We start from the raw sequence: 256693 nt of genomic DNA, 5'->3' as shown, positions 1-256693 counted from the left end.
AAATTATTAACACCAAAAAAGAAAAGGGAAAACATTGCTTTAAATTCTCCAGATATTAAAAAGACTGGAGTTAAGAGTACATTCAAACTTAAGTTGTTATTATCTTAAAAGAGACATAAATTTAAACCTCATGGTAACAACAAAGCAAAAACCTGTAATAGATAGATACACAAAAGATAGAGAAAGGAATCTAGGCATATCACTACAGAAGATCATCACAACACATATGAAGAGATCAAGAGAAGAAGAAAAAAAAACGAGGAATTACAAAACAGCCAGAAAACAATGAACAAAATGGCAGTAAGTACATACCTATCAATAATTACCTAAAATGTAAATGGACTAAGTTCTCCAACCAGAATACATATCATGGCTGAATAGGTATAAAAACAACAAGACCCATCTATGTGCTGCCTGCAACAGACTCACTTCAGTTGTAAGGACACACTCAAAAGTGAAGGATGTAAAATGATACTCTGCACAAATGGAAAACAAGAAAAAGCCTGGGGTAACTAAACGTTAATCAGGTAAAACTGGCTCCCAGACAAAGACTGTAATAAGAGACAAAAGGTAATTATAAAATGATAAGTCAATCCAACAAGAGGATGTAACGTGTAAATTACACACAGCATAGGAGCACCTAAATATATAAAGCAAATATTAACAGCCCTAAAGGGAGAAGTAGGCATCAGTATAACAATAGTAGGGGACTTTAATAATACACTTTAATAAATGGATACCACATCCAGACATAAAGTCAGAAAGGAAACACTGGACTTAAACTGCATGTTAGACCAGATGGACTTAACATATACAAAACATTCCATCCAAAAGCAACAGGATACACATTTTTCTCCAGCTAACATGAAACATTTTCCAGGATATATGATGTTAGGCCACAAAACAAGTCTTAACAAATTTAAGAAGACTGAAATCATATCGAACATTGTTTCTGACCACAGTGGTATGAAACTAGAAATTACAAGAAGAAAACTGGAAAATTCACAAATATGTGGATATTAAACAGCATGCTACTGAACAACCGATGGGTCAAAGAAGAATACAAAAGAGAAATCAAAAATTAAGACAAGTGAAAATGGAAATACAACATACAAAAACTTATGGGACACCAGAAGCAGTTCTAAGAGGGAAGTTCATACTGATAAATGCCTATGTAAAGAAACAAAGATCTCAAATAAACGACCTAACTTTACACCTCGAAGACACAAAAAAACAAATGAATCCCAAGTTTGTGGAAGGAAGGAAATAACAGATCAGGCAGAAATAAAATAGACTAAAAAGACAATTAAAAGATCATTGAAACTAAGCTAGTTTTTGAAGATACACAAAATTGACAACATTTGGCTAGACTCGCCAAGAAAAAGAGAACTCAAACATCAGAAATGAGAGCAGAAGCAAGAAGACCTATAGTCCTGCAGCCTGTGGAACAAAAACCACATTCACAGAAAGATAGACAAGATGAAAAGGCAAAGGGCTATGTACCAGATGAAGGAACGAGATAAAACCCCAGAAAAACAACTAAATCAAGTGGAGATAGGCAACCTTCCAGAAAAGGAATTCAGAATAATGATAGTGGCGATGATCCAGGACCTCGGAAAAAGAATGGAGGCAAAGATGGAGAAGATGCAAGAAATGTTTAATAAAGACCTAGAAGAATTAAAGAACAAACAAACAGAGATGAACAATACAATAACTGAAATGAAAACTACACTAGAAGGAATCAATAGCAGAATAACTGAGGCAGAAGAACGGATAAGTGACCAGGAACACAGAATGGTGGAATTCACTGCTGCAGAACAGAATAAAGAAAAAAGAATGAAAAGAAATGAAGACAGCCTAAGAGACCTCTGGGACAACATTAAATGCAACAACATTCACATTATAGGGGTCCCAGAAGGAAAAGAGAGAAAGGACCCGAGAAAATATTTGAAGAGATTATAGTTGAAAACTTCCCTAACATGGGAAAGGAAATAGCCACCCAAGTCCAGGAAGCACAGTGAAGCCCATACAGGATAAACCCAAGGAGTAACACGCCAAGACACACAGTAATCAAATTGGCAAAAATTAAAGACAAAGAAAAATTATTGAAAGCAGCAAGGGAGAAACGACAAATAAAGGGAACTCCCATAAGGTTAACAGCTGATTTCTCAGCAGAAACTACAAGCCAGAAGGGAGTGGCATGATGTACTTAAAGTGATGAAAGTTAAGAACCTACAACCAAGATTACTCTACCCGGCAAGGATCTCATACAGATTCGATGGAGAAATCAAAAGCTTTACAGACAAGCAAAAGCTAAGAGAATTCAGCACCACCAAACTAGCTCTACAACAAATGCTAAAGGAACTTCTCTAAGTGGGAAACACGAGAATAAAAGGACCTACAAAAACAAACCCAAAACAAGAAAATGGTCGTAGGAACTCACATATCGATTATTACCTTAAACGTGAGTGAATTAAATGCTCCAACCAAAAGACACAGGCTGCTGAATGGATACAAAAACAAGACCCATATATATGCTGTCTACAAGGACCCACTTCAGACTAGGGACACATACAGACTGAAAATGAGGGGATGGAAAAAGATAATCCATGCAAACGGAAAGAAAAAGAAAGCTGGAGTAGCAATCCTCATCTCAGATGAAATAGACTTTAAAATAAAGAATGTTACAAGAGACAAGGAAAGACACTACATAATTATCAAGGGATCAATCCAAGAAGAAGATATAACAATTATAAATATATATGCACCCAACATAGGAGCACCTCAATACACAAGGCAACTGCTAACAGCTGTAAAAGAGGAAATCAACAGTAATACAATAATAGTGGGAGACTTTAACACCTCACACCAATGGACAGATCATCCAAAATGAAAATAAATAAGGAAAGAGAAGCTTTAAATGACACAATAGACCAGATAGATTTAATTGATATTTATTGGACATTCCATCCACCAACAGCAGATTACACTTTCTTCTCAAGTGCGCATGGAACATTCTCCAGGATAGATCACATCTTGGGTCACAAATAAAGCCTGAGTAAATTTAAGAAAACTGAAATCGTATCAAGCACCTTTTCTGACAACGCTATGAGATTAGAAATGAATTACAGGGGAAGAAACGTAAAAAACACAAACATGTGGAGGCTAAACACTACGTTACTAAATAACCAAGAGATCACTAAAGAATCAAAGAGGAAATCAAAAAATACCTAGAGACAAATGACAATGAAAACACTACAATCCAAAACCTATGGGATGCAGCAAAAGCAGTTCTAAGAGGGAAGTTTATAGCTATACAAGCCTACCTCAAGAAACAAGAAAAATCTCAAACAAATAATCTAACCTTACACCTAAAGGAACTAGAGAAAGAAGAACAAAACTCAAAGTTAGCAGAAGGAAAGAAATCATAAAGATCAGAGCAGAAATAAATAGAAACAAAGAAAACAATAGCAAAGATCAATAAAATTAAAAGCTGGTTCTTTGAGAAGATAAACAAAATTGATAAACCATTAGCCAGACTCATCAAGAAAAAAGAGGAAGAGGACTCAAATCAATAAAATAAGAAATGAAAAAGTAGACAACAGACACCGCAGAAATACAAAGCATCCTAAGAGACTACTATAGGCAACTCTATGCCAATAAAATGGACAACCTGGAAGAAATGGACAAATTCTTAGAAAGGTATAACCTTCCAAGACTGAACCAGGAAGAAATAGAAAATATGAACAGCCCAATCACAAGTAATGAAATTGAAACTGTGATTAAAAATCTTCCAACAAACAAAAGTCCAGGACCAGATGGCTTCACAGGTGAATTCTATCAAACATTTAGAGAAGCGCTAACACCCATCCTTCTCAAACTCTTCAAAAAATTGCAGAGGAAGGAACACTCCCAAACTCATTCTGTGAGGTCACCATCACCCTGATACCAAAACCAGACAAAGATACTACAAAAAAAGAAAATTACAGACCAATATCACTGATGAATATAGACGCAAGAATCCCCAACAAAATACTAGCAAACAGAATCCAACAACACATTAAAAGGATAATACACCATGATCAGGTGGGATTTATCCCAGGGATGCAAGGATTCTTCAATATACACAAATCAATCAATGTGATACACCATATTAACAAATTGAAGAATAAAAACCATATGATCATCTCAATAGATTCAGAAAAAGCTTTTAACAAAATTCAACAACCAGGGGCTTCCCTGGTGGCACAGTGGTTGAGAGTCCGCCTGCCGATGCAGGGGACACGGGTTTGTGCCCCGGTCCGGGAAGATCCCACATGCCGCAGAGCGGCTGGGCCCGTGAGCCATGGCCGCTGGGCCTGTGCGTCCGGAGCCTGTGGTCCACAATGGGAGAGGCCATGGCAGTGAGAGGCCCGCGTACCGCAAAAAAAAAAAAAAAAAAAAAAAAATCAACACCCATTTATGATAAAAACTCTCCAGAAAGTGGGCATAGAGGGAGCCTACCTCAACATAATAAAGGCCATATACGACAAACCCACAACAAACATCATTCTCAATGGTGAAAAACTGAAACCATTTCCTCTAAGATCAGGAACAAGACAAGGATGTCCACTCTCACCACTATCATTCAACATAGTTTTGGAAGTCCTAGCCATGGCAATCAGAGAAGAAAAAGAAATAAAAGGAATACAAATTGGAAAAGAAGAAGTAAAACTGTCACTGTTTGCAGATGACATGATACTATACATAGAGAATCCTAAAAATGCCGCCAGAAAATTACTAGAGCTAATCAATGAATTTACTAAAGTTGCAGGATACAAAATTAACTCACAGAAATCTCTTGCATTCCTATACACTAATGATGAAAAATCTGAAAGAGAAATTAAGGAAACACTCCCATTTACCATTGCAACTAAAAGAATAAAATACCTAGGAATAAACCTACCTAGGGAGACAAAAGACCTGTATGTAGAAAACTATAAGACACTGATGAAAGAAATTAAAGATGATACCAACAGATGGAGTGATATACCATGTTCTTGGATTGGAAGAATCAATACTGTGAAAAGGACTATACTACCCAAAGCAATCTACAGAGTCAATGCAATCCTTATCAAATTACCAATGGCATTTTTTACAGAACTAGAACGAAAAATCTTAAAATCTGTATGGAGACACAAAAGACCCCGAATAGCCAAAGCAGTCTTGAGGAAAAAAAATGGAGCTGGAGGAATCAGACTCCCTGACTTCAGACTATACTACAAAGCTACAGTAATCAAGACAGTATGGTACTGGCACAAAAACAGAAACATAGGTCAATGGAACAAGATAGAAAGCTCAGAGGTAAACCCATGCACCTATGGTCAACTAATCTATGACAAAGGAGGCAAGGATATACAATGGAGAAAAGACATACTCTTCAATAAATGGTGCTGGGAAAACTGGACAGCTACATGTAAAAGAATGAAATCAGAACACTCCCTAACACCATACACAAAAATAAACTCAAAATGGATTAGAGACCTAAATGTAAGACCATACATTATAAAACTCTTAGAGGAAAACATAGAAAGAACACTCTTTGAGATAAATTACAGCAAGATCTTTTCTGATCCACCTCCTAGAGTAATGGAAATAAAAACAAAAATAAACAAATGGGACCTCATGAAACTTAAAAGCCTTTGAAAAGCAAAGGAAAACATAAACAAGACAAAAAGAGAAACCTCAGAATGGGAGAAAATATTTGCGAACAAATCAATGGACAAAGGCTTAATCTCCAAAATATATAAACAGCTCGTGCAGCTCAATATTAAAAGAACAAACAACCCAATCCAAAAATGGGCAGAAGACCTAAATAGACATTTCTCCAAAGAAAACATACAGATGGCCAAGAAGCACATGAAAAGCTGCTCAACATCACTAATTATTAGAGAAATGCAAATCAAAATTACAATGAGATATCACCTCACACCAGTTAGAATGGGCTTCATCATAAAATCTACAAACAACAAATGCTGGAGAGGGCGTGGAGAAAAGGGAACCCTCTTGCACTGTTGGTGGGAATGTAAACTGATACAGCCACTATGGAGAACAGTATGGAGGTTCCTTAAAAAACTAAAAATAGAATTACCATATGATCCAGCAATCCCACTACTGGGCATATACCCAGAGAAAACCAAAAAGACACATGCACCCCAATGTTCATTGCAGCACTGTTTACAATAGCCAGGTCATGGAAGCAACCTAAATGCCCATCGACATATGAATGGATAAAGAAGTTGTGGTACATATATACAATGGAATATTACTCAGCCATAAAAAGGAACAAAATTGGGTCATTTGTTGAGATGTGGATCGATCTAGAGACTGTCATACAGAATGAATTAAGTCAGAAAGAGAAAAACAAACATTGTATATTAATGCATATATGTGGAACCTAGAAAAATGGTACAGACGAACCGGTTTTCAGGGTAGAAGTTGAGTCACAGATGTAGAAAACAAACGTATGGACACGAGGGGGGGAAGCAGCAGGGGGTGGGGGTGTGATGAATTGGGCGATTGGGATTGACGTGTATACACTGATGTGTATAAAATTGATGACTAAAAAAAAAAATCAGAAATGAAAGAGGAGACACAACTGTACCGAGAAATACAAAGAATCATAAGAGGCTGCTATGAACAACTGTATGCCAACAAATTGGATAACCTAGAAGAAATGGAAATTCCTAGAAAGATACAACCTATCAGGACCGAATCATGAAGAGAGAGAAAATCTGAACAGGCTCATTACTAGCAGGGAGATTGAAACAGTAATCAAAAATCAATAGAGGCAGAAAAAGTAAATGACAAAATTCAACATACATTTATGGTAAAAACTCTCAACAAACTGGGTATAGAGGGAACAACATGCCTCAATATAATAAAGGCCATACATGAGAAGCCCACAGCTATTATCATACTCATTGGTAAAAAAAAAACTAGTATCTTTTCCTCTAAGATCGGGAACAAGACAAGAATACCCACTCTTGCCACTTTTATTCAACATGGTAATGGAAGTCCTAGCCAGAGCAATCAGACAATAAATAAATAAATAAATGGCATCCAAACTGTAAAGGAAGTAGTAAAACTGTCACTATTTGCAGATGATATATATGGAAAACCCTACAGACTCCACCAAAAAATGGACAGAAGTAATAAATTCAGTAGAGTTGCAGGATACAAAATTGATATGCAAAAATCTGTTGCATTTTTATACACTAATAAACTACAGAAAGAGAAATTAAGAAAACAATCCCATTTACAATCACATCAGAAATAATAAAATACCCAGGAACAAATTTAACCAAGGAGGTGAAAGACTTGTACACTGAAATCTTTAAGACATTGACGACAGACATGGAAGACACAAATGAATGAAAAGATGTTCTAGGCTAACAAATTGTAACAATTAATAGCATTAAACATTTCATACTACACAAAGCAATCTACACTTCACGTAATTCCTATCAAAATTCCAATGGAAGTTTTCACAGACATAGAAGAAACAATCCTCAAATGTATATGGAACCATACAAGACCCCAAATAGCCAAAGCAATCTTAAGAACAAAGCTGGAGGCTTCATGCTTCCTGGTTTCCGATTATATTACAAAGCTATAGTAATCAAAACAATACAGTATTTGCTTACAAACAGATACACAGATCAATGGAACAGAATAGAGAGCTCAGAAACAAATCTACACATATCTATGGTCAATTAATTACAACAAAGAGGCCAAGAATATACAATGGGGAAAGGACAGACTTGTCAGTAAAAGGTGCTGGGAACACTGGACAGCTCACATGCAAAAGAATGAAACTGGACCACTACGTTACACCAGACACAAAAATTAACTCAAAAATGGATTAAAGACTTGTACGTAAGACCTGAAACCGTAAAACTCCTAGAAGAAAATAGGTGGTAAGCTCCTTAACATCAGTCTTGGTGATGATATTTTGGATTTGACAGCAAAAGCAAGGGTAACAAAACCTAAAATAAACAAGGTGGGACTACATCATACTAAAAAGCTTCTGTACAGAAAAGGAAACCATCAACAAAACGAAAAGGCAATGAGAGAAAATATTTGCAAACTGTATATCTGATAAGGGTTCAATCTATATAAATAGATAGATAGATAGATAGATAGATATAGATCTCATGCACCTAAAAAAAGTCTGATTAAAATATGGGCAGAGGATCTGAATAAACATTTTTCCAAGAGACATACAAATACCGTCAGGTACATGAAAAGGTGGTCAACATCACTAATCATCAGGGAAATGTAAATCAAAACTACAGTGAGGTATCACCTCACACCTGTTAGAATGGCTATTATCAAAAGACAACGAACAGCAAATGTTGCAGATGATATGGACAAAAGGAAACCCTTGGGCACTGTTGATGGGAATGTAAATTGATACAGCCACTATGGAAAACAGTATGGAGGTTCCACAAAATACTAAAAGTAGAACTACCTTATGATCCAGTAATTCTTCTTCTGGGTATGTATTCGAAGGAAATTTCATCCCTCTCTCAAAAGGTATCTGCATTCCCATGTTATTGCACCATTACTTACAAAAGCCAAGTCAGGGAAGCAACCTAAGTGTGCACTAACAGATAAATGAATTGTTTAAATGTGGTATATACATAAAAGGATATTATCCCGCCATAAAAAAGAAGGAAATCTTGCCATCTGCAATAACGTGCATGAACTTAGAGGACATTATGCTAAGTGAAATAAGTGACACCGAGAAAGACAAATACTGTATGATCTTCCTTATAAGCGGAATCTGGAGGTAAAAAAACCTCATAGATACAGAGAACAGATTGGTGGTTGCCAGAGGTAGGGAGTGGGTGAAATGGGTGAATGGGGTCAAAAGGTACAAACTTCTCATTAATAGATAAGTAAGTCCTGATGAGGTAACATACCGGATGATGACTATAGTTAATAATACTGTATTGTTTATTGGAAAGTTGCTAAGAGGTAAAATTTATCACAAGAACAACAAAGTTTATAACTATGCATGGTGACTAATGTTAACTTATTGTGGTAATCACTTTGCAATATACACATATATGGAATCATTATTTTGTATACCTAAAACGAATCCAATGTTATGTGTCAGTTATATCTAAAAATAATTTGAAGGATAGGGGAATAATTTTAAGGATAGGCTATAAATTATAGGCTAAGCAAAAGGTACACACATCCTTTATCTATCATTAAATAAAGGCTAATGAAACCAACATAATTCTCTTCTTTCAAAATCAAGCATTTAATTGTTGAATACATAGCACAGGATACCATTGACGGCTTAGGCTCACCCAATCCTTTCTAGGAAGACAAATAATAAAGCAGAAAGAACACTGGACTTAAGCTTATAAAATCTGGTTTTAAATCCTGGCTCTGTCACTTACTTTACTTATTTATTCATTGAGCAAGCGTTTATCGACTCTCTCCAGTCCACTTAATGTTTTGAATCCTAATTCCTCTGCTATAAAATGGGAATCATTATACCTACCTCACAAAGTGAGGTACACTCAGTAATAGTTGACTGAAAACATTTTCACTTAAGTCCCCAGAATAAAGATTATGGATAATAATCAGGAAAAAACCAAAAAGAGGGCAATTAGAAGAGAAATAGTCACACTGTGGGTAAAGTTTTCATTAGTTCTTACCATGTGTCCAGTATCATTTTCTCAGTGTCTTTAAATTATAATTACAGGAACCATTTTTTTACAGTGTCTCTGAATCAGCTATGACATTTCAACAACCCTATGGTATAAGTTTCCCTGTTGTATAGGTGTAGTTCCTGAGGTTTAGAGACAAACTTACTGCCCATAATCACACAATCAGAACATGGCAGGGCTGAGACACAAGGCAGGCTTAACCATCTCTGGTTACACTGCTCTTGAATGCCAGCAAACCACAGTGGCACTAAGCCCAGAGAACAGTCAAGGTCACCTACACCTGCAAATAGGGACGATTTTACACACTCAGTACAGTGAAACACAAGAGGAGCCCGGTCTCACTTTGAATATTTGCTCCCAGCATGGATTTGGGCAATTTACTTAAATATTTTATATGCATTTTCTATGTAAAATGGACATGAAAATGATACTCATTTTCATTCACAAGACCTTAGGAAGCATTACTGTACGTACTAAATAAGATCTTAAATATAAAGCTTTATATCTAACTTTTGATCATACTAGATGATCAAATCAACGTTTGTTCTTTTCTTCCCACCGCTTCCTTATGAAGATGACGGAATTGCTTTATGTACCTGGGAGACACTTGCACCACATGGCCAAATCTATACCAGCCCAGAATTTGTAACTATAAGAAGAAAATACATTACATGACTCACTGTAATGTAACACAGTATTTATCATATCAAGGTATGTGACTTAATTTTCTAAGCATGAATTAAAAAAACCTGTTATGCTACAAAGGTTTTTTTATCTGAGTATAAGATTGACAGTACAATTTTTTTCAGTATGTTCCACATCAGAGTTAACACGAAATGTCTCTACTGAAGAACACTAACTCATTCTATCAACACAATGGTCACATTATACAATAATATTTTCTTCCCTGTCGACTGCACTTTTTTTCTTGTTCACGCTAACTGATGTTACATGTTAAATCAATTGACTAATTCTAAACAAATATTTTGAGCAAAAAAGCAAATGTGAGCAATTTCCAGCTGTCATGTAGAGTTAAATTAAAACATTTTGTCTATAAACACATATATAATCTTGTTAAAATTTAATAGGGGAAATACACCATGTCAAAATCACATTGCTCTGGAAAAAAAAGTTTCTCTTTATTTACTACATTTCTTATGTGGTCTGATTTGTTTTCTGTCACACTTCTTATCTACTTACTTTTACAAATCCTAGAAAGTGAGTACCATTTTTTTCCCATGGCAAAATTCCAAAATTCTAACTGAAATACAGATTATTTCCTTGCAAGAAGCTGGAGCCAGAAGATGACATAATGGATGTTTCTGAAGGCAGGGTAGACCTCTGACACACGTGCTACCACTCACTATGAATCCTTAAATCAGTTCCTTGGTTTCTACATTTTCTTCACCCGAGAAGTGGGTTGTAAGAATACTAAATATTATGCATAAATTTTCTGGTGCAAAGGAAATAAATAGTGGGTATTCTTTTTTTTTTTTCCGGCCATGCCCAGCGACTTACAGTATCTTAGCTCCCTCACCAGGGATTCAACCTGGGCCCCAGTAGTGAAAGCCCCGAGTCCTAATCACTGGACCGCCAGGGAATTCCCAGTGGTGGGTATTCTAATTGTTATTATTGATTATCAGCTTCCTCACTTGCCAACAGATGAGTCAGGATCCTGATCAACCAAAAATACTAACTTTATAAAGGAGACGCTACACAAATCAAATGGGAATAGACAGAAAAATATAACTACATTTAAAATATTCATGCTTTCAAACAATTCAACGTTTTGTGGGATGGGGCAACAGTTTTCAGCAGAAGTGGGCTTGAGAGCCCACTTACAATGTTAAATTAAATCACCGCAGTAAGTGTTCAGCTTTTCAGAGGCAGCAACCAGATCTTATTCGTACCTGTCATTCTAGTAACAGTTTATGGAACACAGTTGAGACTTCAGAGTGGTATGTTGAATTGTTATTCAATATAATACCTATTTGCAATCCATTATAATCTTCACTCATTTGAGGAAGTGAAATTTCATGATTTGATTTTTCTCTTAAACTGCTGGTGTTCTAAAACTTTCCTCCACTTGTCCTCAGTAAATGTAATACCTAGTACAACTAGGATAAGAGATGAATATGGACTAAAGTAACACATTATCTGCAGATCCCATACTCCAATAAATGAGGATACTGGGTAACCCAAATGAATCTGGACTGATGAAATTTGAAATAGAGTCGGTTACAAGATAAGGTAGAAACCTCAGGCACTGGGCTAAGAAAGATGGCTTTAGGTGGAAAGGGCTCTGTCTCTCTCCTAATACAGAGCCAAACCTTGAGGGAATAGTAGCTTTGGTTTGGCCATAGAGGAGGTATATAATAATTCTGGAGCGGAAGCACCAGGGACTTGGGTGTAGATTCTTGTACTGAGGATTAGAGGTCTGGTGCCTAGATGTCTGGGTGCAGGCTGTGGAAAGTGGGTGACAGTTGGCAGGAAGGGAGGTGGGAGAAGGCCGAATGCAAACATCCCAGGTCAATATTCTTAAAAGGTAAAGGTGTCAAAACCGGGATGGGGTATTTAGGAGCCAAAACCAGACAGCCCCATCCAGGATGGGGAAACTTTCAAACAGTAGGCAGGAGGGACTTTCCCAAAAGGTAGACAGTACTTGGTAGATGTCATGTTCTATCCCCACTGCACAGATGAGAAAGCAAACCCCAGAGGTTCAGGCTCAAGGTCCTACAGCAGTAAGTGGCAGAGCAGGAACTCACAAGACTTTGAGTCCAGTCTATTTTGACTTTGTGGGTGGGAAATTTACATTCCCACCAACACTGCAAAGGGTTCCCTTTTCTCCACACCCTCTCCAGCATTTATTGTTTGTAGATGTTTTGATGATGGGCATTCTGACCGGTGTGAGGTGATACCTCACTGTAGTTTTGATTTGCATTTCTCTAATGATTAGTGATGTTGAGCATCCTTTCATGGGTTTGTTGGCAATCTGTGTATCTTCTTTGGAGAAATGTCTATTTAGATCTTCTGCACATTTTTGGATTGGGTTGTTTGTTTTTTTTGATATTGAGCTGCATGAGCTACTTGTATATTTTGGAGATTAATCCTTTGTCAGTTGCTTCGTTTGCAGATATTTTCTCCCATTCTGAGGGTTGTCTTTTGGTCTTGTTTATGGTTTCCTTTGCTGTGCAAAAGCTTTTAAGTTTCATTAGGTCCCATTTGTTTATTTTTGTTTTTATTTCCATTCTTCTAGGAGGTAGGTCAAAAAGGATCTTGCTGTGATTTATCTCAAAGAGTGTTCTGCCTATGTTTTCCTCTAAGAGTTTGATAGTGTCTGGCCTTACATTTAGGTCTTTAATCCATTTTTAGTTTATTTTTGTGTATGGTGTTAGGGAGTGTTCTAATTTCATTCTTTTACATGTAGCTGTCCAGTTTTCGCAGCACCACTTATTGAAGAGGCTGTCTTTTCTCCATTGTATATTCTTGCTTCCTTTATCAAAGATTCGGTGACCATATGTGCATGGGTTTATCTCTGGGCTTTCTATCCTATAACAGGGACTCTTATACGAGACAAAGGGGGGCATTCTATAATGATAAAGGGGTCAAACAGCAAGAAGATATAACACTTGTAAGTATGTATGCACCAACCGAGGAGCACCTAACTGTATACAGCAATTAACAGACTTAAAGGGAGAAATAAACAGCAATACAGTAATAGTAGGGGAATTTATAAGTCACTTACGTCGAGAGATAGATCATCCAGACATAAAATCAATAAGGAATCATCGGCCTTACATGACTCATTATGCCAGATGGACTTAACATTCCATCCAAAAACAACAGAGTAAACATTCTTCTCAAGGGCACATGAAACATAAAGCAGGATAGATCATATATTAAGGTACAAAACGAGTTGATAAATTTAAGTAGATGGAAATCATATCAAGCATTGTTTCCTACCACAGTGCTATGAAACTAGGCATCAATTACAAGAAGAAAACCAGAAAATTCACAAATATGTGAGTATTAAACAACAGGGTACTGAAAAATCAAAAGGGTAACTAGAAAATGCCTTGAGATCATGAAAACAGAATTACCACATACCAAAACCTGTGAGGTGCACCAAAAGCAGTTCTAAAAGGGAAGTTCATAGCAATAAATGCATATATCAAGAAAGAAGGAAAATCTCAAATAAACAACCTAACTTTACACCTCAAGCAACTAGAAAAAGAAGAAAAAACAAAGCTGAAAATTAGTAGAAGGAAGGAAATAAAGATCAGAGTGGAAATAAATGAAATAAAGACTAAAAAGACAATAAAATATATCAATGAAACTAAGATCTGGTTCTTTGAAAAAATACACAAATATGACAAACCTTCAGCTAGACTCACCAAGTAAAAAAGGAGAGACGACTCAAAATCAGATGTGAAAGAGGAGATGTTACAACTCATAACACAGAAATAAAAAAGATCATAAGAGACTACTATGATCAATTTTATGCCAACAAATTGCACAACCTGGAAGAAATGGATACATTCCTAGAAACATACAAGACTGAATCTAGAAGAAATAGAAAATCTGAACATATTGATTACTAGTAAGGAGATTAAATCAGTAATAAAAACCTCCCCAAAGCAAAAGTCCAAGATCAGATGGCTTCACTGTTAAATTTTACCAAATATTCAAAGAAGAATTGATATAAATCCTTCTCACATTCTTCCAAGAAATAGTAGAGGAGGGAACACTCCAAATTCATTTTAAGAAGCCAGCATTACTCTGATACCAAAACCAGACAAGGACATCACAAAAAAAGAAAATGACAGGCCAGTATCTTTGATGAACACAGATGCTGAAATGCTCAACAAAATAGTAGCAAACAGAATTCAATAATAATTAAAGGGATCACACACCATAATCAAGTGGGATTTATTCCAGGGATGCAAAAATGGGTCAACATCCTCAAAATCAATATGATATAAAACATTAACAAAATGAAGCGTAAAAATCGTATGATCACTTCACTAGATTCAAGAAAAGCATCTGATAAAATCCAACATCTTTTTATCATGGAAAATCTCAACAAAATAGGTATAGAGGAAATGTATCACAACATAATAAAGGCCATATATGACAAGCCCTCAACTAACATCATACTCAACAAGTGAGAACTACACGTTTTTCCTCTAAGATCAGTAACAAGACAAGGATGTCTACTGTCACCACTTTCCTTTACCATAGTGTTGGAAGTTCTAGTTAGAGCAATTATGCAAGAAAAAGAAATAAAAGGCATCCAAATTATAAAGGAAGTAGTAAAACTGTCACTGTTTGTGGACGATATTATACAGAGAAAGCCCAAACACTCCACCAAAACCCAGATAGAACTAATAAACAGATTCAGTTGCAGGATACAAAAATCAATATACAAAAATATGTTGCATTTCTATATGCTAATAACAAACTATAGAAAGAGAAATTATGAAAACATTCCCATTTACAATCACATCAGAAATAAGAAATAATAAAATACCCAGGAACAAATTTAACCAAGCAGGTGAAAGGCCCGTCCGTACACTGAAAACTTTAGGACACTGATGAAAGAAATTCAAAGGGACTTCCTGGTGGTGCAGTGGTTAAGAACCGTCTGCCAACATAGGGGACATGGGTTCGAGCCCTGGTCCAGGAAGATCCCACATGCCATGGAGCAGCTAAGCCCATGCACCACAACTACTAATCCTGCACTCTACAGCCCACGAGCCACAACTACTGAGCCTGCATGCCTAGAGCCCGTGCTCTACAACAGGAGAGGCCACCGTGGTGAGAGGCCTGTGCACTGCAACGGAGAGTAGCCCCGGCTCACCCCAACTAGAGAAAGACCTTGTGCAGCAATGAAGACCCAACACAGCCAAAAATAAATAAACAATTTTTTTTTAAGAAAGAAAGAAATTCAAGACACAAATAAATGGAAAGATGTTCTGGGCTCACAAATTATAAGAATTAATAGCATTAAACACTTCATACTACCTAACGCACTCTACACTTCATGCAATTCCTATCAAAATTCCAATGGAAGTTTTCACAGAAATAGAAGAAACAATCCTCAAATGTATATGGAACCACAAAAGACCCCAAATAGCCAAAGCAATCTTGAGAAAAAACAAAGCTGGAGACTTCATGCTTCTTGATTTCCAATTACATTACAAAGCTATAGTAATCAAAACAGTATGGAATTTGCATAAAAACAGACACATAGATCAATGGAACAGAATTGAGAGCCCAGATATAAATCCACATATATATGATCAACTAATTATGGCAAAGAGGCCAAGAATATGTAACGGGGAAAGAACAGTCCCTTCAATAAATGGTGTTGGGAAATCTGGACAGCCACATTCAAAAGAATGAAACTGGACTACTATGCTACACCATAAACAAACATTAACTCAAAATGGATTAAAGAGACTTCCTCGGTGGTGCAGTGGTTAAGAATCCACCTGTCAATGCAGGGGACACTGGTTCAAGCCCTGGTCCGGGAAGATCCCACATGCCACAGAGCAACTAAGCCCATGTGCCACAACTACTGAGCCTGTGCTCTAGAGCCTGCGAGCCACAAGTACTGAGCCCATGTGCCACAACTACTGAAGCCCGTGTGCCTAGAGCCCATGCTCCATAACAAGAGAAGCCACTGCAATGAGAAGCCCGCTCACTGCAACGAAGAGTAGCCCCTGCTCGCTGCAACTAGAGAAAGTCTGCGCACAGCAACGAAGACCCAACACAGACAAAAATAAATAAATAAATAAATATATTTTAAAAACATGGATTAAAGACTTGCACATAAAACCTGAAACCATAAAACTCCTAGAAGAAAACACAGGCAGTAATCTCCTTGACATCAGTTCTGGCGATGACTTTTTTGGGTTTGACATCAAAAGCAAAGGCAACAACAACAAAAAAAGTGGGACTACATCAAACTAAAAGGTTCTGTACAGATAAGGAAACCATCAACACGATTAAAAAGCAACCTACTGAATAGGAGAAAATATCTGTAAATCATATATCTGGTAAGGAGTTAATATCCAAAATATATTAAAGAACTCATATAACACAACAGCAAAAAAAAATCTGATTTTTTTTAAAAAGAGGCAGAAGATCTAAATAGACATTTTTACAAAGAGGACATACAGTTGGCCAACAGGTACATGAAAAAGTGCTCAAGATCACTAATCATTACCTCACACCTGTTAAAATGCTTATTATAAAAAAAACAAGCAATAACAAGTGTAGGTGAGGACGTAGAGAAAAGGCATCATCATGATGCCTAGTGATGATGATACTCATCATCACTAATTATTCGAGAAAGGCAAATGAAAACTAAAATGAGATGTCACCTCACACCAGTCAGAATGGCCACCATCAAAAAGTCTACAAATAATAAATGTGGAGAAAAGGGAACCCCCTTACACTGTTGGTAGGAATGTAAATAGGTGCAGTCAGTATGGAGAACAGCATGGAGGTTCCTCAGAAAACTAAATATATAAATCCCATATGATCCAGCAATCCCACTCCTAGGCATATATCTAGACAAAACTGTAATTCAAAAAGATACATGCACCTCTATGTTCATAGCAGCACTATTCACAATAGCCAAGATATGGAAACAACTTAAATGTCCATTGACAGATGACCAGATAAAGAAGATGTGGTACATATATACAATGGAATACTACTCAGCCATAAAAACGAACAAAATAATGCCATTTGCAGAAACAGGGATGCAATTAGAGATCATCACACTAAGTGAAGTAAGTCAGAAAGAGAAAGCCTAATACCATATGATATCACTTATATGTGGAATCTAAAATATGACATAAATGAACCTATCTACGAAACAGAAACAGAATCAAGGATATAGAGCATAGACTGGTGGTTGCCAAGGGGGAGGGGTGGAGTGGGAGGTTGGGGTCAGCAGATGTAAGCTTTTATATAGAGAATGGATAAACAACCAGGTCCTACTGTATAGCACAGAGAACTATATTCAATATCCTATGATAAGCCATAATGGGAAAGAATATATAAAAAATAATGTATATATAAATAACTGAATCGCTTTGCTGTACAGCAGAAATTAACACAACATTGTAAATCAACTATTCTTCAATTTAAAAAATTTTTTAAAAGGTACAAACTTCCAGTTATAAAATACATAAGTCTTGGGGATGTATTTACAGCATGGTGACTATAGTTAATAATATTATATTGCATGTTTGAAAGTATTAACAGAGTAGACCTTGAAAGTCCTCATCACAAGAAAAAAATATACTATCTATGTATGGTAACCGACGTTAACTAGACTTATTGTGGTGATCATTTTGCAATATATACAAATACCGAATCATTATGTGTATACCTGAAACTAATATAATGTCACATGTCACTTATACCTCGGCACTTCCCTGGTGGCACAGTGGTTAAGAATCCTCCTGCCAATGCAGGGGACACAGGTTCGAGCCCTGGTCCGGGACAATCCCACATGCTGCGGAGCAACTAAGCCCGTGCACCACAACTACTGAGCCTGCGCTCTGGAGCCCGTGAGCCACAACTACTGAGCCTGCGTGCCTAGAGCCTGTGCTCCGCAACAAGAGAAGCCACCGCCGTGAGAAGCCCACGCACTGCAAAGAAGAGTAGCCCGCACTCCCCGCAACTAGAGGAAGCCCGTGCACAGCAAGGAAGACCCAACACAGCCAAAAAAAAAAAAAAACTTTATTTAAAAAAAATTATACCTCAATTAAAAGAAAATGAGAAGGGAAAGAAGAGGAGCAGAGAGGTTGCTCCCTGGTTGTCCATCCCTGTGGGAGTGGAACTTTCATGGTGAAATAGCATCCTCTCGTCACACCAAGTTTGGGCATAGATGGGAAAGGGTCTCCCCTCCCTGAAACCAAATGAGCGAGGCTCCAAGAGAAACACTTCCGAGATGGTGGGCGCTGGCAAAATGAGGCACCTCCTCAGACAGAAGCTATGGGGATATCAAGGAGGAGGACGCGGGAGGCGCCAGGGGATGTAGTTGTGCTGGAGCTGTGTCTCCAGGTGGCCCGGCTAGAGCAGCACCGCCAGGGACTAGTACTTCACACACCAGCTAGCTGCACCGAAGGGAGCTCCTCGGTACAGTCTGAAGGACTCACCCATGTACACCCTTGAGAGAGCATCATGTGGGAACCCACTGAAAGGAGCATATCAGTGGGTCAGTGTAGCCAGGAAAGGAGTGACCATTGGCCAAGAGGGGACTGCACAACTTTCCAACTCTACCCCTTTCTCTCTCCTCCATCCTTGTTCCGCACATTGGAGCATCAGTCCAAATACTTTCCCTACTCCCCAATCTGAGAGGTCCGAGTCTCACTTCAAATCGGTACTAGCCTAGTGAGGGTGCGGGAGAGAGGGAGGGGATATTGACATTGAATTTGAAATGGAAGCTTCGGGCTGGATTGATTTAATGACTAAGTGAGCTGAAAGTTAAGGACTCTTAAAAGTTACCCTTACTTCCCTTTCTTTCTCTCTACACCCCAATCAAACCATCAAAGGAGGCTGTTAGTTTTACCTTTAAAATATGTCATTAATTCAACCACTTCTCACCACCACCCCGGTACACCACACATTCTGGTACAAGCTACCATTCTTGTTTGCCTGGATTATTGCAAAAAGCCTCCCCACTTGTAGCCTGGCTTCCAACCTTGCCCCACTACAGCCTGTTTCTAATGCGGCAGACAGAAAGATCCTACTGAAATGCAATTCAGTTCACGTCACTCCTGTTCAAAACCCTCCAGTGGTTGCCCTTCTCATTCAGAATCAAAACTGAAGTCTTTACACTTGCCGATACAGTCATACATGATCTGTACCCACCCCATCCCCATTTTCTCTCTGATCTTATTTCCTGTAATTTTCCCACAAAGACACAACTGGCCTGTTTTCTGTTCTTCAAGATAGCACACATGCTCCTGCCTCAGGGCCTTTCCACCTGCTTTCCTTTTTCTCAAAACTCTCTTTACCCAGATAGTCCAAACCTCACCCACTTACCCACTTCAAATCTTTGTTCAAATGTCACCTTCTGAACAAGTTCACCCTTGACCATGCTATTAAGATGTATTTCCTTTTCCGGGTCCCCAGCACTCTCCTCCCCATTGTACTCTTTATTTTTCAACTCAGCCCTTGTGTACATCTAACCTATTTTGCTAGTTGTGGAGACTATGTTCCCAATCACTCGCCGTCAGGATTGTTCACGTATTGATAAAACATGAGAGGCATTGACGCACGGTACTGCTGAGCAGAAGCTTTAAGAGGCCGCTCTCGGGCTTCCCTGGTGGCGCAGTGGTTGAGAGTCCGCCTGCCGATGCAGGGGACACGGGTTCGTGCCCCGGTCCGGCAAGATCCCACATGCCGCGGAGTGGCTGGGCCCGTGAGCCATGGCCGCTGAGCCTGCGCGTCTGGAGCCTGTGCTCCGCAACGGGACAGGCCGCAACAGTGAGAGGCCCGCGTACCGGAAAAAAAAAAAAAAAAAAAGAGGCAGCTCTCTTTTCCCTCTGCCACAGACCAGCATGTCCCAGGAAGGGATGTCTCCTTGATCTTGAAGGAGACATGCAGCAGAGAAGCAGCCAACCTACAGAGGCCATACAATATAACCTTGTTTAAAATTGTTTGCATTATATGTAAACCACCTAACTAATCTAACTGATACTTATTTTGTTTATTACCTATATTTTCCACTATAAGGTAGGCTCCATGAGAGCAAGGATTTTTGCTTGTTTTGTTCACTGCTATATCACCAGTGTTTAACACACAGTGGGAACTCAGTAAGCATTTGTTGAATGAACTACTCTAGCCAAGAATTTGTCACAGGATAGGAAAAGGAGATTTGACAAATTATGGTTTAAACCAGTGACTCGGGGGAAAAATACCACAGCATTGAGACCACACAATAATAAACCAGGTGTCTGTATGCTTGGTGCATAACAAATGCTGCATAAATGTTTGCTATGATGTCTACTATTGTTACTTGTAGGTCAAGGAGTATATGCAACTGGAATTAGGGTATAAATGCCAAAGGTATTTTGAGATGGGAAAATTCTGTGTTGGGTCTAGGACCCTGGGGTGGTGGGAAGTTCCAAATGGCCTTGCTTACAGAGCTGAGATTGTTGCCAGCTGATGGCTGGGAGTTCAGCTGGGGTTACATCCAGGGTTCTCAGTTCTTTGCGGCGTGGCCCTCTCCATAGAGCTGCTTGGCCTTCTGAACAGAGTAGAAGCTGGATTCTAAAAAAGAATGTCCCGAGAGGGCAAGTTTCCAATTGTAAGTGCCAAGCAAGCCTCCACTCGTGTTTCATTCGTTGATGTTCCACTGGTCAACGTTAGACGCATGGCCAAGATCAGAGGCAGTGAGGGAGGCAGCTACACCAGGACGTGAGCACTGGGGTGTCTGGGTCATTGTGGGAAGCCAAAGGAACATCTCAGGGAGTATCTGGACCAAATACAGATTGAACATGCAACATCTCAAATTCATCACTGTATCCAAGTGGTAAAGTATGAACTAATCTGGGAGTTCATTTCACACAAACCAACTTTGTGAGAGTGTGACTTATAAGTGATCATGCCAATTCATTTTTCTTGGGAAATCTGTATCAAAACTTGGAACCATACACGTAGGGGCAGCAGGTCCTCATGGTGGGAAGGGTCAACGGGAGACCAAAGGGCAGTTCACGTGGTGCACAAAGAATCAGTGAGAAGGAAATTCTGCACTGTCAAAAGGACATTTTCAGCAAACTGAAAATACCTAGTGTGTTATCATTCTCCAAGTCTAAGAATATTTCATCTCAATCAGTGGAATTGGCCATTAGAATCAAAGCAATGAGCCCTCTGGACACTGCTAGACCAAGAAACCAGATTTCGTTCTCTAAATTTCTTCTTTAAAGACTTGGTATGGATGTATGCAATTCTTATTTCAAACATAAATACCACCAGATTACCAAGGACAAAGCTTCTGCTATTTTAAATTTAAATTGATGGTTTCTGGATGAAATTCAAGGATACCAGTATCAAGGGCAAAATACACACGTAATATCTCACACATACCTCACTCCAAGAGCCAATCACATCACTTCTTGATGCTTCTACTTAGCCTCAGTTATACAGAGCAGCATTTTTGTACTTGCCTCCAATTCCAGAAGGGAATGTACCCGATTTGGGCATAAAATTTGAAAACAAGTGTTTAGCAACATCAGCCTGGCATCGCCCTCCAGAGCGTTAGGAAAATATAGAAAGATTAAAGAAGGAAAAATAGATCCATGATGTGGGCCATTGACTAGGGAAGGGAAGAAGGAATGTGAAAAATCACAGGAAGGAAAGACCAAAAGGACTTGCTTTGAGGGCTGTATTGGATACAGGGTACACAAAGAGGGAGGAAATAAAGATGACTCCAAAATATTGATTTAGGGAATTGAAAAAAATGGAATTTAAGAAACAAAATCATTTGGAATTGGATGGAAAAAATAGGATGATGACTTATTGGCATGGGTGGGGGGTTGAGTTTCAAATACATTCATTCATTCTACAGATATATTTTGAGCTCTCACTATGCAGACACTGTTCTAAGCTCTAGGCTCCAGTGGGGAATAAGACAAGGACCCTGTCCTCAGGGAGCTTACATTCTACTGGAGAGCAACAGACTGCAAACATGTAAGCAAATAATTTCGGATAACAATTTATAAATGACACGAAGAAAATAAAACTAGGAAATGGGAGAGAGAGTGAATGGGACTCATAGGGGAGCGTGGTAACCACATTACTTCGAGAAGTCAGGGGAAATCCGAGACGTGAATGGTGGAAATGAGCTAGGGAAGGGAGCATTTGGGGAAGGCGTTCCAGGCAGAGGGAACAGCAAGTGCAAAGGCCCTGAGGTGGGAACTAGTTTGCATATTTGAAAGCTGGAAATGAAAGAGGCAAGGTAAGACATTGGTTGGGGGAAGGGAGGCAGAGGTCAGATAATATAGAGGCTTTAAGTAATGGTGGGAAGGTTGGATTTTTTTCTGATAGCAATGGGGCACCACCAAAGAATATTAAACAAGAAAGTAATAGGATCTGATTTTTAAAATCACTTGTGTTGCAGTACATAAGTGTACTAAATCAATATGCTGCACACATTTACTTAATGATGTTACATGTCAATTACATCTAAATAAAACTGGGGGAAAAAATTGCTCTGGCTGCTCTATGGCGGATGTATTATTAAGGAGTAAAAGCGGAGGTGAGAGACCAGTTTGGAAGCTACTGAAGGGCTCCAGGGAAGAGATTTTGGTCTAGATTAGGGTGCTAGCAGGAGAGGTGCTGACACATATTGATAACCTGTCGGTGGATACATTTTGATGGAAGACTTGCTGATGGATTCAAGGTAGGGTGTGAGGAACAGACAGTAATCATTGCAAGACTCACACCTGCAGATCCCAGAGAGAGACACCGTGAGAGACACTGAGAGGGAAGTAGAGACAGACACACACAGATAATTTGAGAGACAGCAAAAGAAAGAATTGTAAGATATTCAGGATGGGGGCATTCTCTAGGTACCTAGAAATACAGGGCTAGAATTTAGGTGAAAAGTTAGGACTGGAGATATAAAATTGAGACTTCTTAGCCTAAGTATGATGGTTGCAATGTTCATATATTCTATTAGACTAAGCATAAAGTGGGAACAGCAAGTCATGCCAAAGGCAATATTCTTATTTAGAAACTAGCAGCATGGCTTTGGGGCAAGGATAGTGGGGTAGAAGGATCTGAGCTCACCTCCTCCCACAAAAACACCAAAATCAGAACTAACTGCTGAACAATGATCAACAGAAAAGGACTGGAACCTACCAAAAAAGATATGCTACTTCCAAGAAGCTAGCAGGATGAAGCAGAGTCAGAGGGCTATTCCCAGAGACAAATAACCAGAATAGGGAGAGCACCAAGTGGACTGAAGTGGCATAAACACAGTGTCTGGGTGACTCTGTCTACTAGCAATGGCCTTGTTTGTTGGTTTGTCTAATCTGAGATGAAGCTCCAAAGGCCTTAGTGATGCAGGAGGATGAGGTCTTGGAAAGGGCCAACCTATTTTTAAAAAGGAATTCTTAGCAACAATTAAAAATAGAATCAGTTGAAACAATGAAATGCCACTACACATCTACTAGAACGGCCAAAATCCAAAACACCGACAGCACTGAATGCCGGTTAGGGGCACAGCAACAGGAACTCTCATTTATTGTGAGTGGGAGTGCAAAATGGTGCAGCTACGTTGGAAGACGGCTTGACGGTTTCTTACAAAGCTAAGCATACTCTTACCATACGATCCAGCAACTGCACTCCTTGGTATTATACGAAGAAGTCAAAAATGTATGTCCACACACAAACCTGCACATGGATGTTTACAGCAGCTTCATTCATAATTGCCAAAACTCGGAAGCAAATGGATGACTAAATTGTGGGACATCCAGATAATAGAACGTTATTCAGCACTAAAAAGAAAGGAACTGTCAAGCCATGAAAAGGCATGGACAATCCTTAAATGCATATTGCTAAGTGTAAAAAAACCAATCTGAAAGAGCTACATACTGTATGATTCAAACTATATGACATTCTGGAAAAGGTAAAACTATGGAGACAATATACAGATCAGTGGTTGCCAGGCATTAGGAGTGGGGAAGGGATGAACAGGCAGAGCACAGAGGATTTTTAGGGCAGTGAAACGATTCTGTAGGATACTACAAGGGGGGATATGTGTCTTCACACATTTGTCAAGACCCACAGAATGTACAACACCAGGGAACCCTAACATAAGCTACAGACTTGGGACGATGATGACGCGTCAACGTGGTATAAAGGAAATCTCTATACTTTCCGCTCAATTTTCCTGTGAACCTCAGACTATTCTTTTTAGGTTATTAATTAAAAAAAAAAAGGAATCAGTAGAGTGGTGTGGCCTGAAGTAAATGCAGAGAGACCCAGAACCACAGCCATAGCCATCAGTGAGATAAGCACGGCCATTGCTTTTTGTTAGCTCGACTCCATTCTTCCAGTTGCCCAGGTGAAAAACCACCGTGCTGTCTTCATTCCTCTCCTTCCCTCACATCCCTCACCTGGTCCATGAGCATAACTGTTGGCTGTACCTTCAAAATACATCCAGGAGCTAATCACTTCTCCCCATCTACATGATCTTCTTCTTAGATTATTGCACTAGCCTCCTAATTAGACCTCTGTGTCCCCCACCTTGACTCCTTAAGATCTGTTCTCAATAAAGGAGCTGAGGAATCCTATTCAAGCCAGAGCCCAAGGTCCGGTCTCCACTCAAAATCCCCCAAAGACTTCCCAGCTCACTGAGAGCAAACCAACATCCTTACACGGCCTAAAAGACCCCACATTTTGTAGCCCCGTCTCACCTCCTCCCCGTCAGTCTCACCTCGCCGCCTGGCCCTCTCCCCCTGAACTCCATCTCAGGTAGGAGGTAGATGGGCCCCTGGGCGGGACAGCTGGTGCTTGCTCTGTTCTCACCCAGACATTCCAAGGACAAAGTTAGTGGCAGGAGCTGAGCTCTGCTGGAGTCAAGAGACGAGATGACCACTCCGGGGGTCAAGGAAACCTCCCCAGCTGCACATGCACAGGAAGGCTCCTTGGGGGTCACAAAGGGAGGGGCGCCACCCCATAATCAGTGTGGACACACCCCCATAGGCTTCTGCGGTGGGATCCAGCTTAGCAAAAAGTTGCACACGCATGTTGGGGAGGGCCCTAGGGCAGGGCAGGTGTGCAAAAAGAAACCAGATAATTGGCCAAAGGTAAACAAGGACCCGGAAGGACTGTCCTATGGAAGTGATTCAAATCACCTGGTTACAGAGCTCCTCATTAGGGAGGACGCCCACACCCTTTCTCTCTGGGTGTGTACTTCTGCCTTGCTTCTGACTTAAATAAACAAACTGCTTCTCTGTGTGCTCTCCCCACTTGCGCTGTGTCTCTAATAATAAACTTTGTATCTGTTTTTTACAGTTTTTGCCTCCTTGAAATATTCTTGGTGGACTAGTGGCTAGGATTCCTGGTTTTCATCCAGGATACCCAGGTCCAATTCCTTACAGGGAACTAGGACCTCTCTTCAGGACTGCTCACTGCTGTCTCTCCGAGATCACATCCACACCACCTCCCTGTGCTGCAGAATCCACTGGGCGTGACCTGTGTGCTTCTCGCACTTTCTGCCTGGAATCCTTTTCTCCAGGACACCCCCATGGCTCACTCCCTCATTTCGCCCAGATGTTCACACCATGCTGTCTTATTGGCGAGGCCCTCCCTGTCCCCTCTAAAGAAAATAGTCCCCCTGCCAACCATCGGCCAGGCCTTGGCTATCGCTTTTAACTTGTGTTATTGTTCTTCTATAGGATATTCTACTATTTGGTTTATTATGTCCTTACGGGTTCATTATCTTATTGTCTCTCCTCTCTAGAGTGAACGCCTCATGAGGGCAAGGACTTCTATCTGCTCCAGCCGTGTCTGTCCACCGAGTGCCTGGCACACCCCGGGCACAAAGTATTTGTTGGGTGAATTAATGCAAGAGCTAAGAGAAGAAAATCCCAAATTTTTCAAGGTTCACGTGAAAAACAATTGAAAAGACACCGAGGCTCTTGGAATGTCTCTGTCTTTGCTCAGGCTGCTGTAGCAAAATACCATAGATTGGGGGACTTACAAACAACAGAAATTTATTTCTCACAGTTCCAGAGGCTGGAAGTCTAAGATCAAGGTGTTGGCAGATTCAGCATCTGGTGAGAACCCACTTCCAGGTTCATAGAGAGACTTTTTCCTCACATGGTAGAAAGGTCAGGGGAGATCTCTGAGGTCTCTTTAATAAAAGCAGTAATCCCTTTCATGATGGCTCGACCCTCATGGTCTAATCACCCCAAAGCCCCCACCTCCAAATGTTGGGGACTAGGTTTCAACGTATGAATTTGGGGGGACCACAAACATTCCGCCTACAGAAGTCTCCTAGTAGAGTTTTGACACATAATTTTAGAACAAATGGCATATTGCACTATTTTATTAATTACAGAAGTTCTGCCCCTTTGATTATACTGCACTGACTGACCAACCTGATGTATGTTTTATACCTTTCACTTTCTGTTAACATTTAAAGCTCATTTGCTTAATGCAAACTTTATGAACTAAATTAAGTTTTTAGAGTGTATGGAGTTGATTATAAACTCCAACAAAGCCTGAGTTTTAGAAAACCTTTGCCTTTCAGTTGACTATTTTTGGATGCTTTTGCTTGAACACTACAACACTGCAACTGAAAGGAAAAACAAAAAATTCTACATGTTTTCAAGGACTTGACCACAAAACAACAGTCATGTATATTAAAACCTGATAAACCTTTTCAAACTACATTTATCATTAGTTTACAGCCAAAGCAAACTGCAAACAGGCCAAGCATGTTTTTGGTAAGACATCAATTTGTTGCCACCGAGAAATTATAGAAAAAAGAGAAATTACTTATCTTTTTCCTCAGTGGTTTAAACAAGTGTGAAATAGCTTAAATTACACTTACTGAGCAAACAGATAAAACCAGTTCAAGGCATCTAACAGCACCACTAAGCAAGGAGAATCATTTATCACTGCAATTAAGTAGTGATACTAATATTTTTATCTTTAATTATTGTTAATATCATCACTAAGAATAAAAAGGAAAACTTGGACTCCTCCACTGAGCCACTTGAGAATGGGACCACAATTCCAGATTGGGTGATACCCTTACAATTGCAGCTATTTCTTTTCTACAGTTTTGTTATTGCTGTCCTGTCCTCACCATCTTTTCAAACTTGTTTAGCCACAAAATACATGGAACCTAGTAAAATTTAAAAAAAAAACATTAAAGTATCTCAGTACTCGCAATGTGAGAGAACACCAGAAGTTCAGACGTTATGTCATGTTGGGCTGTGTAACAATAAAACCGACATGAGGCTAAAAGTTGTCTGTGAGAGCTATTAAGAACTTTACAAGGTAAAATCCACTGTCGCACTTCACAGCCTGTCTCTACAGGAACCGCAAAACATCAGCGCATGACTTTGAAATACACAGTGTTCCTCTCACTGAACTCAACAAACCACAGTTGAGATGGAATAAATCTTTCATGGCTCAATGGTTATCTTTAGTCCAAACTTACTATCACAGTTCCTAAATCAAGGTTAGGATTAATTCACACTTCTGCTCATCTGTCTTCATAATAGAACTACAATAACTAACATAGCTCAATACAGACTCAGGCACAGATAGAGAGATGAACAAAGCAGAAGATCCAGAAATGAGCTTGTGTGCGTGTGTGCGCGCACGCACACGTTTTATATGTAGTGTTTCAAGCCAAAGGGAAAAGGATGGTTGATTTAATTGTGTGTCAACATGTATCCATTTGAGGGAAAAAAATTAGTTAGATCCCTACCTCACACCCTGCAATAAAATATATTCCAAAAAGATTTGATATCATAAGAGTATAGTAAGGATTCCAGTACAAGATGGCAACATAGGAGCCTGAATTTACCTCCTCCCATGGATACAATGTTTCTACAGCTATATACGAAACAATTCCCTCTGAAAGAAATCCAGAAAGTAGCTGAGGGTCACCTACACAAGAGGGCAAATGAGAAAAATACAACATCTAAATAGGTAGGAGAGGATGAGACACAATCTCACCATAAACCCACCCCCTGGCATAGCAACATACAATTGGGAGGGAATTCACAGCTCCCTGGTTCTCCATGAGTAGTGAAGGGGGTATGCCCAACACCTAGTGCCTCAACTTTTAAGACTTTCACCTGAGGGATGGGCCCCCAAAACACCTATAGCTCTGAAAGCCAGTGGAGCTTGAGTCAACAAGACCCACAAGGGTATATAGCAAATATATGAGCTCATGAGGGCTCACAGTGGCTCTCACCCCAGGGCTCAGCACAAAAGCTGCAGAATGAAACACCCATCTCCCAGTCTTGTTATGAAAGAGGCCTATTTGCTTATCCTAAAAGCTTCAGCCTGAGGGGTAGACTCCTAATTTAACACAAATCTAGGGGCTGGCAGCAATCTTCTTCAGAGAACAAAGAGGCCAGTGGGCACCAGCTACATGCTCCCTCTCTCTGCCCTGCTCTAGGTTGCCAATATCTCCGTGAAAGGAATTTGTGCAGTGGGCACCCAAGAGACACAGCCCTTGATCTCCTGGCTTAGGTGGTCACCAGAGGTTACTTTACCAGTCCCATAGGATTACAACAAAGAAACAGTTCTTAACTGACTATTCCCCAGAGCTCCAAGGGAGCAGATGGAAATGCCCATCTCCCAGTCTTTCCCTGGAAGAAGTCTATTTGCATGCTTTATTTTATTTTTTTTAAAGAATTTTTTAAAATTTATTTATTTATTTTTGGCTGCGTTGGGTCCTCGTTGCTGCACACAGGCCTTCTCCAGCTGCAGCGAGTGGTCCTCCCATTGCAGTGGGCTCAGCAGCTGTGGCTCGCGGGCTCCAGAGTGCAGGCTCAGCAGCCGTGGTGCACGGGGCTTAGTTGCTCCACGACATGTGGGATCCTCCTGGACCAGGGCTTGAACCCATGTCCCCTGCACCGGCAGGCAGATTCCCAACCACTGCGCCACTAAGGAAGCCCCTATTTGCATACTTTAAAAGCTGCTGCCTAGGGTCCAGCTTCCAATCAGCCTGCATCTAGGTGCTAAGATCCTCCCTCTTTGGGATACTAAAAGGTCTTGGCACACCCTCAACTACTAGGAGCCACTAAGAACAAAGAAGGCACTTGGACAACCACAAAGGTTAGAGAAACAACCCAGAGCTAGGGCAGTTCCGAACGATAGGTTAATCTCCTACAGGAGACCATGCCCTTAAGACTGGGAGTGGTGAGTGTTTTATTTAATGCATGGAAACCACACAGAGAGTCAAGGAATATCAAGAAACAGAAGAATATTTTCCAAACAAAAGCAAAAGGACTCAATCAACACACCTTAATGAAATGGAGATAAATGACTTACCTGATAAAGAGTTCAAAATAATAGCCATAAGGATGCTCACTGAACTCAGGAGAATAATTTATGAACAGAGTAAAAATTTCAACAAAGAGAGAGAAAATAGAAGAAAGTATCAAACAGAAATCATGATGCTGAAAAATATAAAAACTGAACTGAAAATTTTAATTGAGGGGTTCAACAGCAGAAAAAATGAAGTAGAAGGAAGATCAGCAAACTCAAAGACAGGGCAGTGGAAATCACTCGACTGGAGGAGGAAAAAAAAAAAAAGAATTAAAAGATTGGGACTTCACTGGTGGTCCAGTGGTTAAGACTCAGTGCTCCCAATGCAGGGTGCCTGGGTTCAATCCCTAGTCAGGGAACTAGATCCCAAATGCATGCCGAAACTAAGAGCCCACATGCCACAACTAAAGATCCTGCATGCTACAACGAACATCCCACATGCCACAACGAAGACCCCATGTGCCACAACGAAGATCTGGTGCAGCCAAATTAATTAATTTTTTTTTAGATGTGAAGATAGATTAAGGGACTTATGGAACAACAAGTGGGTGAATATTCACTACAGGAGTCACAGAACGAGAAGGGCAGGCAGAAGGCTTACTTGAAGAAATAATGGCTGAAAACCTCCCTAACTTGGGGAAAGAAACAGACATACAGATCTAAGAAGCTCAAAACATTCCAAAAAGGATGAATTCAACAAGACACACAAGAAAACACATTATAATTTATAAGTTAAAGACAGGGAGAGAATTTTTAAAGCAGCAAGAGAAAAACAACATTATGCACAAGAGAACCCCTGTAAGACCATAAGCAAATTTTTCAGAAGAAATTTTGCAAGCCAAAGGGAATAGCACTATACACTCTAAGTGCTGAAAGAAGAAAAAACTGCCAACCAAGAATATTCTACCTGGAAAAGTTGTTCTTCAGAATTTAAGGAGAGAGAAAGAGTTTTCCAGACCAGAAAAACCGAAGAAGTTCATGACCACTAGGACTGGCCATATCCCAAAAAAATAAAAGTTAAAGGGGCTTCTTTAAGCTAAAACAAAAGGGTACTAATTAGTAACAGGAAAACATATGAAAGAACAAATTGCAGTGGTAAAGGTAAATATAAATTCAGAATACTCTAATGTTGTCATCATGGTGGGTAAATCACATATAAATCTAGCATGAAAGTTAAAAGAAGAAGTATTAAAAATAACTATAACTACATAATTTGCTAAAGTATAAACAAGATAAAAAAATGTAAATTGTGACATCAAAACAACAAGGGGGAGCATTTCAAAATGTCGAGCTTTAGTATGCATTCTAAGTTAAGTTGTTATCAGCTTAAACTAGACTGTTGTAAATATAAGATGTTTTATATGAGCTTCATGGTAACATAAAGCAAAAACCTATAATAAATACACAAAAGATAAAGAGGAAGGAATCTAAGCATACCACTACAGAAATCATTAAATCACAAAGGAAGAGAGTAAGAGAAGAAAGGAACAAAGAACTTACAAAACAGTGAGAGAACAATTACAAAATGGCAAGATTAAATCCATACCTATCAATCATTACTTTAAATGTAAATGGACTAAGTTCTCCAATCCAAAGAGATGGGGTGGGGGGTGCTGAATCAATGAAAAACAAAACCCAACTATATGTGGCCTATAAGAGATGCACTTCAGCTTTAAAGACACACACAGGCTGAAATTGAAGGGATGGAAAAACATACTCCACGCGAATGGAAAGCAAAAGCAAGCTGGGGTACCTGTACTTCTACTTCAACACAAACTGTAATAAGAAACAAAGGTCATTATATAGTGATAGAAGGGTCAATTTGAAACTGAACAGGACTCTGTGGGGCCCTTCTAGGTACAAATCCTTTCCATGTCCCCCATTTCTTGTTTGTAGGAACGAGGCTTCATTCAGCCTCCCTGGCAGATTCAAACAGTGGCTAATCAGGGAAGGGAGAGAATGCAGAAACAAAGGAGGAGCGGCCAAGAACAATACTGCAGGGTTGTGGCTCCTCCTCAAGGAATATATCTGTACTCAATACGAACTCAATATCTTGAGTTTCTGCTGCAGGAACTAAGGCCCCCACCCAGAGGGAGGATGGTAACTTCAGGCTGAGTACAAGATTCCTGGAACACTGCCCTGTTACCTCACCACCAACCAATCAGAAGAAAGTCTGCACACAGTAGAAGATAATGAAGACTCTGACCCCCTTTCCCAAATGACCAACTGTGATTAACTTCCCCTTTCTCCCTTTAAAAACTTTCATGGTAAAGCAGAATCTTTAGAGTAGGTTCTTGGACACGAGTCTGCCTGCTCTCCAGGTTGTTGGTCTCCTGAATAAAGCAACCTTTCTTTTTCACCTAACACTTGCCTCTCGAGTACTGGCTTTCAAGTGGCAAGCAGCTAAACCTGACCTTGGTAACAAATTCAACAAAAGGATATAACATTTGTAAATATTTATGCAACCAACATAGGAACAGCTAAATATCTAATGCAAATATTAACAAACCTGAAGGGAGAAATAGACAGCAATACAATAATAGTTGTGGACTGTAATACTCCCACTTTCAACAATGGTTAGATCATCCAGACCAAAAAAAAAATCAATAAGGAAACACTGGGCTGAAACTACATGCTAGACTGGATGGAATTACAAGACACTTAATAGAACATTCCATCCAAAAGCAACAGAACACATTATTCTCAAGCACACATGGAACATAATCCAGAATAAATCATATGTCAGACTATAAAAACAGACAATAAATTTAAGACTGAAATCATATCAAGCATCTTTTCTGACCACAATGGTATGAAACTAGAAGTCAATTACCACAAGAGAGACAAATGAAAATGTAAATACAACGTATCAACACTTATGGGATACAACAAAAGAAGTTCTAAGCGGGAATTAAATAATGATAAATGGCCACATTAAGAAACAAGAAAAATCTCAAACAACCTAACTTTACAGCTCAAGAAACTAGGAAAAGAAGAAACTAAGTCTAAATTTAGTAGTAGGAAGGAAATAATGAGATCAGAGCAGAAATACATGAAACAGACACTAAAAAGGCAACAGAAGACATGAAATTGAGTTGGTTTTTTGAAAAGATGAATAAAATTGACAAACCTTTGGCTAAACTCACCAAGGAAAAAAGAGAGGATTCAAAATCAGTATTGAAGGAGGAAACATTAAAACTGATACCTTAGAACTACAAAAAAGAATAAGAGACTGGGGCTTCCCTGGTGATGCAGTGGTTAAGAATCCGCCTGCCAATGCATGGGACACGGGTTCAAGCCCTGGTCCGGGAAGATCCCACATGCTGCAGAGCAACTAAGCCTGTGCACCACAACTACTGAGCCTGTGCTCTAGAGCCCATAAGCCACAACTACTGAGCCCACATGCCACAATTACTGAAGCCCACGCACCTAGAGCCCATGCTCCACAACAAGAGAAGCCACTGAAATGAGAACTCCATGCACCGCAACAAAGAGTTGCCCCTGCTCGCCACAACTAGAGAAAGCCTGCACACATCAAGGAAGACCCAATGCAGCAAAAAAAATAAATAAAATTAAATTAAAAAAAAAAGAATAAGAGACTATGAACAATTATACCAACATACTGGACAACCTAGAAGAAATGGAAAAATTCCTGGAAACATACAAGCTACCAAGACTCAATAAAAAAGAAACAGAAAATCTCAAGAGAATGATTATTAGTAACAAGATTGAATCAGTAAACAACACTCTCCCAACAAACAGAAGTCCATGATCACCAGCTTCATTGATGAATTTTACCAAACATTTAGAGAACAATTAACTAATTGTTCTCAATCTTCCAAAAAACAGAAGAGGAGGGAACGCTTCCAAAATGATTTTATAAGGCCATTGTTAGCCTGCTATCAAAACCAGACAAGGACATTACAAGATAAAGAAAATTACAGGCAAATATCCCTGATGAACATAGATGTAAAAATCCTCAACAAAAGAGTAACAAATTGCATTCAACAATACATTAAAAGAATCATACACCATGATAAAATGGGATTTATCCCTGGGATACAAGGGTGCTTAAACATCTGCAAATCAATGTGATGCATCACTTTAACAAAATGAAGGATCAAAAGTCATCTCAATAAATGCAGAAAAAGCATTTGACAAATTCAACATCCATTCATGATAAAAACTCTCAACAAAATGAGTACAGAGAGAATGTTTCTCAACATAAAAAAAGCCATATATGACAAGTCCACAGTCAACATCATACTCAACAGTAGAAAATTGAAAGTGTTTCCTCAAAGATTAGGAATAAGGATGCCCACTCTTGACACTTTTATTCAACACAGTACTGGAAGTCCTAACCAGAGCAATTAGGTAAGAAAAAGAAATAAAAGGTATCCACATTGGAAAGGAAGAGGTAAAACTGTCTCTATTTGTAGATGACATGATATATTTTATATAGAAGACCTAAAGACTGCACTAAAAATTGTTAGAACTAATAAAAGAATTCGGCAAAGCTGCAGGTTACAAAATCAAATTACAAAAATCTGTTGGGTTTCTATACAGTAACAACAAACTATCAGAAAGAGAAATTAGGAGGAAAAATTCTATTTTTATTGCATCAAAATAATAAAATATCTAAAAACAAATTTAACAAAGGAGGTAAAGACCTGTACATGGAAAATATACAACACTGATGAAAGAAGACACAAATAACCATTCATGGATTGGAAGAATTAAATTGTTAAAATGTCCACACTACCCAAAGCAATCTATGGATTCAATGAAATTCCTACCAAAATTCCGAAGGAATTTTTAACAGAAACAGAACAAACAATCCTAAAATTTGTATGGAACCACAAAGACCCTCAATAGCTGAAGTAACCTTGAGAAAGAACATAGCAGGAGGCATTATGCTTCCTGATTTCCAACTACGTTACAAAGGTATAGCAATCAAAACAGTATGGTATTGGCATAAAAAACAGACACATAGACCAATGAAACAGAAAAGAGAGTCCAGAAATAAACTCATATGTACGTGGTCAATTAATTTACAACAAAGGAGCTAAGAATATATAAGGCAGGGGGAGTAAAGGAGAGTCTCTTCAAGAAATTATACTGGGAATACTGGACAGTCATATGCAAAAGAATGAAACTGGATCACTATCTTACACTGCACACAAACATCAATTCAAAATGGATTGAAGACTTAACAGAAGATATGAAATCATAAAGGTCCTAGAGGAAAACTCCTTGACATTGGTCTTGGCAATGATTTTTTTGGATTTGACATGAAAAACAAAGGAAAAACCAAAAATAAACAAGTGGGATTACATCAAACTAAAAAGTTTCTGCACAGCAAAGGAAACCATCAACAAAATGAAGAGGCAGTCTATGGCCTATGCACTGGGAGAAAATATTTGCTAATCGTATGTCTGATGGGGGCTAACAGCCAAAATATATAAAAACTCATACAATTCAATAGCAAAAAAGCCAAAAAAACAAAAACAAAACAATCTGATTAAACTATGGGCAGAGGATCTGAATAGACATTTTTCCAAAGACGACATACAGATGGCCAATAGATACGTGAAAAGGTTCTCAACATTGTTAATCATCATGGAAATACAAATCGAAACCACAATGAGATATCAACCACACCTATTAGAATGGTTATTACCAAAATCACAAGAGAGAAAAAGTGCTGGCCAGGATATAGAGAAAAGGGAACCCTTGTGCATTGTTAGTGGGAATGTCAATTGGTGCAGCCACTATGGAAAACAGTATGGAGATTCCTCAAAAAATTTTAAAAAAAAATTAAAAATAAAACTACCATGTGATCCAACAATTCCACTTCTGGGTATTTATCCAAAGGAAACTAAATAACTGTCTCCAAAAGGTTATCTGTGTCCCCATGTTCACCACAGAATGATTCACGATAGCCAAGACATAGAAACAACTCACATGTCCATTGATGTATGAATGGATAAAGAAAATGTGATATATATGGATATATATATATATATATATGAATTTCCTTCTTTTTTACGGCTGAATATACATATATATATATAAATATACAAATATTATTCAGCCGTAAAAAAGAAGGAAATCCTGCCTTTTGTGACAACATGGATGGACCTTGAGGGCATTTTTCAAAGTGAAATATGTCAGACAGAGAAAGACAAATACTGTGTTGTTTCATTCACATGTGGTATCTAAAAACACAAACTGAGCACAGATACAGAGAACAGATTGGTGTTTGCCTAAAGCAGGGGGTGAGGTGAAATGGGTGAAGGCAGTCAAAAGATACAAACTTACAATTATAAGATAATGTCTTGGGATGTAATATACAGCATAACTATAGTTAACAATACTGTATTGCATTTTGAAAGTTGCTAAGAGAGTAGTCTTAAAAGCTCTCATTGTAAGACAAAAACTGTAACCATGTGACATGACGGATGTTAATTAAATTGTGGTAAACATTTTGCGATATATACATATGTCAAATCATTATGTTTCATACCATGGACTAATACAATGTTATTTATCAATTATATCTCAGTAAAACATTAGAAAAAACATTTTAAGAGTATTAGTAAAAGTTCTAAGTGACTTTAGATGGCCTTGGGATGGAAAAAAGACTTTCTAAGCATTACCTATAGTGAGAAAATTATAGCACTGACATAAAATTTTACAATTTCTGTATGTAGAAAACCAGAACTAAAATTAAAAAGGAAATGACAAAAGAGAAAAAAATACATAGACGTGGCTGACTACCACCCTGCCCCAATGAGGAAACAGACTCAGGCTATAACAGGACATGCGCTAATGAAAAAATGCCTCTCTAAGCTTTAAAAATGCTCTCTTGAATACTGGGAATCATGAGAATGCATGGAAAGCGTTTAGAGCTGGCCCAGCACTTGACATTTCTAATGAAAATGGTTTTACAATATTTATTAATGCATGTGTATGTTTATGTTTGTGTGTGTGCGTGCGTGCGTGCACGCACACGCACATGCACAAATACATCTACACAACCAACTCTCCCATTTTGCCCAGAACTGATCAGTTTGATAACTGAAGGCCCCAGGAAACTCCTCAGTCATCAAATTGGGACAGCTGGTCACCCTACTACATGCATACAGAGCAAAGGACATGGAAAAGTATGCACCAAGGTTTTAAGAGGACTTAATTCTGGGGAGGAAGTCTTATTGATTGCTTTTATTTTCTTTGTTATGCTTAGTTGTATATTCTAATTTCTTCATAAACGTGTTGGTTTCATGATAAGGAAAAAAACACATTTATTGCAATTTGACCTTAAAAAAAATTGAATAGAGCCTCTAGAACTATTCATCGCTACGGCATAATTTCCAAAATATATAGGTCAGGTCAAATATTAGCAGTTCTTATAATATGAGAAAATCTTCCAGCCCAAAGACATGACATGTTATCAATTTACCAAAAATGTTCCCCATGCATGTTTTCTGTACTTTCACGTCTTGACAATTAGCATGAAAAATACAATATAATTGCTTTAATAAAAAGCATGCTATGCAGTTATATTAGCATGCAATGCTCTTAGTGCTGTCAGTAAAAATTGGAGATGCTCCACATTTCTATCCTGTTGAATGCACTGACATTTGTGATGTCATCAATTCAAAGACTGACTTATGTGCTAAAACTTTACCCATTACTTATGAGGACTATGTGATTAACTTGATTTTTTGATTTATTCTTAAATTCAGGGGTTTTATTTTTATTTAATTTCCTTAAGAATTGGAACTGTTCCTAACTTAAATACATACTTGGAAATGTCTTTGTTTCTTTGTTTTTTTTGGTAGAGGAAATGGGTGAAGATGGGTCCCAGAACTTTGGAGGAGGGAAAAGAAAAGGGTATTTTCATTATTCTTTTAGTACCCAGGGGCTGTGAGTTACATGGAAGACAGATGTGGCCGGGGATGACAAACTACGGGGCAGCCTCTTCTTGTGACTAGAAAAAGCCTCACGATCCACGCAAAGATTCCCCAGTACCAGTGGGATCATCTTTCATTTCCTTATTTAGTGCCAGCAAGTTGTTAATGGCTTGACTCAAGTCTTTCCAGTTACGGTATTTTTGAATACTTCTGCATGAGATTTAGAATGTCTGAGCTGTTAAGAGAGAAAAAAATTTTTGGAACCGTGGACGCACACAAGACAGCCTCTGATTTCCTAACTCTGCTTCCTAGAACTAAACTCAAAACACAGACACACATAGACAAAGACACACACACACACACACACACACACACACACACACACACACAGCTGCTGGCCAGGACCTCATGAAAACATAGACGTAACCCTGTAACTCGGCCCTATTCAGAAACCCATGCTCTCTGGTTTAAACAGCTCACCTCCATTACCGGAATCCACTGAGCCATAATTCCAGATACACCTGAAATCCCATCTTAGGACTCTGCCACCATTTTGAATCAGGCCCTTACACGGACTGCCTCAGCTCCCTCTACAGAGAATTGCCTGTGCTTATCACTGTTGGCCTTAATCAAGGAAACCAAACCAAGCATCTGGGATTACATTACTGCTATATCAACTGCTCTCTGGCTTTGCCCAAGACAAAGGGTCTCTTTTCAGCAATTGCAGCTAATCAAAACCAAATTGAGCCACGGGCTTTACCGCTCTCCAAAACAAAACAAAAGCCAAGCCACACCAGAAAATACTCCCCCCTTCACTGCTCCCAATGCATCTCCTGAGCTGTCCCCCTTGTTTCTCACTCCTTTCCCCAACCCCAGTCCCCTCCATATGCAAACTGAAAAAGAAGGCCACCAGATAGACTTTTTGATGGATTCATAAAAAAACTTACTTTCTATCCAGCATTACACTTTTTAGAGGAGCTCTATGGGGCGTACCTGGAATACCCCTTGGAGAAGATACAGCTTTGTTTTCACAGAACTGCAGCAGCAAGTCCCCCGAGTCCTTGAAGATGCACACAGGCTGGCAGCAAGCTGAGTTCTATGCACTGCTGGGAGTGAGTCTGGAGGAAAGTAAGCAGTATGGGAACAATCAGCCTGTAAACTCTGCACCCAGAGCGCAGTGCTGGGGCTCAGGCCAACTCAAGAACCCAAGACTGAGGAACATATGAGCCAATGAGCGTGGGCAGTTGACCTCTTGTTTGAAGGGCTGTCACGAAGGCAGCTCATTAACCCACAACAGATCCCGCTTCCACATTCTCTGGTTTCTAAGTGTCGGCAGCAGCGTTCATGTTCTTTTGGACCTTGCGGTGCACATCATCTCTCTTCCCTCACTCCTTCCAATGCGTTACCCGGTCCCAACTGTTTCCTTTCTCCACAGTTAAGCAGCCATAGGCCTGGCTCCTGTAAAAGTGCCTCCCCAACCTTCCTACCTCTGTCTCCTCCTATTTTGTCTCGTGCCTAGAAACAAAAATCATATTTCCTTAGTACATTTTCTTAACCTACTCTGTCCACAGAATCTACCACTGGCTCTCCATTGATTAAATTATACACATTGTTTTGATTTAAAAAATGATTAGGGATTAAAGGGGATTTTTACAATGCATTCCTTTCCCCCATCATTGAACAACTGTCATCTCCAATTACTGATACAAACAGCAGCGCCCACCCTCCTTCTCATCCCCTATCAACCACAGCTCCCACGGGCCCTGCCTTTGAGCCCAGTGGGAGTGGATGGAGACAATGCATCAGAGCTGCTGGATTCTGAGACACAGCGAGTGTCGTGGCAGCACAGATGGAAACCCATTTTTCCACTCAGACTCGAAGCAGAGAGGGACGGAACACCCCCCGCCCAAAGCTGTTTAAAACAACGCACTGAGTATGTTAGTTGGACGAAAAGAACCTCGTTGCCCAAAGAGAATAGAGCCTGCGAGGAGACTCCAAACACAGTTTAATCTAGGTAGAGGGAGAGAGACAGAGAGATGCAACATCAATTTAAAGAGTCTAGCCAGCATTTGCAAAATACACGGGGAAAAGCAAAATCTTCCCTAAAAATCAATTCATGAAGATTCATCAGTTAGAGACGACACTGGGAGCAGTGACCTAAGACTAGCTATGTTTTGTGTTTAGTTACAGGAACTTTGAAACAAACAAACAAACAATCACGTCACAGCTGGTGCACAACAAATTCCTGGAGAAAGAAGATTCCAGACAAGAGTCTCTAACCCACCCAGGTTACTGCTATCATAGGTTCATGAATGAAGAAAGAGTAAAAGATTGTCATCATAACCCACTAGATGTTCCTTTTAGCTTTGCGGGAGAGATCTGGCGAAACATACAGGTAATTGTATGTACCTCTCATTTCTGAGCATGGAGTTCAGCCATTCTCAGTAAATCCTTCTGTTGAATTTGTAAGACACCTGCTCCCCTCCTAGAACGACTGGATACATTCTCACTGACTCTTCCTAGAGGCCTCTGATTATTCAACTAGCACATTTCATTTAAAATCACAGAAATTTCTCTGAGGCCATCGTATTTATTTCTAGCTCTGTATATAGAGATAGCACTAATTACGTATATCTGCATATTTCTTAGTGTTTAAACATATTGATGTAATTTGGTCCCGTATTCCAAGTGAAAGGCTCTACCAGATACTATGAGGACACACAGTACATTATTCTTACCCCAGAAGGGCTAACAATCTAGTAAGATGAAAGAAACGAGAAGTCAGGAGTTAGATAACAATGAAGCAATTAAGAAATAACTCAGTCCTTGTGAAACTGCTATGGCAATCAGAGGAAGAAACCCCACTGGGACTGGGTATTCTTCTGCTGTTTTTCCCACCATGCAGGAAGTTTCAATAATTTTCCTATTGAGTCTTGCTGGATGTTTTGGGTGCAGCCCCTTCACCTACCCCCCCAAAAGTGGAAGTTTAGGTGTCGGGCCTGAGTTGTGGTGTTCCATCCCCCCACCCTGGGAAGGGTGTTGGAGAAAAGGTGACTTGACCACTAGAGACCCAAGAACCAGCATCTCTGAGAGGAATTTAAATCAGAAACCTGTAGAACATCCAATCAGAAATTCAAAGAGGCTGGAATTAAAGAGAAGAGATGGAAAGAAATTATAGGTAGGAGGGTGACCCATGGCTAGAAGCCAAGGGAGGCAGGGTAAGTGAAACCAGAGGATGGGCACAGAGTCTGGGAACATTCATTCCCCAAGTCAAAGAAAACAGTTGCCGTAGCTTTTATTAAAAGGAATTGCACCCATGGATTTTAGTGGGTTGAGTCATCAAAGGGCTTTCTGAATGCAGACGCCCCTTCCCACCAGGTGTGGGAGGAGTCACCAGCTCCTTCCCATCAGGAGCTTTCCTACAACAGCTACCCAGGGCCGACCCTAATGTTCCCCAGAACATTTCTGAGGTGGAAGAAGAGTTCCTGTACCTACGTCTCTGAGCCAGACACTTCCTAGTGGCTGATTTTAATGCTGTTGGATGCCCACAAGCTCTTCCAGCACACACTCAGGGATGTGAGGTGGAGAAGGGAGTCTTGGGTCTTGGTGATCTAGAGAAGCATTAATAGAATGCACAGAGGTGTGAATACCTTGAAGATAGCACCTCTTGTTACCTCAGAGACCCAGAAGTTGTGTTCTTCCAGCAGCTGCCTTGAGCAGAACGTACATTGTATCTGGAGGCCAGCCCAGACTCACAACCCACCCCCTTACCTCTTCCCCCCAGGGCCCAGCACTAGTTATAAAACTCCTTATATGTATATGGTAATAGCTTCCTTAATACTGACCAGCTGTTAGGGTAACAGTGGTGCCAGGGACGGCAGGGGACCAGCAGGAGGGGAATGATGATAGATGCCAAAGGGAGGGCTCTGGCCAGCGAGCCACAGTGAGTCATTACAACTGAATTCTGTCGTGAACACAAAGAGCATGTGTCTTTTTGAGTAAGAGGTGCTACTCTGGAGTTCTCACTGGAGTACCAACTGATGCAATCCATATGGCTGATGGTCTGTGTACAGTAGGCAGATGGAACCAGAAGGTCTAGGACAGTGGGCTGTTTGGTCTGACACCAAAATCACCTGTGAAGTTAAGACTACAGCTCATTGGGCCTCATCCTTGATCTACTGAAGCAGACTAGGGGTGGAGCCTGGGCACACAGGTATTTTTTCAAACTCCACAAGTGATTCTGGGGGCATAGCCAGGGTGGTGAACTACTATCCTTGAACAATGCTTTACAACATTGGGATACAAAATGAGGACTAAATTCTGATATTATGTGGTCAGCTAAACTGAGAGATATTTGGGGCCAGGTAACCTGTGGGGATGTTATATGCTTAGGTCATCTGTGGAATCAGAAGGCCTTCTTGATAAACAGGGTGACAGCTCTTGATCCAGTGATGAGTGTACCTTCAGTATGGGGCTAACAGGCAAGGACTTCAAATGCTGTTTGAGATTATTTCCCTTTAGGTGGTACAGGGGAAAGAAGAATACATTTTAGTCTGTGCTCAAGCCTTTCCCCAAGAATATTATTTTGATTCTCTTTCTTGGATGAGAAGTGAAAGTTATAGTGGGCATGTTTAAAGTTAGCTATTGATGGTGTTTTTACAATATATCACTCAGAGAGAATCTTCTCGTCAGCTTGAGCTAGCCAGGTACATCTCTTATCCCTAAGTATTTAATTCACTAAGTTAATGTGGCCCCAACAGGATCTGAATCACTGCTCTTCTGATTGGACTTGACTGAGTAGATAGGCCCATGGCTTGTACACACTTGCTATCAGAACAAGAGCCACCAGTGGAAACAAAGCTCAACTCTGATGACAGTGGGAGGCGAGGGACTTCCCTGGTGGTCCAGTGGGTAAGACTCCACGCTCCCAATGCAGGGGGCCCGGGTGCGATCCCTGGTCGGGGAACTAGATCTCGCATGTATGCCACAACTAAGAGTCCGCATGCCGCAACTTAGAGATCCCACGTGCCACAACAAAGATCCAACACAGCCTAAATAAATAAATATTTAAAAAACAATGGGGGGAAGGGCAGGAGGCAAGGTGGAACACACTGTAAGAAAGCAGGGCTCTTTGAAAAGTGGGACGACTGCGGGAAACATGTCAGTTAAGAGTCACCTTCTTCTGGAGGACAGCCCCATAGGGAAAGCAAGGAAAAAAATGTAATCCCAACACAAGTCAAGCCAGGGTACAAGGAGATTATTAACCTTTGCTAGCCATATATTCTCCCTCCATGAAAATATCCTCCTTGTGAGCTTGGGTAGAAGAAGAGCTCGTAGATAGTTTATTGTTGCCACCACATCCTTCTTTAGCAAGCAGGTCACATTTCATTTTAAAGTCCCTGGTGTTAATTGCTCAATTTGATCAAGACAAGAAGGGGTTCCAACGGTCCAAATTCCTCTAACTCAGTCAGTCAATCCATGGACATGTCCACTAGTTGGCCGCATAACGTAATGTCACGGCAGATAAAAGGCCACTCAGAGTTTGGCTGGATTGCATGTAATGTTTTGAATGGGCCCAGGGGTCAGCTGGGGTATTGCCATGGCACAGTCACAGTACATGCGCTCAGCTGCCCCAGGTTGCTATGTAGAACAATCCTTCCTCCATATTCTTTTGCACCCTCCAAATTTCATGACTGCCTCTTCAGTTCAGGGAGGGGCCATGATACCTGTGCCATCACTCGGTTAGAGCGATAGCATCCCAAAGTTTGGGGGCCAAAGGACTCCCTGTGAGGACGCTTGGGAGCCCCGATATCTGTTGACTAAGTATATTAGTCAGACTTCTCCAGAGAACAGAACCACTAGGATGTACTGCGTGTGTGTGTGTAGATAGATAGTGCGTACAAGAGGGAGAGTGAGAGAGGAGAGAGAGTGAGAGGGGCTTCCCTGGTGGCACAGTGGTTAAGAATCTGCCTGCCAATGCAGGGGACATGGGTTCGAGCCCTGGTCCGGGAAGATCCCACATGCCGCAGAGCAACTAAGCCCGTGCGCCCCAACTACTGAGCCTGCGCTCTAGAGCCCACGAGCCCCAACTACTGAGCCTGCGCTCTAGAGCCCACGAGCCACAACTACTGAAGCCCACATGCCTAGAGTCCATGCTTTGCAACAAGAGAAGCCACCACAGCGAGAAACCTACGCACCGCAACGAAGAGTAGCCCCCGCTCTCCGCAACTAGAGAAAGCCTGCATGCAGCAACAAAGACCCAATACAGACAAAAAATAAATAAATTTATTAAAAAAGAAAGTGAGAGAGAGAAGAGAGATGTACTTTATGGAATTGGCTCACACAATTATGGAGGCTGGCAAGACCAAAATCTGAAGGGTGGGCTCGCATGCTGGAGACCCAAGGAAGAGTTGGTGTTGCAGTTCAAGTCCAAAGGCTGTCTGCTGGCAGAATTTCCTCTTGCTTGGGGGAAGTCAATCTTTTGTTCTATTCAGGCCTTCAACTGATTAGGTGAGGCCCACCCACATTATGGAGGGCAACCTGCTTTACTCAAAGTCCATCCATTTAAATGTTACTCTCATGCAAAACACCCTCACAGACACACCCAGAGTAGCGTTTGACCAAATATCTGGGCACTACAGCCCAGCCAAGTGGACGCATAAAATTAACCATCACAGCGTCGAGTGGGCAGCCTCATCAGCCTAGAAGACTGTCCCTCCTCAAGCATCAGAGAGTACCAGGCACAGGTAGTCAGTAACAGGGGTGTCCTTCTTTCCCACGTTGTAGAGGGGTGGCTAAAAGAACTAGATAGACCCCCCCAATCCATCAGAACACCACCTGGCCAGAATGGTATTCATCCCCTCTGGAAGTCACAGTGTTAGAAAGAACGAGCGAGACTAATAGTGCCATCTGAAGAAGGTCCTTGTTGCCAGCGCACGTTTGCATAGGGTCCTGAATGAGGACGGAGGGACACGTCACGACCTCAGTAAGGAGGAGCGAATTGTTGGCTGTACGAGGGTGAGGCCAGGAGTGGACTGACATGGCTCAAACCCCACTCTGCTTAGATATTTGCCTTCTCAGTGCTTTGAAGGCTGTACCCCAGGCTTTTGTTTACCATTGGTTTTCCCAGAAATCAAAATCCCTCTAGAAAAACTTAGTCACGTTGTGGATTATGTCCACCTTTATGAGTTTCACAGGAGTACACAACGAATGGGAGACGGTCTATCTTGTAGAAGAATTTGGCAAAAGGAGACTCTTGTGACTCAGTTCAGGGCAGTTAAGGTTCCCACTGTCTCTCTACTGAAAAGCAATCCACACACAAAGCCAGTAAAATCAACAGCAGAGCAGAGAAGAAGCCATTGTTACCGCTGCGGAGTGAACCACTTTAAGGGGTCTTGTCACACCCTGCAGGCTTGGAAGTTCCGAGTTCCAGGTTTGCTTCCACTGAGCAAACCAAACCAGCCATCTATAGACTTACATGACATGAACTAAATCAGACCAAGCCTAAGAGAAATGAGCTCAGTGACGCTGTAACAGATCCCCCATCTCTTCTCTCCCTGATGGCTTGCGAACTCCTGAGGGCAGGGTCCTGGCTTTGTTCTCTGCTGTGTCCCCAGAACCTGGCGCATCACAACCCCGCTCCGTAAACTTCTGTGGGACTGATTTGCCGATTAAATAAAGTTCAAGGCTTCCCTGGTGGCGCAGTGGTTGGGAGTCCGCCTGCCGATGCAGGGGACGCGGGTTCGTGCCCCGGTCCGGGAGGATCCCACATACCGCGGAGCGGCTGGGCCCGTGGGCCGTGGCCGCTGAGCCTGCGCGTCCGGAGCCTGTGCTCCGCAACGGGAGAGGCCACAGCAGTGAGAGGCCCGCGTAGCGCAAAAATAAATAAATAAATAAATAACGTTCAAAGCAATCTTTCTGTAAGTATGGACACACATCACAGTGGTCAAAAAGGAACGGGACTTTTTGGTAGGAAAGTTGGAATGTTCTTGGAGTGTTTAAATTTTGAAATGAATTTATTTATAAAATGCCACCACCTCTGCCCGTCTGCTTGGCCCTCTCTAAAGTGAGACTGGGGAATGGCATATTTCCTTAGCACCATACAATGCTCTGGGGCACACTTGATAGGTAAACATGGCAGGGTGGGTAGCACCCAAACTATTCATTCACAACAGCCCTTTCCCTTCCTAGCAGAGAGACAGAAGTTCCTGGAAGAGTCTACCAGGCTGCTTAATCTGCCTGGATTTTAACTCTTTGAGGGCAGAGACTGTATCTTGTCCCCAGAACCTATCCTATTGCCTGACACATACAAAGTGTGCTCAGATGATGGCTATCAAATGTTTATGTTCAATTTTTTCTTGCCCTGCAAGGAGACTAGAGCGTGGGGGGATTTCAAAAAGCCTGTGATAACAGAAAGCTGGTAAAGTGAGCAAAGCTGATTACACTGGAAAATCAGAAAGAATTAAGAGGATTAACAGTTAATATTGACAAAGAGGCAACACTTGAAGAGAACAACTAGAATATTGAGCAGGTGGAGATGATAAGAAGACCAGAGTAAAGAAAGATAACCAGACCTCGAGTGAGTACTTACACTGCCGGGATATAGAACAGGTTCTGATTTATATAAAAAGATGGAGAGCAAGAGGTTGGGTCTTAAGGAGATTCAAAGAACATGGAAGGTAGAGTTCCCAATTCTAAAGAGCTTACACATTATACTTTGTGTGTGTGTGTGTGTGTGTGTGTGTGTGTGTGTGTGTGTGTCCACTGAGGCATTTTATGTGCACCGATGTATTACATCCCTAGAAAAAGAATCCCAGGATTTTCCCTCCTGTGTGTTTTCATATTGCTTCATGGTCCATGATGCCAGCTGAGGTTGGCAATACAATGAAATCAAACTGACGTGAAGGGAGCAGGTTATTCTACCATTTTTCCAGATCTTTGAATTGCACATGAAATCTGGGGCTGATCACTCCACACCAGCTTAGCCTGCCTGTGAGGTTCACAACAATTTTCCCAGCTCTGTGATCAATGATTTCAAACTCGCCAACGTAACCATATGCTTCACCATCACAGTTAGAAACTGCATGATGACTTCGGAGGATGGCCTAATGAGAACCTGGGGTTTGCCTCTCTTTTCAGCATCATTGATGCTCTTGAGAGTATCCGCCAGGACCTTCATGGGCACCACGACAGTGACACGGAAAGATGGCAGAAAGCAACACTTTTTCATTAACGATAACCTGGACCAAGTGTCATAGCAAGAAATAATAATTTAATAATCAGGGATTATTATCAGCTTAAATAATACCTATAATATGAATATTATATTTTATATACAAATATATGTTATATATAAATATTATACATTTACAACTATATTTCTCTTTCATAAACTAAGTCATAGGTTAAAACCCCACAAGTAAACAACAGTGTCCTACTGTAGAGCGCAGGGAACTATATTCAATATCCCGTGATAAGCCATAATGGAAAAGAATATGAAAAAGAATATGTGTGCATATATATATGTATATATAACTGAATCACTTTGCTGTACAGCAGAAATTAACAGGACATTGCAAATCAACTACACTTCAATAAAGTTAAAAAATAAAAATTCAAACTTAAAAAACCCCCACAAGTATATTTAAAATTTGCATTTGTCATCTTGAAACAGGAACTGACGCATTTAGTGCTTTCCAATGAATAAGCCCTACAATCACCGTTTGAATGCTGAAAGCTCTCCAGCTCCTCTCAAAAGCCACTCATCACATTACAACTAACTATAAAGTGGACCCAAAATTAATGCCGGTACTTTCATTCTTGTAGGGGCAACGAATCCTGACGATTTGGGGGACATGAAACTTTCTCCCAAGTTTATATATTTCACTGTAGATGGTTTTTGTTCCCATAGACCAACCATTTAAAAGATGTGTAGTTGTGTTTTCTATGCAAAGATTAATGTGTACTTCCGGAAATAAAAGTGGAACTAAATTAAAATTGACAAATAAAGAAACATAAAATTTGAACTCTGCTCACATTTCCACAAGCAGCTGAATGTTGTTTTGCCTTGAATAAGATGAAATTATAATGAGGCCTTGGTTACAGTGATGTCCATGTCGGGGTAAAGTCTGACATCTATTCAATTTTGACTTTTCTTTCTGATGGCCGTAACTGCTGAAAAGTCCAATACACGAAACTCTGAGGAGGTGTTCAATAAAATCAGAATTCTATAGTTCATTGTGAGACAGGCCTGGGGCCCTTTGCTGCAGGGCTGCAATGCTTGCCCCTGGACAAATGTCTCCTCGAGCTACAAAACGCAAGTAAACTATAAGGGACTAAAAATAACTGTGTGCGTGCACAGTTGGGGCAAGTTCTGGCCAAAAGATACAAAAAGACCAAAAAAAGCCCAACTGCCACTTCTGAAGAGCCGGGAGCAAAAACAAGGTGTCGGGAGCATAAGCAGGGTACTGCGCATGACCCTGCACTCAGCACCACAAAGTGGTGGGCAAAACACCTAAGCCACCCTTCCGGCCCGACCCCTGGACCCATCCCTACCCTCACCCCATATAGCGAACCAGCCTGCCTCCCTCAGCAAGGGAACTTGTTGCTTGTCCTCACTCCCCTCTGCTGCAGCAGGGGCCCTAATAAAGCCTTGCCTGAATTTCTTGTCTGGCCTCTGATCAATTTCTATTGATTAAGGAGGCCAAGAACCCTGATTGGTAACAACTGTGTTAGAAGAGCCCAGGCTTATGTCAAGATTCCCTGGAAACCCCAATTCTTTAAATGTAACTAATGCCCCATCATTTCCTTTGTCTATGAGGTGACCTTAGGAAAATCTGCAACCCTGATACTGTCCTCAAAGATAAGAATTTTTTGAAAAGGAGACAAGTCATAAGCAGAGACCTTAGGGCTTATGCTGTTAGGAGCCTCCAACCTTCTCATCCCCTCACTCTCTCGTCTTCTCTTTCACAGCCCCTCAATCCTATTTGCTTCCATACTTGAGTCCTTGCCTATTCCCACCCATCAACAACCTTCTCCAGAGTTCAACCAACTCTGTGTCCCTATGCAACAGCCAAGGAGGACCCCAAGCCCACTGCTGCCAGAGAGAAGGACGGCAACCCAAGTGTGGTCTGAACCATTTCCCGCCAGAAGCACCGTTAACACCGTGATTGGGTTTTGTAACAGACGGTTCCCTTATGAAGCCATTATGAGCAAACCAGGTGGGCTGGCCTTTGGGCTAATCCCATTTGTTCCTATCAAAAGATACGTTCCAAGTTCCACAAAACCCATCAACACTGGCTTTGGTAGCACCGTGTGTTCAGAGCCCAGGCGCCGCTTTCAGAGGGAGTCACATTTGTTACTACACACGAGTTGCACCCTCTTTAGTTTTACTAGAACAGGGCCGAGATCCAGGTTTATTTTATTCCTGTGGGAATAAATATATGACTGAAGCCTATCCATGGCCCAAGTGTCAGACACAGAAGTTAACATTAAAAGAAATAAAAATGGAAGGTAAAATCTCCTAACCATCTTTTTCCACTGCCAGGCAGATTTCTATTTTCTTAATATTTTGTTCTAAGAGCAGAGTGGAGGGCTGCCATTTTCACTGTGCTATCCCACAGAGCCTTCTTGGGCCAACTAAGCTAACAGGGAAGCTGAAAGCATCATGGGTTGTCTCAGATTAGAGAGCTAACCTTTCTCCTGACTGCCATCTTCCCAACTTGGTAAAAGTCGAGCCTTACTGGGCTACATCTCAACGGATTCCTAATTAGCTTTGGCCTTGTGTCCTTAGAGGCTAAGATCTCTGTAGAACATTAAGTTGGACATGGAGAGAATGTCCTTGGAAGTGTACACACTCAGAACGTAACTCCCCGTGCATTTTCAGGTCTTAAATCGCTTCACTAGTATCTCCACTCTTAGCTGCTAGTTAATGAGAATGAAGCCGCTGTTTTAAATCTGCTGGATAATGTATGACTAATTGAAGACATACAGGTTTGTCTTGCCTCTCACACTATTATAATCTCGTGGTCCCGCCAAACGCACAAATCTTCATCACAGCAAGCTCTCTGTGTTTGTGGTGGCAAACCTCCAAAACAGTGTTGTTTGGCAAAAACAGGAGTGTTTTTAGCAACAAAATTCAAGACAATTGTGTGCTAAAACGTGAACCCAGTATAGCGAGGGCCAATTAACTGAGCATCTGTTGCATCTGGGCCCAAGCTATTAACCTCAATCTTGATTATCTTCACGTGTAAAACAAAGGAATCCCAGGTCTAGGCGTACTTTACTTTTTTTTTTTTTTTCACATAAATCAGAGATCCAAATTTGTTTGCAAATGTTCTCTGGACGTTTGAAGCCCTTCGGATAATTCAGTGGAGTTTTCTGTTTGCTTGTTTTAGTTTCTTGTGAAATTTGTTCTTTAAAGGTCTACTTAAATGTTTAGGTTTATATGCCTAATGTAAGAAAATCATCTGTCAGATGGCACGATTTTGAATGAAACTAAAAGAAACTCCAAGTCAAAGTGACTTAATAAAGAGTATTTAGGACCCACGTACCTGAAAAGTCGAGGAGTGAGGAAGACATCAGACGCGGTGGAATTAGAACTTTAGCTCCGTTTATCTGTGCTTTCAGTTTCCTACTCCAGGATGGCTGCCAGCAACTGGGGTTACGTACCACCTCCTTCCTAACCTGGAGGAGAAAGCGCCTCACCTCGCGTCTCTCGTTCTATAAACCTGAACGAATCATAGTAGCTATTAGAATGCCAGGCGTTGATTGGTTTATGCCTGGGGCACGAGCTTCATCCCCCCACCAATCACATGGCCGGAAAGAGGCACAGGCTGTTTGGCTTACGCCAATCAGAACCTCGCCGTAGAGTTCCTGCTGGGTTCAGCCCACCTGAACCACCTGGATACTCTGCAATGGGGTGGGGGCGGGGGGCTGTGGTTCACCTAGAAATGGGAGAGGTGATGGATGCTACAAAAGCAACTATTGAATGCCAACGGCACCATTTTCTTCAAAAAAAAAAAAAACTGCTTTTTCTTTTTCGAATTGTCATGAGACTACAGATATTGTTTAGAAGCAGCATTTAATTTTATTTTAGAGTCGAAAGAGAAAGATAGAAATAGGACCGTATTTATCTACACAAAAGAACAATTTTATCAATATTATCACGGTTAGGAATCCAAGCGTTCTGGAATCTGAGTCCTTTGATTTAAATTGTGTCTCCGTCACTTACTAGCTGCATGATATTGGGTAAGTCAATTGGCATCTGTGTCTCGGTAAATGAGGATGACAGTAGTGCCTACATCATCAGCACTAAATGAAAGCACACATGCAAATAAATCTTGTAGCAATAATAAGTGCGCCATGATGTTACCCATCCTTCACAATGTGGCTTCTATGGGCAGGGACCTCGCCTGCCTTATTCACTGCTGTAACCCCAGTGGCTGGCATATAATAGGTGTCCGATAAATACTTGTGGGAAGAATGAATGAATCTCCTTTCCTCCATCTCTAACTCTCAACATAAGAGTAAAGAAGAGGAAAGAGTTAAGCAAATTAGAGGCCAGTACAGCTGGGGCCAGTTCTTGGTTGACGGCCAGCACGAAAATCCAGGAGGAACAGGGTTTGGAGTTGTAGAGCCACTTTGACTGCGGTTGGAAAAGTGCAGCTGACAGGGTCTGGAAGAGAAGAGAGAAGTGTTTGCTAAATCCCACAGCACGGGCATTTTTTCTTTCTTTCTTTCTTTTTAAGCCTGAGAAGCAAAGGATGAAACTGTATCATCTGGTTCAGTAACATAATCTTAAAATAAAATGAAAAAATCGGAGAGTTTCTCTGTGGGAAAAGAGAACAAGAGGATTCAAAGGAAAAAAGACAATGGAGAATTTAATCCAAAACATCTAAAAGCATGTCTTTTTTTCAGGGATTTTCAGATATTGTCTACAGAAAGAGAAAAAAAATTGAAAGAGAGAGAATACAACTGTGAAGATGTTTCAAACATGAGGACTCACATGAATCTTTAAAAAATACCTACAAGAATTCCTTATTCGTGCAGATAAACATGCTCAATTTTGATCCTCCCCCTTCCCCTCTCCCCCAAATCTTTATCAGCTGGGCTTCTACCAAGATGTGGCAGAATATGGACTACACATGGGCCCTGCTCAGTGAGAAGAAACAAAACTAAGCTAAACTCTGCTCCCAACACACAGTAAGTGAATATTCACTTTGGAATATTCAGAGAAACAATATTCTGTTTTAAGCAGAAGTCGTGTGGAAGACATAACAAATGCACCATTTCACATTTTTGTTTTAAATACACTGTTTAGTTTAGAATAGCTTTAGATTTACAGCAAGCTTACCAAAAAAAAAAAAAAAAAGTACAGGTAGTTTCCATATATACCCTGTGCCCAGTATCCCCTGTTAAGATCTAACATGAATATGTTCATTAATCATAACTAATGAACCAATATTGACACATTGTTATTAACTGAAGCTCATACCTTATTCAGATGCCTTTAGTTTTTACCTAGTGCTTTGCTCCAGGATTCCATCCAGGGTCTCACGTCACAGTTAGTCATCACGTCTCCTTAGGATCCATTAAACTGTGACAGTTTTAGACTTTGCTTCTTTTGGGTGACCTGGACACTTTGGAGAAATTCTGTAAAGTGGCCCTCAATTTGGGTTTGTCTGATGTTTTTCTTTTGCTTCGACTGGGATTATAGTTTGGGGGAGGTAAAGTGCCGTTCTCACTACGTCATATCAAGGGTACATTATCAACATGAATTACCACTGATGATGTTACTCTTCTGTACTTTTACCCCCTTTCCATACTGTATCTTTGGAAGAAAGTCACTGCACACAGTGTAGGGAGTTGTGCTCTACCTCCTCAAGGGGGCAGTATCCACATACATTTTTTTAAAATTCTAATGTATAGGAATTTGTCTCTTCTCCCCACTTATCTGTATATTCAGTCATTTATATTAGTATGGACTTGCATGAGTCTACTAGGGCTGCCATAACAAAATACCATAGACTGGGTGGCTTCAATAATAGAAATTAATTTTCTTGCTGTTCTGGAGGCTGGAACTCTAAGATCTAGGTAATAAGAGGGTTGGTTCCTGATGAGACCTCTCTCCTCAGTTTACAGATGGCTACCTTCTCACCATATCCTCACTGTGCACATACCAAGAGAGAAGGATTTCTGGTGTCTCTTCCTCTTAAAAGGGCACTAGTCCTTCGGGTCTAGGACCCCACCCTTATGACCTCATTTAGCCTTATTTACTTCCTTAAAGGCCCTATTTCCAAATAGAGTATCACCGGGGGTTAGGGCTTCAGCAAATAATTGTGGGGGGGGGGGAGGATACAATTCAGCCCATAACAGGGCTCAGAATTATTTATTTTAGACTTTGGGTTATAATCCAATACTATATTATTTATTTTGCTCTTCAAGTAGCCTGTGGGAGCTCTTTCAGCTGACTCTTGTGTCCCCTTGACATATCCCATCAGTTTGGTTTTTGAGTACTTCCTTATTTTCTGTGCTACAAGATACCCCAGGTTCATCTTGTATATTACATGCTCCAGCCTTAGAATCAGCTGTTTCTCCAAAGGACCTGAATTCCTTCTATTGGACAATGGTATCAGAAACCCAGATCTGGTTCCTGGGTTTGCTTGTTGCTGTTGAATGCTATTGCCTCTAGGCCCTCTCGGCAATAGCAGTTCTTTTAGTGCTTTTTATGTTGACTTTTCAGAGTCTGATATAGTGTCTTGTCCCAAACCTAAAAAGGAGAAATAGGTTGATAGAAAAGGTAAGTTCTTGGGAATCAGACAGAAATCCTGTGATTTACCATCAGGTTTCACCACTTACCAGACAAGTAACCTCCTGCAAGTTACTTAACCCCATAAAGTTTAGGTTTCCTTATTTTTAAAATGGAATATTTAAAAATATGTTAAGAGATTATGTACATAAAGGGCAAAGCAAACCATAAAGCTCATGATCAATAAATATTAGTAACCCCTTATCATATCATGGGCCACCTATTATGTCTGCAATTTGGACTTTTGAGCAAGAGATAATTGCACAAAAACTACTTTGGTAAGTAGTTTTCTCCACATGCAAAATCCAATGCAAGAATAAGTTGACTTATTTATGAAGATTCTGTCCTGTATTTCAAACTAGCTATTGGACAACTCTAAATGGGTATATAGATATTACTTCAAATTTGAAATATTTTAAGCTAAATTCTTTTCCCTAAACTGAGTCCCACGTTGGAATTTTTTTTTTTTTTTTTTGGCTGTCCTACGTGGCTGGTGGGATCTTAGTTGCCCAACTAGGGATTCAACCCGCCCCCATGGCAGTGAAAGCTCCAAGTCCTAACCACTGGACTGCCAGGGAATTCTCCCAACATTAGATTTTTACATTTCTAAAAGGAGTAGTACCATAGTTTATCCTAATTATCCAGATTCAAACTCTGATAATACCAGACTAGATATTTCAGACTAACCCTCCTGCTAAGTATAATTTTAAAATATTGACAAAGGAGACAGAGAAAGAAAAATACCATATTGCTTATATGTAGAATCTAAAAAAAAAAAAAAATGGTATAAATGAATCTATTTACAAAACAGAAATAGAGTCACAGATATACAAAACAAACTTATGGTTACCAAGGGGGAAAGAGAGGGGCATAAACTGGGAGATTGGGATTGATATATATACACTACTATATATAAAATAGATAACTAATAAGAACCTGCTGTATAGCATAGGGAACTCTATTCAATACTCTGTAACGACCTATATGGGAATAGGTTCACTTTGCTGTACAGCAGAAACTAACTCAACATTCAATAAAAATTAATTAAAATTTTTAAAAAATAAAATAAAATAAAATATTGACAAAGTATTTTTCAATAGTCTTAAAGACATAGGAGCATTTATAAGTCATTAAGGAATTGTCAAGCCAGTGTCCAAAGAAGAAGGAAATTCAGAGAGGGTAGCCAATATCTGGAGCCATTTTTCCCTAGAAGAATTTTCTATTCCTCTAATGAAATGGAATACTGAGAGGCTGGGGTGGATAGGACCTAACGGGACGAAGGGAACAAAAATCGTAATCCATGGTCTTGCAACGAGGTGTTCAATGGCAAATACTCCATATTTAGTGTTGAGACTCTAAAAGTCTATACTCTAAGGAGGAATTGGAAATAGATTGGCCCTCCCAGAGACTGAAGCTCAGCTTCAAGTCATCTCAATCTCTGGAAATTGATTAAAATGAGTGAGTGGTATGACTGCTCATAGTCGCCTGCCAAAAATAAGCGTTAAATACTATTTGAATGAAGAGGACATCACTGCAGGGCTCAAGTTACTTGTGTAGTTTTTCATATATGATACCCTGGCATTTAATTTTTTTAATATGTTCTTATTTGAAAGGCACCAAGTAAACAAGATAATGTGATCAAAACACAAGAGAAACAACAGATGATATAAATAAACCCCTCCCCCATAATTCACATAATGAAGTTAACAGACACAATCTTTAAAATAACTCCAAAAATGTTTAATAAAACAAAAACCAAGATTGAGATCTTTGACAGAGAACTGGAAACTATAAAAATAAAATAACCTATGGCAATTCTTTAACTTAAGGGTACACTAACCAAATTTTAGAATTTGATGGACCAATTTAGTAGCAGATTAGTCACAATTATAGAGCTAATCAGTGAACTGGTAGATAAATCACAAGAAAATATTAAGATGAAACATGTAGAACAAAACAGATGGAAAATATCAACATAAAATAACAATAGAGGCTCTACTGTGAGAAGGTCAAACATACACTAATTGGAATCTCGAAAGAAGATGAGAGAGACGGTGGGAAAGAAGGAATACTTGAAGAGATAATAACTGAGAATTTTTTTAAAGATGAAAGATATTAACCCACAGGTTCAAGAAGTTCTATACCTCATGAAGTATAAATAAAAAGAAAATCACAACTACACATATAAAAAGCACTAAAACAAAAACTTTTCACTACCCATCCCCACTGCATTGCACCATCCTAATTCTGACCTTTATTTTTTCACAAGTAGACTAATATATTTATGTAACTACTATTCTCTATTTCTCCCTCATTTACAAAGCTGTCAAATTAATATTCCTCAAACATCATTTCTTATCCAGAAAATACTCAGAATTATTTGGTAACCTCTCTACAACCTGATATTGCCCAAAGGAGTGTTAATTGAGAAGGATCAACTAAGACAGCAGGACCCAAGGTCCCCAGTGAAGGGCAAGCACATGTGGATAAGTGAAAGGAAAGATTACATAATTCCATGAGTAATCCATAAGCAATCAGAAGTGTAAGTAATAATAATGACTAACACTCATAATGCTTTTCATATGGACCCTCATAGGTTGATGTATTTTAACTCATTTAGTCCTCACAACTCCATATGATATACTGTTAGTATCTTCATTTTACAGTTGGGAAAACAGAGATGGTAAGTAACTTGCCCATGGTCACACAGCTAAGTGACAAAGCTGAGCTATGGACCTATATATCTGGCTCCAGAACCCATGTTCTTAATACCTACTGTCTCTGCACGTATGAGCAGCAATGGTTTCTAAACAGAATCATAGTAGGACTGAGCGGACAGCAAGGATTAGAGTTCAGTAGAGAAATGTTAACAGTGTTTAAAGCTAATCTCTCACCTCCCAAGAGTGAGATTCACGTGAATGAGATCACACTGTGACTAAGGGCTAGACAGCAATCTTAACATCACTATAAAAAGAATTAAGTTTTAGAGCCCTTCTCTCCCTGGGATTACCATTATTTCCACGATTTGGTATGAAAATATGTAGTGGCACAGGTTTTTCAGGGATTTCATAGGAAGTCACTCTAACATCTACATTGAACAAGTGCTCCTCGCAAACCAGTTGAAAAATGGCTAAGCTTAATCCATTTGGTTTAGTTTTCTCCCTCCAGAAATGCTACTTGGCATCTTTCTTTTTCTTTTATGAGAGTGTTTTAACTTTCATCTTCTGGTTTTAATTTAACTTGTCATATTTCTAGTTTTTTGTGCATGTGCTCAGAGGCCTCTGGGAAAAGGACACATTTTTTAATAAGTCAAAACAATAAAACCCAGAAAGGTCAACTTAAGTCAATTAGTCACGTTTCAAGCAATCTAAGTAGAAGACAAGAAATTCACTTCCAGCCTTCAAATTGTTCTCTCAAAGACTGCTAACCCTAAAGACACAGACATAGGGAATGGACTTGAGGACACGGGGAGGGGAAGGGTAAGCTGGGAAGAAGTGAGAGAGTGGCATGGACATATATACACAACCAAATGTAAAATAGATAGCTAGTGGGAAGCAGCCACATAGCACAGGGAGATCAGCTCGGTGCTTTTTGACCACCTAGAGGAGCGGGATAGGGACGGTGGGAGGGAGACACAAGAGGGAGAGGATAGGGGGATACATGTTTATGTATAGCTGATTCACTTTGTTATAAAGCAGAAACTAACACACCACTGTAAAGCAATTATACTCCAATAAAGATGTTAAAAAAATAAAAGAAGACTGCTAACCCTGGAAACAGACTAGGGCATTCCTGCACAGAGAGAATTAAAGTGATCAAGGTCATGGGTACAGATAACTTAACTGTCATGGTAAGCAGGAAGCCTTTGAATGTAAGTTACACAGATGACAAAATGCATGGATACCATAGGAGGCGTATGGCATTCTATAGGGGCTCTAAATGTCCTAACTTGGTTCCATGTCTTAGCACAGATGAATTCTGCTAAGATTGAACTTTTCTAAGTCAGGGGCCCCAAGGGACCCCAAGCCATAGGGTCCCTTGTTTTCCATGTCGGTGTGAGCAGAGTAACAACCTCATCTTTTTTTAAAGTTGCATCATTAATAGTCCATTTTATTCTTTGGTTGACCATGTGGCCATGTTCTTCGGAGGTAAGTGCTCTCCTAGAATCTTCCCCACACCCATTCTTCTCTAACCACTCCCTGTTAGTTTTGCTCCTGGCGCTCACCCACTTAATTCTATTCTTATCAGGTTGCCATCTCCTCACTGCATCGTAAGCTCCAGGAAGGGAAGAACCGTATCTCTTAAGTTCACAAGCGTATCTCCAGGGCTGGCACAGGACCTAAGACATAGCTGGCGCTCATATTTGTTGACGGGATAAAAAGAAGGGATAAACAAATAGAAAATTAGGTAGGCCAGTGAGATGGAGTGGAATAGAGTCCTTGCACGAGTGACATGGAAATCTGATTTGATTAATAGCTAGCTGGGAAAATGTGAAATACTGTTTTTATGGGCAAATTCTTTCCTACCCTCCCCCCTCCCTTCTTTCCTTCCTTCTCTCCTTATTTTCTCTCTTCTTTTTCCCTTTTTCCCTGATTTGCAAAGCTACCACAAGGAAATAAAGATGGTGATAAACGTGAGAGAGACCAACTCAACTTTGGGAACTTTGTAATGAAAAGGTCATCTAAATGGCGAGACTACATCATTTTTTCACAAGAAAATCTCACACGCTTTAATAGGATCACAGACACTAGAGGGCAGTCCTAGACACCCTCCTAGCATCTTCCCACCGTGGAATAAACACAGCAACCTAGTTTGGGGTTTAAAACACACTCAGAGGGCTTCCTTGGTGGGGCAGTGGTTAAGAATCCGCCTGGCGGTGCAGGAAACACGGGTTCGAGCCCTGGTCCAGGAAGATCCCACATGCCGCGGAGCAACTAAGCCCATGTGTCACAACTACTGAGCCTGCACTCTAGAGCCCGTGCTCCGCAACAAGAGAAGCCACTGCAATGAGAAGCCCGCACACCACAACGAAGAGTAGCCCCCCGCTCACCGCAACTAGAGAAAGCCCAGGCGCAGCAACAAGGACCCAACACAGCCAAAAATAAATAAATAAAATTAAAAAAAAAAAGAGAAAAGAAAACACACTCAGATCACCAATCAGATGCTCCAGCCTTCATCTCCTCCCATAAGCGGAGGACTCCTCTGTGACTCCCCCACCTATTTGTAGGAGACCTTTGTGTCTCACCGGAGTCCTTCAGCATCCTCCAAGGGCCTCCAAAGGCCACAGCTGCTGTCTCCCCCTGGAACCCACAGCTATTTACCCTTGTCCTGGGTCCACAGAGATGCCTGCAGGATTGTGTTCACAAAAGCCTCTGCTTTCAAGTCCTGGTGCAATGGGGTCAGTGTTTGTGTCCAGCCCGCCCCCCCGCCCCCATGCATATGTTGAAATCCCAACCCCCAATGTGATAGTATTGGGAGGTGGGACCTTTGGGAGGTCATGAGGGTGGAGCCCCATGATGGAATTAGTGCCTTACAAAAGGAACCCCAGAGGACTTTCTCACCCCCTTTCTGCCATGTGAGAATACAATGAGAAGTAAGCCGCCCAGTCTATGGTATTTAGTTAACGGCTGCCTGAATGAATTAAGACGCCTGGCACGTGCACAGGTGGGGAGAATGCCTCACTCCTCTTAAGTGACTCTCTTTCCACAGCACCAGAGTTTGAGGCCCTGCACCCTAACACCCTATTGAAATTTAACAATAATAAAACCCCTCGAATATATTCCCACAGCCTCCTAGGCACTGGACTCAAACATAAGCTTTTGGAGAACTGCACTTCCCAACTGCTAGACTCCACATTTACAACTAAGATGTTGTGAGCTTTTCCCCATGGAAGTTCGCTTTAGTCACTGTGGCCAACCCATCAGACGTGTGTAGGTTTTTCAAGATTCTGCAGTGAACTGGCCCTAATTAAAATCTGTCAATCAAGGTCTTGCGTATAAGCTCAGCTGCCTGGGGTCTTTGGCTCTCAGGAAGGTTTATCCTCGGATGTCCAGGTTCTGGAAGAACATCATTGGCCTCAGTTACCTTCCTTTTTTAGAGAAGGAATTGTTTTATTTATTTTTATTTTTGTTTAAAGCAGAGTTGTTTTTAAAAGGCTCATTCTAAAAAGAGATCGAGTCAGAGTCTGGTGGGAATTTTCCTTCAGCTGAACCAACTGCTGGCTGTGCTTGAACGTCTGCCAGCACGGGGGCCACTGCTGCAGCACTTTTAACTTAAAAGTGGCTAATAAAATCACGAAGGGAAATCATAAAAGAGAATGACAAACAAAATTATCAAAAAGAAAAAAAAAAGATTTTACTATAATGAGATTCATCCTCCAGGGACCAGAAAGAGAAAATTTGCAGACATAAGCTTATGCTAGCAGAGACACTTGACAGATTTAAAAGTTGTTTGCCCAAAGTAAGTTTCATTGATCAGTGTTTACTAATCAGTGGTTTCTAATATTGCAGAAACTCTGAGTCCAGTTGGGCAAAAAAAAAATCAAACCAAAACCAAAGAAACAAACCAAAAAACCCCTGAGATCACCTCAGTTACCCAAAATACAAGAAGAGATGGAAAAACTACCTTCCATTTGTGGTGCATTCATTTTTAAAGCTGATGAAATCTTCAAGAACACATTGTTTTTACACTGGCTTATTTTGCAAATGGTTCAACATATTGAAGTTGTGGTTGTCTTAATGAAACAATCAGATCGGGACTCCCCTAGCTCTTGACTTGGAGGCAGGATCACTTTTTATCACATAAAGAAACAGATTTAAACATAGCGGGGAGGGACTTCCCCAGTGGTCCCACGGTAAAGACTCTGCCTTCCAAGGCAGGGGACGCAGCTTCGATCCCTGGTCGGGGAACTAAGATCCTACATGCCGCGGGGCACCTAAGCCCACACACCTCAACTACTGAGCCCACGTGCTGCAAACTACAGAGCCCACATGCCCTGGAGCCCTCACACCACAACTAGAGAGAAGCCCCCGTGCCGCAACGAAGACCCGACACAGCCCAAAAAATTAAGAAAATAAATAAGTTAAAGAAATAAATATTTTAAAAAATTGTTAAGAAATAAAATAAACAGTGGGGAATAGTAATTGGTTATTAAGTTACAAATGTATTTGGTCTTCTGTTAAAAAGTACGCACTAATGGTTAAATGTTACATCTCTATTTTTAAGTACTTCATACATGGCTACAACCCAGAGAGCATTTTTTTTTTCCTAGGGTACTCTTTACTTATGTATTTTTGGAACGTTTGGGCCAAATCTGTTCCATCTTTGACCTTTGGGTTCTTTTCTTTTCTGTTTAGGCAAACAACTATGTATACCTTTCTCAGTATTAAATATACACGCGTACTCACGTACTCACACACTCAGTATTAAACATACACACGTACTCACTCACATGCATGACAAACAATTCCCAGACTTGCTTTTCTGACAAATAAATCAGTGCTAGTAGACCTTTAAGATGTCAAACTTCTCATTCAGCATAAGACCTGTCACTGTCCATGTGTTTCTCTGACGGCACCCCAAGTTTTACTGATTGGCATGGTTCCCACATGTCAGAACAGCGCAATGTGCAAGACACCTATGCAGACCTATTCTGTCCCTGTAATTATTGCAGATTTTTTTTTCTGACTTCTTGGAAGATTTACTACTCTTCCAGGCTCTTGGCCTCCCAGGGAGGTCAAAGAGCTTCAGGTAAGTTTGCTTTCCCTCCACTCTTTGAATACCAAGGTACCACCAAACCCTTTTCTGAGACCTCTTAACACACTGCTACATTATGCCACGTCTCAATCATGACTCATGGGCATGCTCAAAGGGCCAGCCCAGAAGAGCTTGCTACTTCAGAAAGGTGACTTCTCATTATTGCCATAACTTACAAAAACATACTTATAGACCTAAGAGTATGAGGAACTGTTTTGGCATCTGCTGGTCCTGGGTTCAAATCACACCACTTACTTGCTGTGTAACTTTGTATATGCTTGTACCTCTCTGAACCTTAATGCCCTCATCTGTACAGTGGAAAGTGACACTATTAAGAATATAGGCTTGTTGTATAAATCAAGAACAAGCGTGTTTTAGAAGAAACGGACAACCGTATGTATCCAATTATGTGCAATAAGTAGAATTTTCTTTCCTGGCCTACCCCTATCTTGAATTAAAAATAAGGAACATGCTAGAAATATCAAAAAGCGAGACAGTAGCAAAAGGGGATACCCTGGTGATGTGCTGATTTTTACAAATCAACGCATTTTATAATATTGAGCTACTTCTGTCTGGTAAGTTGGTATGTGGACCAAGTGTACATCTAGGATTATGCTATTACTTTCTTTTTGTTTTTAATTGCACTTTATTAATTTAAACAAATAGAGATGATGATTGCTTATGTTATCTTTGTAAATCTTTTGAAACATGCCCTCATAAAGACTTGAGAAAAGGCTGGATTTTTTAACTCAAAATACTTTTTTAAAAATAATTTTTATCGGAGTATCGTTGCTTTACAATAGTGTGTTAGTTTATACTGTACAGCAAAGTGAATCAGCTAGCGATATACATATATCCACTCTGTTTTGGATTTCCTTCTCATTTAGGTCACCACACAGCACTGAGCAGAGTTCCCTGTGCTATACAGTAGGTTCTCATTAGTTATCTATTTTATACCAGGTATCAATAGTGTATATACGTCAATCCCAATCTCCCAATTCCTCACCCCCCCCCATTACTTTCTACCTATTTAGGTGTTCCATTTCAACATAAGACTTGCCTACAATGTGATGAATTTACACATTTCAGCATGGCATTGAGGTTATTTCCCAGTCTCAAGGTCTCCCACAGCTCTGAATATGCCCATGTGTACCTTGCATGTGAATCACTCATTGAAATTTACTCTAGGGAACATCACTTTTATGAACAATAGTAACCTGACCCAAGGTAGTGGAGTTTGTATCCAACTCAAGTGGACTTTTGGACTGAGAAAAATGTTTTCTACCCTCTACTTTTAAGTCCTTGTCTGGGAAAGGACTAGCCAGTTAGGAAATGATCCAGACGTGATGATTTGCTACATAATCTTCTGATCGCTTATTAATTTTTAGCACTTCTACAGGGATGAGACAAGCAAAGATGAAATGTAAAATTTAATTCAGTCTGCCAAGTGGGTTCTAATGTAAGAGAGAGAGAGTCTAGCTTTTCAATGGGAGCAGAGATTTTCCGTGGATGGACTCCTACATCTGCACCACCACACTAGACCACTGCTCTGAATCACACTTTACGCTTCCAGCTTCTTGGGGATCCCATGCTAGTAACAGACTCAACAGGTCCAGCATCTAACTCACCATCTACCTCCCAGTACGCTCTCCTTGCCCATTGCTTCTGTTTGTGATTCTCCTCTTCTTAGTCGATACCAGCAGACTCGTCTTGGGCTCTCCTTCACTTTCCTTCTGCCATCAGTCTTCTGGCCCTTTCCCTGCCAGAAAAGGGCCTGTTGGGCTTCCTAGTTAACCCGTTGGGCTTCCTTTCCCTTCCATCTGTTAATCATGTCGAAGTCCTCATCAGCCAGTGCATTTGGGCAACAGCTGCTTTGCTTTCTCTTCCTTCTAACAACCGACCGCCTTCCACCAACACACACACATCCTCTACTAAACTTCTGGAATCCCTGTGGGCATGTCATGCCTTTGCTGTAGAACCGGCTCCCTCTGCCTCAATAAATGTTCTTGTCATGAAGATCCTTTCTCAGGATGTCCATCCCTATCACCCACTGCTCTCCAACCCACACTTTTATTCTGATCCCTTTGCACAACCATTTCATCCCAGCCTTTCTGTCTTTAATACCTTCCCTCAATCACTCCGCCCCCAATGTCCAAAGCCAAGCCTCATATTCAAATTTCTGTTGAAATCTACCAACACATCTCCTTAAAATACTGTAGACCCTATGCACCTCTCCCGTCTCTATACCTATATAACCCCAGCACCACCCTGTTTAACGCTTAATAGCAGCTCTCTTTCCCCATCAGTCCTGTTTCCCTGGAAGACCACACGTTATGTAAGGGCTTCTACGTCACGGTTCTCCTCTGCCTTCCCCCCTACTCATCCCTCACTCCCTACCTCAAGCAGAAGACACAGAAAGAGATCAGTAACACCGGTGGTGGATTGGAACTGAAGTTTGAACTCCCGCTGACTCCAACCTACACCCTCGACCCCTGCTGGGGGTAAACTGGAAATTCCGACATTCCCACCTTTGCCAGTCTTCACCACAATTACACAGGGTTAAGGACATATAGGGCCGAGTCATTTAACGTGTGCCACGTGCCTTTGAGAAAGACCTAAATAAAATCTCCAGGATTGCTCTGCTTATCAGTTACCTCGGCAGGGAGGTCGGGTAGAGGTGGGGAAGGAGAGGACTGTACAAACGCACATCGACCCTGAAAGGGTCTTCAGGCTGTAGAGGTGATGCAAAGATCCCGGCTTGGTCTGGCCTCGTCCCTCGTGCTGGCGTACGCTTTCACAGTCTTCCATTTGGGAGACACTGGAGTAAACCCTCGCCCCATGAGGCGGGGGCCAGGGGAGGGGGGAGATAGGCTTCCAAAAGCAATGGCTTGACTTGGCCTGTGTGAGGCTCAGATCGTTCTTGAGATGTAGAAAAGCCGGGCGGCCGAAACAGGCGCCGGCCGCCAGCGGAGCCGAGGGCGGCGAGGGAGTCGCGGACTCCGGCCCGCAGTGCGCTGACGCGCCGCTAGGAGGCGCCCCAACCGCGCCGCGGCCCCTCCCGCTGCCAGAGGAGGGCTCGGATCCCCTCCGCCAGCCCCCCGAGCCGCGGGACCAGGCGGCCGGCAGACCGCAGGGGACGCGCGGAGGATCGCCCGGGGCTGTCACTGCGGACGCGCCGCGCGCACCGACCCGGGCCGCGGGCATCGGGGACCGCCAGCCGCCACGCCCGCCGTTCGCCAGCCGGGGTCTTCGACTCCCGCCGTCCGGTGAGCACCGGCCGGGCGGAGGGCGATGTCCGCCCGGGCCCGCCGCGGTCCCCGGGGCAACCGGGCGCCGCCCCTCGCGCCCCTCTGCTGCTTCTCGGCCGCGCTGGTGGTGCTGTGGTCGCCCGCCTCGCAGGCGTTCAACTTGGACGTGGACCAGCTCACGGTGTACGGCGGCCCCGAGGGCAGCTACTTCGGCTACGCGGTGGACTTCCACGTACCTGCCGCTCGCACGTAAGTTTCCCCGCGCGCGCGGGCCCACCCCGCCCCAGGATGGGTCCCTGCCCCTCTGCCGGGGGACCCGCGCCTGTCCCCGCAGCCTGATGGCAGGCGATCGTGAGAGCCCATCGCGCTGCCCGCTGGGGGTCCCGTCCGGCTCCCCGCCACCAGCCTCTTCTCTCGCCTTCCATGCTAGATGTGCCTTGTGAACTTTGAGCTAGGGACATGCCGCTTGCCTAGAATCCGAAGGTCCCGGGGAGGTCCCGAGACAAAGACTTCAGCATCGTACAAAGGGGGAAACGGGACCGAGCGGACTCAAGCCAGTGAAAACCACGACCGCAACATGGTCTGTTTATACGTAGCCTGTAACCGTTAAGGGTCTGGGCGCAAGTGCTGTCTGCTACAAGCAGCTGGGCTCTGTCCTTGGCTATTCCCCCCCACCCCCGCCCGCCCCTCTTCCCAACTCACTATATACATAGCTCCACCTAGAGAAGAATTAGGACTATTTGCACCCTCTTCCAAACCAGGTTTCAGACGCCCATAGGTTTCCGCGAGGAAATCAGGTTTGACAGTCGGTCTCCACCCTAAACACGTTTCTGCCCTTGACCCCGACCCTAGTCTCCGTGGGCAGGCTGCTCCAGAGACTGCGTCGCCTGCGCTCACGTTTATGATTCCCAAGGAGTAATTCCTCTCCAACCCTTTTCGCAGAGCGAGTGTCTTGGTGGGAGCGCCCAAAGCCAACACTAGCCAGCCAGACATCGTGGAAGGGGGAGCCGTCTACTACTGTCCTTGGCCCGCCGAGGGGTCCGTGCAGTGCAGGCAGATACCGTTTGACAACACCAGTAAGTGATACTTGTCATTCTCAACTGTGGGTCCTGGTTTCAAAGAGCCACAGCCATCCTGGAGTCAACTGTCCACTTTCTTTGTGCTCACGTGGCCTGTCTGATGGGTCTGTGTTGTGGGCAGCGCAGGTCCCTAGAGAAATCAGCTTTTTAAAGCCGGAGTGAAGGGGAGGAAAATGTTGAGTGCACCCCAGAGGGGGAACGGTATTTTGAGCGTGGGTTTTTGGGCGCATCCTGGTAACTTCTGTTCCCTTACTCTTCCGAAATAAGCATTTTCAGGGGGAGTGGATGGTTTGGAGAAAGGCAGATGTTATACCCTAACCTTGATTCCGGAGAGAATTTGGTTACTTCCCAAGGACAAATCTGGGAAAAGACAGATCCTTAGCATTAACAGTGCCCAAGCTCTGGAGGCAAGAGTCAGCTGCTACAGACCCAGATATCACTCCATGTTGCTGTTTAATTCTTTACAGAAAGACAGAGTTTTCTTTCAAAATATTGGACATTGGATGCAAACTAGTACAGGCAGAGTGTGGATGGATTACATTCATTTCCAAAATCCCTGGACAGATGTTTCTTATTTAATTAAAGGGAAAATACATTTTAAACAATTCAGGCTGTTTATGTTTCCTCTGGTGTTTTCTCCTTGGGTCTTGAGAAAACAATTTAAACTTAATGCTTTCAAAAACGTTAACACTGAATGTTTTAATCTGTACCTCCAAAACGTTATGAATTCAAAAGGTATATATTATCAGGAAGCAAATACCTCTTTTCGGAAAAATGTGAATGTGTCAACTCAAATAATGTTCTTTGATGAACAATCAATTAAAATACCTTTTGCACCACACAGCTATTTTATGATATATTCTTCATTATTGTTACATTAGTATGAATTTAGAATTTATGTAGAACATCAGTTTTCACAGAATTTTGATGAAATTGGATGGGTGTTATTTACCTGTTACTTTAACTGATTTGCAGTTTTTATTTTAAAGGAGAAAATAGTTTCAATTCTAAGTATATGGGAATCATTTCAAAGAAAAAACTCCTATGCAAACATTAGCTTGAATTATGACCAAACTAGGAAATATTTTATGAAAACACTTTAAAATTATGTTTTTCATATGTGTCTATATATGGTCACAACAGCTCATTTACCATTTTATGACTAATTCAGCCACTTGATATTAATTTGTGAAAGAAATCTTTCAATTTGTTGTTGAATCAGGACTTTAGATGCTTCTAATTACTGAGCTCTAGCTTGAGAATAAATTTCCTAAATCAGAACAATTAAGCATAAAGTTAAAGGTATTTTACTAATCCACATCAAAATCATTTGTATTTTAAAAAGTATTTTAAATGTAAGCCTTGATAAATAAAAACATAAATTGTGGGCATATTTGAATTTAAGCTAAGGGAAATTAGCATTTGCATTTTGAGACATTTGATGTATTTTTACCAACAGTCAATCTATAGTCATGGACATGAATTTAATAACCTTCTAGAATAGTCCCATAACATATCAACATATCAAATCAGGATCTGGTTAGTATATTTTCTCTTTGATAAGGAAGAGTCAATATCTTATCCAGATAAGATAAGTCACACCTGAATACCTTTCTAAGTACTATTCCCAGTAGATGTCACCATTCAACAAATGAAAACCAGAGAATACAGACATCAATATGAATTATTGAAAACTGACCACTCCCAACCAAAACTTTCCAGTGTTAAATTACAATAGGCAGCATTTCCCAAAAGTTCATTCTAAAGCAACTGCTCGGAGCTTTGAATTCAGTTTCCCACAGAGAACTAATGCTGAAAGATCGTGCTTTGGTTTCCAGAATAACCCATAGGAATGCACTTAACCCTTACTGTAGCTGAATCATATTTGCAATGAAACAGTAGGGGACAAACTAGTACAATTCTGGCGATTATCTAAATAGGAAAATAATGAGTGTTGAGAAAATATCAGTGTTCCTTGGAGAAAGGGGGGTAGATGACACCTTCTGCACAGGTTCTCAGGAAGACATCTGGATGTTGCAAAGGGCTTTCGAGATTAATGCTGCTGGTTCTACAACTATGTCTTATTTTACTCCTAAATGGATGGGGTTTTTTTTTTCTTTTTTTTTTTTTTCCTCACGGCATGCAGGATCTTAGTTCCCCGATCAGGGATCGAACCCATGTCCCCTGCAGTGGAAGCATGGAGTCCTAACCCCTGGACCACCAGGGAATTCCCTGGGGTTTTTCTCTTGAGAGATGCATTCATCCTACTATTTTATACTTGCAACCATAATCGCCGTAACTTGAGGGTTCATTAAGTGGAACAAAGTGAGGGAACCAGGGAGGGAGATAGATGTTTCTGAAATAATTGAGCAAGAAATGAAAAAAAAAAAAAAAGCAAGGCATAGGAGGCCACACAACATTTGTAAGAAATGAATGGTCCATGACGGAATGAACAAAGCAGTGAACAGTGAAAGCCTGGGTGAGTTTCAGAGAGAGAAGAATGACTGAGAAAAGAAAGTTCCCCATTTAGCCATCAGGGGGTACTGTGGGCCCAGGAACCTTGGCTGCTACTGGGAATGGCCTGAGAATGGGTGGGGGAATAGGAATCAGAGGACTGTGTGCTATTGAGTGGGGGCCAGCACACTACATACACATACACATCATTTCTACCAAAGACCTTATCCATGAGCCACAAGATGGTGGAATTGCCAGTGAATGCCGTTTGCTGCAAAGCTGTGAAAGGAAGGGAGGGAGAGCAGGAGCCTGTAGAGCTATTTCCAGTTCAAGTGTCGGTTCTGTGAGCAGAGTATGATCTTGGAACCAAAGATGAAAAGCAGAAACAGAGGCATTCTGGCTCTGGGTGTTGCAGTCAATACTACCACATGTGTTGCATTTATTCATCCCCTACTATGTACCAGTCACTTATACACATTATTTCTAATCCATACAACAAAATGACCATGTAAAACCCATTTTATGAGTAAGGCAACAGACATCAAAGGTGTTTAAAAGATACATCCAAGGGCTTCCCTGGTGGCGCAGTGGTTGAGAATCTGCTTGCTAATGCAAGGGACACGGGTTCGAGCCCTGGTCTGGGAACATCACACATGCTGCGGAGCAACTAGGCCCGTGAGCCACAACTACTGAGCCTGTGCGTCTGGAGCCTGTGCTCCGCAGCAAGAGGGGCCGCAACAGTGAGAGGCCCGCGCACCGCGATGAAAGCCCTCGCACAGAAACGAAGACCCAACACAGCCAAAAATAAATAAATTAAAAAAAAAAAAAAAGATACATCCAAGACCACACAATGGTAAACAGTAGATGCAGGGTTGGTCCTAACAGACTGCAAGTTCAAGGTTGGATCCTATGGAGCTGAGGCACCGCTCACCTTCCCTCCCCCTCCTCCACTCCCCCACCCCAAAGTTACCTTCACAGGTTCCAGTTAAAATGATCCTCCAGAGAAGATCTGAAAGGGGAAAGCAGTTTGGGCAGAAGGTTGTGGAAATCAGAGGTCGTAGAGACAGCCTTTGTCTTGGTGGGAAAGATGGGTTGTATATGCCCCCTCAGCTGCCTCTTGTCCTACCCTCTGCCCATGGGCAGCAACGTGCAGGTTTCCCCCAAAGAGGAAGAAAATTTCTCTGCTTGACAAAGCAGGGGCTCTGAGTGCTGGACACCCACAAACTGAGATGCACATAATAGAGTGTGATGCGTCGGCATCAATATAGATCACGTTACAAATATACCTTGGTACAGAGAGCCACGACTGTCTCTGTCTTCCACCCTGTCTGCTTTTACTATTACATCTGAATTCGAGACAGTCTAAGTAAATTTGACCTTTTAATGATGTTGTTTCAACTTGTTCAGGCCCTGGGGGTGTCTATAAATTAATGCTCGCTGTGGTAACTTACTAAACTCTCTCAGCCTAGACACTGAGGGAGACTGGCCTATAATTTAGACCCCGAATCTGGTTGTGATCTTGAACCTTAGTTTATTTAAGGTCAACTGCCTTTTTTTTTTCTTTCTGCCTTTGCGTTTGAAATATTTTTCATTAAATAGTAGTCATTTATTTTATTTTTACTTTATCCTATAACCTGGATTTTAAAAATTACTTACCATAAATGCAAAACTAGAGGAAGCTGGGAATTGCCTAACACTTCAAATGTATGAATACTATTAAAATCTGTGGTCCTTTCAAGTATGAAAAAAGAAAACTGTCAGGAAGCATATGGTGGTGGGGAGGGAAAAGGGTAGATAATTTTCCTGCTCTGCACAAAATCAAGTGGCTCCAAAAATGTCCTCTCAGCTCCCTCCTGGCTTTCCTTCTTACCTCACTAAAATAAAATACCCCCATCACCAAACTGATTTCTTCCACTTTTGCCTCTAAACTGTGCCCCACGTCTTCAATGTAGAACATCACGTCTGCCAAATTCATGCCTCTCCTTTCTAAATCTACTCCAAGGTTCATTGTTTTTCTTCTTCCTACATTTTCCAAACCCATGTGTGGATTACATAAAAACTCCTAGGTTACAGCTCTCCAGCTAGAAGAAGGGTGAATGAGACAATGAAACAGACAGTCCATCTTTGGAATGATAAGAAGGCAAATTGCAACAGTGGTAACAAAAGCGGAGTACACAAATATTTGATTGTTTTAAATGCTCGAATGCAACCTTTTGCAGTGAAAGATAATTGCATGTGCTAATAATGATGATAATAATCACAGCATTAGTAATCACGGAGGGGCAAATCGTTGGGAACCCTCCCAGTTAGAGACCCACTTACAGAGTGAACAGGAAGAGGTGGGAGGTCCCACTGAGATTTGGAAATCATCTGAGAAAGACAACCAGAACTTGCCTGGCCTTAATTTAGCATCTTTGTGTTCAAAAAAAAAAAAAGAAAAAAAAGAAAGAAAGAAAAAAGTAAAACTTAAAATGGAAGACAATTTGGTTAGGGTATTTCAAAGCTCTAAAATGGTAAGATTTTTTCGGAATTGTGTTTTAGCTTGGAGCCGGGAAGCCTTTGTTGGGGGTGGAGGGGCGGGCAGGAGTCTGTTTTATTTTTCATTTCATGTCGAGTGAGCCCACAATAAGAAGCAGCTTAAAGCATCTGGCGCTGTGACTGGTACAGGGTTGTTTTTCGATAGCATTGGGTGTGCCCTTTTTCTCGTGTGAGGGTTGGGAAACATATTGGTCACATAAGTCTTGCTTTTCTAACTTCCTCAGAAAGAAACCAGTTTTTGTTCAGGAACAAAGCAAAGGCAAATGCAGGGCAGAGCTATCCCAGTAAATGACAGAGGAGATAACACCAAGGTGATAGAACTCAGAGAGAGCAGATATCTGGACTCCAGTAAGTTCAATTGAAAGTGGAAAAAAAAAAAAGGCGGAAGGCAGCCCAAAGATAACCTGCTCCTTTTAAGAATCAATATTGCCAGAGTTAGGGTAAGTTTTGCTTCTCACACACACATGAAAAAAAAAATGTATACACACACACACACACACACAGATTAGGGCAGAAAGCTTACTCTGCTAATTACTGATCCCGCTGAGTCATCAGGGGTGCTTAAGCTGGAAGGCTTACTTATTCTAGAAGCAGTTCATGATGGCTCCCATGACTGACAGGCTGGCCCAACAGATGCAACCAACATCCCTCAGCTTCTCGCAGTTGGCTCTAACTTTCATGTGACAGAACACAATGGCCATCGAAGTCCTGGCATGAGAAGTGAAGGGGGAGCAGTCCCCACAGCTCACAGCACCGGAGGAAGCAATTAGAAAACGGAAGTCCTTGAAAGTCCAACTAGAAATGGGAAACAGATCTGCTCTACGGCTAGTTGGGTAGAATGAGCGTTAGGCGCCTGTTGCTTAATCTGCAAAATTCTTTCAAGAAGCTGGACGTGTGTGATGCAACAGGCTTCCAGGCTCTTGGCAGGAAGAATCCGTGCAGCAGCTGCAGCATTCTGGGAGGACTGTAGGAAATTGTCTTGAAATTGTTCTGAAGGCAAGAAAAACGCACTGGCGCATTGAAGCCAGCCAGGTGTGATGTACGAGTTCAAACTTTACCTGTTGTGTACAGAGTCCTATATCTGTGAGTTGTGTTGATGAAGAGAATTGCTGACATTTCTAACAAGCTCAGCTAAGCAGTTCCCTGATGGACACCATCCAGATACACAAACATGGGTTTTTGAGGAAGAGAGAGAAAAGACTAATTATTGATCTTCTTAAAAGCACTCACTTTAAAAATAGTTAATTTTCAGAATTCAGTTCAAATACATTTTCACATAACATTTTAGTGCATCAGGCAAGGTGTACGTGTATAATGGAACGCTAAAATAGATGAAAAGTAGTTTCGATTCTGGGTTACGTTTATGGGATTTAAGGTAGATAAGCAAATCGTGAGGCACGAATAAGCGATTTATACTCTAAACATCCTACCTAATACACCGGTGTTGCTCTGTTATGGACCTCAGCCAGGCAGCTCTCAGACCAGCTGGGAGGAAACGGGGCTCGTCTCTAGCCCTGCAGAAAGGCCAGCTCCTGGATCTCTGAGATTTAGACCCAAAGGTCTACAAGTGGAGAAATTCTTCTAGATCCACAGACACTGGCCAAAGTGATCATTTACCCTTTTAATTGTTTTAGTAGAAGTAAAGCATAGATTATAAAAATAAGTCTTTATAGAAATGGTTGCCAGGCATTAGGAGTAGGAAAGAGGGGTTGTCTCCAAAGGGGAAGACCAAGGGAATTTGGGGAGCTGACGGAACTTCCTGCATCTTGACTGTGATGATGGATCCGTGATGGTATGTGTTTATCAAAATTCATTAAACTGTACATCACCAAGAGTGAACTGTACTGCGTGTATATAAAACCAAGAAAGAAAGAAAAAGCATTATGGAGCATGGCCATTGCTATGAGCATGTGGGCTTAAACTCTAGACGACAGGAAGGTCCGATGTAATAATAGCTGGAAGTATAAGGACACATCCCTGAAAAGCTAAGTAAGTCACCTTACTGCCCCCAAATAGGGGCAAACAATGTGTCAGATCTTCAGACCTTCTATACATTGTTTAAATAAAGAACATTATATTCCAAACGTGTTTGGCAAGAAAACTGTGAATGGATGGGCTTCCCTGGTGGCGCAGTGGTTGAAAGTCCGCCTGCCGATGCAGGGGATGGGGTTCGTGCCCCGGTCCGGGAAGATGGGAGGATCCCACATGCCGCGGAGCGGCTGGGCCCGTGAGCCATGGCCGCTGAGCCTGCGCGTCCAGAGCCTATGCTCCGCAACGGGAGAGGCCACAACAGTGAGAGGCCCGTGTGCCGCAAGGCCCGTGTACCGCAAAAAAAAAAAAAAAAAAAACTGAATGGAAACATGTTGAATCAGAATAAATCTTTGCAATGAAGCATCATACTTACTAATTCTCATATCCTTGCTGAAATTCAGGCATGGGACCTCTCATTGATCATCATTAAACTAAGGAGGTCTTACTTCAAACACATTATTGTAGTAATCAAAAGTAGTATAACTGCACTGCAGAGAATTAACTTATTAACATTAGGTCAATTTTTTTTTTTTTTTTTTTTTTTTGCAGTACGCGGGCCTCTCACTGTTGTGGCCTCTCCCGTTGCGGAGCACAGGCTCCAGACGCGCAGGCTCAGCGGCCATGGCTCACGGGCCCAGCCGCTCCGCGGCATGTGGGATCTTCCCGGACCGGGGCACGAACCCGTGTCCCCTGCATCGGCAGGCGGACTCTCAACCACTGCGCCACCAGGGAAGCCCCATTAGGTCAATTTTATTCTTAAGCTCTGAGAGTTGACACGTGGCCACAGATTTGTGTATGATGTTGCAAAAGCCTCTGTATCCATCTGCTCTGATTTACAGGACATGTAGAGATGAGAGGGAAGGGCACACACCACTGCTACAGGAATAGGTTTATGCAAGGACCCTACACAGCCCAGGTTACACACAGCATCTTACCCCAGGTGTACTGGGTCAGGGCCAACTCCCCCCAGCCAGGTTACGGCTCCATTTCAGATCGGTCTGTTGTCATTCCCCACGATTTGCCCACGTGCCTCTGGCATAAGCCACCCCCACCTCTTACCATATGGTTTCCATAATACGTCATGGCACAGCTCACCTCTCAGCATCTATTAGGTACACCCGTGTCCCCACTCACCCTGAGCCCATGTCCTGGTGCCTCTCTCTTAACCACCCAGAACATCTTATTTTCCAGGAACGATTTTCTGGTATTTTTCTGGCTTCTCTCTTCCTACAATTCCCAGTGGAAAATATGTTTCAAAAATTAATTCTAAAGTTGCTGCAGATCCTTTTTTAGAAGAAAGGGGGCATAACACTAAAAAATAACATTTTCAAACATCCTACATATCATATGGATGTGTCTCATGTAAATGATGGTATAAATCACACAATTGGGTATTATAGGACCATAAAAAAATGAAGCCTACCAAGAATCAGGATTAAAATGGGGAAATGCTTTTGTTTTAATATTAAGTGAGGACTTCCCTGGTGGCACAGTGGTTAAAAAATCTGCCTGCCAATGCAGGGGACATGGGTTCGAGCCCTGGTCTGGGAAGATCCCACATGCCGCCAAGCAACTAAGCCCGTGCACCACAACTACTGAGCCTGCACTCTAGAGCCCACAAGCCACAACTACTGAGCCCGTGTGCCACAACTAATGAAGCCCACACACCTAGAGCCTGTGCTCTGCAACAAGAGAAGCCACCGCAATGAGAAGCCCATGCACCGCAACAAAGAGTAGCCCCCACTCGCTGCAACTAGAGAAAGCCCACGCGCAACAAAGACCCAATGCAGCTAACAATAAATAAATTTATTTTAAAAAAACTAAGTGAAAAACATAAAATTCAAAATTGTGTCTACAACTTGTAGAAGAGTACAAGAGGAGATATGCAATGAGAGGCTATCAGGAAATGTAATTAAAACTTTTTTTTTCTTCTTTTTCTAGTGCATTTATTACTTATTTGTAAAAACCATGAACAGGTATTTATTTATGATCAGGAAAAATAAAGATAAAATGAAACATGCAAAAATTTCTAAATGAAATTATTGAGTTCACGGAAGTGTTATGGAGATTAACAATGGAAAACCACAATTCAGGTTCTGTATTGGCTGAAAGCAATCTTAGTTGCTTCCTCTTTTGTCTTGAGTGTAGGTGGTAGAGTAGTTTAGAAATGTACTTATTTACGCATAGGTGTTTATGCTTCAAAATACTGAAGACCAAGGGTGTTTTCAATGACAGTTATATGTGTAAAAATAAGAAGGTGCAGTGTATCTCCTGTTTTCATTCTAGATTGCTCCTACATCAATAGAAACATAGGCTTGGTGGTCTGACATGACAGTTTCTAGAGCCTTTTAGAATAAGAGAGCTGTTTGTGGAGGCAAACTGCCTTACTGAGTCCACCAAATTAAAGGCTGATTTCATCCAGAAACGCCCTCATTGACATATCCAGAAATAATGTTTAGTCAAATATCCAGGCATCTCATGATCCAGTCAGGTTAACACACAAAATTAACCATCACATCTTCTTTGAGACTTACCATATATAGTCTCCTTGAAAAGGCACTGAGAATTCATGAACGAAAGAAACCCGTTGGACCCACAGGATAGAATATTTTTTGACAGTCATTTCTCCTCACATTTCTTAAGCCAAAGAATGCCCAGGGATTACTGTAGTATCAAATAACCCAAAATCTCTGGCTTAAACCAACAAGGTTTATTGCTTTTTCACACTATCTGGTTAATATGAACTGGAGAGGAGCCTCTGCTTATTCAAGTGACCCAAAGACCCATGCTGATGGAGATTCCTTATTGACACATGCTTTCAAGGTCACTCTAACTGGGAAGGCATGTGGCAAATTGCACATCGTCTATTAAAACTTCCGCCAGGAATTGACATTTACTACTTCTTCTCACATTTGGTAGACCAAAGCACACCTAGGAGGTTGGCCAGGCCAACTTATTTGAATATCTAACACTTTGTGGTAGACTGGTTTACTTACACACACCTATCAAAACTGTTTACGCACAACCTTTAAAAGAATACTAGAAAGGAAATGCAATAGAAGAGGTTGTCTTTGCAAATGCGATGAAAACAGGTTTTTCTTCTATTTCTAATGGACATATTTTTCAGGACCTTTTTAGGGGGGACCTGAAACAACATAGTTCTTTGGGGCTTTGGTCCCAATCCCCACATTTATGGTAAGAAGCAGACACATGGCAAGGAAACGAAGGTGTTTCTATCAACAGATGTGAAGATATGGGTGAAACTCATACTGACAATCAGGTCTCAACTTGTTCCACCTGGTCTCCATTCTTTGGCACAGATATTGTCTGGGAGGACTGAGTACCCTTCATCCTTTAAGTCAGGCTCCTTGGGTGACATGTTATTAAATCATAATGTCTTTTCCCTTCAAAGCATCCTTTGGTTAACTTTAACTCATTTTTACTTACAAAATGCAGTTGACCCTTGAATAACGGGGATTTGAACTGTGCCAATCCATTTATAGGAGGATTTTATTTCAATAAATATTACATTATTAAAGGATCCTTGGATGGTTGAGTCTGCAGATGCAGAGCTGTGGTTACAGAGGGCAGACTGTAGAACTTGAGCATCTGACACTTGGTATCCTTGGTGAGTCCTGGAACCAATCCCCAGCATTGTTCAAGGGTCAACTATTTTCTCTTAAGGAACAGTGGACTTGAAAATAAAGCTTAGAGTTAGCAAACAGTAAAATCAAATTTCAGGGACAAGAGGAGCGTTAGTAACTTTCTTCAAGCAGGTGCTGTCCTTGACCCTGGAATTATGGCCATGAACTTACCCTTGTGGGATTTATAGTGAATAGCCAGTGGCAAGTTGAGAAAAAGTAAGGTAAGGCTAAGGGGACAGAGAGTGGTGCGTGTGTGTGTGTGTGTGTGTGCGTGCACACGCACACGCGTGCATGCACATGTGCACTTTTTTAGATTGGCTGGGGTATTATTTTCCTGTTGCCGCTGTAACAAATTACCACGTACTTCATGGCTTTGAACAACACAAATTGATTATCATAGAGTTCTGGAGGCCAAGTCTAAAATAGGTCTCACTGGACTAAAATCAAGGTGTTGGCAGAGTTGCGCTCCTTCTGGAAGCTCTGGGGAAGAATCTGTTTTCTTGCTTTCTCCAGCTTCTGGAAGTTGCCCACATTCCTTGATTCATGGTCCTCCTCCATTTTGAAAGCCAGCAATGTTCGGCTGAGCCCTTCTCACACTGCCGTGTTTCTCGTTCTCCCTTTCTGCCTCCTTGTTTCACATGAAAGGATCTGTGTTATTACTTTGGGCCCTCCAGATAGTCCAGGGTAATCTCCCTATTTTAAGGTCAACTGATTAGCAACCTTAATTCCATCTGCAGCCTTAATTCTCCTTTGTCGTGCAACCTAACATAGTCGGGTTTGGGGCATTAAGATGGAGACATCTTGGGGGCTATGATTTTGCTTACCGGAGGTGGTCAGAGAAAGTTTCACCGAGGAGGTGATGTTTGAGCACGGGCCTAAATTAGGTGAGGGAAGGAACCATGTGGTATGGGGCAGGGGGAATGTTCTACGTTGCAGGAGAGTCAATGTTAAGTCCGGAGAGGATAGTGTTCTTGGGAAATGGAGAAAGGTCACTGGGTTAAAGAGAAGTAAGTCAAGAAAAGAATGATAGAAAATGAGGCCCGAGAACCAGGTCTAGGCAAGATTATATAGCACCTTAAAAGCCAGAGATAGGACTTTGGATTTTATTCTAAGAGTGATGGGCAGCCAATGGTGGTTTTGGGTAGACAAGTAACAGAATTTGAATTATGTTTTTAAAAGGATCGGTTTAATAGCGTGTAGGCAACCAAGAGCGGAAGCAAGAGGATGGGGTAAGAGACAGACCCATCGTCTGGTGGTAGAAAAGTGCAGTTTGGGTTGAATGATAGCACTTAGGGTTGAGAAATGGTTGGATTTGGGATTTATTTGAAAGTGCAGTTGGTAGAATTCTCTTTATGGATCAGATGAAGGGTACAGAAGAAGGAGAAAAATCTGATCTGAGTAACTGGAGGAATGGGACTGAGACAGGAAACAGCGGGGAAGGAGCAAATCTTAGAGAAAATATCCAGTTGAGTCCAGACACGAGAAACTGGAGATGCTTATTAGACATCCAAGTGATGTCAAGCGAGCAGTTAGATAAATAAACCCACGGTTCAGGCAAGAGGTTTGGAGATTTAAATGTGGAAGTTGTAAGTATGTAGATGATATTTAAGGCCATGACTTAGGGAGATGGTGTGAATGAAGACAAGAAGTGAGGAGAAGCGAAGTGAAGCAAAGAGAAGAGAGGAGGGGAGGGGAGGGGAAAGGTCAAGGTTGAGACAGAGTCCTGGAGTCCCTGACATTTAAAGAAAAATTAGAGAATTCAGGAGGATGTGTAAACAATGATAAGAAGGAGTGGCCGGTTAGACAAAGGAGGTCAAGAAGCCAGTGAAGCAATTCGTGTGCATTGGAGTGAACCCTGAACATCTGATTTGGTCACAGAAAGTGACTGACGGCTGATAAAAGTAGTTGCGGGGCATGAGTGTCAGGAGAGAATGGGAGAAGACCAACAGGAGACAGCAAGTCTGCAGAGCCATTTTTTCCCAAGGAGTTCCACCCTAACTGGGACCACAGAAATGTAATTGTCGAGAAGACATGATAGCGTGTTTGTAATCTAATAGGAATCGTCCGGTCGATAGGGAAATGATGATGTTGATTAAAGGAGGAGAAGGATGTGCAGAAACAGATTCCTGAGTAGATGAAAAGTGCTGGGTGGGACTTTACACAGATGGAGGGACTGGCCTTGGAGGAGCACAAAGACGGCCCATCCTTAGAGAGCAGAGAAAGCAGAGTGAGAGTGGGTTTGTGGGTTTGGCAATAGAAGAAAACGATCTTCTTTCATTTCATCTATGTTTCAGTGACATAAAAAGCAAGATTATCAGCTGAGAGTGAGGAAGTAGACGGAGAAGGTTGAGATAAGGAGAAAATGTAAATAGTAACAGTGAAATGGCAGGATGCATTAAGCAACAAAGTGCACAGGGACTGCCCGGTAAATCCTATTTAAAATCTGAATTTATTTGGGGAAGGAATACATTTTGCCTCTGCTCAACCTATAGTATGGTCCTACTTGTTTGGGGTGGAGTTTAAGATTTCCCAGACGATAATCCCATCTTGGGTATTAATCTTCCATAAGTATACACTGCAGAAACAGAAGGTTTGAATGCTGAAGTTCCTGTTTTGTGTAATGTTGGGAATGGTGATTTTGTTTTAAAACCACAAAATGAACCATTTTGTTAGATGATGGTTGGTTCCCTTTTTACCACATCTTCTGGCAACAGGGATGAGGTCCTGAGGAAAATACAAGCATACAACAGGAGCTTTTCAAGCGCTATTGGGAGGCAAGTTTATATAACCTTCATCCTGAAACCCAATCATATCCTGTATTTAAAAGTATTGCTTTGAGGTCATAGTGAAGAGATTTATGTCGTTCAGTCTGCTTCCTGAGATTCCCATGCTGAGAGATTTTCATAACTTCTTGAAGCAAATACATTTTGGGGACCCGAACAGAGAAGCATGCTATTCTCTTCACAATTGGAAGGTGACATATAAGTTAAGAGTTCTCATTTCCCCAGCTACGTCAATGGCCAAGATATTTGATCCCAGGTAATTATTCCAAGTATGAGAAAATCTAGAGATGAGAGAAAGTGTGAAAAATTCAAGGAGCTGAAAGAAAATCACTATGGTTGGGAATGGCATGAAATGACGATGCTGGCAAGATAAGGGTGGGATACGACTGGTTTTAAGAATTTTGGCATTTTAGAAAGAACTCTAACGTCAGGACGGAGAATGCATTTGAAGGTGACAAGCCTGGAGGAAGGGAAACCAGGTAGGGGACCACTGCAGCCACTGAGCCTAAAGAAATGGGAGTCACCCCAGGGAAGTGGCACAGGAATGGAGAGAAACAGATGGACTTGAGAGAGATCTAGAAGGAGGCACCAGCAGGAATTGGTAACTGAGTGGCGATAGGAGGTGCGGTGCAGGGTTGGTGGTTGTCAGGGATGCATTCCAAGCTTCTGGCTTGGTTCACGGGGCTGCTATCCTACTAGGTATAAATAGCAGGCAAGACAGACGTACTCGCTGGGCTTGAAATGTTCAAGTCCAGTGGAAGAGAAGACGAGCGCCTGGCAGCCCTAACAGAGGGATAAGTGCTGTAACAGGAGAAAGTGAAAACGGGTTTAGGTGTGCAAAAGAGGGCTCTTGTTCTTGACTGACGGGGGAACTTTTTGTGTGGCTGGGAAAGCGTCTCGGAGGAGGCATCATTAAAGGTCAGAGGTGAAGGGTGAATGTGTGTGTGTGTGTGTGTGTGTACACACGCACACACGTGTCTCTCTCGAGGTGGGTGAGATGGGAAGGAAAACCATTCCAGCCAGTGTATGTGAGGTGGAGTGGGTTGTAGCAGGTGCGGTCAAAGTTGAGATCTCAGTCTCTACCACCCACCTGTAACCAGCTCTGCCCTGCAGATTTGCGTGTTTCCTACGAGGAGCCACAGAGCGTTGTGTCTGATCTGCCCCAGCTGGCTTCTCATCTCCCTTTGGAGAGGTGATTCTTTCATTTCTTGATATTTGCTCCTCTAGCTGCATCACGTAAATGAGAACGCTCACCCAAGAAATTACTTGCATCATACCAACAAAGGTCCATATGTATTTCTAGAGCAAACCTTACATATGGCCTCCGTCAAATTACATATGAAAAACATTTAAATGATTTTATAGGATGTAGAAACAAATGTCTGAGGAACACTAGCTAGGCCCTATTGATTATTAAAAGCAGGAAGTTGGAAACGTGGTCTTTATTCTCCAGAAGATGATATAGATGTGGAAATAATTGTAGCAGAAAACTGATATTCTCATCTAGATCAGGAAAACTATATAATAGGAAGATTGTAATACAATATTTACTAGTGCTATCCGAAACCCATATTTATGAACATTGTTACTAGAACCCTAAAAGCATACTTTCAGCTCATTTAACATTATTAGTTATTTAGTTATGTGTGGAACCAAACATTTAAATAGTGATATGAAAAATACAATTTAAAATAAAAGCCTCATGATTTCCAGAAAAGAAATGTCTTAAACTAGAGGAATGAGCTAGAAGCCTCAAACTCTGAATGGCTGGATGGGTTTATAAAACAACAGTGAGTGTGTCCAGGGAGGGGGGATTCCAATGGCCTTTCACTTACTACTTTATACAATTTTTTATACAAGTTTTTCTTACTTTATATTGTTTGAATTTTTAAAAACAATAAACTGAAAGAATTTCAATTTGAAAAGAAAGAGTTTGGGGCCTTACATTGTATTTTATCTTATTTCACTTCATTTTTTATTTCACCTGCATTTCTTTACTACATTTTCTCCCATATATTCTCCATGATTCTTTTTTTTAAAAAAAACTTTTAAAAAATAATTAATTAATTTTTTTGCCTGCATTGGGTCTTCGTTGATGCAGGTGGGCTTTCTCCAGTTGTAGCGAGCAGGGGCTACTCTTTGTTGCGGTGCACAGGCTTCTCATTGCGGTGACTTCTCTTGTTGCAGAGCATGGGCTCTAGGCACGTGGGCTTCAGTAGTTGTGGCATGTGGGCTCAGTAGTTGTGGCACACGAGCTTACGTGCTCCGTGGCATGTGGGATCTTCCCAGACCAGGGTTCGAACCTGTGTCCCCCGCACTGGCTGGTGGATTCCTAACCACTGTGCCACCACCGGGGAAGTCCCTCCATGATTCTTAACCATGTGTGAATGGCTATTTGTCAAGCATGGCCCTACATTTTAAAGCAGCTTTTAAGAAAGTGATTTGGATTAGTTGACAAAAAAGGAGGAGTGGAATTTTGCAAGAGAAGCTTCATGTACAAAGTCTGGGAGTTAAGACTCAATAGGGAACAGAGAGGAAGCTGCCTGAATGGAAGGGAACGCCATATCTGGAGATCAGGTGTGGGGTCTGGGACCTACATGGTGGAGGGCGGGATAGTTAGATCTGATCTACTAGGTAATGGCAAGAAAACGAGTATGCCCGTGTGTGTTTGTGTGTGTGTTTGTGTACATGCACACCTTTGTATACAGTATACATATATGATATAAATAATAAATCTCAGTTATAATAGAATGTTTATTTAATCAGAATAACATATTTCTGTCCACAATGGATGAATGAATAAAGAAGATATAGATATCTTATATACATACGTATATATATACATGCACACACAATGGACTATTACTCAGCCATTAAAAAGGAGGAACCCCTGCCATTGGCATGAATGGACCTTGAGAGTATTATGCTAAGTGAAATAAGTCAGACAGAGGAAGATTAATACTGTATGATCTCACTCATGTATGGAATCTAAAGAAAAAAAAAACATCTCATAGAAAAAGAGATCAGACTTATGGTTATACCAGAGCTGGGGGATGGGGAGAAGGGAGTCAAAAGGTAAAAACTTCCAGCTATTAGATAAATAAGTACTAGGGATGTAATATACACCATGATGACTATAGTTAACGTATATAAAATAATGCATGTATACACATAAACACACACACACACATATATATGTACAGTATATATGAAAGTTGTTAAGAGACTCAATCCTAAGAGTTCTCATCATCAGGAACACATTTTTTCTTTTTGTGTGTGTGTGTCTATGTGAGATGATAGGTATTAACTTAACTTACTCTGGTGACCATTTCACAATATATGTAAGTCAAATCATTATGCTGTGCACTTTAAACTTACACTGTGCTGTATGTCAATTATATCTCAGTATAACTGGGGGAAAAAAGAGTAACACGTTTTTTGAACGTTATATGAAAAAATGAATTAGTGTGATATTTCCTTAAACACTTGAAAATTCCCAGTAAGATCATCAAGAGTATGAAGGCTACAGAGGTATTCTTTCATGGTTTTTAATTGTGGTTTTGGAATATTGGGAGGCATACATTTGGAAGTTTAATTTTCTAGGACATAAAAATTGACCCAGATTCTTTTCTTGGATTTGTTTCTTTTAGACAAGGAGTTCTCTGGCTACCGATATTTTATTTTAAATTTTACATAGGAGTATTCCTTGTTCTCAGATACATAGTTTCAATTTGAATGAAACACTTACAGCATCCACTGATGAAGGAAAAGATTATAAATAAACATTTAAAGATTTCCTTTCCCCTTTTCCTGATTAAAAATGTCTGGACAGCTCCTGCGACAGCTTTAAAAAAATCTCTAGGGTGAAGCACTTGAAGTAATGACTGAAGATTACAGGGAAACTTACTGTTTTCCAGGACAAGGCTGAGGACTTTATAGTTTTTCAGAAACCCCCATCTGCCAAAATGTTTGCTGCACCTGTGTCAATCTCAGCTCTTCTCTCTCACCCATGGTGATCTACCCCCACTTCTTGTAATTCCTCCCATTCTACTCAGTGAAATCTGCTTGTAGCCCATATGTGCACCATATTCTACATTCCCTCACTCACTCCTGCTCAGAAATGAATATTCCCGTGAAAAAGCAGAATGTTAGTAGGTTTGCCACCCACTGATTGCCCAGAGACCAAAGCTACCAATTAAGAGAGATGGCTTCAAAGCCCAGAAATGTCGGACAGGCCAAATCAATTTTATTGCTACCACCCATCGAGATTTCTCAGGTTGACCTACAGATGTCTTGATTTTATCTCTAGGTTTTCTTTTTTCAGATCATAGACGTAATAACGTTCACTGTAAAAACTCAAACAACACAGAAATATATACAATTAAAGTATAAAAAGCCACTACAGCAGGTACACTCCCTGCCTTCGAGAGAACCGTCACAAACAGTTCAGTGTCTATATGTTCACACACCCATACACAGAACATTTTGAATTTAAAGGATCATACTGAACAATATCCTAGACAAGCTTCTGAATGAATAGATGGGAGTTTGGTCATTCATTCATAAACTCTTACAGAGGACTCACTATGTGTCAGGCATTGTTCTAGAAGTGGGGAACACAGCAGTGAAGCAGAGAACGTCTCTGTTCATGGGATTCATGTATATTTGGAAGGGAATGGATAGTCAGTAAACAGGCAAACTAAGAAATAAGATCATCTCAATTAATGGTAAGTGCTATGAAGAAAAGTCTAAAGGGTAACGGGAGAGAATGACTTAGGGTAGGGTGAACTAGCTGCTCAGGGAAGGGGGTCTCAGAGGAAGTGGCATTTGAGCTAAACCCTGAGTGACAGGAAGGAGGGAGCCATGCAGAAAACTGTGGGAAGAGTATGTGCAATGAGGAGACAGAAAAGGCTGGGCGTGTTCAAGAAGGGCGGTGTAGGGACCTTCCTGGCCGTCCAGCGGTTAAGACTTCGCCTTCCAATGCATGGGGTGTGGGTTCAATCCGTGGTTGGGGAGCGAAGATCCCACATGCCTCAGGGCCGAAAAAGCAAAACATAAAACGGAAGCAATATTGTAACAAATTCAATAAAGACTTAAAAAAAAAAAAAAGAAAGGTGGTTGTCTGAAGCTTAATGAGCTGGGAAAGCAGGAGGAGATGGTAGGGGCCAGATCATGCTGGACCCTTCCAGTTGCATCAGGAGGTACCAGTGCAGAGGTGGAATGACAACTCTCCAAGGAACAAAGAAAAAGATGGATTGTCCAGTAAGTGGTGTTGAGACGACTGGCCTTTCGTATTGAAAATAAGTAAGACGCCCACGCCACGTCCAATATAAAAACATTCCAGATGGACGACAATACTCGTAAAGTTAAAAGACTAGCAAAAATTGGAAGGTGATATTGACAACATATATGTGGGGAAAAGAATCAGTACTCAGGGGCTTCCCTGGCGGCGCAGTGGTTGAGGGTCCGCCTGCCGATGCAGGGGACACGAGTTCGTGCCCCGGTCTGGGAAGATCCCACATGCTGCGGAGCGGCTGGGCCCGTGAGCCGTGGCCGCTGAGCCTGCGCATCCGGAGCCTGTGCTCCGCAACGGGAGAGGCCACAGCAGTGAGAGGCCCGCGTACCGCGGGAAAAAAAAAAAAAAGGACTCAGAATATACACTGAATTCTTCTAATCAATAAGACTAATAACCAAACAAGGCAATGAACAAAGGAGATGAGCTAGCAATTCACAGAAGAAAAAAGTATATGGTCCATAAGCATAAAAAGATGATTGACTCTACTAATTATCAGGGAAATGTACATGAAAACAAGACCAAATGAAGGACCATTTCATAGTCGTCCAGGTTCGCAGAAATTTAACAGCTCTACGATGCCAAGAGCTGATGGTGTCTCTCTCGTGCCCTGTGAGTGTGCGTGGAAATTGGGGCTACCTTGGAGGTGGATTGGCATAGCTGCCCAGCAACGTCATTTCTAGTCTGGTGCCAGAGAGAAACACTTCTCCATCTGCAGATGAAGATGAGTGTAAGGGTACTCAGGGCACATGTTTGTTGTAGTAGAAAAACTGAGAAACCTAAATGTTCATGTGTAAATGGAATGGATAAATAAAATGCAGATGGCTATCTAATGAGATACAATACTTACAGGAGTTTAAAAGAATGAATTGGATCTATTATCTATCTAATTATCAAAACATAGGTTATTTCCCAAAAACATAAAATTGAATGTTAAACACAGGTACACGCTGTCCATACAGATCGTATAATACCACTTTTATTCAGTTTAAAAGAGCACACAGGGACTTCCCTGGTGGCACAGTGGTTAAGAACCCTCCAGCCAATGCAGGAGACATGGGTTTGAGCCCTGGTGCAAGAAGATCCCACATGCTGCGGAGCAACTAAGGCCACGTGCCACACCTACCGAGCCTGCGCTCTACAGCCCACGAGCCACAACTACTGAGCCTGCGCGTCTAGAGCCCGTGGTTCGCAACAAGAGGAGCCACCTCAGTGAGAAGCCCACGCACCGCAACGAAGAGTAGCCCCCGCTCGCAGCAACTAGATTAAGCCCGCCCACAGCAACGAAGACCCAATGCAGCCAAAAATAAAATAAATAAAAAATAAAAATAAATTAATTATAAAAATTTTTTTAAAAAAAGCACACACAAAGAATACTCAATAGTAAATCGTTGACAAAACTACAGCAAAATCTGACCCACCACCTGTTTGTGTACGCCTATAAGCTGAGAGTAGTTTTTATATTTTGCAATGATTGGAAATTTTTTTTAAAGAATAATATTTAAATGATGCATGAAAATTATATGAAATTCAAATTTCATTGTCCATAAGTAAAGTTTTATTGGAACACAGCCAAGCCCATTTTAAAAAACATATTGTCTATGGCTGCTCTTGCTACAAGGGCAGAGATGAGTAGTTTCGACAGACCATAGAGAATGCAAAGCCTGAAATATTTATTATCAGTCCTTTATAGAAAATATCTGCAGACCTCTGTTCTATATTATTCATGGACATTATTTTTTAAATGGCCGGGAGTATACACATCACATTCATGATGGTGACCACCTATGGATGAGGAGGGGATGGAACTGGAGAGATAGATGTCGAAGGGTACTGTGATGTTCGCAAATGTGAAAAAACTTAACAGTTGTCAGTTCTGCCTGGTGGGAATACAAGTGTTTGTTATATGAAGTCCTCGTACCTTTCTATACTTTTTTTAAAGTCTCAGAAACGGTAAAACAGAAAAATATATTTTGTAGACAGTATTCTATATCAATGCATCTAAGTCTGTCATATGTATTTTAACTTTTATTTTATATTGGAGTATAGTTGATTTACAATGTTGTGTTAGTTTCAGGTGTATAGCACAGTGATTCAGTTCTACATATACATGTATCTATTATTTTTCAAATTCTTTCCCCATTTAGGTTATTACAGAATATTGAGCAGAGTTCCCTGTGCTATACAGTAGGTCCCTGTTGATTATTTCTTTCAAAGACAGCAGTGTATATATGTCAACCCCAAACTCCCAATATATGTTTTAATAGTTGAATAGTACTCTATTTTACAGATAACAGGAATGTCTTCTCAAATCCCTTATTTATGAACATTTAAGATGTTTCAGTTTTGCTATCACATCCAGGACAGCAAATATCTTCACACTGCATCTTAAAGCATTTGTGTAATTATTTCTATTGAACAAAATCCTAGAAGTTGAATTCCTTGTTCAAAAAAATGTACATTTAAAAATTTGATATATGTTGTAAATCGCCCTTCCAAAATGCTGCATTGAGCTATTATCTTGAAAACAGAGATTATTAATATTTTTTGCCAAACTGCTAGGTGACAAGTCTTAAGTCATTATGGTTTTGAGGTTCAGGATCTCTGCATGAATTTATGAGATATTTGATTTCTTCTTCCCTGCAACGCCTATTTAGGTCCTTAGAACTTTTTCTATTGAATTTTAGTCTTTTTCTCATTGATTTGGGAACCCTTTTACGTATTAAATATACTGATTCTTCCCTTGAAAAAAATTCACCTGGATTATAGTTATTAACTTTGTTAATAGTCTTTCGGCACTTGGGAAGCTTTACCTCACGTGCAGTCACTACAAAACTTCTTCCTAGCTTTTGGCATAGTTTGGGATATGCCAAGGAGAGAATTGCTTTAGTAACTAATGGTCTCCACCATCTCCCAGAACCACTGGCCCTTCCAAGAATTCTCTGGGGTCGACAATGCACAGTGCCTTCCTTCTGTTCCAGAAGACGTGTGGTCCTATCCTAAATGCATTGCTCCATATCACGGGAGTTCGGTCAGGAAACAGAAACCACTTTGAGTATTATAATTAGGACTGAGAGGTTTATATGATTATTGGAAAGACTGGGTATGTGAAAGTTAGGAAGGTCACTGCCTGCAGATCAAGAAATCTGGAAGTTCAGGACTTGATCTCAGTGGCCTGAAGCACCAGAAAGGCATGACTGTCAAAGGATACTTGAGAGCTGCAGGAAGAACATCCCACCTGCAGCTACTGATGCCCCCATACATGCTTATAATTGCTGCCAGAAAATAATGGCTTCTCCATCTCCTCCTCTTTCCAGATCTCTCCATGAGCCTCTCATTCAACCAGAATCCTATTTGTAAGAGGGTCTGGAAAATGTAGGTTCCAGCTTCTCAGCCCTTTGCCATACCAAGGAGAGCTTAAAAGGACAGAAATTGTGCTGAGTTTTTACAGGAGGTTGTTTTCAGGAAAGATCAGGTCAAATCGAATCAAAAACATCCCCTGTGCATCAAAGGTTCATCGAGCACCAGTGTGCATAGTACTAAGCCCTGTGTTGGGTTGTTTGGCATGAAAGAATCTTGTTCAGAAAAGGAAGGTGAGAAATTAGGGAAAGGTCACTTTCACAATCAACCCAAATATATGTTACTCATTTGAATTTTATGACATTGTAATATTAGATTTACATCAGTGAATTTATAAAAATAATAAAACAGAATTTTTGTTTGTTCGTTTGTTTTTCGGTACGCGGGCCTCTCACTGCTGTGGCCTCTCCCGTTGCGGAGCACAGGCTCCGGATGCGCAGGCTGTGCGGCCATGGCTCACGAGCTCAGCCGCTCCGCGGCATGTGGGATCTTCCCGGACCGGGGCACGAACCTGCGTCGCCTACATTGGCAGGCGGACTCTCAACCACTGCGCCACCAGGGAAGCCCAATAAAACAGAATTTTTAAAAGGTGACTTGGGAATTCCTTGGTGGTCCAGTGGTTAGGACGCTGTGCTTCCACTGCAGGGTCATGGGTTCGATCCCTGATTGGGGAAGGAAGACCCCGCAAGCCATGTGGTGTGTCCAAAAAAAAAAAAAAAAAAAGATGACTTGTCCACCTCAAAGGTCAAGGTAAGGAGGATACACCTAGATCACAACTCATTTCAGTAAAGAGAGACTTGGGACAGTGGGATTATTCTCTATTGTAATCCTTGGATTAGGGATGGAATTAGTGACGTCCGTTCATTTGTGTTCTTGGTCTCAAAGAAATTTGTTGCTGTAAAGTAACCCACAACTTACACTTTCAATCAAGTTATTACACAGTTCAACCTTATAATAGCAGAAAAGATGCCTTAGGCGCCACAAAGGTAGAGTCACATCGTTTTCTCTAGCAGAAGAAGGCCAATTTGGAGCACTGACTTGTGTGTCTGTGAGGTCCCTTCTAATTCTTGTACTTAGGTTGAGTTTCCAGGTTTCTAATTAAGAGATATTTTTAAAGGGTTGTATTGCTGCAAGATTCTGTAGTATGTTCTCAGCTTATAAAGCACTACCACATTACCTATGTGATCTTTATGACTTTGATCACCTGTGAAAGAGGAAAGGGGGAGGTATTTTCAGCCTAATTTTAGAGAAGAAATTAAAACTGCAGAAGATTAAATGAATTGCCCAAGATCACCCAGTGCATGGTGACAAGATCCTTTCTCTCTGAGGTCTACCATCTTCTTGCCTAGATGCAAACAGAAATGTTTATATTTTCATTTTTATGCTCTAATCTGTAAGATGCTCCAGTTCTTTGCCAGTTGTGTGCATTTTGGGTGAGGATTTCCAGAACTTGTTTTTTCTTTTTTAAAAGTCCAGAAACATCAAAAGCATAAGATTTTAAAGAAGGAAATCTGTAATTTTCTACTAACATATCAAAGCGTAAATTTTAGGTTAAGACCTAAGTATATATAATTTATTCTCTCTTGAAAAGTCTGTAATCATATGTAAACTCAAGTGAATATTAATTGTGTGTATATTTTGGCCTCCCTTAATAGAAGTTAAAAGTTCATTTGTAATGCATTTATTATAGAGTCAAGGAGGAAAAACAAAATGCATACCAAAGAGAACACATAGAAATAAGTTGCCCTGGTACAAATGTCTTTTGAAATTCATTAGCTGTTACTGATGAAGTTCAGTTAGAACCATGCGGTTAGAACCACATGGGAAATATGTCGATTGGGAATCAGGAGTGAAAGAAAAGATATCTGCTTTTTATTAAGACCTGAAGTGTGTCGTAATTGGGTTGAATTTCTACCCAGATGGTCCCCCTCATGCTGACATCTGCAAAGTGTGGATAAAACCGTGTTGAGGTGTTATTTTCTGTGACTGCGTGGACACGTTACCCAGTTAAAAACCAGGAACTTGAGTCCTTCAAGCAGACTCCTGCTAAACCATGCTGAGAAAGCTATGCTTCCTGGAGCATGGAGGTTCCAAGTAGTTTCACTATCAGAGAAGATTTGGAATTCCTTAGAGCAGTTATAAATGTTTGGTCTTCCATCTGGCAAATCAATGACAAAAGTGTAGATTAAAGACTGTCAGAGTCTACATCAAGTTTACAAGTAGTTATCCATGAAAATGTAAGTCATTAAAAAAAATGCTTTTTTAGGGCTTCCCTGGTGGCGCAGTGGTTGGGAGTCCACCTGCCAATGCAGGGGACACAGGTTTGTACCCCGGTCCGGGAAGATCCCACATGCCACGGAGTGGCTGGGCCCGTGAGCCATGGCCCTGAGCCTGCGTGTCCGGAGCCTGTGCTCCGCAACGGGAGAGGCCACAACACTGAGAGGCCCGCGTACTGCAAAAAAAAAAAAAAAAAAATGCTTTTTTAAAGTTAAGTTGTGAAATGTCATGAGCCAAGTATGTATTTTCATTTGATTGGTATATTTCTAAGTGAAAAGTCTAGCTTAGACTTAGTCAAAAAGAACCCCCCATGTGTATGACATTTTAAAAAATGTTTTTAATGGGTAAATTTATTATCACATATTTTAGCTGGCTGCCACGTTTTACAAATTATTAACAACCCATGTTCTCCCTGTCAGACAACAGAAAGATCAGAGTAAATGGAACCAAGGAACCTATAGAGTTTAAATCGAATCAGTGGTTTGGAGCGACAGTGAAAGCTCATAAGGGGAAAGTGGTGGTGAGTATCAGCCGCGTGCTGCGGGGCTGCTTTGCAATAACATGTACACTGCAATGTTTCACAACTGCTATCTACCAAAATCCCTTCATGGAAGAATACGTCGGATTTTCAAAGATGAGCTATCAGCATTCCCCAAAAAATTGAGTGCTTCAAATTAAAGAATCTATTTTAGTCCTTAAAGCTACAGGAAGTAAAGCTGGTTTTCCAGAAAATTGGTTAGATCTTTTCGAATATTTCAAAAACAAATAAGGAAGATAGAAAAATAAAAGCTAAATCCTCAAAAGGTAAATATTTCATTGCTTAAGATTGATTTAAAGGGCTGACTAAAGTGTGACCAGAGAAACAGGAGTACTACTGTTAGGATTCTTTAAAAGTTAATCTACTGTGATGTCATTGATCCTCCTTAGAACTATCGGAAAGTTTTCTTTAAAAATATAACTACCAATGACATGGTTCTCTGAGTACACTGATACTTTTTAAAGTAAAAATTTCTCACTCACAGATAGCGATCTTTTGGCTTTAAAATGCTATGACTTTGTGATTCTCTTCTCTGTAGCTCCGAGTGATAACACATGTCTGGTTTACTGAGAAATAAATAACTGTATAAGTTGATCTGGAAACTTTTTTGTTATTGGGGGATTTTTTTTTTTTACTATTGGCTCTAATTTCCTTACAAAATAAAGCAATAACTTTTGCTTTGGGGATTTGTTTAAAGGTGTTTGAATTATGATTTAATAAAAATAAGTATCTAAAGGAAATGCCTTGTTTTACTTGGTCTGTGGTTAACGCCCCACAGAAATTTTGACATAAAACAACTAATATATAAAACATAGATAGGCCTCTTCAGTGACAAATCCAGAATTTACAATAGGCTCTCTGTAGAACTGTATTTGCATTAATATAGTTCTCACATTCCAGGATTGGTAAAAACTTTTTAATCCTTTAGTGATTTATAATGTATGTGAATAGCTATTGAAAAGCTAATTCCATCTAATAACTATTTGGGGTTAAAAAATCTTTTGGTACTATATTGATTTTGATTAAGTCTTGAAAACTTATATTATTGTGCATTTATTCAATATTTGTAGAAATCTTCAGAATTATTGAACGTAAAATAACACACCATGTTCATAATAAATATGCTTAACTTGAGGGCATGCTTGCACTTTCAAAATTATGTGGTAGGAAATAGGATAATATAAAGTACCTTTCAAGTTAATTTTTTCCTTGAGCACTGAAACTTAGCAGCATAAAGAATTAAATTCTACGCTGTGTGACAATTCTTAGAACTTCAAATTGCTGTGAACAGAAGTATCGATTTTGAATATCCAGGTATCATGTGTGTTTGGGTCAAAGCCTGAATATTATCACATCATCATGTTTCACATCAGTGTGAAACTGAGCAGGTATAAAAAGGATACTTTTTTAGGGCTGATAGCAGACAAGCACTGGAAAGAATTTTCATGGCATTAAAGTGTTCTATGGTGATATGGAAGGTGATGCGAGTTGGCTTATACTGAACCACATAGGTAGTGCTTTCCCTTCCAAACTCCTACTTTTCACCATTCCACCTTATGTTAAATGTCTTAACCACATAGCGCCCGAAGTTAAGGGGACTTAGATGTGTTAGAGAGCTTTTCAGTATTGGCTAAGACCTCACAATACAGAGAGAGACAAAAACCCAAAAAACTTAAGTTATTTTAGTAAAGATAACTTATATTCTCAAGTAAGCAGGGTGCTACTTAGTAAAATTATCTAGAAGTCGTTACACATTGGACTGATCACCGAGGACATGTTTGGAATCATGAAAAGACTAAAATCAGGATCTGCCTCCTCTTTTTCTGGCATTGTTTTAAGTGTGATGTCATCAAATTAGGAGAGAGGCTAGTGGTTCCATATTCTAGAAGTCTCTAATTCTGCATCCTTAGAAATGAGTGGTTGAATATTCAGGTAAAACACAGTTACGTAGGATTCGAGCTAGCAAAACAGAAGTCAGAAAGGTGCCTGTGTTTTCTACCTGTTTATGTTTATTGCCTGTCTCGTTCCTAGCACAATTAATTATTTAACTTACTTAAAGAGGATTTCATATATCCTCTTTTATATTTCATAATCCAAGAATCATGTTTTTTTACCATTGTTTAAATTAATTTTTGTCTCGTCATGAATAAAAACTATCAAATGAAAAATAAACCCACTGTGATAAGGGGGCAGCAGTCCAAATGTAAGTCATTGTTTTAAAAAAATCGTCAGGTACACCCTCAGTGATAAACCAGAGGAAATCCACAAAACAGGTTTACAAACTTGTCTGCATCCTTTGATTTGAAAGTAGTTTTTCTTTAAGCAACAATTAAACCAAGAAAGGAACTAGTTCTCTTTCTAAGACATCACACTGATTCATTCGCTGTTTAAATGTTCATTTGCTTTTATGTAAGTCCAATTAAAAAAAAAAAGAAAATATGAGTTCTTTGCCTTTAGTAAATATTTACTTTTGCTAGGCTACTTTGATTTGATTTAAAATCCTATGGGGGAAAAATCTCATTCCTTTGTATATGCTTAATTTGTCCCAATTCTACGATGCATTAATGTTGAAATACTGGCTTTGCAAATTTAACTAACTCTGACTACCGAGGTACTCATTAGCATACTGGAGGCCAATTAAGTCACTTAATAATTTAGCATTGTTTGTTACAAATTTAGGTCCATTCATCAACAAGTCAAACCAAAGCACTGTATGAGGAATCTACATCAAAAAGAATTTTATTGTCTTTGATGTTTCCCAGGCCTGTGCTCCGCTATATCACTGGAGAACTCTTAAACCAACGCCAGAGAAGGACCCAGTTGGCACTTGCTATGTAGCGATTCAGAATTTCAGTGCGTATGCTGAGTACTCTCCTTGTCGGAACAGTAAGTTATTTTTATTCTTGGAACTGAAATTTAGCTCGAGCTTTTCTGCTATAGACAGTGCAGGTAACCCCAGAACACCATTGGTAAGGAAAAAGCAGTGGGGGTAAAGATGATGGACGGTCTTACAGGACGCCTTACTGTAATGTGAGGACCAAGACACGGAATTCTGCTGATCGTCTTCCGTGTTTTAGAAATTTTCTGTTTTTAGATATTCTGCAGTCAAATTGATTGGTTCCTTATTTTAGGCCTTAAACTCTCCATCTCTACTCAAAATTCACACTGCATTTGAAAAATGCTAACTGTCCACTTGTTAATTGTAGGAATGGTGTTAATTAGCATGATTGGATCCAAGGGCACAGTGGATATGAGTTCTCCATCTAGCCTGTGTTCTCACTGAGTTCTCACAGATCAAACCCGTGTCCCCTGCACTGGCAGGTGGATTCTTAAGCACCGCACCACCAGGGAAGTCCCTTAAATGGCTTTAAAAGAGGTGTTCCTGGACTTTTCCTGGAGGTGCAGTGGTTAAGAATCCACCTGCCAGTGCAGGGGACAGGGGTTTGAGCCCTGATCCGGGAAGATCCCACATGCTGCGGAGCAACTAAGCCCGTGCGCCACAACTACTGAGCCTGCGCTCTAAAGCCTGCAAGCCACAACTACTGAGCCTGCATGCTGCAACTACCGAAGCCCGTGCACCTAGAGCCTGTGCTCTGCAACAAGAGAAGCCACCACAATGAGAAGCCCGTGCACCACAACGAAGAGTAGCCCCTGCTCGTTGCGACTAGACAAAGCAGGTGCACGGCAACAAGGACCCAACACAGCCAAAAAATAAATAAATAAAGAAACTTATATAAATAAATAAAAGAGGTGTTCCTTATAGATAATAAGACTCAGTTATGCATTCATTCAACACGTGTTTTTTGAACACACTGAGCACTAATTATTCTATGTTTAGGGAATAAAGCACAGGACAAGAAAAAGCAAACCCCTGTCTTCAATAAGCATATTCTAGGGCGGGAGAGAGACAACATATGCGTAAATATATAAGTTCAGATCCAGCAATTCCACTTCTGGGTATTTATCTAAAAGAACTGAAATCACTATCTTGAAAAGATATCTGCACCCCCATGTTCATTGCAGCACAATTTACAATAACCAAGTCATGGAAAAACCAAAGGATCCATCAATGGATAAGTGGATAAAGGAAATATGGAATAGATAGAGATATGGATATATACACAATGGAATATTATTTAGCCATAAAAAAGAATGAAGTCTTGCCATTTATGACAACATGGATGGATCTTGAGGGTATTATGCTAAATGGAATAAGTCAGACAAAGAAAAATACTCTGTATGATCTCACTTATATGCAAAATCTTAAAAAAAAAAAACCCCACAAACTCACAGAAAAAGAATACAGATTGGTGGTTGCTAGTGGTGGGGTGTGTGGGTGTGGGTTAAACGGGTGAAGGTGGTCAAAACGTACAAGCTTCCAGTTATAAGATAAATCCTGGGGATGTAATGTACAGCATGGTGACTGTAGTTAGTAATATGATATTGTATAGTTGAACGTTGCTGTGAGAGTAGATCTTAAGAGCTTTAAAAAGATTGTAACGGGGCTTCCGTGGTGGCGCAGTGGATAAGAATCCGCCTGCCAATGCAGGAGACACGGGTTCAAGCCCTGGTCCGGGAAGATCCCACATGTCGCGGAGCAACAAAGCCCGTGCACCACAACTACTGAGCCTGCACCCTAGAGCCCGCAAGCCACAACTACTGAGCCCACGTGCCACAACTACTGAGCCTGCGATCTAGAGCCCGTGAGCCACAACTAGTGAAGCCCGTGCACCTAGAGCCGGTGCTCTGCCACAAGAGAAGCCACCGCAATGAGAAGCCCACGCACCACAACAAAGAGTAGCCCCCGCTCGCCGCAACTAGACAAAGCCTGCGCGTAGCAATGAAGACCCAACATAGCCAAAAGAAAAAAAGATTGTAACGATGTGTGGTGACAGATGTTAACTACATTTACTGTGGTAATTATTTCACAGTATATACATAAATCAAATTGTGTTGTACACCTTGGACTAATATGTCAATTACATCTCAACAACAAAATTTGTTTAAATAATAAATAAGTTTCTAATATAATGGCAGGTAGTGAAAAGTACTACAAAGAAAAACATAGCAAGGCAAAAGAGTAGGGAGCGACGTGCCTGCGTGGGGAGAGGAGCTGTTTCAGACAGGACGACGGGAAGGGCTTCTCTTAGCAGTTATTGGAGCAGGAAAGCAGGAGCTTCCCAAGCATGGCATCATCCATTAAGAGGGATATTTTGTGTCGTGTTCCACTCAAGGTCATGCCGCTGAGTTCTGTAAGAGGTCCTTATTATTATGCTAAAGATAAAGGTCAGGAAATACCCTGGCAGTCCAGTGGTTAGGGCTCTACGCTTCCACTGCAGGGGGCACAGGTTCGATCCCTGGTTGGGGAACTAAGATCCCGCAAGCCGTGTATCATGGCAAAAAAAAAAAAAGTCAGGTAGAGCAATAAATAAATCCTGAATTTATTCATAAAATTTATGGTAGAGCAGAGATTCAAAACTGAACTTGTTTCATCAATTTTTACACCTATCCATATCACATTTCTTATGATTTGCTAGAGGTACCTCCCCACAGCAGTAAACTACTGTAGCTGAAATGAGGAGCCCGTCCTTCACATGCCTCTTACCTTGATGATATATCCTCTTCCAGCTAACATCAAGGATGATTGTTTAGAAACCATGTCACTGCTTCTTGTTCTGCCTTTTTATCTGACTGCCCATGTGATGGGAGAGCTCAGATTAAAATACAGCATAAGCCATCTAGACTTGTGGATAAGAGTTGCAGGGTGAGTTTGAACCATTATCTAAAACTTTAAAGTATAGTATGCTCTCATTTTGAGTTACATGGGTATATTATGTTGCGAATTTATTTAGCGTTTACTTTCCTAAATAAAAGAATAGCTTGACACAGGTAAAGGTGAAGTTTATGTCGAGCTGCAGAACAGCCAAACAAATGGCCAGGAATTCTGTTCAGTCTAGTACACAACTCCAGTGTCACATCCTCCTGGTCTCTCTCTTACTGGAAGTACTTCCTTCTCAAATGCACCCAAGGAGCCGGCTTCCTGTGTTCCCTAAGGAGTTCACAGTTCATAAACACAAAGCCACCTTGTTCATGAGCGTATGGTCAATATCACAGAACAGGGATATTACTTTCAAAAGAGAATTTCAAGAAGCCTCTCATGTTCATGTCACACCACAAAGCCCCTTCACTGACACTTTGAGCAATTTGGGTGGTAGTCTGCTCATTCATATTAATGACATGCCTGTAGCTCTTACAGTCACTCATAATTTAGATGGCAATGGTTTACACACACCTTTCCATTCTCCTTGGGAAGCCAACACATGATAGCGTGATTCCCTGGATTCCTGAGTTTACTCTACAGGGCATAATTGTAAAGTTCACAGATGCTCTGAAGTTCTAGGAAGAAAGATTCCTTCAGCTCTCATAAACTATAATTGTAAGAGAAAAACTTACTTTGCAAAGGAAATAACCTCCCATTTCTATTATAAGCACCACTTCAACATTTGAAGTTGGTTGCTTTCTCGATGAATTTTATGAAAAATTACTGTTTTCTCTGAATTTTTTCAGTTTCCTGTTTTGCAGCAAAATGATTTCAAAGAATGGTCCTGTTTCTTCCTTTCTGAATAATTTACAATATTGAAAAAGTCAGAGTCGATTTTCAAAAGGATTTATAAAAAAGATTTATGCATTAAAATACATTTCTGAAATACAGTCAACACATCTATGTTCACATAATCATATATCTTGTGTTCATATATATTTCTTGTTGCATACAGCTATTTACAGGCATGAACTTCTAGAAAAATGGTACCTGGACATTTGAGACTTTAAGGAACTTTGTAGCATTCATAATTATAAACCACAAAATACAGCTACAAAATAAAATATAAGGTACTGTGCACTAAACATTTGTTAAGAGGGTAGATCTCATGTTAAGTGTTTTCACCACAAAAAAACAAACAAAAAAGCAAATTTGATTGAGGGTGGGGAACACAAGAAATCTTTTGGAGGTGATGAATATGTTTATTCCCATGATCGTGGTGGTGGTATCATGGTATGAGGCATATGTCTAAACTCATCAAAACGTACACAGTAAGATGTGCATTTTTTTGGTATATTAAGTATACCTCAGTAAAGCTGTAAAAAAAAAAACTTAGCTGAAAAAAAACACACACAAAGCATCGACATTTGAATTAAAAACAGATCATCAAAAAAATACAGTATATGAAGTAGAAAAGTATTTTAAAATATAAAGGGAACATCTGGAAAGAATGGCTGATGACAGTGCTAAAATTAGCTAAGTACTAACCAAAGAAAAAAAAAACAGAAGGCATTCTAGGAAAAGCTGGAAAGGCCTGATCCATTTCAAAAAGCTTCTGGAACAGGCACATGTCCAGCCTATAAATTTTTCCTGGGATGATGTGCTTTTCCTTTCCTGCCTCTTATTTTAGTTTCCATTCAGGAGTATCCTTGATAAGAAAGGAGTGATTATTTGCATGTTTGCATCTAACTGTATAATGACTGAGATTCCCTCTACTGAACTATATTTTGGTTTTAATTTAAGCACTTTAGGAGTGATACTTTTAAAGTACAAGTGACAAGTAGTACATTCCTCATCCTAATGTCCCAGGATCCTAATATCCTGGGAATCCACAGGTTGACCTGCCTATGGTTTAAAAAACTGTATAGGGCTTCCCTGGTGGCGCAGTGGTTGGGAGTCCACCTGCCGATGCAGGGGACACGGGTTCGTGCCCCGGTCCGGGAAGATCCCACATGCCGCGGAGCGGCTGGGCCCGTGAGCCATGGCCACTGAGCCTGCACGTCTGGAGACTGTGCTCCGCAACGGGAGAGGCCACAACAGTGAGAGGCCCGCGTACCGCAAAAAAAAAAAAACAAAAAAAAACTGTATTATAAAAAAGTCCTATTGGACATTCAGCTAGTGAATTACATTGCAGAGAGTATAAAATAAGCCATTTCTAGAGAGTTTTCTCTTTTGTGAACACTAGAGTCCCTGTGAGATGCAGTGTGATCAGAAATGCCAGGTCCTAATTTACGTAATGATAATAGAAGAATTTGAAGTTAATTTCCGGTGAGAGATCAGGAAATTGAAACTCTTATCGGTGACCCCAGCAGAAAGTGTCCACCCAGGTGACTAAATTTAGCTCTCTCTTTCTCAAGGCATTGCTTTACTCAGAACACGTGGGCACCGCAGAAACACATTATTGCCAGTTGGGGAACTTGGAACATAGTTGGGAGATGGAGGTTTTATTTCTTCAAATAAACATGAGTTATAAAACCCAGTATCGTAAGTCCAAGGAACGTTATTCCTATTGCTCTTACTGTAGAATCACAGTGCCTTTTGGGACAAGAAAACAGATTGCAATGTATTTAAGAAATTACTTGGAATAAATTTTAAAAATAAATATAGAACACATATTGATCATTTTAAATTTAGAAGTCTATAGATAAAACAACAGTGTATCCTGAACTGGTTATTAAAATATATCTCGGGGATAATGATGTTATAACATTTGTACCTTTTGATCATTCCAGGCAATGCTGATCCTGAAGGTCAGGGTTACTGCCAAGCAGGATTTAGTCTGGACTTTTATAAGGTAAATTCTTTTGATCTTATAGCTTCTAAAATTTATTTTATCTGTTTGATTTTTTTTTACCCCCTGCCTCTCATTCCCACTTCCACCCCCAATAACCACCATCAACAAAAGAACCTTTAGGTATATACCTGGCCTGTTTTGGCAACTTTAAATTTTTTTGTTTGCTCTTTATTTTTAATAAAGTAATCTATACATACGGCAATTTATTAAATAGTAAAGAAATCATGAAGAACCTAGGGGCAAGATGGGAATAAAGATGCATACCTACTAGAGAATGGACTTGAGGATACGGGGAGGGGGAAGGGTAAGCTGGGACAAAGCGAGAGAGAGGCATGGACATATATACACTACCAAACGTAAAACAGATAGCTAGTGGGAAGCAGCCGCATAGCACAGGGAGATCAGCTCGGGGCTTTGTGACCACCTAGAGGGGTGGGATAGGGAGGGTGGGAGGGAGGGAGATCCAAGAGGGGAGAGATATGGGGACATATGTATATGTATAACTGATTCACTTTGTTATAAAGCAGGAACTAACACACCATTGTAAAGCAATTATACTCCAATAAAGATGTTAAAAAAAATAAAATAAAAAATAAAGACACATGGAATAATGGTTAAAACAGTGAAAGCTGCTTGCTACACAGAGAAGAGAGTTGTTTAAGGAACTGGATTTGAAAAACATTCTGTAATGCATTTAGAGAAGTGTTTAATGCCCTTTGATAATCTCCTCTGCTTCCTTTGCTTGTTATGTATTAAAAATGGTTATATGAGAAAAAAAAAAGAAATACACAGGCTGAAAAGCAACAGTCTTGCTTCATTTTTGCTTTTTCTTCCTTTTTTGCGGTACGCGGGCCTCTCACTGTTGTGGCCTCTCCCGTTGCGGAGCACAGGCTCTGGACGCGCAGGCTCAGCGGCCATGGCTCACGGGCCCAGCCGCTCCGCGGCATGTGGGATCTTCCCGGACCGGGGCACGAACCCGTGTCCCCTGAATCGGCAGGCGGACTCTCAACCACTGCGCCACCAGGGAAGCCCCTTGCTTCGTTTTTAAATGAAAATCTCAAAAACTCAGTAAAGAAATGTGCTTCTAAAAAGATCACAAGAATCTGTGTTTTTCTCTCTTAGGTGTAATTGACTGATTAGAGTTCACATTAGTGTTAATGTTAATTTCACGTTATCCCTTCACAAATTAAAAACAGATATTTAATAAGAATGTGGGCGGCAAAGCTTCCATGGTTTTGCAAATACTGTAAATTTCATCAGTGTCTGAAATTTTACTTTTTCTCCCCCCCCCACCCCCCACTAAAAGTTAAGGATGCAGGATAAGGAAGGTGGGGCTCTAAGTTGAAAGGAAAGTTTTTATTTTCTAGTCTGGAGTTGTCACTCCCTCTCCTGGGAAGGGGTGTGTTTGCAGATGTATAGAAAAAAAAAAAAAACAGGCATTACTGTGGCCTTAAAATAAACAGAAATCACATTTTCTTTTTATTGCTAAGGTTCAAAAGACCGTGTCTACTAAATTGCACAGCATGGAAGATGTACATATTTTGCTTACCTGAGGCAGTGCCAAAAAACTGAATTTATATATTCTCAGGGGAGAGAATTTTACTTACCTAATTGAATCTAATTAAAATTATTTGATATAACACACTAAATAATTGAAAGGAATAAAAGGAAAGAAAATGACCTGCATGACTCAGATGTAAGGGCCTCTTTTAAAAATTACTTTTTATGTATAATTGTTAGAGCAATGCTTATGAACAATGATTTCTCACCCTTAAAAAAAAAGAAACTGTTTTTCTTTTCCAATTGTTGTTGCCGTTTCTGTTTTGTAGAACGGAGACCTGATAGTTGGAGGCCCCGGCAGTTTTTATTGGCAAGGTAGGTCCTGTTAGCAGAGAAGAAATGCCCACGGGTTGTTTCCAACAGGGAGATGAAACAGAAGTAACATCAAGTGTTGACTTTTTATTATGTTAATTTTATCTCCATATTGGTAGTTTCTCCAATGAAGGAAGCATCATTTCAGTTTGTACTTTGTGATATAAATGATATTTTAAAATACTGTTGCAACTTAATTCCTTCATTCATCAAATGCTTATTGAGACCATGCCCGGCTTTGTGCTAGATGCTGAGGGTACAATAATGAGTAACCCGCAGAGGTTAGTATCTGGGGAAAGATGCAGGCATTAATCGAATACTCACACGAGTACTTAAGAAACTCGAGGCATGATACTCACTAGGAAGGTATGTCAAGACGGGGCCATGAGAGCATAGGAGGCTTCTCCAGGGTGGCCCCATGCAGGTATGTTTTGTCTTTTGAACACTGGCTGACCAGATGAAATTACAACCTGGGCTCTGCTTAGGGAGCCCTGAACCCGGGTGCATGATGGCATCTGCCCAGGGGGGATGACTTCCTCTAATTCTTAAAAAAGGTGTTACATAAGCTGGCATCAACCTTAAGGTCAACGAATTTGGAAGCAGCAACCCTGAACTGAGCCCTGAACCCCGAGTAGGAGGTAACCAGGCGCAGAGAGGAAGGGTTGTGTGAAAATGTTCTAGGGCATAAAGGAGCCCGGCGAGCTGAGAATGGAGGGAAATCAGGGGACTAGAGTTAAGAGCTGCTGAGTGGGATGGAGGGGTCCCACCCTCCCTGCAGGGCTTGCAGCCCCAGGTAAGCAGTTTTGTCTTTATCTCCAAAACAATGAGAAATCCCCGGTGGATGGTTGGAGTTTAAATGGATTGCCTGAGGTAGAATAAGAATGTGTTGTTTGTTCTGAGAATAATGGGAAACCACTGGAGAATTTGAAGCATGGGATGCTATGGTCGGGTGTGTGTTACACAAAGGTCACGCTGGCTTCAGTGTGGAAAATGGATCGGGAGTTGGCCAAAGTGCAGTATCAGCAAACGAGTTCTAAGGTTATAAGCTAGTTTTAAGTCTATAAGGTAAACCAGCTGTAAGGTTCAGATGAAGATGTTTGCTCCTTAGAGTGGTCACAGTACAGACTGAGAAAGGGGTGGAATTTGACAGATACTTCAGAGGCAGAATAAACATCTGATGATGGTTTGGATGTATGTGGGTGAATAGGGAGGATGCCAAGGATATGTTTCTGACTTTTGTAACTGAATGGTTTTAGGTGGGTCCCAGTCCCTGAAATGGAGAAAGCCGGAAGAGAACGGGTTTGGAGTGGATGGGGAAGGAAGATGATGAGTTTACTTTTGGTTATGTTGAGTATGAACATGTTTGAGATGTCCAAGACTTTTCACATAAGGATTTAGATGTATGGGCTTAAACTCAGAGAGGATATCTAGGCTAAAATAAAAACTAGCATAGTGGTGATAACCAAAGCCATGGATGTGAATGGGATGCCTAAAGAGAGATTACAGAGAATACAGACTTAATTTTGGCTGTAAAGTTTAGAATAAGGATAGAAAAGAACATGAGAGAGATGAATAGTTGAGTGAAGTTTTTTGGTTTTTTTTTTTTTTTTTAATGGAGGAGACCTGATCATGTTTAAAAGGCCAATGGGAAAGATACAGGCGAGATGGATTTATGATAAAATTTTACATGAAATTACTGTTAAGCTTAATTCATACATATACAACTATGAACATCAAATAATTAACCTTTCAGTCTTTAAACATTATATTGCAAACTGGAAAACAATATATTTTATGCAGAGGATGGGTATAAAATAAAAGTGATGTGTTTAAAAAGATTTTGTTCTAATGCACTTGATTAATATCACATAATTCTTTCCTTACGTTGAAAAAAAAATGTCTGATATAGATGATATGCTGACAATTAGCCACGTCAAGGGGATAGAGCGCATTTGTCTGAGATAATTTAAAATTTTACTCAGTCAGTCTTAAGATTGTAATATTTATAGAAGAACTAAAGGAAATAAGCAAAGGCAGTGTGTCTGTGGGAGCAGGGAAGGGGATATTTAGCTTTAACCCAGAGAAAACTGGCAAATTCTACAGATGTTGTTCAGAAACTCATGTGTAAATACGATTGTCTTAATATAAGAACAGTCATTTCAGGCAAGGTCACTCGGAGATATTTACGGCCTGATTTAACAGTTTTATTCTTTTGGAACTTCAGACAGAAAGACTGTGGGAATGTGTGAATTCACAAGGAATAGCTTGGCTTTAAAATTAATATTAAATTTTAGTCTCTTGAAAGCATTCCTCCAGTTTTCTCCCAAAGAGCATGAGATCACACTTTTTCCTTAGATTTCCATAATAAATATAGGAATGCATAAAAGTTGTAGTGGAACATTGCTGGCCATCTTTTGGATTCATGGCTATTCTGTTATGGAGTATAATCTATAAAAATACTGAATCACTATGCTGTGTGCCTGAAACTAACATAATATTATAAACCAACTACACCTTAATTTAAACAACAGAAAAAAATAAACGTTGTATGAAAACAATTACATAGTTCATCTTTGGTTCTTCTATCAGAATGGAAAGCTCTAACCAGCTGTCAGCAAACTTAGCCTGCAGTTCTAGAGCCAGGCAGGAAAATTCACTGTCGAAAATGCAGGCAACCTCATGACCATTTTCAAGGGCGTGTGTGTTGTTCAGACACCCTGTGTCTGTGGCCGAGAGGGCCCGCCTCTCATGTTCATTCAGCTAATCTATTCATTTGTTTGAACACAGGTCAGGTGATCACTGCCAGTATTGCAGATATCATTGCAAACTACTCATTCAAGGATATCCTGAGAAAATTGGCTGGAGAAAAGCAGACAGAAGCGGCTCCTGCTTCCCACGATGACAGTTACCTTGGTGAGATGCATTGCTCACGACATTTGCGGTTTCTCAAAAGACAAGCATGTTAAATGTGGAAGCAAATTTTATTCCTCACTTATAATATTTGGCACCTTTTGCAAATTTTCTTCTCTTACTAGCTTCGAGTGGACTCTTAACTTTCTTTTCTTTTGATTCAGCCATTATATGTAGTCTCCATAGTTTCATAGCTGTTTTATAGGCTCCGTGACAATCTCTTGCAAATAAAATATTTTACCAGTCGTAGATACTATGTATTAGTGAGGATGCCCAGTACTACCTGGGCAACATGATGATGACCGTTTCCAGTTTCTAAAAAGAGCAAGAGACTTTCCAGTTGCTAGAATGTTCTCAAAATTTATTACGTGCAAACCACACAATGCCATTTCATCACTATCGTTTGCCACCTTTGGTATCGTATCGGCATTTTGATTCCTTGATGAACTTTTAAAAACTGTAGTTATCTTTTATCACCTCGTCTCACTTTAGAGCCAAGTGAAGTTTGTGGGAAATCATCATTAAAGGTATTAGGAAGTAGGCCCTGTAGGTGATCAGAACTTGCAGAACCTGAGCACGAGAGATACCTCTCCGAGTAAGTATGTCTGATTATGATGAGTCAGCAACCCCTAAATGCAGAAGTCACCATTCACACGTCGAGGTGGGCAATGAAGCATTCCTACTTCTAAAAGGGACCTCAGAATCCGAAGGTGTTGCCAGGCTCAGAAGAAGCAGATCTAGTATGCTTCCAAGATTTAGTATAAATCCTGGTTTGATTAATTTTTCTCTTTGTAGAACCCTAAACTTCTATGTGATAGGATTTGTTGGCATTTCTGCACAAGGTACTACTATGGTAGCGCCTTCATATTTCTAGATACAGATCATTTGTAAAGGCTTCAAACGTGTGATTCGCTTGTTTCTTGCTTTAAAACAGGATATTCAGTTGCTGCTGGGGAATTTACTGGGGACTCTCAGCAAGGTGAGAAACATTGTTGAAATGAAGCCCTCTGTTGGATTGGCCAAAACATTCGTTCACGTTTTTCCATGCGATGTTACAGAAAACTTGAACGAACCTTTTGGCCAGCCCAATATAAAACACGGGGAAAAGTGCAGTGACCTAAAAAGCTCTTTTAGGACTGTGATTTTTAAACAATTCTGAAACTTTTAATCAGCCCTACATTTAATAACTCCTTTGTGTTATAGCCATTATGAGGCTGCAGGCCCCAAAGTTACTAGTGTGATGGCTGATTTTTTTTTTTTTAAACCAAATTCTTAATGTTTGTGGGAAATGAGAAGCCGTGGTTGCCAGGTACCTCACTTGGTATAATCCCCTTAGTCTTTCCTGTTTGGCAAGCCTGATCCCGAAATCAGTCAGCTCTGTTCTACCTGACTGTGGTCTGTTTTTAGGTGCCCCTAGTAAACGTCCATACCTGTGTCCAGGAAGCTGGAATGCGGTGTAAGGTCTACAATCTACTCAACACTCAACATCTCTATTTGAATGGTGCTTCCAAACTTAATAAGCTTATACCTGAACTCCTGATCTTTCCACTTAAACATGCTCTACCCTCCATCAGCTCCATCTCAGTAAATGGCAATGCCATCCTCCGAGCTGCTCAAGCAAAAAACCTTGCAACAGCCTTGGACTGTGCTCTTTCTCTCACACCCCATCCATATCTAATCCATGAGCAAATGCTGCTAACTAAACTCAAAAGACAGCCAGGATCTGCCTACTTTTCACCTCCTCCACAGCCTCCGCTCTGATCCAAGTGCCCATCAGCACTGTGGCAATAGCCTCCTAACTGATCCTCTTTGCTTTCATCTTGGCCCTCCTGTGGTCTTCCCTAGATCCAGCAGCCAACGTGGTCCTTGAGGAAGAGAAGTCACGTGGTGTAACTTCTTGGCTCCCAGTGATTGCCCAACTCATTCTGTCTAAAATCCAAGTCTTCACAATGACCTAAAAGACTCTCTTCATGAGGCCCCTATTTACTCTGACCTCAGCTCCCAGTCCTTTACCCCTGACTCCTTCCAACCACTCCAGCCACCCTGCCCTCCCTGCTGTTCTCTGAATACTCCAGACACACTTCTACCTCAGGACCTTTGCACATGCTATTCCTTCTGACTAGAACATACTTCTCCTAGATCTCCATAATATTTACTCCTTCACTTTCTTCAGGCTTTGGTAACATGTCATCTTCTTGCCAAGACCTTCCCTGACCACACCAATAAATCATAATTCCTTCCGCCTCCCAATTCCAGCACTCCCAGTACCATTTTACTGCTTAGTTTTTCTGCTCTATACTCATCCCCTTCTAACATGACATTTGACTCTATTTTTCAAATTGACTGCCCCTTCTAGCTCAAGTATAAGCTCCATGAGAGCAGGGAATTGTGTCATTGCTCCGTGCTGTATCCTATGTTCGCAATGAACATTTATATGTTGATTGAATTAGAGTAAATTTACTACTGAAAAGTCCAACATCTAGGCCCAAATGGATCTTCTCTGATGATTAACGCTCCAACAGCATGAGCGTCCAACTCTGCTAGAGTTTATTACATCAGATAGAATTAATGCTAGAATTTGTGCTATACCTTTAGGACCAGGTTTGGGCGAAGGGAAATTTGAATGGAAGGGGACTCTTTTCCAGGCCCCCTTTCTTTAAATTAAACTAAAATGTTGACCCCAATGAAGCAAAGGATAGTTTAGATTTCTAGAAATGAGAGCTGGAAAGAACTTTGATAATCAGGCAGTTCCAACTCCCATCTATCGTAGGTGACTGGAAAAAATCAGTTTCAGTGATTGATCCCGGGTTTATGGCAGACCCAAGGACTGAAACCACTATTTCCTGAATCTAGAGCCATATCACTGTGCATTGGAATATGCTCCCCGCTTTTCACCAGAGTTGCTTTTTCTACCTCTATTATTGAAGCTTCCCTTCCTCGCATACCCTTGGCTTCCAGGTTGTCCTATAATTCTGTTCCAGGGGGCAAGACTCAGTCATTTATGGTATGTGGCTTTTCTTTAGGTAACTGAAATTGTTTGAACACATTAGTGGGACAGGAGCTGTTACTTTGTACACTAGTACAAAAGACTAGGACGAAAGACAGTGAAACCTGGAGAAATCAGAGTACGAGGTTTAACTGACAAATCACACACAGATCTGAGAAGCCAGGCTTATGTTCTGGAGGCAGAAACACATGGAGAATGTGATGGAGACAGGTAAATCTCAAAGTACGACTTTGGGTCTTCTGTTTTCTTTCATCTGTAGCAGAAGCAAAAGCCAGTGCGAAACTGTGGCTTCAAACCTCCATCTCTCTACAGGATCCATGATAGTTACTCATTTAAGAGGCACCCTCTTTAGCTGATTTGTTGTATAGCTTTACAGTGTACTATGCCACTCACTTTGTAAATGACTATTTCCATCACAGAATTGGTTGCTGGGGTTCCCAGAGGAGCACAGAATTTTGGATGCGTGAGTACTAAGAAGGCGTTCCACGCTACATTCTCTACATACGCAAAGAAACATTTTGCTGCATACAGTTTTCAAATCTTTTTAAATGCCCTTTAATAGTGAGCACTACTGATCCATGCTTGTTTGCTTACGAAAAGGGAGGTTAGATTCTTTTCTGATCTGGGTGCAGGATCAACTCCATAGTCTGCGGGACCCAGTGTAAAGTGAAAATGCCTAGCCCCTTGTTCAAAATTGTTAAGAATTTCAGGACAGTGACAGCTGGGCTATCCAAAGGGTGGGGAGGGCTCATCTGCATGTGGGACCCTTTGTGACTGACTGCACGGGTCACGTGCCCATGAAGCTAGCCTAGCCCTATGCGTGTGCATAATCTGGGAATAGTTGCAGAGGATCCCATTGTTGATGTGATCAGCATTTTAATATGTCCCATACGGTGGACATAATAAGGTCAATTGTTATTTCACTAGTGTATTAGTTTGCAAGGGCTGTCACAACAAATGACCCCAAACTGGGTGGCTTATTCTGTCACAGTTCAAGAGGCCAGAAGGCTGAAATCAAGGTGTGATCGGCACGGTCACATCCCTCCCATGCATGTAGGGGTGGATTCTTCCCGCCTCTGCCAACTTCAGGTTGCCCTGCCTTTCCTCGGCATGTGGGAGCTTCACCTGAATCTCTGCCCCGGTCTCCATATGGCCTTCTTCCATCTGTGTCTATGTGTGTCCTCTCCTCCTCTTATAAGGACACCAGTCATTGGACATAGGGCCCACCCTAAATCCAGGATGATTTCATTTCAAGATCCTTAACTTTACTTATTTCATCTACAGAGACCCTATTTCCAAATAAGGTCACCTTCTGAAGTTCGGGATAGACATGAGTTTTGGAGGGATACTATTCAAACCCATTACAACTAGTTACCATAAAAATAGGAAAGGAAAATAAATCGACCTTATGAAAGGAAAAACATATTTTAAATAATGTTTAAGTCTGGTAAACTTATAATATCTATAGATTTTAGGTTGTCTGGATAGAATTTTTTTTTTTTTTTTTGGTACGCGGGCCTCTCACTGTTGTGGCCTCTCCCACCGGGGAGCACAGGCTCCGGACGCGCAGGCCCAGCAGCCATGGCTCACGGGCCCAGCCGCTCCGCGGCATGTGGGATCTTCCCGGACCGGGGCACGAACCCGCGTCCCCTGCATCGGCAGGCGGACTCTCAACCACTGCGCCACCAGGGAAGCCCTGTCTGGATAGAATTTAAAAGGAATATTTTTGCTACATGGATAATACTTTAAAATTTCATTTTTTTGCAGAGAACCATAGTCATCAATTTCTCATAACAGCAAATGCACAGAAGTGAAACTTAGATTAAATTTTTGATTAGATCAATTAACTGACTATCAGATTAGGTGCTCTCAGTGTTCCTGAATTCAGATTTCTCTACATCAGATTAGTAAGCATGCATTTTGTCTGAAAGGATCCCAGATTTCACCATAAGCAAAAAGTTCAGTTGGATTTTTTAAAGATCGTTCCTTTGGGCTTATTATTTTTTACATACAGAGCTAACCATTTATGACTCCTCACAAAAATTTTAAAGTGATTTAAGTTAAACTTTTTAAAAAGTGCTCCAATTCTATGCCAAATGATGTAACCTATCTAATTTCTATGATTTCAGGTTTCAATCATTAACTCTACAGATATGACCTTTATTCAGAATTTCACTGGTGAACAGGTGAAGACATTTTAGAATCAAATAATGAATGTCACTCTGCACTAACAGTATATTGTAATATGTTATTTATTCATTCATAAAATAAATATTTACCGAGCACCTACTATGTGCTGGAAACTCTTCTGAGCACTGGGAGTGTAACCAAGTAGCAGACAGACAAGATCCCAGCTCTCATGCAACAGTCCGGGGGAGGCTGATGGGGGGTGACAATTAAGAAACAAGTAAATGCCCACGATGATTTCAGAAAATGATAAGGGATGTACAGGCAGAATATGCTCCCTAAAAGCCCAAAAGCCACTAACTGCTGAAATCCGAGAGCAATCCTGTTATGTTGCGGTCCTTATGTAGTGTGCGCGGTGATGAGTTCTGAGTACCCGCCTTCCCCCCGAGAAGACACAGGCTTCTTGTAGGTTTCACATGTTGGTCAGTCAGTGGGTCTGGGCTCTGCCTTCCTGTCCTCACAGTGACTGGAACCCTCCCCAATCCCAACATTATATGGAAGATAAGCTCTCTGGTTCTGGTCCCTTCCCCCCAGGGGGTAGGTATGGCCCCGTACCCACTGTCACTGGCTGGGGTCTTATTATCAATGGGTCAGTTGCCTGCAAACAGGCTGCTGTCATCCTCCTGACGTAACACGGCCTGAGGTCACACTTCATTCACTACCCTGGGTTTCCTGGGTTTTTGACCTGTTGAAATCTGTCACATTTCTTTAAAGGATGAATGTGATACTCCCGTCTAAGGGAGCCAATTGTGAGTTGAATTCATTTCTCTGGTCAACCAGTTTCCTTTACTAACCACCAACCCAGGGTAAGGAGCTTCTAGCAAGCCTCACACCTGACTCCAGCCAAGTTACATCTTGGCCCACGGGATCCCAGGAGGATCCAGGTTTAAGATCCTGAAATGCTCAACTCTTAGCTACACACAGAAATTTGGAATCATATATTTGTCAAGCAAATAGAGTTTTTTGAAGAACACAGAGCATTTTTGACATTTCCTCCCCCAAACTGGGGCTTTAGTCTATCTGTTACTGTGCAATTTTCAACAAAGCATTTAACAACGTCCCTCATGGTACTCTTGTGGTAAATATAGAGGTATAAGGCTGTGATGATAGTGAAGTTGGGTGGATTTATAAATTTTGAACCATGATTCCCAAGTGGTGACAATTAATGGTTTAATGGAAATCTGGCAAGACTTCTCCTTTGTCTTTTCATTTCACATTTTTATCATTAAAAGCTCTTTAAACATTGTTAAATTTGGCCTTTCTGTAACTTCTCATCTTCAATACCACCTAGTTCTGCAATCTTGAACCTCAGAACTTAATACATAAGTGATGAAATTCCTCCGAGTGAAGACCACACAATGCCACCCAGGAATAAGAATTTCACCGTATGTGTTTGGAATAGAGAAACGAGGTGGGAGAACTGAGTTATTGCATGACGCAGCTAAATGAGGCATGCATCTCCTCTGCAAAGAGTACTCTGCACTGGCAGCCATGTCTTAGCCCATGGACTACTATAATAAAAATACCACAGACTGGGTGGCTAAAGCAACAAACATTTATTTCTCACAGCTCTGGAATCTAAGATCAAGGGGTAGGCAGATTTGGAATCTGCTGAGAGCCTGCCTCCTGTTCACAGCCGTCTTCTTGCTGTGTCCTCACCTGGTGGAAGGAGGGCTAGAGAGCCCTCTGGGGTCTCTTCTCTAAGGGCACTAATCCCATTCATGCAGGCTCAACCCTTCGTGACCTAATCACCTCCTGAAGGCCCCACTTCCTAATACCATTATATAAGGAGTTAGGTTTCAATATTTGAATTTGGAGGAGGGGAGGCATAAACAATCCATCTACGGCAACTGTATATGTTTAGAATAGACAAAAAAGGTGGGAGAATTAAATAATTGTGTTACACTTGGTAACTCATCTATTTTTTTCCTCTGCAAAGAGTATCTAGCACCTGGCACCTACTCTGAGCTAAACACTGGTCAGACAGGGCAGAGAGAAGAATGAACAACACAGATGGAACTCTCTGCCTTCTGTGGAGCACACTTTCCAGGGGACTGTAGGCTGATTAAATTTGTAGGTGATAGGAAGCTAAATCGGCTAAATCAGGGGTCCCCAACCCCTGGGCCACGGACTGGTACTGGTCTGTGGCCTGTTAGGAACCAGGCTGCAGAGCAGGTAGCAGCGGGTGAGCAAGCGAAGCTTCATCTGTATTTGCAGCCGCTCCCCATTGCTCTCAGTACCGCCTGAGCTCCACCTCCTGTCAGATCAGCAGTGGCATTAGATGCTCATAGGAGTGTGAACCCCACTGTGAACCGCGCATGTGAGGGATCTAGGTTGCGCACTCCTTATGAGAATCTAATGCCTGATGATCTGAGGGGGAGCTGAGGCGGTGATGCTAGCTCTGGGGAGGGGCTGCAGATACAGATCATCAGTAGCAGCGAGGTTTGACTGCACCGAGACCACAGTAAATCAATTGCTTGCAGACTCATATCAAAACCCTATCAGTGAGTGGCAAGTGAAAACAAGCTCAGGGCTCCCACTGATTCTGCATTATGGTGAGTTGTATATTATTACATTGCAATATATTATATATTGCAATGTAATAATAATAGAAATAAAGTGCACAATAAATGTAATGTGCTTGAATCATCCCAAAACAATTCCCCCCCCCACAACCTGGTCGGTGGAAAAACTGTCTTCCACGAGACCAGTCCCTGGTGCCAAAAATGTTGGGGACCGCTGAGCTAAAGCACTGGATGGCAGAATACGGAACTGAAAAATCTTGGCAAGCTAAAACTATTCGCCAAATCTGAAGACATTATAAACCTTGAAAACATAGGTTGAAAACAAAAATATAAGAGCTAGAATGTAGAGAGATTAGGCACACTGGTTACACTCAAAAAAGACTTAGAAACCTCAGCAGACGATAAACTCAATATGAATTGATACAGAGACGTGGTTTACCCTCAAATTAAATTTTATGCTTCAGTGATATAAAGAGTCCAAAGCAGAGGGTGTCCATCCTACTTATCTTCTCCTGTCAGTGTGTTCATGGGGTATCATCTTTTCTTTGGTATCCCATGTTGTATCCCTAAGAAAGATGGGAAGCCAGCTGAAAACATTTCCATAGGAGATTTCATATGGAAATGAAATTAGATTTATTCTGTGACATTCAAGATTGCAGAACTAGGTAGGAGCATTAAGGACCAGATGTTACAGGAGGACCAATTTTAGCAAAAAGTATTCTAATAGTTGTATCTACAAATTGAATGGGCTTATTGTTGAACATCTCCAGAGGATGTCTGAGCAGATGTCATGGGTGTTGTGAGGGACATTATGCATTAGGTCAGGGGTTAAACTAAATGACTCAAAGACTCTGTCCATGTCCAAGGGTCTGTGAATTTAAATGCAAAAATGTGCTGCAATGTGGCTAATCTTTCAGGGAAAATTGAGAGATGACTATAAAAATGACTTTTTGAGCACAAAATATATCATCTTATGGTTTTCCTTTGCAGATGGCATCTTACTTTGGATATACAATTGCAGTATCAGATGTTAACAATGATGGGTAAGTTTATAAGAACTTCCTCACTCACCAGATATTATATTCGTCCTTAAAGATGTTATATTTTTTCCTTCATGAAATAGATCCTTCCATACTTCCTCAACAAGATCGAGGCTCTCTTAACTTTTTTTTTTAGTCCAGGGCAAAAGGATACATCTACTAAAAAATTCTCTATCATCCTTTCTTATGTCTTTACCACATCTGCCACTTCTAAGACAGGACTATTTTACTTAGTTTTATCTTTGATTTTATGAACTAAATAGTCCTTGTCCATTTGACTTCCATAGCCATTGAAGAATCTGCTCATCTGCCTTCACCCTTTAGCACATGATACTCATAAAACATTTGCACATAAATATTTTTTCTCCTGACAGTGCTTTAACCAACATACTAGTGACTCCCATGCAGAAGATGAAATAATAATATTATTTTTTTCAGTTTATGGCAGTAAATTATAGTTGAGCTTGGATCAAACAGCATGATAAACTGTGGTTGTATTTAAGTTATTACTTCAAAGAAAATTGTTATTAAGCAACTCTCTGATCCATGAAAAGCACCTGACAGATAAGACAAATGATTAAATAAGAAAACCAAAAAATTGAGATGAACTGATTATTCATCCAATAAATATCCTTGGAGCACCTACCATATGCCAGGCATTGTTCTTGGGTGCCCAGAATGTAGCTGTGATGAAGGAAGAATAGGTCTCTGCTTTCATGGAGCTCACATTTCGGTAAGAAGCAAATATCTGAAAAATCTGAACTATGTTCCCTTATCTGGGCTACGTCATGGATAGACATTAGCTATGACCTCTACATAGCTAGAAATGAACTTTATTTATTACACGGTACCGTATGATTGGAGATAAATTTGCTAACTTTTGTACCTTTTGGAAAATAGCTTACTATTCTTTCATTCAACATATATTTCTTGAGCATCTTCTACACACTAGCACTGTTCTAGGTGCTGGGATACAGCAGAGAACAAAACCGAAACCCGCACCCTCATAAAGGTTATACGGTAGTTCGGGTGGGAGCTACAGATAAAAAAATAAATAAGTCAAATAAAGATTATGTTAGATGGTGATGAGCACTACGCAGGAAAAAAACAAAAACAGAAGGCTGGAAGCAATCAAGATGTCCTTTAGTAGGTAAATTGTAAGTATTCTGCGGCCCATCCAGACAATGGAATATTATTCAGTGCTAAAAAGAAATGAGCTATCAAGCCATGGAAAGACATAGAAGAACCTTAAATGCTATTACTAAGTGAAAGAAGCCAGTATGAAGAAGCTTCATACTATATGAATCCACTAGATGACATTCTGGAAAAGACAAAACTATGGAGACAGTAAAAAGATCAGTGGTTGCCAGGTGTTAATGGTGGAAAGAGGGATGAATTAGGTGGAGCACAGAGGCTCTGTAGGGCAGTGAAAGTACTCTGAATGATACTGCAAGGGTGGATTCATGTCATTATACATCTTTCTAAACCCACAGAACGTACACCAGCAAGAGGGAACCCTAATGTAATCTGTGGACTTTGGGTGATGATGATATGTCCATGTAGGTTCATCAGTTGTAACAAATGTACCACCTGGTGCAGGATGTTCACAGTCGGGGAGGCCTTGCTTGTGGCAGGGGGTATACAGGAACTGTCTGTACTTTCTGTGCAATTTTGCTTTGAATCTAAAACTGCTCTAAAAAATAAAGTCTATTAATGAAACTTTTAAAAAAAAAAACAGAACGGGGATAGAAAAAAATTGGGAGGGATGCAATTTTTATTCAGGTAAACAGGGAAGGCCTGGGTGTTAGGTTAGGTGAGGGAGCAAAACACTATATGGGGAAGAGTGTCCAAATTCCCAGCGGAGCGGGGAGCTGCTGGCATAGTCAAGGAATATCAAAGAGGCTTGGAGAGAAAGTCTGTGAGCCGCTTTACACAGCACCACATGGACTCTGCCATGGATAGAATGAGTCTGTTTCCAAGAAGGACACATCATCTTGAAAACCCCTGGAGGAGTCTAAGCAAGGGAGTGGCCTGCACCCACTTTGGTTTTAGCAGCCATGCTCTGTTCATTGGGTCTCCATGGAGTGAGGCCTTCTGGGAGCCCACTGCCATAAGCCAGGCGAGGCAGGACAGTGGCTTGGACCAGAGCAGTGGCAGGAAGAGTAGAACTGGTTGCACTCTGGGTCTATTTTGGAGAACGCAAATCTTATCCTGGATAAGATCTGTGAATGAAATCTTATCCTGGATAAGATCTTATCCTGCAGATAACTGAAAATGAAGTTGCTTTAATCTTCAGCTGTCTGAATTGTGGAAAGGAAGTAACAATTAGGACTACCACTCAAAATGAGCAACCTGGATGGACTGTATCTGTTATCAGAGCCTCTTAGTCATTTAGAAAGAAAATGGTGGAGGAAGAACCTGAGGTCCAAAACATGGCGTACTGTCCAGATACAGGAAGCCCATTCTTTAGTGAAAACAAAAAGTCCGACACTGACCCTTGGGATAAGTTAGACACATTTCCTTCAACAGATAACAACACGACACGCATGAGGGCTTCTCTCCTGGGAGCCAGGCAGCATTTTTTAGGGCACAGATCACCCAGCGTGTTTCGTTCTGTAGTTCACTCCCTTTTCAATCCTTTCAGCTTCCCCCCAGTGTCACAATATGCCCTGCAGGGCACCACGACCTTCCTGAAAACACATTCATTCTAGTCTAAAGTTTTGTGACAATGTTTATAGGACTTTTTTTTTTTTTTGCCACATTAAGAAAAAGAAAAGAAAACTTGTGAAAAAAGGACCTCTTTGGTTTCAAACAGGAATTTTCCAGTAATGATTTGTTCTTTCTTGATGTTCTTAAAAATTGCTATGCACATCATTTCTTTTTATTGGGTAGTATATTCTGAATTCTTTAGACTGCATTGAAAACTACATCTATTATCTTAATATTGTCATTCTTAAAGAAAAAAGTACCTATAGATTCTCAGTCTGTATATTGTTTGCTGCTCTAATAACTTAGATGCAACGTACATTCATGTTCCCATAATCAATGAGTGTGCTCTGGAAGCCATTGAGAACATTGCATCCCAAATAAAGATAGAGAACTCACGTGAAGTCTGAGATTACAATAATGCATATATAACTTGCCATCATTTTTGCAGCACCTGTTTTTCTAGAACAATCACTTGATATTGTTGGCTTTCAGATAGACACAAATAGGGAAAACATGGCATCTTGTGTTTCTAGGTTTATACTCGATCCCAGGACGGGGGCCTGAAAACCACTAATTACTGTGACAGCCCATGTCCTCACCTCCTGGGGTGGATATTCATCCCCAGGGAAGGTACAAAACAAGCCATCAGGGCAGAGACAAAAACCTGTAATCCCTCAGCAATTTTAGCAGAATGAGGGAAACAAAGGCAGTAAATCTTGCACGTGTCAGTGACTTTTCCTAAGCTCCTGTGATGGCTCCAAGCCAGGACACGTGTGGCCTTGTTTTGAGAGAGAATGCTTTTGTCATTCTCAGTTTCTGACAAGATTTCCATCAGGGACCCTAAGGCTAGAATGGGATTTGCAGCAAACACAAAGCTCTATCTCAAATAAAGTTTTCCTGGATATAAACCTCAGTTGGTTACCAGTTTGAAATGCAGAAATCTTGATTCTCCATTGAAACAACTGAAGAACTTAACATGCTATTAAGCAATCACATTTTATCTTTATCATGAATGATTAGCAGACAGTGATTTTATTTCTTTCAAAGTACCTTTATGTGTAATAAGTCTAATAGCACAGGACAATCTGTACTACAATCCAATGAAACTACCTAACATTCACCAATGAGGAAACCGAGACACAAAAGTCAAGTGACTTGCCCAAGAGCACGCACTAAGCAGGGGAAGGTCTTGATTCGTTCACAGAACTTTTGCTGACTTACCTTATAAATTTTTTGTTCACTTATATACAGAGAACTCTTTACTAAGCTCTATAAAATACCTAGTAGGAAAGCATATATAAAATTGCAGTCTTCAAGGGTTTAAAATCTGTAAGAATTAAGAATTTTTAATCTAGTAAGTGAGTACAATGACTGACATGCCTCTCATTTACTTTTAAAAATTGGGAAACAGATAAATGAGTATACTTGTCACTGAAGAAATCCAATAATAACCTGTAAAATAGTTTTAAAATTAAAAACTATGTATATTTAAGGTGGACAACATGTTTTGATGTAATATACGTAGTGAGATGATGACTGCATTCAATCTAGTTAACATCTCCATCTATGTGATTCAGTATCAGCCAACTGGGCAGTCCATCCATCACATAGTTACCGTGTGTGTGTGTGGGGGGGGGTGTCTATATAGTGAGAGCACCTAAGATCTACGCTTTTAGCAAATTTCCAGTATACAATATAGTATTATTAACTATAGCCACTATGCTGTACACTGGACCTCTAGAACTTATACATCCTACACAGCTGCAACTTTGTACTTTTTGACTAATATCTCCCCATTTCCCCGATCTCTCCACCCGTGGTAAGCACCACTCTACTTGAATTTCACTTTATAGATTCCACATATATATGCACATATAGACCTATCTATATTCATATTCATGTAAAAACATACAGATATTGTCTATAACATGTATACAGATATACATATACATACACATATAGAATACACATGGATTTCAATGACCTTAAATAAGGGTTGGGGTAGAAGAATAGCATATACATGTGTTTAAGTTTTTACTCTGTTTTGCTCGTTGATAAGAATCTGTTTATTAAGGGTGCATTTTATTAATTTCCATTATTCTTATAAACAAGCTCATACTTCCACTTTATAAAAATATAAAACAATAATTTCAGTTATTTTCACCCAAAGAACTTTAAGCTTGTCTTTGATGATGCTAAAAACAACTGATAAAAAATTCAGTTATGAATGGTTTTCAGCATCATGGCATATAAGAAAAATCAGTTTGTTTGATTATATTCAAAGTAGCCATACTAGGCTGCTGCATTTGACCAAGTCATTAGTTTACCTCATAAATAATTTTAGAGAGTCTATAACTCCAATTTTTAAAAAATTCACAAAGCCCTTTCTAGCTTTCCCAGCATTTATCAGTGATTAAGGAATTATAAATGAGCATTCATCAGCAGAGTTTCATAATAGAATTGAGATTTAATTCCCTTTCTTTACCCAATTTCTAATTTTCCAGTAGCCTTTTTTTTTTTTTTAATAGCCTGAATCTTTCAAGTTTTGGACCTGAGTGGATGTTGTACAGTGACTCGGAATAGGATTGAGAGCATCACTCATCTAGTTGATCATTCACTGTTCAGAAGTTAGGACTCACATTTTGTGGAATTGAACCAGACTTCCCTCTCTCCATCCGAGAGAGAACTAAGTACTATTGTACGTGAGACTACCTAGTGAAGTTTCTTTCACAGTGTATGTCATCCTCTCTATCCACTGTGCAACAAAAGCGAAGTCCCTACAAATGCTCCAAAACCCACCATCAGGGAAAACAAAAAAAGACAGTGTCGTTAAGTAATGTGACCAAATAAATAAACTGGTGGGGATTTCTCCAATATTTTATTTAAAAAAATCTCCAGGTGTTACGAGTGGACTGCAAAAGTTTAGACCAAACAGTTAACGTGCTTGCTGGTTGGTGGTTGATCTTGTCAAGCCTGTGACTATTTTGTAAAACATAAACAAGCTGGTGAACTTAACTTCAGTTATCTTAAGATAGCCAGAACTACAAAATCTTTCAATGTAAACTCTGTTAGGAATTTCTGGACAAATTTAACAGCAAAGGGAGATAGTATTTTCCTCTTGAACCTAAACAAGCAAGTCTGTTTTTTTATTTTCTTATGGCTTTTTGAAACAATATATTCATACTATTTCAGAAATTCAAAGAATTACAGTTTAATCCATTGGATTGTTTTAGCCTCTGCGGGTCCAAAAGGAACTAAATTTAGAGTCTTAGCAGTTAGTTAACTTGAGAGCATTTTAGAGAAAATTTATTTGAAAGGAAGCAGCTTTGAGTAACTGTGTTTTGGTGCTAGATTTACTCCAAGTGGGTTCTCTCATAGAAGAGAAATCATTATGATTCAATTAAGTAGAAAATCTAGAAAATTAAAACATAAAGAAATTGCAAATTAAATTGATTTCTGTAACATAAATGATAAGCTATATTTGTTCTCACCTATCATAAAACAATTATATGGATTAGATATCAATTCTAGTATACAGCCTCCTAACCTGCATTCTCTTAATAACTACATTCTGCGAATCAGTCACAGGCATTAGCATGCACTATGGACTATTGTGAAAAAAGAAGAAACAGAGAACTTTATATGTTAAATCAACATATTAAACACCATTTGGCTGCAGAAAACTTGAATTCAGATTCTTCATAATGAATATTCTCACTGATGGGTTCCCTCATCCCCCCTCTCTGTTTATCACTATATTTATGCTTTGCTCCTCAGGGAAATATTTATCATGTTTTGTCTCAAAGAACATGTGAAAGAATGAGAACCTGCACCTTGCACTGTATTATTAGAGTGGACATAATACTTTTTTAGACATAAAAAAGAGACAAAAATAAAACCTGTGTGAATGCTACATAGAGATGTAAAGAAAACTCTGCTCAAATATTGGACATTTCAGATAAGATGAAATTTAGCGTGTATATCCTACTTTTATAAAATGCCTTTACATAATAACTTAGATCTCATCCAAACTACCAACATGACACAAACAGAAAAGATGGTTTTTAGTGAAAACCTCACCATAAATATTGATTCACCATTATTCTTTCTTGAGATTACATGTATATGTATAAAATATGATATACTTTATATATATTATATATTCTTAGAATGGCACCCAGTCTGTTACACAACTACTTTTTTGGAAGCTCAGTAAAGAACGTCTTTACTAATAAATATTTTTAAAACTTTAAACTTGAATTGGGTATATTCTAAAAAAGGATATGACAAGTAAATTTTGAAATAGCCTAATAGCACACATGGCCTACCGCAATGGTCTTTCAATGAGTTTTTGGCCCTGTGGGATCGTAATCAGAAATACATTTAACATTGCAACCCACTACGTACACACAACTGAAACAAAAGGTTTCATGGAACAGTATTCATTCTTAGTATGTGTAATGCATTGACTCATATTTTCTATTGTATTCTATTTCATTTTTATAATTGCTTGTCAAGGCCCATTAAATTGATTTCACAATCCACTAATGAGTTGCAAATCAAGATTTAAAAACACCAGCCTAGACAATAATATATATTGTGACTCTTAAGTGGTACTGCTAACATAAAATATTATTGACACTAAATGCAAAATATTGCACAAGGCACATTGAATCAATTGAATCCAAGACAGTTATTGTCTCTAAGCTTTATGAGAACACAATTATAAATTAAGAACAAATGTCTTTCTCCTTTTTTGGCGTTTAGAGCATTTTAGAAGCCTGACACTTAAATATCTAGGGAAATCTATTTCTACGAAAATAAATCAACGTTGTCACAATAGTCCAAGAATCCAAAGATCCCATGGATGTGCTAATCTTTCACAAGCATAGGTCTTTGCATTTCTAGAACTCCACAGTGTTGGCAGTGAGAAACATAGTGAGGTAACGTGTCAGTCCCATCATGTCCCTCAGGGACCAACTGTATGGCTTTGTTCCTTCTGTTGAGAATGAGAAAATGGCCCTGCTCAATCTCTGCACTAGAGAACCAGTGGTTTTAGACGTCTTTGAACTACAAGGCAGCAACACACACAATTAGGTGTTTAACAAATGTCTCTTCATACTGACAATAATAATAACAGAAAGAGAGGCAACCAGGTTCCTCCAGGGCAAAGCCTGAGGCCTGGAGCAGCCCCAATCCCTGCCTTACTCTTGGCCTAGACAGAGCACAGAAGCACGGCAAGTAAATGCATTTGGAACTTTTTTTTTAAGATTTTTTTTTTTTTTTGATGCGGACCATTTTTAAAGTCTTTATTGAATTTGTTACAATACTGCTTCTGTTTTATCTTTTGGTTTTTTGGCCATGAGGCATGTGGGATCTTAGCTCTCCGACCAAGGATGGAACCCTCACCCCGTGCATTGGAAGGCGAAATCTTAACCACTGGACCACCAGGGATGTCCCCATTTGGAACATTTTTAAGAAAACGTTTTACCTAAGTGTGTAGCAATCCAATTGCTATCTCTTTCTTGAAATTTTTTCAGCCTGAAAAATTATCTACTGGTTGTCTGCTATAATATCTACATCTACAAAGAAAAACTATAAATTCGCATTTGGGAGGAAAATTTTGTTTTCTAGCTTTCTAGCCAGTATGAGAACCTTCTCTGGCCTCTGTTTTATTTGAATGGAGGTAACAAGAGAAAAGAGGAGGACAGACTTTATTTTAAACCTTATTACTGCAAGAAAACTGCATAATATAAATGTATAGTTAACTAAATTGTAGACAAATTCTCATCCATGTTTAGAAAAACCTATTTTGGTCTTTCTGATACGTTTTACTTGTGTAAGTACATTTTCTGGAAATGCACCAAAGAGCTGAAAAGGGTGAAATAGCTGTGGTTTTCTTAAAGTAGTAATTTTTAGCATAGCTAAAAAGTTCAGTGTGATAATTTAACAACTCTTATTTTCTTACAGCATTCTATTCCATAGACATAACAAAGCAATGAAAGAAATATGACAGTTGTAAGATATCCCTTGGAAAAGGAAAGATACCAGTAGAAATGTACTAATCTAGTTGACTAGAAATCTACCCAACAGCATCTCATGTCTGTGCTGACCTCTTTCTTCGTTCCCTGCAGAATGGATGACATATTGATCGGGGCACCTCTCTTTATGGAACGTGAATTTGAGAGCAACCCCAGAGAAGTAGGGCAAGTTTACCTGTACTTGCAAGTGAACGTGCTGGTCTTCAGAAATCCGCAGATCCTCGCAGGCACTGACGTTTTCGGGAGATTCGGTAGTGCTTTGGCACATTTAGGAGACCTGAACCAAGATGGATACAATGGTAATTTACACCAATGCATGGAAATTACTTATGTGCCACAATTTCATGTTACTGTTGCATGACGGAAACAAGAGACTTCACAGTGGTGTGTGTGGTACAGTTCTTCTGATTGGTCTTTAATAAACTATCCAAAATCTCAAGGCAATTTAAACTTTAGTTTTGGCTAACATAGATGTTACATGGATATTTTCTCATGTTGATTTAGGGTGTCATGTGACAGCTCTAAACAAACAGCAATTATTTTTAAAATTGACGTATAGATTTATGACCTGAAGAGACCTAGAGAATGTACTATATGTACAGAGTCAAAACAAATAAATACATGTTGATATATTAGCAAGTGTATTGCCATCTGAGTAACTCATACGGCTTACGTACAGGTTATGCTGAATTGTAATTGATCTCTCAACTTCAGCTTAAAGTCACCTTCAATGTTCGTTGTTAAGCAGTGTTAAATTCTTAGTTTAGGTTTGTGGTTCTTTAAGTTAGGAATTTATGAATGCCTTCGAAGCACCCTCTCCTCAGAAAAACATGCCAGCTCACACAAAATTTTGCATACATTTTCAGGACCTTTAAGTTAAGAACCAAGGTAGACTGGGTTTCTTGAAGTTCCAGGGAGTAACAGGAATTTGCTCCAACAAAATAGCCTAGAGAGTATTCCCATCAAATCAAAGTATTCATTAATACCTTCAGCAACTGGTCACGTACTTTTATGATTTCCTTGAAAAAACACATCTCAGCAATGTATAGTTAGTAACTTTTAAAGTACCATAAGACATAAATGCATACTAAAAGCTCATGGTTCCAGGGAAACTTTTTAAAAAAGAGACAAGTTCATCTTGAACTGATTTGTTGCTTTCAAAAACTGCCCTATTCCTGAGCACCAAATGAAAGAAATAATGCTAAATTATCTGTGTAGTCATCTTTTTCATCATCTCTTCTATTTGTCTTTTCTCTCAAACCCTTAATGATACTTTTAAGAGCTAAGAGAAACATTTCTAACAACCTAAGAGGGGTTTTGCCTCTCTGAGCCTTGGTGTCCTTAAAATGATGCCAAAATGAGATATAACCAGGGGACAGATATAAATTCACTGACTCAGAGGATGTGAAGGAAGTACCCCTTTCCACCTACCATATGACAATATCTTTATTTTCCACAACGATCTGAGTTTTTTGACAGTTTATCCTTACCTGTTAAGTGAAAGTGGATTTATGATCCTTGTTATGTAGTGAAAATCAGTTTACAATTCATTCAGTCTTATCAGACTTAGGAACAACTACAAATGGGTGAATGACAAAATGAGGACACATACCATCGTCCGCAGCTCGGGCTGTTATGTTACTGTGCTATTGGCGCTCTTTTTCATGTAAACCTAAGTAGTTAGGTGTACTGTTTAGAGCAATCCTGATGAACACAATATATGGAAGGTAGTTTTCATTCACTGCTATGTTTAACAGGGAGAAAGGCAATAGGGTTCTCTCTCGGTTTCCCAGAGTCCTCAACTATGAAACGGGTCTTGCCTACATCATGGGATGATGTAATCATTCAAGGATATAATATTTGTGAAAGAGGTTTTTTTTTAATTTTTTATTTTTTTGCGGTATGCGGGCCTCTCACCGTCGCGGCCTCTCCCATTGCAGAGCACAGGCTCCGGACGCGCAGGCTCAGCGGCCATGGCTCACGGGCCCAGCCGCTCCGCGGCATGTGGGATCTTCCCGGACCGGGGCACGAACCCGCATCCCCTGCATCAGCAGGCGGACTCTCAACCACTGCGCCACCAGGGAAGCCCTGTTTATCGCTTTTAACAAGAAACTCTTAAGTACTCTGCAAAGGTGCCTCATCTGGTCCACGCAGCCCATTAATCTGACTCAGCTCTTCCCTATTACTCACTAAGCTCCCACGTAGATCACCTTCTGGCTGCTCTTCAGGTGGGCCAAGCTCCTTGCATCCTTGGGCCTTTGCACAGTCATTCGTTCTGCCTGGAATGCTCTTCCTTCTGATTCCACGTGGTCAGTTCCATCTTGTCCCCAGATTTCAGTTTCAAGATCAGCCTTAGAGACACCTTGTCTGACCACTTCATCTAAAATAACAATCCAATCACTCTCCATCACATCAGTATTTTTAAGATTCTCTTCATAGCATTTGTCACTTTCTATCTTTTCTTGATTATTTCTTTATTCAAATTGTCTATTCCCTGCACCAGAATATAAACTTTTGAAAAGCAGTGTCTGGTTCGCCGTTGAAGCCACTGTGCCCAACACATTATAGGCACTCGATAAATATTTCTTGGATGGATGAAAGACAACAAATAATTTCCTCTTGTTGCAGTACTACAGAGTTTCATGGAAAAACTTAAGAAGCCCTTTGGGCTGTTTGGTACTGCTCTTCGATTGTACTTATTTCTCTTTCTAAAATACTCTTCTTTATTTAAAAATTGTGTGTCTCTGTTTGTAGACATTGCCATCGGTGCGCCCTTTGCAGGCAAGGACCAAAGAGGCAAAGTGCTCATTTACAACGGTAACAAGAATGGCTTAAACGCCAAGGCTTCCCAAATTCTGCAAGGAGCGTGGGCCTCACAGGCTGTCCCTTCTGGATTCGGCTTTACTTTAAGAGGAGATTCTGACATAGACAAGAATGATTACCCAGGTAAGTTCTTCTTTCTTTTCCTACAACAGAGTCTGCTTCCTAGAAAGAGCTATTCTCTGGACGATGCATCATGTTTAAGCAGTTCTCTTGTACAGGTTAAGGCCAAGCTTGCCCATCACACGGGTTCTTTGGGTACCATTCCAAAGCAACTTTCATGAGACTCTGAAGACAGACAAAACAAATACTCCTTTTCCTGTCAAGAGAGGAAGTTTAAAAAGCAAGATGGCTTTTTAAAAACTGCATTGGACATAAAACTTAGCAACTTTGCAACAAAAGTTTGTTATTTGAAACTCCTCAGTAATCTGGTCTCCATTGACAACGACAGCCTGCATCAGATAACTTTTCAGAGCAATTAATGTTAACCCCATAATTCCCTGTTGAGCTCACAGCTCCTATGAACTGACTTATGCACCTCAGCATTTCTGTCATGAGCTCATGGTTTTGGAACATAAATAGTTTCCAGCCACGTCTGGGGGTTTTCCGAAGATAGAATGACTTTTAAAGCAAAGCATAAAGAACTGGTTTGTGATACAGATCATTACCAATTTTTGAATGCTTAATTCACAGTGAGGATTCAGTGGAGATCCATACAGCCCAGTGAGATCATTCATGTTTAATGTACGCTGTATGAAAATATAGATTTGTCTTAAAGGATTGTTTCAATAATCGGGGTTGTTAACAGGCAACATTAGACTTCTTGGTTTTGTGGTTCAATTTTCCCTTTTATGTTGGTTATTTTAAGATGGTTTCAAGAAATAGTTAGAAATCATTAATAGTTCACTGACAGCTTCAACCCTTTATTGAGACCTTGTCTCTTTCCATCAGCCCTCCCCTAATTGAGTATTTTCCATACGTAGAGCATTTGCTGGTTTGGGGCATCACTCCGATAAGCTGACTGCCTAAATATACATCACTAATTTCAATCCTTTGACTTTCTCTTCCCCTCCAGGATTAGGCAAAAAGGATACTGCAACATATTCTTATAAATTTGCCAGGAATTTTCAATGGCACTAACATAGATGTTGTAGTGGGCTCAAAGCGGATTTAGAATTATATTGTATATGAATGGGTCCTCCTTGTGGCAATTGCAAGAGCATCTAGTGAAATTCATTTTCCTGGGTTATATTGCACTAGCCTAATCAAGGATTGGTTAGGTTTTCTTTGGGGGAGGGGAGTCTCATACATAATATATTCACTTTTAAATAATCCACAATTAGCTCCCCTATGTGATTTCTTCCCAAACTATGTCAGGATGATTCATGAAATTCAATTCCTGGGTCACAATTTTAAAGAAACAGTTATTTTACTTTTTAAATTTATTTTTTAAATTTTTGGCTGTGTTGGGTCTTCATCACTGCACGGGCTTTCTCTAGTTGAAGTGAGCGGGGGCTACTCTTCGTTGTGGTGCACGGGCTTCTCATTGCAGTGGCTTCTCTTGTTGCAGAGCACAGGTTCTAGGCACGTGGGCTTCAGTAGTTGTGGCACGTGGGCTCAGTAGTTGTGGCTCGTAGGCTGTAGAGCGCAGGCTTAGTAGTTGTGGCACACGGGCTTAGTTGCTCCGCGGCATGTGGGATCTTCCCAGACCAGGGATCGAACCCGTGCCCCCTGCATTGGCAGATGGATTCCCAACCACTGTGCCACCAGGGAAGTCCTGAGAAACAGTTATTTTAGAAAGTTATTGCTATTCCTTATGCCCTTCATAGTCTTCCCTTAGTACCAGGGAACTGACAGAGAATGGCCATGCCTTCCACAAGGTGAGGGAAATATAGGATGTATCAATCACATAGTCAAAGTCTAGTGATTTCCTTTGAAGTCTTCTAAATAAGGGCCAGGAAGGAGAGAAACATGAAACAAGTTTTCTCTCAAAGAATATTCCCTCCAGGGAGGGGGGTAAAGGAGTGAGACAGAGAACAGAGGAAGTAAGTACAGTGTCAGTAATTGGTCATCTCTTAACTACATTTTTTCAGCCCTTCTTAACAATCAGAAAATGGTCATTTGAGGCCATTCACTAGTCAATAACTTTATCCACTGAGGCTGATTCACTTTACAGTAATGAATGACGTTAATGCAGTGTATCCGTCTGTGTGAAGAGTAAATGCTCTTTACTAAGACAGGACCATTATGACACTTCGTTGATTTCTTAACCTCAAGATAGCCTTGAGGCTTTCAGAGTTCATCAGTGCATCTTAGACAGTAGACCTGAGTTCTGGTCCCAGTTCTGCCTCTCAGATATAGGTGTCTTGTGCTTCATGATCGTGCAACATTTCCCCTCATCCTCATTTTCTTGCAAAAAGAGTGCCATTCAAAGAAGCCTTTTTATCTTGATACCAAGTCCCGGGGACTTAATGTGAGGAAAACTGCCTTATGGGCAGGTGACTAGATCCTACTAGCTCGTGTAGCAGATTTGAAATTTGCAGGCATAATTCAGGAACTAGACGTGGAACGTTCCTCATTTTTCTATAAGCGAATCCCATTTAGCTCTCAAGCCTCCATTTCTCCTACGGTGGAAAACCTCAATCTTGCAGTCACTTCTAGATTCAGATTTAATGTCACTTGGGTAAGTATTCATTTGGATTCAAGACTCCCTCTTTCCTCCCTCTGCAGCAACTCTCCCAAGGAATAGAGTAGCAAAGGGGGTGCCTTTTGTCCAGGACGGAGAAAGGGGTGCTGGACCAAGCACGTCATCTGTACTTGCTGGCCTCTGGCGGAAGGACAGCTCAGTCTCTCAGGGTCACTGACATGTTGCTCAAGCTTCGGTGATTAATCCAATGGTCTGCGTAATGGCCACTGCTCAAAAGTTCCGCATGTCCTGGGTCCTCCCTGTTCTATTTTGGCCTCTTCTGGTTCACTCTCAGCAAATGCTTCTGTGCCACGATTGGGACTCGCAGGTTGGGGTGTTCAGGTCTCTGAGATTGCCTTTATGCTTATCCTAGATTATTCCTTTAGCCATTGCTAATTTTCCACCTAGGCATCTGTTACTCCAGCACCTAAGAGGGTTGCAGTCTTCTTGGGTTTTTCTTAAGAAGTAGCAAAAGCCCTCTTTTCCCCCAAAGGTTATTGGGTGGCATGCTTTCTAGACTCCATAGTTCATTTTGTAAACTCTGAGTTCTCCTCCTCTGTGGTCTCTCTTATGATTTTCCAAACCAGCTCTTTCTGGAACTTTCTTTCCCTCTGGGCTCCTGCTCCTTCAAATCAAAAGAAATCTGTCTTCAGACTATGGTCCCGTCCATGAGTTTCGAAATCCATTCAACAAATTGAATGCCTTCTTCTAGGATGTATCTAGTCATCCCTGTTAAGCAATGGTTCTCAATCTTGGCTACACATCAGAATCATTTAGGGGAACTTTTAAAAGTGCTTATGCGCAGGTCACCCTCCAGACCAGTTAATTCAAACTCTCTGGGGGGTAAAACTCAGACCACAGTAATGTGTTTAAGTGACCTGGGTCGTTCCAGTGTACAACCAAGCAGGGAACTCATGATCTCGAGCAAGGTTTCCCCCACTTTAATGAACATCTCGATCACCTGGTCATCTTGTTCAAATGCAGATCACGGCTCTGTAGGTCAGGTGGGTGGGAAAGACCCCTCACTTCCAGGAAGTTCCCTGGTGACACCATCCCTACTGGTCTTCACACCACATCCTGAGTAGAAAGCTCCGAGACAGTGTGCATACCAGTTGCCCACTGTGCCTATTAATAAAGGCTGAATGCATGGCACCCGCTCAGATATTCTGATTTGCCAGGTTTGGAATGGGGTTCAGGGATTTGTATTTTTACCCAGGACCCTACTCTGAGAAACACTGCCCTAGCGTCCTTTTGCCTGGCTCCCGTGCTCAGAGCAGACAGATGCGCGAAGTTCTGTTTTGGCAAGAACCTATTAGCTGAGCTCTGGCATTTCATTTATTCTTTGCCCGGCCGTCAAACCAACCTGAAGCTCTTTCCTCCAGACTGCCTCTGTGTGGTGATGCTAGGGTATACCACCTGCTCTTGCCTCATCTGGCGATGTTAAGGAAGCCCCATTGAAACTATTCAATTTTTCTTGCACTGCTCTACATTTCCTGGAAGGTATCTTTGCATCAAAAACAATGCTTCACTTACTTTTTATTTAAAATATATTATCACATTTGTTAGGAACTGACCCAGTTAACCTGGCTTAAGCCATAAGAGGAGCTATTTACATGAAGGCTACAGAAGTAACTCAAGGGAACCTGAGGACAGGGATTCTGCCAGACCTTGGAAGGGACTGACTGGGATCTAAGACTGTCAGGACTTCCTTCTTCTGGTCTCTCTCTACGCTTTTCTCTCGCAGCAGACTGTATTTCTCTGAGCACACGGTGCTGTTTCAGCGCCAGCACTTGCACGTTTCAGTTGTACTCGCTCACAAAGAGACTGTGTATAATTTATCTCAGTCCTAAGTCCCGGGGAAGGAAAGCTCATAGGCTCCAATGCAAAGGGTGAGTGACGTTTTCCAAAGAAAGTCGGAGTTGACTTGTGGACTGTGCAGGTATCCCAAGAGGTACCCATTATGACTCCCCTATCAAACAAAACAAAATGGCCCTAGGAAATAAGCATTGTAGCAAGAAGTGAAGAAAGTACTTTAAAAGAAAAAATTTTATTTTTAAATGAAGGAATAAAAATGATTTTTAAACTGCTCATCAGAAATTTTATATTTGTCCCTTTAGTTTCAAGGTCGAAAAGAAAAATAAGAAATTCCTTCCTTCATTTAAAAAATATGTAGTAGTATTTACTATGTGCTGGACACTGGGCTGTGACAAGGCAGACACAGTCACTGCCTTCCCAGAGTTAATATTCTAGGTGAGAAAGACAGAGAATTATAACAAAGAATGAGCATTGTAATGTTTGTCTTTAAATGCAAGACTTATTTTGGAATATAATAATGTAACGCTTGAAAAAATTCAAGCACGTTGCTGAACATTATGCTTGTAAATTTTAAAAGTATATCATGAAAAAAATATTGTTGGACTTCAGAAATTTTGTAATTATTTGGCCCTAATTAAATGAATTAGCTGAGGAAAATGCACAGTCTCTGTAAGCTCCATGTACAGGCACCTGCACAGCCCCTGACATACTTCCAGAACCGGAGCTAATTTCGTGACCCAGGCTGCAGCCAATGATGTACAGGTTGTGTCCCACCAGGGGCAGGTAGGGGGCAGGTTCGCTTACCAGGTGGTTCCCTTCCCTTGGGATGAGCAGATGCACCTTTAAATTCACACACAGGCATGGTGTGGGCTCTCAGTGGCCCTGTTTCAGGTCCTCCATTCTAAATAGAACAGAAACAAAATTTCAAACTTGTCACTTTATCTACCTGCAGAATTCAGGAGAAAACAAACACAAAAGCCAATAACAGATTTGAAATTCTGAACTGAAATGCGTCAAACCACTCGGAGTTGTTATGGAGTGGAACACACTTGAAAAAGTGTGCGTATCCAAAGTGATGGCTTTTGATGGGGTTGTTTTTCCCATTCCTGAGGTGAACAATTTTCCCTCATTTTAGGTGCTTCCTCTGGTCCACACTGCCTGCCACTGACCCATTTCTGGGCAAGGCTGCTGTGAAACCTACCTATGATAATGGCGGGGCACACACATTGCCCCATTCGTTAGAGAGCAGCATGTACTCTTTACATGTTCTTGACACAAGCCCGCTGCCTTTCACGGGGAGAAAGACTAAGGTTGACCGTGATGTTCGATATATATATTAATTGTGAATTACAGCTGTTTCATCCCCCCCCAGACTGACTAGAAATCAGATCACTTAGTACCTTGAAAATAATCAAAAGCACAGACATGCAAAGGTGGTTTGATGGACGTTTACCCTTTGTCACATGATCTGTTCTGCAAGTTACAGGTGCTCTGTGTTTGGGCAGGACCAGACACTTAAGTCTTCTTGTCTGAGCAAAAGAAAAGAATGCTGGCAAAATCAGGCATGAGGCCAATTATATTGCTGACATTATTGCAATTACAGCATACTCCTGAGCATTAAGAGTCCAAAGCATGCCAGCCACTGCATAGAAGATAAATGTAGTTCATATTCCTTGGAATATTATTTCTGAATCTCTCTCCTATGTCCATAGGTACACTCACACTTATATGTATGTGTGTGTGTGTGTGTGTGTGTGTGTATGTGTGTGGACACACACAGCAGGAGAGTATATAGGGTAAATCTGGATGACACTCTACTTCTTTTTGGGAAACATCAAACCAATATCAATATAACCGTATTAAAGTTGGCAGAGTGGCTGTGAAGGGGAAAGGAAATCAGACTGCCCAGGTTCAGATTCCCATCTGTCACTGATAAGCTGTATGGCAGTGGACAAGTTAATTGATTTCTCTGAGCTTCCAATTCGTTATCTGGTATTATGGGGCAAATAATAATCACTGGACTGTGTGTACTAGCACTTTCTAGGTTGGGAGAGGATTTTTACAAAATGTTGTAAAATGGCTTAGAATAGGAAAGAAAACCTGTTTGACTAACATAAACAGAATCAAAGCTACTTTACTTCCCAGACATGCTGGGCCACGTAAGATGTTGAAAAACTGCATTCTAGGATTCTGGAGATGGATGGCGCAGGTTTAAAACTTGACTTCACTGCTTTCTAGCTGTGTAAGAGTAAAACAATTCCTTAACCTTTCTGAACTGCAATTTCCTTATCGGTAAATTCAAATAATAATATGTTGGTATAAAGATGAAATGAGATTGTTTATATAATATGAAATGAGGTGAGGTGTTTAATATGAGATTGTATAGAGTACAGTTTAATAAATGGTAGCTCTTCAATCAAGTCTTAAAACAAGACTATATTTTGGAGGTATTCTTTTTCTTAGTTGATATTATTACACTAGTTGATATTATTTTCTTTTGCTTATTCAATGTCCATGGTCCCCAATCTTAATTTACACTACTACCTTTGCTTCCCCTGCCCCTGACAAATAGGAATATGAGAATAAGAACATAACTACTGGGACTCTGCCAGGTTGAGAACCAGTCATCAGATTCCTGTTTCTGGACCCTCACTAGAAGCTTCTGCTCATATGATGAGGTTGCTGCCCTGCTATGATGTAATTCCACCACTCAGCCCATCCTACTTCTGCCCCTAAGTGGGAGATGAAGCATAAGGGACTTCTCCCGTATCTCACTACTGTGATCTACTGGGTACCAAAGATGGAAAATACTCTCTTCCCTCAGCCCCGTAGGCATTTAAGGATGTTTCATTTCATATCAACTGGGGCCAAACTAGGGTGATGACGATGGCAGCTAAGAGGAAGGAACTGACGAAATCATGTAACTAGGAAATAGGCAATGCTTGGTAATGACTGGCTCTAATGGAACGTGGAGGAGGTAGGAGTGGGGAGCAGTGATGGTGAAAATGACTCTGGAAGTTTGGTCCCAGGTACCTGAGAAAAGTAGAGTTTAATGGACCAACACAGGGAGTTTCAGCTCTAGAGACACAGAGGTTCTACCGTAGAAATATTTGGAGTAATTTTCCTAACATCTAGCTTAACCACTCAGTAATTTTTTAGACTTTTTCCAATAAGTATTGTCGTCACACACATACATAAATAGCAGTCATAAGAACTCTCATTTCTGGCACCCAAATCCTCTTTTTCTAAAAGAAAAAAATACAGATGTGTTCAGGTTTCTGTGTTGGTGCTTTCTGGAAAACTAGGGTTGACCAGAGGAGTACCTTGCATACATTATTTGAGTGATAGCATTTCAGAGAAGAAACAGCTGTGATAAGGAAGAATCTCTAAAATGCAATGATCCAGTCTAATCCCACTAAAGTTGATTGTACAACAAGGCCATCTGTTAAACGCATAGCCCAGACATTGCAGGGTGGAAGGGGGTAAGTGCAGGTATTGTTGAGGAATAGAAATCTTAACAGGCAATAAAAACTGGAGGAAAACATGGGCTGAATGCCAAGACTACCATTGCCTTGCTATGGCCCCTAATAGGCAATGATTATATCATGAAGCCATCTCAGACAATTGTACCAAATGACATAAAGTGACCTATCATGTTTTAATGAATGCGCTGTGTGTGTGTGTATAAGCAAACAACCAAGCAAGAGAGAACCTACAAGCAAGAGAGAACCTACACGCGAGAAGAAATCAAAGGGTGGCTTTAACCAAAGGGAATAATGCATTTTAATCAAACCCTGAGCTCCTTGAAACTGATTTGAAGTTTATTGAACTAAGTTCAAATCTTATAGTCAAAGTTTATTATTACTTCTCAGAGTGCTACTCAAGGTTTTATGAAAAGCAAAACATTGTTCTTCTTGAGCAAGATTTTCATAATTTCATTATAAACACATTAGACATTAGAATATTACATTTCTTGTAAAAATACCTTATGAAATTAGACTAAATTGAATTAATTAAATGAACTGAAAGAGTTCTTGGACTTGAATCCAGCAATGTTGTAAAGTAGAAGTAAAAATGAATGGATAGATCAAAGACTTGAGTTCTAGAACCAAAACTTTAGTAACTCAGCCTCCCTGGGCCTTGCTTTCCTCACCTGAAAGTGATGTGGATGTACGGAATGCTTCTCCAAGGGGCTTTTAAAACTCTAAACTCTGATTCTATAATCCAAGATCTAGACTTACTGCCTCCCAGATTTCTCTGTAATATTGGGTAGATTATTAAGGCTCCATCTTTGGAAAAAAACTCAGGATTTAATAAAACCATACAAGATTTCTCCTTAACTTTTTCTTGAAAATAATTTTTAACTGACAGAGAAGTTGAAAAGTTAGTACAGAGAGTCCTGTAAACCCTTCACCCAGTCTCTCTTAATATTAACATCTTGTACAGCCATAGTGAATTGGCTATTGGCTAATCTATAGACCTATTAGAAATTCGAATAGAATTTCCCCATTTGTTCCACTAGTGCTCTTTTCCTAGTCCAGAATCGCACCCAGGATCCCACACTGCATTTGGCTGTCACATCTCCTCAGTCTCCTCCCATCTGCGACCACTTGATCCTTCTGTGCTGTCACCACTTTGGCACTTTTGAAGAATATGGTGAGACATTTTGAAGAATGTCTCTGCATTTAGGTTTGCCTGATGTTTGTTCATGATTAGATTGAGGTTATGTATTTTTGGCAAAAGTACCACACAAATGCTATGCCCTTCCCAGTGTATCACAGCAGAAGATGATGTCTGTTGTCCTTTTACACTCTGATCACTTGCTTGCAGTGATGTCTATGAACCGGGTTTGCCACTGTAAAGTTACTACTTTCCCCTTTGCATAATAATTATCTTTGGAGAGATACCATGACACTATGTAAATATCCTATTTCTCATCATACTTTTGCCCACTAATCTTAGCACCCATTGGTGATTCTCGCCTACAACCATTATTACTGTGTCATTGTGATTTTCTATTTCCATCATTCCTTCTACACTTATTAATTTCAGTTCTAAAATAAGAAAAAGATGTCTCTTCTACCTGTTTACTTATTTATTCTATTTTTTATATCTTTGTGGACTTGTGTATGTTTTATGGGCTATAATCCATTACTGTATTTATTTAGCTTGGTTGCTTAAATTGTCTTATATTTGGCCATTGGGAATTCCTGCCATTTGGTTCCTGTGTTTTTTCACCATTCCCTATTCTTTTATGAGCATATTCCTTACTTTCTGACACCGCAAGATACTGCAAGCTCATTTTGTATTTGCCCTGCCCCAGCCCTGGAATCGACCGTTCTTCAAAGAGCTCTAGTTCCTCTTACTGAAGGATTGTATTTAGAAACCAAGATCTGGATACTAGGTGCACTCGTGGCTGCTAGGTTGTCAAGATAAGACTTGTAAAGCAGTGAATTCTACAGATTGCCATATTCCCATACACTATATTACATTTCAAACCATGTTTATTACTTGAAATCAACAAATCAATTTTTATTTTTCAACCTATATTTTGTAACTTAGCATTTTCACATTTTACTTGTCAACAACAGGTATTTGGGCAACATTAATATTATTCAGCTAATGTTGAGAACAACTACCAATTTTCTCCATTTTTTAAAGATGATAATAGTAGACTATTTACTGGTTATATGATATTCAAGAAGACTGTGCTTTGGAAATACAATTTATTACCTTACTCAACAGATACTTATTGGGTGCCTTTCATGTGCCTGGCGCTCTTCTGGGTTTTGACTGAATTAAACAAAGATCCTGCTCTCATGTGCCCGAGTTTAAATTCTAGCTGTGGTACTGGCTGACTGTGTAACCCTGACAAGTAACTGAGCTTCCTCACGCTCTAGTCGTCATTGGTAAAAATGGATATAACACTGCCTGTTAATCGTTCCCCCTTTAAAGGGGTGTTGCGCTACCACATGAAAAATAGAGAACTAATGAGAACCTATTGTATAGCACAGGGAACTCTACTCGATGCTCTTTGGTGACCTAAATTGGGAAGGAAACCCAAAAAATTGGGGATATATGTGTTCGTATAGCTGATTCACTTTGCTGTACAGCAGAAACGAACACAACATTGTAAAGCAACTATACTCCAGTAAAAATTAGATAAATAAATAATAAAAAGGTGTTGTGGATGTTAAGTTAGAAAATATATATAAGGCAGTTAGCATTGTGAATAGCACCTAGTGGCAATCATTAGATATTAGTTATAAATGACACATTTATACGATTTTGACAAAATCCATGCCCTTAAGAAACAATGCAATCATGGAGACAAAGTATCTAACAATTAACTAATACAAGATAGCATGTGAGAAGAGTTTTAAGACGGTTAAAATACTATAATGAACGAGTTTAAAAGAGAAAGTACTCCTGGCTAAAGTGTTCAAAGCTTCATGGGGGAAGTATTGGTTAAGTAGAGTCTTAAGATATAGGCATGATTGTTAAGGGGTGATATGGAGAAGGCATTCCAGAAGAGGAACAGAGCACGAGCAAAAACTTAAAAATAAGAAAAGGCAGTTTGGGAAGTGATCTGGTCCAAAGTGGTGGGAGCATAAATGGAGAGAGTCAACAAAAGTAAGATTTGGGCCAGATAATAAAGGGCCTTGAATAGCATGTCAAATAATTGGTACTTTATTAGGAAACTAACAGAAAAAGATAATATGTCTTACATTGAAAAATGACACTTTAAGTACTTCAGTCTTTAGCAATGGCTAGAATGAGTTGTAATAGAAAAGAAACTTGAGGTCAAAAGCCATTAAAGTGTCCTAGGTAAGAATAATGCACTGAAGCAGGTGAGTGTAGCAGTGATACCAGTGCAGCCTGGAGGTGTTTGGGGATAAGGAGCCTCAGGACCACCTTCAACTGCTGTTTGAGGGATGAGAACCGTTGGGTAAGCATCCAGCCTCCCATCTTTCAGGCAGACAGTTTGGGGGCCATTGTACACACTTCTCAAGAGATCCCATCTAACTCTTACATGTTAGATTAAGGACAAGAAGAATAAAAGTTTTAACTTTACCCTCACTTTTTCCTTCCTAAGTACTCTTTCTCTCTTTAGGTAGATCTGAGTTTCTGACCTATATCATTTTCCTTCTCTCTAAAGAACTATTTTTAACATTTCTTGCAAGGCAGGCCTGTTGTCAATAAGTTCCTAAATTTTTGTTTGAGAAAGTGTTTGTTTCTCCTTCGATTTTGAAGGATAATTTTATAGGGTAAAGAATTCTAGGTTGGTGGCGTTTTTTTCTCTCAACACTTTAAATATTTCACTCTACTCTCTTCTTGCTTGCATGTTTCTGGGGAGAAGTCACATGTAATTTTTATCTTTGCTCCTCTATAGATAAGATGCTTTCTTGCTCTGGCTTCTTTCAGGAGTTTTTTCTTTATGTTTGATTTTTTTTGTAGTTTGAAAGTGATATGCCAGTGTGTAGTTTTGGGGGGCATTTATCTTTCTTGATGTTCTCTGAGCTCCCTAGATCTGTGTTTGGTGACTGACATGAATGTGGGGAAATTCTCAGTCATTACTGTTTCAAATATTTCTTCTGTTTCTTTCTCTCTTTCTTCCTCTTCTGGTATTCCCATTACACATACGTGATACCTTTTGTAGTTGTCCCACAATTCTTGAATATTCCATTCCTTTTTTTTTTTCAGTCTTTTTGTCTCTTTGCTTGCCAGTTTTAGGTTTCTATTGAGATATCCTCAAGTTCAGAGATTCTTTCCTCAGTCTTATCCAGTTTACTAATAAACTATCAAAGACAGTTCTTCATTTCTGTTACAATATTGTTTATCTCTATCATTTTTTTTTGGTTCTTTCTTAGAATTTCCTTCTCTCCTCTTACATTAACCTCTCTTTCTTACATGCTTCTATTCTTAAATACTTTATCCAGTAGAGGCCTTAGCATATTAATCAGAGTTGTTTTAAATTCCTGGTCTGATAATTCCAATGTTTCTGCCACATCTTAATCTGGTTCTGATGCTTGCTCTGTCTCTTCCAACTATGTACGTTGCTTTTTAGTATGTTTTGTCATTTTTTTTTTTTTTGATAGCTGGGCATGATATACTGGGTAAAAGGAACTGCTGCAAATAGGCCTTTAGCTAATATGGCAGTAGATGTTGGTGGGGAATTGGGAGGGGAGGAGTGTTTTATGGGGTGTGATTAGGTCTCAGTCTTTTAGCGAGCCTATGCTTCTGGACTCTGACCACACGTGCTTCTTTGTTGAGATGGGATGGCTAGAGTGGGTTGAGGTTGGGTATTTCCCTTCCCCCAGGTTAGACTCTTTTTCCTACCCCAGCAGGACAGGCTCTGGATGACCAGCTTCTCCTGAGTAGACCTTGTTAAGAGGAATGAGTGCTCTGGTGTGTTTCAAGTTGACTTCTTCTCCCCTCCCCTTGCCAGAAGCACTAGAAATTGTTCTTTGATGTTCCCTGGGAGAACGTGGTAGAGATCCAGGAGAAAAAACTAACGAAAGCGGACCCCTACCCACACCCCTCATGACTGGATCCCTGGAGGAGTTTAACTTTCAGAGCTGTCCACGCTGAGCCTCCTGCAATTCACCAGTAGAGTCCGTGTTTCCCTGCCCCACTCTGGTTCCCGTGGAGGTTGCTGCTCTGAGAAGCTGTGAGTCTCTGCGTGTGCCTGTCCGTCTCTCCAGCGTGGAGACAGCAGATTGCCCTGGGATCTCACCGCTCGTGTGGATCTAAGAAGAGTGGTTGATTTTTCAGTGTGTTCAGCTCTCTACTTGCTCGGACGGAGTGGCAACTTCCAAGCTTTTTACATGCTAGGCCAGAAACCATAAGTCTGACAGTTTAAATCAAACTAACTACCTTCCAAACATTCAGTTGTAGAAGCTGGCTTCTTTATGAAACCCAAGGCACCAGTAAATACGACAGGATATCATTTATCCTTGATCTTAGTTGTAAGTGTATAGTTAATGAAAACTCTCTGGCTGGCCATGGCTCCTTTTATGGGTGGGTGGGCGCTGGTGAGTGGGAGTTAGTTCCCCTGTACTTAGAACCTCTCCTTTACTTCTGAGCTCCCGGGGCGTGTTCTTCATATAAGTCATTTTTAATTGATGAATATATGATTTAAAAGTTGAGTGTAATTTGCTTGAAGCATCCCTTCTGTCTTTGCACACCCTGGACATCTTCCCGGGAGTTCACTTCCCACTGAGGAGCCCAGTTCAAATGTCACTTCCTCAGGAAGACTTTCCTGACTGTTGTCCTTCCTCTAAAAACACTTCTCTCAGGTTGAAATGACACATTTTTTTGTGGTTATTTGATAAGTGCATCTTTCACCCCTCGAGACTGGACACTTTATTAGTTGAGGGCAAGCAATGGATTTAATGTTGCTCATTTTGGAACTCTAGTGTCCCAAGCAGCGGCTGGCACTGGAGGTGGCTAGTAAATGCTTGTTGAATGAATGAATGAGAATAAATGAATGCATAAACCAATTTCCTCACAGCCACCACCTTGGCATACGAACTCTTTCCCTCCTTTCTTTACCTGGCCACTATCTTCGAACTCTACTTAAGTCCAACAAATTATCTTATTCTTGTGTAGAATAAGAATAGACCTGGACAGAAAGAGAAAGACAAGTACCGTATGATATTACTTATATGTGGAATCTAAAATACGACACAAATGAACTTGTCTACGAAACAGAAACAGAACCACAGACATAGAGAACAGACTTGTGGCTGCCAAGTGGGTGGGGAGTGGGGAAGTGATGGAGTGGGAGTTTGGGATTAGCAGGTGCAAACTAGTATATAGAGGATGGATAAACAACAAGGTCCTACTGTAGAGCACAGGGAATTGTATTCAATATCCTGTGATAAACTGTAATGGAAAAGAATATGAAAAAGAATGTGTATATATATATATATATATATATAATTGAATCACTTTGTACAGTAGAAATTAATACATTGTAAATACGTCAATAAAATAAATTTTTAAAAAAGAATAGACATGTAAGTTGAGGCAATGATGCTCTTTTAAATAAACCTGGACTTCCTCTCCTGGGATCACGGGAGGCTCCACTCAAGGTGGTGCACTCATTCTTGACAAGCAGAACCCCTGACCTTCGTTCTGTATTCACTGGGCATTTACATGCCAAACTGCTAGACTAAGAGAACCAGTAGCCAGCTTGATAGAAACAGCACCAAACTGGGAGTCAGGGGGCCCATATTCTCATTTCTTCACCCATCACTTTCAGCTCTGTAATCCTGGATATACCACTTACGTCTCTGAACCTTAGCTTCCCACTGCTCAGGATTGTTTTGAAGGCGATTTGCAAACTGTGAAGCACTCTAAGCAGTCAATATATGTTATTTCTTAACCTCACCCACTAGACGGAGGTGAGAGGGACCTGAAAGAAACTCAAATGATGAGATCCAGATGCTCTAACGCTTTGCACCAGACCTAGCCCTGTGCCTTAATGCGATGACTCGGGGAACATGCCTAGAGCTTCCTAAGCGTCGAGGGGGAGAGCTTTTCAGAATAACTAACCCAGCAGCAAAATCCTCTTCAGTACTTCTTAGTAGCAAACACTGTTCACGTGACGCCCTTCTTTCTATGTATGGCCATCATCTGATATCTTCTTGCTGGCATTTTCCTGGGATGATATTAGTAATAGCCAGTTTCCTAAAAACTACCAGCCCTAATAGAAATTCATGAATGCGTGAGGGTACAACAGAAAGCGTGGGGTCTGGCCAGCCTTCAGGCTAAATTGTGATGTAGGTGAAGCTCATTTGGGGGGATGCTCAGCCCCTCTCATCTCCGGCTTCCTTTTCTTTCTGTCACTGACAGCTCCTCTACACCAGCTGCAGAAGCTTATACTATTTCCTCTTCTCAAACGTGCAGCAGAGAAGGATCTGATATACTTATTCCCATCAGATATACATGATGCAGGGGAAGTAGGTCGCACCCAGGGACTCTGAGTCGGTGGGTGCTGGCCTGCATCTTGAACAAGCCCTCGTGGAGAGTTGACTGATAGGCTATCAGTGCTGGAAGGGCAGGGAATGTGTTGGTTTGCTCACTGTTGAATCCTTGGCAGCTGGGACAGGACTTGGCTCATGATGGGTGTTCAATCACAAGTTGCTGAATGAGGGTCCCCAGGATAGGGAACCACTGCCCACACCTTCCTTTCTTCCTCTGCTCCCTCCCTTGCAACTCTATAAATTTGTATCTTACTGTATCAGTTTTCTAGGGCTGCCATAACAAAGTACCACACACTGGGTGGCCCTAACAACAGAAATGTATTTCCTCACATTTCTGGAGGCTACCAGTTCAAGTTCAAGATGTGGGCAGGGCTGGTTTCTTCCGAGGCCTCTCTCCTTGGCTTGTAGATGGCCACCTTCTTTCTGTGTCTGCACATGGTCTTCCTTCTGTGTGTGTCTGTGTCCAAATTTCCTCTTACAGGACACAAGCCAGATGAAATTAGGTCCCACCCTAATGATCTCATTTACCTTACCTCTTTAAAGACCATTTCTCTAAATAGAGTCACATTCCGAGGTACCAGAGATTAAGACTTCAACATCAAATTTTGGGGGATGGGGGGATACAATTCAGTCCATATCACTTAGCAAACTTTTAAAGTCCCTCAAGGTTTTAATCATAGGATTTTCCCTATCAGGATGGATGTGGGAGTAGTGTCTTGTGGGATACTGAAACCAAGCAGGACCCTGTGGGGCTCCTGGGCACAGAAGCCTTTCTGTGTCCCTGTTTCCTGTTTGTAGGGAAGAGACTTCAGCCTCCATGACCCTCCCTGAGTTCCAAAGGGCAGGTTCAAACAGTTGTTGATCAGTGAAGGGAGGAGAAGCCAAGAAACAATGGTGCAGCCTTGGGGCAGGGTCCTGGTTCCGCCTCAAGGGATACACATGACAATATCTTTGAGCTCTTCCACAGAACTAAAACCCCCAACAAATGGAAGATGTTCCAGAGAGAAGGTCACAGTTTGACAACCTTGAGAATCACAGAAGCTCACCAGAAGACCACCTGAGGCCAGATGAAAGGAATTCAGGCCCTGATCCTTATCAGCAACCCCACCCTTGAACCACTGCCATGAAACTCCTCACCAAATCCCCCTGGATTGGGACACACAGTTTTGAGGGGCACTAGCCCCCTGTGTCCCCCTTTGCCTGTCAAAGCAATAAAGCTGTTCTTTTCTACTTCACCCAAAACTCTGTCTCCGAGATTTGATTCAGCACTGGTATACAGAGGCCGACTTTTCGGCCTCAATACCAGACTCTTTTGGAGACTGTGAAATCATTCCCAGTAGTCAGCCACTTATAAATGAGACTGGTCGAAAAGAAACAAACTTTTCTCCAAGACTTTTAGCAACTGACTGGGCAGCACACACATTGTAAATGTGGCCACAACAAGGATAAAGTGAAATGCCTTTGATCCAGTGACATGAAATGCAACTAGCGAAGCATCAAGCAACGGTAGGGGGAGAGGGGTGATGCTTACAGCCACCGGATGCTAATAACACACAGAAAACCATTTTCATAAGGCAGACTTATCACCTGATAGTTCACTCTTATTTTCTGTGGGATTTTTTAAAAAAGAAAATAAAAGTCTCAGTAAATTAGAATGTTGCAACCTAATACCACAATGCAACTCATAAATGTTTTCCTTCAGAGCTCATTTGGAAGCATTTCAGACAGACTGCTGGGATTATTACTTTCTGGGATAAAAATCACGCATTTTTTTTCCAAACATTTTCTTCCTCAACTCATAACCCTCCTCTCAGTAATATTTTACATGTTGCAATAAAAGAGCAAGGAGGAAAGGCAGCCTCTGTCTATTTTTAGATAAACACATTTACCAAATTCATGGAGACTTATCTAAATGCCTGCTTCCCACAGACATGAGCTGTTTTTCCAGTGCCAAACTCTTAAGCCAATTTCGTAACCCACTTACAAGTCAGCATTGCCATGTTGACACAGCATCTTTAACTCCATCATTTTACACAGTTATCTTTAATCCTGTTGTTTCTCTTAAAATCATCCTTTTATGACAATGAGCAGACCCTGGGTGGGTCTAGGTAAACAGCTATACTTGACAACCCCCAGTTCACCTTTAAAATGCTGTGGGAAGGGGCTTAGCAGAGATGGAGGCGGGACAGGGATGAGGAGTGTCTGGAGGAGATGCTGTGGGCTGTGAGCATGAGCAATGCCAAGACAGGAGCCCAGAATTCTATGGATGTGGAGCTCAGGGAGCTGAGTCATGGATGTGGGCCAGTGCGATGTCCAGCTCTGGTTAAGCCAGGGAGAATGCCAGAAACTGTCCCATAAATGAGGCAAGACGAGACACAAACCCTGCAGGAGCCCAGCTGACTCAAGAGGCAAAGCACAGTCCTGGATTGTAAATCACAGCTGAGAAAGTACAGTCATGTGACCCCAACCAATTCTACTGAGCTCTTGGCTTTCTCATCTGGAGAACCTTGAAGACTTCACCAGAGATTTGGCAACCAAGAGCGACTTGTCCAGAGTCATTAGGAAGCCAGTGGCAAAGTAAACTGGAACTGGTTAGAACTCCTACATTTCTACCCTCTATTCAGGAATTTTCCACTTGAAATAGAACACTGCATTTAAAAGAGGGCTTCAAAGAGATTACAGTGAGAGAGAATTTACAAAACAAAATCGGCCTATAGGTACAAAAACCTCTACACAGATGTTTATAGTGACTTTCCAAAAACTGGAAACAATGCAAGCTCCCCTTAGCCAGGGATGGATAAACAAACCATGAGCCAGTGGGGTACAACTCAGCATTAAAAAGGAATGAACTGCTGACACATGCAAGATCATGGATGAATCTCAAATGCACTAAGTTCAGTGAAGGAAGCCAGACCCAGAAGGGTACATACTATTGGTGCAGCCACTACGGAGAACAGTATGGAGGTTCCTCAAAAAACTAAAAATGGGGTTGCCATAGGATCCAGCAATCCCTCTCCTGGGCACATAACCGGGAAAAACTATCATTCGAAAAGATACGTGCACCCCAGTGTTCATTGCAGCACTATTTACAATAGCCAAGATGTGGAAACAACCAAAATGTCCATTGACAGATGAATGGTAAAGAAGATGTGGCACATATATACAATGGAATACTATTCAGCCATAAAAAAGAATGAAATAATGCCATTTGCAGCAACATGGATGGACCTAGAGATTATCCTACTAAGGGAAGTAAGTCAGAGAAAGACAGAGACCATATGATATCACTTATATGTGGAATCTAAAATGTGACACAAACGAACTTATCCATGAAACAGAAACAGACTCACAGACACAGAGAACAGATTTGTGGTGGCCGGGGAGGGGTGGGGGAGGAGGGGATTGGGAGTTTGGGATTAGCAGATGCAACCAGTATATACAGGATGGATAAACAACAAGGTCCTACTGTATAGCACAGGGAACTACATTCAATATTCTGTCGTAGACCATAATGGAAAAGAATATGAATATATGTATAACTGAGTCACTTTGCTCTATAGCAGAAATTAACACAACATTGTAAATCAACTACACTCCAATAAAACAAATTTAAAAAAATAAAGAGAAAAGGCCAGACAAGGTAAACCAAAAAAAAAGGCTACATACTGTATGCCTCCATCTATGAGACATTCTGGAAAACAGATTAGAGGATGCAGGGGGCTAGGGGTGGGAGCGGGCTTGACTAGAAAGTGCATGGGGGACATTCTGGGATGATGGAGTTGTTCTGTATCTTGGTTGTGTTGGTAGTTACACAACCAGATGAATTTATCAAAGCTCTGAGAATAGGATACTTCTTAAAAAATTTTTATTGGAGTATAGTTGATGTACAATGTTGTGTTACTTTCTGCTGTACAGCAAAGTGACTCAGTTATACATATACATATATCCACTCTTTTTTAGTTTCTGTTCCCATATAGGTCACTACAGAGTATTGAGTAGAGTTCCTTGTGCTATACTGTAGGTCCTTATTAGTTATCTATTTTATATACAGTAGTGTGTATATGTCAATCCCAATCTCCCAATTTATCCCTCCCCCGCTTACCTCCTGGTAGCCATAAGTTTGTTTCCTATGTCTGTAACTTTATTTCTGTTTTGTAGATAAGTTCATTTGTACTCTTTTTGTAGATTCCACATATTAGGATACTTTTTAAGGATGAAATTTACTGTATGTAAAATACACCTGAATTTTAAGATTTTTTTAAAGGTAGCCTATAGCTATGCTCCTGGGGAGCACTGGGACAAAAACAGGTAACAGCCAGACTGCCTGGGTTTAAAACTTGGCCTTGCCACTTACTATATTTAATTTTTCAGAACCTCATTTTCCCCATTTTAAAATGGGGATAATTAAGGTATCTACCACATGGGATTGTTGTAGCAATGAAATGCACATACTTAAAATGTTTAGAAGGTTAGCTTTTGTTGGATACATCTCTGCACAGCTGTCCAGTATAGCCTCAGGATAAATTCCTAGAAGTGCAAATTCTGGGCCAAACGTTTGCATTGTCCTACATACCAACAAAGCACCTTCTAAGAAAATTGTGCCAATTTCTATTCCCTCAAACAGAGCGTACGAGTTTTTGGTTCTCTTCTCTCTGCCTAATACTAAACTTTTCACCTTTTCAAATTTCAAAGGTCAAAAATGATATCTCATTGTTTCTTCCATTTGTAATCCTTTGATGACAAATGAGGTTGAACATCTTTTCATATACTTATTGGTCACAGCTATTTAACTTCACATGAATTGCCTGTTTATTATTTTTTACGGGACTATGTATAGTTTTACGAATTTGTATGAGTCTGTCATAAAATAGGGTTAATAATAATAATTCACATTTATGTTTTCATAGGTGCCAGACATTCTTGAAAGCATTGAAAAATATTCCCATTTGATCAGAGGTCTGCATTGTAAACATCTTCTGTTTCTTTTGCTTCTCTTTTGAACTTGCTTCAGTTTTTAAAAAGAAGTTTCAATCTTCAAATTCCTTTGTGATTTCTACATTTGGGGGGTCACGCTGCAGGGGGCGCTTTCCTTTGGAGTCATCATTATCTCTTTTTTTAATATAAATTTATTTATTTATTTATTTTTGGCTGCATTGGGTCTTCATTGCTGTGCACGGGCTTTCTCTAGTTGCAGCGAGCGGGGGCTGCTCTTCGTTGAGGTGCACAGGCTTCTCATTGCAGTGGCTTCTCTTGTTGTGGAGCATGGGCTCTAGGCGCGCGGGCTTCAGTAGTTGTGGCTCGTGGGCTCTAGAGCGCAGGCTCGGTAGTTGTGGCACACGGGCTTAGTTGCTCTGCGGCATGTGGGATCTTCCCGGACCAGGGCTCGAACCCGTGTCCCCTGCATTGGCAGGTGGATTCTTAACCACTGTGCCACCAGGGAAGCCCCTGAGTCATCATTATCTTTTCATACAATTCTTAGCTTCACATTCCCATGTTTCTCATTTATTTGGAAGCTCTTTATAACACATCTCACTGTCCAGAATTATTCTGAAATAGTAAATGTCTTTTAACTCCAAAATTTAAAAGGAGGAGTTTGATGGCATTTTGAGCAAGAGACCAGCGCTCGTATATTTCTTAAGAAGATGAGAGAGTAAGAAGTAGGAAGAAAGAAGGTAGCAGGTAAGAAGGCTCACAGCTTATGAAATGTCAGTGCTTGGGTGACCGCGGAGGCTTCCCCCCATGAAACGCCTCTGGCAGACTCATTCATCTAACCCTGTCATCACTCTTCCTGTTGTCTTCCCCTCCCATCTAACCCCCTTCCATGAAGTTTCCATTCTCTTTCTGCCCCCTGCCTACCTAGGCCCAGACCTCAAATCCACACTCAGAACAAAGCTGATGTTTTCACAATGAACTTCTTCCAACTCTAAAATTTCCTTCAGAGATTAATGAAATCAGACCCTACAGTCCAAGTACCACTTTAGAGACTTGGCTCTTTACTTCTTCTTCGTTTAAAAACAACGGTTTTAGTGAAATAAAATACAAAACAGAGGTGTAATACATCTCCTATGACCTCACATTTTTTAGGGTTAGTTTTTCTTGCCAACTGATACTGCATTCATGGTAATGTCCCCTTTTTATATCCTTAAAAGTACTCAGTTCCATCAAAAGCCAAAAGGAAAATAAACTGTGTTTCTCGGGCAATGTAAGGTGATAACAAAGGACTCCAGCATTTTTAGAACAGTTTTTGATTAAGGGGAAAGAACCAATTTTAGTGGCCAAATGTTTCTTCAAGGGAAAAATTAAAAGGCTAAATGTCTTTGTATAAAGAAAGGCAAAGTTTTTGTTTGCTTGTTTTCAGAATGTGCTTTAAAGAAGTTTCTATAAGAAAGGAAAGTAAACATTAGATAAAGGTATAAGACCTGTTTTCTCAAAGTGAGGGAAAAAGTTCAGAGTTATGAATCCAAATATTAGCACCAAAATTTGTCATCAGATGATCATTGAAATTCCTTGATGTGAACATACACACACTACTGTATTTAAGATAAAGAGCCAACAAGGACCTACTGTAGAGCACAGGGAACTCTACTCAATATTCCGTGATAACCTATACGAGAAAAAAATCTAAAAAAGAATGAATATGTGTATAACTGAATCACTCTGCTGTACACTTGAAACTAACACAACATTGTAAATCAACCATACGCCAATAAAATAAAAATAAAAAGAATACAGTAAAAGTCCCAAGGCAGGGGGGGGGGAGAAATTCCTAAGCATGGCAGAATTATGCAAGATTTTTAAAAATTGTGTGTGTGTATATGTATGTGTGTATATAGAGAGATACACACGTGTATATACATCTATATACTCAAACAAATATATGTATGTATATATATGGAACATAACGTCATATATATATATATGGAAATCACATAGCACTTATCAAGGCAAATCACGTATTCTGGAAGGACAAATTGGTTAGAAATACAGATCAGCCGATCCATTCTCCTCCCCTAGAGAAATCTGATAACTTTAAGGTCCTGAGCGTAAATGCTTCTGGCCTTTTCTAGCAGGCACAATACCAAGGTGGTGTCTCAGAAGACAAACATACTTCTGGGGGTAGATAACTGTTTTCTTGGCCTCTGAATAACTGTGGCCACATTCTCATGAAAAAAGGAAATGTGGCCTGTTTCGCCAGATACTTGATTTTTCCAGAGTAGGAAAAGTCCCATCCTGAGGCCTAGGAATCAGAGTTCCCAAAGAAAAACGTGTGCTGCTCTTGACCATCAGGAGGGTGGCTCTCAACTTCTCCTCTGTGATGACGGTCTGATCACGATGCAGCCTCTGAATCTGGAGCCTCCGTGTGTGTATGGGTTTCTCTCCCAACACCTTCAAGGGCACATGCCAAAATTCAGCAGAACTTGATTGTAGTTGACATTAGCCTGTCTTAAAAACTGTTACATTTTCCTCATCTCTCTCTTCTTTAGTGTATTATCTCATGATGACTCATCCTCCTATTTCACAGGTATTTATAAAGTCCCTGCCCTGTCTCTGGCACTGTGCCTGGTGCCGTGGATGCAAAGATTATTTCTTTCTTCATTTATTTCAACCCCTACCACTCCATAAAATCTTTGTGATATGCAAACCTGAGGAAAGATTCCTGCCCTGCAAGAGTTTATAGTCTCGTTTTCTTGGCCATTTCCAAAGAGTCAGTTCTTACAATTCTTCTGTTATTTATAAAGTGTCTAATCTCAAGATACAAACATTTCACCTTATTTGGAGACAAAAACAAAGCATATGATTCCCTTGAATCAGTTTCATAATGGAACTTTCCTGTCCGTGTGTCATATCAATAGATACGGATCAGGCCAAGTGCCACCTGTGTTATACTTGTCTAAATAATTAAGTCCAGGATTATACAAGAAGAACAGAGTTCATGTTTCTTCAAATCAGTAGCTCTTTTTCCTCTGACATAGCAAAAACGCACTGATGTGCTGGGAGAGACGAATGTAACAGAAAAAAAATCAATGTGAAAATCGTTGCAAAACTTGAAATTCTGATGTGATTTTAAAAATTGGTAGACTTAGAAACTCTGACTTCTGGCTTCAAAGATTTGAACCCTTGGAAAAGAATATTTTATTCCATGAATCATAGATGGTCAAGTTGTAGCCCTTTACTTAACCGTCTTCCTTAATCTCACAGACAGAGCTCCTCAGATGACCTTCATTGGACTTATTAAACATTAGCATGCACATCTTTTAGAATATGGAGCTTTGGAGTCCAGTCTTGAGCCTATGATCTGAATCTGATTCTGTATCTATAAACAAGAGAGTTTTTAAAAACTTTTTATATTGACGTATAGTTGATTTACAATATTCTGTTAGCTTCAGGTGTACAGCAAAGTGACTCAATTAAATGGATATATATATATATATCCATTTAATTGAGTCACATCTTGTAATAATCTATAATGGAAAAGAATCAGAAAAAGCATATATATATATATATATATATGCTTTTTCTGATTCTTTTCCATTATAGATTATTACAAGATGTTGAATGTAGTTCCCTGTGCTATACAGTATATCATTGTAGTTTATTTTATGTATAATGGCGTGTATCTGTCAATCCCACACTCCTAATTTATTCCTCCTCCATCCCTTTCCCCTTTGGTAACGACACATTTGTTTTCTATGTCTGTGAGCCTGTTTCTGATTTGCCTCAATACATAAATTCATTTGTATTATTTTTTAGATTCCATATATGAGATCATATAATATTTGTCTTTCTCTGTCTGACTACACTCAGTATGATAATCTCTAGGTCCATCCACGTTGCTGCAAATGGCAATATTTCATTCTTTTTTATGGCAAAGTAATATCCCATTGTGTGTGTGTGTGTGTGTGTGTATACACACACACACACACACACGCACATATATATATATACACATACCACTTCTTCTTTATCCGTTCATCAGTTGATGGACACTTAGGTTGCTTGAATTTTGACTGTGATTTTAATCCTGAAGCCATTTGAGTCCATTTTTTAAAAAACATTTTTAACAAGAATTATTGTGTCTTAGGTTGGGTTCTTTTAGAGCAGACATTAAGACAAGTGGTTTGACTAGATAGCCTCATCCACCAGAGGGCAGACAGCAGAAGCAAGAAGAACTACAATCCTGCAAAAACCACATTCACAGAAAGATAGACAAGATGAAAAGGCAGAGGGCTATGTACCAGATGAAGGAACAAGATAAAACCCCAGAAAAACAACTAAATGAAGTGGAGATAGGCAACCTTCCAGAAAAAGAATTCAGAATAATGATAGTGAAGATGATCCAGGACCTCAGAAAAAGAACGGAGGCAAAGATTGAGAAGATGCAAGAAATGTTTAACAAAGACCTAGAAGAATTAAAGAACAAACAAACAGAGATGAACAATACAATAACTGAAATGAAAACTACACTAGAAGGAATCAATAGCAGAATAACTGAGGCAGAAGAACGGATAAATGACCTGGAAGACAGAATGGTGGAATTCACTGCTGTGGAACAGAATAAAGAAAAAAGAATGAAAAGAAATGAAGAAAGCCTAAGGGACCTCTGGGACAACACTAAACGCACCAACATTCATACTATAGGGGTCCCAGAAGGAGAAGAGAGAAAGAAAGGACCCGAGAAAATATTTGAAGAGAGTATAGTTGAAAACTTCCCTAACATGGGAAAGGAAATAGCCACCCAAGTCCAGGAAGCGCAGAGTCCCACACAGAATAAACCCAAGGAGAAACATGCCAAGACACATAGTCAATCAAATTGGCAAAAATTAAAGACAAGGAAAATCGTTGAAAGCAGCAAGGGAAAAACGACAAATAACATACAAGGGAATTCCCATAAGGTTAAGAGCTGATTTCTCAGCAGAAACTCTACAAGCCAGAAGGTAGTGGCAGGACATATTTAAAGTGATGAAAGGGAAGAATCCACAACCAAGATTACTCTACCCGGCAAGGATCTTATTCAGATTCGATGGAGAAATTAAAAGCTTTACAGACAAGCAAAAGCTAAGAGAATTCAGCACCACCAAACCAGCTTTACAACAAATGCTAAAGGAACTTCTCTAAGTGGGAAACACAAGAGAAGAAAAGAACCTACAAAAACAAACCCAAAACAATTAAGAAAATAGTAATAGGAACATACATATCGATAATTACCTTAAATAAACATGAATGGATTAAATGCTCCAACCAAAAGACACAGGCTCACTGAATGGATACAAAAACAAGACCCATATATATGCTGTGTACAGGAGACCCACTTCAGACCTAGGGACACATACAGACGGAAAGTGAGGGGATGGAAAAAAATATTCCATGCAAATGGAAATCAAAAGAAAGCTGGAGTAGCAATTCTCATATCAGACAAAAGAGACTTTAAAATAAAGACTATTACAAGAGACAAAGAAGGACACTACATAATGATCAAGGGATCATTCCAAGAAGAAGATATAACAATTGTAAATATTTATGCAGCCAACATAGGAGCACCTCAATACATAAGGCAACTGCTAACAGCCATAAAAGCAAAAATTGACAATAACACAATCATAGTAGGGGGACTTTAACACCCCACTTTCACCAATGGACAGGTGATCCCAAATGAAAAAAATATTCCATGCAAATGGAAATCAAAAGAAAGCTGGAGTAGCAATACTCATATCAGATAAAATAGACTTTAAAATAAAGAATGTTACAAGAGACGAGGAAGGACACTACATAATGATCAAGGGATCAATCCAAGAAGATATAACAATTATAAATATATATGGACCCAACATAGGAGCACCTCAATACATAAGGCAACTGCTAATAGCTATAAAAGAGGAAATCGACAGTAACACAATAATAGTGGGGGACTTTAATACCTCACTTATACCAATGGACAGATCATCCAAACAAAATTAACCAGGAAACACAAGCTTTAAATGACACAACAGACCAGATAGATTTAATTGATATTTATAGGACATTCCATCCAAAAACAGCAGATTACACTTTCTTCTCAAGTGCTCATGGAACATTCTCCAGGATAGATCACATCTTGGGTCACAAACCAAGCCTCAGTAAATTTAAGAAAATTGAAATCATATCAAGCATCTTTTCTGACCACAAGGCTATGAGATTAAAAATCAATTATGGGGGGAAAATGTACAAAACACAAACACATGGAGGCTAAACAATATGTTACTAAATAACCAAGAGTACATTGAAGAAATCAAAGAGGAAATCAAAAAATACCTAGAGACAACTGACAATGAAAACATGATGATCCAAAACCTATGGGATGCAGCAAAAGCAGTTCTAAGAGGGAAGTTTATAGCAATACAAGCCTACCTGAAGAAACAAGAAAAATCTCAAATAAACAATCTAACCTTACACCTACAGGAACTAGAGAAAGAAGAACAAACACAACCCAAAGTTAGCAGAAGGAAAGAAATCATGAAGATCAGAGCAGAAATAAATGAAATACAAACAAAGAAAACAATAGCAAAGATCAATAAAACTAAAAGATGTTTCTTTGAGAAGATAAAATTGATAAGCCATTAGCCAGACTCATCAAGAAAAAGAGGGAGGGCTTCCCTGGTGGCGCAGTGATTGAGAGTCCGCCTGCCGATGCAGGGGACATGGGTTCATGCCCCGGTCCGGGAGGATCCCACATGCTGTGGAGCGGCTGGGCCCATGAGCTGTGGCCGCTGGGCCTGCGCGTCCAGGGCCTGTGCTCCACGGCGGGAGGGGCCACAGCAGTGAGAGGCCCACATACCACAAAAAAAAAAAAAAAGAAAAAGAGGGAGAGGACTCAAATCAGAAAATTAGAAATGAAAAAGGAGAAGTTATAACAGACATCACAGAAATACAAAGCATCCTAAGAGACTACTACAAGCAACTCTATGCCAATAAAATGGACAAATTCTTAGAAAGTTATAACCTTCCAAGACTGAACCAGGAAGAAATAGAAAATATGAACAGCCCAATCACAAGTAATGAAACTGAAACTGTGGTTAAAAATCTTCCAACAAACAAAAGTCCAGGACCAGATGGCTTCACAGGTGAGTTCTATCAAACATTCAGAGAAGTGCTAACATCCATCCTTCTCAAAGTCTTCCAAAAAACTGCAGGGGAAGGAACATTCCCAAACTCATTCTATGAGGCCACCTTCACCCTGATACAAAACCAGACAAAGATACTACAAAAAAAGAAAATTACAGACCAATATCACTGATGAAAATAGATGCAAGAATCCTCAACAAAATACTAGCGAACAGAATCCAACCACACATTAAAGGGATCATACACCATGATCAAGTGGGATTTATCCCAGGGATGCAAGGATTTGTCAACATACGCCAATCAGTCAATGTGATACACCATATTAACAAATTGAAGAATAAAAACCATATGATCAACCCAATAGATGCAGAAAAAGCTTTGACAAAATTCAACACCCATTTATGATAAAAACTCTCCAGAAAATGGGCATAGAGGGAACCTACCTCAACATAATAAAGGCCGTATATGACAAACCCACAGCAAACGTCATTCTCAATGGTGAAAAACCAAAGGCATTTCCTCTAAGATCAGGAACAAGACAAGGATGTCCACTCTCACCACTGTCATTCAACATAGTTTTGGAAGTCCTAGCCACGGCGATCAGAGAAGAAAAAGAAATAAAAGGAATACAAATTGGAAAAGAAGAAGTAAAACTGTCACTGTTTGCAGATGACATGATACTATACATAGAGAATCCTAAAGATGCCACCAGAAAACTACTAGAGCTAATCAATGAACTTGGTAAAGTTGCAGGATACAAAATTAATGCACAGAAATCTCTTGCATTCCTATACACTAATGATGAAAAATCTGAAAGAGAAATCAAGGAAACACTCCCATTTACCACTGCAACAAAAAGAATAAAATATCTAGGAATAAACCTACCTAGGGAGACAAAATACCTGTATGCAGAAAACTATAAGACACTGATGAAAGAAATTAAAGATGATACAAACAAATGGAGAGATATACCATGTTCTTGGATGGGAAGAATCAATATTGTGAAAATGACTATACTACCCAAAGCAATCTACAGATTCACTGCAATCCCTATCAAATTACCAATGGCATTTTTTACAGAACTAGAACAAAAAATCTTAAAATCTGTATGGAGACACAAAAGACCCTGAATAGGCAAAGTATTCTTGAGGGAAAAAAACGGAGCTGGAGGAATCAGACTCCCTGACTCCAGACTATACTACAAAGCTACAGTAATCAAGAGAATATGGTACTGGCAGAAAAACAGAAATATAGATCAATGGAACAGGCTAGAAAGCCCAGAGATAAACCCACGCACCTATGGTCAATTAATCTACAACAAAGGAGGCAAGGATATACAATGGAGAAAAGACAGTCTCTTCAATAAGTGGTGCTGGGAAAACTGGACAGCTACATGTAAAAGAATGAAATCAGAACACTCCCTAACCCCATACACAAAAATAAACTCAAAATGGATTAGAGACCTAAATGTAAGACGGGACACTATAAAACTCTTAGAGGAAAACATAGGAAGAACACTCTTTGACATAAATCACAGCAAGATCTTTTTTGATCCACCTCCTAGAGTAATGGAAATAAAAACAAAAATAAACAAATGAAACTAGTGAAACTTAAAAGCTTTTGCAAAGCAAAGGAAACTACAAACAAGACGAAAAGACAACCCTCAGAATGGGAGAAAATATTTGCAAATGAATCAACAAACAAAGGATTAATCTCCAAAATATATAAACAGCTCATGCAGCCCAATATTAAAAAAACAAACAACCCAATCCAAAAATGGGCAGAAGGCCTAAATAGACATTTCTCCAAAGAAGACATACAGATGGCCGAGAAGCACATGAAAGGCTGCTCAACATTACTAATTATTAGAGAAATGCAAATCAAAACTATAATGAGGTATCACCTCACACCAGTCAGAATGGCTGTCATCAGAAAATCTACAAACAACGAACACTGGAGAGGGTGTCGAGAAAAGGGAACCCTCTTGTACTGTTGGTGGGAATGTAAATTGATACAGCCACTATGCAGAACAGTATGGAGGTTCCTTAAAAAACTAAAAATAGAATTACCATATGACCCAGCAATCCCACTCCTGGGCATATACCCAGAGAAAACCACCATAATTCAAAAAGACACATGCACCCCAATGTTCACTGAAGCACTATTTACAATAGCTAGGTCATGGAAGCAACCTAAATGCCCATCAACAGACGAATGGATAAAGAAGATGTGGCACATATATACAATGGAATATTAATCAGCCATAAAAAGGAACAAAATTGGGTCATTTGTAGAGACGTGGATGAATCTAGAGATTGTCATACAGAGTGAAGTAAGTCAGAAAGAGAAAAACGAATATCGTATATTAACGCATATATGTGGAATCTAGAAAAATGGTACAGATGAACCAGTTTGCAGGGCAGAGAGTGAGACACAGACGTAGAGAACAAACATACGGACACCAAGGGGGGAAAGTGGTGGAGGGAGGTGGCGGTGGTGTGATGAATTGGAAGATTGGGATTGACATGTATACACTAATATGTATAAAATAGATAACTAATGAGAACCTGCTGTATGAAAAAATAAATTAAATAAAGTTCAAAAAAAAAAAAAAGAAGGCAAGTGGTTTGAGAAATATCCCCAGAAAATCATTGCTAAGGGAGTAGGGAAGAGAGATGTGGGAAGGGAAGATTATCATCAAAAGGCTGACAGGGTGGGCAACTCGAGCTCTGTCTAGCTGGGGAAATCTGGGAGACAGGGAAGTACATGTCTCAGAGTCACCCTAAGAAAGCAGCCACGTGAGCTCATGTACCTGCTTATCCATCCAACTCCCATGCATCATGGACCGAGGACAATGCCCTCGGCCTGGCCAAGAGAGGCCCCTAGAGAAGAATCATATTGCTTGCAGCCTGGCCAGTTCCTTTGCTCTGGAAAGGTGAATGCCAAGGGCATGTGGCTACAAATCATTTTCCTGTACGAATTCCATTGAACCAGTTTAATTTCTTGATCGGTTTTCCATATGGCACTGACAAAGGAGTTCCCTCCTCTCTTTTTCTTTTTCTTTTTTTTTTTTCATTTTCACTTCTGTCCTACTAGAATTAACCGATTAGAGTTTCAGCTATTGTAAGTTTTCTTCTGTGGCCGTTATTTCTTCCGAATCCAGTTTTCCATCTCTGCTTCTAAATGTTACTCTGCAGGTCATTTAAATTTTTGTTTGATTGCATCCACCGAGAAAGAATAACCATTATAGATGAGATTAAGAAAAACAGAGAGTTCTGCCTATATATCAGCCGGTCACTGAGGTCATTGTGAACATTACCTCTCAAATAGTCTAAGATGGCTCTGTTGCCCAGCACCACTGTAACGCAGCTTCACCTCTTATGTACTTGTGTGAACTTCAATGAATGTATCGGTGAGCCTCCCTAAGTCTCAAATTACTCTTCTGCAAAACTGTGCTAATAATATGTAGAGACTTCTTAACTTGTTAAGAATAAGTTAAAGTAAATCCATTGAAAGAATTCCTGGCCTAGAATAAGTGTTCAATCTGTGCTATTTATTATTATCATTGTTGTTGTTATTTAATATTTCTGTATAGTGGTTTCCCTGCTTATCCAGGGGGGCATACGTTCCACGACCCTTCAGTGGATGCCTGAAACCGCAGAGAGTACTGAACCCTTACATACTATGTTTTTTCCTATACATAAAGCTGGATTTATAAATTAGGCACAGTCAGAGATTAACAACAATAACTAATAATAAAATAGAACAATTATAACCATATACTATAATAAAAGTTATGTGAATGTGGTTTCTCTCTCTCTCAAAATATCTTATTGTTACAAATTTAATGCCTTTTCCATCTTAACTAAGCACTTCTCACCCACCGTGGCTTTAACTTTTGCAGTTTGAGATGCGACAGCAAAACTAGCACGGCTTTCTTTTTCCTTCTTCACAATTTCACAGAGAGAAGATTTCTTCTTACCACAGATCTTAGCAACCTCGGCATAGGATTTTGTTTCTTTCCTTATTAAGTGGAGAACGTTCACCTTTTTACTTAAAGGAAGCACTTTACGGCTTCTCTTTGGCACATCTTAATTGCCAGCATCACTCCTTTTTAAAAAATTTTTTTTAATTTTAATTTCTTTTTTTTTTTTTGGCTGTGCCACGCGGCATGCGGGATCTTATTTCCCCGACAAGGGATCGAACCCCTGCCCCCTGCAGTGGAAGCATGGAGTCTTAACCACTGGACTGCCAGGGAAGTCCCTAGTCTCACTCCTCTTGCACTTTGGAGCCATTGTTAAGTAAAGTAAGGGTCACCTGAACAAGCACTGAGACACCAAGTTGGCTAAGTGACTATGGACAGGACACGCTGGACCAAGGGATCATTCACATCCCGGGCGGGACAGAGCAGGACGGCGTGAGATTTCATCACGTTGCTCAGAACGGCGTGCAATTTAAAACGGATGAGTTGTTGATTTCTGGAATTTTCCACTTAATATTTTCAGACCGTGGTTGACCACAGGTAACTGAAACTGAAGAAGCAAAACCGCAAATGAGGAGAGACGGCTGTAATGCTATGTCAGTTATTTCATATGCTACTGATCACTCTGCCAAAACCATACTCGCCATCCGCATATTTGTCAAGAGCAAATGGCTGTGATGAGATGACAGCCAAAATGTCTCACTTCGTTGGTAAAATACTTTCCTTATAGGGTTGCTCCGGTAGCGGGATGATAAAATACTATGTGCTACGAGCCTGGCACTTAGTAGGCCCTTAGCCCCTGCTTTTCCCCTTTTGATTTAAGATGTGTGTCTTGAGTCTGGAGGATAGGAGAAATGGTGTTACGATGAGCATCTGAAGCATTTCTAGAAGGCTGGCCTTCCTGAGTCCAGAAGGGTTTGAGATCTATTGATGTATGTGTCATATGGAGCTAGAGTGAAGTTCCAGTATCCTTTCCAAAATGTCTTAAGAACGGTGTGATTTGCTGTTCTTACTTTTATGACTCTCACTCTGCAATCAGCATTTCAGGATGCTTTATGTGCTATTTATGAGTTTGGATCATTTCTATAAAATTTGTACACGTGCTGTGTGTTTTTGTCTTTTTTAGATTTAATTGTGGGTGCATTTGGAACAGGAAAAGTAGCTGTTTACAGGTATGTGGTTGATGGTATGCAAATGCTCTTTTCTTTTATTGACATGTAACATTATATTAGTTTCAGGCATACAACATTATGATTCAATATTTGTATATATTGCAAAATCATCACCACAATGTCTAGTTGATAACATCCATCACCACACACAGTTACAGTTTTTGTGTGTGTGATGAGCACTTTTAAGATCTACCCTCTTAGCAACTTTCAAATATACAACACAGTATTATTAACTCTAGGCACCATGCTATATATTTCATACCCCAAACTTATGTATCTTATAAACAGAAGTCAATACTTTTGGCCACTTTCATCCATTTCCAACTCTATCTCATCCCCACCTCTGGCAACCACTGATCTGTTTTCTGTATCTTTATGTTCATTTTTTGGTTTTGATTTTTGTTTCTAGATTCTACATGTAGGTGAGATCATATGGTATTGATCTTTTTCTGTCTGACTTTTGTCACTTAGCATAATGCTCTCAAGGTACTTCTGTGTGTCATAAATGGCAAGCTTTCCTTTTTATGGCTGAACGCCACACTTTCTTTATTCCTCCATCCGTGGATATGTTCTTCTAATTGTCTCAAATGCATTTCTTTTTCGTTGTTAGTTTTTCTTTAAAGAGTAAATCCCAACTATTTATTTTGGAGAGCATTTAGATGCCCTTTGTAAAGTTTGGAGGAGTATTTGCTCTCAATATTTTCCCCTTTCTTTCAGCCCTTCTGTCTTTTTTTTCTCATACCTCATGACCAAACTTCCAGCTTCTACTAACATAACATTAAATAAGATGTGAATGTTAGCAGAACTTCTAAAATGACACACTTTTTAAAGTTATTACATTTGAATACTTCTCTTTGCTTTGGAAATGCATTAAAATGTGCCTATAGATAAGGAATGCAGGGTGGGGGAGTGTTGCTATGCACCCTGGCCTCTATCATCAAGTGTGGACACTACATTAAGGAATAGAAATACCAAGAATTGGTAGCCTCCCAAAGCAAGAATTGAACAAGTGTTCAAATGTGACAGGTCTGGATTTAAAAAACCTGGCCACTCCACACACTCACCCATTTGTAATCTTGGGCGAGTTTCTATAACTTTCTGAGCCTCAGAATTTTTTCATTGTAAAATGGGCATAATATTTACAAGTTTATTTTTGTTGAAAGGATTAAGTGAGAATCTGCATGTAAGGTACATGGAATAATAAACTGGTAGACCGTGCTACCAGTTACTTACTAGATTCTTCTTTCTTCTTAAAAAAAATTTAGATTCTTTTTATTCTTAAAAAAAAAGTTTTATAGGAACGCAAGACACTAGGTCAGGATATCAAGACAAAAGGCAGAGGTCCAACCCAGGTGTTCTGGGCACATAGTTCGAACCTAGATCAATTCCCTGAGGGATTCTGAAGTAGGTTTCCTCAAGTAGGCAAGATTGTCTTCCTCATCAGTCCCAAGACAGACTCAGAGGGCTGATTTACACCAGCCACTCTCCACTTCAGGGGGTAGAGAATCAGGTGATTGAAACTCTCGAAGTACCTGAAGGATGGGGCTGTGTTTGTGATGGCCATGAAGATGCACCACTCAGAGCTGATGGAGTGAAATTGACTCATGGTCCCTCCACTGTGCTCTGAGTCTACATGTGCAACAAGGCCCTATCTCCCATGAGCTGCTCCCAGGCGATTACTGGACACAACAGGGATACAAATACAGGCCCACCTGGAGCTCCACTAGCAGGCAGATTTGGCTCAAGGGCTCCCCAGTGCCCTGGCTGGAGCTTCTTTCCCAGATCCTCTTTTGTTTCCTTACTTCTTCACAGGAATCAGATGTACATCACACTCTGACTGCTGGTCCCAGCCTCCTCCCTCCCTCCCCTTTTTCCCTCATCAGTATTTGCCCTAATAAGTGTCTTGTGTGTCTAATCCTGTCTTATCATCTGCTCTTCCAAGGGCTGGAGCTAACACAGTATTGAAAAGAAAAATCACATAACAGAGTACAGATAATAGCGCAAAGGAGTTCAGGAAAATTCCCATTGGGCGCCATTACGGTAATCGTGGAATTGTTTAAACCAGTGCCCTAAACAACACGCTGCCCCAAGGCCCCGCCCTCCCTCCTGTCGGAGGAAAACTTAAGCAACGTGGCGTCGTTTCACACTGTCATCTGGAGATTTCACTCCCATTTCTCGTATCTTGGCACCAAGCTTTATAAATATTGCCCCATTCCTTTACCCAGTGACTTACTTTCTTGTCTGATTTATCCTCCCCGGGTGGTTGGAATGGAGTTTACTCGGTATTAGACCCTCTCCTCAAACTCGGCCGCACCATAGAATCACCTGGAGGTTTTTGTTTTTGACATTCCAGTGCCTGGCCTTGACCCCGGGAGGCTGGCTTCTGTTTTTCAGCTCCCGGAGTGCTTCTGTCGTGCAGTCAGGGTTGAGAACCATTGCTCCACGTGAAGCGCAGCATGAGTCAGCTCACCCTCATGGGTTTAGCTCAATCTGCAAAGCTTGTCTAGAAAATGATCAATCAGCGGTTCAAAATCACCAGCCAACATGGCGACAAAATTAGCAAAACTCGAGTACTTACAGATGCAACGTGAGTGACTGCAGGATGATGTATTTCCTCATATTCAGATGCGAATATGGACAGACCAGCAGGTCCCAGAGGAGAGATCTTTCACAGCCATGTCGCCAAAATACCGTGAGCCCCTCCACAGACAGAGAAGGTCCGTGAGCGCGGCTGTGCTTCATGGGCCCACGGCTCCTTTATTTGTATTCGTGAGCTACCGGATGTGTCTGGAGGTCGTTGGTTGAGTCTAGAGCCCACCTGTTCACTCAGTGAGGGGAATTCTTGGCACCAGGGCCGGGAATGTTGGCCGTGGCCTCTAGAAGTGGAGCAGTGGGCTTCTGCCTGCCCCTCCTGGGGCTGGTTATAACCGTGTGTCTTCTCCCTGCAGAGCAAGGCCGGTTGTGACGGTGGGAGCCCAGCTTCTCCTGCACCCGGTGATCATCAATTTGGATAATAAAACCTGCCAGATTCCAGAATTGATGGCATCTGTGGCCTGGTGAGTCAGTGCAGTGCTGCCAGCCCGCTTAGGCGGACTCAGATCACCTGGGGATCTGGTGCACATGCAGCTGTGGGGGCCGCAGGCCTGGGATGGGGGCTGAGACTTTACATTTCTGAAGGGGCTCCAAGGGGGTGCTAATGCTGTGGGTCTGGGCACCACATCTGAGTAGCCAGTTGTTAGTCTTTCAAAAGAAAAATAAAAGGATCTCTGACACGATGCTGAACTTTTGCTGTCATGGGAAGGCCATTTCTCCAATACAGCCTCCACATGTGATGAGAAACAAAAACACTTGAGAAAATTCCCGACAAAGTAAATCTTGGAGATCTCTTTTAGAACCTTGGCATACTAAAATACACATTAACCAAACTGAAAATATAATAAAATACCTTGATGCTTGTATTTGCATATGCATATGGAAACCACTTTTCAGACATATGTATTGTCCTTTTTTTTTTTTCTTAAATAGGCTTGGGATAAATTACTTGGTTTCCTGTGCTGAAAATAGATGTCAGTTTTATAACCTCACATCTGTATACAATGAGACAGAAGGTAAACATTATAAAAATAGAGATTTTTGTGTCCTCAACTATATTTCTGTGGCCATGATCTCATCGTCAGGAATAGTCCTCTGCCTGGCCTGTAGGTGGACAGGCTCATACACCTTCTGAGAATGTTCCTCGTGAATCTGGCCAGTCACCCGAAGGCAGTAAGAAATGGAACTTGGCTGTAGCACAGCTCAAGGCAATGCCACTTTGCTTCTCAATATGTAGGTCCTCCAGGGTCAGAAGTCTGTCATATTGGGTAATGCCTTAGGGTATATTCTCTGAAAGATCAACAAACATTTGGAGCATTTGAGATTTACCTCCATTTTCAGATGATATGGTCAGTTCCTGAGAAAGTCAGAATGCAGAACACACCAGTCTGTAGACCCACAGAAGCCAGTTTCAGCACGTTGCTCATGGCCTTGGACAGGGGTTCAGACTGGAGTCAGAGCCTTTGAGGGTGGTGGATGGGGGTGTAGAGGACCCTGAAGAATTCTTTGAAAAACCTCCTTTGCTGGGACCTCTCGGTTCAGGGAGGCCTGTCTTCCCCTTAAGCAGCTTCTGAAAGTAGCTGGGAAATGCCCTGAGCACATTTTAAAATGGTATGAAACCATAAAATATTATAATGAAAACCTGATCTGAGAAAATATGTGAAAGAGCTAGCTAGCATCTCTCCTAACCCTGGATGAAATGAACATGAAATGAACAATGAGTGCTACTTGGGCACAAGTATTAAAACTGGTATTTCTCCCAACAGTCCTCTGTTTGCACATTCATCACTGAATGGACTTCTAGACTGAATTCTTTAAAGCATATATGTGTGGCACACTCTGGTGTGAAATGTTGTTACGAACGAGATCATCTTTTCTCAGGATTTTTCAGTTTTTGAATTTTTTAAAAAATTGAAGTTTTTTTTTAACAGATTGTGGGATCTGTTTGGTTTTATGGAAAGAATATTCCTTTTTATTTTAAAAAAAATTTTTATTTTTTAATTGTTTTTTTCATGGAAAGGCATTTTATTTTAAATATAGCAGATTGGGAATTTGGGATTGACATGAATATTACTTTTTAACAAGAAAATTGCCTTGTTTTCACGAACTCTTGTTGCATTAAATCAGATTTGTTACGTGGGCAAATTACAATTATTTATTTGATTCTATTCCATCCATTTCCTGAAAGATGTTTTATTTTCACATACAAAAATTTTGAATGGGTAACTCAGAGTATTAGAAGATGGAAAATTAACAGCGGGTTCAGTCTCGAATGTGTTTCTCGGATACCTTTTAAAATGTATTATAGGAATTTAGCTCATTTTTTAAAAAATGATTGAAAAGCATTTGTTGATTTTCTTTTCTGTAATTTTTGTCTGTATTTGATATAATCTTGTATTGTACATCTGAAAACTATTAAGTAAACCTCTAACTGGGAAATAGTTCTCCATTTCCCTCAATGTGAATTTCTCTGCCTTTCAAACAGCTGTGTAATTTTTTTTTTTTTTTTTTTTTTTTTGCGGTACGCGGGCCTCTCACTGTTGTGGCCTCTTCCGTTGAGGAGCCCAGGCTCCAGATGCGCAGGCTCAGCGGCCATGGCTCACGGGCCCAGCTGCTCCGCGGCATGTGGGATCTTCCCGGACCGGGGCACGAACCCGTGTCCCCTGCATTGGCAGGCGGACTCTCAACCACTGCGCCACCAGGGAAGCCCAGCTGTGTAATTTTATAAAGTTTCTGCTACTTGCATTTCTAAACTAGAGAGAAAAAAAAGCCAACCCATAAATATTCACATAATTGTTATCTAATGAGAAAGATTAAAACTATTTGGTAGGGCTTCCCTAGTGGCACAGTGGTTGAGAGTCCGCCTGCTGATGCAGGGGACACGGGTTCGTGCCCCGGTCCGGGAAAATCCCACATGCCGCTGAGCGGCTGGGCCCGTGAGCCATGGCCGCTGGGCCTGCGCGTCCGGAGCCTGTGCTCCGAAGCAGGAGAGGCCACAACAGTGAGAGGCCCGCGTACAGCAAAAAAAAAAAAAAAAAAAAAAAAAAAGCTATTTGGTAAAAAAAATATATTTTATAAATATAAAAGTTAGTAACTATCCCCTTTTCAAATTTGGAAAAACTTTTCAGATATGCCTAACTTTATGTAAAACCTGATATTTGCCATCACTGAAAGAGCATTGAATTGGTTAGATTGAAAAGTGAATTGCTTTGTACTTTTAAGTCCTGTTTCACATTTATCTCATTCCTCTTCTCCCACATGTGGCTACGAGCACCATTACATCACCAGGTCATTATTCTAACCCTTCCTGCATTGGGTTAGGACTAGTATTAGAGAATTTGTAAGGTACTGTCCTGCCTTCTGAAGCACCAGAAGTATAGCCCAACAGTTTCATTTAGAAATTATGTGATGAGGGATCTGGGCTGGTTTAATGGAGTTTTTTTGCTCCAGTCAGACCTATTCATATTGACTATGATCATAAATGGTAGTTTGAAATTTTAATTCTAATTTAATAATAATTCACAGCTTTCTCTGACAAGTGTGCGTTATAATTAGGTATAGACCTGTGAGTGCACCTAAGTATCTGTTATATAAAACATACGATGTATATGTGTGTGTTTACATATAACATAATATAAATGTTGTAAATTCACAATGAATATTTCAGTGAGGTTTTCTTTTTAGATCAGAAGAGAATGCTTTGAAAGTTATAACTTGGCAACTCTTTTCTGCTAAAGACATCTATAAGCCAAAAAGTTTAGGTTGGAGTGCTATTATCAATAATTCAGTAAGTCGTAGCGGTTATTTAAACTTGTATGAAAAAGTTAAAATCGTCCACTTAATGATATAAAGATAACAGAAAGGGGGAACTAAGAAGTATAGAATAACACTGACATATAATTTATAAACCGAGTGACCCTTCAGCTGATGACATCGTTTTTAAATCAAATTCTTCTCAAAAGGAGGAGATAATGTTCACATTCATAACTTTATCTCGTTTGCAAAAATTTTTATTGCTTCTCAATTGTGTTAGACAAAATACTGTATGTAAAATTATTTGAATCTATAGATATAATGATAATTTTATTACAAATAGGAATTTATCTTATACAAGCGAATGAGTTTTGCCTATTCAGTATAAGGATGAATAGAAAAACGGTCAACAATTTTAACACATACCCAAGTACCTCCAAAAAAGTCAGACACAGAAAAAATTCCAATTTTGAAAGCCAGACCTGCTACAAAATTTAAAGATGTGATTAACTATTCATCTTTCTTGAATTATTCCAATTGAAGTGGAAGTGGGCTGGAATTCATGATTTCTCTGGGGAAGTGGTACAAACACTTGAAATAGCAGAGACATCTCGGAAAACGTTTGGCTTAATGGTATGTGACAAATTACTTACCCTGAAGGGAGACGTTGACTGAGGTCACGGGAGCTAGATGAATCCCAGATGTGACACATCTTCATTATATCTGACACAGGAAGCTGACACATAATTAAAGCACGACTAGAGATTATTTACTCCTTTTGGATTCTGTGGAAATATTCAAATCATACTAGAGTATTTACTAGTAAAAACGTTAAGGCTGTCATTAAATCATACTTAAGTATTTTCTTACATTTTTACTTTCTTAGAAATGTGAAAAAGCCCCATCTTGAACGCTGGCGCTTAGAGCTTGACATTTTTCCATAGGGAGGTCAGCACATGCAACAGTCAGGCAGAGACCACTGGCCGGTCCTCATTCCCTCCAAGGCCACAGGATAGACCCAAGTGCAGGCCATCCTACAAGCCACAGCAGGCACCTCCCTGGATTGAGTTTAGGGCATGTTCAAGGCAAAACTACAAAGGTCTCTCCTACACATCCATCCTTTTTTTATTGACCTTATACACTGTATTGTTGTGCTTACCAAGCCTGAGATGGTCACTCTACACTCCCCATTTTCCTTCTTTTTCCCTTCCCTCTTCTGGTGTCTCTGCCTCAAATTATATCCCACTCCTGGCAAGCACCTGCCTGAGTTCTTATCTCCTTCCATGGAGAGTGGATTATGGGTTAATCGTACCATGATGCTCCATGCCTCTCAGAATTAAATCCAAATACTTTTTTTTAATTGAAGTGTAGTTGATGTATAATATTATATAAATTACAGGTATACAGTATAGTGATTTATAATTTGTAAAGATTATACTCCATTTATACTTATTATAAAATATTGGCTATATTCCCCATGTTGTACAATATGTCCTTGTAGTTTATTTTATACCTAATAGTTTGCACCTCTTGATCCAAATTCTTTAAAGTGATTTTCAAAGCCCTGTTCCCTACCTACTGACCCAGCCAGCCTCGGCTTCCTACAGCTTTCCCCATCTTTCTCTAACGCACCAGATTTCTTCAGGTTCCTCAAGTTGGGGTCACGTGCTTGCTCACCTCCAGGCTCTGCCACTAGCTGTCCCCCTGCTGGTCTGCCCAATTCTTCACTCCCTGGCACATGGAAGATATTCACATGCATTTCTTGAAAAAAGGCAGCAAGTAATTGATCAATTAATCCACTGATTAAATCAATCAACCTCTAGTAATATTTTAAGTATTACCTTCCTATGTAATAATGTCACCTTTCTTAATCGTATTAGAATTGTTGGATATATATATGTATATAAATATATTTTTGATAAGTATATATATCAATCAATAAATATATGCATATTTATTTGTTTGGTTTTGTGTGTGTGTGTGTGTGTGTGTGTACACTAAGAGAAGTATAGAGGAAAAATAAAGCATTCATTTTATCTGGGGTAAGGTAAAGGAAGTTTGCTACTTCAGATTGAAAAAGTTTATTAACCAATAAATTATTATTTCCCCTAGCTTTTCTTTAAGAGTGTGTGCATCTGTGGCAGGCCAGAGCATTTCAAACACAATCGGTGAGCATATTTTCAGTTTTCCACTCCTATACCATATCAAGAAAAGTCAACAGTAAGCGGTGCACAGACCATTTAAAGCTTTCAAAGAGCTCTTCGTTAGCACCAAGATTTCTGTTATAAATATGGGAACTTCTACATAAACAGTCCTTGAATAATTGGTATTGTCTGCAAGAACAGACCTAATTATGGGGAAAATGACTTTTTGTGTAAAACCATTACAAAACAAGTTGTTTAGCTTGGGGAGTATTTTATCAAATCTTTGCAGCTCGTGTATTATTTTTGATCCCAACTATGGAAAAAATGTTTCCTGAATAAGCAAGCTGAAATAGGAATTCGTATCTCTGATAAAGCGCTACATTCACTGAATACTTTTCCTTTCTGGATTATATTTGCTTTATGTCTGTCCTTTAGGCCTGACTGCCGAGGTGCAGTTAGATTCCCTGAAACAAAAAGGAGCCATTAAACGCACGCTCTTCCTTGAAAACCATCAGTCACATCTCGTCTTCCCTCTCGTGATAAAGGGGCAGAAATCCCTCCAATGCCAGGATTTTACCGTTTACCTTCGAGTAAGTGTTCCAGAATCACCTTTCTGGCCTCTAACATTGAAGTCCAAATTCCAACCATTTTTCTCCATTTAAACATCACAGTGGTTCACACAGACCCACATCTATTTTCATTTTATAGGAGAAATCTTTAAAGCCACACACTCCTCTGTTAAGCCTGACTTCAGCCAACCTAATGATGTATTGCTTTTAATTCCGAAGCTGCTTCTTTTTTTTCTTTTAATTGTTATTAGAGTATAGTTGATTTACAATGTTGTGTGAGTTTCTGCTCCTAAGCTTCTTCTTGTTTTGAGTACACTCTTTAGTACTAGTGCTAACTCAGGTGGTTTTCATTTCCAACTGCCTCCCCGCAAAAAACATAAAAGTTAGACACAATTTATTTGAATTTTTATCCTACATGAGGACGTTCGGCCAGATTTCATCAATGTGCATTTCTGAGCCGACTTAGGAAAAGGGTGAGGCATTCAAAGGCTTTATTAAAAGTAAATTATAATTACATTTTTAAAGCAATGGATTTTTACAATAACTCCTAAACCCACCGTGAAATAAAAAGCCAAAACGTGTTATGATACAGTTATTTCATCTTCTTACCAGTGATGACGTTGTGAAGCCTCTTTTCATTTGGTCTCCTCTTTGAGGGGATATAGTAAGGGGAAAACCTGTAGAAAGCAGAGTTTACAAACACATTGTAGAATGAAAAGCTGGTGCACGACCCTCGTGTCTCATTATGACTGATACTGGCATCCGGCTGAAGGGCGGCATGCCCACTCCATGGTTTGGGAGTTCCTGTGTGTCCAGACCTTGCTGCCGGTACTACCCCCTCCCTCCCCAGGAAGGTTCTGGTGCTTTTTCTAAGGGAACTTCAGATGTGCTGAAGGTGTTTTGAAGTTCATGCAAACAAGGACTTAAAGAGATGATAAGAAAGGAAGAGAATCGAGAGGTTTTCTTCCTCTGAGCCCAAGGGGACTTACAAATTCTGCCAACCTCATTAAGATAAAAATCCCAGTTCATGAAACTTTCAGTGACGTTTCTTGTGCAACTGATTTTTAACTGTGCAATCTGACCAATCCGTATGAGTTGTTGAAGATCTGGAGAACCTGAAGATTGCTTCCAGAAGCATGTATTTCAACGAAGCCTAAATGATTCCAACTCTGAACACACGTTCATTAAACTGGCTTCTCTAGGCCACGTCCACAGCATGTGCCTAGGCCCGCTGGGGTGGTAATTACTTCATGGTTCGCTTTTAATGGCCAGAGGCAAGTGCTGCCTGCCTTCCACCAACTAACATCTTGCAGCCATTTTACAGGGCCTTTCTTGAGTTTGTGATTATTTTCCCTAGGATGAAACTGAATTCCGAGATAAACTGTCTCCAATCAACATTAGTCTGAATTACAGTTTGGATGAATCCACCTTTAAAGAAGGTCTGGAGGTGAAACCAATATTGAATTACTACAGGGAAAACGTTGTTACCGAACAGGTAGGTCCTGGCCCGTCTTTGATGGTATATTCTCAATCAGGCCCTGGGCATTGCTCCTGTGACCTTAAGATGAAATCCAGGCCCTTTTGTTTTCATTCCTGCATACACACTTGTAACATTTGGGAGATTTTCTGAACATGTTTCCTGAAACACTGCATCCCTGTGTTTTCAGAAGCCCTTCCCCTTGTGGAACCAAGATTTAATTTGTTCAAAATGTGGCCATAATAGAAGCAGTACAGCCTGTAATCCTCAAACCATCGGCCAGGGTAGCATTCTTTACAGACATTTCAGAATGAATTGGAATCGGGCTCCTAAGTAAGCTAGCCTATAAGGGGAGGTCACTGCCGAACAGAGTTTCTAGCTAGGTAGACTCATGCAGAGTGAAAGGAAAGCTTTGGTTTAACTTGTGGGATCATTCATAATTTTCAAGAGAAAGGACGGGATTCAGGTTTTCCCAGATTCTTCCTGATACATGTTTTTCCACAACACAGGCTCACATCCTGGTCGACTGTGGAGAAGATAACATGTGCATTCCTGACTTGAAGCTGTCAGCTAGACCGTAAGTTTAAATAAATAAACTTGTCCATTTTACCTAATGGCATACAGGTGTTTACTTAAAGCTTCTCTGGAGAAAGTATACACTTCCAGCCACTACCAAAATAAGTGCACTGCGTGAAATTTCTGAGCTTGGCTACACTTTGGGTTAGCCTGTGGCTTAGGTCTTTGTCATTGGTGTCAAGTGACACACCCCAAGACCTTGCCTGAGCCGTTCCATCCTTCACCAAAAGTGGGGGGAAATGCTTCTGTTTGAAGTTAACTCATCTCTGGTGGTTCCGGTTGCTCTCCTCTCTACCTGCCTCAACCCATCCCCACCCCAGGAACTATCTTGCTGCCAGTGTTTGGAAGCTTCTTGGTAACCTCTCAAGGGGACTTTTTCCAAACTTCATAATCTAGCCACTGTCCGAAGCAATAGCTTTGCTTAAGGGTCACAAGTAGGCATTTCCAAATGCTGTTTCAATTTGAAGTCTGGAGTGAATTAAATGTCCTCAGAATACCTCACAATCAGCTATTTGAGATCTTCCTTTATTTGCCTCTTTCTTCCCTCTTATTTTCCACTTTGCGTCACACTCAGCTTCCCCTCCTACTTTCTGAACCACCTCTCTCCCTCTCTTCCCATTGCCCATCTTCCTCCTATGGGATGTTTTCAGGGATGTGCTGAAGCCGTCTCCTCCTGGCTTGTGAGCTAATTGTTAACTTTTCAGGAATTTTTGCTGGCAGATCATTAAGTATGTTGGGAGCTTGAAATTGATCACAGTGGGAGGATTTACACCACTGGAATCGGCAAATGCTACACATCCTGGTTTTCTTTGTTTCCTTTTGTTTTTGAGAACTGGTTGTTACTTTATTATACAGGTTTTTTAAAAATAAATAAATACATAAATTTAGTTTTGGCTGCGTTGGGTCTTCGTTGCTGCACATGGGTTTTCTCTAGTTGCGGTGAGCGGGAACTATTCTTCATTGTGGTGCGCGGGCTTCTCATTGTGGTGGCTTCTCTTGTTGCGGAGCACGGGCTCTAGGTGCACGGGCTTCAGTAGTTGTGGCACACGGGCTCAGTGGTTGTGGCTCACGGGCTCTAGAGCGCAGGCTCAGTAGTTGTGGCACACGGGCTCAGTAGTTGTGGCTTACAGGCTCTAGAGCACAGGCTCAGTAGTTGTGGCGCACAGGCTTGGCTGCTCCACGGCATGTGGGATCTTCCCGGACCAGGGCTCGAACCCGTGTCCCCTGCATTGGCAGGCAGATTCTTAACCGCTGCACCACCAGGGAAGCCCTAGTATACAGTTTTTAAACGTTACTTTCCATTTACAGTTATTCCAAAGTAGGGGCTCTATTCCCTGAGTTGTACATACATCCGTGAGCCTGTCTCAGACCCAGTGGTTTGTACCTCCCCCTGGCCCCGCCCCCGATGTTGCCCCTTCCTCCACTGGTAACCACTAGTTTGAAGCGCTGGTTGTTAAATATTTACCAGAACACCCCTGGATGTTTTCCTGTCCTTCTCATCCAGACATAGTTTTGATTCTTCTCACCACCCCCTCATGACGATCCATCTTGGTTTTTTTCCCAGTCTTGCATGTTTACATCTTCCTCTAAATAAAATACCCATGAATCCAGAGATGCACAGTACCTAATGATTCTTTTTAAACTGCATTTTTAGAGATAAACATCAGGTCATCATTGGAGATGAAAACCACCTTACGCTCATAATCAACGCGAGAAATGAAGGGGAAGGTGCCTACGAAGCCGAGCTCTTTGTGATAATTCCAGAAGAGGCTGATTATGTTGGGATTGAACGCAGCAACAAGGTAATGCCTGTAGGTGATCTGGAGGAGGAAAGAGCTCGGTATATTTTTGAAGACAAATCCATGTTAAGTCATCTTAGCTGAGGATTCCTTCCTCGATAAAACAAAACAAAATGGCACCTTATTTTGTTAAGCAGAATAGCAACGGCCCAGGAAGGAAGATGGTCTTAAGCAGTATTAATATCTTTCTCGGCCACGGTGCAAAGATAAACTGGCCCAAGATTGGGAGTTGAAACACGGAAGACAGCTGTCTGAAAGAAGCAGCTCATCAATGTGATCCATCCGCTACACTCCCCAAGCTAACTCCCACCCTCCCTGGCTGTTTTCTGGTCTTTGAGTTCCTTTATGCTTCAAGCAGGTCCCAGGAGGTCTGGTTTTCATTACTGCTTATGGAGGAAGGTCCAACCACTCCCAGCTGAGCGCTGAAAACAGCCTAGACAGGCACTGGAAAGGAAACACGTTCATGTTTTCTTTTTTCTTGGTCCACCTTTTCGGGACCGGGACCAAGAAAAAGCCAGGTTTTTGTCATTTGCCAGTCCTGCAATGCCACTATTTGTTAAACTCACAGCAATGCTTTTTATAGATTTCCTTTCCTTATCACAATATGAATCTTCCCACTCAGAATATCCTCAGGTTCTGCTCTAAAACCATTATAAATACAGTGAAGGATAACAGAGAGAGTCCCTTGGTTTCAAAGATACACAGACTCACAATTAAGGGCAGAGACCAAGTTTCACACTTTTATGGTCATCCCTGCACTTCACGTAGAAGTCGGCATGATGAGTGTTATTTAAATTCTTGCTGATGGATATGTTCATTTAACTGAAGTTTATTAAAGTTCTGCTACTTTCCAAAAACTGCATCCTCTTGGGAACGTGCACATTCTAATGATCAAATAATTTAATGAAAAAGAATTCCTCTAAAGAAATGCTAACAACGGTTGTGATGTCAGTATTTGAAAGGCATTTACAAACGTGGGGAATACAAAATTCTCTGCGCACACCGCTAGTCTCATGACTTATGTTTTGACTGAATTATCTTAGTGAAAAAATAACCCAGAGGAGCAATAATCCAGTATCTTTGACAGTTGTAAAGTCATCACGAGTTTCTGTTGAAGAAATTTGTAGGAACATATCATTTAAGAATAATTACATGCAAATAATACATAAACAAACAATGAAGCTCAAGTACGTTATTTTAAAAAATGTTCCAGGGCTCTTCCTATATTTTTATTTCAACTCCTTTTCTGTCACTGCACCCCTGACTTTGTTAAACAAAGCATCTATTCAAAATATTCTTCTTTTAGCAAAACATCTAGTTTACTGTTCACTGTTGGGTGGAAAACACAGGAAACATTTATCATTTCTATCTTTGGCTTTAAACATTATAACAGACATTATCTATAATCTCCAATGAGTCTTTAACTGTTTTTCCTCCATCAGTTTCCCTTGGGCAGAATCTGGTTGACATGATTAAGCCACATTCTAATTCCTTCTTTGTTGTTAAGCAGTTTGAAGTTTGTGTCTCTTTTTATTTATACTTGGTTCAAGTTTTTTTTTTTTTTTTAACAATTTTCTCTCAAGGGGAAAAGTATGAGGGATTATCTGATTGTCAGTTTTGTTGTTCTTTGGCTAAAAACATTCATCTTTTCGAAAATGTAGAAGCTGATCATGTCTTTCTCTGGAGACCTTAACGGAGCCAGCCTTTACAATTCTTTTCGGTGACCTTCTAAATTTTTCTAGGAATAAAGGCCCATGTGCTCTATCTTTTTATTATTATTGTTGTAAACTATATGTAACATAAAATGTACCATTTTAACCCTTTTGAGGTGTACAGTTCAGTGCCACGAAGTATAATCACATTGTTGTGTAACCATCACTACCGTCCATCTCCAGAACACTTTCATCACCCCAGACTGAAACTCTGTACCCATGAAACACCAACTCCCTCTTGCCCCCCTTCCCCAGCCTCTGGTACCCAGTGTTCCACATTCTGTCACTATGAATGTGTCTCTTCAAGGGACCTCATACATGCTCCACTCCTCTGTCTCAAACTACCTCACATGCAGTGCTTCCGGAACTAGACGTCATCTTCCCACACTCCTCCTCCCTCTAGTCTGTCTCAGAGAATCGCGCCAGCCTCCACCCAGTTTCTAAAGCCTAGGTCAGTCCCACACCTGCCCAACCCTATCCTCTCTCCAGCTCACTGCCACGGTCACTGCCTTCCTCCAGGCAGGCACAATCTTCTCCCAAGATGGCTACACCAGTCTCCTAACTCACCTCCCCGTCTCCCAGCCTCCAGCCCCTTCCCTGCATGGGAAGCTCTCTTTCTTTCTTTTTTTGGCTGTGTTGGGTCTTCGTTGCTGGGCTTTCTCTAGTTGCGGTGAGCAGGGGCTACTCTGCGTTGTGGTGCACGGGCTTCTCATTGCAGCGGCTTCTCTTGTTGCGGAGCATGGGTTCTAGGTGCGTGGGCTTCAGTAGTTGTGGCACGCGAGCTCAGTAGTTGTGGCACGCGAGCTCAGTAGTTGTGGCTCACGGGCTTAGTTGCTCCACTGCATGTGGGATCTTCCCGGACCAGGGATCAAATCTGTGTCCCCTGCATTGGCAGGCGGATTATTAACCACTGCACCACCAGGGAAGCCCTGGGAAGCCCTCTTTCTAAAATGCAAATCTGACCCTGTCACTCTCTGGCTGAAAACCCTCACTAGCTCCCCATTGCTTGTAGGATAAAGTCCTACAAAGCCCTGAGATGACTTATGAGGCCCTTAATTACATCAACCCTGCTGACCTCCTCAGCTTCATCACGAGTCTTTGCTTCTTTCCTTTACCTCCCACCCTAGTCCTAGAGGGATGGAATTTCTTTTCTGTTTCTGTAATACCTATGCACCCTCCTGCCACAGAGAGCTCGCACCTGCTGTTCCCTCTGTAACTCTACTCTCTCATCCCCTTTCCCCAGCTTACTTCTTACTACTCACCCTTCAGGCCTCAGCCTAATAACGACTGAGGCTGCTGAAATTCACCGAGCAATTGCTATGAGCTGGGCTCTGCTCTGTGCTCTTGCAAGTATTCAATTTACTTAGTCCTCATAACAGCCTGATAGAGAAACGGTAAGGCTATCATTTTCCCTGTTGTATAGATAAGGAGAAATTCAGAAACATGCCCAAAGGTACACAGCTATTACGTAGCAGAACCAAGACTGACACCTCAGCTGTCAGGTCCAGGCCCGTCTTCTTAACCACTGAGCTGCCAGGCCCCCTATGAGGTTATGTCACTTCCTCCAGGATGTCTTCTCTGATTGCTTACTTCTATGTGCCTGTCCTCCTCCATCACTGTGAATTTCTGCTCTCATGAAACTTAACAAACTGTACTAATTGTGTGTTTCCAGTGCTTGTTACAATTGCTTGTGATTCCTTATTACGATTCTTATAATAATAGGACATTTAAGGAGGACAAGGGTATTTTGTTTTGTTTTTTTTTTTGATCAATGCCTGGTAAGTGGCAGGTACACAGTAAATATTTTCAGTGAATGAATAATACTCTAAGAGCTATAAATGGATGAGAACAAGACAGTCCCAGGAACAGCTGAGGAAAATAATCTAGAAATATCTACAAAAACAATCATTGTTTCTCCCACTCAGAGAGAGGAAATAAAGGTTAAAAAAAGAAAAAGGGTGGGGAATCTGGGGAAAGAAAAGATCTCTGATTGATGTGAAAAAGCTATTTCTAGAAAGCTGGGGAAAAAATGTACATATGACTTTCAACCTTCAGATAAGATAAAAATATTTACTATAGAAACCAAATCCTTGAATTATATTCAAGGGACACGTGGGTATTTTGGAAAGCTGTTGCTGAGTTCTTTTTTTTTTTTTTTCCTGTTTTCAGGATTGAGTTAGTAATCCCAACACAAAACATCTCTGTACAATTAGAGTTAGTTATGGATCCTTCAGAACTTGAATACATGCTAAAGCTACCTTTGAGAAGGAAAACTATTATCAGCTTTTGGAAAATATGTTTCTTACCTCCTTAGGATACTAACATGTCACTCGGGTTATCTGGAAAGAGCAGGTATCAAATGCTGCCTCTGAATATCAGAGATTTCATTTCTTTCCCATGAGTTAAAACACACCTTTCAATGGCGGATGGCAGGAAGAGGGCTTTATACTCAGCTGTGTGCTTGTCCATTTCATTTCAGGCTCCTCGTAGGAAAGATTGGGAGCTACGTTTGCTGTGTATCTCCTGACACCGTCTACTGCTTTGTGCTGCACGTTTTTCTAGGCACTGGGAAGAGAACAGATACAAAAAACCCCCTGCTTGCTTAAGCTCATTTTCTTAAAGCGTATGATTTACCCACAGAGCTCTTGACTTAGGTATCTGGGGTTCATTTGCCTTTTCTTTGTTTTGGTTTTGGCTCTTGGTTCTTCTCAACCATGTGGAAAGAATGGAAAGGAGGTGGTTTCTGAAACTTATCCTTGAAAATTCACATGACTTCCTTAAATGAAATTTCGATAGAGCTGACCGACGGATAAGTGGTCCTCGTGTTTGGAACCCTCTTCCATGGTCCTCTCATGGGGTCCTTTGTGAAAGTCCTTAGTTTGCAAGCTTATCTTTGGGAATGAGGCTGACAGGTAATATATCAGTAGCACTTAACAAGTTAGAGTGAAATAATGGATGAACATATGTAGCTATTACCATGGGCAAGAGCAGGGCCATAGGGACATTAGGTTTTGAAAGATGGAAAGGGGCTCAGGGTGGAGATCCAGATGTGGATTTCTAGCCTGAAGACACAAGGGAGAGCTGTGACCAGAGGACAGGAGTCCAAAGATAAACCTCCTTTACTTTCCCCTCCGTCGGGTGTAACTTTTTTTTTTTTTTAATGCTACCACATAGAAATAACTTTTAATTCTCTCCACTCAGTTTATATATCCTTGCAGACTATTTTCTCTACCCACACGTACACACCTCCATCTCTACGTCTACGTTTCGTAGACTATCTTTCCAGACCAACACTCACAGATTTAACACATCCTTTGTCATTCTGGCATGATATTCCACTGTAAAGATCCATTAATTGAAACACGGGAACATTTATAATAACACAAACATAGGTCAGTAACTCCTTTTCCACTAGATTTCACTGTTTTCCTTTCATGTGTTTTTCACATAAACACAGGACAGAAGACTAGAAAGCAAAACACCACAATCTCAGTTTTTTCCACTAACCTGAAACCAATGTTGAATCACAACCTTGTTCTTGCTAAAATAAACAGTATTTTAAACACAAACACAGATGCTGCAATAAATAGAACCCTTATTTTCCCTTGTGTACTAAATTGCCATTATGGTACAAATAACAGGCTTTGGCAATGGACGCAAAAATGCAGTTTAAGATCCAGATCATCTCCTAAAATTATTCTTTGAACCTCAGAGAAATCTCCAAAATGAATGAACAATAATCTAAACATTACTCCTGAGCTATGAGATGCTCAGGTGCCCAGTTAAACAAAGCAGTGTTCAAGAACTGGGGCCCAATAAGAAATACACTAACACCACCTCATACAATCAGCAAAACAATAGTCTCCCCAAATTTTCCCCTTAAAAATTACATCATCCTCAAAAACTTCAAAAGAGAACTATCATATGATCCAGCAATGCCACTTCTGTGTATATATACAAAGGAAATAAAATCAGTATCTCAACTGATACCTGCACATCCATTTTCATAGCAGCACTATTCACAATAGCCAAGAGGTGGGAACAACCCAAATGGCCATCAGTGGGTGAACAGATGAACAATATACAGTACACACATACAACGGAATATTATTCAGCCTTAAGGAAGGAAATTCTGCCACATACTACAACGTGGATGACCCTTAAGGACATTAGGCTAAGTAAAATAAGCCCGTCGGCTGTAACCTTGAGACCTTCTCCAGCACACAGTTCTAAGTGCCTCTTCAAACTTGAGTTTTTATACATTCTAATCAGAACAGGATATGGGGCAAGACGGGAGGTGAAAAGCAGTGGGTAAACATAAAAAGTGTTCTCTTCCCATCTTAAGTATTTATAGGATTGAACTAAGATTGGGTGTGTAATCTCAAAATGGAACCATGGTATGGAGAAATTTGTGTCCAAAGCAATTCTCTTGCAAATGGTCATTGCGTTGTAGGATAATCTATAATATATATCTTGCTGTCATTTCATGTTTGCAAAAATTAATTTGTTTAGTTATGTTTAATTATCCATGATCTTCATGGCCCAAACTGAACATGAACAGTAGTGCAAATCATTTCAAAAATGTTCATATAAATAGTCTACTAAGCATCTTCAGGGACTTCCCTGGCGGTCCACTGGTTAAGACTCAGCGCTTCCACTGCAGGGGGTGCAGGTTCAATCCCTAGTCAGGGAACTAAGATCCCACATGCCACGCGGAACAGCCAAAAAAAAAAAAAAAAGAAAAAACAATGTGTGTGTGTGTGTGTGTATATATATATATATATATATATATACACACACACACACACACACACACACACATACATATATGTATATATACATATATACACACACACACACATATATATATATATTCTACTAAGCATTTTCTTCCTCAATGAAACACAACAAATGTGTTTACCCATACAACATGTTTCTTCTTAAAATTAAACTTTGGTCTTTTCTCACAAGCTTCTCTTCTGAGTTGATGGTCACACATGAACCCTTGGGCTCAGGCACTCACACAGGTGTTTGAAATCAAGAGAAGCTGCCTGGCCCGCAGCATTGCTTTTGCAACAGGATGTCGTTTATTCCGCCCCTGACTCCACACTGGTGTTCTTTCCCGTTGCAGGCACTGCGACCACTGAGCTGTGAGTACAAGATGGACAATGTCACCCGAATGGTGGTGTGTGACCTTGGGAACCCTATGGTGGCTGGAACAAACGTAAGAGAAAACCAGATGCACTTAACTGATTTCTGTCTAATTGAATTTTAAAGAGAACTAGTGGAGAGCACCCCCAGTTAGCACTCAGCAATTTAGCACCTGGCAACTAAAACCAATTAGGCAGGAAATTCCCAGGGTAGCGGGATTTTGCATCACAACCCCACACTGAGTGGACAATCTGAGCTAAAATACACAAAATGATGAATACTTTCATATGCCTTTTTGTGTGTGTGTGGTACGCAGGCCTCTCACTGTTGTGGCCTCTCCCATTGCGCAGCACAGGCTCCGGTCGCGCGGGCTCAGCGGCCATGGCTCATGGGCCCAGCCGCTCCGCGGCATGTGGGATCTTCCCAGACCGGGACACAAACCCGTGTCCCCTGAATCGGCAGGCGGACTCTCAACCACTGCGCCACCAGGGAAGCCCATATGCCTTTTCTTTTGACATCAGTCTTACATGTCTTCAGTCTCAACAAATCTCTAAAAACTATTTTTTTTTAACTACAGATTTTTTTCTCGAGTATATTTTCTTTGAATTTCACTACAAATGTTTTCTTTGAATCCAAGAAGAACTACGATGTAAAGGATTTAAGAAATAACAGAATTAAGAATTTTAGCAAAGATGATTAAACTTTTACTTTAGATATACCTCCCATGTGAATATCATTCACAGTGTTTTCCTGTTAAAATATTACCATAATCCAGGTTTGAAAACAGCTTTACCAGGTCTCTATTTTCCATGCATCTTACTTGCTAAAGAATAATGCAGAAAATTGTTTATAGCAAGAAAAAAGAAAGGAACAATCATGATCTGTAACAGGCTTATGAAAGAATAAGGAATCTTCTTTTTCTTTCTTTGTTTCCAGATTTAGGAACTTCCCATTCAGGATTACTTGTGGTCAATAAATTCATTTTATGCCATTGCAGTTTAAGTATACACAGAGTAACTCCTTGTAATAAATATCACAGTAGAAATCATTATTTTATGGAGTTATAAATCAGGAGAAAAACCCTGAAATCTGCAAATACTACGTAATTGTTACAAATTAAACATATGTATTCCTCTGTTTTAAATTAGATGCTTATGATTCATTGATAATGAAATGGCCTGTTTGAAAAAACCTTCCTGGAAATGTGTAAGTGTGTAGGTTTGTATTAGAACAGCTTCCCAAAGCGTCTTCCAAAGAGTGTTAATCCTTTGAGGCAAGCCCTTAAAAGGGAGCCCTATAGTCACTGCTGAGAATCATATCCTCCCCTGGGACATTCAGGTGCCTGTTCCATTTTAAAGGTGCTGAGAAGTTCTGCAGTAAGGAAACCTTCTAGCCCAGTGTTTCTCGTATTTATTTGAGCCTTTGAAACTTTCTATCCAGTAACACCTATTCCCAGTTTATAATCTAGGATATTGTGCTAAAATAATGTTTGCCTTTTTATATTCTAAATTGATTATCATTCCGTTCATCCTGAGTATTTAAAAGATATGCCAAGCTGTAGTCTAGTAAACTCACTTCTTGGGTCAAAAAAGTAAATATTTAAATGAAAGGTAAATGTTTATAACAGATTTTTATTAATTAACATGTATTGATTGCCCTCTGTGTTATAATTCCATCACTGGGTGTTTTGTGTGTGTTATCTCATTTAATTTTCACAACTACCAACAATCCTATGAGTCAGGTATTTCTCCTGTGTTATGGATGAGGAAACTGAGACTCAGAGAAATCAAATGAGTTACCCAAAGTCTCACATAATGAAGAACAGAAACCAGGATTCGAACCAGGCCTCAACAAAAAGCCCACGTTCTAGCAGGTCTGCAAAAATTGGATAAAAACTAATGAATAACAGATGAGATTTTTCAACAAAGCCATGAAAGATAGAATGGGATGTCTAAGCTGAGATATTAGAACATTTTTCATTAGAATCCTTTTATCTAGAAGCTATAAATCCTTTGACTAGTTTTCAAGAAAAATTCAGCCACCCAATTTGATAGGAAAAGGTCTACCTAAGGCCAGACAGAAATGAATTGACATGGTGGTAATGGTGTTAGCATCTGTAGGTGACCGGGCACTCATTCCTTTTTCAGTATTAAAAGTGTTATATCCAGACCAGAGATCATCTAAGGTCATCAATAACTAAGGATAATCTTGGAACAAAAACTGGACACCAGTGTTGTTCAAAGTAGAGGGTAAAAATGGCAGTGTGGTCTTAGCCACAAATGTGTTTTTGTGAAAAGATGTCAATCCATTTTACCAGCAAATAATCTGTAGAAGTCAGGGAAGTAAATTGTTTGTATTCGTTTATCTCTGAGGTCTATAGTAGAAGAAACCTAATAGCTTTCTTATCTCACCCTTGAATGCCCTTAAACACATCAAATTTTATTGCATTCTGTTTTGTTATAAAATGCTTTGATTTAGTTACTTCTTCATTTTGTACTTCTAAAAGAATACTCTTAATGGGTTGTAGTAAAATTCCAACTGTAAAAGTAGTCCTAACTATTAGAAAGCATCACAAATTGCCGGGATTAATTATCCCAGTCCTGATATTTTTTAAAAAGTAGTTTTCAAGTGACTTTTTATTTTAACAAAGTATTCAAGGTTGTATTCAGAAGTTTACTTCTGATTTGTGAGTAGTAACATCATTTTCATATAATAGCTTTAGTAATGTAAAATATTTATATACCGATAAGATTTGTAAAAATTCACAAAGTCTCTCTAGTAGGATAATAAAAAAAAAAAAAAACAGTGGCTCAACAAAGGCTCTTGAGAATCAATGCCCAGAGATCTGGCTTTTGGTTCTAGTTAAGAACATATGTCTCTTATCAGTATGAAATTGTCACACCTTTAGGGTATCCTCATCTTGTGCTGAATAATAAAAGACCAACATTATACAGGCCTCGCCACAATATAGTAAGCTCCCCATCACTGGAAGTGTGCAAACAAGGGCACACTCTTTTTCACCACTTTTAATTACACCCCTTCTATATGCCTGGTACTAAACTAGAGTCTGATAATATCGAGATGAAAATGTACAATCCCCATTCCATAAGAAACTTAAAATTTAGCAACATTATAGGTTGAGTCATGGGTGAGTAGCAAAGAAGGAGACAAAGAATAAAGAGAACATTTCTGCCTGACCTGGCCTGTGGGCTTGGAGGGTGTATTGCAGGAGGACCCCTTGTCCTGAGTTTTGACGCATGAGTAGGAGTTCTGCAAGTAGAAAAAGCAGGAAAAGACTTTAAAAGTTTCTAAAGAAGAGAGAAGAGCATGTGCAAAGCCCCAGAGGTCTGACAGAAAATTGCACATTTGGAATTATAAAGGAATTCATCCTGGCTGGGACATAAGGATGTATAGGCTAATAATTAGGCGCACCCTAATTATTATCCCAGTTTCTCCAATGATCAGCAGTGATACCTTGGGCAAGTCACACTGAGATGGGAGAATACCTGTTTGCAGGAATGTTTGGAGCAATGCAATGATACGGTATATGTAAAGCCACCAGGGCAGTACCTGGCTTGCAGCTCATTCGGTAAGGGCTAGTGAAATGAGGATTTATGATAAAAATGATGGTTTATTATGAGTTCATATTATTACTGGTTCATAATAACACGAGTTTGATTGCTGGTTTGATTCTCATAGTGTAGTGGCTGTGAGTTCCAGGTTCTGGAGTTGGCTTGTAGCGATTTCAGTTCCAAATCTAGAGTTTATTTGCTCGGCACCTGGAGCAAGGCACTTAATCTCCCTACTCCTCAGATTGCTGCTGGACTGTAAAATGTCAGCGTTCACTGTACACCTTGTAGTGTGGATGTTGTGATTACATGAGACATTGCACATAAGGCTTAGTACAGTGCATGAGAGCCTAAGTAATATGATTACATGTCTTAGCTATTATTTTTACTTCCTTGTTTATATTATCATTGGATTTACTTTTCTCCAGGTTTTTAAAAAGCTGTTTTCAAACTATAAAAATAGTAAGAACAGTTTCAAAACTTTGGAAGAGAAAGAAAGATGGAAAAAATAATCCATACACTCACAACCTTAACTGCAGCATATTATCCTGGTATATTTTCTTACAAGACACCCTCACTCCTGTACAGTAATTTTTCCACTGGTAGCCTTTTAAAACCATAGGTGAAACCATGGCACATATAACTTTGCAACCTTTTTTCTTTTTTGACCATAGTTACATTAGAGGCATTTTCCACATGGCATAGGCTTCACCGATGTAGCTTCAATGATGACCTAAATGTCCATCAAACAGAATCATCACAGTTTTCTAAATCAATCTCTTCTCGTATATTTAGGTTGTTTTTAATTTAGCACATAAAGAAGGTGGTGGGAAAAGAGTTGATAGGAGGATAAATGAAGAGAGGGAACCACAATGTGTAAGGACTCACATTGCCTGGGCCCTAAAGTCTCAGCTTTGGGGTAGAAGCAGAAAAAGGGACAGCAGTCTAGGGTGGGGATTTGCAGGGATGACTTAAAAAGATTTCTATGCTGTGTATAAGGTTCCTCCCATGTAATAAACTTAGTGTCTTGTGATTTTTTTTTTTTTTTGTAGTCTTCTCTGGGCCTCCGATTTGCAGTTCCACGACTTGAGAAAACAAACATAAGCATTAACTTCGATCTCCAAATCAGAAGGTTAGACCTTTACATGCCTGAAATACCATCAGCATTCAGTAGTAAAGAGAATCCATGGTGAAATGAATGCCCTCATCAAGCTCCTTCACCTTAAACTTTCTTCTGAAATTAGAACCCAGACGTTCACAGACCATTTTTCCTTTGTTTCTCAGTTATTAGTTATTTCTGTTTTTTTCCTTTTTCTTTTCTATTTTGTGTGTGTGTGTGTGTGTGTGTGTGTGTGTGTGTGGCTTTTGAAGAAGAGATCCATTCTGCAGGCCAAGGCGTGACAGTAAAATTTTGTCCTGAGCACGCTCCCACCCCACCTGCTCCTCCGTCTTTCCTCTTTCTGATGCACATGGCTTTTCCCACCCTGCACCAGTACCCCTACCACATCCTGCCATTCTCTCTGCTGGAGGTCAGCTAATCCCTGAGAACATAATTTCTCCAAAAAAAGCATAGATTTTGAGCTTGCAATCTTGTAATCTAACTTTTCAAGGATGAGTGAGTCTCTGATGGTTTAATTGTGAGCAGCAAGGCAGGACGCAGGTAAGATCATATATTCAGAAGGCAGGGCCTTCTCTGGCAACTCTAAGCCAAACCCTGAAGGGAGCTGCCCCTTTTGTCTAAGGCTGACTCTGCCCCACGATTCAAGTGGGACTTTACCTTGTCTCTGTCTATTCTGTTTGCTCCTTCATGGCTGAAAATAATATTTCATGAGTTAAAAGACCTACAAAGAGCAATGTGTCATGAGGGCCAGGGATTCCCAAGTGTGGACTTAAACCCTTTAGCCAGCAAGGAAATCAATGTAATGGCTCTAGACCTGGATGAAAAGAAAAGGATACTGAATGGAATATATCAGAGTTCATGAAAAATTCCTTTCAGATACATGTAAATGTGTGTCATAAGACATCCTGTAGGATGTATATAAATATATATGTGTGCGTGTATACATATACACGCACACATATGTATTTGTGGGCTGCAATTTTAAACGTGTGGAAAACACTGATATAGACAGCACATGCCCAGCGTGTTCAACCCTTGTTCTAATATAACAATGTCTCTGAAGTCAGTACCTACAATTTGGTTCTCAAATACTGGTGTGCAAGAGGACTAATCTCTAAACTTACCTCCTGTCCTGCAAGAAGGGAAGTCATTAGAGCGTGATGACTTTTAGAGAAATTACTTTACAGAGTGGATTACTTTCTAATAGCTACTTCAGTTAGAGGTTTACCAGCTTTTTTTAAGAAAGTATATAATCCTGGACTTCCCTGGTGGCGCAGTGCATAAGAATCCGCCTGCCAATGCAGGGGACGCAGGTGCCATCCCTGGTCCATGAAGAGCCCACGTGCCACAGAGCAACTGCGCCCGTGCACCACAACTCCTGAGCCTGCGCTCTGGAGCCCATGAGCCACAACTACTGAAGCCCGTGTGCCTAGAGCCCGTGCTCTGCAACAAGAGAAGCCACTGCAATAAGAAGCCCACGCACAGCAACAAAGAGCAGCCCCCGCTCACCGCAACTAGAGAAAGCCCACAGGCAGCAATGAAGACCCAACGCAGCCAAAAATAAATAAATAAAAATTTTTTTGATCTTAAAAAAATATATATATATATATATAAAATCTCTATAAGAATGTAGTAGATTTTTAAAATCTGCAACCTGTGTCACAAACCATATCCTCTCAACTTTGTGACAGATTTCTAGGAAGGAAGGTTTTCTAACTTAGGTGTTCTGACCTTAGTTCTTTTTCGAATTTAACTTAAATATTTTCTGCTGAATCTTAGAGATTTTAAAAATTTTACCCAAATTAGTGATGGGATACAGATGGAATGAATTCATCTATCATACCCCTTCATTTTACCAAAAGCGTATTAAATCATTTCTTTGTATCTATATAAATGTACATTTTCCAAAAGGTTCAGGTAGTCCAAAATATTTTCATTTGGAAAATCTCCTGTTTATATTTCTAAGTTTTCAGAAAAGAAAAAGAGAAAAAGAAAAAGCACTCCATAGGGAAGGACCATCATCTCTCCAGACACTTCAGTAACCTGCAAGTTTCTGTTTTTCACCATCATTGTCTGTAACACTGATCCTGCAGTAGCGTGAAGCTTTGCATCACTTCAGAAAAAGATACCTATCTCATAAAAGTTGCAGCCTTTAGACAGAAAGTCTGGTACAAGGATGCAAAGCAAATTCCTGATGTTTGCTTCTTACCCTTAATTGCATTTTCGAATAATAGAATGGATGTAACTAGTAGCTGAATCAAGGAGCAAAGGACACTAAATAATGTTGTAAATGCCTTCCCCAAAACCATCCTGTAGATCATCATTCAAATAATGAATTTAGAGAGGAAGTGCTGAATTTGATGGAAAATAGAAATGGTCGCATTTTAAACATCGCTCTTCATCTAAAATGGTCCATGATTATATTCCATCCTCAGACACTAAAGAAACTCATGACTATTTTAACATTATTCTGAAAAATACAAAAATGCAGAAATGTAGAAAGAACTGGAGAGGCAACAGTAACATACTAAACATCAAATTCCCAAAACATAAAAGTTTTGAGAATACTTTTAATATTCAAATATAGTGGTGAGCATTTATCTGCACGCTTTGCTGGCGGGCTCCAAAGATGTACATAAGTGTTTAATGGATGGTTTGTATTCAGTTTAAATGTGCTTAAACCAAAAATAAATTAAACCAAATGCTCTCAAGTCTGAACTCAAGCTTTTGAGCACACTGACCACCGGTACCCGCATTTAATATCCTTTTCCACAAATAGAACGCAAAAGAGAAAATTAATAAACTTAAAGTATTTTGTGTCACCAAATGTTTGCATTAACTGGTCTCTCCATGCCCCGGCTCTATGTGACATGTAAACATCTTCCTCCCTGCTTAGAGCTGGTCTCAGTTTGCGATTCCCACATACAAACAGATCTTTGTGATCATCCTTGAAGCTGCTTCCTCAGTAATGGTGAAATGAACATTGTATTGTTTTGCTGACATTCCAGAGACCGCAGAAAGCATAGAGGGAATGTTAGAAAATAGAAAATAGGAAACAATAAGGAGAAAGAAAATAGCATCGGAGTAATAAGTGAAAAACATGTTTATCCTTGGTACACGACATAAGCTATAGTCATGGAGAGGAAATTCATCATTTCTTGAGAAGAACTAGCACCGACAGTACAAATAGCTCAGCATCCAGGGCAGTGATGAATTGTTTGTTTGAGTGGAGCAGTGGTATTAGTGAGGGAGGTTTTCCTTCCAGGAAAGAGGTGAAAGATGCATCTAAGTTATATATCCAGCCTGGTGTCTTTTCTTACCAGATTTTGCTGACACCACTGGTTGCAGTACCAAGTGCCCCAGCAAAGCCTGTATGACAGAGGGTGATTTTAATTAGCCTTGGATTCTGCCACTGCTTTTGTGACTTTTCAGAACAGCCTCTATAAGCCTCGTATTAGACTCCTGTCCCAAGACAATTTCGATGCTTGACATCTATTTATATTTTCAGGATGTTGTCATGAAAATTGTATTATTTAAACCACTTGGAAGCAAAATGCAATAGAATTATAGGATAACTTAAACAAAACTTTTTTTCTATAATTCTAATTTCCACTGTTGCAAAGCAGTAGTGACCTAGAAATTAGAACAAGGTCTGGGTAAAAATGTCGAACAATTAGACTTAAGCTTCCAAACTAAAGAGTTCCCTGTAATGCACTTGGAACCATGAAGTCTGTAACAAGGGGAATTACTTAATGACTTCTTAGTAGTTAGTAAGTCAGAATCCTGCTTTTAAAAGAAAAAAAAAAACTTTTTAGTTGACTGATCCTCCCCAGATGTGATAATAATAAAGTGGCCTGGAAACTGGGGTTCAAACTTTGGTGAACAAGTCCCTCTAGTCTCATCACAAGCTTAGCAGTGATACCCCTTTGCAGGAAATGAGCCTGACATTTGCCTGTTTATGTCTTTTATGTGTGTTTGCCGTTTAAGTTGCCTTATCAGTATATACAATCGAACAGCACTTTTCAAAAGCATTGTGGGAACAATTCTGTCTCCTCCTGCTTTGAAAGCAAACCTTTATCATATCTTTTCCAGCTCCCACATTTGGAAAGCTTCAAAAGCTAGTCGGGACATGGCCCATTACCATCATCAGTGTGAGAGCTTGTCCATTGCATCTGCATGAGATTTGATGATGAAAAAAGAGGAGGCTTTCTCTCCTTAATGAGACCTGAATATAAACATGACCTGTTAGTGGTGGTGTCATATCCCAGTCTGCTAAAAGCTGTGTTATCCTTTGGAATATTAGGGTGATTTCGATGACAGCCCAGTAAGACAATGAGTGCAAATGACAGCTGCATCCAAAGCCCAGCGACTGGTCCAGCCTCTTGTCACGTGATGTTTTATTTTCCTTACAGCACTGGGTGCTTAATACATGCATTTTTAAAGTGAAATTTTATATCTAATTATATTTGAGAGAAAGAAACAGCAAACTTAAAAATAATTTTGCCACTGTTCAAAGAAATATTATTAAACGTGCCCCTTCTATCTTGAGATTCTTGAGGTGCCTGATGAACCTATATGTTATCTCCTAACTGTGTTAATCTCTTCCTGGGGTCTTACTTCTTCTCTCCACTGGCCATACTTCTAATTCACTCCTCACTCCTCACCCCTCATCCTGGTCAGCCAGTGAGCATGCAGTAAAGTACACTTATTTTAATATTACTTAAGAAATAAACCATAAGGAAGGTAAGTTTGCTGCCAGAACAATGTATGGTATGATGCATTCTAGAGCCAACCACAAACACTTCTTCCATTATGCGCTGCTCTTGGATTATTCATGCCAGTTCTCCTTTTATTAGGATGGAAAATCAGGAGTTGACTGTGCTGTCCTTTCCCATTGGATGGGCAATGAGCTTGATGCACAGAGAAGTTAAGGAATGTGTCCCTTGTAGAAGCTGGACAAGAACTCAGCTTACTGCCTTTTGGGCTTAGTCACTGCAGCAAAGACATGTTGGCTTCTCTAGAAATATGTTATGTTTTCAGATAAGGTGTCTCCTCATGGAAAGTTATTACATTTCTTTTGCTCACAGAGGATCCTAACATTTCCATTTACAAATGGTTACAATTTTGTAGAATGGATATACTTTTGTTTTCCAAATGATCATATTGGTAATGCATGTTGCTCCTCTGATATATAGAAGGTTTTTTATGATCGTCTATGGTAGTAACACGTCTGAGAAACTAAATTTAAATCATATGTCAACTGTGTTTTAGTTCCAACAAGGACAACCCAGACAGCAATTTTGTGAGCCTGCAAATCAACATCACTGCTGTAGCTCAAGTAGAAATAAGAGGGTAAGTAATAAACAAGGCATTACAGTAATTCTACTTTAATAGTAGCTTTCTGTATAGGAGTTATGATAAAATACTAGTGAAAACTATATGGAATGTTCCTAGTGTAGTAGAGATCACAGTTCCCTTTGGTTATAAAGCTTCATTCTTTTCAACCCATCATTAGCTTTCCACTGGTAAGTAGAGTCAACCCTGTATGATAATGCTAAGGCTATCAAAACAGGAGATCACTTTATTCTCCAAACTGACAGTTCAGTAATCAAACTATAAAAAAACTAGCGATAAGAAGCCAGATAAAATAGGCAACCATGTGATTGCCCAAAAGTCTCACTTCCCCCCGAAATTATTTTCACATAATGAAAATTCAGCCTCACCATACCGCATCTTGAGTTTCAGAAATGGCTAAGTCTTAGATGTGAGGTTTGATGGGCTCTACACTTTGTGTCTTTTTCCTTCTGTCCTATTCTTTGAAGAAGTTGCCAATAAGCAATCAATTGAGAGACAGGAAGAATGTGGTCAAGTAAAAGGCTTGGAATAAATACCATCTGGGAAATCTGTGCCGGGAGGGAAAAAAGAAATTGGAAATGGACTGCATGTAGTTCGTATCTTGCACCAAGTGTGGACTTCATTGATTTTATTCTAATTCTTGTTTCATCAGAACAGTTAAGGACTTGGCTACAAATGTCAACTGGTATTTTAGGCTGAATTGTCCCTGGGGCTCCAGAGATCCCAGTTCCCTTTCCTTTTCTGTAGGTCCTGAGTCCTGGTGGTTCACACTCCTCCATGATGCCAGCTGTAGATTTCTGCACTCAGAGCCATTGTCATTGTGCATTGTCTTAACTGCTGCCCCGTGTGCTCAATGGCGGCGGGGTGGGGGCCCCCCCGTATGCCATCCTGGCACCACTGAGTTTCCACCTAGTGGGCTAGGGAATAATAATAATGCCTAACATTTATGATCTCTTCCTGTGCTACACCAGCATGTTAGCATCTCTTAATAAGTGATCACACCCTCGCTGTACAAGTGAGAAAATTGTGGTGCAAGGTGTTGAAGGCTACACAGCTAGGAACTGGGGAGCTAGAATGTAAATACAGGCAACTTGTCTCCAGCTACATGTTTATAAATGATCATGCTCTACAGCCTATGAGAGAGAGGCTTTTGAACCTTGTCTACACAAATTTTGTGTGTACTTCTGTGGTTTCTTTTCATGCAGATGAATGTTTTTGACATTCGTTCACTTTAATGCCTGTGCCTATAGCTCATTTATTTGAATTGTGGAAGAATATAACATTGTAAAGCTATAAAGTAACTTATGTATCTATTCTACTTTTGATGAATACTGGGGGTTGTATTTTTTCTTTTTTACAAGCTTTCTTATACTATCTCCTGCTACACACGTGGCAGAATGTCAGAAGGGTATTATGCGCTTAGAGGTGGAATTTCAGGATCAGGAAGTATACACTATTTAACTTTACTAAATAATACCAAACTGTTTTCCAAAATAGTTCTACCAAATTACAGCCCCACAAGAAGTGGATGGAAGTTTCCATTGCTCCACATTACTAACTAACTTTCAAAATGGTCTAGTCTTTCATTTTGAGCCAATCTGATGGATAGGAAATAATATCCAACTGAAGGTTTAATTGGCTGTTCCTTGATTCCTAAATGAGATTAAGCAGTTTTATGTGTTTGTTAATTTTTTATTCATCCTATTTGGGGAAATTTCTGCTCGTTCTTTTGCACCTATTTCTACTAAGTGACTTGAATTTTTCTTATTAGTTCATAAGAATCCTTTCATATTCTAGAGTTGAGACAGTAATCCTTTATCAGTCACGCATATTGCAAATGTCTTTTCATAGGGTTTGGGTTTTGTTTGTAAGTCAAGTTTATTGAGGTGTAAATTATATAAAGTAAAACTGACTGTTTTTTAGGTATCCAGTTTGAAGAGTTATGACACCACAAGAACATTCACTACAAAACAGTTCCAAAACCCCACATAGTTTCTTCATGTGCCTCGTAGTCAATCCTACCCTCACTCCCACGCTCTGGCAACCTTGATCTATTTTCTGTCGCTCTGTTTCCAGAAAATCATATAAATATACTCATACAGAATGTAACCTTTAGAATCTGGCTTCTTTCACTTAGCATAATGCATTTGAAAAAAATCCGTGTTCTTACATGTATCAGTATTTTGGGTTTTGTGGGGTTTTTTGTTTTTTTAATTGCTGAGAGGTATTCCAGTGTATGGACGTCCCAGGCATAATTCATCCATTCACAAGTTGGTGAACATTGCGTTATTTCCCGTTTGGGGCTATTAATAATAAGTCTGCTACAGGAATTCACACACAGGTCTTTGTTGGGACATTTGTTTTCACAAATGGAGTTACTGAGTCGTATGGCAAGTGTATGTTTAGCTTTACAAGAAACTGCTGAGCTCTTTTTCAAAGGGGCTGTACCATTTCCATTTTGCATTCCCACCAGCAAAGCATGGGAGTCCCAGCTGAGCAGTGTGGTTGCCAGCATGTGCTTGAGATTTGTTTATTTGTTTTTAGCCATTTTGGTAAGTGTGTCAGTGAGAAGTATCTCACTGAGGTTTTAATTAGCATTTTCTCATGACTAGTGATACTGAGCATCTTTTCACTGCTTATTTGCCATCCGTATCCCTTTTTTGGTAAAGTGTCTCTTAAAATTTTTATCCATTTATTACTGAGCTGTCTGTCCTAGTATCAAGTTGTAAAAGTTCCTTACACACTCTGGATACAAAATCATTTATCAGATAAGTGTCCTGAAAATATTCTCTCCCAGTTTATGGTTTGGCTTGTTATTTTCTTAACAGTGATGTTCAAAGAGCAAACGTTTTTAATGTTGGTGAAATCCAACTTCTAAATATTTTATAGTTTGTGGTCTTTGTGTCCTGTCTAAATCTTTGCTTTATCTGGAGTCACAAGATTTTCTCCTATGTTTTCTTCTACAAGTTTCATAGTTTTACACTTTGGTCTATGATTAGTTTTAAGGTAATTTTTGTATCTGGTGTGAGGTAAGGGCCAAGGTTCATTTTCACATGTGAATATCCACTTGTTTCTGTGCCATTTGTTCAAAAGACTATTCTTTCCCCATTGAATTACTTGGCACCTTTGTTGAAATATCAGTTGTTCACCTGTGAGAGTCTGTTTCTGTACCTCCTACTGTTTCATGGAGCTACATGTATGCATATACAACAAGTCCTGAAATGCAGTCTGTATCCTGAGATCTTGGTAAACCCCCTTACCAATTTAGTAGCATTTTGTGTGATGATTTTCTACAAAATTATCATGTTATCTGCGAATAAAGACAGTTTTACTTCTTTCTTTCTAATCTGTATGCTCAAAAGTTTAACCAGCTACAAAGCTACGGGGAACAGTCCCTGCAAGAGATCACTCTCACTTCTGACACAAACTACAGATTTGGGTGGTTCCCATCCACCCACAGGTTCAATAATTCACTTAGAAGGACACACCAAACTCTGAAAGCTATTATACTCCTGGGTACAATTTATCACAGGGAGAAGATACAGATTACAATCAGCCAGGGGCAAAAGTGCATAAATTGGAGTCTGGGGAAGTACCAGACACAGGGCTCCCATTATTCTCCTCTGCAGAGGCGGGATGGATTACTTTCCTAGTACTGATGTGTAACAGTATGCTGCTACCAGGGAAGCTCACTCAAGCCTCAGTGTTCAGTCGTGGGTTTGGCGGGGGCGGGGGGGGGGGTTGGCGGGGGTGGAGGGTGCGTTCCATAACATAGGTATGATTGATTGATTGACCACTTAATTGATCTCAGTCTCCAGGATGACTGAGATGATGTGACCAAACACCCCATCCTGAATCACTCTGTTGGTCTTTCTGGTGTGAGCCACTCCCACCCCCCAAAACCAAAGATACTCCTTCCTCTCAAGCATAAAATTTTGAGAGCATAGAGGTTACCTCTCAGAAGCTGAGGGCAAAGCCCAGACCTCTTTGAAGGCAAGGTTAAACTGTTTACTGCCTAGTTTTGCCTTTTATTTCTTTTTCTTTTTCTTTCTTACTGCATAGACTATGACTGCCAGTGCGAGACTGAATAGAAGGGGTAAAAGTAAAAGGTAAAGCCTTGCCTCGTTGATAGACCCCAGCTTGATCTTAAGGAGAAAACATTCAGTCTTTTACCATTAAGTCTGATGTTAGCTGCAGCGTTTTTATAGATGCCTTTATTAAGTTGAGAATGTTCCCTTTTTCCTAGTTTTCTTAACAATTTCTGACACGAATGTGTATTCATTCAGTTTTGTCAAATGTGTTTTCTGTGTCTATGAAGAGGATTAAATGATTTCCCCTTTTTGCCCATTGAAGTGGCGACTCGGTTAATTTTTGTTTCTGAATTTTAAACCAAAATTGCATTCTGGGCAAGAAGCACACTTAGTCATGATGATTAGCCTTTTTATATATTGTGGGATTCAATTTCCTAAAATTTTGTTAGTGACTTTTGCATACATGATGGGAAATACTGATCTGTAGTTTTCTTTTCTTACAATTTTGTTCTCATTTTGGTGTCAGGAGGATGCTAGCTCCTTAAAATTAGATGGAAGTATTCACCCATCTTCTCTATTTTCTGGAAGAGTTTGTGTAGAATTAGTATTATTTCTAACTTAAATATGGTACAATTCACCAGTGAAGTCATCTGAGCGTGGAGTTTTGGGGGTTTTTTTTGGGGTGGTGCTTTTTGTTTTTGTAGGAAGGTTTTTAACAATTCCATTGCATTCTTAGATATAAGGCTATTCATATTATCTATTTCTACTTGAATGGGGTTTGGTAGTCTGTCTTTCAAGGAATCATCTTTCAAGAATCATCTAAGTTGTTACATGTTTTGGCATAATTTTCTCTCATTTTCCTTTTAACGTCTGTAGGACCTCTAGTGGTTTCCCCTCATCATTCCTGATATTGGCAACTTGTAACTTCTATTCCCTTTAATTTTCCTTGGTCAATCTGGCTAGTGTTCAGTGACCTTTTCAGAGAACCAGTTTTTGTTTCATTGATTTTTCTTTCTTTTTTTTCCTTTTCATTTGTTTGTTTATTTTACTTTTGTTTTTGTTTTCTATTCCATTGGTTTCTACTTTTGTCATTATTATTTGTTTCCTTCTGTTCATTTTGGGTTGGATTTTCTCTTCTTATTCTAGTTCCTCTATGTAGAATTAGAGACTTTCCTCTTTTCTTACATAAGCATTTAGTGCTATAAATTTCCCTGTAATATTATTTTAGCAGCATAATGTTGGGTTTTCATTATAATAACTCAGCTCAAAATGTTTCCCAGTTTGCTTTGTAATTTCTTCTTTAACTCATGAGCTGACTCATAGGAAGTGACTTGTTTGATTTAGAGATATTTGGAGCTAACCTAGATGTTTCACTTTTGTGCATTTCTAATTTAATTCTGCTGTCCCTCTTGATGAGAAAAACACTATATAAAAAAATCAGAGAAGAAAATACAAGCATTATTTTTTTACCATCTTATTTTGATATCTTTTTAAAATTTACTATCTTATTTTTACTATCTTATTTTGGTATCTTTTTAAAATTTACAACTAGTGTATATGAAATTTTGTCTTTCTTTAAGCTTAGCTTATCTTTGTTTTGCTTACCAAAAATAAACTGAAACTGTTTCTTAATTCCAAAATAAATTTTAGTCCAAGTCATCTAAGTGCTTAATTTAACTGTATTTATTCTCACATATCCATTTTAAAAGATTAATATTTTTAATTATACTTCTGCCATCACTTATGACACCAGTGTTTCTAAGTAAAAAAAGAAAGAAACTTTCTATTTGTTTTACCAATGATCAAAACAGGTCATTAACATTGGGTTTCTCATGTAGGTGCAGTTATTTTCATTGCTAGATTAATATCCAACAACTTTCCACAGTTTATTCTCTAAGAGAAAGGGTTTTTTTTAAACCATTTTGCAAAGTAAAGCTCTTTCCTCCAAGTACTCAGCAAAAATATTTGTTCCAATGTTTAATTCTTCAAGGAGAAAACAGCTAGTGTGTTGAAAACCTTCCATGTTCCGTCTTCAAGAAAATCTAATTTTCTTCTTGGCCAACAGTGTTTATTCCAACATATTTTAGCTAATAATTCTTTTCTAAAATTTATTGTTGTTTTTATAATCTTAAAAATAAACTCAAATGGATTTATTTCTTCGAATGGGGAAAAATAAAGTATTGCAAATTGTCCCATTTGTTTCAAAGCCAGATAATGTCAACACTGTCTTTAAGCAGATTTACACGTCATTTGTTGGTACAAAGGATTAATTTAGCATACACCTGCAGAGAAGTAAATTTGGCTACAAGAGGCAGCACACATAGTACTGAGCTCACAAACAGTAATAAAATTGTGTCCTCAATAAACAACAAGGTCCTACTGCATAGCACACAGAACTATATTCAATATAAACTGTAATGGAAAAGAGTATGAAAAAGTATATATATATATACACACACACACATATATGTGTAACTGAGTCACTTTGCTGTGCACCAGAAACTAACACAACATTGTAAATCAACTATACTTCAATAAAAAAAATTCTTAACAAAATAAAAATAAAATTGTATCCTTGGCAAAATAATCAGGACTGAGTAGGTTTGTGTTAAGAGAGACTGCAATCATGGATAACCATGATTTACATAGATACTGTCTATAGCAGGTATAGCCAACCTACACATTATTGTTCCATACAATAAATGATAGTCTTTGCTATTTGGGACTAATAGGGATTGGAAACGGGATTATGAAAAGAGGGCTCGCACCACACAACCAAATCATTAGATTTGAACTCTCTGATAACATATAGACTTTAACTTGTAAAAAACCGAATTCCTTGCTTCCCCTTCAATCCCCTCCTCATGTCCAGTGTTACCACTGAGTACCCCAGCCTTATTACTCGAGGGTCTCCGTGGAATAACGCTCTGTCTAAGAATGTGAAGACCATTCAGTACGGGTTGTTAGGTTACTACACTGGCTGTACCTCTTAGGCTAATTAGTTGTTCACATTCTCTTTTTTTCTTCCTCACTTGCTATCTTCTTTCTTAATAACTTTGAAGACAATAAACATTTCACTTATATAGTTGGGAATATTTAGGGAGCCATTCTTTGTCTGTGGTTTACCTAGATTTGAAAAGATCTCAGAGGATATATAACTGATTTTTATGAACCATACTTTTTGAATTTTTCCCATGCCCTGTGATAGACTGTGTATTTCTTTATAGATTTCTATTTTATTTTGCTACACAAATGGGCCAGGAAGTTTCTTTAAGTTGTGTTTACTAAAACCACTGCACCCTAATGGCCCCCACAGAGCACTGTAAATTGGAAATAGAGCGAATAGTGCTTAGTAAACCCGAGCCCTCGTCTTCACGTGCAACCAACCCCCTACATTTTTGGTCATCAGTTTTATTTTCATGTATAAAATGAGGAAGTTTGAGCACATTGTCTCCACAGTACCTGCCAAGGTCTAAATTTATGACTCCCTGGTCCTAGGAAATTTATGACCAGTGCTACAGGATTGATGACCATAGGAAGAAACATTTTCAGAGAAAACGGGCTCAGCTTCTATTCTGTATTTTTTTTCTTCTCTATACCAAAATAAATAAAGTTTCCCTAGAGCCTCACAACGGATGTAGAGCATGGAACCAACTCTCTGTGGCTAAACTGAGAGCAAAGGAAAGCTTTGGGTGGTGAGGTTGTCAAGATCCTTTGGGAATGGAAGCCCAAGCTCTCTGGGCATCCCTCTGATGAAATCACCCTGCCATCTTCTCTTCTCCTCACCACGTCCCCTATGACTGATCCAAACTTGGTTTAATCAAATCAAGTCAGAAAGGGGAGCGTGGCATAATCACAAACTGATCTACAAGTAGAAAACGGTAAAGCATCAGTCTAGAAGGCCGTGCTCTGCACTTTTTAATTACTAGTGGTACATGAAGGATGAATGCAAAGGGCTTTACAATTTAGAAACATTTCTGTGGGTTGTCAGTTTAAAAAAATGGACGTCTCCCATCCACCCCAAGGAGAGAATGAAGCCAAATTGACTTTGACCAAAAGCATTTGACATGTTTTCCAATCATTTGTAGTGTACAACCCAGGGTTTTATCAAAATTTTCCAGATGAGGAAATAGAGACACACAGAAATTAAATTATTTGCCCTAGGGTCAGAATTTAACCCAATGCATTTTGCTTTCTGCTTTAGAAAGACATTACCCAAAAGATAATATCTGAAGTTGCTAAAGGCTGTGCTAATTACTGGGTACTCTTAAAAGGGCATTTAAGACTTCGGATTGCCAAGAGATGTTTTCTGCTGAAGTTAGCTGAAGGTCTGAGAATTCTTTTAAAGATACCTTTTACCTAAAACTGCTAGAAAGCATTGTTTGGGGGGAATTATCCTTTTTAAGATTATATAACAATAACAATTTAGTTTGCAATCAATTTTTAATATGGAATGATGCCACGTGCTCCCTTTCTAGGTGTAAGTAGCAGGCAAAAATACCTATGTAACAAGTTGATATCCTACTTACATGATTCTACCATGTAACTCTCACATTCTCTCACTCTGTCTCACGCTTTCAGTTATCTATAAAATAACTCTAGAACTTGATCAGGCTTTATTTTGGCTCTGGGCCTGGCCTTGTGAGAGGTATGCCTGCGTTCATGGAAAGCCAGAGAAATCTAAGAAGGAGAAATATACAAGAGGCCACTTTTCCACTCTGAAGTATTTAACTAGAAACGGTATTTCGTCACAACTGGACATTTCACACACCACACAGAAGTCTAGATTTTTATCCACAAAAATGTCCCATTTCTTGATATGGCATAAAGCATGGATTATAGATCCTGTACACACACACGCGTGCACGCGGACGCGCACACACACACTTACACAGGATCGATAGACAGATGTATGTATTTACGTATGTATATGTGAAATTATCCATCTCAGCTCAGGCATGCTCTCTGCTCTGCCCGCTAGTGCCCAAGAGAGGAGATGCTATAAAATAGTCAATCTGAGCTAGAGACCAGTTAATTAAGAGATGTTTCAGACCCTTACCTATTAGTGATTTTGCTGAACAAAACTTTCACCACTTTTTTCCTTGCGGGAAATATCTATTCAAATAAATTGACAGTCACTCTTTGCCGCCGCTGTTAATGTACTACACACAAGTGAAGCGTTCTTTACATGTGCCAACACCAGCCATTGACGTCACATTCCATGTTTCAGGGTATCCCACCCTCCGCAGATCGTTCTGCCCATTCGTAACTGGGAACCGGAAGAGAAGCCCCGCAAGGAGGAGGGAGTTGGACCATTGGTGGAACATATTTATGAGGTAGCCGTTGTCTCTGTTGAAATTGCGTTCAGGGTTTGTCCTTACGCTCTTTAGTAATAATAAAAGACACCAATCTGAGGTCGGAGCTGTTTATATCCTGCCTAGATTTGTCCTCATTTGCTCTCATATTGCAGTGGATGCTGGGAGTGTCCTGTTAAGTAACCACTCTACCGTCACTTGCTTTTTAGTGGCGAGAGCCATTATACAGTGAGAAACATTTTATCTTGCTCCTGTTCATTTTTAAATGCTCTTTATTTCCTCTCTTTTAATGTTTGGACAGCCTACTTCTAAAAATGACTAGCTCCCTAGACTTTCACTTCTTCCTACATTTTCAGCTATTTTTAAAACCCACCCACCTCTTAAACTAAAGGGTCACCAACCAGAAGTTACCAGACAGAGAAAACTGTATGGATTATTCACAATTGTACCCCCCAAAATGCATATATAATGTGGGTGGATGGTAGATAGGTAAGAATAATTTTACTGTTCGTTCGACTAACCCCAATCAGACATGTACCTTATTCTGAGATTTAAAATAGTCCACTGATTTTTCAGAAGCAAACCACGAGCTCCTGATAAAGCCCTGATGATCTGATCCCACTTCAAGTGTTAAACTGTTTATAGGGAAGAGCTTTGTGAACACATTATATGAAACATTTAAATTTTTTTATAGTTAGAAACCAAGATATAGTAAAGGGTTAGTTTAATAGTTGTTCTTTTTTTTTCTTTAAATAAAGTAAATGCTATCAGTGGAGAACAGTTTTTCCTGTTCATCTTCAAGGGGCCAGGAATGGAAATCTGGTGAAAATGATGTTACAAGCCATTTTCTGTTTGAGGTTCCTTCTTGGTCAATGCTCCCTATCCCTTTCTTGTGTCATGCATGCCGCTGACCCAATAATTCTGTGACTTTCATCTCAAGCTACAAGGGACATGAATAGCATTCTCTAAGGATAACAATAAAGCCATTTCAAAACTGATGAGCTGTTTACATATATGGGGAAGAAGCATCAGCTCCTGTGCAGTGTCAACATGAAAGCCTGCCATCTGCCCAACCTGTGGTCCAGAATCAGAAGCCCTGTCCAAAGCTGGATCAAAGCTTTGGCTTAAGCTCTCTTGATAACAAAAGGATAACACAGTCCCCAAGGCCATTCAGATTAAGAACCTAGCTGGAAGAAAAATTATTGTCAAATAATTTATTAAACCTTGTGTGCACTAGTTTCTCCTTAAGAATGGTGAAATTTTAAAGTCTGAAAACATTCAAACTCAATCATTCTCAGGGCAGCCCTGTTTCTAATCTGAGCAAAATGGATCATAAAATTTTAGGGTAATAACCAGTAGTGCCAAAAGTAATCGTTGAACATTTCTTACAGGCTAATCTCTTGTCTCAAAATATACTTTTATCACAGGATGCCATGTTGCTTTGATAATGTGAATTAAACACGCCACCTAATAAGCAAAACCAATAATAAATTGTTTTCTGGATCATTACAGCTGTCAGAACTGTGAAAAAAAAAGACAAAAGGTCCCAGCTAACTTTGAAGTGAATTTTTGAAAACCACAGTAAATTTAAATCCACTTAATGTTTTGTGTCCTGCAAGTATAGGATTCTTGTGTTCGAAATGTTCATCTCCTTATGCACTGTGGCCTTTCTTTCCTTGAGATTCGTTGATTAAAACAGAAGGGGCTCAGCTTTGAAATGCACACTTGAAGTGAACTGTGGTGAGCCCGGACCATCTCTGGTATTTGATGGATAGCCATTTTTCCAGAGGGTGAGAGAAAGTGCATCGCATATGGTTGCAATTGACAAATCAGTAGTCAGGAAAGGGGCAGATTTCGATGTAAAGAAAGAATAACCAAGTTTAGAAAGCAGATAATTAAAATGGCATTCCTAGCACTGTGATTAGATTAATGTAAATGTAAGGTAAACTGCACAATTATCAGACATGGTGAATCTGGTCTTTGCAAAGGAACTCTACCCTTAGAGCTTCACAGATTGAATCGTCTTCTCTCAGCATCAGCTCATCTTTTGCTTTCAGAACTCCTCTTGCTTATAGAGACTCTGTCTTCCTGTTTTCATGGTCAAAGTCCATATTTTGGCTTTGACTTAAAGCCAAAATAAAGGCTTCTTTAGAAGAGGTCCAGAGTCTATGGAGTTTGATTTCATCTTGCTGCCTTGTGCTAACCATTCCATGATGTGTTCCTTGCTTGTAGCTGCACAATATTGGACCAAGCACCATCAGTGATACCCTCCTGGAGGTGGGCTGGCCCTTCTCTGCCCGGGATGAATTTCTCCTCTACATTTTTCATATTCAAACTCTGGGACCTCTGCGATGTCAAACAAATCCTGATATCAACCCACAGGATATAAAGGTAAGAAGCCTTGTCTAACCAGCAGCTTGGCTCTATTTTTCATGGTAAGGAGAAAATACAAACAGTGGCTTACTAAAAATAAAAAGCAAAGTAATTATGTTACTTCAGTGATAACTCATCAGATCTTTGCTTTTACTGTTATAGGTAAAATACCAGATCTAACTTAAAATATCACTCCCAGAAAACTTCAGTTTCTCTACTGGTTTTATTGCTCATGGTAATCTGTCATTCATTTAGCCTCTTTCGATATTACCTCTTACATATGGTTTGACTAGCAGCATGACTAAACCCAAATCAGAAATAGACCCCATGTCATGTTTTGGAGAATTTGTACAAAATGCTATTTATAAAGTCTTTTTTGGTATATTGCCAAAAAACATAAGGATCTTTGCCAAAATGGGCTTTTCCAGATGTTGCCAATAGCAAGTAGTGAAATGCGATAATTTGCCAAAGGCCATCTTAATGCCCTGAGAACCCCCAGCTTATAGAGGCACCTAGGTCAGGGCTTCTCAAACTCTAAGCACATCCGAATCACCTGGAGGTCTCTGTAAGACACAGGGTCTGGAGGGGGTCTGAGATTCTGCCTCTCTGCAGACCCCCAACCCGATCACCATCTGCTGGTTTGTGAGTCACACTTGCACTACCCAGGACCTCAAGCATCCACAGAGCTGATTCTGTCCAGATTAAAACCCAAATCTGGCTTTGGGTTCCTTCTGGGAAGGAAAGAAATTAATGAGTGTAAGCCCTTGAAAATGTCACATTTGAATGGAAAAAAAAAAATCCCTTGTTAATGAGATGTCCTCAAAAGAGAACTTCATTAACACTCTCTAGAACTGGCAGGGACACGATGAGCAGAGGGCGGGCTTTGGGAAATACTAATTCAATCATCCGGAACGCAGGTCCACCTCTGTTCTCAACCAGTGGCACTGGGGCACTGACATTATGAAAGGATTTCTTCTTCAACCCAACATGCCTTTTATTCAAAGAGAGGAAGATTGAAAGGAGGTCCAGTATTCACGGATTTGTGGGGCAACAAGCCTCATTCTTCATGGGGAACTAATAAATAAGGCCACTTGTATTCCACAAAATTATTTAAAATACTTCCTCCTTGGCATCCTTCCCCCGCCCCACCCCATTTCCTCTCTCTTTGTTCTTCACTGAGATAATTTTAACATCTTCAAGGACAGCAGCTTATTAGAAAATAGTATCTTTAAATGTTAATAGATAACATCTAAGTAATGAAAACGTTCACATCTCTTGTTCTGCAGTTACCTGAGACCCTATTTCAGTCCTGAGATTCTTGGAGCACATGATTATGCAGCAGGTTTCTAACTCTCTTTGAGTTTAATGCTTAGTGTGTATCTGACACTATTTCTATATATTTGTCTATATTATGTAACTTGGTGCAGTGTGTTGGTGGTGAGTTATTTTTTTCTTTGTTGCAATTTAACAAACGTTTACACTGGCTGTAATGGTACCAATAGATAACTAGCCTTAAACATTGGCAGATTCGTGCAAACTGGGTGGGAGTATGTCCCCATTACCTGCATTCCCTGCTAGCCAGTTATTTCTTAAAGTATAGACTTTGATTAAAAATCTTTCTGAGGCTAGTACTTTTTAAAATGCAACTCAGTTATGCTTATTTTATAAAACTCCATCTGTAGAAACTGAATATAAGATTTGATTACAATAGAAAGTAAGAGCATGCTAAAATAACTAAGTATAACAAGTTGTGAATTCTTGAAATTCTGAATTCATGGAAAACTTGAAAGGTTACTACTTTCAGGTTCTCCAAGTACTTTTACCTGTATTTAACAAGTATGACCCAAAGAGTCTAAATGAGCTTTTATCAATAAATAGATTTTAAAACTTGATAATCAATTTTTATATGAGTAGCTATAAACAGTTGAGAGTACTTGGAAATTACTTTCCTCTTAAGATATTAAATAGTTTCTTGGTGAAGTCACTATTAATTTACTTGGCAATTTCTTTCTTTCTGGATAATGCAAAGCTAAACAGTCTATTCTTTGTCTTAAATATGAATTGGAAATTAGCAAATTATTTATTATATCTTGTTGTCAAAAGAATAGGCCAGGTAAACTTTTAAATCTCATATCGATGTCAGATTCTTGCATCAAAGCTAATTGCCAGGTTTTTTTTTTTTAATTGGAGTATAGATAGTTTTATTTTAAACTATCTAATTTTTTTAGAAACTTAGTTCTTTAACTGGGGAGCAGAGAGGGGGTGGATATGGTATAAGGAAAAAGGAGACAGAAATGTATTCGCATAGGCAGAATCAAACCACAGAGATATATTCGCACAGGCTGGATCAAACCACAGAAATATATTCGCATAGGCAGGGTCAAACCACAGAAATATATTCGCATAGGCAGGGTCAAACCACAGAAATATATTCGTATAGGCAGGATCAAACCACAGACATATATTCACATAGGCAGGATCAAACCACAGAAATATATTCACATGGGCAGGATCAAACCACAGAAATACATTCACATAGGCAGAATCAAACCACAGTATTAAATCTTACCTATGGGTGGACGAATGTACAATTCCTTACTATACGGTTCTACAATTTCTTTATGAGTAGAGGGATAGGTGGTGAGTGTCTCTAAAACCTCTGCATCTACCAGTCTTTTCTGAGGATGCTCCAGTCTCCACTGGATCAGCCACCAAAATGTCCCAACCATGGACCTATCAGAGGAGGAACCACCACCTCAACTTTCTGAAATTTCTTCCAGAGGATTTCCAGAGTTCCCCACCATGTTTTCCTCTTCAGCCATTCAGTTGATTTCCTTTCACAAAAAATCCCTTCCTCTTGTGTTCACATACAATTTTTTAGTCCACTTCTCCCACGTATATTTTCACTTTTATCCACTTACCACAGAAAATAGCTCTCTCCTTCACTGACTCTTTCCAACTCTCACAAGTTCTCAGGAGATTGGCTTATGAATTGGAAACCATCGGATTTCCTCTGAAACATTTTCTAGGCCACCCACTTTAAGGAACCAGTGCCCCCAACTCTAAAACCTTTGAAATTCCCCAGATATCCTCCGCAGAATCTCCACAAGGCTTCACTCTAATTAAGTCTATCAGCATTTAATGTAATGTACTTAACACAACCATTCTTTTCCTATTTTTAAAAATTACTCATGTAGCAACTGCCCTGGCTTTATTTTTTATTGCAAATACTTAGTTGTATGCATCAGAGCCATACTGTGGATAAAGTAGATTTTCTTGTGGGCTGGCCCAAGAACTGAATCACCATTTAAAACATCATTTCTAAAGACGAAGGTATTCTGAGTGCCAAACATTCAAGGCTGAAAACCTTCTGAAATACAACCCACCTATAAATTAAGTATGCCTTCCAAACGCACTCTCCTCACTTCAGCCTCCAAGTGCAAGTAGGCCTGACCGGGTTCAGTTCTAACAGGAAGTGTACTGTTTGGTTATCCCATGAGTTACCCGAATGTCCACAAGGTTTGAAGAGGAGACACTGACCACGTTTGGAAAGCCACCACCATGTCCGTGTTCTCCTAAGACCTGTGACTGTCTTAGGAGAAAGTGGGCACAAGATCTCACCCACATGCCACTCATTTGTTACCCAAGTACAGAGCATCGACAACTAAATTAGGGTTGCGGGCAGGGAGGACACATTCAGAAGGGCGTGAGGTTTTTATCTGTAAGTGCTTGCCTCATGTTAGCCTGCGCGGGGACCCACTCAGCCTGCTTTCTGACACTGTTCAAACGTCTGAGTGTGGGGGTAGAAAGAAGCCCGGGGAGATGATGGGCTTCAGGAAAAGCTTGACTGAGGTGCACAGACACTTGCGGAGTGCAGCTCAAGCAAGCATGAGGGGTGGCACTTGGGAGTGTCACTGTCACCCCGGCTTTCACTCCCAACTCCAATGAAAAGGCTCTGGTCTCTGGTTTTCTGTTCCTCCCATGATAGTTCCACTTCATTTCTCTGTCTTCTACAAGCCTGGGGGCAGAAGCAGGTGGCCGTGAAGTTTCTACTTCCAGACTCCATGGTCTAGGGCAGGGACAGAGGGTTTGGAGGCGGCCATTTCCCCACATCCTACCATCTGAAATATTCTGAAACCTTCAACTGTCTGCAGCACTCCAACCAATCCATTAAATCTAATTCGTTCCAGATCCTTCTTGGAATAAAATTTTAGAATTGGGTAAAGTATTTCTCAACTATTCTAAAAGCAGTAAAATAATGATTTCAAACTACCAATTTTCTTATTTTGGTGGACTCTATCCTAGGGTTGGGAGAGTCCTTCAAACAGGCTACAATCTCTCGATAAGATGAAGTTGAAAAAGTAAACACGATTAAGGAACCAAATTTGCATAGAGAGTAAAGAACTTTTTTAATTGGCAAGATTTTGTCAGGAACAGCCAAGTCGAGATGCTGGGACACAGAGCTACGGATTGTAAGACTGTGCCCAGGAGCAAAACAAACAAGGTGGTCAAATCCAACCTGCGTTAAGATCACAGCAGAATGTTCTGGGGCTGAGTTCAAGAAGGGAGAATCCTGAGGTAAAAATGATCTCACGGGGACTGGACTAGGACAACTGATAGCAAGAGAGAAAGCCAAGGTAGAAAGAACCGTCTTTGGAGCCGCGGAAAGCAGGAAGTTACCACTGAGAACTGATCTCTTGAACAAGACCGCTCCCACAGGAAGTCCAAATTACAACCAGAGAGTGCAGACATGGAAAGCAGAAACACAGAAACTGTTCATCAGGGATTACAGCCCTGCAAATTGCTTTTTTAAATCAGACAGTGGCTTGGCAAACTTGCATAGTTTTGTCTTATCCTTAAGAGAATTTTCTTCCTTCATAACTGCCTCCATGTGCTACTGCTTCTTGTTAATTCAGAGTGCAGGACACTTGGTACTTCGTAGGTCAGCAGCTCCCAGCCCAACTCTCTCTCTCTCTGTCTCTCTTTCCCTCTCTCTCCCTCACCCTTCCCTCCCCCTCCCTCTCTCCCCCCCTCCCCTCCCTCTCTACCCCTCTCTCTCCCCTCCCTCTCTCCCCTCCTTCTCTCCCCTCCTTCTCTCCCCCTCCCCTCCCTCTCTCCCCTCTCTCTCTCCCCCTCTCTCTCCCCTCCCTCTCTCCCCTCCCTCTCTCCCCTCCCTCTCTCCCTTCCCTCTCTCCCCCACCCTTCCCTCCCCCTCTCTCTCCCCTCCCTCTCTCCCCTCCCTCTCTCCCCTCCCTCTCTCCCCTCCCTCTCTCCCCTCCCTCTCTCCCCCACCCTTCCCTCCCCCTCTCTCTCTCCCCTCCCTCTCTCCTCTCTCCTCTCTCTCTCCTTTCTCTCCTGCTCTCTCTGATAGAGGAATTTCATTCACCTGTTACTTATAACACCACCTGTAGTAGTGTTACTTATCACATGGCCAATTTTCAGCCACCAAAGACATACTTTCTGAGGTCTATTTCTCTTTGCCTTACCTTCTCTTTAAGATGGTCTTCAAGTTCTCATGTATATTTCAGAAGGTAAAAACACATGTCCAACAACTAAGCTTCAAAATCACCAAAGGAGTGAACTGATTCTTTCAGTTATGCTTTGCATGAACTGTTCAGGAGGTTAAAAAACAGCTGTGGTTTTTTTCTCTCCCAACAAATCCTGAACATTTATGTCTTAAAGAAAATGACATGGTGGACCGACCCCTTGGACTTGTCTGTTTCGATTTAATTACAGGCAAAGTGTCACAGGAGAGAAGGGCGCCGCCCCTTGTGGACTAGGAGTATCCGAAATCCAAAGGCAAATGAAGTTGAAAACAGAGTGTGTGTTGCGTTTGTTTGGATCCACAGAGCCCTTAATCCAATGTCACCCGACTCTTCTTCCAAAGCTGCATTTCCAACTGCATTGCACATTCCAGCCACACAGTATCCCTTTAATCTGTAAATTTCAACCTATCCTAGAGTAAGAGTTTGAGAAGATTTATGAAAATAGAAAACTCCTGTTGGGGTCAGATTCAGACTAGCCCTGGGGAGAGAGCCATATTGCTAACAATTGTTTCCTTATTGCAGAAAGAAGCAATTTTCATGTTTGTTCTAAAGAAGATACATGAGTGTTTACCATCAGCTTGCATAGCACTTAGCAAACATTACCCTGAACTGAAAGTCCGCCTAACATGGGCGCTAAGGGGCCAGCCTCCCTCACCCCTAAGGGTTTCAGATTAAGGAAAAACTTGACTTATGGATTCATGATCCATTGTGAAACAGGCTCTGAAAATTCATCTGGAAAATAGCCTTTAACTAACTGTTTACATTTCTTGGATAACTTCTACCTTGTTTTTTGGGTTGTATTTTGTTTTGTCCTTGGAAATAATTTCTGGAATGCCATTTGAGAAAACTGTGTTGCGAGCCATTGGAAGACTTTCTGATGATGGTGTTTAAGCATGGCATTCCTCTGTTTGTAAAACAATGTCACTAAAAGAAAGAAACACATTTTATCAACCAACCCCTGCTGTGTCATACGTTCATTCTCTAGCTCAGAGAAAGTCCTTTGTTTTACCGAGAGACCACTTAGAAATATTTGTGAGAAACGGTACACCAGGGGCCACCACAATAGGTTGTGTCATAACTTTATCTGTGCACAAGCTGCATCTGATATGAACACACAGGAAGTTGAAGAGTTTTCTTCTCTTTGGGTTATTATTTTACTACAGCTACTACTACTACTACTACTAGGCTACACCTTGGGAATAAAAAATATGCCCTAGTTCTTTCCAGCATCTCTGCTCTATAGTTTGGTTACTTACAAAGTTAACAAGTCTCCCAGTGACCTATTAAAAAAAGAAGAAATTGGACATAACAAATCTCAAAGCAAAAATTACACACACACACACATACACACACACACAGAGTGTATGATGGAAAACATATAAGGGAAGCTTAAAGATTTCCACAATTCTGAATTTTCTGTCTAAGCTCAAGTTTTAGTCTTACGCTGTAAAGGTTTCTCTATCAGATTCTCCACCACTGAGTATCCCTGAGCTAACTCATGGCTCACCTGCCATTGTCCTGGAATACTGCAAAGGCCATGGGGCTGACCCTCACCCCACTCCCAGGCACCTCATCACCCCAGTGCTCTGAACATCACCTCTAGCTACCTGACCTCTGAAATATTCAGTTCAGCATCCAAGACTCTAAATCAATCTCCTGCTTTTCTATTTTTCCTCACTTCCTTTCTCCACTAGCCCTTTTCTTCCTTGATATGAAACCTTTCTCTGAGTCAGTCCACCCACCCGACTCCCAAGGCTGCCTTTGGCCATGCTTTCTTTCCTGCCAAGCCTGGAATCCACGATGAGCTGGTTAAAACATTCTTGTACAAGCTCCCTTACTTCGCCTCCCTTGTCCTCTATCCTTTCCGAGTCCCTGCACCCTCCCAGATTTTGGCTTCTCTACCACTTAGCCTGCGGGCTTGCTGCAGACCGAGGGCGGCTCATGCTCACTGGGCCGCAGCATCTGCAGACTCCCCTCTGCCATCTGATGGTCTCTCCCTCCGGCTCTCCTCAACCGGCTTCTCCAGACCTTCACTCCTCTCCCCGTACCTCCTATCCAGTCTCTTGAACATCACTACTATTAGCAGGTGACCTTAAAGCGAGACAGTCTTCAAATGACCCATTTCCCATCCCAAATCCCTCCTCACCGCCCGCCTCCCACCCACACATACACCTTCCAATCATCTCTCCCTCATTCTTAGCTCCTCTCCAGCACTTTCAGAGGCAAGTTCTCCCAGTTCCAAATTTAACTTTGCTGCATCCACTATTCCCCGTTTCCTGTATCTGCAACCTCCTCTCTACTAGCTCCTTCCTTGGAGCCTATAACGTTACTTATTTCCTCCATCTTCAAAACAAACAATAAGCAAATAACTTGCCTCTGTATCCTCTTACAAGAACGGATTTCTTTTCCCTTCCATTGTTAGCCAAGCTTGCTACCCCTACTTCCTTATTTCTCTTTTATTCTTAATATAATTTTTTTGGTTTTCATCTTAAGAGGTACTAAACGTCCATCATAGGAATATATCAGGCAAGACGTAAAAAGATAAAGAAGAAAATATTTAATTTCTAGTAATGTCACCACCCACTTACTGTTATATTTTCTATTTATTTATGCATTATTTTTTCACTTCACCCATAAACATTTCATTGTATATTGCCAATAATTAAGGACACTCTTTAGAAATCCATAATTCCATTATCATACCTAAAAAGTAATTAGCAAAACTTCCTTAATATCGTTAAAACTCCACCACTGCCTAACAATTAGATGGCTGTTCTGAATAGTCCTATTTCTGACGCACAATGTAAATAAACAGCCATTTAAAAAAATCGTATTATGTGTGCAATTTTGTAGCCTGCCTTTTCCTCTTACTAAGATCTTATATCTTTCTAAATTACTACATAGCTCTACATCATTTTAAAAAAACTGTCCAGTAGTCTTTTGTATAAATGTCGTAACTTTTAAACCAGCATCCTCTTTATGCCCTTAAAGCTTTATGCTACTATCTTTTGTCTCCCTTATAAATAGCTGCTAAGAATATTCATGTTTTATTTTGCTTTGTTTCCGTGCTTTCTTATTTGGAGGATGAAGCTGCACCTCATCTCTTAGCCGTTAGGAATTCGTTAATATGAGAATAAGATTGAGATTTAATTTCATACTTCTTCAAATAATTATCCATTTCTCTAAACCCATTCATTCTTTAGCTTCTGTGGTTCAGTTTCCACCTATACCAATCCCCTGCTCAGGAAAGGGCATCCATAACTTCTTTTTTTGTTTTTTTTTAATTGAGATATAATTGACATATAACATTTTATTGTATTCAGATGTACAACATAATGATTCGATATTTGTATCTATTGCAAAATGATCATGATGTCTGGTTAACATCCATCACTTTATATATTTACACATTTTTTTCCCTTGGGATGAGAACTTTTAAGATGTACTCTCTTAGCAGTTTTCAGATATACACTACACTATTGTTACTTATAGCCACCATGCTATACATTACATCCCCAGGACTTATTTACTTTATAACTGAGATTTGTACTTTTTGATCCCCTTCACCCATTTCACCCACCACTGACCCTCACCTCTCACAACCACCAATCTATTCTCTGATAAGTTTGTTTCGTGATTTTTTTTGTTTTTGTTTTCTTAGATTTCACTTGTAAGTAAGATCATAAGGTCTTTCTGTGTCTTATTTCACTGAACATATTGCCCTCAAGGTCCATCCGTGTTGTCACAAATGGCAGGACTTCCTTCTTTTTTATGGCTGAATAATTCTGCATTGTATATCGTTGTATATGTTTAGCACAATTTCTTTGTCCATTCATCCGCTGGTGGACACTTAGGTTGCTTCCAGGTTTGGCTATTGGAAACAGTGTTGCACTGAACATGAGGGCAGATAGCTTTCCCAGTTAGTGTTTTTGTTTTCTTCGGGTGACTATCCAGAAGTGGAGTTGCTGGATCGTATGTCCATACTTAAGACTTAAGTGACAAATTCAGTGAATCCTTTTAGTCCTAACCTTTCTTTATTCCTCGGCAGGATTTAACATTCTCAGTCACTTATTTTTCATTTATTTTTCTTTTCTGCTACATTCTTTTGGTCAAGCAAGTCCCTGAAGCCAGCCCAGGCTTAAGGGGGGGATTAGACCCTAACCTGTCCATGGGAGGAAGAGCAAAGAATCTAGCCCATTAGTCACTATTTCTGCAACTTTCCTTTCCTGAGGCTGCTGCAGAATCACTTTCCTGGGGTGTCTCCTACATCTGATTTCCCCCTGTGACTTTTCCCGGCTGGGTCTCCTTCCTCTTTTTTTTTTTTTTCTGATATTTGTTGGATGTTATATATGACTCTATGCTTCTCACTTGACATTTTCTCATGGGGCAACTCAGACCAGTTGGCAGACAGTGACTGTACAGCTTGACAGGTGCTGATGGAGAGCACAGCCATCATCTGGAACATCAGACAGGCCTCAGGGAGTCAGCCTGGTGCAGGGCAGGAGTGGAGCATCATTCTGCTTGCTGGGAAGCAGGATGCCCGGGCCTCTTGATGAAGGGGGAGGCTGGTGCAGCAGACGGAGGTCAGCATATAGGGGGCTGTGTCATACCAAGAAGCCTGGACTCTATCTTTCTGTTTATCCAGTAGATTTTTCTAGGTTCTTAGGACATGATGAGCCCTATCATTTCAGCTGCGGTGTAGGCATATCTTTTTTCATTCCACGGAGACGAGCATACTAGGATTCTTCCTGTGACTACAAAAAAAAGACTGGGTAAAAGAAGATGTGCTGTCAGGGACAGGTAGTGGGGAGCAAAAAATTAGGTTTTATATTCAGTCGGTCTAAAATAAAGAATTTTAATGGGATACTAGGTGTGATTTACTGGAATTCTCAAAATATTTATTCGGTGATCAGATAGGGCCAGCATGGAGCCTGAGATAACATCGTAAGTTCTGGAACACTTGCAAAACAAACTCAGGGCTGAAAACAAGCTCCATCATGGCACACTGCTCACGTGGTGTGCTAGGGAAGAGTCATGTTCATTGCAACACAGTTCTCTCCTGAGGGGGCACTACTGAACAGCTACAGGGTTTGGGGCCCAGACACGCCCAAGTCCTTGACCACATCTGGCTGTTTCCCCACCACCAGCACCTCACTTTTCTGCCACCTCAGGATGCATCTCACCACACAGAATGTTCCTCGGTTCCCTGATTGACAATGAGAGCAAAGTAATGGGAAAATGACAGCTCACGCTTAGAAAGTCACTTCCACCCTCTCTGCCCTTATGGGGAAATCACTTCTGCTTAAAATCTTATGCTTATAAAGATAAACTTTCCAGGAGTGCATTCCCCGGGCTTCAGGGATTCCTATAAGTGGAGAATGGAAAGGCTTGTTTGCTGCCAGTGTGGTTCCTCTTGCTGATGCGTATGCTGCTGGTCAATGAGAACGGGTCTGAATTCTCAGGTGAATCACAGTCAAGAAAAAAAAAAATTGCCTAGCACTCAAGGCAAATGAAAAGGTGCCGAGCGCTCATGTACCTGATGTGCTGTTTCTGGCTCGCTCTTTGCAGCCCGCTGCCCCCGCCGAAGACACCCCCGAGCTGAGCGCCTTTTTGCGAAACTCCACCATCCCTCATCTGGTCAGGAAGAGAGACGTGCCTGCGCTGGAGCCTCACAGACAGAGCCCCGCCAAGGTCCTGGTGAGTTGTCTCAGTGCGCAGATTTTGGATTGGACAGAATTCCCAAATGCACGTGGTTTTAACTTCAAGTACTGCTTTTCAGTCCCCTCCCAGGCTCAGATACGCCCAAATTTTGGGCAGTAGGTATTGTAGGTGTGAAAGTAACTACTTTTTTTTTTGTAATATAACCTTTTCACTCTTCTGAACCTGCCCTGGGGGCCACAGGAGAGAAATAACAATGAAAACATAAAAGGTGACCTTTCGTGCATTTCAAGAAGACAAAGATTCAGTCATCAGCCGGTCCCCAGACACTGAACTGGTGAGAGTTTGAAGTGAGCCTGGAACACTGCCCATGCAGTGGGTCCTTGGGGTGTCCATTCCTGACTCTCACAATTCTCTGCTCCAGTGGAAGAATCGAGGATGGTATTTGCAGATTTCCTGGGCCCAAAGCAGTGGGGTCTGTGGTGGATCTAGCCTGAGCTTAGTCAGCCCTTCGTGAAACTGTGGACGGCATTCATGACTCAGCTTTTTTTTCTGGCCACGCTGCGTGTCATGCACTATTTTATCTTAGTTCCTGGACCAAGTTTCAACCCCCTGCCCCCTGCAGTGGAAGTACGGAGTCTTAACCAGTGGACGGAGAAGGAAGTCCCATAACTCAGCATTTTAGATTCAGTTTTCCCACTCATTCCAATGTGAATGTTCATGCCATTGGTTGTATGTGTAAAAAAGGTTAAAATGTGGTGTTTTTCAATGTATGTCTTTTTAAAAAATTTATGCCAGACCTGACATATAATGAGTGTACTGTCTCAAGAATCTTTGATCACTGTAACAAACGATAATAAAACCAACATAATCTCCCAGCGCTTCACAAGTAGAGACACATAGGGATGGGTAGGGCAAAAAGTAACCAAATATATAGAAAAACAGCAGTATAAAACAGAATTTTTCAAGTCAGGATGACAGACTGAACACATGTGTTTGCCTAGTTTTTTTCCCCAGATCCCACTGAAAAGACAATAAAAATTTAATTAGTGAAAATGTATGTCTTGAACATGCTCTGACATGTATTTATTTCATCTTGACCATGCAAACAGTTTCAAACACGGAAATGGCCACAAAGTGCAAGGAGCAAGTCTAACATAATCAGTTAAACTAAAATCAAGAGAGGAACATTTATTATAATATTGATAGAAGTACCTGCAATTACATGGCAAAAAGCTATGGCAGTTGGCAGATATGACTCAAGTTCCTGTAAATTTTTATGGCACTGTAATATTTTTCAAAACATAAGAGTAGGGAATCTATATGCTATGCAGTTTAGGATAAATTAATAAAACTAATATTATTATTTTTTAAAAGTTTCCAGGAAGAATGACAGAACAGAAAACAATGATTTAAGTTATGAGGTTGTAAGGTACAGCATGGTTACTACAATTAATAATACCGTACTGCATATTTGAAAGTTGCTGAGAGAGTAGAGCTTAAAAGTGCTCATCACAAGAAAAAAAAATTATGTAACTATGCGTGGTGATGGGTGTTAGGTAGACTTATTGTGGTGCTCATTTCACAATATGTACAAATATTGAATCATTTCATTGTATACCTGAAACTAATCGTGTTCTATGTCAATTATACCTCAATTCCATTTTTTTTGAATTTTATCATTTTTATACAGCAGGTTCTCATTAGTTATCTATTTTATACGTATTAGTGTATAAATGTCAATCCCAATTGCCCAATTCATCACACCACCCCCCCCCACCACTTTTCCCCCTTGGGGTCCATACGTTTGTTCTCTACATCTGTGTTTCAATTTCTCCCTCACAAACCAGTTATCGGTACCATTTTCCTAGGTTCCACATGTATGCATTAATATACAATATTTGTTTTTCTCTTTCTGACTTACCTCACTCTCTATGACAGTCTCTAGATTCATCCATGTCTCTACAAATGACCCAATTTCGTTCCTTTTTATGGCTGAGTAATATTCCATTGTATATATGTACCACATCTTCTTCATCCATTCGTCTGTCGATGGGCATTTAGGTTGCTTCCATGACCTGGCTATTCTGAATAGTGCTGCAATGAACATTGGGGTGCATGTATCTTTTTGAATTATGGTTTTCTCTGGGTATACGCCCAGTAGTGAGATTGCTGGGTCAGGTGGTTATTCTATTTTTAGTTTTTTAAGGAACCTCCATACTGTTCTGCATAGTGGCTGTATCAATTTACATTCCTACCAACAGTGCAAGAGGGTTCCCTTTCCTCCACACCCTCTCCAGCATCTGTTGTTTGTAGATTTTCTGATGATGCCCATTCTCATTTGCATTTCTCTAATAATTAGTGATGTTGAGCAGCTTTTCATGTGCTTCTTGGCCATCTGTATGTCTTCTTTGGAGAAATGTCTATTTAGGTCTTCTGCCCATTTTTGGATTGGGTTGTTTGTTCTTTTAATACTGAGCTGCATGAGCTGTTTATATATTTTGGAGGTTAAGCCTTTGTCCGTTGATTCATTTGCAAATATTTTCACCCATTCTGAGGGTTGTCTTTTTGTCTTGTTTGTAGTTTCCTCTGCTTTGCAAAAGCTTTTAAGTTTCATCAGGTCCCATTCGTTTATTTCTGTTTTTATTTCTATTACTCTAGGAGGTAGATCAAAAAAGATCTTGCTGTGATTTATGTCAAAGAGTGTTCTTCCTATGTTTTCCTCTAAGAGTTTTATAGTGTCCCGTCTTACATTTAGGTCTCTAATCCATTTTGAGTTTATTTTTGTGTATGGGGTTAGGGAGTGTTCTGATTTCATTCTTTTACATGTAGCTGTCCAGTTTTCCCAGCACCACTTATTGAAGAGACTGTCTTTTCTCCATTGTATATCCTTGCCTCCTTTGTCATAGATTAGTTGACCACAGGTGCGTGGGTTTATCTCTGGGCTTTCTAGCCTGTTCCATTGATCTATATTTCTGTTTTTCTGTCAATACCATATTGTCTTGATTACTGTAGCTTTGTAATATAGTCTGAAGTCAGGGAGTCTGATTCCTCCAGCTCTGTTTTGTTCCCTCAAGAATGCTTTGGCTATTCGGGGTCTTTTTTGTCTCCATATAAATTTTAAGATTTTTTTTCTAATTCTGTAAAAAATGCCATTGGTAGTTTGATAGGGATTGCACTGAATCTGTAGATTGCTTTGGGTAGTATAGTCATTTTCACAATGTTGATTCTTCCAATCCAAGAACATGGTATATCTCTCCATTTGTTTGTATCATCTTTAATTTCTTTCATCAGTGTCTTATAGTTTTCTGCATACAAGTCTTTTGTCTCCCTAGGTAGGTTCATTCCTAGGTATTTTATTCTTTTTGTTGCAATGGTAAATGGGAGTGTTCCCTTAATTTCTCTTTCAGATTTTTCATCATTAGTGTATAGGAATGCAAGAGATTTCTGTGCATTAATTTTGTACCCTGCAACTTTACCAAATTCATTGATTAGCTCTAGTAGTTTTCTGGTGGCATCTTTAGGATTCTCTCTGTATGGTATCATGTCATCTGCAAACAGTGACAGTTTTACTTCTTCTTTTCCAATTTGTATTCCTTTTATTTCTTTTTCTTCTCTGATCGCCGTGGCTAGGACTTCCAAAACTATGTTGAATGACAGTGGTGAGAGTGGACATCCTTGTCTTGTTCCTGATCTTAGAGGAAATGCTTTCGGTTCTTCACCATTGAGAATGACGTTTGCTGTGGGTTTGTCGTATATGACCTTTATTATGTTGAGGTAGGTTCCTTTTATGCCCACTTTCTGGAGAGTTTTTTTATCATAAATGGGTGTTGAATTTTGTCAAGAGCTTTTTCTGTATCTATTGAGATGATCATATGGTTTTTATCCTTCAATTTGTTAATATGGTGTATCACATTGATTGATTTGTGTATATTGAAGAATCCTTGCATCCCTGGGATAAATCCCACTTGATCGTGGTGTATGATCCTTTTAATGTGTTGTTGGATTCTGTTTGCTAGTATTTTGTTGAGGATTTTTGCATCTATATTTATCAGTGATATTGGTCTGTAATTTTCTTTTTTTGTAGTATCTTTGTCTGGTTTTGGTATCAGGGTGATGGTGGCCTCATAGAATGAGTTTGGGAGTGTTCCTTCCTCTGCAAGTTTTTGGAAGAGTTTGAGAAGGATGAGTGTTAGCTTGTCTCTAAATGTTTGATAGAATTCACCTGTGAAGCCATCTGGTCCTGGACTTTTGTTTGTTGGAAGATTTTTAATCACAGTTTCAATTTCATTACTTGTGATTGGTCTGTTCATATTTTCTGTTTCTTCCTGGTTCAGTCTTGGAAGTTTATACCTTTCTAAGTATTTGTCCATTTCTTCCAGGTTGTCCATTTTACTGGCATAGAGTTGCTTGTAGTAGTCTCTTAGGATGCTTTGTATTTCTGCAGTGTCTGTTGTAACTTCTCCTTTTTCATTTCTAATTTTATTGATTTGAGTCCTCTCCCTCTTTTTCTTGATTTTTTTTTTAAAAAAGAAAACAATAACTGACAGCTATAGAATTCTCATATTCAGTGCCAATGAGAAAGCCCTCTGGCGAACCAATGTCCAAACCTATGGGATCCAACAATTTGGAAAATCAAGATTCGAATATATTTTCCATTTTCCACTTTGGTGTATTTCTCATGCATACGCTGAGGCAATGAAGTTCAGTAACTAAAATTCCTTTGAATATTTTATTCACTTCTGTTGTAAGGTCAGATTTTTTCCCTCCTTCTCTGTCTCATTAAAGCTTTTTAATACAAGACGATTTTTAACCTCTGAATATCGTAGAAACGTATTATTTACAGATGAGAGCAAGGCGATCCTTTATTTCCATATCTGATTTTGCTAACTCATGTTTTATTCCCTTTCTCTCTTATTGGTTCAAAAATTGCAAATCATCCACCTCCCCATGTCCTCAAGTCAAAACAGTTCGGGATAGAGAGTGATTATGCAAAGTTTATTTTAAAATCAAAAGCTAAATAAGACCTCCTACGGTTTTTGTTTAGTTAAAAACAACTTACTGAATACCATTTCTGATTAGGAATTTGAAAGTGCAAAATGCCAGCATCCTGTGTTGGGATCATAATTTCCAATTTGCATAGGAAAAATCTGTATCTGTTAACATGGAACTATAATTTCTCCTCCGCCTAAGAATATCCTTGCCTTTCTCATCTTGGGTCCCCGCTGCTTTTGTACTTTTCATCCCATCTCCTCCTCTCCAAGCTTTCTTTTCCTCCCTTTCACTACTCAGCGTACAGAAACCTTATCTTTCTGACCCTCCTCAGCATATGATACTCTTGACCACTTCTTGAAATCATCTCATCTCCTGCCATCCCCACAACATTCTCTTCTGGTTCTCTTCCTGCCTTCTGGCTTGCCCCTTCTTGGAATTTTTCACCGACTTCTCTTCTGCCCATCCCTAAATGCTCCTGTGCCTCAGGATTCCATCCTCAGCCTCCTCCTCTTCTCTCCCACCGATTTTGCTCTTTTAGAGAAATTTCTTGTGTGACCCTTGTGTGACTCCAGTCAGGCCTAGGTGTGCCTTCTGCCATCTTAGCCCCTCCTGACTACACTCTAGACTGTATAGGTCCATCTGGATGTCCGATCGACCCCAGCCCCAACATGTGCAAAACTGTCTCCATGACCCCCCGAAATGTGCCTCTTCTCTAGCATTCCCAATCTCAGGAAAGCCAGTACCCATTCACTCAATCCCCCAAACAAAAGAGCTCCCCCATCCCTCTCTCTCCTTCGTCCCAACCTTTGATTAGTCACCAAGGATCTATTCTACTTCCTAAACTTCTCTAGAATTCATCTTCCTCTCTCCAGTCCCACTGCATCAGTTCAGGGCCCCACATTTCTCACTTGGACTCTGGCCATTTCTCACTTGGCCTTTATCAACCTCCTTGCCTCCCACTCTTCTCCCTCCATTCTTCCTCACCTACCACCCGTCCCCTAAAATACAAACATGATTAGATCCCTGGCTTAAAATGCTTCATGGGCTTCCCGGGACCTTCTGAATCAAACTGAAACTTCTTAGCAAATAGGAAGATTCTTTACCACCTAGACTTTACCTCATTCCTATCTCATTTCCACCTGCCCACCCCACCCCCCAAATACCCTTTTCTCCTCTCTTCTGAACATGCCCTGGTCTTATACAGGAGAACCATGCCCTCCTCACCTCATACTGCTAAGTAACTCTTCCTCGCCCTTCAAGATTCATCCTGAGCATCACCTTCTCCAAAAACCCTCCAACAGAGCTAGCTAACAGGGACCACCATCCCAGGGAGTTTACAAGAATTACCTCCTTCTGACTCCCCTCTTTTGCCTCCAGAGGGTGGGATTGGTGATACACAGCACGTCAGTAACGGAGCACAGGCAAACAGGAGAGTCCTCACAAGGGGCACAAACTGTAGAACTTTGAGATCCCTGCTCCTGCTCAAGGCACAAGGCCCCAAACCTCTCAGCACTCAGCTAGTGGAACCAGAACGGCCCAGCCCACCTGTATTTGGAAACGTCTTAGAGAAATCTGGCCTTACTGGACTTTATCAGATACACAATCCTGACTGCTTTGGTTTTGGAGAATTCTGAGGTTCTCAGAAAAGGTTTTTATTTTTTTTCAAACCATTTTTTTAAGTTGAGAATTATGTTTTATTTTTTGGCCACACCGCACCACACGTGGAAACTTCCCTGACCAGGGATCAAACCCGTGCCCCTTGCAGTGGAAGGGCAGAGTCTTAGCCACTGGACCACCAGGGAAGTCCAAAAACAGTTTCTAATTGTATCGATAGTACATTCCTCAGGTTACTCTGTGGTTTATCAGTGTCATTAACGTGAGATGCCTCAGTCCACTACGTCACATAATATCCAATAAACTGATGCTTACTGAGCATCAGTGCTTGAGAGGTGGAAAATGAATAAAGCACGATCCACAAGATAAATCCAGGTCAGTGAGGGGGTACAATTCGAGAAATATCATCCTATCCATGGGCACACAGAGAATGAATTGCGAGGTGTCCATTGATTTACATATTGGGATCCAATCAGAAAAACACAATTCAACAGAATGTCATCATAATGAACTCTTTATAGGAATATGCACTTCATATATTAAAAGTTACCCATTATAAGTTAGGCAACCCTACAGACTAGCTTAAAAACAGCTTAATATATGTGGAATCTAAAAAAATGGTACAAATGAATTTATTTACAAAAGGGAAATAGAGTCACAGATGTAGAAAACAAACTTATGGTTACTAGGGGGGAAAGAGGTGGGCGAGGGATAAACTGGGAGATTGGGATTGACATATACACACTACTGTATATAAAATAGATAACTAATAAGAACCTACTGTATAGCACAGGGAACTCTACTCAATACTCTGCGGTGACCTATATGGGAAAAGAATCTAAAACAGAGTGGATATATGTATGTGTATAACTGATTCACTTTGCTGTACACCTGAAACTAACACAACATTGTAAATTAACTATATTCCAATAAAAATTATAAATAAATAAGTAAATAAATGCAGCTTAATGGATAGAACTTGTAGGAGATTCTGCCTCATAACCAGGAAGTAACTTAGATAGAATAATGCTATGGAACAAATACCTGTCAATGGCTTAATATCATTGGGTCTCTGAGATAATGGACTCATGGACCTTCTTCCGAAGCTTTTTCAGGATTTACTTAGTCCAGGGTCAGGTGTTGTGATTGTCTATAAGAAATATCTTCCCAAGTTCTGATAATATGAAACAGCAGTTCAGTCACTGATGTGGGAAGATTGTTTTAAAGTCCTTAGAACAGAGCTTAAATTTTATGTTGTATTTTATGTTCCGTTTTAGCTCTACATTACCATTAACATTGATGCATCTTTCCTGCCAAACTGTGTTTTTTCTTGATCATTTCAGTGTACTTGTTCTTTATTTAAAGTTTATGGATTAAGGGATGACTTCTGAGGAAACAAAATGTAAATAAACTGACTTCGGTGTTGATTCTCTACCACAATTTAAAGACACTGGTTCGTCACTACTGCTGTTGTTTTTTGCAGAATTGTACAAATATCGAGTGCTTACAAATCTCCTGTGCAGTGGGACAACTAGGGGGAGGAGAAAGCGCTGTCCTGAAAGTCAGGTCACGGTTATGGGCCAAGACATTTCTCCAGGTAAGAGAAACAGTGCAGCACTGACGTGCCACTCACAGGAAACCTCTTCTCAAAAGCTCAGAGGGAAGCTTTTTTGTAAAGGATTTTTAGATGTTTTAACTTTTTTAATGTTTTGATTTTCTATATTTTCCATTAAAATTTTTTATATTTTTAGATTAATTTTCAAAATTTTTAACTTAATTTTAAAAAATTAAATGGAAGGAATGCAGCCTAGATCAGCTGGTCATCTTTCCCATCAGGTGAATTTGATATTTTTCCAGGTTTATTGAGATCTTATTGACATATGACCTATGTAAACTTAAGGTGTACAACATGACAATTTGATACTATATATTGTGACATGATTATCACAATAAGCTTAGTTAATACCTCTGTCCCCTCACATAATTACCTTTGTGTGTGTGTGTGTGTGTGTGTGTGTGTGTGTGTGTGTGTGTGTTGAGAACTTTTAAGATATGGGCTCTTGGGCTTCCCTGGTGGCGCAGTGGTTGGGAGTCCGCCTGCCGACGCAGGGGACGCGGGTTCGTGCCCCGGTCCAAGAAGATCCCACATGCGGAGCAGCGGGGCCCGTGAGCCATGGCCGCTGAGCCTGTGCGTCTGGAGCCTGTGCTCCGCAATGGGAAAGGCCACAACAGTGAGAGGCCTGCGTACCGCAAAAAAAAAAAAAAAAAAAAAAAAAGATATGGGCTCTTAACAACTTTGAAGTTTATACTATAGTATTGTTGACTATAATCACTATGTTGTATATTAGGTCTCCAGGACTTATTGATGTACTAGCTGCAAGTTTGTTCCTTTAACATCATGTATCCATTTCCCCTACACACAACCCCTGGTAACCATCAGTTCTCTATTTCTATGAATCTGGCTTTTTTTAGATTCCACGTGTAAGTGGGTTCATACCCTATTTTTCTTTCTCTGTTTGACTTATCTCACTTGGCATAATGCTCTCAAGGTCCACCCATGGTGTTGCAAAAAGCAAGATTTCTTTCTTTTTTATGGCTGAATGGTATTCCATTGTGTGTGTGTGTGTGTGTGTGTGTGTGTGTGTGTGTGTGATATGTTAAGTGAACACAATTTAAATATCCTCAGTCCCTAAGACCGTCAGACAGTAACTGAGATTTGAACAAATCTGTTTGACTCAACACTATCTAGTAGTTCCTCGGTAAATAGTAGTTAATGAAATGATGCTGAGTACAAGAACGTAATTCAAGCCATATCCCCAGAAAAATTCAAATATAAATAGTTTAGCAGGGGAAGAGACAGTGTCCTAGAAAGTTCTTCTTGTCTGGTGATACCACAGCCTGGGCTTCAGCCAGAACAGCTTCTCGGTAAAGTTCCAGGCACGTTGATTGTAGATTCCTCACTGCTTCGGCTTGTCTGGACTGTGGCCTCCCATACTTCCCAGGATGATTATATTGGCTGTGTGTATTTTAAAGGTTTAAAATCTCCTTTATACTAAGCAGATGAATTTTTCCACGTGGAAATTGCTATTTATTTAAATGAGACTGCTGTGTTGTGACCTTGTTGTGTGGGGAGGATTTGGGGGAAAAAAGCTAAATTAAAACTCCTCAAGTCGATGCACTCTTGCCCATATTTTAACTACCAGAAAACTCATTTGACTCATTGTACCATAGAAAATCCAATGATAAAATCCTTCTGAGTCTAGCTAATACTACAGAATTTTGTAGCTCTAGATTCTCACGTTTTCTATGAGTCAGAATACTTGCGGTAGTCTCACAAATCTTATATAATTTTGTTTCTAAAATAAAGAGGAGGAAAATTAAAAGTATTTTTAAAAAGGTTTTTGTGAAGCATTCTTTTTTTTTTTAACCTAAGGCAGGATTCTTCAACCTCAGCCCTATTAATATTCTGGTTCAGAGAATTCTTTACTGTGGGCTGGTCCTGTGCATGATAGGCTGCTTAGCAGCAGCCCTGGCCCCTACCCACTAGATGCCAGTAACAACTCTCACCAGAGCTGTGACAACCAAAAATGTCTGCAAACATCGCCAGTGTCCCCTGGGGGCAAAATCATTCCTGGCTTTGAACAACTGACCTAAGGAGAAGGGCAGTGCACAATTTCCTTTTGCTGTTGTTGTTAAACCATGATTTATTCATTCACTCAGTGAATATTTATGAAGTACCAACTGCCAACTATGTGCCAGGCACTGCTTCAGGTACCACTTGCATGCCATCAAATTGCTCGCAGCCATTCTGCTTTTTGACTGTTACTTTTTCTCTAAGAGTTGAGGGAGATGAGTTTTAATGAATTCCCAAGCCCACACAGTCTAAATGATAACCATCCACCCCTCCTATTACTTCGGGCATCACATCCTACTGAAATGAGGAAGCACAGATTTTCAATGAAGCAGGACTAAAATCATTACGGCATTACAGTCCAGGGGGAAATGACTATTTCAGATGACATACGTCTGTCTGTGCATAACATACTGTTCCAGTAGAAGACCTATGGAGCGAAAATTGCACCTTTAAGAAAGACAAATACCATATGATATCATTTATATGTGGAATCTAAAATATGACACAAATGAACCTATCTATGAAACAGAAACAGAACCACAGAGAGAACAGACTTGTGGTTGCCAAGGGGGAGGGGGGAGGAGGAGGGATGGATTGGGAGCTTGGGGTTAGCAGATGCAAGCTACCATATATAGAATGGATAAAAACAAGGTCCTACTGTGTAGTACAGGGAACTATATCCAAAATCCTGTAGTAAACCATAATGGAAAAGAATATGAAAAAGAATATATATATATTTATATATATATGTGTAACTGAATCACTTTGCTCTGCAATCAATTTGCAGAAATTAACACAACATTGTAAATCAACTATACTTCAATAAAGTAAATCTTTTAAAAAGTTTAAAAAATAAAGCACTTTCACCATGTAGAAGTAAAAAAAAAAGACAGAAAAGAAAATTGCATCTTATCTACCTGTTGAAGACCCAGTGGATATGGAAGAAGTCAACAGCAATTGAGGGATTTTCTTTTTTTAAACATCTTTATTGGAGTCTAATTGCTTTACATTGATGTGTTCGTTTCTGCTGTATCACAAAGTGAATCAGCTGTACGTACACATATATCCCCACATCCCCTCCCTCTTGCGTCTCCTCCCTCCCGCCCTGTCCCACCCTCTAGGTGGACACAAAGCACCGAGCTGACCTCCCTGTGCTGTGCGGCTGCTTCCCTCTAGGATTTTCTAAACAATAACTATTTGGCACCAGTAGAGTCAGACCAGAACAACCTGCAGGGACATTCTGAGGTTCTACCAGAGCAAAGTGGCGCTTCCAGAGATTCAGGAGAGACTGGCACACATCACTTCATGTTTACCCACAGCCGTAGCCCAAACTTCTGTACTTCCACTGTTTCTGCTTATACCAGTCTCAGAAGCTGATGGCTAGAGAGGAGAGCATTACTGCAAACTGCCGCCGGCCTGCCGCTCAAAGAATATACTACATCCTGGAAGTCTTTAATGGTTTTGTCACACAACCCAGCAGGAAGCAAACATTTTCTGCCTTCCTAATCCGGGAGAGAAAGTTTACGATTCTCGGCCGACGTGATCTGCGGCATTGTGTTTGGCTTTGCCCACAGGGTAAACACGCACACTGGCCTTTAATTCTACACGATGATCTGTGCTGTGATTGTTGCTTGAAAGAGCAACCTCTTTAACAGCTTAAAGTTTGACCAGTAATTGTTTTAAGTTTTGTTGGCCTACAACGCCTTGTTTCTGGGAGATACTGAGTATTTAAACACAGGCTTTATAAAATGGGTGTGTGGTTTAAAAATAATTCTTGAGAAGGAATTTAGCAGCGGGGGAGCTCTTCATGGTCCCGGCCACCCTCACTAGGTCTTTCACCAACTTAAAAGCCTCACTCTCCACTCCATTTGTTCCCAGCTCTGTAATTTTTATTAGTACCATGACCGTAAGCCAATCTTTGTGCACTAGTACGTAATAGAGGCAGGTGGTGGGCTGCCAACCACAGTTTAAATGATGTGGCAATGACAGAGGGATAGGGCATTTTCTGAGGATTAATAGCTAGCTGGGGCATGTGGAGGGTTCAAGATATTGTCAAGGGATATTAACTCCAGCTGCTTTTTTAATCCTAAATTGCCTACAATATGGCAGTGATGGCTATTACAGCAATAGATTGCCACGCAGAAGAAGAGATGATTTTTTAACATAAGAATAATATCATAGTTATGTAAAGAGCACTGCTGAAAGCATTCAACTTTGAACATGGAATCAATAAAAGGACTGTGCTCATGAATTAAACGCTTACCTGTACCAGGTTTTTGACTTACAGACACAGGACTCGTGTATCTTTGGTGCTGACCTAGATCAGAGCTTAATAGCTCATATTTCCCATTCCGTGGAGCTTCAGAGCATCTTAGAAAAATGAAAAAAAAATGCATTTTTCTACTGAAAAGGGTGGAAGAAACATTGCTTTTGGAGAATAATTTAAAATAAAGAATAGATCAATCTATGAGTTGTATTATTTACAGTCTATTTGCCTACCACCAGATTTGTTCAGGTCCCAGACTGTGTCCATTTGCATCGCTGAATTACCTAACGGAGGTGAGAGTGTGTCCATAGCCCCTTATGATCGGCAGCCCTCAATGTATGTCACTACCTTCTCTTACAACTTCCTGAACTTCCTAATCTCATTTATGGGGGAGGAGGTCCAATTCAATAATTGACAAAATTAAACCTTTTATAAGGTGCTATCAAATGGGTGGATATAGGATAGGAGGGTCATCGGATAACCCAGCCATCTGATGTGTTCATTCACCATCCATTCATGCTGTCACTCAAGCAGGATTGATGAAGCCCTTCCAGGCATAATGTTCCAGGTGCTGCGGAAGGTATAAGCCTTATTATATTCCACACTCTATGCCTTCCAGTTTGGGGTAATCTTGTTGGGGAAGAAAATAATCAAGAAAGATAAAAAACTGAACAACAATGTGGAAATTCCAAACAATATAGGGCAACTATAGTTTCATCGCAGACTTCCTGAATCACAATCTGTGAACCTGATCCCAGGTGTTTCTGAGGTTCAGCAAAGCACAGTGTTTTGTGAACCAAGGAAAATGACGGTAAATATGGGTGATGAATGGAAAATGTGAGGAAGATTCAAAATGGCCAAGAGTAGAGGGATTAAAGGAAAGTGAGAGAAAATCCCCTCAGAGAAACATGTTTCTCCACATTCGAGACTTCAAATCCCATACCTCTCTTTTTTTAAAATTTTTATTGGAGTATAGCTGATTTACAATGTTGTGTTAGTTTTGGGTATACAGCAAAGTGAATCGGTTATACATATGCATATATTCACTCTTTAAGATTCTTTTCCCATATACGTCATTACAGAATATTGAGTAGAGTTCCCTGTGCTATACAGTAGGACCTTATTAGTTATCTATTTTATACATAGTAGTGCGTATGTGTCAATCCCAGTCTCCAATTTATCCTTCCCCCACTCCTTTACTCCCTGGTAACCATAGTTTGTTTTCTACATCTGTGACTCTATTTCTGCAAATGCTTAAGTTCATTTGTCATTCATTAAGAAACTTCCATGTTCATAAATGCAGAATCATGTAGGACAAAAACTTTCCATCTAGAGTTGATTCAGAGAGAGAGTTCTCTCATGATTTGTTTCCCAAAGGTATGACTTCAAGAGCAAGGGAATTATTTTCTATCAGTGTTTTTTTATTGAACTTGGAGACTAAAGAAAACTTGTTCTTTGAAGGTTTGGGATCCTGGACACACATTTGAATATGTTATTATAACCCTTATGCACAGAATCTCATTACCAGAATTTGTCATGTTTCTTCTATCAGCCATGGTATTAAGGAAAGTAGATTTAAATCAAGTACACACAAGATTTTATGAGCAAAGATTTCCACATTTTAAAAAACACTTCTCACACAAACAAAAATCCAGCTTTCAGTTAAAATGGAAATGCCAGGAGACAAGAAAACACAGGAAGAATAAGCATGAAAAAGAATTTTTCCAAATGAACAAAGTTGCTTACCCTATAATGTCAGGATAGAAAAAAACAAAAAAGCCAAAGAAGTAGTGACTTTAAGTATATATAAAAGTTTTGCATACTCTAGCCTGTCCTCAGCACGTAGAAGAAATGGGGTTTATTGAAGGGAGAAAAAATTTAACCACAGGGGAAAAATAAATTTGTAAAAATATTGAAATTATTACAATGCAACCTGTTGGATTGGCCTCAAGAAATCCAACATTGGATTATAGATGGTGAAGTGCTAGTAAATGTTTAATAAACCACTTTCTGGAGGGGAAAAAAACTCTGAAATGTAACATTTGCTGATTCCCATGGTGTAACTGTTCCCGCCATGGTCAGTTTCAAGCTGCCAACATGGCATCACCGAATACAGAGTTGGGAAGAGATGCAGAGCAGCACACCATCATATAGTATTTCCCCTACAGATATAATAGACTTAAATAATATCAAGAGCATAGATAATAGTAAAATGCAATAAAATTATTGCTAAGTACCGAGTTTAGAGTGTTTATTACCTTTTTAAAAATATAATTTACTAACGTTTATGTATATATAACTTGTTTTAATAATGGCTCTATTTAACAACAGGTACTCAAAATTCTTGAAATTTTAACATTCTGCTCTCCAGCGCCATTATGAGCCAGCTACAGCCCACCCCTGGATAGATCTCATCACTGTCTCAAGCTAAACGCAGGAGAACCACAGGAGCTTAAGTTCTCAGAATGGTTTTCCTTGAGTTACTCTTAAATACTTTCCCTTGACCTTAATCAACAGTTAATATGAGAACCGATTAAACAAAAAGAACTTGCTGAAAAGTTCTGTCAAAAACACTGTATGGTTCTAGGTGAGTGGTTCTTAACCAGGGGGATTTTGCTCCCCAGAGGACACTGGCAGTAATTAGAGACATTTTCAATTGTTACAACTGGGTGAGGGGTGCTACTGGCATCTAGTGGGTAGATGCCATGGAAGCTGCTAAACATCCTACAGTGCACAGGACAGTTCCTTAACCAACCCAAAATCCTAATAGTGCCATGACTGAGAGATCTGTTCAGGGTCTTCTGTATAAGATGAAATGTGATTAATTTCTTTGTAACTTAGCAGCAGTCTCTCTCCTAAAATATTTCCTTCTCTCAGATAACAAGAATTTGTAACCCACGATGTCTCCCTGTTAATGTTCTAATGTCACTTGTGCTTACTCCTTTTAGGAACTCTGCTTTTCTGTTTTTATTTTAACCTTATTATGCCAACTCTTTTGTTCATAAGATGAATTACCTTTAGAAATAAGAAGATGAATGGTTGGTTGGATGGATAGTGAATGGGTGATGGGTGGGTGGATGGGTGGATGATGGACAGAAGGTGGACGGGGAGATGATGAATGGATCATGAATGGATAGATGGATGCGGAAAAAGTAAAGAGAGAAAAGGAAGAGAGAAGGAAGCAGGAAATTTTGCTTTGGAAATGGACAACATGAAAAACAACCGGTTGGCTGCCAATATAACTTTTAAAAGCTTTACATGGACTATACTTAACTAAATGTTTCTAATTTCAGAGGAAAAATGATCCCTATTCTCTTGCATCCCTGGTGTCCTTTGAAGTTAAGAAGATGCCTTATAAAGACCAGCCAGCCAAACTCCCTGAAGGCAGCATAGCAGTGAGTATCTTAAAATATATTAGGTACAAATCATTTTATTGAAATTAGTTTTTAAATCACTGTTTTGCTTGTGGCAGGTTTACATGCTTATTACAGTGGCTTGAGAAAAGTTTCCCGCTTCAGATCACTATTTTCTTATTTCAGTCTGGAAATTCCTTAGTGTTATTTGATCAAATTTTTAAACCTTCATTGTAAACTACCACCCCTCTCCCACAAAATTCAGGACTAATACCATTTTTTTAATTAGGCTCTTTTGTTTGAAAGAAGTCCAGATAGTCGTGATCATCAGAATGAAGTCATACCGATTGTAATTTTAAAGACAGCCTGGTGGGCTTCCCTGGTGGCGCAGCGGTTGGGAGTCTGCCTGCCGATGCAGGGGACACGGGTTCGTGCCCCGGTCCTGGAAGATCCCACATGCCGCAGAGCGGCTGGGCCCGTGAGCCATGGCCGCTGAGCCTGCGCGTCCGGAGCCTGTGCTCCGCAATGGGAGAGGTCACAACAGTGAGAGGCCCGTGTACCCACCCCCCCCCAAAAAAAAAAAAAAGACAGCCTGGTGAGTGAGGGATGAGGGAGACTCTCTTCCTTAGGGAGAGTTGCCACAGACCAGCTACAGGAACAGTCATCTTTCCTTTCTAAGCAAAGACCAGTAATATCTGGGGGAAGAAAGAAGTACACTCTGAGTTTCATTTGAATGAAACAGGTTTTCAATTGAGGCTATTAAACATTACTGACACCCACATATCTGTCACAGCACAACTGCTGGCAACCTGGCAAGGCCATGCAGAGCAGAGGGGAGAACAGATGACGGGGGATGAACAGGCACGGTCACCAAAACTCTGCCTTTAACGGTGACAGTGACCACAGTCAGGGCTCCGGGGAACAATGTTAACATGTAAACCTCATCTCTTGGTCACGCCATAGAAACCTGCAACCTCGACTTGGATTCTGGTCCCCAGGTCCTTGTTACTCAAAATGTGTTTTGCAGACCAGCAGTATCAGCAGTACCTAAGAAACTGTTAGAAATTCAGAAACAGGCCTCACTCCAGACCTGCTGAGTCAGAATCTGCCTTTTATCAAAATCATCAGGGCAGCAGGTACCCTGTCATGTTTGAGAAGCATTGCTTCGGACGGTGTAGAAGTCGATACTCTCGTAATTTCTCTTCAGCCTAGGTCTTTAAAAGGTAACTAATATTTACTCTTTCTAGCCTAATCTACTTTTCGTAATTTAAATTCATCCCTTGATGAGTGATTTTCAACCCTGAGTATGCGAAGAATCACCGTCCATGTGACCTTTAAGGTTTATACGTGCTCAGACCCCATCTGAAACATCAGGACTGAGTGAGTCGGGTGGAGCTCTGCCACTGCGCTTTGAAAGCTCTGCAAGTGATGATTCTGCAGTGAAGCTAGGATTGGGAACCTCTAACCCAGGCAGGCAGCATCGAAGAAAATCCACAGATTTCAAAACAGCTTCTCCTGGCCTTCACCCTGGATCCACCCTGCTCTAAGTGGAAACCTTCTGGAAATCACTCTACGTACTTTGCTGAGGCTGTTAACCACATTGACCTGAAAGTATTGTTAAGAAGATTATTTAAATTATGTATAAAAAGCTCTAGCTTTGTACCTAAAACGAGTTAAGTCTCAGGTCTCAATAACAGCAACCCCCCCAAAATGTCTTACCTTCTCCAGCAAAGTCCAGGATGTCCAACAGGAAACATCCATGATTCACACAGTCAAAATATTTCAGTAAACTTTGGTGGCATTTAAAGCAAATACTGCCACATCTTTCTTCACTTAGCTTGCCTCTGTTTCTCTTACGAGATGTCTGCTGGAGTTTGGATTTATGTTCAACCTAGAAAACAGAGGCTTTGGGTTTTTAATATAGAATGCTCATCCAAGGAGGTTCAAAGGCTTGTAACTCTAAGGGAGATAAATCAGGGTCCTTTGTCTTCTCTGAGCACATGCTCCATAACAGAAACATATGTGACAGTCAATTTCATCAACAGGATTGCATCTTTCTGTCCTGGCCACAGGTGCCAGCCTGCTGTTCTCAACTCATCTCAAAAGATCCACAAAATGATCAGATACATGCTTCCCCCGTCCCTACCACCCTTGTTCCTGCATCTTTTAAAAAGTCTTGTTATCTGATGTAGATGATTTACTGCACCATTTATGTAAAGGTTATGGGAAAACTTCTTAGGTCTCCCAATCCCTGACTGACTGAAGGAGATGTTGCCAGTAGGAAGTTAGCTGTGCCCTACAGGCTTGATTTGAGAGGACTGTGCTTAGAGCTGTTTCTTAGAGCATGTTCTCAAAAATCCTGTCATCCTTATCTTGAAAAGGACCCAGCAGAAGGGAACTGCTTTCTGGTGGTAGAATCAGTTGGACTAGGTGGTTGAAGGATCATCAGAGCTCCAGTCCGTACTCTGCCACTGGGGAAAGCATCTTGGTTCCTTCTTCGGTAGTAAGACAAAAATATTTGCTTGTTTTACTAGGCCCTTGTGTGCCATGAGGAGTCTTTCTGTGCTTCCTTTTCAACGTGGTCATAATGCAACCATTTCTTGAGCCCTAGATAAACTTTCCGTATTGAGGAAAACAGTAATCCCCACTTGCTCCTGGCACGGTGTCTGTGTTTGTAAAAAATGAACTCTCCGTGCCAGGCGACACTTGCCGCGTTCAGAGGCAAGGAAAAGGTTGCATGATGTAAAGGGGCTATGACTAAATGCGGAATCATTACAGCGCAGAAGAAAAAACAATCATTCAGTGAGTTGAGCACTTTTTTTGCCTATTCGTAAACGTTGGCATTTGTGTGTCATGTGACTAAAGCCGAAAAATTTACATCCAGAAGAGGATATAATGGTGTAACTCCAAAGGCAGTTATTATAAAATATTTCAGTAAAATCCTTAATTAAGAACTCACACATAAACTATGAGTCCATTTGACTTTTTGAGTTGTTAGCCAAACTCCAGAATCTTAAAATGGATCTCTTACAAGAAACAATTGTCTGGAGTTCAAACTTATCACAGGACTTCTTTTCTCATAGGAGCTATTTGAATGTTGTTGAAAGGTATGTTCAGCTGGTCCACTTCATGTTATTATTTTGTTCTAAATGGCACTCTAGGTAGGGTGTCTTGGTACATTTATATAAAACATTCTTGTGACCCCACTGAAGTATGTTTACACAAGATTTTGTGATACATAAATACAGACATCAACATTAATCACCACTGCAAATACGACAGAGCTTTTTCCTTCTACCTTGGTATTTTGTCAAAATATACAAAAACATATCATAAATGTCAACGATAAAATGTAGGCATATTAAAGACTTATTTATGGTCTTTCCAACATAATAAAGAACAACAAGATTTACAACACGATAAAGGTAAGATTAAATGTTCCCTACTTCGCATCGCTTTAAGAACATCTAAACCACTTACAATTCATGGATCCCCCTTCCTAAAACTGCAGACAGTTATATTAAGTGGATTGTTAAAATTTTATACTAATTCTTTAAATAGCCATAGGTTCTTGATACATTAAAAAAAAAAGAAAAACAGTTTGTTAATTAGTTGGCATGTAATTGAATTTTTCTCCCTATGTTTTAAGTACTCAAGTTACTCAATGTGACTCTTTCTTAAAGCAGTTGATATATGTAGTCAAAAACCCACGTTCTTAAAGTAAAGCTTTAGTCCTAAATACACCCCACTGTCCACCTTGGGACCACCTTCTTGATAAATGAATCTAATAAAGAGGGACTTGGGTAATCTGGCTCAACATACCATTGTGTGAGATTATACAAAAGTTCTCAAGCTGTGCAGTTCAATGTGGTAGCCACTCACCACATTACCATGGATGGTGAGGCCCCCAGATGTGGGTGGAGTGACTGAAGAACTGAACTAGTAGTTTTACTTCATTTTATGTCACTTAAATGTAAACCTTAAAGCTGTAGCAGTATAAGATATTTTTTCCATTAAACGCAGCTTTATTTTTGGGGTAAGACTACATTTTACTTTAACCAATAAAAATCCAGCAGTTGTCACTTGCTGCAAGTGTAAAATAAACACTGGGTTTTGGAGACTTAGTTAAAAAAAAGAAAAAAAAAGAAAGAATATTTTTATATCAATTACATGTTGATATAATTTATATCAATTACATGATAATTTTGATATTTAGGGTCAAATTAAATATATTATTAAAATTAATGCCCCATGTTTCTTTTTACTCTTTTTACATGTGATGACTATAAAATTTAAATGACATACATGGCTTGCATTATATTTCTATTGGAGAGCACTGATCTACACCAGAGTTATAGAGTGTTCCAGCTTGGAGCTGTTGATAATACCAACAGAGCTTCAGAGAACATAGGCTGCTTAATAAATCTTATTCGAAATGAATGAAAAATTCTTACTATAAATTGGTGTTAAGTCATTAGGAACTCTAGAAATTAAGACCTACTTTTCTTATTTCTTATCCAGTGGATAATCTAAGCTTCTTGTGAGCTTGTCAAAATGAGCTGCCAAACATAAATATTAGAAATAACAAAGTTTGAGTATTTTTCAACATTTTATTTCGTGGCCAAGCTTCTTCCAAACCATCCTAGGGTTTCCACAGGACTATGACAAATTTAAATAAACGCTGGTCCCATAAAAGTGATCAATTAAGTCTTTTCTCTTAAGCTTGCCTGTAGAGTTCAAGTTTCTCGTCTATACAGAGTATTGAGTCTCAGGAAAGCTTGGCTTTACCTGTTTCCACTTGCAGATGAAATGCCCCGTTGCCATTTACAGACCTGAATATGTCACCTGACTCCCTAATCAATGTGTTCTCAGAAAGACCTCTCCTTCCAAGACCTGGGTGACTCTCCCAATGATGTGTTACCTTTGACTCATCCACCCTGTTCTAGCAGCAGCCATCTAAATCCTCAGCCCTAGAAATCCGAGGAAGTGCTCTGGGGCACTACTGTTGTTCTGTATTTCTACTGTCTCTAGTGTAACAACTTCTCGACTAGGCAGTGAAAAACCTGGATAAGCTTAGGGAACCACCAGGGGCGACGGAAGGTCGCTGCACCTGCACCCGGTTTAGATCGAGATCGGGCAGCCTCCGTGCCACACAGAAGTCCTAAAGGCAGCAGGCGAGGACAGCAGAATGCAGGCTAGGGGGCAAAGTCACTGAGTTTGCCTTCCTTTAAATCTCTATGTCCTTTTCCCTTAGTTACTTACAGATGGTGAACGTACATGACCTGCATAATCCTTCCATTGAAAGTGCTCAGAGAAAGGGTATGAAATGGTATTTTTCAAATGAACATAATGTTACCAGGAGCAGACTGGCAAAAGTTTTGGTGATGAGAATTTCAGATTTTGGAACGGATAAGGACATCAGTGATCATCTTCTCTGAGACTGTTTTAAGACTGTTGTCAGACTCTTTGGAAGCAAATGCAAACAGAAAGCCAGCAGATTTTGTAATTATACCTTGTAAAGCTGTTTTCTGCTTCTAGACACCCTAATAAGCATACCCTGTTCAATTTAATGGGGTATTAAATGGGGTATTTTATTTGTACTTTTCCATCACTTCTGCAAAAAAAACCTTCAAATATCATTATTAGATCTTTGTGAGTGACCTCTTCTGCTTGTTTCCACAGGTAGACCATGGCGGGGGGTGGGGTTTGTTTTTTTCTTTTAATTTTTATTGGAGCATAGGTGATTTACAACGTTAGTTTCTGCTGTACAGCAAAGTGAATCAGTTATACATATACATATATCCACTCTTTTTTTAGATTCTTTTCCCATATAGGCCATTACAAGAGCATTGAGTAGAGTTCCCTGTGCTATACAATAGGTCCTTATTAGTTATCTATTTTATATATAGTAGAATGCATATGTCAACCCCAATCTCCCAATTTATCCCTCCCCCCTTTCCACCCTGGTAACCATAAGATTGTTTTTTTACATCTATGACTCTATTTCTGTTTTGTAAATAAGTTCATTTGTACCATTTTTTAAGGTTCTACATATAAGCAATATCATATGATATTTCTCTTTCTGTGTCTGACTTATTTCACTGAGTTTGACAATCTCCAGGTCCATCCATGTTGCTGCAAATGGCATTATTTCGTCCTTTTTTATGGGTGAGAAATATTTCATTGTATATATGTACCATATCTTCTTTATCTATTCATCTCTCGATGGACATTTAGGTTGCTTCCATGTCCTGGCTATTGTAAATACATAGTGCTGCAGTGAACATTGGGATGCATGTATCTTTCTGAATTATGGTTTTCTCCGAATATATGCCCAGGAGTGGGATTGCTGGATCATACAGTAGCTCTATTTTTAGTTTCTTAAGGAAACTCCATACTGTTCTCCATAGTGGCTGTACCAATTTACATTCCCACCAACACTGTAAAAGGGTTCTCTTTTCTCCACACCTTTTCCAGCATTTATTTTTTGTAGATTTTTTGATGATTGCCATTCTGACCAGTGTGAGGTGATACTTCGTTGTACTTTTGATTTAAATTTCTCTAATAATTAGTGATGTTGAGCATCTTTTCACGTGCCTTTTGGCCATCTGTATGCCGACAGACTAGTTTTATAGATAAGACATTGAAGCCTGCAATAGCCAAGTGGCAAAGAAACTCAGCAAAAACTCAGCAGCTATTCTCTCATTCCATTTCTTTTTATTAAACCAACAATTTGAACAGACCATCAGCCCTTATTTCAACTCCTTTAGCTTAGCGTTTTTTTTAACTTACAAAATTAGAACCGTTTCCTATGTTAAAATGAAACATTGGGAGGTGATTTCAGGTATTAATTAGGTAAATCAGAAGAGGGAACATGGAAAAGTATTGTTGCCTGTGTTCCTGTAAATTATCTATTAGTAAATTTTGGTGATCTCTAACACATGCACAAAATACAGACCAAAACTATGTTGTTTCCTTAGTGGACTTAGAGCTTAGGGGGAAGAAACATTTACAAGAAACCTCAGAATTGTCCATGGCATCAGATTTTCTATCTCCTAGGTCACTGTACCTGGCTTATGAGTGCATGACCACTACTACCCTTTGTAGTTCCAAAATTCTGAAATTCTCATTCTGAAAACTGTATCATAAGGCGAAAGTGATGCGGCAGCTCACATGCTGGGAAAGTTGGTGCAGGGCGCAGGAAGAAGGGGGTTCGCGCTGTTTTGACTTTGTTGGAGTCAAGCCTCAGCTGTGACTGTGGCCCCTCCTGCTCCCACCAGCTCTCCTTCAGCTTCTCCCGGTTCAGGAGAAAGAGGGTGCATGTTATCGTGCTCAGCTGTTGAGAGAGAAAGAAAGCAACAATAATGGCAGATGGATGCTGCAGCCATGTGGCTGACAGGGTCTTGGTGCTCCAGCCGGGTGTCAGGCCTGAGCCTCTAAGGTGGGAGAGCCGAGTTCAGGACACTGGTCCACTAGAGACCTCCTGGCCACACGTAATATCAATTGGCGAGAGCTCTCCCAGAGATCTCAATGTCAACGCTAAGACCCAGCTCCACTCAACAACCAGCAAACTCCAGTGCTGGACACCCCATTCCAAACAACTAGCAAGACAGGAACACAACCCCACCCATTAGCAGAGAGGCTGCCTAAAATCATACTAAGTTCACAGGGAGCCCAAAACACACCACCAGGCACAGTCCGGCCCACCAGAAAGACAAGATCCAGCCTCATCCACCAGAACACAGGCACCACTCCCCTCCAACAGGAAGCCTACAAAACCCACTGAACCAACCTTACCCACCTGGAGCAGACACCAAAATCAACGGGAACTACGAACCTGCAGCCTGCAAAAAGGAGACCCCAAACACAGTAAGATAAGCAAAATGAGAAGACAGAGAAACACACAGCGGATGAAGGAGCAAGGTAAAAACCCACCAGACCAAACAAATGAACAGGAAATAGGCAGTCTACCTGGAAAAGAATTCAGAGTAATGATAGTAAAGATGATCCAAAATCCTGGAAACAGAATGGAGAAAATACAAGAAACGTTTAACAAGGACCTAGAAGAACTAAAGAGCAAACAAACAATGATGAACAGCACAATAAATGAAATTAAAAATTCTCTAGAAGGATTCAATAGCAGAATAACTGAGGAAGAAGAACAGATAAGTGACCTGGAAGATAAAATAGTGGAAATGACTACCACAGAGCAGAATAAAGGAAAAAGAATGAAAAGAATTGAGGACAATCTCAGAGACCTCTGGGACAACATTAAACACACCAACGTTCGAATTATAGGGGTCCCAGAAGAAGAAGAGAAAAAGAAAGGGACTGAGAAAATATTTGAAGAGATTATAGTTCAAAAAACTTCCCTAATAAGGGAAAGGAAATAATCAAGTCCAGGAAACGCAGAGAGTCCCATACAAGATAAATACAAGGAGAAACATGCCAAGACACATATTAATCAAGCTATCAAAAATTAAGGGAAAAGCAACAAATAATATACAAGGGAATCCCCATAAGATTAACAGCTGATCTTTCAGCAAAAACTCTGCAAGCCAGAAGGGAGTGGCAGGACATATTCAAAGTGATGAAAGGGTTAGGGTTAGGGTTAGGGTTACTCTACCAAGATTACTCTACCCAACAAGGATCTCATTCAGATTCAACAGAGAAATTAGAACCTTTACAGACAAGCAAAAGCTAAGAGAATTCAGCACCACCAAAACAGCTTTACAAAAAAATGTTACAGGAACTTCTCTAGGCAGGAAACATAAGAGAAGGAAAAGACTTATAAAAACAAACCCAAAACAATTAAGAAAATGGTAATAGGAACATACATATTGATAATTACCTCAAATGTAAATGGATTAAACACTCAACCAAAAGACACAGAATGGCTGAATGGATACAAAAAAAAAGACCCATATATATGCTGTCTACAAAAAACCCACTTCAGACCTAGGGACACATACAGACTGAAAGTGAGGGGATGGAAAAAGATATTCCATGCAAATGGAAATCAAAAGAAAGTTGGAGAAGCAATTCTCATATCAGACAAAATACTTTAAAGTAACGGCTATCACAAGACACAAAGAAGGACACTACATAATGATCAAGGGATCAATCCAAGAAGAAGATAGGGCAATTGTAAATATTTATGTGCCCAACATAACAGCACCTCAATACAATAAGTCAAATGCTAATAGCCATAAAAGGGGAAATCGACAGTAACACAATCATGGTAGGGGACTTCAACAGCCCACTTTCACCAATGGACAGATCATCCAAAATGAAAGTAAATAAGGAAACACAAGCTTTAAATGATACATTAAACAAGATGGACTTAATTGATATTTATAGGACATTCCATCCAAAAACAACAGAATACACTTTCCTCTCAAGTGCTCATGAAACATTCTCCAGGATGGATCATATCTTGCATAACAAATCAAGCGTTGGTAAATTTAAGAAAATTGAAATCGTATCAAGTATCTTTTCTGACCACAACGCTATGAGACTAGATATCAATTACAAGAAAAAAAACAAACACATAGAAGCTAAACAATATGCTACTAAATAACCAAGAGATCACTGAAGAAATCAAAGAGGAAATCAGAAAATACCTAGAAACAAATGACAATGAAAACACGATGACCCAGAACCTATGGGATGCAGCAAAAGCAGTTCTGAGAGAAAAGTTTATAGCAATACAATCCTACCTCAAGAAACATCTCAAATAAACAACCTAACCTTACATCTAATGCATTTAGATAAAAAAGAATTTAAAAAAACCCCAAAATTAGCAGAAGGAAAGAAATCATAAAGATCGGATCAGAAGTAAATTAAAAATCGTATGAGGAAACAATAACAAAGATCAGTAAAACTAATAGCTGTTTCTTTGAGAAGATAAACAAAGCTGATAAACCATTAGCCAGACTCATCAAGAAAAAAAGGCAGAAGACTCAAATCAACAGAATTAGAAATGAAAAAGCAGAAGTAACAACTGATACTGCAGAAATACAAAGGATCATGAGAGATTACTACAAGAAACTCTATGCCAATAAAATGGACAACCTGGAAGAAATGGACAATTTGTTAGAAAAGCACAACCTTCCAAAACTGAACCAGGAAGAAACAGAAAATGTAAAGAGACAACTCACAAGCACTGAAATTGAAACTGTGATTAAAAATCTTCCAACTGGGCTTCCCTGGTGGTGCAGTGGTTAAGAGTCCACCTGCCGATGCAGGGGACACAGGTTCATGCCCCGGTCTGGGAAGATCCCACATGCCGTGGAGTGGCTAGGCCCGTGAGCCATGGCCGCTGAGCCTGCACGTCTGGAGCCTATACTCCACAACGGGAGAGGCCACAACAGTGAGAGGCCCGTGTACCGCAAAAAAAAAAAAAATCTTCCAACTAACAAAAGCCCAGGGCTAGGTGGGTTCACAGGCGAATTCCAGCAAACATTTAGAGAAGAGCTAACACCTATCCTTCTCAAACTCTTCCAAAATATAGCAGAGGGAGGAACACTCCCAAACTCATTCTACGAAGCCACCATCACCCTGATACCAAAACCAAAGATGCCACAAAAAAAGAAAGCTACAGGCCAATATCACTGATGAACATACATGCAAAAATCCTCCACAAAATACTAGCAAACAGAATCCAACAGCACATTAAATGGATCATACACCATGATCAAGTGGGGTTTATCCCAGGAATGCAAGGATTCTTCAGTATATGCAAATCAATCAATGTGATACGCCATATTAACAAATTGAAGGATGAAAACCATATGATCATCTCAATAGATGCAGAAAAAGCTCTAGACAAAATTCAGCACCCATTTATGATTAAAAAAAAAACTCCAGAAAGTAGGCATAGAGGGAACCGACCTCAACATAATAAAGGCCATATATGACCAACCCACAGCCAACATCATTCTCAATGGTGAAAAAGTGAAACCATTTCCACTAAGATCAGGAACAAGACAAGGTTGCGTACTCACCATCATTATTCAACACAGGTTTAGAAGTTTTAGCCACAGCCATCCGAGAAGAAAAAGAAATAAAAGGAATACAAATTGGAAAAGAAGAAGTAAAACTGTCACTGTTTGCAGATGACATGATACCATACAGAGAGAATCCTAAAGATGCTACCAGAAAACTACCAGAGCTAGTCAATGAATTTGGTAAAGTAACAGGACACAAAATTAATGCACAGAAATCTCTTGCATTCCTATACACTAATGATGAAAAATCTGAAAGAGAAATTAAGGAAACACTCCCATTTACCACTGCAACAAAAAGAATAAAATACCTAGGAATAAACCTACCTAAGGAGACAAAAGACCTGTATGCAGAAAACTATGAGACACTGATGAAAGAAATTAAAGATGATACAAAAAGATGGAGAGATATACCACGTTCTTGGATTGGAAGAATCAACAATGTGAAAATGACTCTACTACCCAAAGCAATCTACAGATTCAATACAATCCCTGTCAAACTACCAATGGCATTTTTCACAGAACTAGAACAAAAAATTTCACAATTTGTGTGGAAACACAAAAGACTCTGAATAGCCAAAGCAATACTGAAAAAGAAAAGTGGAGCTGGAGGAATCAGACTCCCTGACCTCAGACTATACTACAAAGCTACAGTAATCAAGACAAGTATGGGACTGGCACAAAAACAAATATAGATCAATGGAACAGGATAGAAAGCCCAGAGATAAACCCACGCACACATGGTCACCTTATCATTGATAAAGGAGGCAAGAATATACAATGGAGAAAAGACAGCATCTTCAATACGTAGTGCTGGAAAAACAGGACAGCTACATGTAACAGAATGAAATTAGAACACTCCCTAACACCATACACAAAAATAAACTCAAAATGGATTAAAGACCTAAATGTAAGGCCAGACACTATCAAACTCTTAGAGGAAAACATAGGCAGAACACTCTATGATGTAAATCACAGTAAGATCCTTTTTGACCCACCTCCTAGAGAAAAGGAAATGAAAACAAAAATAAACAAATGGGACTTAATGAGACTTAAAAGCTTTTGCACAGCAAAGGAAACCATACACAAGACGAAAGGACAACCCTCAGAATGGGAGAAAATATTTGCAAATGAAGCAACTGACAAAGGATTAATCTCCAAAATATATAAGCAGCTCATGCAGCTCAACATCAAAAAAAACAAACAACCCAATCCAAAAATGGGCAGAAGACCTAAATAGACATTTCTCCAAAGAAGATATACAGATTGCCAACAAACACATGAAATGATGCTCAACATCACTAATCATTAGAGAAATGCAAATCAAAACTACAATGAGGTATCACCTCACACCAGTCAGAATGGCCATCATCAAAAAATCTACAAAGAATAAATCCTGGAGAGGGTGTGGAGAAAAGGGAACCCTCTTGCACTGTTGGTGGGAATTTAAATTGCTACAGCCACTATGGAGGTTCCTTAAAAAACTAAATAGAACTACCATATGACCCAGAAATCCCACTACTGGGCACATACCCTGAGAAAACCATAATTCAAAAAGAGTCATGTACCACAATGTTCATTGCAGCTCTATTTACGATAGCCAGGACATGGAAGCAACCTAAGTGTCCATCGACAGATGAATGGATAAAGAAGATGTGGTACACATATACAATGGAATATTACTCAGCCATAAAAAGAAATGAAATTGAGTTGTTTGTAGTGAGGTGGATGGACCTACAATCTGTCATACAGAGTGAAGTAAGTCAGAAAGAGAAAAACAAATACCATATGCTAGCACATATATATGGAACCTAAAAAAAAAGTAAAAAATGATTCTGAAGAACCTATGGGCAGGACAGGAATAAAGATGCAGACACAGAGAATGGACTTGAGGACACGGGGAGGGGAAAGGGTAAGCTGGGACAAAGCGAGAGAGAGGCATGGACATATATACACACTACCAAACGTAAGGTAGATAGCTGGTGGGAAGCAGCTGCATAGCACAGGGAGATCAGCTCGGTGCTTTGTGACCCCTTAGAGGGGTGGGATAGGGAGGGTGGGAGGGAGACACAAGAGGGAGGGGATATGGGGATATATGTATACATAGAGCTGACTCACTTTGCCATACAGCAGAAACTAACACACCATTGTAAAGCAATTATACTCCAATAAAGATGTTAAAAAAAAAAAAACTGTATCGGTGTGCCTCCAGTAATATTAGGGTTATTTTAAGTTATCATTTCATGCCCTTTCTCTGAGCACCTTAAGATGCAGGATTGAGCACTGATTTCATACATTATCAGATGTAATTCACCAAGGAAAAGGGATATAAAGAGAAACTGTCTGGTCCCCAACTGGCTTGTGGAACCATAACCATGCAGAGGATCACTTCAGAGTAAATTACTGGAATGGAGATGTTTGAGTCCTTGCAATGCATTTCTTCAAAATTGGTACCATGTGTCCCGTCCTCAAACTGTGTCAAGTAGGGTGAGTGTGATCCCTCTGTGGTAATGGAACGTTGCTATCATGGAACCCTCTTATCGATGCTCTGGATGAATAGGGGCAACACCAGCCAGGGAAGCTAACAGGTAAAGGAGGAAGGTACAAAAGTGAGTAGGTTATGCTAGGCTTTCTCTCACTGAGAGCATCTGTCAAGTCCCCGGCATTCCTCACCACGTGGAATCTCTAGCAGTTTCACCACCATCAGTGTCGTTGCTCAGCCTGGATGTAAATGATACTTGGGGCTGGAGAATCAAGTGAATAAGTCATCAGTACGTGTGTGGCACAAGGGACGTGGACCAGGATGAAGGAGCAATAAAAACCTTGACAGGCTAAGAAGAGCACAGGCAGAATGCTCAAATCTAGTTAAGAAGGTGGAAGGACAGATGTGAGCAGAGGGACTTCCCTGGTGGTCCCGTGGGTAAGACTCCACGCTCCCAGTGCAGGGGGCCTGGGTTTGATCCCTGGGCGGGGAACTAGATCCCGCACGCCGCAACTAAGACCAGGCACAGCCAAAATAAATAAATAAATAATAAAAACAAATCAATAAATATTAAAAAAAAAAAAAAAAGATGTGAGCAGAGGCAGGACCCAGCACTAGAGCACAGACTGAAAACACCCATGTTTCCAGCCAGGGGCAGCACCAGAACCACCACCCCACCCTGAGTTCACCCTCACCTCCTGGTGGGGTAGGGAAGTGTGGCCTAGAGTTTCTGCATGTGGGTCAGGACGAGACTCAGGATCCTTCCAACCAACACAGTTAAAACCAGGAGCACATGAACCAGTTCAACTGAGGCGATGCTCACTTCTCTCTAAAACCAGATAGGCCTGCTTTAGTGAATAACATTTTAGATCCAAGAATATTTTTCTTTCTCTTTTCTTTGACAGCAGGTGTGTGCGGCAGGGCTGGGTCTCTCCTTGGTTTTTTTTGGAGTCTCCAGAGGCAGAGGTCCCCAGCACATGGGCTATAGTAGAGCTGCTTCTTCCCATGTGGGGAGGCAGGGGTGGGTCGCACACATGGAGCGAGGACCTCTGCGGGGAAGGTCTCGTTTTTCGTCGAAGTTCCCTTGCAACAGTGGGGAATTCAGTGAGGCCCAACAGCAACTGAAAATTGGATTTAAGACCGAAGGCAGCTCCACTACATTGGGACAATTAGCATTCATGTCACTGACTACAGTTACTTTCATAAAATGTGAGTTACTTTCATAAAATGCATCATGGCCTTACATGACTGTGATTACTAGAGCAATGATGGGCTCTTTCTTGATAGAGCACAGAGCCTAGGGCTAAAGAGGCAGTGACACTAATTAGATCTGTGGATCACTTAGTCCCCTGGGACTCAATTTTCTCATCTGTAAAATGAGGAATTAGGTGATGTCTATCCTTCTTGCACTCCAGCAGTCCATGGTTGTTTGCAAGCTCACCTCTCAGTGAGGTGAGCCCAGTTCTGTGGAGAAACGTGTGGGCAGACTTGGCTTTTTGTAGGGTTTACTTTTAGCCATTTTTTGCCGTAAAAGGTCCAACCCAATTTAAGGTAACTCCTTTCCACCTTGTTGGTTCCTGGTCCACCTCAATTCTATTCTAGGGTTTCTGGGTTGGTATAAGCCAAACACCCACCAAGTGTCTGTAACTGGACTTGCACCTAACCTGGAGGCCTGAGAACGTGCCAATTTTTAAGATGCCATGTTCGAGTGCTGTAAACCATCGAATCGCCCCTGGGGTGATTTCAATTATTGCATGGATCCTTTCAGAAGTACTCCCCCCCAGTATTATATTGGTAATTACTGCTCTACTTCACCCAGTAGTTTTCACGTTAGAGCTCATTTCTTTTATGTTCCATTCCAGATTAAAACATCGGTTATTTGGGCAACCCCAAATGTTTCCTTCTCGATCCCGTTATGGGTAATAATACTAGCAATACTTCTTGGATTACTGGTTCTGGCCATTTTAACCTTGGCTTTATGGAAGGTAAGTTTATTTGCTTTCTTTTCCTTTTTCAGTAGAGAGGCCACGGAGAGGATTTAGAAGGATATACCTAGGATTTTAAAAGACAAGGCTAGAGGCATGATTTGGGAATTTCCAACATAGGGACATGAAGGGAAAATGGTCTTGTTTGCTTTGGCAAACTTAGTATGCTTGTGGAAGTGACATTTAAGAAGATTGAGGGTGTTTATTGCTGCTTTTATCTTGTAATTTCTTGTAAATAAATGTAAAGAGAGTTGGACTTCATTAACTAAGACCTGTGATCTTCTTTCCAATATGCTTGGAGTGATCATGTTATGATGAAGACTTCTTTTTCTTATTTAATTAATCGAGATCTTCAGCTTTTTGTTGACACAATCCTATCAGCAATACTTTGAGAGTTTTCTTTATAAGCACTACACGGATGCAATTAATATAGTAATTAATTATTACATGGGCTTTCAATGACACCACATAGATCATGCATGTTCTAATATTCTCAGACTTGCTTTTTTGATCTTGCCAACTAGTCCATCTCCATTAAGAAGCCTTAACTTACTCTTTCATGTGTTTTGCTAAAGTTTCTACTAAAAGTCTACAATGTGAGTTAATTTCTGGTCCCCAAACCACAGTACTGCCAAGTTTCACAGAGCTTTCCATTCCAAAATAGAAACAATGTCACAGTGACATGACTGTGAAGGTAATTAATCCAGTCACATCTTAGTTAATCGCTATTGTTGGCATTCTCCAAAATCATAGTGTATTTTTATTTTGAAACAACATGAGGCATGCTTAATAAACTGAGAAAACCTTGCCTTTGGAGTTAAATAATGGCTTTCCTGATCATTATCAGCTGTTTTGTGCCATCCTGAGCCCACAAAGGTCTATTGCATAGTCTACCTTTACAAATAGACTTTCATGTTAGTCTGTTATTTATATAAACTTTATGTCCAAAAATGATGCAACGATACACAGCAATTGATAGAATATTGCACTAGTCCTACAAAGGAAAGATGACTCAATGGTTATAAGTCAAACCCAACAAATTGGGCTTCCAACCTAAGAAACAATAAGAATTAAGGTTCTGGGTTCCTAGGAAAAGTTATATTCTCCTAGACCAAGTACTCCTTTGAAATTCAGGAGAATGAAAATTCTATAATCACCTCTTCCCCGAGTTGCTAATTGATTTTCAGAGTCACGAAGATGTTCTGGGATTGAAATAAAGGACCCATCTAATTTTCCTCCATATACTGTATGTTCCACCAAGTGCAGAGAGATAGACAAGCATCTCCTCACTTCTTCCTTCAGTCCATCCCAAGGTAGCCCACAGTCCACTTCAGGAATCTGCCATCCCTGGCTGGCAGTTCACATTGCTGCTGGCTCCAGAAAACATGTCGAAAGCAGAGAGGGACTCCTTGGGCCAGGTTGCTGTAACCCCAGAAAAATATACGAGGTCCATAAGTGGTTTATATAAAACGAACATTCTCCCACCACCATGGACATGGCAGGAAGGACACAGACGCTCTGCGTAGGCAATGAATTCCTCTCTGCAGGTAAAGGACACACTGCTTTCACCTCCTAATTTGGAGAACTGGGCAGATTATATTCTCAGAGCACCAAGTTCCTTAGACAACAAATGAAGGGAAAACTCTTAGAATGAGGACTTTCACAAATTCTCAGGATGACCTGACTTGCTAGCCCGTTTCTCTCTTTGTAGTGCGGATTCTTTGACCGAGCAAGACCCCCCCAGGATGATATGAATGACAGGGAACAGCTGACCAATGAGAAAACCCCTGAGGCGTGAAAAGGAAAACCAAAGACCAAACAAACTCCGACACTGGTCCAGTTCAAAGAAAAGAAGGATCAGGAAGGTTCAACCAAGGTTTTCCTCTACCTGCCAGTGTCCTAAGAATTGGAAAGGCCATGGTATCACCTTGTCTACACTGTGCTTTAGAAAAGCTGCCTCGGATCCCAGTGACCCTTTTCCGGAAGGAAGCATCCTTGACGCTGCAGAAACAATGGACAATCGCGGAAGATGTCTTTGGCTTGAGTCCTTCCGTATTTGGCAGACACTTTGAAATGGGTATGGGAACATGAGGCTGCTTTCCAGATGAATCCAACTGAAGTCTCAAAGATGCAATGTCTGAATTAGGATAGACTTTAGAAGGTGAACTAGGGCCAAACCTTCCGACACTACTGTATCCAACAGAATATTTGACACCTCCCTCTGGAAAAGAAACATTTCTAATGACGTTACTGCTCAGGGAGACCAACCTATGCTGTTGGGACTGTGAAAGTACTTTGGAAACGGCAAAGATCATCTTTGTAAGTGAGGATAACGATTTATTTATTTATTTTCCATGGCTCTAGACTGATACTCTAGAGGATTTGGAAATTAAGATTTGGTTCGCTGGTTTTCAAAATCACTCACTAGATTTCCTTCCGAGATATCCAGTTTGTGCATAATATATCATTTAGCAGAACTTAGTCAGGATTTAGACAGCGTTAAAGAAAAGCAAACTGGTATTCGAAGACCGTTTCACTCAACACCTTGCTGCCTTCTACCTGAAATTACTTCTATTCACACTTTCCAGGGCCTCACATCTGCTTAATTTAGCTTTGCAAAAAGTTGCATTTGTATTTCCTTTTACAAAAAAAAAAAAAATAATAATCTTTCCGTTGACTTAATTAGCAATATACAAATTTCCAGGGACTCTTGACCCTAGGTGGTGCTTAAAAGTAATGGTAAAATTTCTAGAGTCCATTAATAAAAAAGCAATTTAATAATTTGGGTAAACATATTATTTTTAATATCTACAAGAGGCAATGCCAACATTTAGCTTGGTATTAAACACCTATTTTTTCTACTACATCTCAAACTTATATTCACAGAAAAGACATGTTAAACATAAATAGGAGGAAACATAAAGTTAGGCAGATGTGAGATGAACCTAGAAAACATGTTCCTAGGGATTTTATTTAGAATCGCCTATTCCCACCTTACTATTCATTTTTACTGCTAATCTTTATAGTACATGACTTTGGAAAATAATTTTTACTTAAGCTATTTTCCCATTGTCTTTAATTCAACCATCACAGAAACTTTATGTTTAAAACTCTTGTAAATAATCCATAATCATGTGTAACAGTATCATTTTTCAAGTAAAATTGACCAGCCAAATTTATATAGTCTGCCCAAGTTTGTATCCTTTTTATGACAATGAAAAACTATTATGAAGAGATGCTGAACCAATTTTATATTTATGTGCAATATTTTATAGACCTATGTATCAAAAGCATGTTTACACTGGCATTAGTTATTTTTAAAAGTAATATCCTGAATATTAAGTATGATAGAACCAGCAGACCCAAATCCTTAAGTTTATGAAGCAGATGGAAAATTTATATCCCTATTTCAATAATCACACTTGATTGGAAAGATGAGCCAGACTCACAGACACTAAATTTTCGGTCATGACTTAACCTGGAGAGGAGCCATTTGGTTATAGCTGCACAACTTCTTTGGAAACCAAACGAAAGGCACATGGACGAACACACTGAACAGTTTGTATTCTGCCCGCTTGTGAGTTAAAGTCTGTCACGGTAGTGGTTTCAAGCTGTCAGGAACCCAAGTCTGGCTCCCAGTGTGTGTGGCTCACTGGGTGAGAACTGCACATGTTTCAAAGAGTTGGAGGGTCCCACACCAGCCTCAGGGGGTCTTAGGTGTTAGTTGTCTGGGTAGAATTGGTCGTACAGGGAGGTGGCCGTTTCTGTAAGATGATTGGAGGGATGTCTCTCCAATCATATCACAGAGATGGGTCTCTCTTCCCCCAAATAAAGCCCTAAATCTTCTCGTCATGCCTGACTTCTGGCCAAGAGAGAATAAAAGATCCCTGAGAAAACACACCTATTGCCTTTTAAGCTAACCTGTGCGAAGGAACTCTTAGGTCTGGGACCCTATGAGCCAGGGCGTACAGACACCTGGAGGAGACTCGAGGTGCCAGGGGCAAGGCTGGATCCAGAACACAGCAGGTATGAGGACTTCAGAGGCAAGCTCCAGGCTCACATCTCAGCCAAGAGTGGTCCCCGTCTAGAAGGACAGGCGCTGCCACCTGCAGGCAGCTCACAGACGGCCATCAACGAACACTGAGGTCAGGTGCGTTCTTGAGCATCCCCGCCCCCCCTCCGCATGGAGAATATTCTACCAGTGCACTGAGTGAATCTGCTTCTCATCATGTAAAGCCAATCACTTTCATCATTCATAATGTGCCGTGCTTCTCTTAGAATCTATCTATATTTTAGATATGCCTTTTGAAATACTTGCAGCTAGCTTTCAAGAATGGGAAAAAAAATGGGCAAATCAAGTTTTATAAACTTGGAGATTTTTATACACTAAGTAAACAACATGGACCAGTCGCCACTGAAGCCCCACTCTTTGAACTCAACTCTTGCTTTATTTAAATACACATGTAGATATCTGTGAAGATTTTCATGTACCTATTTACCTTGTCACTAATAAAATTAAAAATTAAAGACATGATGACATATTTGTGGTTTGTTTCACAAGCAACATAAAGCTTTCCCACAATGGCAGACATCAAAGGTTTCTGTCTTTACGCCTTCATTTATTTATTTATTTATTTATTTATTTATTTTTGGCTGCATTGGGTCTTCGTTGCTGTGTGGGCTTTCTCTAGTTGAGGCGAGCAGGAGCTGCTCCCCATTGCGGTGCACAGGCTTCTCGTGGCGGTGGCCTCTTCTGTGGCAGAGCACGGGCTCCAGGGGCACAGGCTTCAGTAGTTGTGGCACATGGGCTCAGCAGTTGTGGCACACAGGCTCAGAAGTTGTGACTCGTGGGCTCTAGGGTGCAGGCTCAGTAGTTGTGGTGCACGGGCTCAGTAGTTGCTCCGCGGCATGTGGGATCTTCCCGGACCAGAGCTCAAATCCATGTCCCCTGCATTGGCAGGTGGACTCCTAACAAATGTGCCACCAGGGAAGTCCCATGCCTTGATTCTTTACTACAAAAACATTTAACATTGGAAGAGATTTGAAAGAGCGAGAACACGACACTTCTTTGGGATGATGAACATGTTCTAAACTTAGATTATGGTGATGTTTGCATGAATAAACTAAGAAGGACTGGATTGTATGCTTTAAATCAGTGAATTTTATGGTATGTGAATTAAATCTCAATATATATGTTTAAAAAGGTGTGAGTCATTTCTAATACCTACACTTTCATACAACTGATTTCTTTTCTCTACACTGCTGTCAAATTTTGTCCATATAAAAATCTTTGCTTTTTTATGAAGCCTTCTTCGAGTCTTCGGCCAACTTAAAGGCTCCTCGTGTTCTCCAATAGCATTTTGTGAATGACTACACTTTTCCATTTGTTCTCATGACTGTTTTCCAGCTGGGCCGACCCTCTGTGTGAGCAGGAATATCTTTCACCTTTGTGTTTCCTACACCTAGCACCAACATCTGTTATATAGTCAGTGCTCAAAAACCGTTCTAAAGTGAATGAATGAATATATATATGTGCACAGTAATAATCATGGGGAATATGTACTCCTGTAACCTGCTCCCATTATAAAGCTTGGAGATACACACATTTTTTATCCTATTTATAGTGTTCACACAGTGTTGTTATAATAGTTACCCAATGTTTGATCCAATTAGCAGATCATCATTTGTTTAACCAACCCTCCTATTGGAAATATTTGTTCACAGATTCATATATTAAGAATAGCATGAAATTGAATACTTTCATACATGAGGCTTCTTTTTGGTTATTTCAATGAGTGAACTTCAAAAGAGTGAGGTGGTTTGGTTAAAGTATACGAAGAATTTTGTAGTTCTTGATAATATATGTTAAGAGGACTAGATCAATTTGCATTAACCTAAAATACCATTTCCTTCATAATTCTGTCAGCATTTTAAAATATTTTGGTAACTGTTTTCAAATATTACTTTCTTTCAATTTGTATTTCACTGGAATTTGGTACATTTAATGTACACATTTGAGTTCTAATATTTATCAACCATTTAATACAGAGCAATTTATTGCTCATAAAGGTATTTAAATAGTTGCCACTTCTCTGGTGTTCATGAATTACAGTGAAAAGAACCCAGTGCCTGGATGCTTTTCTTATAGCCGAAAGCAAGCAGGAGGATGAATCCTTCACTTCATACTGTATATTCACTCACACTTTAAAGCCTAGACATATCTAAAAACTCAGGGTGGTCCAGAGGTGCCTATGTATCCCAGATGAAAAAACGTAAAAGGAAATAAGATTCAGGAATATTGGTGCTGAAAATCAATGTGCCATCCCAGTACAAACCAGCTGAGTGGGGCAAGACTTCCCCGCGGCACACCCATAATAATCCATGATGGGCTAGCCCCACCGGTCAGAGCCTGCGCGCGCTCATAGTGGGGAACGTGAAAGATGTCTTGTCGTGTCTTGAGAGTAGCAAAGTGCTTTCTAGTTGTATGCATGCAACAAGAGCTCAGCCTTCTCCCCAAATTCTGTTGATACCTTTGTCACTTCCAGCCATTTTACATGCAGACACTGAACAGCATCAAAACTTTCTAAAGGTTGAGTTGAGATCTGGGTGCCTAGAGTGGGCAAAATAAGATAAGGATCCCTTCTTGGAGAATTCTGAGAAAAGGCAGAATTCCCTCCAGAGCTGCACACTTCCTCTGTGAAAGGTGACCATCTCACAGGTTACCTTTATAAGACACAGCACCCTGGTGACCTCAGGAAGAACCAAAACATGAACACCTTTGGTTGCTATCCATGAATGCCAACACAGTACCTCCCTAGGGCCTAATGTTCTTTCCGCACATACAGCAGATTTTCTCCTTCAGAATTGTGATCACATTAAAAGTTGACTTCTGGCCTTCTAAGCTTGCATCCTTCCATGCTGTCCTCTCCCTTCTCGCCACCCACCACCTGATCTGGAGGAGCCGGCTCAGTCTGTTGCTGCCAAACAACATGTGGAAACAGTACGTGGGACCAGGCATCCTGAGCACCGGGCCTGGGCCTCCTCTTGCCTCACCTGGGCCCACCCACTGGGCGCGGGGCAGAAGAGGAGCTCTCCCTTCATTTTTGAGCCGTGTGGCTGACAGGGTCTTGGTGTGCTAGCCAGGTGTCAGGCCTGAGCCTCTGAGGTGGGAGCCAAGTTCAGGACATTGGTCCACCAGAGACCGCCCAGCCCCATGTAATATCAATCGGCGAGAGCTCTCCCAGAGACCTCCATCTCAACACTAAGACCCAGTTCCACCCAACAGCCAGTAAGCTCGAGGGCTGGAGGCCCCATGCCAAACAACTAGCAAGACAGAAACACAACTGCACCCATTAGCAGAGAGTCTGCCTAAAATCATACTGAGTTCATAGACACCCCAAAACACACCACTGGACATGGTCCTGCCCACCAGAAAGACAAGATCCAGCCCCACCCACCAGAACACAAGCACTAGTCCCCTCCACCAGGAACCTACACAAGCCATGAAACCAACCTCACTCACTGGGGGCAGACACCAAAAACGACGCGAACTACGAACCCGAAGCCTGCGAAAAGGAGACCCCAAACATAGTAAGTTAAGCAAAATGAGAAGACAGAGAAACACACAGCAGATGAAGGAGCAAGATAAAAACCCACCAGACCAAACAAATGAAGAGGAAATAGGCAGTCTACCTGAAAAAGAATTCAGAATAATGATAGTAAAGATGATCCAAAATCTTGGAAATAGAATGGAGAAAATGCAAGAAACGTTTAACAAGGACCTAGAAGAACTAAAGAGCAAACAAACAATGATGAACAGCACAATAAATGAAATTAAAAATTCTCTAGAAGGAATCAATAGCAGAATCCATAGCAGAATACCTGAGGCAAAAAAATGGATAAGTGAGCTGGAAGATAAAGTAGTGGAAATAACTACCACAGAGCAAAATAAAGAAAATAAATGAAAAGAACTGAGGACAGTCTCAGAGGCCTCTGGGACAAGCCTAAACGCACTAACATTCGAATTATAGGGGTCCCAGAAGAAGAAGAGAAAAAGAAAGGGACTGAGAAAATATTTGAAGAGATTATACTTGAAAACTTCCCTAACATGGGAAAGGAAAGAGTCAATTAAGTCCAGGAAGCACAGAGAGTCCCATACAGGATAAATCCAAGGAGAAAAACGCCAAGATACATATTAAATGAACTATCAAAAATTAAATACAAAGAAAAAATATTGAAAGCAGCAAGGGAAAAGTAACAACATACAAGGGAATCCCCATAAGGTTAACAGCTGATCTTTCAGCAGAAACTCTGCAAGCCAGAAGGGAGTGGCAGGGCATATTTAAAGCGATGAAAGGGAAAAACCTACAACCAAGATTACTCTACCCAGCAAGGATCTCACTCAGATTCAATGGAGAAATTAAAACCTTTACAGACAAGCCAAAGCTAAGAGAATTCAGCACCACCAAACCAGCTTTACAACAAATGCTAAAAGAACTTCTCTAGGCAGGAAACACAAGAGAAGGAAAAGACCTACAAAAACAAACCCCAAACAATTAAGAAAATGGGAATAGGAACATACATATTGATAGTTACCTTAAATGTAAGTGGATTAAATGCTCCAACCAAAAGACATAGACTGGCTGAATGAATACAAAAACAAGACCTGTATATCTGCTGTCTACAAGAGACCCACTTCAGACCTAGGGACACATACAGACTGAAAGTGAGGGGATGGAAAAAGATATTCCATGCAAATGGAAACCAAAAGAAAGCTGGAATAACAATTCTCGTATCAGACAAAATAGACTTTAAAATAAAGGCTCACAAGACACAAAGAAGGACACTACATAAAGCTCAAGGGATCAATCCAAGAAGAAGATATAGCAATTAGCAATATAGCAATATAGCAAGAAGAAGATATAGCAACTCAACATAAGAGCACCTCAATACAATAAGGCAAATGCTAACAGCCATAAAAGGGGAAATCAACAGTAACACAATCATAGTAGGGGACTTTTAACACCCCACTTTCACCAATGGACAGATCAACCAAAATGAAAATAAATAAAGAAACACAAGCTTGAACTGATACATTAAACCAGATGGACTTAATTGATATTTATAGGACATTCCATCCAAAAACAACAGAATACACTTTCTTCTCAAGTGCTGATGGAACATTCTCCAGGAAAGATCATATTTGGGTCAGAAATCAAGCCTTGGTAAATTTAAGAATACTGAAATCATATCAAGTACCTTTTCCGATCACAATGCCAAGAGACTAGCTATCAATTACGGAAAAAAACTGTAAAAGATACAAACACATGGAGGCTAAACAATACGCTACTAAATAACCAAGAGATCACTGAAGAAATCAAAAAAAATCTAGAAACAAATGACAATGAAAACATGGTGACACAAAACCTATGGGATGCAGCAAAAGCAGTTCTAAGAGGGAAGTTTTTAGAAATACAATCCTACCTCAAGAAACAAGAAACATCTCAAATAAACAACCTAACCTTACACCTAAAGCAATTAGAGAAAGAAGAACGAAAAACCCCCAAAATTAGCAGAAGGAAAGAAATCATAAAGATCAGATCAGAAGTAAACGAAAAATAAATGAAGGAAACGACAGCAAAGACCAATAAAACAAATAGCTGTTTCTTTCAGAAGATAAAAAAAATTGATAAACCATTAGCCAGACTCATCAAGAAAAGAAGGGAGAAGACTCAAATCAACAGAATTAGAAATGAAAAAGGAGAAGTAGCAACTGACACTGCAGAAATGCAAACGATCATGAGAGATTACTACAAGCAACTCTATGCCAATAAAATGGACAACCTGGAAGAAATGGACAGTTTCTTAGAAAAGCACAACCTTCAGAGACTGAACCAGGAAGAAATAGAAAATATAAACAGACCAATCACAAGCATGGAAATTGAGACTATGATTAGAAATCTTCCAACAAACAAAAGCCCAGGACCAGATGGCTTCACAGGCGAATTCTATCAAACATTTAGAGAAGAGCTAACCCCTATCCTTCTCCAACTCTTCCAAAATATAGCAGAGGGAGAAACACTCCCAAACTCATTCTACGAGGCCCTGATACTAAAACCAGACAAAGATGTCACAAAGAAAGAAAACTACAGGCCAATATCACTGATGAACACAGATGCAAAAATCCTCCACAAAATACTAGCAAACAGAATCCAACAGCACATTAATCCAAAAAATCGTACACCACAATCCAGTGGGGCTTATCCCAGGAATGCAAGGATTCTTCAATATACAGAAATCAATCAATGTGATACACCATATTAACAAACTGAAGGATAAAAACCATATGATCATCTCAATAGATGCACAAAAACTTTCAACAAAATTCAACACCCATTTATGCTAAAAAAAAACTCTCCAGAAAGTAGGCATAGAGGGAACCGACCTCAACATAGTAAAGGCATAGATGACAAACCCACAGCCAACATCATTCTCAATGGTGAAAAAGTGCAACCATTTCCTCTAAGATCAAGAACAAGACAAGGTTGCCAACCCTCACCACTATTATTCAACATAGCTTTGGAAGTTTTAGCCATGGCAATAAGAGAAGAAAAAGAAATAAAAGGAATCCTAATCAGAAAAGAAATAAAACTGTCACTGTTTGCAGATGACATGATATTATACATAGAGAATCCTAAAGAGTCTACCAGAAAACAACTAGAGCTAATCAATGAATTTGGTAAAGTAGCAGGACACAAAATTAATGCACAGAAAGCTCTTGCATTCCTATACACTAATGATGAAAAATCTGAAAGAGAAATTAAGGAAACGCTCCCATTTACCACTGCAACAAAAAGAATAAAATACCTAGGAATAAACCTACCTAAGGAGACAAAAGACCTGTATGCAGAAAACTATAAGACACTGATGAAAGTAATTAAAGACGATACAAACAGATGGAGAGATATACCATGTTCTTGGATTGGAAGAATCAACAATGTGAAAATGACTCTACTACCCAAAGCAATCTACAGATTCAATGCAATCCCAATGGCATTTTTCACAGAACTAGAACAAAAAATTTCATAATTTGTATGGAAACACAAAAGACCCCAAATAGCCAAAGCAATCTTGAGAAAGAAAAACGGAGCTGGAGGAATCAGGCTCCCTGACTTCAGACTATACTACAAAGCTACAGTCATCAAGACAGTATGGGACTGGCACAAAAACAGAAATATAGATCAACGGAACAGGATAGAAAGCCCAGAGATAAACCCTCGCACATATGGTCACCTTATCATTGATAAAGGAGGCATGAATATACAATGGAGAAAAGATAGCCTCTTCAATAAGTGGTGCTGGGAAAACTGGACAGCTACATGTAAAAGAATGAAATTAGAACACTCTGTAACACCATACACAAAAATAAACTCAAAATGGATTAAAGACCTAAATGTAAGGCCAGACACTATCAAACTGTTAGAGGAAAACACAGGCAGACATGCTATGACATAAATCACAGCAAGATCCTTTTTGACCCACCTCCTAGAGAAATGGAGATAAAAAACAAAAATAAATAAATGGGACCTAATGAAATTTCAAAGCTTTTCCACAGCAAAAGAAACCATAAACAAACAAAAAGAAAACCCTCAGAATGGGAGAAAATATTTGCAAATGAAGCAACTGACAAAAGATTAATGTCCAAAATATAGCAGCTCATGCAGCTCAGTATCAAAAAAACAAACAACCCAATCCAAAAATGGGCAGAAGACCTAAATAGACATTTCTCCAAAGAAGATATACAGATTGCCAACAAACCCATGAAAGGATACTCAACATTACTAATCATTAGAGAAATGCAAATCAAAACTACAATGAGGTATCACCTCACAGCAGTCAGAATGGCCATCATCAAAAAATCTACAAACAATAAATGCTGGAGAGGGTGTGGAGAAAAGGGAACCCTCTTGCACTGTTGCTGGGAATGTAAATTGATACAACCACTATGGAGAACAATATGGAGATTCCTTAAAAAGCTAAAAATAGAACTACCATATGACCCAGCAATCCCACTACTGGGCTTACACACTGAGAAAAACATAATTCAAAAAGAGACATGTACCACAATGTTCACTGCAGCTCTATTGACAATAGCCAGGACTAGGAAGCAACCTAGGTGTCCATCGACAGACGAATGGATAAAGAAGATGTGGCACATATATACAATGGAATCTCACTCAGCCATAAAAAGAAATTGAGTTATTTGTAGTGAGGTGGATGTACCTAGAGTGTGTCATACAGAGTGAAGTAAGTCAGAAAGAGAAAAACAAATACCATATGTTAACACATATATATGGAATCTTAAAAAAAAAAAAATGGTTCTGAAGAACCTAGGGGCAGAACAGGAATAAAGACGCAGATGTAGAGAATGGACTTGAGGACACGGGGAGGGTGAAGGGTAAGCTGGGACGAAGTGAGAGAGTAGCATGGACATATATACACTACCAAATGTAAAATAGATAGCTAGTGCGAAGCAGCCACGTAGCACAGGGAGATCAGCTTGGTGCTTTGTATCCACCTAGAGGGGTGGGATAGGGAGGGTGGGAGGGAGACACAAGAAGGAGGGGATATGGGGATATATGTATATATAGAGCTGATTCACTTTGTTACACAGCAGAAAGTAACACATCATTGTAAAGCAATTATACCCCAATAGAGATGTTAAAAAATTTTTTTAAATAAAAGGTTGATTTCTTTAGCATGCAACATTTTAAAGCATTGAAATTTTAAAATCATTTTAGATCTAAGTAAAATCCAAAGAACGCCCCCCCCCCCAGTGACGCTTAAGTCACCTGCTAGTTCAGAACAGCCAGAGTACATATGGCACGGCGCTGCTTGCCACGTTACACTCTCCCCCACCTTGACCGCAAAACCATCTGACTGACACACTGCCTTTTGGAATTGTTTATAAGTTCTCTGTTATTTAGGGTCGTTGACCAAAATCCATATGGAAACGTAGCCTGAGACTAGCACCTCTTGACAATAAAATGTCTTGACTTTAACTTCTATACGTGCCATGATATGACATAGTAGGGATGTTCTTAATGTATCTGTGCTATTGCTCATTTTGATTGTGCACTGTTTCATAGGAAAAACAAAATCAGAAGATTGTCCTGCTGTCCAACTTTTAGGCTGGCATTTTTTTATGCAGTAACAATGGACCGCCCTGGTTTTTAATTGAGATTTCAACTTTCAGTCACTGAATCGACTTTAGTGTATGAGCAAATTGAACAATTTTTATTTCTATAAAAATTTTTAATTTTTGAAAACTCCATGTATCTCCTCTATATTAGTTTCCTAGGGCTTCCATCACAAAGTACCACAAACTGGGTGGCTTAGAACAACAGAAATTTGTTGTCACAGAGTTCTCCAGGCCAGAAGTCCAAACCAAGGCGTCAGCAGGGCCATGTTCCTCAGAAGGCACTAGGAAGGAGTTGCTTCCATACCTCTCCTGTAGCTTCTAGTCATCTCAAGGGTTCCTTGGTTTGTAAAGGCATCACTGCATTCCTCCCACCTCACATGGCATCCCCCCTGCCTATCTCATGTCATCTTCTCCTTGTGTCTGTGTTCGTGTTTCCCCTTTTGATAAGGACACCAGGCATACTGGATTAGGCGCCAACCTACTGACCTCATTTAACTTGATTACCTTTGTAAAGACCCTATCTCCAAATCTGGTCACACTCTGAGTCCGGTTAGGACTTCACCATATCTTTGGGGGAGGATACAATTCAACTCATCACATCCCCCTTCATAAGTTTCTGTTGCGTAGAACTGTTTGACAAGTGAACCCAAGATGACGAAGCACATCTGAATCAAGGGAAAGGCTGAGGAGTTTAAAGAGAGTATCTTTCTATCAGTCTTTTGATTTCTCTTCACTCAGGTAATACACGAGTGTTGCTGAGTACGTGAGATGACTCATAAACGTTTGGATGCCTTCCCCTCACTTACTGCCTTCACGCACATATTAGAAGATTAAGACAACTGCATTTTTATATAATTTACTCATCTGTTCTGCTCTTCAATTTCTTACCACCACCCACATTCTCATTCTCTCTTCTTCTCCCTTGAAATAATCATCTTATTCTCGTGGACTCGATGGATAAATGTGCGTTTTGTGATATGAGAGAGGAGCTTCCTCACCAGTTGGAAACAAGAGGCTGCTGGTCACCGAGTTAGTGGGGAGCTGAAGGAAGTCCCTGTCTTGGGGCTGTAGGGCTTGCTCACCACCCCCACTCTTCAGCACAGGGAGAGCATGGCTTAGAGCTGCAAGGACCCAGAGCTGAGAAAAACAGCTACCGTAATGGATGAACAGAACCAAGAAAATGAAACAAGGGTAACTAGCATTCCCTGGGCCACACACTTGATGGTAGGAAGGAGTTTACCACCTCGCAAAAAGGGCAGGTCCCTCAGTGCCACAGACAGATGATGTGTCCATTTCTGGACACTGGCCTGGTCTCACAGGCCGGCCAACAGCAGAGTCACAGCCCAGGAAGCAAACCTTCTCCTTCTTCTGCCTCCACCTTATCTGCTCTTCCCACCATCATCTTTCCCGGTCCTTATCCGGGAACTCATCGTGGTGGCTTGTTGCAGAGCACAGGCTCTAGGAACACGGGCTTCAGAAGTTGTAGCACATGGGCTCAGTAGTTGTGGCTCAAGGGCTCTAGAACACAGGCTCAGCAGTTGTGGCACGCGGGCTTAACTGTTCTGCGAAATGTGGGATCTTCCCAGACCAGGGCTCGAACCCGTGTCCCTTGCACTGGCAGGCGGACTCTCAACCACTGCGCCACCAGGGAAGCCCGTTGATGTGTGGAATGCCTTCCACACCAGGTGAAAGACATTGACTATTTCCATTTGGCCAGTGGCCCTTCACCCCACTCAGCTCAAGGAGTTTATCCTAGCCGACAAGCTCCAGGCATCAGCTGCAGTCTCTGTATCTCATTACAGAGAGAACACCTAGAGGAACAGGCATCTCAAGCTTTCCAGGTGAGGAACAGTTGAGGGACTTGGGGTTGTTTAACCTGGAGAAGACAATGTCTGGGGAAAAATATTACCTGACTGTCAGTATATGAAGGATTATTATGAGGAAGTAGAAGTAGGAAGGAGTTGAGGATGGAATAATAAAAGTAATCATAACATATATACACTACCAAACGTAAAATAGATAGCTAGTGGGAAGCAGCCGCATAGCACAGGGAGATCAGCTCGGTGCTTTGGGACCACCTAGAGGGGTGGGATAGGGAGGGTGGGAGGGAGGGAGACGCAAGAGGGAAGAGATATGGGAACACATGTATATGTATAACTGATTCACTTTGTTATAAAGCAGAAACTAACACACCATTGTAAAGCAATTATACTCCAATAAAGATGTAAAAAAAAAGTAATCATAATAAAAACTGGAATGCATTAAGCATTTAGTCTGTGTCAAGTTGTCAGCTAAGTGCTTTAACATGCATTTCTTTTTCATTTAATCTTCACAGCCACCTTATGAGGCAGATTCTAGGGTTATTCCTGTTTTGTGATGAACTGAGGTTGAGGGGTAAGTAGCTTGACAGTTTACACCATAGCTGGTGGCAGAACTGAC

The 256693-nt window shown here is 40.3% G+C and overlaps 1 protein-coding gene, 1 long non-coding RNA gene and 1 pseudogene across 2 annotated transcripts; 1 reads left to right on the top strand and 2 right to left on the bottom strand.

Moving 5' to 3' along the window:
- Positions 1–46497: 46497 nt before the first annotated feature.
- LOC132504326 (small ribosomal subunit protein uS8-like) lies at positions 46498–46880 on the bottom strand (annotated as a pseudogene).
- A 3948-nt stretch (positions 46881–50828) lies between these two features.
- Positions 50829–57812, bottom strand: LOC132504321 (uncharacterized). Its single transcript, XR_009534847.1, has 3 exons — positions 57733–57812; positions 52220–53468; positions 50829–51374 (listed from the first exon to the last, which is right to left on the bottom strand). It is a non-coding gene; the product is annotated as an uncharacterized LOC132504321 (long non-coding RNA).
- A 6604-nt stretch (positions 57813–64416) lies between these two features.
- ITGA8 (integrin subunit alpha 8) lies at positions 64417–245587 on the top strand. Its single transcript, XM_060162498.1, has 30 exons — positions 64417–64759; positions 65453–65586; positions 90389–90489; positions 93270–93393; positions 99061–99122; positions 100952–100997; positions 103782–103907; positions 104839–104883; positions 107331–107374; positions 109041–109097; positions 112614–112666; positions 121507–121712; positions 124168–124359; positions 156933–156978; positions 159927–160034; positions 165436–165491; positions 165903–166057; positions 167394–167531; positions 168023–168090; positions 169744–169891; positions 176732–176824; positions 181373–181452; positions 186712–186792; positions 196057–196162; positions 198374–198532; positions 209629–209757; positions 217811–217924; positions 225521–225622; positions 240931–241053; positions 242765–245587. The coding sequence occupies exons 1-30, from the start codon at positions 64554–64556 to the stop codon at positions 242849–242851; spliced, it is 3189 nt and encodes a 1062-aa protein (XP_060018481.1). The 5' UTR covers positions 64417–64553; the 3' UTR covers positions 242852–245587.
- Positions 245588–256693: the final 11106 nt, after the last annotated feature.

The sequence above is a fragment of the Lagenorhynchus albirostris genome, chromosome 1 (genome assembly GCF_949774975.1).
Source record: "Lagenorhynchus albirostris chromosome 1, mLagAlb1.1, whole genome shotgun sequence".
Classification (NCBI taxonomy): Eukaryota; Metazoa; Chordata; class Mammalia; order Artiodactyla; family Delphinidae; genus Lagenorhynchus; species Lagenorhynchus albirostris.
Note: the sequence above shows the minus strand (reverse complement) of the source record. Positions and strands in the feature narration are given on the sequence as shown.

Coding starts and splice junctions, on each gene's coding strand:
- ITGA8 (XM_060162498.1), top strand. CDS start 64,554: ATGTCCGCCCGGGCCCGCCGCGGTCCCCGGGGCAACCGGGCGCCGCCC. Junction 181,453..186,711: donor TTCGATCTCCAAATCAGAAG/GTTAGACCTTTA, acceptor ACTGTGTTTTAG/TTCCAACAAGGACAACCCAG. Junction 241,054..242,764: donor TAACCTTGGCTTTATGGAAG/GTAAGTTTATTT, acceptor CTCTCTTTGTAG/TGCGGATTCTTTGACCGAGC.